General features: G+C 50.6%; 2 protein-coding genes and 1 pseudogene across 10 annotated transcripts; 1 reads left to right on the plus strand and 2 right to left on the minus strand.

Moving 5' to 3' along the window:
• The first annotated feature begins 19,980 nt into the window (after positions 1–19,980).
• NOL4L (nucleolar protein 4 like) lies at positions 19,981–153,499 on the plus strand. Of its 6 annotated transcripts, XR_014235361.1 has the most exons (12): positions 20,083–20,767; positions 71,475–71,630; positions 77,608–77,719; positions 86,866–86,975; positions 119,724–119,865; positions 135,930–136,198; positions 138,566–138,751; positions 138,831–139,022; positions 139,211–139,333; positions 139,776–139,977; positions 144,554–145,119; positions 145,224–153,499. XR_014235361.1 is itself a non-coding variant. In XM_082358835.1 (11 exons), exons 1-11 carry the CDS (start codon positions 20,447–20,449, stop codon positions 144,772–144,774), a joined length of 2,034 nt encoding a protein of 677 aa, XP_082214961.1. In that variant the 5' UTR covers positions 20,083–20,446; the 3' UTR covers positions 144,775–153,499. The 6 variants fall into 6 exon arrangements, 5 of the variants coding, with proteins under 5 accessions (XP_082214965.1, XP_082214961.1, XP_082214962.1 ...); XM_082358835.1 differs by having other exon boundaries at positions 144,554–153,499; XM_082358836.1 differs by lacking the exons at positions 20,083–20,767; positions 71,475–71,630; positions 77,608–77,719; positions 86,866–86,975 and adding an exon at positions 111,449–111,600 and having other exon boundaries at positions 144,554–153,499.
• Positions 93,443–101,077, minus strand: LOC309614458 (large ribosomal subunit protein uL23 pseudogene; annotated as a pseudogene). The gene has a single exon. The product of its transcript is annotated as a large ribosomal subunit protein uL23 pseudogene (transcript).
• Positions 152,952–221,376, minus strand: ASXL1 (ASXL transcriptional regulator 1). 3 transcript variants are annotated; one of them, XM_082358805.1, is made up of 12 exons: positions 220,812–221,376; positions 214,739–214,836; positions 212,337–212,445; positions 163,763–163,883; positions 163,589–163,686; positions 162,922–163,015; positions 162,311–162,463; positions 160,934–161,097; positions 160,742–160,838; positions 159,288–159,393; positions 158,369–159,002; positions 152,952–157,836 (listed from the first exon to the last, which is right to left on the minus strand). In XM_082358805.1, exons 1-12 carry the CDS (start codon positions 220,866–220,868, stop codon positions 154,915–154,917), a joined length of 4,653 nt encoding a protein of 1,550 aa, XP_082214931.1. In that variant the 5' UTR covers positions 220,869–221,376; the 3' UTR covers positions 152,952–154,914. The 3 variants fall into 3 exon arrangements, with proteins under 3 accessions (XP_082214931.1, XP_082214929.1, XP_082214930.1); XM_082358803.1 differs by lacking the exons at positions 214,739–214,836; positions 220,812–221,376 and having other exon boundaries at positions 212,337–213,749; XM_082358804.1 differs by lacking the exons at positions 162,311–162,463; positions 214,739–214,836; positions 220,812–221,376 and having other exon boundaries at positions 212,337–213,749.
• Between the last annotated feature and the right edge of the window lie 17,087 nt (positions 221,377–238,463).

Here is a 238,463-nt window from a genome sequence, read left to right on the forward strand (position 1 = left end):
CCCTCAGAGCCTACCCACTGCCCTCAGGCTCCAGTGCCCAAGGCTGCAGTGTCTGCCCTGCTCCAGGTTTCCCAGGAGTCCTTTGGCCAGGCCCATTCATTGTGCAAAGGTCAAGTTGGCTCTGGCTGACTCCCCTCCACCTGGCCCAGGACCTGAAGCCTGGGGACAGGGCCCACAGTGAACTGGCCAGGCAAAGGGCGCACGGTCTCCACCGCACTGGGCGGGCAGGGGGTCCTGAGCCACTTCTGGGCCCCCGCTCACTTGCTCAGCAGCATTTGCCATAATTATCCAGCCATCCCCTTCAAGTGTACGGCAACCATAGCAACAGACAGATGTTCTGTCCCAGCCACGGTCCACAGCGAGCCAGGAGCCAAGCACAAAATTTAACCCCTTGCAGCTCAGGCAGGCAAGGGCAAGACTGGACTGGGGGCCCAGAAGCCCCAGGCCAGGCACCCAACCTCTCTGGGCCTGGTCAGATGGGCCTAGGTGACTCCTGAGGACCCATTTACCTCTGACACTCACTCTCCCCTGTTTGCTCCTTTCCCTGCTTTCTACCCACTTCTTCCTTCTCCCCAGAACTAAAAGATAGTAGCGAGGGGTAGAGGTCCTACCTGAAAGGCTGGAGTGGGACTGGCTGAGTCCTCAGTGCTAGTTATGACTAACACAGAAGAGTGCTGGACACAGAGTCAGGTAGGCTGAATTGGGCCATTGCCTCGGGTCTGCTTCTGGTTTGCTGTGTGACCTTGGGCAAGTGACTCACCTTCTCTGAACCTCAGTTGCTGCCTCTGTACAATGAGGGGGGTAGACTCTCATGCCCTCATTCCACAAATATTTATTGATCGTCTAATGTGCAGCAGGCCCTGGGGAAGGCCCTAAGGAGACTCCAGGGAACAAGATACATGGGAAGATCACATCCCACTGTGGGGATGGGGACACTGACAATAAACAGCATATAGGATGACTGTCATTTTTGTTGTCATGAAAGACCTCAAAATGTTCTCTGATGGAGAGTAAGAGGTGGTGGGGCTGACCTGCTTTGGACAGGTGGTCAGGGAAGGCCTCTGAGGAGGGGACGCTGAGGCCTGAGGCTGAGCAGGAACCAGCCAGGCAGCACTGGGGGAAGAAAGTCCCCGGCAGAGAGACAGGCAAGGGCAAAAGCGTGGCCCGCCACAGCCTGGGAGCAGCAAGGAAGCCCAGTGGCCCACAGGGCATGAGCACAGGGGCCAGGAGAGGGAAGGAAGTTGGAGTCCCAGCTGCAGGCAGGCCACAGCGCATCGCGGGCCCACCTGCCCTAGGAAGGTAGGTTCGGGGCGGGGTGGGCAGGGGCCACCTGTCTGAGTTTCGCACAGTCTCCAAGCGCCTGGCTGTGATGTCTCCTGCCCCAGCCAGTCAGCTTCAACTCCAGCAAATTGAGCCTTCCCTGAGTGGCGATGGCTCGGCGGGGGGCGGGGGCAGGGGACAACAGCTGCTCCCCAGTGGGCCCCTTGCTCACTCACTCACTCGCTGGGCTTTGCCCCAGAGGCTGCTGGGCTGAGCCAATACCTGGAGGCTCCTGAGCCAGCAGGGCCCCACCTGGGTTAGCTATTAATGAGCAGAGCGTAGGTGAGCCCTAGAGAGCCACAGGGAGGGGCCCCACCTGGTGAGGGGAGGCCCGGTCTCTGGCCTCACATCCCACCAGCAGACCCACCTCTGCCCCTTCCTTGTTTTGTGGCCTTGGACAAGTCATTTAGCTTCCCTGAGCCTCATGGACCCTCCTGGAAAAGAGCTTAGGAAGACTCTTCCCGCCCCCCACCCCAGCTCTCCTCTGGTTCACTCAACTCCAGCCTCCCTTGCTGTTCTGTAACACCCTGCCTCAGGGCCTTGCAATTTACTGCTTCCTCAGGCTCAGTCTTTACGGCCTTGAGTCTCCGCTCAATGCCACCTCCTCGGTGAGGCCTCCTAGACCACCGAGTCAGAAGAGAGCCACCCCACTCCTCTGTACCCCTGTCCTGTGCTTTATGTGTTCATGGTCCTTCTAGACTGCGTTCCTCTATTCAGCACACAGCTCCTCTGTGCCTGGCACTGTCCTAGGTGCTGGGGACGAGCAGAGAACAGAACAGACACCCCCTGCCGGCTTTTCCGCACGAGATACATACGCTAAGACAAAGAAAGCAGGAGCGGGTGTGGGACTTGGGGGGGACTGTGGTGGTTGTGGGGGAGAGCTCACAAAGAGTCACAAAGAAGCAGAGGAAGAGTTTGGGGCTCTGTGGGGAAGGTGTCCTGGGCGGAGGCCCTGAGGAGGCATTTTTGCCTCCCTCTCTAGAATGTGCCTCCAGAGGGAGAGGACAAGGAATATCTTGGTTATTGCTCCATCCTGGGCAGCCAGCACATAGTAGGTGCTTAAGAAAAGCTGGCACTGCTGTCACGGTGGGTGGTGGGAGGATTATGGACCGCGTGGGGCCTCTCGTGCAGGGCTGCACACCGAGGCCTTCAGGACACCCGCCGTCCCGGGGTCCCGGGTGTGAGGGAGCTGGGGACCCCTCCACAGGAGGAGGCTCCCGAGGGCGCAGCAGCGGAGACTTCAGGGGACTCCGGCGCCAGGTAGGGAATTGGCATGTTATCCTGAGGGCCAAGGGCAGTCGTTGGAGGGCTTGGGGGCGCGGATGACACGGTTAGATCCAGGCTTTTAACAACTCTTCCGGCGTCCATTGTGGAGAACGGAGTGGATCTCAGCGGGGCCAGGGGATGGACGGGAGGCAGTGGGAAGACGGAAAGGGCCCTGGGAGAGCAGGATGCCTCGAGTAGCCCCGCACGCACGGCTGGGGGCGGGAGGGGGCCGCGTTCATCCCAGGCTCAGTGAGCTCTCACTCAGCGTCCCTACAGCGCCGTCCCCACGAAGCCCCCCACTGCCGGCCAGACCCTGCTCTAGGCCGGGAGGCGTAGGACAGAAATCCCCGCCCTCCTGGGAGAGACCAACAGTAAACATGATAAGCAAGTAAACTGTATGGTATGTGAGATCAGTGTAAGTGCTAAGGGGAAAGAAGGAAGTGGGGAGGGGATGAGGGGTGGCAGTGGCAGGTTGGACTTGTGGGTAGGGCACCCGGGAAGGCCTCCCCAGGAGGAGCCGTCTGCACAGGTGCTGCTGGGGGAACATTCCAGGAAGCCAGCTCCCCGAGGCAGGAGCTGGAGCGGGGTGAACCTGGGGAGGGGAGGCAGGAGGGAGGGCGCCGTAGGGTGGGGAGCATGCGGGGTTCCGGGGGGCTTTATCAGGACCAGGGCTTCTCTGAGTGAGGGGCCACTGCAGGGTGGAGCACAGGAGGCTGCGTCCGACTCTGCCGGGAACAGGGTCCCTCCGGCTGCCGTGTGGAGAATAGACTACAGGCAGCAGGGGCCGCAGCCAGGAGAGCAGGAGGCAGCTGTGGTGAAGATCCAGGAGAGAGATGATGGAGGCTGGTCCAGGGGAGGCTGACGAGTGCTGGAGACTGAGATGGATTTAGAAGTTAGAGCAGCAGGACTTGCTGATGCATCTCATGTGGGATGTGAGAGAGAGTCAGAGGGAGGAAATGCAGGATGGCAGCTAGTGTTTTGGCCTGGGCCGTGGGAAGAATGGAGTTGCCCTTCATTGGGATGAGGAAGGTTGAGGGTGGAACAGGTCGATGTGCAAGTATCGGGAGATCAGATTGGAATAAGGTAAAGCGGGGAGGTGGGAGGCGCTGCGGAGGAGGAAGGTGGATGCTGGGCTTGGAGCTCAGGGGAGAGTCCAGGTTGGCAACAGCAGTGCGGGGGACCCGCAGAGAAGCCTTCTCTAAAGTCCGCCAAGGAGGAAGGCAGATGGAGAGAGACAGAGGACTGGGGACTGAGCCCGGGGCCCCTAACCTTGAGAGGTGAGGGCGAGATGGAGGAAGAAGCAGAAAAGGGGCTGAAAAGGGGCAGCCAGGAAGTCGGAGGAAACCAGAACATTCTGACAGCCAGTGAAGAAGGCATTGAAGAGGCAGGGAGAGTTACTGCGTCAATGCTGCTATGGGACCAGAAGGACAAGGGCTAGAGATGGCACTGGTTTAGCCCTGTGGCGGTCCTTGGTGTCCTGGGAGGGGGTGTGAAAACCCGAGGGGAGCGGGTTCAAGGGAGGAGCGGGGACAGCGAGGATAGACACGCTTTCAGGGAACTCCCGTGCAGGGCGGGAGAGAAGCCGGGCAGCAGGGGAGGGGATGTGGGCTCAGAGAAACAAATCAGCCGTTTGTACATTGTTCAGGTTGATCCGGTAGAGAGGGAAAGGCTGAGGAGTCCTAACAGGAGGGGACAGTGGCTGGAGCAATGTCTCAGGGAGGACGGAGGGAAGGGGCCACTGAATCATCCCCACGAGCCTAGGAGGTGAGCCACGTTAGCATTTCCACTTCATAGATGTGGAAACCGCAGCTCAGAGAGGTTGGTGCTCCGGCCCCAGGTCACACAGCTGGGCAGTGATGGTGAATCTCCGCAACTCTGCCATCCCCTTCACAGGCCTAGGCTGTTTTGCTAGTTGACAGATGAGGCCCAGAGAGGTTCAGTTCCTTGACTCAGTTCCAGGGCCCAGGTTAGGAGTTTGACTTGACAGGATGCTGGGGGAGAGGCAGAGTTGGGGTCCGGAGTGACTCCTGTTCTCAGTGGTTCCCTGGGGGCTTCAGGAGCCACTTCCTGGGCTGGGAACTAGGAGAGGGGCAGCTTTTCAGAAGATGTTGAGCTCAGTCTGGGATGTGCATGAGTCTTCCTCTGTGTAAAATGGGGCCAATCATGGGGTTGATCTCACTAAGTTCTTCTGAGTCTCAAATGAGTTGATGTAGTAAAGCCCTTAGAACAGGGCGCAGCATCCAGGAAATGCCATGTGGGTCTCATTATTCTGAGTCTTCCTGGTCAGATACACAGTGGGGCTTCCAAATGTGCAGCCGTAGCTGGCTCATGGGTGAGGCTGGCAGGAGGGTGGGCTGACGGGAAACTTAGGACCACACAGACCCTTCAGGGTCCTTCCTGGAGGAGCCTCAGCTCTGAGTTTAGTCCCTGGGTTTGAAAGCCCAGCCTTCAAGGGACCCCAAGAGTCCTTTAGAAGCTCCAAGAGTGGGGCCTCTGGGGGATGGTCCTGGGAAAGATCCTTCCCTTCTAGAAGCCTGAGGTCTTCATCTGTAGAATGGGTGTCCTGAGTCTCACTTTGTGGAGACATGGTGATTGTAAGATGTGCTGAGTGAGTCCCAGGACCGAGAGTTAGAGGAGGACTGGACCTACCTGCTCTGCCCTAATTTGCTGTGTCACCTTGAACAAGTAGCCTGACTTCTCTGGGCTTTATCTGTAAAACCTGGATGATGTGAGGGCCTCTGCAGACTGTTGACTCTATTGTTATTTAGAGATTCCTGATTTCAGTAGGGGGCAAGTCCTCAGCTATACCTGGGACGTTTTTCAGCTTCAAAGGCTTGTTTATCACTGGAGCAGGATGGGGACAGGAGCAAGCAGAATGCAGGGCCACCTCGGTCTGAAGGGTCCCACCCTGGGGCAGCCCTGTCCCCAGGCACATTCTGAGGTGCCTGGGGTGGCATCTTGGGTGGCCTGTGTTTCTTTGATTTGGGACAAAGAAACCGTGGCTCCCGTTTTCCAATTGTCCCCATTTTACAAGATGAGCCAGTTGGCTCAGAGGAAACATAGCTCACCTACTTACCTCTTGCTGCAACTCCAGGCCAGCCCTGAGGAGCTGGCTATCAGGATGCAGACATCAGACCCTCAAGGGCATACAGCAGCATCTGCCCTTCGTTCCCCCATTCAGCCCCACTCTGTGGCATCTCCCGTGTGTCGGACCCTGTCCCGGGCACTAGAGACACTGAGAGGACACAGATGAGGTCCCGGCCTCCTCTAGTGGAAAAGACACGCGTGAAGAGAAACAAAGAGAAGTTAAGAGGGACTGGGACACCAGGGACGAGAGATGCATTCTGACCTAAGGTCCTGGGGAGGCTTCCTGGAGGAGGAGTCACCAGAGATGGATCTGGAACACCAGTACGGTAGTAACTGTTACCATCTCTTGAGCAACAGCCTCAGGCTTCAGGGCGTGGTCTCATCACACCTTCCCAGTCCCCAGTGAGGTAGGTCCTTCCCTTAGTCCCATTTTACAGATGAGAACACTGAGAGTCAGAGAACAAGAATGACACGTCCAGGGTCCCATGGCTTGTGAGAGGGGCCTGAGCCCATTCCCAAGACCCACTCTCCCCAGGCTGAGAAGGCAGGGGAAGACCCCGCCAGCCTGACAGCCTCAACCCAGGAGGCCCAGGTCTTCCTCTGGCCTAGTGTCCCCAGCACCCGGTTTCACTTCCCAAAACTCAGACCTATTTTGGATCCTGCTGACTTCCTTTCTCAGCCATGGCTGTTCAGGCTCTGAGGACTGGGCAACCGTAGAATGGACCTGGTGCCCCGGGCCTTTCCCAATGCCCCTCTTACACCACCGCCCTGGAGCTTTCTCCCTGCCCGGCTGCCGTGGCCCCTCGGGGAGGGCACTGACCGCAGGGGGCTGGCAGGAGCTGCGGCCCTGCAGCCTCCTCCCCAAGAGCTAGCTCAGCGGTCCTGTTTCCAGCCCACACTCAGCCTGAGCTGGTCAGGGTGGGAGGTTTGGGCAGGGTCCAAGTCCCAGCTCCACTGTGTCCTGGCCTTGTGACCCCCAGCAAACTGTTTCCCTCCCTGGACCTCGGTTTCCTTGTCTGTGACAGGACACTAAGGCAGCCTCCCACCCAGAGTTGTTAGAACTACATGAGAGTGAATCAGGTTTAACAGCTCTGCCCAGACGCCGTTCTTGGCACTGGTGAGCCAAAGAGTCTTGCCCTCAGGAAGCTGAAATCCTACTGTGGGTGAGAGGGGGGCCAAGGGAGCTGAGAAAAAGCAATGCAAATAGGTCGATTAAATAGTGTATTAAAAAATGATGCAAATTGTGGAGAAAATGAAGCTGACAAACGACGTGTGTGTGTGTGTGTGAGATGGGAGAAGGGCTTTGCCCTTTTAAGTCAGGTGGTCACAGGAGGCCTCCTGGGAAGGTGACATCTGATGACTTGAAGGAGGTGAGGCAGCCGGCCCTGCAGACATCTGGGAAGGGCATTGCAGGCAAAGGGCACAGCACGTGCAAATGCCTTGAGGTAAGAATACAAACACGGCAAGGATGGAGTTGCCACAGAGACTGGGGACAGAGGGCCAGACAGGGACAGGGAGGCCGGAGCTTGAGGGCCTCAAGGGCCAAGTTAGGACTTTACTCTGAGGGAGGTGGGGAGCCACAAGATGCTTTGGAGCAGCGGAGGGACGTGATCCGATTTGTGTTGGAGCTGCCTGATGGAAGGGACACCACAGGGCTGGGAGAGGCTGGCGCAACTATCCCCCGGGGGACCGGAGGGCAGCAGCACAGTGATAAGTGGTCAGATTCCGGTTATATTTTGAAGGTGGAGCCAAAGGGATTTGCTGACGGATCAGGTGTAGCAGGTGAGAGAAAGGAGGGGCAGGGATGATTCCAAGGTTTTTGGCCTGAGCAACGGGAAGAATGGAGTTTGTGTTTACTGAGACGGGAAGACAGTGGAGGGACAGATCTGGGGGTGGAAATCAGGAGCTCGGGCTTGGACGCGTGCTGCTAGGATGCCTTCAGCCCTCTGAGCGGTGAGGCTGAGTCGGCAGGCCAGTAAGCAGGTCTGGAGGGCAGGGGTGAGGAGCAGGCTGGGCACAGTGTCAGCCCCGCTCCCGGGTCTCCTGTTCCCATCCCACCCTCCTGCAGGCCAGTCAGTCCCTGGCCACCAGATGGGTCTCTAAAGCGCCAAAACCAGGAGGTGGACAGACCTTTCCAATTCAATGACTTCCCGCTGCTCTGGCCTAGAGACCATACTCCTTGCCCGGCCTGGCCCCAGCCCACCTCTCCTGCCTCATCTCTCTTCAGCCTGCTGGCCTTAGTTCATACTTTGTGCCAACCTCAGGCCCTTTGTACTTGCTCTGCTAGCTTCTGGTCTGTTCCTTACCTGCCTGATGGCCCTGGATGAGGCTTATCCTTTTTCTGGGCCTCAGTTTCTCCATCTGTGAAAGGGGAAGCTTGAACTCCTTGAGCCCTAAAGACAGTCCTTACATTTCCACGTTTTGGGGGCTTTGGGAGCCATGGAGAAGTTGCCCTTCTTTGATCTGTTCCTGCCTGGTGAGACCTTGGGAAGATGCTTCATGCTCCCTACCCCTTCAGGCTCACCTGCCTTCCGGGGTCTGTCATGGGCACTGACTGCTGGAGGTGGGGAGACGTGGTCCCTGGGCTCACGTCCCTGGAGGAGAGTAAAGATTTGGACAGAACTGTGTGGCTTAGGACACGTCGCTTCCCCTCTCTGAGCCTTGGTTTCCTCACCTGGAGAATGGGGCTCATGATTGTCGAGAGGTCTGGCCGCAGTGGGTAGGGTGTCTGGCACACTACTCATCCAGCAAGCGCTCATAGCACCTGCCTGGGGCTGGGCTGGGTGCCCAGTGGTGGGTATGAGAGACTTAGCCCTGCCCTCACAGAGCTTGCCCAGCAGACACTTGGCAAATAGTGTGATTACCAAGCAGGGCCCACCCAGGATCCCACCCCAGGGGAGATGGGGGCTCTAGCTGCAGCTTCCGCCAGCCCCCAACTGCCTAGGTCTCCTCAGCGTGCGAGGCCCGGCCAGGACCTCCTCTAGGACTCCACTCCCTTGGCCAACACATCTCTCTTCATCCTTTGACCCCTGGGCCCTTCATCCTTTGACCTCTGGACATGAGCCCCGCTTCTGCCGGTCACAAACTGTGGGACTTGGACAGGTGACTTGCCTGGGCCTTGGTTTTCACATCTATAAAATGGGATAATGACAGAGCCTGCTTCTTGGGGTGGTTTTGAGGATTCAGTGGGTTGTAAAGTACCAGAGGGCTCAAAAAAGGTCGCTATGATGATTGAAACCCTTCTGGTACATTTTATCTTGTGGACCTGGGGGCGAGAAGCAGGCTGATACCAGTCCCTTGGTACAGAGAGAATGAATCACTTCCTCCTGCTTCTGGCCAGGTCAGCTCTGCAGTTCACGTGTATTAGAAGTCGTCCCAGACCACTTCCTGCTCTCAGTGCTTTGTTCTATTTATGTATTAACCCAGATTTCCTCCATTTTACAGATGAGGAAACTGAGGCACAGAGAGGTAAAGTGACCCAAGCAAGGTCACTCACGGTGAGTGACAGAGTTGGCATTCAAACCCAGGCAGCCTGGTTCTATACAGACACCCAAAGCCTTAGGGGGCTTTTTGCCAGCACTGTCCACTCCCAGAGGCTGCCGTGTGGTGTTATCAGTTATCTGAAGCCACCTGGTCATCCCGGGGTCAAGCCCACGGATCTTCTTCCTCAGACCGGCAGGAGAAAGTTCTCCGAGTTCAAGAACGACAGATTCCCATCCCCACCTTGCTGCTGCCTCGCCAGGAAAACCTTGGGCAATCCCTTCCCCTTTCATGCCTCAGTTTCCACCTCTGTCAAAAAGAGACTAGAAAACCCTTCCAGCTTTGTTAATCCTGGGATCCTACCCCAACCCTGTCATGTATTTGCTAGGTGACCTCCCTCCAGCCAACTTGCCTTTGGGGCTACATTCCTTGTCTGAAAAATGGAGCTGATGCTTCATATCTGCCTTTCCCGAGGTCTCAGGTCAGCTGGGAGGGCCTCACAGGAAAGCCTGGGTGTGGATGTGAGGGGCTCCCAATATACCCCCAGCCATCTTCTGCAGGTAGGGCCTGTCAGCAGCTCAGCTCCTGACCAAAAATGGGGAGGCCGTCCATCCATTCATTCAGTAGCTATGCGTTGAGCATCTATTCTGTGCTGGGCACCCGGACATGGTGGGGACCGAGATCCAACCAGTCCCTGTCCTCCTAGAATTCACAGTCTGGGGAAGGACAGATATCAATAAAGGAACCACATAAACGTGAGATGCACAGGTGGTTAAGTGTTACAAAGAAGGGGTACAGGGGAGCCCCCCATGAGAGTGAATCGTGGAGGAGGGTCTTAGGGAAGGAGGGGTTTTCAGGAAGTGATTGAGCTGAGAGCTGTAAAGATGAGTTGGAGTTAATTAGGTGAATTTGTGGCAAGAGAGGAAGGGTTTGGGCAGAGGCACTCGGCTTGTGGGGAGAGAAATATCCAGGGTCATATGGCTTGTGAGAGGGCCCTGAGGCCATTCCCAAGGCCCTGGCAAATTCAAGGAAGCATAGGAAGGTCATTGTATCTGAAACCTCCTGTCATGGCTGGTGGGAGACAAGGGAGCAGGGGTCAGACCTCACTGGGTCAGTCATGGGTTTCACAGTTTCAGGAGAGAAGTGGTCTTGGAAACCATCCAAACTCCTCCTGGTACAGATGGGGAGATCGAGACTCAGTTGGGTAAGGGACATGGCAAGGTCAAATCAATTTGGGGCAGACCCAGGGTTAGAATCCAGGCTTCTTGACATCTCCCCAGGGCTCTTTCTGCATCTGGAGAGCGGCCCAAGAGAAGCGAGAGAAAACCAAACATTAACTTAGCACCTACTATGTGACCCAGAGTCCTGTGCATGCTCACACATGCACACACACACTTCACCCCTGGGTCCCTGGGCCTATTGCCAGGGTCATGGCCCTGAGAATTCCTTCCAAAAAAGAGAGGAAAAGGAACCTATGGAGGTCATTTGATCCAGCCCCACCAGGCAATGCCCTCAACGCATCATTCCACTGTCTTATTTGAAGACACGGAGGCATGGTGAATAGAAATTCTAATCCCCATTTTGTAGATGAGCAAACCAAGGGAAGGAGAAAATGAGACACTGACCTAAAGTACCACAGTAATCATCAGCCAAAGGTGCCTTGGCTCCTAGTTTAGTGCACTTTCCAAGGTCATGCATAGCTCAAGTTTGAGCCATCTGGAAGGGAGGAAGTTCTTCCTGCTGTCTAACTGAAATCTCTCCTGCTTTACTATGTCAGTTTCCCCTTGTTTGGGTGGCTGAAGATGTGGAAAAGCACTGTGATCCTTCTCATGATCCTTGACTATCATCTCGAGAGGACTGAACTGGGGTAGGAGACTCAGGGACAGCCCCTGGCCACCATGAATCTGAATCCAGTGTGCGGGTTTGCTGGAGGAGGGTAGGTAGGCAGATCCATATGCCATAGGGGCCTTTCCTCTAAGGGAAGCTTCTGGGAAACCTCTGGAAAGAATTCCTGGGGAAGAAGTCCTTCTGGATCACCCCCAAGGACACACACTCTCCTTAGGATGCAGCTGCCCAGGGGCTGAGCTCACAGCCAGCGGCCAGCAGAACTCAAGGCCTCAGATCCACCCCCGTGGCCAGAGGCGGCCTTGCGTTTCCCCCATACACACGCCTGTTCGACTTGCTTGTCAGAAACCACTCACCAAAATCCAATTTATAGAGCCAGTATGAAATGGGGGACAATTCCCCTAAACAAAAAATGCCTCTTTTCAAATCAGGAAGGAGGCAGGCCTGACAGCTGGGCGTCCGGACGAGCAGGCCCCTGCTGAGACCCAGATTTGAACCCTGTGGAAGTAAGCCCAGCCCGGACCTAGCATTGAGTTGGCATCTTTCCCCAGAAAGACCCACATCCGCCCAAAGATGTCAGGGCTCAGTGTGCCCAGTATTTCCCGAGAAAGCTGAGGTCATAGCGATGCTGGCAGTGATTTGTTGAGAGCCTACTGTGTGCTGGGTGCTGTACTATGTGCTCCTACATGGACTTGAACCCTCACAGCAACATCACGAGGTAAGGTGCTTTCTCACCTTACAGGTGAGAAAATTGAAACTCAGAGAGGTTAAGACATTTGGCCAAGGCCACACAGCTGGCAAAAGGGGGTGCAAGACTCAGAGCCCTTGCTCTTAACATTTTGCTACAGAGGTGACTTGTGCCTAGAAGGGGCCTGAGGTGTAGGGGGGAGAACACTGGGTGAGGCAGGGCAGGGGCCTGGACCCCAGGCCTGGTTCTGCCATCAACTGCCTGAATGAATCCTTGTCCCTCTCTGGGTCTCAATTTCCCCACTCCTGAAATGGAGCAAGCTGGTGCATGGGTTCACAGTGCCCATTAGCAAATTAAAGGCACTGAGAAGTCCTGAAGTTAAAAAAAAAAAAATAGTGAGTGGTTGACTTGAAGAGTTGACCAGCAAAAATAGTTACTTAATGGTTCACAAGGCCTCAAGGAGTATGACTTTGCTTCAGCCCCCTGGTAGTAAGTTAGTTAGTTGACAGCTATTAACGGGCCCTTTGGGAGATAAGAAGTGAATAAGACATGTCCCTATTGTTGAGGAGCTCCTTATCTGGGGAGAATAGACGATAATAAGTAAATTATGTGGTCATTGACCTGAACGAGACCAGCTGGGGAGCTTGAGGTGCCCAGGGTGGCAGGGAGAGACGGCTCACCTTGCCTGGGGGGGTTCAAGGAAAATATGGCAGACAGGGTGACAGTCAAATGGGGTTTTGAAAGGTGAGTAGGAGTTTGCCAGAAAGAATATTGAGGGCAGGGGGTTTAGGGAAGTCCCAGTGAGGGGAACAGCATATATAAATTATAGTCACATAAAGGGTGTGTTGTTCAGAGGAATGGAGAGCTCAGTGTGGCTGGCACAGAGAGGGATAGACCAGAACAGGACGGTGAAAGGCCTTGAATGCTAAGCTGAGGACTTTGACTTTATTCTGGGGAATGACAGAGGTCATAATTAAGAGAAGAGACCCTTTGGGTTGGGGTGGAGGAGAAGACATACAGACCAGGAGTCCAGTGAGGAGGTTGGTATAGCTGTCTGGGCCAGACCAGAGGAGGCCCAAACTGCATTGCACAGATGGTACATCTGACCAGGATCTTTGGGTTGCAAGAAATCCAGCACAAAGAGACCTAAGTGAAAATAAAAAGGGCCTCCAGGCATGACTGAATCAAGGGGCTCAAATAACGTTGTCAGAAATCTGGCCACCATCACAGTGGTCAAGGGGATGGGATGTTTTTGATGGCCAGGGTTCAGGTCTGTCCTGCTCCAGCTACACGCTCTAAAGAAGGGGAGGGGTTAGCTTCTCAAAGGCATTTCAGATTACCAGGAGAAGAATGTTGCTAGGCAGGTGAAAGCAACAGCCGACCACCGTGGATGGCGAGTGCTTGTGGCTTGTAGCGGAGGATGGGCCTTTGCTCAACCCAGGTCTCTGAGGCTGAGGCATATAAGCGAGGCTTGGTGTGGTCAGGGCAGGCTTCGTGGAGGAAACAGGTCTAGCAGTGAGGCCTGAGCAGTGGGTAGGATGCAGGAGTTGGGATCTGGGAGAACAGAGGTACGGAGGTGAGAGCAAGCAGGATGTGTTTCAGAGCCAGTGAGCATGCCAGGCCCAGAGGGCTGGTGGAGGGAGTGGAGGCAGGTGAGGCTGCAATTAGATGTTAGGGGCCCTTGAATGCCAGTCCTCCTCTGGCCTAACTGGCCAGCCTCTTAGAATATACAGGTCAGGGGGAAATGGTGGCTCCATCGCTCAGCAACAATCCCCACCCCGACCCCCCTGCACTCCCCATGGCCCACGCAGGGAGGCCCAGAGCTGGCCAGGCATTCAAAGCCCCTGCATGCTCACTGCCTCCTACTGGGCCCCTCTGCTCTCCCAGGTGGGCCTGCGCACCACACACACACAAAACCCACCAGTCCCTTTTCCACCTTCAAACCTTTGCTCTGGCTCTTTCCCTGCCCTGAAATATACCTCCCTTTGGTATTTCCACACATCCTCTGAAAGGCAGTTAAAGGCCTTGGTCTCCAGGAAGATTCAGTGGAATGGGTCTCTGCTCACTTTGACCTTGCAGTGCTCCTTATTTAGGGTATTTACATGCCCCTTAGGCGAGCCAGCCTGATGGGGGCAGGGTGGCAGTAACATATGCGTGGGCTTTGGAGCCAGTCAGATCTGGGTTCAGACTGCCACTCACTAGCCATGTGACCTTGAGCACATCATCTGATGTCTCCTTGGTGACATTTTCTGACCTATAGAATATGAACAAGGCCTATTCATATGAGGCTTAAATGTGGTTATATGTACAAAGTTCCTGGCACACAGTAGGCCCGCATGCAGCTGTCACTATTTCTGTGGGTGTTCAAATGATGAATTATGTCTCTCTCACCCTCTATCAGCTCTGGTCAGGCAAGGAACTCACCTGGTTTTTTCCCAGTCCCCCAGTGCCTGGCACATAGTAGGGGATTTGTAAAGGCTGACCTATCAGTTTTCCTGGGCTGGGCAGACCCACTCTCCCCACCCGCTCCTCCTGGGTGAGGCTGGGGGTAGGCCCCAATGGCCCCACACCTGCTCCCTGAGGCTGACCCGGCAAGCTGCTAGGTGCCAGCATCCAGCATCAATAAATTACTGGCGAGTTCAGGTGACGGGACAGATCCAGTGTCAGCTGCCTCTGTGTCCTACAGGAAGGCTCAGGCCCTGGGTATCCCCCTCTGTGAGCCTCCCCAACTAAGGGCTCCATCAGAATAACAGAGTTGCCCACAGGGCACCTACTGTGTGCCAGGCCCCATCTGGGCATTTTGCACCACATTGATGTCCCACAATGACGCTGCAAAGTAGATACTGGCTCCATTTTACAGATGAGGAAACTGAGGCTCAGTGAAGGGAAGTGACTTGCAGTAGACAAAATTAATAACAGAAAGAAAAGCCTCCTTCCTTTTCAATTCAACATAAATCTTTGTGGATATCATTGCAAATATTAGTTATAATGCATGTGCATGCAAACACACACACACACACACACACACACACACACACACACACACACACTAGGGTTTCTTCATTCACTCATTTATTCAACAAATAGGTATTGAACACCTACTATGTGCCAGGCTGTTCTCAGTGTTGGAGATACTACAGTCAACAAGACAAAATCCCCACCTTTTTGACACATTGCAGTGCATGAGATGAACAGAAACAAGAAACAAATAAATACACATTATAACAGAAGGTGGTGCTGAGTCTATGAAGATGAATAAAGTAGAGCAGGGGATAGAGAGAGACACTGGGGATTATTTTTGAAAGGGTGGTCAAGGAGGGCTCAGCTGGGGCAGTGACATTTGAAGGAAATCCTTATCTCTTTATGCTTCAGTTTTTGGAAAGGGAGATGCTGGACTCCAGGGCTTCCTAAACTCTGCGGGAAGGTGGGTCGATGCTTCCCACTCGGGTGTGGTTCCACAGCCAGGGCCACTGTAGGTGTGGAGACATTTTTCTCCTTCCCCTTGTCTTCTCTCTGAGTGCCTCCATCCAGGGAACCCTTAGGGCAGGGTTTCTCAGAAGATGCTCATCTGAGCCCCGCTCATGTGTTCTCATGGCAGCTTTTTGTTTTCTAATTCTCAACACATTTGTCATGATCTTTTCGAAGTCAGCTGGTCCCTGAGTGTCATGAGGGCTGGGGCCAGGTCCATCTTGTTTATGGCTGTGACCCCGACACCAGGCACAGCATCTGACACACAGAGGCTACTCAAACAACCGTCGGAATGAATGGCAGATGGACATGGTGATAACTGGAGCTAACATTTATTGAGTGCTTATTCTCACAACAGCACTGTGAGTTAGGTATAATTATTATCCCCATTTTATCAGTTTTGAAAACTGAGGCTTAGAGAAATCAAGGCACCCATGGCAGGTCACTCAATGGCAGAGCCTTCTAAGGAGGAGCACATAAATGCTCACAAACTGATTGATTACGGGGGAGGCAGAGTAGTGTGGTGGGAAATGCTGTAGTTGTCAGTCTGAGATGCGCATTTTGAGAACCAACCCATTCATTCATTCACTCATTTATTTAATAATTATTAAACCTCAGCCCGTGTGCTGGGCACTGGTGGGTACAGGTAACCAGGCAATCATGATACTGTGTGGTCAAAGCCAGGATGGGGAAAGCCCAGGGGTCTGTGAGCAGCCATGGAAGCCCCTGAACCACACTGTGTGAGGTGGACCTGAAGCAGCAGGTCACCGTGGCCGAGCAGACCGCAGGGGGAGATGCTTGCGGGGGTCGGGGGGGGGGGTGCGGGGAATGGCTGCATAGTTCTCGATGGAAGTGGCACAAGTGCCTGACAGTGGAAACCACCCTCCCCGCAGCTGCCCCAAGGCTCCGGGACCTCGCTGCTCCTCCCAGCCTTTGGTGGACAGGCCTCCGTGGGGGCCTGAGTCACTCTGCCCCACCCCAGGCCTGGAACTCTGCCCCACCCCAGGCTGGGTCGGGGCCACCTCACCTCCGAGTTGCAGGCATTCCCATTCATCTGGGCCCAGGGTCAGAGCTCAGTGATCTGGGCCAAACCAGGCAAAGGCCAGGTGCCCCGCTCTGCTGGTAGCCCTGAGCCTCTTCCCTTCTGTGGGACTCAGTTTACCCATTTGTAAAGGGCAGACTTTAGACTGTATGATTTCTACAGACCCTTTCTCACTTAACCTCCTGTGACCCAGTACATTACTGTCAGTATTGGAAGTGGACATGAGCCCTGGTGGTCTGGACTCCTTGTGGACATCTGGACTCCCAGCCTCCCCTGGACATCTGGATTAAGGGTAAAAAAAAAATCCAGGGATCCAATAACCCACGATTAATGGAGCAGCCTACTTTGTCCTTTTGGCAGCTGTCTGGAATGAGAAGAAAGGAGGAGCAGTTTCCCCCGAGGACCATGATTGTCCATCCACTGCCCTGCTCTTGCCCACTAGCTGGGCATTGTGAGAAACTTACCTTCCACCTAGCGTGCTCTGGGGCAGGACCCTTGCTAAAGGATGCCATTGACACGAACAAGCCAGAGGTCCAGGGAACTGCTTCCGCAGAAGTGGAGATGGGTTGCAGTAGGCCATTCTCATCCTTGGCTCAGTCCCCTCCACTCTTTTCCTAGCACCCCTTGGGGCAAGAGGCTGAGATGTGCCTGGTGTAGAGTGAGCTGACACATGGGAGGAGAAACCAAGGCCCCTGACCTCCAAGCCCCTAGATCACAGACCCCTGGGCCACTCTAGCTGCCCTCCAGTCCTCTCTACTCCTCAATCTCTCCCCTGTTTAAAACTCACCAAAGGCCTCCCAGCACATCTAGACTGAAATCCAAGGTTTTTCCCATGGTCTCCTGCCCTCTAAGCCCTCCTCACTTACTTCACTCTAGCCACACTGGCCTCCTTCCAACTTCTGGAAAATACCAATCTCTTTCCCACCTCAGGGCCTTTACACATGCTGTTCCCTCTGCCTGGAATGCTCTTCCCTCAGAACATAGCATGGCTGGCTCCTTGTCACTTACATCACTGCTCAGATCTACCTTCTCAGAGGAGACTTTCCTGATCCCCCTAAGAACAGCAGTCCCTCTTGTCCCTTATTTGCTATCACAGCTCCCTATTTCCATCATGGCTCTTTCCCTAAGCTGTAATTATTGATAATTGGTTTGTTCAATGGCCCTCTTCCTTACCCATCGGTAAGCTCTAAGAGGGCAAGGACTTTGGGGATCCCACGGCTATATTCCAAGCACCTAGTGTATAATGGCTGCTCAAGAAGTGTTTGTTGATGGAACGAAACACAAAAAGTATTAACAAAGTTCATCTTCCTCCTTGAATATTTTGCAGCTTCTATGGAGGTGAAAATGGCATATACTGGGCACCTGTTAAATATGCCAGTCTCTCTCACATACATTATTCTGCTGAACCTTTACAGTCTGTCCATTATACAGATGATGAAGTTGGGGTTCAGTGACCTGCCAGAGGTCACCCAGCAAAGGGTGGATTGATGGGTTCATTTAGTTGGGAAGCAGTCAACTGGGATCTCTGGGCATGAAGAATGCCATGGCAAATGGTAGTCAGGATTCAACCTCAAGTGTTTGACTCTATGTGAAGCCTACATTCTTTCTTTTTTTTTTTTTAACTTTTTATTTTCTATTGGAGTATAGCCGATTAACAATGTTGTGATAGTTTCAGGTGCACAGCAAAGGGACTCAGCCATACATATACATGTATCCATTCTCCCCCAAACTCCCCTCCCATCCAGGCTGCCACATAACATTGAGCAGAGTTCCCTGTGCTATACAGTAGGTCCTTGTCGAAGCCTACATTCTTTTTATCGTACTACACCTTCTGTCACACTAGAACTCAGCTCAAGATTAACAACAGATTTTTAGGTTCTGGAAGGCAGGCAAAGACCCAGACTGCATGGAGAGGTGGTCTTGCTTAGTGGTTATTGGTGTGTTTTGGAACTGGAGAGAGACCCGGGTTCAAAGAGGGGGGGGCCCACCACCTAGGCACCAGGGCACCCTTGCTGAAAGTAATCATTAGCATTGCTAGGCTAGAGCACCTTTGTTCTCAGGAAGAGTCAGCTGTGGGGTTATGTGTCAAGGGCTGTATTGGAAAAGTCAGGGAGTGGGCTTCTAAATCATACAGAAGCCCCTCCTCCCCCACCCCCAGGGGAGGGGGCTGTATGGCCTTTGGGTAGTGCCTTGCCCTCTCTGAGCCCCAGGGGTCATCTCTGAAAAATGGGCATGGCAGCATGGAACCAAATAGAGCTCTTAGGAAGATAAAGAGGAAAAATGAGTGTGGAGTTGTTGGTATATATAAAGTAACATAGAAATGTAAATTATCTAAAAATAAATCTATGTGAAATGCAGAGAGAGGTTGGGACTTGGAAGACCTCTGGGGTTCTTTTGGCAGTTATTGGCACCTACTGTGTGCCAGGTGCTGTGCTAGGGCCTGGGGTATAGGGATGAGTCAGACACGAACCCTGAGCATCTGGAGCTCCCAGTCTACTGGGGGACGTAAGCCAGCCACATACAGTGCGGGTATCCCTCCCAGTGGGATGTCAGGGGGAGTCTTCATGTGTGATATGGTAGCAGGAGCCAGACAGACCTGAGCCAGAACCCTCCTCTCCTCCCTGCATGACCTTGACCAGGTCAGGCCACCTCTCCAAGCCCCAGGCCTTCATCTGTAAAATGGGCCAGTCTCCTTTGCCGCTCAGAGTTGCCAGGACCTGGCACTCTGCAGGTACCAGGGTGGGGGACCTTGGGATGAGGGTAGCCAGTAGTTCCTGGGCAAAAAATGGTCCTGCACTGGGCAAAATCTGGGACTCAGGCGTGGGTGGTGACTTGCTTGCAGGAGTGGCCTGGGGACATTGAGGGTGGAAGAGAAGCAGCAGGAAGAGAAGCTCAGCAATTTCTCAAACCTGTTAAGCAAAGGAGGGCAGATATCCCGGGGAATTGGCCTGTGCCTTTATTTATGTTAGTAATCTCATTAAGGGGAAGGGGACTGGCTCTACCCAAGGTCAGTCCTGCCCAGGGAGGAGGGGGATGGCATATCCACCTGAGTTTACTCAGCCAGTGATTCTAGGCCAAGGTGCACCCAGGAAGGCAGGGTGTCTCGGGATGAATTTGTGGGTGTGTTGAGCGTTGCTCCAAGCCTTGGTGGGGCTGGCCTGAGTGAGGCCACCGGTCAATGTTGACGACTTCTCTGGGGCCTGGCGCTGTCCCAGAGCAGTGGCATTAGCAGAACCAAGACCGGCCAAACTTCGGGGAATTCAGGTGAGGCGAGAGGGGAGGAAGTTTGGGGGCCTCCGAAGGGCGGCGGTTTGGGGTTCCCCAGGGGGGAACACTGCTCCTCTGGCGCCGGGCTCGCAACGGAGAGGTCAGGCCAGTCGCCGAGAGGAAGGGAAGGGGCCCTGCCCTGTACCACCAGCGCCAGGCTAAAATCGGGCGGGGCCGCCCGGGGAGGCAGGGACGCCTGTGGCCGGGCGGGGTCTGCGCCCTACTCCCTGCGAGGCCGCCGGGTCCGGGCTGAGAGCGGCCTGCGAGGCTCGGGGCCAGGCCCGGCCAGAGGGAACTCGGTTCCTGGGCTGGGCACTGCGCGCCTGCGGCTCTTGCCCTACCGGCGGCTGCGGGCGCGGCGGCCCCCGCGCCCCCAGGGGCCGGGCCAGGGCGGGGGCTGGGCCCCGCGGGCGGGCGCGGGAAGGGGGGCGGCGGCGAAGCCTGCGACGCTCTAACAGGTGGGATCCCGCGGCGTGGTGGAGGCGGGCGCGGGAGGAGGAGGAGGAGGAGGAAGAGCAGCGGCAGTGGGAGCCTGAGCAGGACCAGGATGAGCCGCGCGAGCTGACAGCCACCGCCGCCGCCGCCCGCGCCCAGGCTCGGTCTCGCTCTCCGCGCCCGGGGCCGCTCCCCGCCTCCCGCCTCCCCCGGCCGCCCGCGGGGCGGCCCGCCCCCTCTGCACCTCCGGGCCCGGAGCTGCCTCCATCGCTCCTGCATCCCGGCCGGGGGGGAGGAGGAGGCGGAGCAGGAGGCGAGCCGGAGCCGCCGCCGCCAACGCCGCCGCCGCCGCCGCCCGAGCAGGACAGAGCGCGCCGCAGCCCCGCGCGTCCGGCCGCCGCCCGTGCCCATCAAGCAGCCGCGCCGGAGCTACACCGCGGGACAGCCCGGGCCGCGGCGCACCCCGGCTCGGCCCAGCCCAGCCCAGTCCCGGCACCGGGCGGCCCGGCGGCCGGCCCGCCCCCGAGGGCGCCGGGCGCGCCGGGAGGATGCCGAAACCGACGCTGCTGCTGCGCGGGGGCTGGGAGCGCGAGCGCAGCCCCGGGGACTCGGAGCTGGGCCGCCAGTTCCGGGACTGGTGCCTGCGCACCTACGGCGACTCGGCCAAAACCAAGACGGTGACACGCAGCAAATACCAGCGGATCGCCGAGGTCCTGCAGGGCGGCGGCGGGACCGGCGCGGGCAGCGGCCCGGCAGCCGGCGAGAAAGGCAAGTTCCAGTTCTGGGTGCGCTCCAAGGGCTTCCGCCTGGGCAGCGGCCGGGAACCCAAGATGGGCCAAGTGGTGTATGTGCCGGTCAAGACGGGCTCGGTGAGTGCGCGCGCGGCGGCCGCGGGCCGGTCCCGCCGCGGGGCTCGGGGCGGGCGGGGGCGGGGTGGGGGTGTGGATGTGTGTCCGAACGTGTGTCCCTGAGGTTGTCCCTGGGTCTGGCCCGCCCGAGGCGCACGCGTCCCTGCTCACCCGCCAGCCCCAGCCAGCCCGGGCAGCGCTCCGGGTTCGGGGCGTCCCTGCCCCCCTCTGCGCTGCTGCCCGGGCCGTGCCGGGCGGGCTGTCCCGGGCTGCTCACCCCAGCATGTTCCGTTCTCCCGTCCCCTCCCCCCGCCAGCAGGCGGCTGCTCAGAAGCCCGAGCCTCCCCCCGCCCGCCCCGGGGCTGCCTGTCCCGGGCGCCTCGCGCTCCCGCCCCCGGGCCGGCTGGGCGGTGTGGTGTGTGTGTGTGTGTCTGTGTGTGTGTGTGTGTGTGCGTGCGTGTGTGTGTGTGTGTGTGTGTGGAGGGTGGTGCCGCGAGGGCGGGGGGGCAGGGGCAGCCACGGGACGGGGAGTCAGCTCGGCTTCCCAGCGCCAGGGGAGGGGGCCCGCCCGGGCACTGTCTACCCGACCCCACCCGGGGCTGGCCCGGGGAGGGGCAGCCCGAGCCGCAGCCTGGCGCAGGAGCAGCCTCCCGCGGGTGGGTGGGGCGCCCCCTCCGCCCCCTCCGCCCCCCGGGCCCCTCGCTCCCCCCTCCCTGGGACGGGGGCGGCCTGACCTATCCATCCCCTCCCCTCCCCCGTCCCCGGGGCCGGCCCGGTCCGGGCGGGGTGGCGTGGGGGAGGGGACGGGGAACCGCAGCCGCCGACAGGGAGGAGGCGGGCGGCCGGGCGGGGGCGTCCCCTCCGGCCCGGGGCGCCCTGGAGAGGGCGTGCGGCGTGGGCCCCGAGGCTCCCCCGCCGGGACCTCATTGTTCTGCAGCGGGTGGGGGCTGGGGGGGCGGCTGCTCCCGGGGTGCTGCTGAGCTTTGAACTTTCCGTCGCGGAGACCCTCCATTAGTGCGTTCAGCCCCTGGCCCGGCCGGGCCAGGCCAGCCTCCCTCCCTGCCCCCCTCGCTCCCTCCCCGGCCTCGCCCGGCCCGAGCGAGCGAGCGGGGCCGCCCCGCGCCGGCCTCCCTCCCTCCCTCGCTCCCCCGCTCCCCGCTCCGTGCTCCTCCCCCGTCCGGCCCGCCCGCCCCGCGCTCAGCCCAGTCCCCGGCCGGAGCGGGCTCTTCACACACAATTGATTCGGTCGTTACGAAAAGTGCACTTGTCCCCTCCCCCTCCCCCTCCGGCAGCCGCCCGGGCCCGGCCCGCGGGGTGAGGGGGCCGCGAGGGAGGGAGGCGGGAGCCGGGGAGCGGATCCGGAGGCGCCTCCCCCCTCGCCCAGGGGACGGGGCTGCAGGCCGCGGGGAGTGGGGAGCCGTGAGCGCAGAGGGCGGGCGGCCCATCTGCGAGGAGCGCTGATAACCGCGCCGCTGCCGCTGCGGCCGCCAGCGGCCCATCTGCGCCGCTGCCGCCTCCGGCCGGACACAGAGCAGGGGGCCGGGCCGAGGGGCGCGCTGGGGCCGGATTCCCCGGGGGAAGGCTGGGGTAGTGTCCCACCCTGAGCGAGTCGGGGACCTTCCAGCCTAAATCAGTGCTCTCCGCCAAACGCGGGGAGTCTGGGTCATTGTCCCCCCTCCCCCGATCAAGTCAGGGACCCCTCCCCGAGCCCAAATTGGTGCCCACTCTCCCACACGGGGAGTAGGGGTCATTGCTTCTCCCCAGCCTAGGTCAGCCCTCCCCACTCTGCCAGTTGCTAACCCGTCTCGGTTCTCCTCCATCTTGGGCTAGTGCCCCCAGCCTAAGTGTGGTTTTTCGAGGTCAGTGACCCACCAGATGGTTGGCTGGGTCCACACCCCCTACCCTGGGTCATTGCCCTCAGCCATCCAGGCTTCCCAGGTCAGTTAGTGCCCCTCACCCCCATCCCATTCTGGTTATCCCTCCCCAGGGAGCTGGGAGTCTTGGCTCAACCTCCTTCTTGCCTGAGGCAGGAGCCCCCACTCCACCCACTCCTGGAGTTGGGAGGGCAGGTGACCCTCAGACAGGGCAGCTAGCTCACCGGTTCTCTGAGCTGGTCCACCTCTCCCCTAGGGAGTGGGCATCATGGGGCCGTCAGTCCCCCTACCCCTTTAGCCACAGAGCTGTCAAGGCGGAGCAAGTGCACACACACCCACCCAGGCCACATGCAGAAATTGGGTGCTAGGCCTGGGCCCCAGGTCCTGCCAGCCTTCGGATCCTCCATGAGGCCCACGCCGACCCGCTTTGCCTGGCAACAGGGGCCTTGAAAGACTCCACCCTAGCTCCCAGACCAATAATAAGCCCTCCCAAGGGACCACCTGCCTGGGAGGCAGAGAAAGGGAACCCAGGCCTCCCTGCCCAGGCTGCCAGGGGGACGGCAAACACAACAGACGTGCCCTCCTGCGACAGCCCGCCCCTCAAGCTACCCACGCCCACCTGGCTGGCCTGCTGGTCCCCAGGGAGCCCGTTAGTTACCTGCACTCGCCCAGTCAACCGGAGCCAGCGGCAGGAGATGCCCTTAGTCCTGCCACCCCCAGCTCCAAGCGCCTTCCTGGGGCTCAGTTATTATTTTTACATTTCCGTTGTCCTTTCACTGATCGAAGAGGAACAAATCCTGCTGGGAATTCTGGGGCAGCCATGGACTCTTCCTGGGAGGAGCTGAATGGGACCTTCTTTGAAAGGTGCAAAGGACATTCCCTACCTTCACTGGCTTTTACACACACACACAGAGGAAAGTTATCATTGCCTCTGGTGGCAGTTGGGAGATATCCTATAGTTTTGTCCTGGGTGGGTTTTTGTGAAGGTCATTGGGCCACAAACCTTTGTCTGAGACATTTGTTTGGCATCCACAGGCCTTGTGGGGGCACTGGGGCATTGGAGTGGGTTGGACTCAGAGCCTGCTCCCTGGGCACCCAGCTGCTGGGGGTGGGGGTGGGCATAGCTCAGGATCTGATCAAGAAGCCCATGGAGGCTCCAAGCGAGGGCAGGCGGGCAGGCAGAGCAATTTCGGCCAAGAGGGGGTATGGGAGTTGTGTCATGCAGCCGCAGAACAAGGGCCCCCTGCGCCCCTGCGTGGGCTCAGGTCCCCAGGGTGGCCATGGTATGTCATCTCCCTTCCATGTTGCTCTCTGGCTGCCCCCTGCGTGGGCCCCCTTTCCTCTTCCCACAGCCATATGTGGTGCTGCGGTTGGGGCCCTTCCGAGTCCCGGCCGTGGAGGGTCGATGATCTGACACCACTTGTCCCGTCCCATCTGGCCCTGAGCTTTTCTGGGTGTGTGTGACAAAGGCTTAATCTGTCCGGACGGGCCCAGGGCGGAGAGCAGGGCGCGGGGAATTACACTCTGCGGGGCCTCCTGCAGCTGGGGCCCGCTTGGGGGGCGGGGTGGGGCGGGGCGGGGGTCGAGCAGAAGCCAGGGCATGGGGGGGAGAGGCAAGTTGGTCTTCGGTTTGCAGGTTGTCACAGGAAATAGATGTGGAGGCGGAGGGCTGAGGGGAGGAGGGCGGAGTCCTCCACCGGGCAGCACGGGGCGCTCCTGGGGACAAGATCTTTCTGTGACAAGAGCCAGCCGGGCCTCCTGACTGGGCAAAGCCTGGTTAGGATTTATTATTTCTTGCGTTTGGCCTGTTCCGACCTCTGTGGCTGCCAAGCCCGGAGGCGGGGGCCGGGTGGGAAGCAAACCCTTTGCTAGCGAGACCCTCCGATTCCATTCCAGCCTCAGCCCAAAAGTGAACCAACCCCTTTCCTTTTCCTCTGGTCTCTCGGAACAAGGCTGTCCCGGCGCCTGCAAGGGCCACAGGTTATGTCTGGGGTGGGGCCCCGGGCCATCTGTCAACTCCCAGGACCAGGGAGCCCTCAGGGTCCTTGGAGATAGATGTTCTCAGCCCAACTCTACCATCTTCCGGATGGGAAAACTGAGGCCCTGAGAGAGGAAGTTTCCGCTGGTGGGGAGCTAGGCCTGGAACGAAGATCTCTGCGCTCCACTGAGGCTTCTCTGTGGGCCCATCACATGCCAGGAATCCCCCCATTAGAGCCCCGTCCCCCGAGGGGGAAACGCCAGATTGCCAAACTCCACTCTCAGCACCGGGCTTTTGCGAGCCAGACCCCAGGTGTTCCACTGGCCAAATTGACTAATGGTGGTCTTTTCCCAGTTTGCAGACAGTGTTCATTTAGTGGAGAGCATTTTCACAGTCTTCAGCCTTTCTCCCCAGAGCTTTTGTGTAAACCTTTGGCACCTGCGGCCGCTGGTCTGGGCAGGAAATGGCCTCTGACTTAGCACAACATAATATATGCTGTGACCTTCGGTTGAATACCTCAGTATTTCCTACTTTTCTCTAAATTGTCACCATAGTGACCCTTTCTGAGTCACCTACCGTGTGCCTGTCCCTGTGCGTCAGGTTCTCACAGTGGCCCAGAGGTCACTGCTGCTGTCACTGCCATCCTTCAGATGAGTAAACTGAGGCTTAGGGAGGTTTAGAACTTCCCTAAGGCCTCACCGCTGACAGGGCACGCTGAGCTTGGGTGCCGTCTGTACACTCCTCTACTCTGACCCTCTCTGGATGTCTTACAGCCTGATCTGCTTCATAGGGCTTTTTGTGACAAGCTTTCAGTCCATTACACCCTAATCTGAATTAGTGTAGAAGAATCCTCTAGTCAAGATGTCTGTAATCACAGGCTGGTGCTTGAGGCAGGACTGGCTCAGTATATGGTGTCTGGGACTTGCCTGGGGCGTGCAAGGGTGGGTATGGAGTGAGGAGAAGGGAGGAGGCCTATCTTGTCCTGGGTCCTGGGGGCTTTCAGGGAGAAGGTTGGCAATGACATGGGCCCTGTTTGGATTTCTCATGAATGGCAGAAGTGGGCTAATTTGTTAATTAAGCCTCAGTGATTTGGGTGAATGTGGTCTTGGAGTCTCGCAGGGGGGGCGGGGCGCTGCAGTTCGGAGCCTGGGTGATTGCTGGTGGATCAGGCTCTGCCTTCCCGGGGCCACTCCTCCGGATCCTGGGTCACTTTCTGCTGGTGGTGGGGGCAGCATGCCCCGCTCGTCCTTGGGCGAGGCCTGGCATGAACATTCTCTCCTTCGCTACAGGCTGCCTTCCCATCCCTGAGCGTCTGGGAGTCAGGAGGCCCAGTTGGGACCCTAAAAACCCTGCTGGGAGGATGGGGGGTGGGGGCCTGTGGCTGGGGCTGCCCAGGGACAAAGGTCAACGGTCCAACCCAGCCTCAGGCAAACCTGGGCTTCTCCAAGCCAGCTCTTAGCTTAGAGGTTGTGGGACTGATTGAGTACCATGCACATGCACGTGCACTCCTGGGCTAGAGCATGTGTGTGCATGTGGGTGTGCATGCAGGAGTGTGGCTGTGTGGGCCTGAGTGCGCCTGTGCCTGTCCATGTGCAGGCTGGGGATGCTTGTGTGCCCGGGGCAGTGTGTGTGTGTGTGTGTGTGTGTGTGTGTGTGTGTGTGTGTACAGGTGGAGGGGGACTGCATGCTTGTGATTGTGTGTGGTTGTGAGTGGCTGTGTTGGCAGATGTGCAAGCACCTGGGGTGTGGGCATTGGCAGACCACGAGTGTGACTGCGTGTGCATGCCACATGTTCAGGATCCTATTGAAAAACATCCTGTCCTTTGGCAGTGAGGAGCTGACGGGGTGTCCTTCATTATAACCAAGTCAGCCGGAGCTGCTGGTCTGGCCCCTTGCTGCTCCTGGGGTCTCAGCAGCTGCTGAAGCATAGTGTGAGGGAGGGAGTGGACACAAGAGGTGGTGCCATGTCCCTGTCCCCATGATTGTGGCCAAAGCACCTCCTTGTTTCCAGCAGCCTTCCTCCTCCTTCCCCCCTACTCTCTGCTCCACAAGGGCAGCAGGTAAAACTTGTGACCTTTGCCATGGTGGCACTTACCAAGCCCAAAGCTAAGCCCCATGGGGGGGCAGGGTGGGAGAGAGGCTTCTGAACTTGAAGCGAGGGGGCCAGGACCGATCCTAACGCACCCACTTCCTTGCCATGTGACCTCGGGCAAATAGCTTGCTTGACCTCTCCAAGTCTCAGTTTACTCATCTGGAAAATGGGCTCCAAAGCCCCACTTCCAAGAGGCTTGGCAAACTGGAAGAGGCTCTGTTATCATTTCAGGAGGTCACTCTGCCAACCTCTGTCAAAGCCAAGCCTGGGCCCTAGGCCCCAAAACAGGAGAAGGAGCCAAAGGCAGCTGGGAGAGGGCCCACCAAGGCGGGTGGCTTGTTAGAACAAGGACTTCTGAGTCCACTTTCTGCCCCTGGCCCACCCTGACATAGAGAAAAGGTGAAGGGCTTGGGGTGTCAAGCCACAGGGTCCTGGATACAAATCCCAGCTCTGCCCTTCCACCCGTTTGGCCTTAGGATTATCAGCTCCATTTCACAGATGAGAAAACTATCTTCCTCCTAAGACTGGTATAAAGATGAATGCATTAATGCATATAGAGCCTTAAGAATGGAGCAAGTCTTACAAAATGTTAGTTGCTATGTGATCTCACTGAGCCTCAGTTTCCTCATCTGGATTATGGGGATGGAAATGAAATGTCATGGATATTAAGTGGGATAATGGAAATAAAGCCCCCAGCCAAATCCCTGGCATGTAGTTGGTGGGAAGCAACTATTAGTTCCCTAGAGATTGTGTCTGGGTTATTTCTGTGTCTCCAGTGCCACTGGGGGCCTGGTTAATGTTGTACTGAATTACACAGAACACCAGCGAAGTCTTGGTGAGGGCCATAGGTGAGGCATGAGCCGCCAGGGCTGGGGACTTGAAGACTCAGGGTCCCTCTCTGCCCTGGCTGGCTCCTGCCCTGCTCTGAGCCTCAGTTTCCCTAGTCATTGCACAGCGAAGCCTCCTGTGGCGCCTCCTGCCTTTGAATCCCTTCCTGGCGCTGGGGTTGCCCAATCCCAGAACTCAAGGAGGGGTGCTGGAGAGGTGAGAGTGGGGGCTTTACCCAGGCCTGGAGGCACTCGCCAGGTGGGAAGGTAGAAGGGTGAGCTGCCCAGAGGCTTCTCACCACCTGACGCCCCCCACACACCCCTGCCCCAGTCCCTGGCCGGGAGCCTGAGCTCCGGGCTCTGGGCTCTTCCAGAGAACACAGTGAAGCTGGTGTAATGACTGCCCGCCCTGGGGCAGGGGTCTGAGCATATCTCTCATGTTCTCAAGCCCCTGCCATGTGCCAGACACTCCATTTCATTTCATCTCCCCCGGATTCTGTGAGGTAGATGAGAACTTGGCATCAGAGAGGCCAGGGAACCTCCCCGAGCACCACAGTGAGCAAGTGGCAGGGCCTGGGTTCCGTGGCTCTTTGACCCTCTCAGCCCCGGGGCACGGAGGTAGGGGCCCACAGGTGCCCTGGCTCTCCCCACCTCCCCACCCCAGGCTCACAGTGGCCCCTCATCTGAGGACACCCTACAAAACTTCCCAGAGCTCGAGGTAGCCCTCTTACCTGTCTGGACCCAGCCTGGTGGGAGACAGATGCCACCCCTCCCCGTCGCCCACACCTTCACCCTCTCACCTCAACTGCAGCTCCAGGCCCAGCCTGGCCTGGGCAGGCTGCAGGGGGCGGAGAGAGAGAGCACTTGTCCTCTCCCCACAAGGTCAGCGACTCCCGCAGCGTCCAGTCCTCTCGGCCACCCTGGTACTCCGGGTTCCTCAGCCTCAGATGGAGGGACTAAGGCCAAATGCGAAGGAGGGAGCTCCAGGTCCCACAGAGCACCAGGGCTGAGGGTGAGCCCATCTGGTTCCAAAGCCGGGGATCATTCATTCATTCATTCATTCGCTTACTCACTCGCTTGTTTGCTCCTTTCACCACCCTCCGCATCACAGCGGCTCCATCCTTCCCTGGCTCAGGCCACACCTGGGCATCATTTTGGACTCTTTTCTCTTACCACCCCTCCCTCCCCATCCAACCATTTGCAAATTCTGTTGGTTCTACCTTCAAACTACAACTCAAATTTTACCTTCTCACCACCTCCACTGCCTCCAGCCTCGTCCAAGCCTGGAGATGCGTCAGCCTCCCCACTGGGCTCCCTGTGTCCACGCTGCCCCCCTGTAATCCCCTGTGGCTCACACAACCAGCAAATCAGCAAAAGCAAAAAGCAAATCAGATTCTCTCCCTCCCCTGCTCAGAACCCTCTAAGATTCCCGTCTCACTCAAAGCAAGAGCCAGAGTCTTTCCTGAAGCCTACAGACCCTGCATGATCTGGCCCAGCTGCCTGCTGCCCTCACCACCCTCCACCCTCCCCTTGCTCATTCAGTGTCAGCCACACTGGCCTCCTTGCTATTCTAAAAACTACCAAACACGATCCTGCCCCAGGGCCCTTGCACTGACTGTTTCCCCAGTCTGGAACACTCTTCCCCCCAGATCTCTACATGGCTGCTCCCCTCCTCTTTCAGATCTTTGCTCACATGTCACCTCCTCAGAGAAGCCCTCCCTGATCACCCAGCCAGGACCACCTTAGGTTCATTGGACCCTCTCTCTTTCTACTTAATTTTCTCTATAGTCCTTACCACCCTCTGACATTGTGTATGTATTTTACTAGTTTATATATTTAGTATCTTTCTCCCCACAAGGCTATGATCTCTGCCAGGGTAGACCAGCCTGCTTGGTCCACTGCTCTATCCCTAGGGCCCAGAATAGCCCCTGCTCCTAAGGGACTCCCCACTGTGGGGGCAGCAAATGCCTTAGAGCAGGAGTCTGAGAGTCGCCCATGCCTTCTGCACTCAGAGGGCCTCAGGAGCCCCAAGGCCCAGACCCATCCTCCTGCCTGAGGGCGTCCAAGGAGTCCTCAGGGAGGCGACATTTGAGCTGGACCTTGAGCGCCAAAACAAATTGTTCAGCAAGAACAGAACACGGGGAAGCTCACTCCAGGGGGTGGGAATGTGAGCAAGGGCTAGGGGTGGGACAGGTTTTGGGGGGTCAGTGTAGGCTGTGTATGATGGTGACCGGGGCCACCTTCCTGGAGAAGCGGGTTCTACAGAGCATTTCAGATGCGGTGGGGGGTGGGTGAATGGTCAGATCAGCTTGAGAACCACTTGGGGATCCTGAGGGGGATGAGCTGGTGAAATCACTTGGGGCCAAATGGAAGAGAAGGATCTGGAAAGCCACTCAGAGGAGCTGGTGCGTCAGAATCAAGGAGAGCTGGGAGTTCGCAGGAGGGTTTTTAAGTAGAGGGGAGAGAAGGTTAGATTCATGTTTTAGAAGGAGTCTCGGAATGCGAGATGTGGCAAGAGGGAGATGTGTTACAGAGAAGGAAAAACAGGAGGCCGGGAAATAGGCGCGGAGAGAGAAGGCCGGCCTGGGGCGAAGAGGAGGGGCTGGTTCCTTCGTAGGACAAGAGGTTGAGTGTCCGGGGCTGGATGACATGGGGAGGGGAGAGGGGGGCAAGGGAAGCTTGATGGTTGATAGTCACAGTTGACCCAGTATCCTTGGGTGGAAAGAGAGGCGTTTAGGAAACCAGGAACGCAGGCAGACACACACATCTGGGGTGATGGCCCAGGGGCAGGGTCCAGTGGGCGGAACCCAAGAGCTGTCCCCAAGGCTGGTAGCATGTGGCAGTGAGAGGCCATGGAGGAGACCTGGTGACTCAGGTCTCAGTGGGGCCAGCTCAGGAGTCATCATGTTCGTGGGGCCCCCTTCCCAGCTTGGAACCCTCCCCGCCCCGGCTGGGACCTGATGCAGGCTCCTGGGAGGCCTGTGCTTGGTGGATGACTCATCGCTTTCTCGGCATCCCCAGGCTGAGGAAATGTTCAAGGAGACATGGGGCCCTTCCTTTGGCAGGCCAGGCCCTGACTGGATGCTGGCAGGTCGAGAAAAACACACTCGGCCTCAGGCCTTGTCTGAGAGCATCCTGAGTGCGTGTCTCCAAGAGCCCCTGGCTTCCACAATCGCACACATCCTCAACTGCCCTGGGAGGCCATCATGACCCCATTCTACAGGTCAGTGAACCAAGGCACAGCCTCTGCTGGGCACCCAGCTAAGTCACCACTTGGTACTTCAGTTTCTTCATCTTTAAAATGGGCCTGATGATTGTCCCTCCCCTATAGGGTTGTTGGGAAAAACTGAAGGAGGAAATCATGTGATGCTCAAGTAGTGGGATTGTCATTTTCATGAGGATGTGGAGAGGGGTCCGCCCAGGCAACAGGAGCTCTCTACTGGGTAGAGCAGCCATAGGGAAGGCCAGAGGGTAACATAGCCAACAACAGACCTGCATTTGGATCCCAGCTCTGCCACCAGCTCCTGGTTCTGGGCAAATGGCTTGCCTGCTCTGATCCCCTGACCACTTGTATATAAGCGGGTGATGACCCACACCCTGGGGGGTAGTTGGGAAGATGACATAACACCAAGCCTGACAGACAGGCCACCAAGTAGGGGCTGTCGCTCCATCTCAGGGTTCCTCAGAGGATTCCCCCCACCCCAGTGTGAAGATCCCCAAACCAGACAGCTGTTAACCTCCCAAGTGTGCTTCAAGCCCGAACCAAGAGGGAGAGGGGAGGGGAGGCAGCTCAGAGAGTTCAGGCTAGGAAACTCCCTGGGCAATGGGGTCTCTCTGGGAGATCTGGGGGCTGGGACAGGAGCAGAGCAAGGGGCAAAGGATTTTGTGTTGAATGTAAGGCCCCTATAGGTCAGCAGAGGAGTACGGAGTGTGGAGGTAGGGGCTGGGCTGGGTCCAGGCTCTGCCATTTACTGCTGTGCAGTCTTGGGCAGGTCACTTCCCCTCTCTGAGCCTCAGTTTCCTCATCAGTAAAATGGGGTGATAATAGCTGTGGCTCACTATATCCTCCTTCTATACTGTGTTCTATAGTATGTATATACACTATACTGTATACTATATTTTATAATCTAGAAGCATCTGTACAAGGCGTGGCCATAATAAAGCCCTCAATAAAAGGGAGCTATAATTAGGATTATGATTTTGAGCCAATCAATAACCCACGAATCTGTGACAAGGCCATTCAAGCCGTGCGGCTGAGTTGGGCTTTGGAGCTCAGACTGGCCCCAGGTTTGCATTGAGCTGTGACTCACTAGCTGGATGACCTTGAAACAAGTTGCTCTCTGAACCTCAGTTTCCTCCTCTGTAAAATTGGCCCAGTAGTATTCCCCATCTCACAGGGTTGCTGTGGGGAGGTGAAGAGAGACTCCATGTCAAGTGCTCAGCACAGGAAGCAGGAGCTTTTCTGTACTTGCCCCTGTGATGTGGCCAGTGGCAAGTAGAGCTAGGAATTGGGGTCTGGGGCAGGGCCAGTGGATGCTGGAGCAGAGAGGTACAGAAGAGGGAGAGGACAGAGGCAGAAAGGAATATGCAGGGAACTGGAGGGGAGGACTTCTAGGAGGAGGGCTGGTCAGCTGGGTCTGCCCCGAGGATTAACAACCCCCCCACTCCCAGATCTGGATGAGAGAAGGCTTTGATGGAAGCCAGAGGGCAGAGGGAAGGTGCTGAGCCAAAGCAGGTGGGAAGGAGAGACCAGAAGTCTTGCTGGTCCAGTCAGCAGTTGGCTGTCAGGGAATGAGGGCGAGAGGGGCCGTGGGCTTCCCCAAGTCCAGGCTGCCTATTATGGGACTAAGAGTGGGTGTGCTCCCCAGGGTAGAGAACCCTGGGTTCAAATCCTGTCTTACCAACCAGCTGTGCAACTTGGACGCATCTCAACCTCTCTGAGCCTCCATTTCCACATCTGTAAAATGGGGATAGTGATATCGACTACCTTTTAGGGTTGTTGTGGTGATCATTTGAGATACATTCTCAGTCAGTGCCTGCTGCTGAGCAGAAACAATGACAGTCATGACACAGCTAGTATTTGTTGAGTGCTTGCGAAATGCCAGGCGCTCTGCTAAACACATGCACATGCCTCCATGTGCTTGTCCAAACATGGCTACCATTATGATCCTCATCTTTTTTTTTTTTTAATTAATTAATTAATTAATTTATTTTTGGCTGGGTTGGGTCTTCGTTGCTGTGCACGGGCTTTCTCTAGTTACGGCGAGAGGGGGGCTACTCTTTGTTGTGGTGCGCAGGCTTCTCACTGAGGTGGCTTCTCTTATTGCGGAGCATGGGCTCTAGGCGCACGGGCTTCAGTAGTTGTGGCTTGCGGGCTCTAGAGCACAGACTCAGTAGTTGTGGTGCACGGGCTTAGTTGCTCCGCGGCATGTGGGATCTTCCCGGATCAGGGCTCGAACCCCTGTCCCCTGCATTGGCAGGTGGATTCTTAACCACTGCGCCACCAGGGAAGTCCCATGATCCTCTTCTTGCTGATGAGGAAGTTGAGGCTCAGAGAGGTTAAGTAACATGCCTGAGGCCACACAGCTGGTAAGAGGCAGAGCAGGGACTTGAGCCCATGTGGTGGAGAAGTGTCATGTCCTTTACTCCCTAAATCACCCATCCTCTTTGACAGTAAGATGAGGATCATGGGGTCCCCTGTGGTATTACACGGGCTTGGACAGTGGCTCTTCCCAGGATGGGGAGGCAGGCGTGAGTCTGTCTGGCAGAGTGTGCGGACTCTGGAACACACTGCTTAGGCGCAAATGGGATCTACTGGTAGAGTTGACCCTCGGGGGTCACCGAGGGATTCTGTGGTTCGGGGAGGGCCAGGTTGCGGCGTGGAACCCCACGGCCAGCCAGCCAGCAAGCCAGCCAGCCAGCCGGCCAGCCAGCCAGCGTGCTGCACCCAGCTCAGGCTGGGGAGCTTTGTGCCCACCAGCATGACATAAGGCGTGGCTCAACGACCAGGTCACAGGCAGCTGCCAGCAGCCCTGAGAGGGTGTGGGTGGCCACTGCCTGGCCTGGGCGGCACCCACGGAGGCTGGGGAGGAACTCAGGAGGGCTCTTAACGAGGAGGTAAGCCATGAAACAGCAGAGGAGGGGATAGGGCCTCCTAGGATGGGGAAGGGGCGCTGTGGGCAAAGGAGCACAAGAGAAGTTTGTTTTTAAGGTAATACACACACCTGACTTAACGCAACAACCACCAAACAGCAGCCTCCAAACAGCGAGAAGTGCCCAGCCCACCCCTCCACCTAGTTCCCCTGCCCAGAGGGGTCCAGTCCCTTATGTGTCTTCCCTGATATACTTGGCTCTGGAGCTGGCCTACCTGGGTTTGAATCCTGAACCTGCCATATACTCGCTGTGTGACTTGGGCAAGTTACTCCACCTCTCTGTGCCTCGGTTTCTACATCTAAAAAGTGGGGGTGATAGGTAATAGGAACTGCTTCTCTGGACTGTTGTGAGGACCAGGCTCCTAAAGCCTAGCAGAGGGCAGGGCCCATGGCTGTGTGCTCCGGGAGCACAGGCTGTCTCTGCTGCTGTTGCTGTTACTATTACCGCTGTGATTACTGTTGTGCAAGTGTAGTTACGCACACTGGGTGTGCAGTTTAAATGCCCAGCTCCCCTGGCAGGTCCTGAAGGTCAGTTTTCATTGCTTCTGCCCATTTAGGAAGAGGCAGAGGTGAGAGGTCAGCCCAGAGGTCATCCCAATGGTCCTGCATATTGAGACAAGCCTCTGATGTGGAGGGACTTTACGTCATCGGCTGGACCCCCGGAACTAGCCACCAACCCATGCAGGGCTTGTGGTTCAGGGACTCCATCTCCTGCCCCTGTGCTGGAGACATGAGGTGGCGGCGGGGACAGGAAGGAGGAAGGGGCTGTGGAGAGAGCCCTGGGCCAGGCTCCAGAAGATGGGGATTCTGCCACTTCTCACCCCTAAGGTTCTTGAAAAAGTTCCCAGCTCCAAGCCTTGGTTTCCTTATCAGGAAGGTGGTACCAGGCTGCGGTGAGGAGCCAGGGCAACGCCTCAGATGTGATGTACCATTGGGCTGTTGATAAGAACACCACCTTCAGGTTTCTGCCCGCAGGGGATTTACAAGTGAGTTGATGGTGTCATTGATAAGATCCCAATTTGGGAGGTATTAAAGTGCTGCTTAGTAGCTGAGTGACCTTGGGGAAATTAATTAACTCTCTGGGCCTCAGTTTCCTCCTCTGTAAAATGGGCATAGCAATAGAACCTGCTCTGTGGGGTTGTTGGTAAGAAACGGAGGCAGGGGTCTGGCTCACAGTAAGACTCTGTGATTGGCAGAGCCTTGCAGTTATTTTAAGGAACTCAGACAAAGGTGAGAAACCACCAGCAAACAATACAGGGGTGCAGGCAATCCATTCATTCACCTATTCAATCAGCAAACTTTGATTGGCACCTGCTGTGTACCAGGTCCTGTTCATTCATTCCACAAAGATTTACTGAGCACCTACTATGTGTCAGGAGTGGTGAATAGGACAGATTTGATCTCTGCCCTCCCAGAGCTGGGAGTTCCAGGTACCTCCACTAGCTGCTGGCCAGGGGGCACCTAGGGCCTGACGTGTCATCCAGCTGGTTGGCTCAGGCAGCTGGGCCCCTGTCCCCATTGTGGTGGACTTGCTGAGCTCAAGGGGGCCACTTCTGCCTGGTGTCCCCAAGCTAGCCCTGCTGCCCCCACGTCTGGCTCCTCTGACTCCCCCTTTCCCAGAGAAGTAGAACTCGGGGGGGTGGGGGAGTGTGAAGGGCCTTTTTCTTCAGCCCCTCCCACCCCAGTTCTTGTCACCCCCTCCCCAGCAACAACACTCATTGTCCTTCCTATTTTCTCCTCTTTACACAGCGGCCAAAGCGCAGTATTAAAAATGTAAACCTGACCATGTTCCTTCTCTGCTCAAACCCTTCTGTGGGTCCCAATCACTGTCTGAGCAAAAGCCACCAAGACCCACAAGCCCCAGCTCTGCCCCTCTCCACCTTCTGGGCTTCTGCTCACTGCCCTTCGGCCACACTAGCCTCCAGGCTGTCCCCCAGCCCTCACTGGGCCCTGCTGACATGTCACCTCCTCAGTGAGGCCCTCCCTGACTGCTTTTCCAAAACGCCCTTTATTCCGCATCACTCTCAAGCCCCTTGCTCCAACTATGAAGCGCTTATCAATAACTGACTAATGCTGTATTTTGTGTGTGTTCCTCTGGGCTCCACGAGGACAGGGGTATGTGCTCTCTTGCTCCCTGCTGCATTCCCTGGTGCATTCATTCACCGATTTACTGAGCACACTTTGATTGGCACCTGCCGTGTACCAGGTCCTGTTCATTCATTCCACAAAGATTTACTGAGCACCTACTATGTACCGGGAGTGGCGAATAGGACAGACTTGATCTCTGCAGGTCCCAGGGACCCCCTGCTAGCACCTGGTGCATGGTATGCACTCAGAAAATATTTGTTAAATGAATGCCTCTAACCTTTTCATTCTCCTCTTTGTGCCTCAGTTTCCTCCTCTGCAAAATGGGGGACCAGGGCTGTTATGGGGCCTACATGAGGGCTGGTTTGCTGGCCAGGATCCCATCAAGGGCTGTCTGACCCACCCAACAAGCAGGCTTCTCCAGTCCTAGGGCTGAGAGAGCCAGAGGAAGGCTGGCAGGGTCAGCAGGTGGTCAGGGAAGGCTCCAAGCCCCACATGGAGGCGTCTGGACTTATCCTGGCCATGTTGGGAAGCCTAGGTGGGGCAGGGACACAGCTGTGGGAAGAGGGGAAGAGAAGCTGGCCTGAAAGGCGGTCTGGGGCTGAGGAGATGTGGCTGGGTGGTCCCTTAATGGGGCCCCAGAATGCCAGCTCTCAGGTGGTGGGAGTGACTGAGTATTACAGAGCAGGGGAACATGGGGAGGGAGGCTTTTAGGGAACCGAGTCTGGTCCAATGTGAGCAGAGACTGGAGTCGGAGGCCCAGGGAAGCTCTGGGTTCTAGGGCACAACAGCCCAAATGGGAGCAGAAGCTACAGAAATGAGGAGGAGGGGGCTGGTGGGGGCTGGAGGAATGGATCCAACAGTCTCCTCCTTGTATTAGCTGCTTTGTTCTCCATAAAAGCCTCTTCATCATTCATTTATCCATTCACTCATTTACTCATTGACAACTTGGAGAGAACCTCCTGGGGTGCAGTGGTGAGCCTCACAGATGTGGCTCTTGCCCTGGCAGAGCTCAGGATGCACTGTGGGAGACAGATGCTACAGGACATGGTGATAGCAGTGGTGGTTGTGATGATGATGACGGTGATGGTGGTGGTGGTGGTGGTAGTGATGGTGGTGGTAGCGGTGGTGAGGATGGTTGTGGTGATGGTGATGGTGGTGGTACTGGTGATGGTGGTGACGATGGTGGTGACGATGCTGGTGGTGATAACGGTGATAGTGATGGTGAGGTGGGTGGTGTGTCAGCTACCATTTATTGAGTGCCCACTGGATGCTGGGCTGCTCTAAATGCTTCCTGTGTGTTTGCGCTCTGGGCTCCTGCAACCACCCCGTGAGGCACTGAGATCTTACTCAGCTTGCCTGAGGCCCCCTGTGAACCAAGGGCGGCACCGGATGTGAACCCAGGCAGGCAGGCTGACCAGCAGCTGCTCCTAGCCATGGCCACCTGCCACTTCCAGCAGGCAGCTCCCCCTCACTGTGATCACTGTCAGGTCCCTTTCTTGCCTCCTGAACCCAGCACCTAGCACGGGGCCCAGTGCTAGGGAGAGCGCATGAGTTGGACTTGCCTGAACAAGGTTGGAGGTCAGGCTTTGCCCCAGCAAGCTTGGGCAAATGATGGCCTGGCTCCTCTGCCCTCAGCACCTCATTTGTGAACGGGAAGAACCTCCAGGGAGGCCGCCAGAAGGTCAAGGAACCCCAGCCCTCACTGGAGCAGTTGATGTTTCCAGGGGGAGACCCCATTCCCTAATCAGGAGGCAAGAGAGAAAGACTCAGTTCGGAGTCTGCCTCCAGGTGTGGGATGAGGAGGGGCACGTGGGGAGCCAGGGGCCCCTGGATGGATGAACACTCTGTACACACACACCCACTTGTTGCTTCCCCTGTGCAGGCCCCAGGGGAGGGGCTGTTCTTCTCCCACCCGCTGCTGACTCCCCTGCCTCTGGGACCCAGGCTCCTACACCCCCAGTTCTAGCAAACCCAAGTAATCCCATGACAGTGAAGAGAGGGGACAGAAGGTGGGTGCTGGGAGCAGAAGGGCTGGACACAGATGCTGCCTCTGCGCTCCCTGTGTAGCCTAGGGCCCACCGCTGTCCCTCTCTGGGCCTCAGTTTTATCCATTTGTTCAAATATATACAGAGCAGGTGCTCTGTGCCAGGCACTATGCCAGGCTCTGGAGACACAAATGAAAACCTCTGCCCTCGGAGAGCTGACATTCTAGTGGAGACTGACACTACGTAATAAACAAGGAAAGCTCCCAGCTTATCACATGCTGGCAAATGCTTTGGAGAAAAATCAAGCAGAGTGGGGTTAATCGGAGGTGCTGGAGTGGGAGATAATGGAATTTTAATCAGAGCGTCAGAGAGGGCCTCACTGGGAAGGTGACATTTTGAGCAAAGCCCTGAAGGAGGTGCAGGAGCAAGTTAGGCAGGTATCTGATGGAAAAGCATTCCAGGTAGAGGGAACAGTAAGTGCAAAGGCCGTGAGGCAGGAGTATGTCTGGAGGATTTGAGGAAGAGTGAGGAGGCCAGTGTCCACAGCTCCCCCCACCCCCTGTATTTGGGAATCAAAAGACCACATTTTACCTCTCAGGACCTTAGGCCCCAGGACACAATTATTTCTGAGCCCCCGCAGCCCATCCTGGGGAGCGCTGGTGATGCCAGCCTCCTGGATGGGGCTGGGGCAGGGGCCTTGCTGCCTGTTTCTTCAACCCAAAAGGTGAATTTTAAGGCCTGTGAGGGCTTAGAAAAGAGAACGCTATGCTCCTCGTCGCTCCACATGACTGACAATCAGACGGCCCTGGGTTCAAATCCTGAGTCCGCTGCTTTGCGGCTATGTGACCTTAGGCAAATCCTTCTCTGCGCCTCAGTGTCTTCATCTGCAGAATGAGGCTACAGTGTCTGTCTGTCAGGGTTGATGGGATGGGACTTGCAGGAAACACACCTGGAAGCACGTGTATAAGTGCCCAGCCTTGGGCCTTCCTGGAGGAGGTGCTCAATATATGTTTAAAGCCAGACCTAACATTTATATGATTTCAAACTGTTTTCACAGCTGTTGGGAATTTGTCGTATTACTTCAGTCTTCTAAGAACTCCATGAGGAAAAGGGGGCAGGAAATAATAGCCCTGACTTAGAGAGGGGTAGACTGAGGCCTGAAGAGGGTGACTTGCCCAAGGTCACAGTGAGGCAGGGCTGATGGAGGGCTAAGACATGGGTCTCCTGGCTCAGGGAAGCCTGGGAGCCAAGGGAGTGGAGATTGTGCAGAGCCCGCCCATCCCACCCCCCACCACACCACGAGTGTGTGTGTGTGTGTGTGTGTGTGTGTGTGTGTGTGTGTGTGCGCGCGCGCACGCACGCGCACATGCGCACACATCACCCGCACCAAGCAACAATAGCGACTTTCAGATTTGTGGTCCCCGAGCAGGTTTTGTAAGGCATGGCTTGGTGGGTCGGGAGGTCTGTTGTAAGGATGTTGAAAGGCCCAGAGCATGGGGAAGCTCAGGCCACAGGCGGGCGGAGTCGGGCAGGTCCTTGAGAAGAGGAAGAGGTCTGGGCTCATGTGATTGTCCACTCGGCCTGTCTGTCCATCCGGTGTCTGGCCTTCCTGGGCAGGGCCGGCTGGGTCTCCAGGTTGGACTCTGAGCAGCCTGGCCCCCAGTGCTTTGTTGTCCAGACGCCCGACCTGATCAGCCTCTGAGCATCAGGACAGCCTGGGGAGGGAGGAACGGGGTTGGGGGGGTTGCATTACGAATGAGGAAGCCAAGCTTCAGGGAGGGGTGTGCCCAGCTGGTGGGGGGAGCCAGGGTTTGGACCCAGGTGTGCCTGACCTAGCCCCAGCGCTGGCCATTCCTGGTCACAGCTCAGGCAGGGACTGGCAGGCAGGCTTTGTGCAGGGGGACCCCTTCCTCCCTTGGCCCACCTTCTTGGCCACAGTCTGGCCTCCTAACCCTTGATGGAGGGCCCTGCAGACCAGTCGTTCTCTGCTCTTTAGTTGCTGCAGCCTCAACCTTCATCTCGTGGGGCTCAAGGCCGCGGGTTCTAGCCCCACCCTGCATCAGCTCACTGTGGGCACTGGACTCACCATCTGACCCTTTGCAGGGGACGTCAGGGAGCCCATCCTTATTTAGTGCCTTTAAGACCCCAGACAGCCTTTGCCCAGTGCCCACACAGCTCAGGGGTTCCTAGGCCCGTTTTTTTTTTTTTTTTTTTTAATTTATTTATTTTTTGTTTATTTATTTTTGGCTGCGTTGGGTCTTCATTGCTGCGCGTGGGCTTTCTCTAGTTGCAGGGAGTGGGGGCTACTCTTGCGGTGCGCAGGCTTCTCATGGCAGTGGCTTCTCTTGTTGCAGAGCACGGGTTCTAGGCACGCAGGCTCAGTAGTTGTGGCACACGGGCTCAGTAGTTGTGGCTCACGGGCTCTAGAGCGCAGGCTCAGTAGTTGTGGCGCACGGGCTTAGTTGCTCCGCGGCATGTGGGATCTTCCTGGTCCAGGGCTCGGACCCGTGTCCCCTGTATTGGCAGGCGGATTCTTAACCACTGCGCCACCAGGGAAGCCCCCCTAGGCCCATTTTCTAGATGAAGAAACTGAGGCACAAAGAGGAAAGGTTATGTCCTGAAACACACGGGCCATGAGAGCAGAGCTGGGAGTCCAAAGCCCATGCTTTTTCTATAATGTAGCCTCCTGCCCTCCGTTTCTTCAGTGGCAAAATGGGAGACCGGAACTGGACGACCTCAATTTAGAGCAGGGTGGAAACAGCACAAACTGTAGTGTGAGACAGGCTGAATGTGCATCCTGGCCCCTTCACTTCTTAGCGGGGTGGCCTTGGCTAGTCGCTTCCTCTCCCCATGCCTCAGTTTTCTCACCTGTAAATCGGGCTGAGAGCAGTATCGCCCCTCGAGCTGCCGTGAGGTCCAGGGAGCAGCCATGCCGATTGCCCAGAGAGCGAGGGGCGCGCACAGGGGTGGCGGGTTTTGAAATTGCTGAGCTTCCTGTCCACCCCTCCCTGCAGTGCTTGAAAGGATGGCTGGGGCCATGTTAATGCTCACTTTTGCTCTTCCTGGGGGGGTGGCCGGGTGACCCAGACTGGATGGGGACTCTGTGTGGATGTGTCCTGCTGACAGCAGACATCCAGGGAGCCTGCTGTGGTGGTGGCGAGTGGCGGGTAGTCTTGGGACATGGATGTGAGGCCAGCTTAGGCTGCGCCGGGCAGCCAAGGATGCCTTTGTGCCCTTTGTCGCCTCTTGTGCAGATTACGAGTACCTTTCCTGCTCCTGCAAGCTCGGCCTTTCCTGGGAGAATTGCTCCAAAGCAGCCACAGAGCAAGCAGAAGCCGCCTAGCTAATTAGCAGGTGGCCGCCGGGGACACGCTCAGGACCTGGTGGCTGGAATTGGGGCTACAGCTGCCTGAGGCTAGTGTCAGCTCGGCTGGGAGGCCAGGCGATGTCCTGGGCTCCGGGACATCATGGCCTTTAGATCATGGGGTTCAGATCCTGGCTCTGTGGCTTTTTGGCTGGGTGACCTGCGTAAGGCGCTTTGCCTCTCTGGGTGGCAGTTTCCTCATCTTGAACTTTAGATTGTGTGAGTTTGGGGCCCGGAACCTCAGTGTAATCAGCGAGTCATGTTACTACTGTCACTGCCTTGGGCCTGTGCTGGCCCAGGTGGCGAATACAAGGAGTGCAAGCCCAGCCATAACCCTTGGGGACAATGTAGTGCTACCTCAGTGTCACAGGCAGCTGGAGAAGCCCAGCTAGGCCTTAGGCCTTTAGCAAGAGAGAAGCTTAATCTCTCAGAGCCTGAGCCTCTTTTTGTTCCCTTAAGCGATGGAATAATTGAGATACTGTGTGGTCATGTGCCTAGAACAGGGCCTAACAAAGGTGGAGCTCCTTCCCCCTCTTCCTCCTCCCTCCCCCTCCCCTTTCTCCTCCTCCCCCTGTCTCTCCCTCCCCCCACCCCTTCCCTTTCTCCCTCCCCCATCTCTCCCTCCCTCCCCAGGCCTCAGGAACACACAGGAGGGGGGCAGCAGCAACTCCTGTGGGAAAATTGGGAAAATTGGATTGAAGGGCTGCCTGTCTTGGGGTGGTCAGGAAAAGGCTCCAGAGGAGGGAGGGTCTGAACGGAGGGTCTGAACGGGACTCAGCGGGCCAGGGGGCTGCTGAGCAGCCTGGGGACAGTGCGGTGGGGGTTCTGTGTGAGCAGAGGAGTGGAACGCAAATGGATAGACAGCCTGCTCTGGGGCCATGAGGCTGTAAGGCTGGTGGCCCAGGACATCGGCTGCAGCCGGGCACTGTGGCAGGTTGAGGCGAGGCAGAGATTCGGGAGATAGATAGGGTCTGACTGTGTGGCCTTGGGTGCCAAGCCAGGTGCACTCTCCCCTCGGGGCCCAGATTCCATGGAGGAGATCTTCCGGGCCTATGGGACAGAGGGGTGTTGGTGAACAGAGCACAGGAGAAGGGGTCCCTGGCTTGGCCTGGGGAGTGCTGGGCTGGGAAGCCTTTCTGGAAGAGCGTACCTTAGGGCCAAGACTCAGCAAGGAGCCGAGTTGGAGGGTGGGTATCCCAGGCAGAGGAGACAGCCTTGCAGAGGCACGAAGCACACTTCAAAGCTGGGGTGAGTAGGGCCACATCACAGAGATCTCAAATGCCCAGCGAACGAGCCTGGGTTTTATCCAGGCACTGGGGAGACAAGGAAGGTTTGAGGCAGGCAGCCTTGAGATCTGATTTGCAAAGTCAAGGTGCAGCCCCCTTAGTCAGGGAGGTTTAGATAGTGGTTGTTCAAACTGGAAACCTGACAGGGGTGGAAGTCAGCCTGGCCTCTTATCTTCCGGGGTGTCCGACCTGGGCAAACCCCATCCCTTCGGGAACCTCGGCTTCTGTGTGTGTCCGAGGGGGCTGTAGACCTCCTGCCTCCCTGAATGCTTGGGATGAGCATGAAATCGTCCTTATGATATGCCTGGGGCCGGGCACCCTGAGGCATCTCAGCAAAAAGTTCCCTGTGATCTTTCATCGAGCACTCGCTATGTGCTAGGTATTTTATAGAGGTTATATATCATTGCATTCTCACAACTGCCCTTTTAGGCAGCCCCTCCCCATTCATCGAGGAGGAAACTGAGGCACAGAGAAGAGAAATGATTTGCCCAAGGGGCAGAGCTGGAATTGAGCCCAGGCTGGTCTGGCCCCAGAGTCCTTGCTCTTAGCTCCTCCACACCCCTGTTCCCAAGTGGGGCCCTGGCTGGGGCATGGCCCAGTCCCCAGCCGGTTCCCCCAGCGCCCAGTTAATCCCCCGTCAGGGCCCACCAGCACGAGAGCCAATTAGTGCCTGCTGTGCGGGGGCACCACACCTGTCCCCCTGCCCTGGGCCCCCCAGAGGCCCAGCCCTGCCCGGATCTCTTCGGGAACCACCCTCAGCTCTAGAAGCTGATGCTTCCAGTATTGCACCATTTAGAAGAAGGACTGAGGATCATTTTTTTGTCAGAGAAGCTGGGAGAAATAAAGCCAGTGAGAGAAGCATCCCGGCATCAGGATTTTTCCAAGCCTTGGCTGGGCCGCCCACAGAGCTCGGTCTCCCCCGCCCACAGAGCTCGGTCTCCCCCGCCACAGGCTCTCCTGTCTCTCCCGCATCTGCCTCCCTCTCCCCAACCTGGGGCCCTGGCCCCCCTGTGGGTCCCCCATGATGGGGGCTGCTGGTGGCATTGGCTGCAGCTTCTCACCTGCGTGCCGGGTCTGGCTCCAGCGAGAAAGGAGGAGGAAAGAAAGGTCCTTGAGATGGTGACAAAGGTCTGAGTGTGGGCCGCCAGAGCAGCCTGTTTCCAGGCAACTGCTCTACCCCGGGCTCCCCGCGGTGGCAGGCACATCCGTCATGCCGCTGCTCGGCTCAGCGAGGGAGCTTGGGCGGCCCCAGCAGCCCGGGCACGCAGCCCACGGCCCCCAAGCTCCAGCCCTGCTGGGGACATGAGGCCCCTCTGGCAGGGGCTGGAGGAGAAAGTACAGCGTTGTCATGGCTACTGCTGGCCAAGCACCTACTGGGTGCCCAGCCGTAGGCCTGGTGCACACAGGGCAGAGCTCCCACTCATTAGTCTGTCCATCCCACCGTCCATCCATCCATCCCTCTATCCATCCATTCGGGATAGAACGGTGGTGTATTGTGCAGGCTCCAGATGGCTGGGTCGAAACCCTACTTGCTGTTTGATCTTGGTCACGTTACTCTACTTTGCCAGGCCTCGGTTTTTTCGTCTGTAAAATGGTCACAATAATAGTTCTTACTTCATAGTGTTGTTGTGAGGATTAATTGACTTAATATAGACAATGCCCTAGGCACACTGCCTGGCACATGTTAAATGGTCAATAAAGACGAATTGTTGTGTCCACTATTATTATTAATTAATTATTTGTAAAGAGACAATCAGGGCAGTGGGAAGCATATGGGCTTTTGCAATCAGATAGGTCTGGGTAGGGTTTGTTTGCCGCACTTCCAACTGTACGACCTTAGACAAGTCATTTTGCCTCTCAGAACCTCAGTTGCCTCTTGGCTAAATTGGGGAGATAATTAATAGCTATCTCCATACCTGTTCTCTTCCGGGCAGGTTCGAAGCCCTGTCTCTTATTGGGAGGATCAGTGATGCGTGTGCCCAGGGCCCCACCCTGACAGCACTCAGTACCGAGAGTGGTCATTATTCAACAGACCTGGATTGGCGCCTGCTGGGTGCCTGCGTGGGGGCAGGGAGAGGAGCCAGACCTGCCAGGCTGTGCCCTCGCCAGCCCCCCACCCACCTGATTTCTGGGCTGCTCGGCCCTGCAGGACTGCCCTGCTTCCCGCCCGTCATTCTGATTGCTCCAGCTTCTGCCCTTGGGGCTCCTCATCCTTCCTTCCACCTCCTTTTTGAAAACAACCTCTGCCAGTGCCCCCAGCCCGGGCCCTGGAGGGAGAGGAGGAGAAGAAGGAGGAGGAGGAGGCGGCAGCAGCCCAAGTGCCAGGGGATCGGGCACGCTGCCGGCCTTTGTCTGGGCTGTCCGGCGGCCGAGGCTCAGTCCCCCGGGGCAGGCCACGTTGCCCGCCGGCTGGCGGCTCAGGGAAGGCTGTGTGGGCGGTGGGCCTGGGCAGGCCTGGGCTGGCAGCGGCCCCCTGGGACAGCCTGGCCCACTCAGGCGGGAGGGAGACCCAAGCCTGGGAGGAGAGTGGGATCAGGCTGGTGCTCCCCGTGGCAGCCAGGTTGGGGGTGACTTTATCCTTCTGGGGCCCACTACAGAAAGGTCTCCACACCTCCTATGTGCCAGGAACAGTGGTGGTAGCAGCTGGGCCCTCAGAACAAGGCCACACAGTCCAGTGCTAGATCCTGACAGCCTGAGTTCAAATCCCTGTTCTGCTATTTGACAGCCGGCTGGCCCCGGCAAATACCCACTCCTTTCTAGGCCTCCAAAATAAACATGACACTAGCCCTACCTCAAGTTCTTAGAGCGGTCGAAAAAAGCACCCAGCAAGTGTTGCTGCACTGTTGTTGACTACGCTCTTGAGAGGAAGGGCTGAACATTTGCTGAACTCCTACTGTGTGTTAGATCCACTGGAGAGATGATCAATTTCAAGAACCATTTACTGAGTACCTACTCTATGCCAGTATCTAGGCTGGGCGTTGGGGATACACAGATGAAAGACCTGGGGGAAGGGGTGTTGGGGAGAGAAGGATAAGGAAGGAAGAGGAAGTGATGTATGCGGTCCTACTGCGAGCCAGGCTCTTTGCTGAGTGCCGGGAATCCAGAGAGGAGCAGAGTGGCCCCTGCCCTTGTGGCAGGGAAGGGCATGGAAATCTGGAAACTGATGATTATGACCTGGGATCAGTGCTGTGATGTGGGATGCCCTGGGGGCTGCCAACCCAGCCTTGGGAGTCCGGGAAGGCTTCCTGGAGGAGGTGACCCAGAACCTTGGCCTTGTGGTCCACCTTATCAAGTCCCCTCTGTAATAGCCCTGTCATGTTGTGGTCTGGGCTCAGTTTAAACATGTCCAGGGACAGGAGACTCACTACCCAAGGAGGAATATACTTTTTCCATTTGCAATGAGCTGACCTTCCCTTGGACCCATTCACAGCTCTCCCGCCGCTCCCCTTCTGGTCTAGGCTGCAGCAGCTTCTGCGTCATTCTCCTGCTCCCCCTCTCGCCCCTCCGGTCCATTCTCCACCCAGCAGCCAGAACAATCTTCTGAAACATAAATCAGACAATATCACTCCTAGCCTAAAACCCTTCAGTGGCTCCCCAGGGGCTCTTAGGACAAAGACCAGACGCCATACCGCAGCCTGAAAGGCCCAGGCGGGCCAGCACAGCTGACCTTCCAGCCTCCCCAGGCTGCGGACAGGGCCACGTCCAGGCCAGATCCTCCACCTGCCCACGCAGCCTCTTGAGGGTGCACGGGTGAAGTTAATGCAAACAGAGCCCCCTGATTGTGACTGTCAGGTACAGGCCAGTGGGGTGGTGACATGCCCAGCCTGGCAGTGCCATCTCAGCACACAGTCCCTTTCCAGCTCTGTGCCTCGGTTTCCCCATCAGCAAAACAAAGGGACTGCCTGGGTGGTGCCCTGGAGAGTCTCATTCAAAGCGCTGGGCCACTGGGGCTCTCATGAGCTAACCCCCCACCCCTCACCCCATGGCTCCCATGATGGACTATTTCCTGCCCTCCCCAGATCTGATCCAAAGAAGAGACTAGCAAATCAGCATTAGGTTAGGACATGGATTTCAATAGCTCACTTGATCCCGAGGAGACACTGAGGCCCATAAGGTAAAAGGACTCTTACTCAGGTCACCCTGTAGTAACCAAGCCGCTCTGGCCAGTGTCAGTTATCTGCAGTCATGGCAGAAGGGTCAGGCTAACTCAGGAAGCCGGGGTGTTTTTTTTGTTTGTTTTGGTTTTTTATTATTTATTTTTGGCTGCGTTGAGTCTTCATTGCTGCAGGCAGGCTTTCTCTAGTTGCGGTGAGCGGGGGCTACTCTTCGTTGCGGTGCGTGGGCTTCTCATTGCGGAGGCTTCTCTTGTTGTGGAGCATGGGCTCTGGGTGCGTGGGCTTCATTAGTTGTGGCACGCGGGCTCAGTAGTTGTGGCTTGTGGGCTCTAGAGCGCAGGCTCAGTAGTTGTGGCTCGTGGGCTCTAGAGCGCAGTAACTCAGTAGTTAGTTGCTCGAACTAACCTGGTTAGTTCGAGCAGCTAACCAGGGCTTGAACCCGTGTCCCCTGCAATGGCAGGCAGATTCTTAACCACTGCGCCACCAGGGAAGTCCCAAGCCAGGGGTTTTAATCCTTCCACCCAGAATCCTAGGTTCTGTTACTATTGTTAATTTTAATTTTGCTTAAATACACAATGCATTCACATGATTCGAAATTTGAAAGTTTAAAAAGATATGGTAAAAATCTTCCATTCTTTGCCCCAGCTGCTCAGTCCCACTCTCAGAAGGCACCGCTGCAAACAGCTTCTTCTCTGTCCTTCCAGGGATATTTGATGTGTACGAAGGCAAGTGCTAGTGTACAGAACCTGTTTTTAGAACTGGAAAGAACTGGTCGGTGTCAGAGTTTGCCCCCGTCCACCTTAAGGGATTGCCAGAGGTCGCAGAGCTTGGTGGGGATAGAGTACCCACCAGCCTCCCCCTGCCTAAGTACTGGGCATGCCCACATGGGGAGATTCGGGAAGCTGGCTGGGTTGTCCCTGACTCCGCTGCAGAGAGGATCCTGCTTTCAGAGTGTGTCTCTGTACAAGTAGTAGCGACCGAGGAGATGTTAAGAACATTCTAACTAACTACCCCGAGCGCCTTCGGGCACCATCCGCAACGCAAATGGTGGGGAGAGGCAGTGCCGTGACTCAGCAGACAGGACCCCAGCACAGGCATAGCAGCGAGGGGCCCCTTCATGGGGGCGGGATGGGAGGGTGGACCCCGCTTTATGGAATGGGCTGAGCAGGTGGACCTGCTCTATGTAGTGGACAGGCTCTTTGTTGATGGTTTCACCCCCTTAACATAGTTAACGAATGAACGTTAACCTTAACGTTGTTTCGTTGAACCCGCACCCTATCCCCACCACGTGAACTCCATTAACCCCATGTTACAATTGAGGAAACATCCCAGAGAGATGGAGTCCCTTGTCTGAGGTCATGTGGTGATTTGACTTGAACTCAGGTCTGTCTGATTCCTAAGATTCCCCACCCACCCTGCAGCAGGAGCTCGATCAGCATCACATAACCCAGCTCCGGCAGCCCACGTGGAAGGTCAGGGTGGCTGAATGGTCGGCAGCTTGAGCTCCGGGACTTCCAGCTCTGGCTCCACTGTTTCCCAGCTGTGTGACCTTGGGCAGGTCACATCCTCTTTGAGCCCCAGGACCTCTGCTGCACCTGAGGTCAGAGAAGTAGGTCAGTTTCCCCGGGGCTGATGACATTTATGTGGGGAGATGCCATAGCTGATGCCCCAAGGGATGGACTGGGCCCAGAGCTGAGGTTCACAGATGCACCAGCCTCTGCTTGGCTGTGTGACTTTGGGCTACTCTCTTTCCCTTTCTGAGCTTCCACTTCATGTCTCTAGGCTCCCCAGGGTGAGCTCTTTGGGAGGGAAGCTTTTGGATGTAGCCCCAGGGAGATGGCAGGATTTGGGCAGGGCTGGAACTGGGGAGCAGGAAGAACAGGGTTCAGGGAGGCATGGGCACAGGTAGCCAAGGGCGAGGTACCTTTTCCTTTGTTGCCTCCAGGAATGAATTTTACATTTTTTAGCAAGGATTGGATTTAAAGTTGCTGGGCAAACCTGAGCCTGACAGACCTGAAGCCCCCCCAAAAAGAAATATTTGCTTCAGAAGAGGAATGAAGTTTAAGCGTTCCAGAAGCCTTCCATTGGCTGTTTTGTGGTCAGGGACAGAGGCACGAAGGGAGACAAGGCCATGGAGATTTGCTTGTCCTTTACTTCCTTCATGGCTTCGTGCAGTGCTCATTTATGGAGCACCTACTATGTGCGGGCACTGTGCTAGGCCCTGGCAGAGACCATGGCAGTCCCCGTCTGTGCCCTCATGATGCTCACCGTCTGCTGGGGGCGATAGCTGTTAACCAGACAGTCACACAAATAAACAGAGTGTCACCGTCGTGAGAGGTGCCGTGAAGGAATGGGGCTCTCAAGGTCCTGACCTGGGCGTGGGGCTCAGGGAGGGTTCTCTGAGGCAGTCTGTTCACTTGCTGGGGCTGCCAAAGCAAAGTACCACAGACTGGGGGTCTTAAACGGCAGAAATTAATTTTCTCACAATTCTGGAGGCTACAAGCCCGAGATCAAGGTGTCGGCAGCGTTGGTTTCTTGAGGCCTCTTCCTTGGCTCACAGAGGGCCGTCTTCTCCCTGTGTCTTCACACAGTCTCTCCTCTGTGTGTCTCTGTGTCCTAATTTCCTCTTCTTATAAGGACACCAGTCATGTTGGATTAGGGCCCACCCTAATAACCTCATTTAACTTAATTACTTCTTTTAAGACCCTATCTCCAAATACAGTCACATTCTGAGGTACAGGAGTTAAAGACCTCAACATAGGAATTTGCAGTGGGAAGGAGCTGGGGGGGACGCAGTTCAGCCCATAACAGGCAGTAATACTTGAGCTGAGACCTGAAGGTCGAGTAGAAGTTAGCTTAGTAATAGGGAAGAAAGGATGTTTCAGGCAGAGGGTACAGCATGGGCAAAGGCCAGGTGACAAATGTGGTTCTGAGAGCAGCCAGCGTCGCTAGAGGGCAGGAAGGGTGTGGAGAGAAGTTCAAGATGAGGCCCAAGAGATCAAACCCCAGTGTGTCTGCTTCATCACCCTGTAACTGCATCCTTTTCCAGTCATCGGTTTCCTCATCAGGGAAACAGGAATAACCAAACCAGCCTGTTGGGCTGGGAGCCTGGAATGAAGTCACACAGGCCTAAAATGCCTTGGCCAGTGCCACCTCCTCGTAGGTGCTCAAGAAGAATTGTCCCTTTTCTCTTCCTTTCCTAGACCACCCTTTGTCTCCCCTAGCCCCTCTCCTTGTCCCCTAACCTGATTTGTATGACCCGGCTTGAGATCTTGAGCCACAGGGCCAAGAACCCTTGGCAAACAATATCATGACTTGGAGAGGCCCTTTGGGCCTCAGGGGAGCCAAGGAGAAAAGGACAATTTCCTGAGGAGTTGCTGGGAGAGCATGCCTGTCTTCTGAGCTCTACAGGACCAGACGTGGATTCGCAGTAAAATGTCTGAGTCTCCTGTGATGTTTGGAAAGAAAACCTCCACCTTCCCCCAATACAACATTGCCTTTCATTGCAAAATAAATGGATCTGCAGCGACAGGGGCCTCCTTCTCTTGGGGGATGTTCACCGGTCTCTGCCCGTGAGCTGTGGCTTTTCATTGGCTATGTAGCCTGTGGCAAATGCCTTCACCTTTGAGCCTCAGTTTGCACACGTGTGCTTTCATGAAACACATTTTTAAAATTTAAATAAATGGTTTATTTTAGAACAATTTTAGATTTACAGAAAAGTGGCAAATATAGTCCAGAGAGTTCCCATATACCCCTCACCCAATTTCCCCTATTGTTAACATTTGACACTATTATGGTATGTTTGTTACAACTAAGGAGCCAACATGGGTACATCACTATTAACTAAGTGCACACTTTTTTTTTTTTTTTTTTTTCAGATTTCACTAGTTTTTTCCTAACTTTCATTTCCTGTTTCAGGATCCCAATCAAGAGACCACGTTACATTTAGTCCTCATATCTCCCTGTGCTCCTCTGGTCTGCTACAGTTTCTTAGGAACCAGTTTTATTTCAACAAATATTTTTGAGCTCCTACAATGTGCATGGTTCTAGGTGCTGAGGAAAGAAACAGAAGCCTACCTTTCATGGAGCCAAATTTGGGGGTGGGGAGACGGATCACAGGCAAGTAAATGTAAATATTAAATATGTCAGTCCTATACAGAAAAATAAAGCAGGGAAAGAAGATAGGGAGGTCTAGGAAGGCCTCTTTATGAGGAAACATTGGAGCAGAGAACTGTCCAGAGGTGAGGGAGCCTTCAGGTGGATATCTGGTGGGAAAGTATTCTAGGTAGAGAGCAGAGCAAGTGCAAAGGCCCTGAGGCAGGAAGTGCCTGGTAAGTCTGAGGAACCGTGAGGAGGCCAGTGGGCTGGAGCCCAGGCTTTGGGGGCGAGTGGTGGGAGCCAAGGGCAGATCTGTGTGGAGTACAGACTGGAGAGAGTGGAAGCTGGGAGAAGGCCGGTGCCTTGATCCAGGTCAGCCAGGTGGAAGGGGATGGTGGCCTGAGCCAGAAGGGTACCTGCAGAGGGTGAGAAATGGACAAATTCTGTGCTTTTTTTGAAGGAAGACCCACAGGATTTGCTGTTGGAAACAGGGCTTGTGCTGAAACCCTCTGACAGGGCTTGCGTGAGGAATAAAAAAGACGATGGATGTTAGCAAGGCTTGGAAAACTGTAAAGTTGGGTTTCTCTCACCACCTCCTGTGTTTCAGAGCTGCCTCGCCCAACCCATCCTCTGGCTGAGGGCCAGTTATAAACCACTGGTTTGTTTTTTTTTTTAAGTATAACGTTTTGAAATGGTAATAAAATCTCATTATTAAAAAAAAAAATTCGTCAGGTACCAGTGTACAGTGAAAAAAAAATTCTCCCTCCTTGCCACCCAGTTCCCCTCCCCAGGGGCAGCCACTATTATTTCTCTGGTTTCCTTCCAGAGATGTTTTATACATATGTATAAGCACATATGCACATGTATTTCTGGGGTTTGTTTCTATTTTTACACAAAATACGTTGTACGCTGTTCTGTAGGTTGCTTTTTGTTCTTGTAATAGCTTTATTGAGATATACTTCGCATACCATACAATTCACCCATTTAAAATACAACTCAGTGGTTTTTTGGTATATTCAGAATTGTGCAAGTGTCACCACAATCAATTTTAGAACATTTTCATCACCCCCAAAAGAAACCCCACACCCAAGAGCAGTCACTCTCCACTCCCCTAGACCTCCTTCCCCAGCCCTAGGAAACTACTTCTTTCACTGTAGATTTGCCTTCTCTGGACATTTCCTATAAATGGAATCATACGACATGTGCCTGACTTTTGTGCCTGACTTCTTTCACTTAGCATAATTTTTTCAAGGTTTGTCCATGCTGTAGCATGTACTTCTTCCCTTTTTATTACTGAATAATATTCCATTGTATGGATATACCACATTTTATTTATCTATTCAACAGCTGATGGACATTTGGGTTGTTTCCAGATTTTAGCTATTATGAATAATGCTGCTATGAACAGTCACGTGCAAGTTTTTGTGTGGACATATGTTTTCAATTCTCTTCTACCTAGGAACGGAATTGCTGGATCATAGGGTAATTCTATGTTTAACCTTTTGAGAAACTGCCAGACTGTTTTCCAAAATCATTGCACCATTTTACAATCCTACCAGCAGCGTAGGAGGCTTCCAATTTTCCCACATCCTCATCAACACTTATTATTATCTGTCGTTTTTATTCGAGTCATCCCAGTGGGTGTGAAATAGTATCTGATTGTGGGTTGTTTTTCTTTTCTTTTTTTTTTTTTTGGCTGCGTCAGGTCTTAGTTGCAGCACGTGGGATCTTTCGTTGTGGTGCACAGGCTCTTCGTTGCGGCACGCGGGCTTCTTTGTAGTTGTGGCCTGTGGGTTTTCTCTCTCTAGTTGTGGCGCGTGGGTTCCAGAGCATGTGGGCTCTGTAGTTTGTGGCACGCAGGCTCTCTAGTTGAGGCGCGCAAGCTCAGTAGTTGTGGCGCTCGGGCTTAGTTGCTCCGTGGCATGTGGGATCTTCCCAGACCAGGGATCGAACCCGCCTCCCCTGCATTGGAAGGTGGATTCTTTACCACTGGACCACCAGGGGAGTCCCCTGATTGTGGTTTTGATTTGCATTTCCCTGATGGCAAATGATGTTTAGCATCTTTTCATGTGCTTATTGGCTGTTTGTATAGCTTCTTTGGAGAAATGTCTATTCAGATCCTCCGACTGATTTTTAATTGCATTATTTGTTTTATTATTGAGTTATGAGCTCTTTCTGTATTCTAGATGCAAGTGCCTTATCAGATACATGATTTGCAGATATTTACTTCCAGCCTGTGGGTTGTCTTTTCACTTTCTTGATGGTGTCCACTGAAGGACAAAAGTTTTTAATTTTGATGAGGTCCAGTTTGTCTAATTTTTTTTTTGCTTGTGTTATAGTGTCATCTTCATTGCCTAATCCAAGGTCACAAAGATTTATCCTTATGCTTTCTTCTCAGAGTTTTATAGTTTTAGCTCTTACATTCTTCAGGTTGTTTTCCCATGAAACAGTAGATCTATGTGCTGTCAGTGTATAAGTATGTCAGAACATAAAGAACTTTCTTATTCTTTTTTATAGCTGCATAGTATTCGATTTTATGGATGTACCACAATTTATTTACCTAGTCCTCTGTCGATGGACATTTAAGTTGTTTCCAGCATTTTGTTCTCTCACAAGACCTCAGTGAACCTCCTTGAACGCAGATGGCCATTTCAGACACATGTGAGTTTTTACCAAGGAGTAGAATTGCTGGGTCCACAGGCATGTGATTTTGGTCCTTGGTAGCTGATGCCAGATTGCCTTCCACTCCTGGCAGCAATGTCTAGAATATGAATTGTTAATTAATAATCATGATTACTATGTATTGAACGCTCACTATATACTGGCACTGTGTATACCCTCACAATGACCCTGAAGGTCAGAATTAAAATCCCGACTCTACAGTGATCTAAGGTCACATGGTCTGTCTGACTTCTGACCCTGACTCACTTTCCACCATCCTATCCAGCTCCTATGCCTTCACAGTGCCTCAAACGCCTTCCGAAATAACTGCCAGAAGAACACAAATTCAGCATGTGGTGCCTGGAAAATCTGTTTCTAAGACCACATTTACTCATGCAGAAGGCAAACACTGTTCAGTCACTAGGGAGTCTTGAATGAGCACCTACTGTATGCCTGGCACTGTCCTAGGAGCCAGGGGTGCCAAGATGGGTGAGAAGTAGCCTCTGCCCTCAGGCTGCATCCCTCCTGGTAAGGCAGCTAAGACTCAAGGACAGACTTCAGGAAATGTGGTCTGACTCAGGGCTTGGCGATCTAGCTTTGGGTCAGGCCAGTGTTGGTTCAATCTTGACTCCATCCCATGTTACTTTGGGCAACTTACTTCTCCTCTCGGTGCCTCGATTTTCTCATCTGTAAAGTGGCATTGTTAATAGTACGCACTGGCATATGGAGACACGTTAACTATGTTATCCTTGCTGGCAAAGTGCTTTAGGAAATCGAAGATAAGAAATATGGCTGGGGGTCAGGGAAGTCTTCGAAGGGAGGAAGGGGAGAGAAGGACATTTGAATGAAACTTGGAGGAAGGACGGCCCAGGAGCCAGGGCGTGGCATTCTACATAGAGGGGACAGGGTGTGTCCAGGCACAGAGGCAGGACAGCCCCAGGCTGATGCGGAAGAGAAGCAGCCAGCATGGCTGGAGTATCACGTTTGCGCTGGGGCCGGCCTATGGAAGGAGAAGATGCAGCTGGAGCTCCTTCCAGGGGCCTTGAGTCCAGATGTGGGTATTTGGGTTTTATTTGACTGGTATTAAGTGGGAGCCATGGAAGGACTGTTGAGTTCGCAGCCCTGCTCAGCATATCCCCATCTATAAAGTTGTGGGCTGCCTCCTTGGGGCAGGCTTCCCCAGACCTCATTTCTTCTTGAAGGGTAGCCTGGAACAGTGTTTAAGAATGAGAGTTCTAGGTAATTCCCTGGTGGTCCAGGGGTTAGGACTCCATGCTTTCACTGCCAAGGGTGCAGGTTCAATCCCTGGTTGGGGAACTAAGATCCTGCAAGCTACTCGCGGTGCAGCCAAAAAAAAAAAAAGAATGAGAGTTCTAGGTCCAGGCTGCCTGGGATGGTCTCTGGCTCAGCCACTTATGCGCTGTGTGACTTTGGTCATGTCACTTAACCTCTCTGGGCCTCAGTTTCCTCAATCATAAAAGGGAGTTGTTCCTACTTCTTGGGATTACAGTGAAGCATAAATGAGTTAATATGTGCCTGGCACACAGCGGGCACTCAGTACATGTTAGTTGTTGTACAGAAGGAAGGCAATGGCATTAGGTTACTCTACCTATTTCTCAGATGGGAAAATCAAGGCCCTCTGAAATTGAGTGAATGCCCAGGGTGCCTTTGGAGGGCCAGGAAGGTTCATTCATTCATTTATTCATTCAACAAATGTTTCCTGAGCACCTACTCTGTGCTAGGCTCCAGTAGATATTGGGGACTGGTCAGTGGTGAGCAAGACGTCCTCCACTCCATGGGGCTCCTAACCCACCCCAGGGTGTTGAAAGTCAAGATTGTCATTGTCTCAGACACTCACAGTCTATTCCTTTGTCCCACCTGTGTCCTGCCCAGGCCAGAAAGGAATAAGGAGTTTAACATGAAGTGTCTTGTGAACCAGGCTCTTCCCAGCTCCAAAATCTGGACAAAAGGATAACGGGAGTCAAAATGACCTGCTGTATCCCGCCCTTCCTACAGATGAAGAGACTGAGACCCAGTGGGGAGGGCCCCAGGGCTCTCCAGTGCCAGCACGTGCTTCTCCCTGAAGCCCCGCAGGTCCCGGGACAGGAAATCAGGAGCAGGGAAAGTGGTGGAATGCAGTTGGATTCTGGTTAAAGTTTAAGGTGGAGCCAACAGGATTTGCTGATGGATGAGATGGGCATGGGGGGATGTGAGAGAAAGAGGGAGGAATCAAGGATGACTCCAGGGTATTTGGCCTGAGTAAGTGGAGATGGAGAAGGCTTCTGGTGGAGGAGATTTGGTGGCGATGGCCGGACAGTGGAGGGGGTGGCAGTGGTCCAAATGCTTGAATGAATGAATGGATGCGTGAATAGATGGATGCCTTTCCCTGGCCCTCTACAGGGGCCCTAGACACGCACTTGCTTTCAGACATGTCCAATCGGCTGAATGGATGCAGAGCAGAGGCCCAGGCTGGAGGTGTAAACCTGGGAGCCACTAGATGGACAAGGTTCAAGGACTGGGTCCTGGGGCTGTCAACATCAGGAGGTTCTGTACAAAGTTCAGGTTTTCTTTTTCCATGAAATTTCCCAACTTTTAAGTATTAGCAATACATTCAAAATTGTAGTAAACCTCTGCCCCCCAAATACAGGTTAGGACCTCTGGTGTATGGGTCTGAAGTCAGACTGCCTGGGTCTGAGCCTGGATCTCAATTCGAGCTCTGTCTCCTTAGATGAGTGACTCAGCCTCTCGGAGCCTTGGTTTCCTCATCTGCAGAATGGGAACGATAATAAAGGGGAACAGCACTGGGCTTTGAGTTTGCCCTGGGGTCGGATCCCAGCTCTGCGTTGACAACTCTGTGACCCAGGACTAGATTTTAGACCTTGCTGAAGAGGAAGTTTGTTGCTCTTGGAGTTGAGGGATGGCCAGGTAGCCTGTTGAGGCCTCTGAGCCCTCACCAACCCCTCTCCCTCCCTGCCTCCTTCCCTCCAGCCTCGCCCACCCACCACCTCCCACCCTTCCACCCTGCAGCAGAATGATCTTTCCAAAGCACAAATTGCGGCATGGTCTTTCTCTGCCTGGAGAAAAACCCATATTGGCTCCCCTGCTGCCTTCAGGAAAAAGCCCCAGAGCCTTAGCCTTGCAAGGGGAGGTGGGAGGCGGCCCTCACCTCTCTTCTGTCAACTCCTTTCACCAACCCTGCTTATGTGCCAGCTGCACCCGGCCCCTCACCATGCTCTGCTTGCCCACCATCCAGCCAACGGTTACCGAGCGCCTGCTATTTTGTGGATCCAACCACTTCCCTCCCTCCAGTGACTCACCCGCTTCTCCAAGGTCTCCCTCTTACCCCTTCCTCTCTGCAGCCCATTTTCCACAAGCAGCCGGAGGGATCCTTTAAAAATGTAATGCGGATGGTGTCACCCGCCTGCTTAAAATCCCTCTGTGGCCGCCTACTTCACTGTGAGTAAACCCACAGCCCCTGTCCAGTCCCTCCAGCCATGTTTTGCAGTTTCCCCACTGTCCACTCACCAAAGCCTAAGACGCCAGCCGCCTTCCCACCTGCGGGCCTTTTGCACAGGCTGTTTCCCTTCCTACATGCTCTCAGCATCTCTCCTTCAGGAGGGTCTCCCTGACCGCCTGCCTTTATCTCCTCCCCTCGGCCACTCCCACAGGTACGAAACACATGCTCAGGAGGCAGGGCTACAGGGTCTGCCTGTGACTCTGTAGCCACGGTGCCTGGCACTGGGATCCGTCCTATGTTGGCAAAAACCCGCCACTCATCCTTCAAGGCCCAGCCCAAATGTCACCTCCTCTGTGAAGCCTTCCTTCCTTAACACAGCCGGCAGCCCCACCCTGTTCCCGAGGCCCCTCCAGATCATTCCCTCCCAGTGCAGCCCCTGCCAGCAGAGGCAGCTCTGTCCTGGCTTCCTGTGAGCTTTCTCTCCTTCCCTTTCTGTCTCCCACACCCAACAGTATAATTATCACGGAATGGCAAGCTCCTCAAGGCCAAAAAGCATCACTGCAAGTGAGAGCTCGCGTTCACTGAGCCAAGCACTTCCTGCATCCTCTCCCCACCACCCCGTGGGGTCGGCTCTCCTAAAAGCCCCACCTTAAAGAGAAGCCGGTGGAGGTTTAAAGAGGTTAAGTCACAAGCTCACGGTCACCCCCCCGCAAGTCTGACACCAGAGCTGGAGTTTTAACAAACAAGGCGGTAACTTACCGACAGCCCCTTCCGCCCGCCAGGCGCTGTGCTGAGCCCTCGACAGGTGCTTCGTCCTCACAGGGACTTTGCAACTGTATTTTATGGCTGGCGGAACAGAGGCACAGAGAGGTTAAGTAACTTGCCAAAGCCCAGGAAGCTAGTAAGGAGCGCGGTAGGATCTGAACCCGTGCCATCTGGCTCTGGGTCACGCTCTCCATCCAGCCTCATGTTGTGCTAGCTAGCCACTGTTCCCTCCTGCCCCTGATCTGCCCGGGAGGGTTCTCTGGCTCTCGGCACCCCCGGCACCTGGAATAGCAGCCAGCCCTCGGGCGGCACTAGTCAGTGGTTGTGTGATGAGTATGGAGCAGGGAAGCCAGTGGACATGCGACCCCGCCCCGGCCGCCCCAGAGCCTTTATGTCTGGAATAGCCCCTCTCCCGGGCTCCGTGCCCCCCACTACCCGGTTGTCCAGACAGCCCCAGGGAAGGACCAGATCCATAAACATGAGGCTCCACTTGGGCCCACGAGGGGCTCTGGGCACTGTACAAGTCCTCAATATTATTGCTTTATTGTCATTTAAATGGAGCCTGCCTCAAACAGGCCACCCAGTTCTAGCCACCAGCACTGGACAAAACCCCCATTGAAAAGCCAATTACAATCACTCCATCTAAATTGTCATGGATTTGTATAGAAAATTACATCTCCATTTAGTCCTGAAGCGACATCCTGGGCCCGGACAGAGGGGAGGCTGGCCCATTTACCCCGCCGGCTCAGTGCGGGTGCCGCAGGCAGAGAGAAAGCCCAGGCTGCTGGGTCTTGGCCGGCCTGGGAAACAAAGGCCAGTTTGTGGGGGCCTGGAGAGAAGCTGGGCCTCTCAGGGCGGCTCAGATTCCAGGCCTGGGCCGATGGACCCTGCACCGCCAGCTGGTCTTCCCTGCTGGCGGCTGTGGCCAGACGAGCTCCTGACAGCCGGCTTCAGGCGGCCCGTCAGCCCCGCCACCATCCGAAGCGGCTGGAGCTTGGCTCCTGTCCACGCTGCCAGGAAGTGAAGGAGGTTTTGCCCAGAGAGCACTGGACCGGGATCCCGAAATCTTGGTTTCATCCATTCATTCATTCATTGACACGCTATGAAGTGCTGGTGGTGTGAGAAGCAAGATAGCACAGGAGTGAGCTCCAGCTTCAGGTGTCCTGGCGTGGTTCCAGACTCTGTCCTCAGTAGCTGTGAGGAGCAGGCCCCTTCGTTTATTCATTTAGCTCTGAAGGTGTTGAGCACCTACTAGGTGCCAGAGGATGGACAAAATGGCTCTGACTCTTGGCCCTTAAAGGCCAGTGGGGGGTCCGGTGCTCCACAGGTGATGAGTGTTCTGAGGGAAGTGAACAGGGGCTGCCTGGGCTTTGGGGGGGAGCTGGGGAAGTAGGCAGGTCAGAAGGAGCCGGTGGCAAGTGGCAAGGGCATTCCAGGCAGAGGCAACAGTGACTGTGTGGCGAGGCGGGTAGTGAGGCAGGCTGGGGCAGCAGAGTGATGTGGCAGGAGAGGAGGTCATGCGGGCACCCTGAGGACCTGTGGGCCTCTTCCCTGAGCTTCAGTTTCCTCATCTGTGGAAATGGGAATGAGGACCTGAGCCGTGGGGGAGCTTGGGCCAGGACTCAGGGCGATAAGGTATGTAAGATCTCAGCGGAGCTGGGCACAGGAAGCTCCTGGCTAACTAAGATAGCCTAACTTAGATGGTGCTGTCTACGGGCCAGATGGGGACCAGGGCCTTGCACGAATTAGCTCATTAATCCTCCCAACAGACCTATGGGGCAGGGCTGTTCTCCCCATTTCACATGTAAGGAAACTGAGGGAACAGCACAGGTCAGCTACTTACGTGTTACTATTCCAGTAGCTTTTACTCTGGGTTAGCCCAGAGCTTGGCACAGAGCAGGCCCTCAGAGAGTGTTTGTTGAATTAGTGAATACATCTGGAAGGGGGACGCTGGGCAAGTGTGGGGAGCTCCGTGTGCATGTGTGTGAGTGACTGAGACTGGGTGTACTGTCTCCGTGTGCGGTTGTCTGTGACTCTGAGTGTGTGTGACTGCTGTCTGACAGGGTCACACACTTGTCTCCCAGAGTCTTCACCCAAACGCCCGGTGGCTGTGAGGACTGTCAGACCGGCTGTGTGTGTGGCTGTGTCAGACTGTGTATGGCTGCCTACACGTGTCTGTCTGGGCCCAAAGGGCCACTTGGCACCCTTCCTGGGCTGGCTGGCAGGCCTGGAGGCTATGGCGGGGCAGGACAGGCAGGTTCAGAGGTGAGGAGGGCAGAGTCCCCATCCTCCCCCGCCCAGCCCCACCAGGCAGACCTGCAGATGGAAAAAATGTTCACACCCGGGGCAGGCGGGCGGCCGCCCCAGCGGGACTGCTCTGTGCACAGAAAACAAGTTCTTCTGGTATCAGCTCGAGTTTGGCAGGAAGTGGCTTTTGGGTGGCAGGAAGTTGGATTCAGCTCATATCAGCCCTGGCCGAGGGGCAGGAGAGCAGTTATCTGGGGTTAAACAGAGTTACCGAGAAGTGGGGCCCCAACACCCCATACCTGATAGAGCTGGGGGCATAGCCCACCCCTCCTGGTCATTTGGGATGTAAATGGGCCTTATGAAGTGCTGCCGCCCATCAAGTTTCTCCTGGGCCCTAGACCCCAGACAGAGGTCATCATCCACCTCCCATTACCCCCATGCAGCAGATGTGCAGACTGAGACTGGGAGAGGCAGTGGCTTCCCTGAGGTCACCGAGACAAGTGGAGAGAACGGGAGGGGAGAGACTGCAAGAAATCTACAAGAGAAAAACCAAGACAGAGAGCAAAGAGGAGAGGGGAGATGGGACCGGGACAGAGAAGGTGTTGAATGAATGCAGAGAGCAGTGAGACCACGCTGGTGAGAAGACTTTTGGAGTGTCCAGGCCCTCACGTGGACATCACAGCTGAGCTTGAGATCCTGAACCCATTTCCCAGAGGAGGGCGTGAGACCCACAGAGCCTCACTGGCTAAGCCAGACCTGGAATCCAGGTCTGATTCCAAAGCCCATGTTCTTTTGGGCCATGCCCCTGTGCCCACCTTCTAGGGAAGGGAAGTCCTAAAAGGGATGCCAATTACATGAGTTGTTTGCCTGGATACGCTGTTGATGAATTCACCGAGTTGGCCAGTAGAGACCCAAGGTTCAAACCTAGACAGGGTGGCTACAAACTCATGTGCTTAACCATGTAACAGCGTGTGCCAAGCACTGTGCCAGAGCAGGCAGAGAAAGCCATGGCCCTGCCCTCAGGCTGGGACCCAAGGCATCCAGCCACTGATCTAAAGCCCTGAATCTCCACCCAGCAAGAAACGGAGTCTCCCAGCTCCCAGCCCTGGACACCCTGTACCCACCCTCAGCCCCCACTGGAGCCCTGGGGAGTGGGCCACTGGTCCTTCTGTTCTCATCCCAAAAGCAGCACCCAAGCTGTTCCCTGGCTGAGATGCTGATTTGAAGCTTGGTTTGCATGTCGTTTGCACATTACTCAGTTCACATCAGAAGGTACGAACATCTCCCTTTCCCGGAGAGGGCTGCTGGGCCCCCCTGCCCTCCTCCAGACAGCAAAAATGCCAGCCGGCTAGACAGGGAGCTGCGCCCTGGCCTCTGACAGCACCCGCCTGCTGCCACCTCCCCCATTCCCTCCTGGAGCCAAATTTAGGCAGCTCTGCTACTGAGAGATGCGGAGAGCGGAGGCAGGAAATGGTGAGGTTGGAGACAGCCCGGCCTTGGCCCAGGCAGGGTGGGGCAGCCCCAGGGGTGCCCCGTCCCTAAAGCCCTTGGCCCAACGCCCCCCCACTCCTCCTCCCACAGGAATGTGGGCCGGGTTGGGGAACGCTGGGTTCTCAGCTGCAGCCCAGGGTGCTGGCTCCCCTGGCCATGAGGGAGGAGGGAGAGATGGAGGGAGGGAGGAGGTCATGGCCGGGGCAGTGGGGAAGGGATCAGATAGCCTCCTCCTGCCCCAGACACCCGCCGCCACTGGGGACAGGAGCCCGCTCTGCTTCTCAGCACTTCCTGCCCCTCCTTGGCGTGCCCCCCGAGACCTGACTGTGGGGTGGGGGGGCAGGAGGCATAGCTAGGCTTGCGGGGACTGAACTCCCCCCAAAAGGCTCCACGAGGCCATCTCCTCCTTGGGCTAGCCTTACACCTTGGTGGTCTTGGTTCCCCTACCTGGGAAATGGGGAGGCTGGCCTACAATGATTTCTGAGTGGCTATCCTCACTGAGAGCCAGGGTTTCTGGGAGGTCTGGCAGAAATTAGGGACGTGGCAGTGGCTTTAGGCCTAGGAACTTCTTCTATTTCTCAGGTATGGCTAAGAGAGGCAGCTCCTCACTGATGCTGGGACAGGATGTGGGTGGGCTGAAGGGTGAAAGGAGAGGGCCTGGGCTGGATTACAGACACCAGGAACCTGGGGGTGGAGTTAATAGTGCCGGTAGCTGACAGCATGGATCCTGGGGTCTGAGCGCCTGGGTTTGAATCCAGCTCTTCCACTCTCTTCTCCATGCCTGTGGACAAGTCACTTCAGTTTTCTGTGCCTCAGTTTCCTCATCTGTAAGATGGGGGTAATAATCCTCCCAGGGCTGCTGGGAAAGTGAAATGAGGCAGTGAAAGCTTGGCACACATTAAGTGCACCACGATGCCAGCCACCAGCGTGATTGTTTTGTCTCCCTGGGCGGTTGGGAGGCCCCTGGAGCTATAACGGATGTGGACGCGATGGGGAGGCGCTGCAGTTTGGTGGTTAAATGGGCATCGGGATGGGAGTTCAAGTCTGCGTGACCCTGGGCAAATGGCCACACCCCGCTGCGCCCTGGGCGGGGAACAGCAGAGGCGCCTACCGCAGAGGGTCTGTGAGGATTACACAGATCAGGCTTGGCACGGCGCCTGGCACAGAGCGGGCGCTCCCTGAAGGAGAGCTGGCCAGATCGAATGGTACCGCCCCGCACAAAGGACAGGTGGGCAGCGTCCCAGGAGGGCGGGGAGCGGAGCAGGTGCGCGGAGAGTGGGGAGGCGGGGTCGAAAGAGGGGGAACGCAGGGGCCGGCGGGCGGGCGCGCGCGCGCAGCAGGTGCGTGTCGAGTGGGCGGGGCCCCGCGCGGGCGGGGTCTCCAGGTGAGCGGGAGCGCGCCTCGAGGCCGGAGATTGGGGGAGGCGCGCCGCCCTGGCCCACCCGCCGGAAAGCGTCCCTGTGTCTTTAACGCCCTCCTCCCTGCGTTCCTCCCCCCCCCCGCCCCCTTTGTGCGCCCCCCCATCCGGGCTGCAGCCGCGGAGCCGTCCCCCCTGCACTGACAGCTGGTATCTAATTACTGTGTGAGAATGGAAAGTCAGGCTGTCCCAGCTCCGGGGAGAGGGGATTAACGTCTCCTGCAGAATACACTTCCTCTGGTGGGTTGCCATGGTTACTCTCATTACCTGCCTGCCCGCGAGGAGCCCGCGCGAGCCGCTCCAGCAGGCCCTCCGAACCCGGGCCCGGCGCGCGCGCTCCTCCCGGCCCCTCCTCGCCGAGGCGCACGCGCGTGCGCCGTGGGGGGAGCGCGAGCAGCCTCACCCCCGTCCCCCCGCTCCCCGCCGGAGCAGCTGTCAGTGGCGCGCGCGGCTCGGCCAGTCCCAGCGCGCGCTGTCAACAGTCATTAGCGCGGGCCTTTCCCCTCCCCCTCCAGCCCCTCCTCCTCCCCCCAAGTCTGGGGTGGGGCCCGCACCTGGGGCCCCGCTCGTTAGCGCGCCCCGGCCGCCCGCCGCGGCCCCGAAGGGACCCGCCCGCTGGGTCTGCTTGGCTCAGGGCCGCCCCCTTCCGCCTAGCACCCCCACCTCAGCGACCCCACTCCCCTGCCCTTGGCCACGGCGCTCGCTCGAGGAAGGCGGGTGCCCAGAATCCTGGAGCGCGCCCCTCCATAGTAGCGGTGACCGCGGTTATTTATGGATGTCTCGCCCAGGGTGGGGGCTATTTGTGCATCCTTTGGGTTCCCACAACCTTCCTGTGAGGTGGCGAAAGGCACTGCGCATATCGTGTCATCTCTGCACAAGAGGAAACTGAGGCCCAGGGTCAGGGCTCATTGTCCTCAGGGCTGTGACTTCACCTAGAGCACCTGCGCCCTCCTGGCACGCCCAGGCCAGAATTCCTATCCCCCAGGCCCTACCCTATCCTGCTTGAGAGTGCCTTAGCTACTCCCTCCCTCCATCCCTTAAACCAGGGTCATTGCTCCTCTCCTGCCAAGAGGGGGACACTTTGGGCCACTACACCCCTTTCTCTTCCCACTCCTTCCCCGTTCACCCTTTCCAGACATCCCACAGTTAACAAAACCAAAAAGAAAAAGAAAGGAAAAAGAAAAACATTCAGAGCTGCTTGAAAGATATGGCATCCCTCAAAGGTAGTGCTGTTGTTTGGGGGCTGATCCCCAGCACCTTGCCCTGTGGCCCCGGGGTGTGCATTTCGGTCCCCGGCGTGATTTGAAAGAAGATGGAGGTTCAGCGAAGCAGAAAGGAGGCCTTGGAATATATGAGGCCTGTTCCAGATGGCAGGTGCGATGCGGTGGCGGCTCTGCACTAACAGTTGGAGATTGTGCACAGGGGTGGAGAAGAGGCAGGTGCTACATTAAGTCCTCCACGCCTTGTTTTTGTATTTATTTATTTATGGGGAGGGAGTGGTCTCATCCCTCCGCCCCATGCAGGCCTACAGAGCTCAGTGCAACCATGGGTCCGAAAATTCTGCTGTGAATCTTTATCTTGGAGTTTTTTGCTTTTGGTTTTGGTTTCCAGTCTGCAGTAGGTAGTGTTCATAATGGAGAGAAATTCAAATACTGTCCTTGTCCCATTAAAGTAACGGCCCCTCTCAGTCATCTGAATGCCCTTTACAAACTGTGACTGGCTTCTCTTGGGGATTCTGAGGAAAGAATTTCTGGATATTTGGGTGAAGGTCTTCATTCTGGTTTTCTGTTCTTTTCGTTCTCTCCATTGAGTTTGCTTTTTAAATTTCATCTCCACCATTTTCCTTTCCCTCTGAGGACCCTTTGCAGGAAGCTGACTTCTCCCCTTGGGTCTTCTTTCAGCCCTACCAGTAGTTGGAATGAGACTCTGTGGGAACCCCCCAAAACTGCTACCCCCATTTCCAAAACCTTGGTCCTGCCTGAATGTATTAAAGTGTGGTTTGGGGCACGGGAGGAACAGCCAGAGTTCCAGAAGTTGGGAGGAACATGCAGCTAATAGCGTTTGCAGTAGCTTTTGCCTGTAATCTGGCCCTGACGGGTTGGAGCAGCATCTTCACACTTGCCTGTGCAATCAATCCCCTGAAGTCCTGGGCTCCCAAACAAGTGGTAGCCAAAGGTGTGTTTCCTCAGGGGTAGGTTCTGCTCACTGACTTTCTCCTCTGACAGCAATCTCGTTGATTTTTTTTTTTTTTTAATAAATTTATTTATTTATTTATTTTTGGCTGCGTTGGGTCTTTGTTGCCATGCGCGGGCTTTCTCTAGTTGCGGGGAGCGGGGGCTACTCTTCGTTGCGGTGCGTGTGCTTCTCATTGCGGTGGCCTCTCCCGTTGCGGAGCACAGGCTCCAGGCGCACAGACTTCAGTAGTTGCAGCACGTGGGCTCACTAGTTGTGGCGCACGGGCTCCAGAGCGCAGGTGCAGTAGTTGTGGCACACGGGCTTAGTTGCTCCGCGGTATGTGGGATCCTCCCAGACCAGGGCTCGAAGCCGTGTCTCCTGCATTGGCAGGCGGAGTCTTAACCACTGTGCCACCAGGGAAGCCCAATCTCGTTGATTTTTACTCTTTGTCGAGAGCTGCACCAAAAGGGCTCATCCTAAGGACTGTTTGCATGGTTTCTTCCTCTACCTTAGGAACCCAATTGAGAAATGTCCCCACTGTTGAGCCTCATTCTCTTAATCATGGACACTTCGTTGCTGGAAGGCATATGCCACTACTATAGTGATGGTGGTGTACTAAACGGCACCCCGGTGGCCTGAAACGGTGAGCCCACTTTGATAAGTGTATAACTTATTACCAGCAAGTGACTTTGAAGTTCCAGTGGAGATGACAGAACTGCAATCCATTAGCAATTGGACCTCACCTGCCATCAAGGGCAGGAGTCCGTTTAATTGGCTTAGTGGGAAGACAGGCAAGACTCAATCAGATTCAGGAGCTCACCTGAGGGATGACTCCCAACGACAGCCCACGAGGCCACCCAGGCAGGGGCCTGGGAAGATATGCTCATCTCTCTCCTAGGTTTGCAGCCCTGGGCACAGCAGTCCTCTTTGTGCCGAGCATTCAGATCACTTGAGGAAACTGAGGAAGCCAGTAAAAGACTCGTCAAGGGATGACCTGCTTAAGTATTAATTAATTTTGCCAGGGAGGACTTAAAAATCAGATGTCAGGATGCTGGGCACTCCCACTCTTTCTATCCATAATCCACATTAAGTCTCTGGGTAGGTGTTTTGAATTCATACTAATGTTTTCCAATAAGATTCTTTTCTTCCCACCATTAGGAAAATGGGCCTTCACTGGAGAAGAAAATATTAATATATTAGGCCTGGCAGCATGGAACATGTTTATTCTTTTTTAAAAAATATATTTATTTATTTATTTGGCTGTGCCGCCTGCAGGGTCTTTGTTGTGGCATGTGGAATTTTTAGTTGCGGCATGCGGGATCTAGTTCCCTGACCAGGGATCGAACTCGGGCCCCCTGCATTGGGAGCGTGGAGTCTTAACCACTGGACCACCAGGGAAGTCCCAGAACATGTTTATATTCATATCCAATGCCAGTTTCCTTACTAGTTACCTCCCTGTCTCAATCACAGAGACATTCTAATCAGCAGTTCCCCAAATCTGTCATGCATTAGAATCATCTGGGGGGTCTATTAAAATCCTCAGAGTGTCAGATTTGGTAGGTCTGAGGTGGAACCTGAGAATTGCATTTCTAACAAGTTCCCAGGTGATGCCTAGGGACCACACTTTGCGAACCATTGTTATAAATATTCTGAAATACCAACCTTGCTTAAGTAGACATTTGGTGGTTTCCTCAATGACTTGCAACCTGGCCTTTAGTTTGGAACCCAGATGGGCTGGTTTTAAGGAAGATGGTAATATCCAAGAAAGTTTGTAGCTCCATGAATTTTTTTTTTTTTTAATTTATTTTTGGCCGTGTTGGGTCTGTTGCTGCGTGCTGACTTTCTTTAGTTGTGGCGAGCAGGGGCTACTCTTCGTTGCGGTGTGCGGACTTCTCGTTGCTGTGGCTTCTCTTGTCGCGGAGCACGGGCTGTAGGCGAGCGGGCTGTAGGCGAGCGGGCTCTGGAGCGCAGGCTCAGTAGTTGTGGCGCACGGGCTTAGTTGCTTCGCGGCACGTGGGATCTTCCCAGACCAGGGCTCGAACCTGTATCCCCTGCATTGACAGGCAGATTCTTAACCTTTGCGCCACCAGGGAAGTCGCGCTCCATGAATTTTTAACAACTATTGCCATGTCTGGTTTTGTTGGCCCAAGTCTGGCTGGCTGTTTTGGAGTTAGCTGTTTCAAAAGGATGGAGTAAGTTACCATGGCAATATTCTTCCCCACACAGGAAGGCCCCAGAGGTCGGTCCTGCACAACTGACCGTGTGTTTTTCATGGCTTTTCCCATGGGGTGCTGCAGGGTTCCATTCCATCACTCCTGGTTGGCGTTCCCAGGAAGTGGGGAATAGCCAAGAGGCTCCAGCCCCCCTCTTTATCCAGCCTGTAAATGAAGTGAGCTTCCTTTGTCAACCCAGGGCCCGGCTTGCTTAGGGTTGTGGATCAGACTAAGCTAACTTGGGTACAAAGCAGAGGTGGTTGGCAGAGGCATCCCAAGGCTATGCGGAAGGTGCTGTCCGCTCCCTGATTAGCAGCTCAAGCCTTGTAGTACTGCGTCTGGGTTCTCGGCTAGGAAGGGCATGCCTCTCCCGCAGCATTTAGCATGGAGGTTCTTACCTCTGTGGGCGCAGGGCATGGCAGAGATGTCTGCAGCACGTGACTGCCCTGCGATCCCTTTGTTCTCTTCCCAGGGTTCTCCTTGAAGGCCAAACAGATATCCTGGTGTTCCACCGTCAGGGTGTAGTACACATGGTGTCCAGGTGGCCACAGCTCACCAGAGGACAGTTCAAGGTGTGGCTCTGCAGACCTTGTGTGGTTTGAATTCTGCTTGCTACGGGCCCCCTCCTTTCCCACGTACATCTCGGCAGTTGAGATAGACCGATTACAGGACCCAGGTGTGAACAGCACAGGAGAGCACAATCCATTTTTAAAGAGGGAGCATCCCTGGAGGGTTTCTCTGGGTTAATGTTATGGTCACGTTGGGCCAGGTACAAAGCTGTTGGTTACCCGCGTCTGCCTGTGAATGGAGGTGGGAGGCTAGGACCGAGGCAGGCCAGGCACTGGGCAATGTGTTTTGCTGTTTAATCTGAGTTGGTTAGTTATACCTTGACTTTAGGAAAGCTTATTCCAAGTTTGTGTGACAGCCTTAGCATGTTACTTTGCATAAGATTCTGCATCTCTTCTGATGGTGGGTATTACCTCAGGGGACCCCTTCTGTAACCTGAATGGATCAGAGGGACAGGAAATAAGAACAGATTCCTAAACACAAAATGTCCAAACGCAGTGGGTCTGAAGGGAAGAGATGAACATTTACAAGCCTCTATGTGGCAGATGCCTGACTTAACGTTCTTACCTGAGCCTTGGAACATCCAACTAGGACTTTTTTAGGCTCATTTTACAGGTGAGAGGAAACTGAATTTTGTTTTTTTTTTAAATTAATTAATTTATTTATTTTTGGCTGCATTGGGTCTTCGTTGCTGTGCACGGGCTTTCTCTAGTTGCAGTGAGCGGGGGCTACTCTTAGTTGCGGCACGCGGGCTTCTCACTGCGGTGGCTTCTCTCGTTGCGGAGCACGGGCTCTAGGCGTGCAGGCTTCAGTAGTTGTGGCATGTAGGCTTCAGTAGTTGTGGCTTGTGGGCTCTAGAGCGCAGGCTCAGTAGTTGTGGTGCATGGGCTTAGTTGCTCCGTGGCTTGTGGGATCTTCCTGGACCAGGGCTCGAACCCGTGTCCCCTGCATTGGCAGGTGGCTTCTTAACCACTGCACCACAAGGGAAGCCCAGGAAACTGAGTTTTAAGAGGTGAAGAAGTGACCTGCCCAAGATCACCAAGCTGGTTAGGGAGCACTTTCCATCTCACCTATCTAAAATATTATCTTTCATCAGATTGTCTTCTTTCTCTCTTCCTTCTCATCAAATTTTATCAACTTTTTCCAGAAGTATCTGTGTTCTGGCCTGAAACAATTTTATGAGCAGAGAGGTCTATTCACTTGTAAGCAGTGAAACCCATCATTATGCCTCTGGGACTCAGATTATTGAAATCTGGAACTACCCACCCCATTATACTTTTAAAAAATATACTTTAAAATTAAGTTTAACAGGGCTTCCCTCGTGGCGCAGTGGTTGAGAGTCTGCCTGCTAATGCAGGGGACACGGGTTCGGGCCCTGGTCTGGGAGGATCCCACATGTCGTAGAGCGGCTGGGCCCGTGAGCCACAATTGCTGGGCCTGCGCGTCTGGAGCCTGTGCTCCGCAACGGGAGAGGCCGCAATGGTGAGAGGCCCGCGCACCGCGATGAGGAGTGGCCCCCGCTTGCCGCGGCTGGAGAAAGCCCTCGCACGGAAACGAAGACCCAACACAGCCATAAATAAATAAATAAATAAAATTTAAAAAAAAAATTAAGTTTAACAGACACACAGAAAAGTACACAAATTGTAAGTGTTCAGATCAATGGCTTTTTATAAACTGAACCCACCCCCGCTCAAGAAATAGAAACCCAGTTGTATTTTCATTCTTAAGTTTCTTTCGTTTGTTTTTGCCAATGTGAACCTCTGGTTAGAAGTGCATTGTAACTGACCTGTCATAATATTTGTCCCATGCAGCTCTGTCACGGCAGTATTTGAAGATCTCCAAAATGCTGGTAGTTACAAGTCAGCTAATGAATTAGTCACTGATGAGCCCAGGACTTCAGAGGGGGACTTCAGATACCCTCAAGACAGAGATAACAGTAACTTCTGAGAGGGTTTAAGAATAGCAGTCATGGAATTTTACACCTCATCTCATAAGTGAAGCTCAGGGAGGTTGAAGAGTTTGCCTACAATCTCACAGCAAGCAGTCAGGACCAGCAAGCTGCTCTTCCTACACAGGCGCGCGCGCGCGCACACACACACACACACACACGCACACACACACCCACCCACCCACCCAGGTACCTGCTGAGAAGTCCCCATTGCAATGGATCCTGACTTGGAAGAAAGCCACTGGCAAGAGGGCCTGTGCAGGGCCAGTGAGGTCACCATCCAGGGTCATCACTCATGGACGCTGCCCACTAGCCCTAGGGTTTGGTCCCTACGCCCCAGATGCCCTTCCTTTCCCACCTGCTCTCAAGTGGGCCACTGGCAAAGAGATAGCCCTGCTATCCTATCATGGCACGTTGAGAAAGTTGCTGTATAAAAGCAAACCCTGCCTGTGCCCAGAATGTATTGTGAGTGAGTGTCCCATTCAGCGTGCCCTCGATTCTCCTCGGATGACAAAGACCAAAGTCCTGAGCCAGCTCTGACCCTTACCAGCCACCATCCCACCGGCAGGTCCTGACCCTAATGGTCTCCTAGGCTTGTCGCGATGTTCAGCCCCGTCCTGGCTGGGGGAAGCTTGGCAATTGGCAAAGCACTTCTTAATGACAATATTTATCCAGCAGTTTCTGTGGCCAGGCTTGGTGCTAAGTGCCGCGCACACATTTCATTTACTCCTCTCTGCAGCTCATGGGAAAGGTGCTTCTGTTATGCCCATCTTCTAGGTAAAGGGCCTGAGGCTCAGAAAAGCAAAATACCTGCTCAGGGTCACACAGCCACTTAAATGATGGGGCCCCATTGAAACTGGAGAAGTGTGTGTCTAAACTACCCTGCCCGGCTGCCGCTTATAACCACCCAGTCATTCGGCAGCTGTTTATTGAGCCTACTATGTGCCAGGCATTGTGCTCGGTGCTGGGGAGATAGCTGTGAGCCCCCAGAAGAACACCCCCTTTCCCCTTCCAAAGAGCCAACATTCTTGAGTGGGATCCTTTGGTGAAGAATTCTCTTGGAGATTTGTGTTTTGAGCACTTTTAGAGAAGAGCCTGCCTGCTTTTTCCCAAATCCCCCCCTCCTAGACACTGCTTGCTCTTCCTCTTTGAAACCCCCAGAGCCCTCCAAGTCTCCACTTAGGGAGATGATGGCTGAAAGCCCAGTGTCCCTGAGATCCTGGCACACCTTTTTGGGGCCAGCTGACAGCACTCGTGCCAGCCCAGTCAGAGGCTCGGGGCGTCCACGGCCACCCCACTCATGTGGCCTTGCCACCTCCACATGGCCTTGTGTCTGTTATTCTCTACATCTCCACACACAAAGAGCCCGGGTGCTGTTGCTGGCGCTCAGCTGCTGGAGTGGGGAGGTGGGCAGCGGTGAAAAGCTTTTCTGAAAGGCCAGGGCGAGGCAGGAGTCACCCAGGTGATCCGAGCCGTTCCCCTGGGACCCTAGCCCAGGACCACAGCGAAAGGTTACTGCTAATTGGGGAGCTCTTGATGGGGCCGCATCTATTTAGCACCGCCCCCCTCCCCAGAGACTTCCAGGATGGTCTTGGCACAGTGTGTGATTCGAAAGCTCCCTTCTGAGTCTGGCACAATCTGTCTGAAATTGTGAACATGGTGGCTCTTGGTTTTTTAATGTGTTGTTTTTCTCTGCCCATTGTTTCTGGCAGATTTAGTAGCAGCAGCCACCCTTGACTCTGGAAGCCCCCTCCCTGCGGCCCTCTCAGCAGGCTCCTGTCCCCCAGCCCCCCAGACCTACCATCGGAGGCCTTACGGGGTCAGCGAGCAGCGGTGTCCCTGCCCCTGACCCACTGCCCAGCCACGGGGCCCAGCTCTCACCCTGCCATCATCCCTGACACTAACACAGCTTGTCCACCCTGTCGCAGGGGGCAGATGGCCTGTCGGAGCCGGAGGGCATCTCTCTGAAGCGGGTCGCTGTGGTGGAAGATTTCTTTGACATCATCTACTCGATGCATGTGGAGAGCTCAGCGGAGCCAGGCAAAGCCCCCAAGCACGCTGGGCAGAAGAAAACCTACCGAGCGGTGAGATTTCTGTCTCTTTGCCTCTGCTGGCAGCCCCAGGCCTTGGCAGGAGGCCATGGGCTCCGCACATGTTGGGCAGGGGGGTGGGGCAGGGAGCTGAGGCGTGATGAAACAGCCTTTGGGGACCCAGGGGGGCACAGGGCAAGGGCATGGCAGCCAGAGATGGCTCATGGGGCGAGGGGGCGGGCTCTGTGGTCTGAGCACAAAGGAGAAGCAGGTTGAAGGGAGTGAGAGGGAGGGAAGGAGAGGGATGAGGGAAGGAGGAAAGCCCTCCTCTTCCTGGTTTCTGCTTCGCTCCATCCCCCCAGCCCCAGCCTGGGGCCGCAGTTGGGGGTGGGGTGGCTAGATAATCATAATCATCAGAGCAAATGCTTCCATGGCATTTACTCTGTGCCAGGCCTGTCCTGAATACTCCCTATGTGTGAGTTCATTCAGTCCCCTACGACCCTGTGAAGTCAGTGCTGGAAGTTCCCCAGGGGAAGTCTGAGGACCTGGGCCCCACCCTCTAGGAAAGCACAGTTCGATTTGGGGTGGGGAGGCTGAGAGCAAAACCAAGATACGAGAAACAGAAATGTGTCCAAGACTAGCTTCGAGGGAACAAGAACCCAGGTACGCCTGGTCGTTCAGCAAAGGCCCCTCCAGACACCAACTTTCAATGATAAGCCAGGGGGACTTCATGGAGAAGGTGGCAGGTGAGCTAGCAGTCTAAACTTTGGGTAGGCAGAAGAGAGCAGAGGCGGCAACCTAGGGTGGGAAACATCACACATGGGGCAGTGGAGGGGATGGTGGCCAGAGCAAGAGGGGCCTGCCTGGGTTCTGGTCCTGCCCCCCCATTGACCCCCATTGCCATGGCTCATGCACAGCTCTGAACCACTTGTCTGGCACCCACCACTAAACCAGTAAAGCCAAGCACTTTATGTTCATTCAAGCCTCACAGCAGTCCTGTGACAGAGGTGCTGTGGCCCATTTGACAGTTGAGGAAACTGAGACCCAGAGAGTTAAGCTACCGCTCTAAGGTCACACAGCACTGAAGTGGCAGTCAGCTCTGTGTTGACTTTCTCTCTGGCTTCCTAGAGACCTGCCCCTCTGTGATGGGGCTACCTCACCCAAAGCGGATGCGAACCCTCCAAGTTCTTTTATAAATAGCCTTGGAGTGCAGCGGAGGTGGCCTGTATAAGTCTGTAATTTCCCCATATGGCCTGATTTAAAAAAAAAAAAATCCAATAATCTGGTTTGTCCTTGTCCTCAGAAGATGGCCTTTGCCCTAAATGAGTCTTAAGGATGGACCCACATGACAAGGACCTCAGAGAGATGAGGGGTCGGGCTGAAGGAAGCAGGAGATGATTGTACTATCTGCCCCGACCTGTCCTGCTTCTCAGCACTTGTGCGTTGGGCAACAGCTTGTGGGAAGGGAGTTCTGAGGGTATTTCCACCAGAGGGTCATAAATGAAGGGAGGGATACCCGAGCTGGGGCCTTTGTGGGCCCCTTGGTACTGATGCAACCCCGCACACTTTCTCAGCATTGAATTTGCCTTGCTGGGAGCCGGCACGTGCCAGGCTGTGCACTCAGTATGTCCCCTGCACCAGCTCTCTGAGCCATCACACGGATGAAGCAGGTGCTGCTGTTACCCCCATTTTACAGATGAGGAAAACGAGGCTCAGAGAGATGATTAAACCTGCCTTGAGGTCACCCAGCTGATGTTCAGAGCCAGGCAGCTGGCCCAGAGCCCACACCCTGACCACCACACATGCCACCTCTCTACAAACCTCCTATGGCCAGCTAGTGGGGTCCACTGACTTGCTTGTCGAAGTAGACAGTCTTGGACCAACCAGACCTCAGGATTTCCCTGGTCCCCTGGGTGCCCAGCCCTAAGTCTCACCCTCAGGCACTTCCTGGGTGTTTATGAAGGCTGGGGTCTTCGAGCTCTGTGCTGCGGAGAGGGCGGGGCTGGCTGCATCCGCCAGGCTCTGCGTCTCTGGGCCAAGCGGACGTCCAGCCCTTGGCTCTGCGCTTCCTGGCTTCTCGTCCATATGCCCGCCGCGTGCCCCACTTCCCGCTGCCCAGCCTGGAGCTGGCACATGACTGGCAGCGAGCCAGCTGGGCTGTGTGCAGAGCTGGAATTTCAGCAGCAGGGCCAAGGCTGAGGGAGCAGGCCAGGCCCTCCTGCAGTGGGTGTGAGGCCAGGGGGGCCGCCGTACCCCCTTCCTCCCCTGTGTGCCTCCTCTCCCTTCCCCCCTCTTCTCCATCTGTCACCCTTCTCATGCCACCCTTTTCCTTTTGGGGGGGATGGGGTGGTGCCTGCATGCTTTTGTCCTCCTCTTTTCACCTGCTCCCATTTTCCTCCACCTAAGCCTAGCTCTTCAGCCCCATCCATGCCTGTGGAAAGAGACCCCCCGCCCCCACCCAAGGAAACTCCGTGCTGATGGCTGCAGAGAGGCACAGCCTGGCGCTGCGGGCTTTGCATCAGGCCCTTAGGAGGGGTTTTTGGATCTGCCTGTGTGTGCTTTACCAAACGTGAATCCTGGGACTGCCTTGCTGTCTCTGGGGACACCTGGGACCTTCTGGATTCTTACAGGCCTGGGGTGCCTGAGGGAGCAGGACACTGGAAGGGAGATGGGCAGGCTTGTTCAGGGCATTAAAGGAGGCACATTCTTCAGTGGGAAAAGAACTTTCTAGGGATCAGAGAGGGCAGGTAATGAGCTTTCTGAAACTGGAGGTCTCTGAGCCAGGGGTAGATGGCCATTTATGACGGACAATACAGGGGAGTCCCGTCTTGGGCAAGAAGCCCCTGCCTTACTTTGCCTCTGACGTAGCGTGACCTGAGGTCCAGAGGATCCCAGGGAGTCTTGCCAAGGCAGGGGTATGGGTTCTACAAAGTTCCCTGAAGCCACATAGAGGACTGGTCCTTTTTCAAGGGGCGTTTCTGGTGTCTGCACCCATCTGAATTAGGGTGATCCCCTTTGTTTCCTCCCTCTTTCCCAGGGTGCTAGTAGGCTAGATCGGGTTCTGGAGTCCTGATCTGGCTGCCCAGACCACTTTGGAGTTGGGGCCAGATGTGGTCAGCAGCTGCTCCAGGCCCACCACGTGCTAATCCACCCGCAGGGCAGAAGGAGGATCTTGTAAAGTGGTGCAAATCCCCCCAATTGGCCTCATCTGTCTTTGTTGACCTCTGAGTTGGGGACTGAAAATGGGGCCTTGCAAGTCAGCAACTCTGCAAATAGCTTCTGCTCTCCCTGCCAACGAAATCTCACTCAGTTTTTACTACTAAGAAAAACGTAAAAGGCAGATTCATGTATGGGTCTCAATGTCCAGGCAGGAGGCCTGAGAGCAAGGCAACAGACAGTCCAGGGCCTCCAAGGGCAGCTGGGTGGGGACAGGGGTCCTGGAGCTTCCCTTCTTAAATGCAACAGCTCCATCTTTATCTGTGTCATGTTTTGGGCTTCAGGATAAGAGTCTATTTCCAGAACAGTGTCTGTAGCTCTAAAACTATCTGAAAACCACCATCCTACTGACTAGGGCATGAGCTGGGGTGATCCTCCTTGTTTCAACTCATCCTGTGGTCCTGTGGCCTTGGGCATCTGTGCAGTCAAACAGAAATGGAGGTCCCATTTCTCATGTGGACAAGGCAGGAGCGGGAACCAAGAGATGCCCACAGGAGGTTGAAGGCCCCAGTGGGGGAAGGCATCGTCCTCCATTCGGGTCCCTGCAGCAGCGTGGAGCTGGACTCCGCACTTTACCGGCTCCCCGGGGAGCTCTTAGCAAGGCTGCAGACATTCCAGCCACGCAGGGCAGGGCTTCCCTCCCGGGCCCTGGAGAGCTCCAAGGACTTCGCACCCACCCGCCTTTGGTCCAGCCCACCTGCCCACCCATGGGACCCAGGGCCAGAAGGCGTGTGCCCAGTGCGCCACCTCCCTGTGGCACTCCGGCCAGCCTTTGTATACTGCTGGGTACCTGCCAAGGCCGGGAGAGCTGGGGCTGCCACTCCGGCCCCTGGGCAGGACGCTCTCTCGTAACTGTCCCTGTACCCGCAGTGGGCCAGGTGGCAAGCAGGGCCTCTGCCTATGCCACAGGCAGCCCTCAGCAGAGCAGCCCACCCAGGAAGGCTCTCCCTGAGCCCTGCAGAAACTCTGTCTCTGCCCAGCGGCCGGTGAGCTCCGGGTAGTAAAGTAGGGCTTCTTTCCCCATGGTGTCAACCTTCCTTTCCCAGCAGACTGCAACCCTCCTCCTCCACGTCCTCACCTCAGCTCTTCTGAGGCCTGACCAGAGATGCCACACCTCGGGCACCTAGGAGGTCATCTGTTGGCCCAACTGAGCCTTGGCCCTCTGCTTGGCACAGCAGGCATCCTCCCCTCTTGCCCATTTACTCCTGCAGCTGTCAGCCCCTCAGCAGGACCCATCCCTCCCAACCCCGCAGGCCCAAGAAGGACCTGCCACCCCTAAGACTGCCAGGCAGCCCCTGGCTGGGGATGAAGGTGTCCGCGTGTGTGGCAGGAGAGCCCCCGTGCCTCGGCCCTCACGCCCTCCCATCCACCGGCTCCAGTCAGAGAGCAGGGGTTTGCCCTTGTCCCTGACCTCCAGAGGAAGGCAATCAGACAGGGAATTTGGAAGGGAGATAACTCATCAAGGAGCCTGCCTGCTCCGCAGAGCACCAAATCAGCTGAGAAATAACAATTGTGTCACCAAAATTAACTCTGCGTTTGTAGCCGGCCACCAGGCAGGAGTGGCCCCTGGAGCTCCGCAGGCAGCACAGCCGAAGCCGGTCCTCTGAGGGCCTGGCCGCAGGCGGGGTGGGGGGGGTGGGGAGCCTGGCAACCCCCCAACCCCATCCACTCTGCCTCACCCTGCCCTGCTTCCTAGCCACCACAGAGATGGGGCTGGGCACGTGTCCACCCCGCAGGAGCAGACCAGGTGCGTCTTGGAGAGCAGCCCCTCCTGCTGTGGGCTGACCAGCACCCTTGGCCAACTTTCCCGGCTGGGCTGCGGCGAGAACGGCGGAATGCTAGGGTGGTGCTGCCCCTTAGTGGAGAGGAGCGGGAGGGCCTGGGCTCTGGGAAACGTGAAAGCCAGCAACTGGGCAGCCAGCAGCCTCAGCCAGGAAACCCGGGTCCAAGAGGTCCCTCTGGCCCCCTCAGGCAGCCAAACCAGGACCAGTGGGTTTCCCAAAACCCAAAGCAAGAGGAGAAGACTGAGCTTCTGGGCCCACACCCCGCTCTTCCCCACTCCCACACCCTGTCTCTTTCTTGTGTCGCCTCCCATCTCTTTCACCTTCCCTCCCACACTGCTTACTCTTTCTCCCTAGTTAGGGGAGGCCCCCTGGAGACAGCTATGGGGCGTGACCTGGAGCTTGGGTTCTAGTCTGGCATTGCTCTAAGGAGCTGTGTGACCTTGCGTGAATTGGTTCACCTCTCTGGGCCTCATAAACTCACCTGGAACATGGGGGTCCCTAAGAGTCTGTCCAATTTGAAAAATCGGACCCCTTGGCATTAGCCTTTCACAGCTCTCTTGATCTGTGAGTAGATCAAGGAATAGCCTGTAGAGCTTTGGGTTCCGTTTATAGGCCCGGAGCCGGTAGATTTATAAGCGAGGCTCAGTTTCTTCATCTCTAATTGTGGAAGTTGTCTCCTCCTACCCTAGACCAATGTTTATCAAGTCATTTTTCAGTAGTAGCAATGATATGTTGAGAGGAATATTCCCAACTTATGAGAACATAGGTTAAAGACTAGATGATGTTTCAATGTTTTGGTTTTTCAGTTTTTAAGCTTCTTTAATTTAAAATTTTAAAACTGCTGGTATTCTGCAAAAGTACTGACTCATTTCCATGGCTGAGACTCTAAGACATCTGCTCCTTGCTCCTCAAATCCCTGCCTTTCCTGGCAAGGGCAAAGTGCCTGCCACCAAAGCACAGGCCTTGGTGAACCGGTGACCAAGCCGCCTCCCCATGGATCCATGTAACAGCAAACCTCCTCTCTCCCCCAGATCGCCGAGACCTATGCCTTCCTTCCGCGAGAGGCTGTGACCCGGTTCCTGATGAGCTGCACAGAGTGTCAGAAGAGGATGCACTTTAATTCCAACGGCCTGGAGCCCAAAGGTAGGGGAGGAGGTGGGCGTGCTGGAGGCTCAGGGGAGGCTCTGCAGAGAGGGGCTCTCCCCCAGAAGGGCCTGCCCTTTGCTGGCACAGACACAAGAGTGCATGGCCAACATTTGTCACAATTCCCAGAGGCCAGTGTGGGTCCATGGAGCTGCCCAGAGAGCCTCATTTTAGGTTTGTTTTTTTTTAACTTTTTTTAAATGTCAAGTTTCACTTAAAAACCAATAGCGCATTCCTACTGCCCTTCAAGACTCTCCTCTCCCACCGAGGTTCCAGATGGAAATGGCCACCTCGCCCCATTCCCTAAGCTCTGCAATACTCGCCACGCAGATTTCACCCCAGGCGGTGTGCACATGGATCTGGTCTCACTGACCCGACTGTACACTCTCTGAGGACAGGAGCACACCCCCCACTGCGTGCACCCTCCTACCCTATAGCTACCCACCTGCCATTAGCAGGCCTCCCTAAGTATTTGTCCCCTGCCCCCCACCCCCAGTGCACACCCAGGAGAACTGTGGGGATTGGTTAGAATTGAAAATGCCCAGAGTACTTGTGATCAGCCGAAGGTGGTCCCTTAGACCGACATCCACGCTCCCCAGCTCTACCCTGCCCAGTGAGACGCAACAAGGACCCCCGCTTCAGTCCCCCACAGCCTCTACCTGAACGTCCCAGAGGCCTCCAGTAAGTCTGGGCCATCTGTTCGCAGGTGGCTTTGGCATAGCGAGACAGGCCGTTATGTTTGGCTGGTGTGACTATAACTCAGCGCTGAGAAATGATGCCCCGGTGGGTGACTTATCAGGGCTTCTAGGCATCAGGCCCGCAAAGGTTGCTGAGGTCGGTGGGCATTTGCCTGAGGATGGGAACAGACTCGGAATGAAGGGTGAGCCATTTACTCAGGTGGTGCCCAAGTGGCGTCCACCAAATACGTGGAAAAACCGACGAGGCCCGAGGACAGCAAAGGAATTGGAGCATAGGTGTCGAGTGAGGTTTTCCTCCTAGTTGGTAGTCCCTGATACGACTTCTGACAGCAGCCACCTCACCAAACCCAGAGGCTTCCCTGTCCTTGGGGGCCATTAGGCCATGGCCACTTCACTGAGCTCATTGGATGGCCACTAAAGTATGAGGGACAGGAATTAATCTAGTTAATCCCTCATAAGTGCTGGGTTCCTGGTTTAAGAGCAGGGGCTCCAGGGCCGCACTGGGTGGGTTTGGATCCCAGCTCTGCCGCTCAACAGCCGTGTGTTCTGAGCAAGTGGCTTCACCTCTCTGAGCCTCAGTTTCCTCATCGGTGAAATGGAGTTAATAATGGCACCTACCTGGCGGCAGGGGGGGCAGGGTTCTGATAAAATCTTTTTTTTTTTTTTAATTAATTAATTTATTTATTTTTGGCTGTGTTGGGTCTTCGTTTCTGTGCGAGGGCTTTCTCTAGTTGCGGCGAGCGGGGGCCACTCTTCATCGCGGTGCACGGGCCTCTCACTGTCGCGGCCTCTCTTGTTGCGGAGCACAGGCTCCAGATGCGCAGGCTCAGTAGTTGTGGCTCACGGGCCTAGTTGCTCCGCGGCATGTGGGATTTTCCCAGACCAGGGCTCGAACCTGTGTCCCCTGCATCGGCAGGCAGATTCTCAACCACTGTGCCACCAGGGAAGCCCTCTGATGAAATCTGAGAGTTAATCCCTGTACCTGGCACAGGGCTACCATGCAGGAGGAGTGAGCCATGGCTGTGGCAGTTATTGTGATAACGTGTGGGGCCTGAGTGAGGCCCCTGCCCCACGTGGCCTGGCCCCCGCTGAGCAGCTGCAACCCCTGCACCAAGACAGCACTTGGTACCTGCCAGTGGGCCAGGAGGCTTTCCCTGCTGCATTCCCCACCCTGCCCGGGTCTGGGTCCCAGGGACGCGGGCCCTGGTGGTGGCTGCTTGGTCCCCTGCCCGCCCATCCGCCTGTCCCCGCCAGCGCTGGCCTAATCGTTTCCATAGCAACTGTCAGAGTCAGACACAGAACCTGGGGGAACAGAGGCAGGGCAAGAGGGGCTGTGTTTGTGGGCTGCTCTGGGGCGTCTTGCAGGCTCTGTCTATTCTGCTCCCTTCTCCATGCTGGCGTGGAGGACCATCCTCACCTCCCCGACTCCCCAGTAGAGGCAGCGAGGTCTCCAGGGCTACAGCTCTGCTCCTCCTCATCTGAGGAGGACGCCGAGCACAGCAGCAGCAGCTTGCTTCTTCTCCTGCTGCCACCACCGTGCCCCCACCCCCAGGGTGGGGGGGGGACCAAGGGAGGTGGAGAGGCAGAGAGCACACGCGCCAGCTTCACGGGTTCTGTGCTGGAGCCTCTCTGTCCAGGGGCTCGCTCCAGCAAGACAGAGGGCAGGCAGAGTAAGGCTGCACCGTGCCCCTCCTTGCCTGTCCTCGGGCAGAATGCCACTTCCCTGTCCCCAGGAGTGGAGCTTCCTGCGCAGGGAGAGGAGGAGATGCTGAGGGAGCAGGAGACTGTGTGGCCTCAGTGTCTCAGAATGTGGGTTTGGGGTCTGGCAGGCCTGGGTGTGCTGCCCTGCTCCCTGCTGTGTGTCCCTCAGCAGGTTCAGGGACCTCTCTGAACATCAACTGCTCATAACAGCTCCTTTGATCCTGTGAGGGCTCTGTCCCTTTTTACAGCTAAAGAAAGGAGGCACAGAGAGGTGGTAGGGTGACATCACTTGTCCAAGGTCCCCAGAAGGCAGGAGAACTTATCTTCCCATCAACAAATGGGAGTAACACTTCCCTCTCTTTTTTTTTTTTTTTTGGTCCGCGCCACGTTGCGGGATCTTAGTTCCCCGACCAGGGATTGAACCCAGACCCATGGCAGCGAAAGCCCAAGTCCTAAACACTGGACCAGCAGGGAATTCCCCCGTCTCAGGGTTTTCATGAGGATGCAAGTGAATTAAACGAGCCCATTCTGCCAGGCGCCTGGTGCAGTGGGTGCCTAGGGAGCATCAGCCTGTCCCCCACCCTACCCCCATGTTGTTGTACCACCCAGGCACAAGACTGCCAGTGTCCAGGTGTCCCACGGGGAGATGCATGGTCAGTCACCCACCCAGGTGAGCACCCTGGGTCCACAACCTGGCCGCTGGGCAAAAGGGAAGGGTTTGGTTTCTGGAGGCTGCCAGTGGGGAGCCTTAGAGGTTGAAAGGCTGCCCTGTCTGCTTGATGGCCAGAGGCACTAGTGCCTGGACCACCCTCACCAGCTGGCAGGTTCTCCCGTCTCCTGCCCCAGCTGAGGGCCTGGAGATCCTGTCTCCGCCTGCCATGCTGGCCTCTCTGGATGTGGTCAGCTGCTCCGACCGCTCTTTCACAGGCACCCCTGCTCTGCCAGCCTTCCCTCCTCCCTCGCCCGCCCTCCGGGAAATCAGAGCCTGCCCCAAGGCCCAGAGGCAGGCCCCAGGTTCCTGTCCCAGGAAGGTGGGGCCGGAGGGGGACAGGGAACAGGATGGAGACTGCTCGAGGGGCTGCTGGGAGGACGCCTCGCTTCCTGGCCTCATGTTATAAAGAAAGAAAGGAAGCAAAGCAGCCTCCCCTGCTCAGTGGTTTGTCCCGGCACGGGGGCGGGGTGGGGGGGTGGGGAGGTGGGGGGCTGGACAGTCCTGTGCCCTCCCCCAGCGCCAGAAGCACGAACAAAGGAGGCTGCCGAGGGTCAGGAAGTCTGAGGATGGGAGATTCCAGGGCCTGCCGCCTCCACTCTCCTCTTCCACCAGCCCCTGAGTCTGGTCTGGAGGAGGCAGCGATGAGAACTGGGTGTGCCCTGGGCCCAGCTCTGGCTGCAGGGGTGAGGGCCTCTGGGGCACGTTTCACGTTTCTTTGATGTGATGAAATACTGTTTGCATGGCTGCAGACTAGGAGTTAGCAGTGGGCAATGCCAGTCACCTACCGAAGGGTCCCTTCCTCAGCGAGAGCCATCCACTCAGGTGGCAGCGCCTTTGCAGCCGGGCCCAGATTCCTCTGTGGTTTCCAACCCCCTCCCTGCCTGGCCCCTGCAGATCCCCCCTTCCTGTCCTGCCCCATGCGACCCCATCCCGGCTCATTCCTCTACCCCTGCAGTGTCTCCTGTGCTGGCCTGTCCCCTCTCGGCTCTCATACTCACTAGCTGTATGACCGGGGGAGGTTGCATAGCCTATTAACACGAGCACCCACCGCACGGAGTCCTTGGGAACATCACGCAGGAGCGTCTGCATGGCGCTCTGGCAGGGCTCAGTAGCTGTCGTCTGAGTGATTGAACGGAAGTCCTGTTGAGATCCCCTCTCCACAAGGCTGCCTGGAGCTACTTCACAGCCCTCTGAGCTCTTCCTCCTTGGAGCGCTAATGGACTCGCCATCAGTCCTGCCCTGCTGAGCACAGGCACCGTCCCTACGCCCTTCCCCCACCGTCCCCACCCTGAATGCACACACATCAGTGCTCCTTGGAAGAGTTGCTGACCTATTGATTCGCTTCCCTGGGAGAGAGGTTTTTTCATCTGAGCCAGCCCCAGGCCTGGCTTCTCTAGTTCCAAATCTGAGCCCCATGGCAGGCTGGCCAGTCTCGAGGCTCGTCTGTGTCAGGCCTTCATCGTGCACGCGTCCTTCAACCCCCAGCTCTGACACCGAGAGGTCTCACCCTGGCATCCAGAAGCTACAGATGTCTCTGGACGGAGGAGTTCTTCCGTCCTGTAGGTGGAAACTCATGAGAATTGCCACCTTGTGTTCCACGTGGGGGATCCGGGCCACCACCTCAGCTGGAATTTGCATTGATTGGCAAATGTCACTGGAGCCCAGCTGTGATCAGCTCTTGGCTTGGCCCTGGGAGAACCTCTACATCGTTGGTTATTTTCAAGGCCTGTAAAACTAGGACTAGTGCTTGGGCTGGTTTCAGTTTTTCTTGGCAAAAAGGTGTCGAAACATTTCTTTGTGTGGTTCCTCTGCTTCTCTCACCAGCAACCTACTGGGTTATTTCAGCTCTGTGACCCTTCCTAGCTCCTAACTCACCCGTGGTCTCAGGTTACTTGTAGTGGCTCAGGCGTGGCCACTGTATTTGTTGACCACAGCGGGGACCTGGCCTGCCCATCAGAGCCCAGGGAAGCCGCTTCTTCCTTGTTCGTGTGTCCACCTTAGCTCATCCCCCATCCCCCCACGAGCACCGGACTCCATGGAGCCCCCACTGGCCCTGCTACTTAGCTCTTTCCTAGTAAGCTGTTCATCTTCGTGTGTGGCACTTACCACCCCAGGAACCATTTGGCTCCCCACTGCCAAAAACCCTGCCTGCCTGTCTTCTTGCTGTGGTGTGACCGAGCTCTGGCCTCCCACAGCCAGCTCCCTGGCACGTTCCCTCACCTGGAATGTGTCCCGCCTGCCAAGGTCCCACCTCCCCGACAGAACCCTCACTTCTGGAACTGCAGATGCCAGCATTTCACTGCACACCGATCTCGGATGGATTCGTGTGTGTGCCCGGGATGTCCCTGCTTCCCCAGACGAGGGCAGCCGGCCTCCTCTTCCCGAGCTCTCCTGGCTCACCTCTGGGCACTGGAAGCAGTTTCTGATCTGTGGACCTGCTGTGGAGGGAACAGGTCAAGGAAGACCCCTTCTCCCACCCCCCAAGAGTGGCTTCCCAGCCATGTGGTTTTTCTCCTAAACCTAGCTATACCTGGCTTTTTTAAAGTTACCTTTTCGTAAGTAGTCATGGCTTTCAGGCAGGACACGGGTGACCATCAATAAAGGAACACAGTGTCCGGCCTCCATGGACAACAAAACACAGAGCGTCGCCATGGCACCTGATGAAGTCTTCATTTGAGGCTCTGACCGGCAATCCTTAGGGTGGGGGTCCCTTCTCACCTACCATGTTGTCTAACAGCTTTTCAGCAGACAACCACGTCTTTGAGGAAATGAAATGGAAATGGCAGAATCCTCCATCTGAAGACCCACATTCCAAAACAGGAACCACGGCTCTTTTGAGTGACATCATCTCAGTGTGGCTGCAATGTCTGCCTCACATATTGTATCCAAACTCATGGAGCTGTGGAGGCCAGGTCCCAACACACCCCTGGGTTGAAAGAGGTCAAGTCTGGGTTGATGGTGGGGCGGCAAGAAGAAGAGGACCCAAGGTCACAAAAATGCATTTTAGTTTCCCCACAGCACTGGGCATCTGTGCCAGAGGGGCCAGTGTGCACTGGTGTTAGAGCACCCCTCTGCCATAGACCAGGAGGAAATCCCTTAATAAAAAGAAAGGTTTGGCCCATTCCAGGCCAGTTTCTGAGACATTCTATTAGTGACATTTACCTCCTCCTGGACAAACAGAAATTCTGTGTAAGACAGCATAGCTTTAAAAAGCAAAACAAGGAATCCCCTGGTGGTCCAGTGGTTAGGACTCACCGCTTTCACTGAGGGGGACTGGGTTTGATCCCTGGTCAGGGAGCTAAAATCCCACAAGTCGCATGGCGCGGCCCAAAGGAAAAAAAAACAAAAACAAAACAAAGCTCTGCATTTTTATGAAACTTGATAAGAAATGTTATTCAAGCTGTACAGTCACCAGAAGGACACCACCCCAAGACGCATGGACCCTGTTTTCTGCAGGGCTGTTCCTATCTGCGCCAAGTAGGAACTGCCCGGTGCCCTTTGGGTAGTTTCTCCCCCTTGTTTGCAGGGGCCTTTTTTTTTTTTTTTTTTAATGTACATCCTTGTTGGTTTTTTTTTTTTAATACACCTTTATTGGTTTTTTTAAAATACATCTTTATTGGGGTTTTTTTGCCTCTTTTCTTTTTTGTGGCAAAATATTTACAACGCAAAACGTGCCATTTTAATAATTTTTAAGTGTACAACTCAGTGTTAGTTACAGTCACACCACTGGGCAATCATCACCGCTGTCTGTTTCCAAAACTTTTTCGTCACGCCGAACAGAAACTGCGGACACGTGAAGCAGTAACTTCCCATTCCCAGACACCCGTCCCTGGTAACCTCTCTTCTACTTTCTTTCTTTTTTTAAAATTAATTACTTAATTAATTTTTGTGTGCGTTGTGTCTTCATTGCTGCGAACTGGCTTTCTCTAGTTGTGGCAAGCGGCGACTACTCTTTGTTGCAGTGCACGGGCTTCTCATTGCGGTGGCTTCTCTTGTTGTGGAGCACAGGCTCTAGGCACGCGGGCTTCAGTATTTGTGGCACGCAGGCTCAGCAGTTGTGGCTTGCAGGCTCTAGAGCACAGGCTCAGTAGTTGTGGCACAGGCTTAGTTGCTCTGCGGCTTGTGGGATCTTCCCAGACCAGGGATCGAACCCGTGTCCCCTGCATTGGCAGGCGGATTCTCAACCACTGCGCCGCCAGGGAAGCCCTCTTCTACTTTCTGTCTCTGTGAATGTGCCTGTTCTAGATGTTCCATCCACGTGGAATCACACAGTATTTGTCCTGTGGCGTCTGGCTTCTCTCCCTCAGCAGAGCGTTTTCAAGGTTGCCAGGGCCTGTCTGGCCTGGGCTCTGGCTCTGGAGCGGCAGATTCTGCAGATCCCTGCCTCTCTCCACCTCGGCCCTCTCACCCGCTCCTGTCCAGCACATCTCCTGGGCGCGGTGCTTGTGGTGACGTGCAGGCTTTGGCCCATCCGGAAGTCGTCCCCACTTCTCGCACCACTCAAACCCCAGCCCGTGAACAGAACTAGGCACCAGGGGGGACATGGGTCAAAGGCCTGGCACTCTTGGAGGCAGGGGGAAGAGGCAGCCAGAGAACAGGTAACCACGACTATTCCCTGGACAGAGGGTGAAGCCGGGTCAAGCGACTAAATGACGAAATGAGGCCCTGCTTCGTGTGACGGGTCCCAGCAGGTGACTCCAGGGTTTCGAGCTTGGTCACAGCAGGAGACATCTGAAGGGGAAGCTGGACTGGAGAGAGACGTGATGGGCTCCCTTCGAATCATGCTTCTCGTCTTCTTGACTTATTCCTGTGCCATCGCAGTCTCTCCTAAATGGCACCCACAGTGGCACCCAAGATGCAGAACACAATGGCTGGGCAGTGTCCACTGCAGGAGCCTTTGCAGAAGGCAGCATGGCCAGACATTTCAAGAGTTTCCGAGTATTCCTACCCTTTGACCCACGAATTCCACGTCTTGGAGTCTGGTCTAAAAAGGAAACGATCATAAATACAGACCAATATTCCTGCACAAGGATGTTCCCTGCAGTGTTTATAGTAACCCCCAATAGCAAACAACCTAAGTAATCAATCGTAAGGGAATGACTTAAGGAAAATATGATAAAATAGTACAGGGCTATAAAAATTATATTTGCAAAGCAAAACGAGATTTTTGATGGTGGGGGAAATGCCTATGAGAAAAAGTTAAGCAAAAAAAAAAAAATTTTAAGCAGACTGTAATTCTCTGTATGCATTGTGATATCAAGTATGTAAAAAAGAGAAATCACAGGGAAAAAATAAATGGAAGCATATGCCAAGCTTCTTGGTGCAATTATGGTTTTAAAAATTTTTCTTTACATCTTTCCACACTTTGCAAATGCTCTACAAAAGGGATATGCGTTACTTTGATGTTCAGGACAAGAAAGCAATAAATGGGAGGAACAATGCTCCTCTCTGTGTGATGAAAGAGGAACTAGAATTTGGGCATACTGGAGGCCTGGCCCAGACCTGCGAGCGCTGCGGTCCCTGACGGTGCTTTGGGGGGGATACCGTGGGGGTTGGGGTCGGGGTGGGACAGTGTGGCACGTGAGCTGGCTTAGGCCGGCGTTGGAAACTTAAATGACTTCAGGGGCCTGGCAGGCATCATCGTTGAGTGAAAGCGTGCAGTGCAATAGGGAGGGGTGGGGACTGTGGCAAAATGGAGCCCTCACACCCTGTCTAAAAGGAGCGGCTGCTGCTCAGCTGCAGTGGGTGGGTGTCTGCCACGTGGGAGTGAGGGCCCTGTGCGGCCAGACCTTCCATTTCTCAAAGGAGTCAGAAATCCCTGGTTTTCAAAGGTGAACTCTCTCACTAAACACTGGCACTTCAGCGTCGTGCAGTCCACGTCCACGGGCCAGGCACGGTGGGCGAGCCCCCAGTCAGCGGCCTCCGGCCTCCCTTCCCTCCTGCTCAGTCCCTGTGTTGGGCCCCCACATGGGTGCCAGGCTGCTGGTGGCCCACAGCACAGGCTGAAAGGGGCTTCCTTTTCTTCTTTCCACCAGAAAACGAGCCTCCCTCTCCTCTGGTCTCCGGGATTATCGATTACAACATGCCCCTCACCTCTACGTACCTGAAGCAGATGAAGTTGCGCGTGATGAATTCCCAGGAGCAGGTAAGGCTTCTGCCCCCCTCACCCCACCTGGAGGCGCCCTGACTTGCCTGGATGTGGTTGATCCTTTCCGAGACGTAGGGCCACAGCCTGTGTAAACACACTGGAAATCAAAGAGGCCCTTATCTGGTTATCTGGGCCGTGCAGTCCAGGCTGAGAGGGGAGGGAAGGAATGTGTTCTTAGTTAGAGGGTCTTCCGGGCAGACAGCCCTGCCGGGTCTTCAGTGAAACTTTCCTTCAGGGCAGGGGCGAGGGAGGAGGTGGGTAAGAGCTGCCCACCTTGGCTCTTGGGTTGTTCTCTCTCTGCTCTGCCCTTTGTCTGTTACATCACTCGGCTCCTTTCTCCCGAGAGAGGGGGGCCCTTGCTGCCTGCCTGTGGCCTCTGTCACCCTTGGGGCCCAGACAGGCCAGGAAGATGGGCCTTGGAGGGTGGCCTGGGTGAGATAAGGCCCTGGGCTCCCCCTCCTCAGCTGTCCAAGACTCCCCAGCTGTGGATTGCCCTGGGCTGTCAGGCACCATGGAAACAGGTTATGAAAAGAAAACCCCTCCTGCCTGCCTCTCTACACAGCCCACCTTCTATCCCTTTGCAAGGCAAGTAGCCTGACTGTCTTTCAGAGAAGGACTAGGTGAGTGCCACCCCCTCCCTCCGCCACTGCCCAAAAAACTAGAGTAATAATGTCTTAACCTCTCGCTTCAAGCTTTTTCATCTGTTGTGACATATGAACCTACTGTATCTTTGAGGCCTGCCTAGGGGAATGGGTTCTTTCTCCTCCGTTGAAAGTCTGACTTCCAGCCCTGGGTGCATTCCGTCCTGGGTACGGCTGGTCTCCTTGACAACCTGAGCATGTGTCCGCCCAGGGGGTGATGGCTCCGCAGTCAGCTCCAAGGTGATGTTACAGGACGTGCTCAGGTGGCATCTGGGGCTGTGGCACCCAGTTTGAGGATCTGAGCTGGTTGGCTTGAGTTCTGCACTCCCCTGAGGAGGAGGCATGGTGTGCCCTCCCATCCTTACAGCCTCCAAAGGTCAAATGAAGTAAGCTTGGCTCTGGGTAGTAGAGCTGTCTGCATTTTTTGCGTCTTTTCATCTGAGATGGTCTATTCTGTGATGGTTGCATCCCTAAGAAACCCATGTACTCAAAAACAATGTCTGTGGGGAAAATGGTGTTGGCTTTTCAACTCACAATGGCAAAGTTGTTTTTGTGCAGGAATGCCAGTTATAAGGGTGTTGCTTTTGTTAATAGTTATAAAATCTAAACACCACCACGCAGGGTGACGAGCAGAGGCGCTCGAACAGCCAAACAGCCGGGAGTACAGCCCCGTGGCTCTTTCTTTTCTACAAAATGGCGCTCCATCCGGCTCACCACCAGAACCAGTAGTGGTCAGTGTAGCCCACTCTGTGATCCCTCATTAATGGATTCCGTTATGTTTCATTTGGTATACAAATTCCTACTGTCTGCGGGGCATTAAGACTGTAGGTTAGGGACATGAGCAAGGATTCAGTCATTCAACAAATATTTATGAAGCCCCACTCCGTGAGCCAGGCTCTGGGGATGAGCAAAGACAGCATCATTCCTAGCTCTCCTTATGATCTAGGAGGGAGACAGACACTAATGAAAAAATTACACACAAATGGTAATAAGCCATCACGGTGCAGCTGTGACAAGTGCCAGGCAGGAGACTCATGGTGCCATGAGTACTTAGATGGACACGGTGCGGGGACTGAGGCAGGGGTCAGGAAGGTTTGCCTCAGAAGGGGGTGCTTGAGCTGAGATCAAGATCTGAAGGGAAGAGAGCTCCAGGCTGAGGAAACAGCTTGTGCAAAGGCCCTGTGGCTCGAGGGAGGACAGCGCCAGTGAGAATTTGTGAGGCTGGTGTGGCTGGTGCGGAGAGTGTGAGGAGTTCTGTAGCTAAAGAAAAGTGGGAGAAGCACAGTGTTGGGCATATAAGCACTTGATGCGCATCTGTGAATGAACGGAAATTCATGTAACGAGATGGATAAGTTGCCCTGGTGAGGTTCAGGCTGCTCCCAAAGGGAGGGAGAATTGTGGGAGGTGTTTGTCCCCAGGATGCTGCGGCTGGGGCTGAGGCTGAGATTGGGGTGGCCTCAGTGGACAGTGGAGTTGACTGTGTCTTCCTTGCCTCCGTTTCTGGTTTCCCAGGTGGGGATCGTCTGAACATTCCCGCGGTAGGGAATAAAGGCGCAGACCCTCCTTGCACACACCTGGCAGGAGAAGCGGCACCCCACCTCGTGCCTGGGGCCCTTCAGCTGTCAGTCTCCCACACTCCACGCACTGCAGTGAGCGCTCAAGGCCTCAGCCTCTCAGCCAGCACCGTTAGCCCGGTTCTATAGCCAGGCACGTGGCAAACAAGAAGTCGCGTTGCTCACTAGTTTATTTATCTACAGCAGCAAGGAAGGGCCAAGGACCCAGATGTCTTTGATTCTTCAGCTTGAGTTGGAACTGAAAATACATATACTTGAATTGGTAGCTTCTTTCCTGCAGTGAAGTCAGAGCAGGACTGGGTGAACGGCTCCCTATCCCAGCGCAGCCACAGGACTACCTCTGCTGCGGTCAAACCCCATGTCCCAAGACAAGGCTCTGAAAGTAGTTTCATTCCCTGCAGCATCCCTGCGACCCCGAAAGGCCTGCCGACAGAAGACACCAGTAGTGTCTACAAATCACTCATGCAGGCTACACGGAAAACAAACCCAAATCTAAAGTTACGGGAGCTGGGATAAATGATATTTTATTAATGATGAGCAAAGCTCTACATCTAAAAACCCTGGGTGAGAAAAATCTAAGAATTCATTTTTTTCCAGCATTAGATATCCAGGAGACACTATAATAGTGAGGCAAGTAGAACATGTTCCCCTCACTTGGCTTTGAGCAGACAACAAACAGGTGGTGGAGTGTGCTTGTGAACTGGACAGAATCGTGTTACCTTTTGTCCAGTTGTGTTGGATTAATGTGCTGAGAAATGGGTCTTTCTCCACAGAGGACATTAGGTAATACGAAAATCTAATAATAATGTTCACACGAACAAAAAAGATTCTTGACGTCTGATCCAGTGCAGCAAATATTTATGGTGTCCTCAACATGCAAGACATTTAGGGGTCAGACTCCACCCTCCCAGGGGCTCCATCCTAAGACACAAGACCCCCCAGGAGCTGTCATTGCGGTGGCCACATTGAGCTGAAAATAGGTGAGGGTAGCCTGATAAAACTGGTTTTTTTCCCCCTTACTTGGGAAAACAGTCATAAAGATATGAAACTGAAATCACATTTAGTTGTACTGATGATTAATACATTTTCTTGTAGGAGGGAGGGTGTGAAGATTTCATGAGATGTGGACTGTCTTGGAGAATGTTCCAAAGCATCCTCTGATAAGATGGGGTCCTAGGGAGGGGTGCAGGCCGAGCTCATAGGGCCAGAGGCGGCCAGCAAGTACACCCCCAGCCGCCGATGTTTCAAATCCCCTCTCGGGGCCGTGTGCAAGATGCACCAAGAGGAATGTTTGGGTCTCATCTTCACGCAGCCACTGATTTGTTTTCTGTCTCATTTTATTTTCTTTCATACTTTTTTTTTAGTTACACAAATACACATGGCCTCAGTTGCCAAAAAGCAAAAGCATGGTGACAAAAATCACCATCATCTCACCACACAGATCACTGTGCATATTTTGGTGTCCACCCTTCCAGACTATTGAATGGAAAAGGGAATTATCCTGTATGCACCATTTTACAACCTGCTTTGCTTTTCTGATGCTGATTTTCCATCCTATTCAGTCTCCTTACCCTCCTGATGTTTCCACCTACCAGATAAGCTGGTTGTATAATTTCCTGTCATTCACTCCTTTCTCACCCGTACCTACACATCCATCCATCCACCCATCCACCCATCCACCCATCCATCCATCCATCCATCCATCCTGCACTTGAACTGGCATGGTTCCAGGCGCTGAGGAGACCGGTGAACAGAGTCCTCTGCCTTGCCGGCTCTCAGAGTTCAGTGAGAGAGACAAGGAAAACCGAAATCAACGCTGTGGGGTCTGTAGGAAGAGCTTAGAGGAGGAACAGAGGAGGGACAGGGAGTGAGCAGGGTGGATGCTGTTTCAGCACTTTACACACTTCACCCCTCGCGCTCACAGCTCAGCAGGGTCACGTTGTCATCCTTGCCTTACAGGTTCCCTAGCTGAGGCTCAGAAAGGTTCCGTACTTGCTCAAGGTCACACAGCCACTAACATGAGCTGAAACTCAGACCTCTTCCATCCAAACCTGTGCACTTGCCACGGCCGCAAGCCCTACTTCTCCCTGTACTTCCTGGATGAGGGTGTGCTCTTTAGAATGGGAGGCGGTGTGCCACCTGGGTACTGAGTGTCAGATCGCCGGCACGGCTAGTGGAGAGAAAATGTCCTTGGCAGAGACGCTGGCAGAGCAGGCAGAGAGCTTTGTTTGGCTTGGGAACCGGGAGCCGCCTTAAATATACAATGCTTAAGGAAATACGGGAGGAGGGATTTGGTAGGGGGCTGGGGTGGGGTAGAGGTCGCCCCCTACCTCGTGAACGCTCAGTTACCTGCAGGGGTGCGTGTATAAGTTGATATCCACGTTACGGGTGATGTGATCCTGATCTTTCCTGAGATCGCGGTGTTTGAACCAAGACCCCGTTGTTGTAGAAATCAGATCCAGATCCGAAGGAGGAAGACAAATCATCTGTGTTCCTTCCCTGACACATACTTGCATTTTATAGTAGCGGAGGCTGAGACCCGGGGCGGCTCAGCAACTTTCCCAGGGCAACCCCTGGCTCAGGCTTTTTCGGTGCCCACCGCCCCTCCATCGCCTTGCTCTTTCCAGGGCGGGAGGGCTGTCAGCACCTTCCTTCGCCTCCCGCCTCCAGCGTCTCCAGTTCTTGGAGCAGCACTAATGTCCCGCTAATGGTTTTAATGGTTCTCCCAGCAGCGTGTGAAGTGGTGCGCTGCTCCATTGTTTAAACCCACGTGATGGAGGCTCTTACTTGACTCCTTAACGTCTGCCTCCCTCTCCTCTGCAGCTCTCGCCTGGCCCTGAGTTTTCCCTGGATCCTGGAGGTTGGGGGAGGAGGGCAGGCTTCCCCCCTCCCCCCCACACAAGTGGGGCCTGCAGGGTAGCCCCTGCCCAGAGCCCCGGAGGGGGGTGGTCTGCAAAGTACTGGCCCTCCTGCTCCTTTTAGCAGGCCAGTGTGGAGCGGTACTGTTCTCAGCCGAGACTCCAGCCCACCCACCGAAGACCCTGGAGTCCGGCTGACGGTACCAGTTCTGGCGCCTGCCAGCTGTGTGACTCTGGGCAAACCATTTCACCCCTCCATGCTCCTTTTTCCTCACGTTCCTTGAGAATAATAACAATACAGCTGCCTCACTGAGTTATTCCAAGAGTTAAATGACACAAAGCAGGCATAGCGCTTAGCACCGTGCTGGACACCTCAGAAGCACAGAGGAAATCTCAGTGACCTCTGCTACTGTTGATGGTAATGTTATTATGCAGCCTCAGTTTAATAGACACAGTGAATGACCTTGTCCGAGAGACCAGAGCCACAAAGATGAGTAAGACAGCGTAGCTGGTCTCAAGGAGCTCTTCTTAGTAGAGGGGACAAGACAACAGCCAGGGAACGGTAATCCAGGACAAGAAAGCAGAAACAAGAAGGGACCAGGAACCTGCCAGGCGGTTCAGGGGACCCTCGCTTATTTTAAAATGAGATTTAGACCAGCAAAGAGGGCCCAGGTGAGGGAAACTGAGGGGTAACAGCTCTAGGAGGACCTGGGCTGGGGAAGAACAGAGCCAGTTTGGGAAAAGGAGGAGAAGGAAGAAGAGGAGGCGGAGGGGACTCAGAGCATTCACCTCTTGCAAGCAAGGCCACGAGAGAGCCCTTTCCTCAGTCAGCACTCGGGAGCCAGGCAAGGATTTGGGGCAGGAAATGAGCACATTCCAAGTGTGAAACTTTCTCAGGCTTGCATCTTCCTTAGGGGAGAAGGAAACAAGTCCACTCTGAAAAGCTGTCCACATACACTTTTTTCTTAATTATGGTAAAAATATATGTAAAATTTGCCATTTTAATCATTTTTAAGTGTACAGTTCAGTGGCATTAAGTACATTCACAATGTTGTGCAATCATTACCACTATTTCCAAAAGTTTTTCATCACCCCAAACAGAAACTTTGTAACCATTAAGCAATAATTCCCCATTCCCCCCACATCCAGCCCCTGGTAACCACTGTTTTACTTTCTGTCTCTATAAATTTGACCATCTAGGTACCTCATATAAGTGGAATCACATACTTGTCCTTCTGTGTCTGGCTTATTTCACTTACCATGTTTCCAAGGTTCATCCATGTTGTAACATGTGTCAAAACTGCATTCCTTTTTATGGCTGGATAATATTCCATTGTATGGATAGACCACATTATTTTTATCCATTCATCTGTTGATGGACGTTTCATTTGGGTTGTTTCCACTTTTTGGCTAGCCACATTCACTTTTTAATATTTTAGACCAGGTTATGGGATAGGGAGGGAGTAAAACAGGGATCTGCTCCTTCTCTGAGTCCTTACCCCTCTTTGTGGCTTGCTTTTCTCATGGACATTCTCAACCTCCTTCCTGCTCAAAAGGGCCCCCCAAAATGGGCAGACCTAAAGAGGAAGCACAGTTGATGGGTTACAGTGAGAGCCTGTCACTTACTTAAACAGTGCCTGACTCACAGGACTTTCACCTGTGGAGAACCTGTGAGTACTGACGCTGACACCCAGATTTAAGAGCTTGATAGCAATGGTAATCTCCTCCTTCCCCTTCCTCAGGCCGCCCTGAAGCCCAGGCAAGGTGTGAGCTCAGGGGAGAAATAGCAGAATGGAACTTTGCCATGTCCAAGGATTTAATGGTCTCTTAAGGAAGCAGCAGTTCTGATGTGTGGTTTTTTTTTTTTTTTTTAAATACTGAAAACTTTTATATTTAGAATTAGCCAGCTGGACTCAGTTTAGATGATCCCAATTTTGTTGGCAACATCCAAAGCATCACAGTCAGGGGCCAGTTGAACACAGGGCTTCTTCTCTCCATCAGGCCTGATCAGGGTGTTGACCTTGGCCACACCAGTGTCATAGAGCTTCTTCACAGCCTGTTTAATCTGGTGCTTATTGGCCTTGACATCCACAATGAACACAAGTGTGTTGTTGTCCTCTATCTTCTTCATAGCTGACTTGGTGGTGAGGGGAAACTTGATGATGGCATAGTGGTCAAGCTTGTTTCTCTTAGGGGCGCTCTTCTGAGGATATTTGGGCTGCCTCCTGAGCTGCAGTATTTTGGGCCATCAGAAGGTGGGTGACATCCAGATCTTCTTTTTTCTGTGACTGTGGACGACTTTCAACAGTGCTTTCTTGGCCTTCAAAGCCTTTCCCTTGGCTTCGGCTTTGGGAGGGGCACGGGCTTCCTTCTTTGCCTTCGGTGCCATCATTGTGAAAAAGCCAGTGTGTTCTTGAAAATTAAACAGTAATCTTCATGGAATAGAAATAGAATGTAGAACTTCTAAATGACTAGAGAAAAATAAAAGAACCAAAGAAAACTTGATCAATCCAGCAAGAGTATTTAAATGAGGGAATAAAAGAAGAAGCAACCAAAAAGAGATATAATAAATGGAAAAGATAGGTAAACTAACAGGAACAAGATAAAACACCAGTAAATCACAATAAATGTAAATGGGTTAAATTCCACTACAAAGAGTCAAAAAGGCTCAGATGAGGTTTTTTAATGATAAAATCCATTTGGTATTTATAAAAGACTTTTCAAATGACACAAAAAGGAAGATTAAAACATAAGAAAGAGAGGGCAGTGCTATTAGTGTCAAACAAGTTCAAGGCAAACATGTTCAAGGCAAAAAAAGCATTAAATAGGGCAAAGTGAGATATTTTATGTTGATCAAAAGCACAGTTTCCCAGTAAGATTTCAGAGCCTCTTGACTTTGGAGGTCTGCCCTTGGGGAGGTTGAGGGCTCTTGACCTCAGTGGTCTGCCCTGAGGGGAGGTCAAGGAGGGCAGTAGGTCTTATGGACATAAAGAGTAACTTGGGCTTCACTGTGAGAGGCAGCATCTTTCTTTCTTCCCTCCCTCCCTCCCTCCCTTCCTTCCTTCCTTCCTTCCTTCCTTCCTCCTTCCTTTCCTTCTTTCTTTCTTTCTTTCCCAAACGCTCATGTTTTTATCCCTTTTTCTTGTGAGGATCTTTTATAATCCCAGCATGTAAGCAAAACGTGAACATACTCTAGACCTTTACTGGTCCCTGGACGTATCAGGGGAGTAGGATGGGCAAAGGGTGGAGGCAGCACCTTTCTTTCACATCCCTCAGCATCTACCCATCATCAGTCTCTTCACCTTTGCAATTTTTGCTACTGTCTTGCTGTAGCTACTTCTCTAAACCAGTATTTGTACTTTGAGCATCAGTGTTTGCTCTCTGGAAACGTGCATGGAGCAATATGAGGGGCGGACCCTGTGGAACTTGTGAGAATGTGTGGTCTGCTGCCTTAACTGCCTGAATTTTAGTCCCTCTCCTCCTCTCCCCACTGGGCTCACCCACTGAGGTATGCTGGGGCCACTTTCTCAGTTCCCAGCCTCCTTCCCTTCTTCCCAACTCCAGGCCTTCCTGGTCCACTGCTGGCTTCCTTCTCATGTTCCATTTCTTGCCTCCCTCCACTCAGACACCCCCCACAGGCCTCTGGGATCAGCCCGCCTTATGTAGCTGAGTGAAGGGGGCCCAGCTTGCCTCCATGAGAGCCCAAGAAAGGCCTGAAATGCCACTGGCCCCATTATCAAGATCTGAGAAGCTGTAGCACAAACCTTTTCCCATCGCAGTAAATCCCTGGCACTGTAGAAGGTTTGTACTGTGGTAAGAAAAACAAAAAGCCACTGAAATACTGACCTTGACCAAGGCTGCTGTTTGGATTTCTCCAGGCAAAGAATGATCCTTGGCACATTTCTGCTGTGAGAAGATGTGCAGGTGGGGTAGCTGATCTCAGGTCCTGCCTTGTGCCCCTCAGGCCCTCCTGCATCACCCCAGGGCAGCTAACCCTCAGAAACAGCTTCTCAAGTGTTCATCTTTTTTGTTTATTTGTATTCATTTTTATTTTTATCAATAAAAAAATACATATCTTAAAAATCATATAGAAAAACAGCAGATCCTGTCCCAGCCTCCCCACTTCAATTTCTACCCTTCAGAGACAGCCTCCTTTCTTTCTTATCTTTTAGCTGTCTCTTCTGGTATTTATCTCCTATTTCTAAATAACATGTGCTCATGCTGCTAGTTCTTGATTTTTCAGTTTGGGCTATTTTGGTTATTGTTGTTTAATTTCCTGCTGGAGGAGATAAGTATGTACACTATTACACCCTCTCATAAACACATGTATTATTTCTCCTTCTTCAGTCCCTCAATATTATTTATACCTCCCTATTTAGGTAAATTATTATATTTCTATTATTATGGCTGTATAGGTTATTCATAGCTGAGCCAATTAGCACACTGTGATTACATTTTCTTTCTTTTGATTCCCCAGAGTTAGCCATTGCCTCTTTTTTTCCAGCCTTAGCCCTCTATCTTTTGAGCTTGCTTATGGTGTTTGTGTGTCATTTTTATTTTTATGTACTCAAATTTATCAGTTTTTTTCTTTAATAGCTTCTGCATTTGAGTCTTAAAAAAAACCTAACTCCACTCTGCCTCCGTGTTCTCTTTTAGTATTTTCATTTTTTTAGAACAGTTTTAGATTTAGAGAAAAATTGAGAAGCTAGTGCAGAATTCCCACATTATCCCCCGACACACACAGTTTCCCCTATTATTAATATCTCATTAGTATGATACACTTGTTACAATTAATGAACCAATACTGATACATTATTAACTAAAGTTTATATGTTATTTAGATTTCTTAGTTTTTACCTAATGTCCTTTTTCTGTTCCACAGTCCTATCTGGGATACACTATTACATTTACTTGTCACATCTCCTTAGGCTCCTCTTGGCTGTGATAGTTTCTCAGCCTTTCCTTGGTTTCGATGACCTTGACAGTTTTAAAGCATACTGTCGAGTATTTTGTAGAATTTTGGAATTTGTCTGATGTTTTTCTCAATATAAGACTGGGGTTTTGGGTTATTGGGAGGAAGACCACAGACACAGAGTGCCATTTAAAAAAAAAAATTATTGAAGTATAGTTGGTTTACAATGTTGTGTTTAATTTCAGCAAAGAGACTCAGTTATACATATACACACACACACCCGCACACATATATATATATATTCTTTTCATATTCTTTTCCATTATGGTTTGTCACAGGATATTGAATATAGTTCCCTGTGCTATACAGTAGGACCTTGTTGTTTATCTATCCTGTATATAATAGTTTGCCTCTGCCAATCCCAAACTCAGAGTGCCATTTTTACCACATCATATCAAGTATACCTGCTGTCACCATGACTCATGACCGTTGATGTTGCCTTGGCCACACCGGCTGACATAATGTTTGTCAGGTGTCATCACTGTAAAGTTATTCTTTTACCTCCCTCCATACTGTACACTTCGGAAGGAAGTCACCACGTGCAGCCCACACCTCAGGAGTGGGGTTTATAATTTCCCTCCTTGAGGGTAAAGTGTCTACATACATTATTTGGAATTCTTTTGCATGGGAGGTTTGTCTCTCCTTCCTCATTTATAAATCTATTCAATCATTTACTTATATGGCTATTTATTCTATACTTGGGGTTATAACTCAGTACTGCTGTATCTATTTTGATGCTTAAACTGTTCCAGCTTTGGCCACTGGGAGCTCTTTCAGTTGGCTCCTGTGCTCTTTTGACATACTCCCAATGATGTTTTTTGTTGGTTTGTTTTTTGAAGGATTTTATTTTGTTTTAGCGTTCCTTTACTTTCTGGCACTACAAGATGCTCCAGGCTCATCTTGTATATATTCTACCCCAATCCTAGAATCAGCCATATCTTCCTTATATTATAGAATCATATTAAAAACCAAGATCTGGGCAATAAGTGTACTTATTGCTACTGGGGTGTCCTTTCTTTTAGACCCTCTCAGCTAACAGAGCCAAAAAATATACGTGTTTTCATTTTTCATATTTGATCTTTGATCCATTTGGAGCTCATCCTAGTATATTCTGAGATACAGGTCCTGCTTTACCCTTTTGTGTCAACATCATTTATTAAGGAATCTATTTTCTTCCCACTGATTTGAGATGCCACCTTTATAATTTACTAAATTTCCATCTGAAACAGAATGTACTTCTATTCAGTCCATCGGTTTCTTTGTCTGTTCATGTACCAGCTCCACACTGTTTTAAGTGTTGAGACTAATATGTCTTAATATCTAACACATCTAATTAATATATCTTACTACGTAGCAGGAATGGTTCCCCTCCTTGTTGTCCTTATTTTTTAAAGTTTCCTTGGCTTGAAAAGAGAAGTATTTGGAAAAAAAAAAATGTTTAATGCCTTAAAAAATTTCGTACGCCGTTCTTGGTGAGGGAAGGATACTGAGGCACCGTTGACCCATCCACATAAACATGAGGCTGAAACACTTTGACTGCAGGCCTTTCTGTTCACCCAGCAGACCGGGTGGGCTGTGAGCCTGGATTATCACAGCTCCGTGCTGGAATCTGGGGGCTCTAAATATTGACAGCCCAGCGTTCCCATCCTGCTAAAGATGGTGACAGGCAAAATAGGGCATCGCTAAAACTTGAGAGGGAAAGTTTTCTGGGAAACCTCTTTTTTGAGAGGACAAAAAGGGAAGTGAAAAACCCATTGTCAAACATCTTTGTTACAGGGCATTGTTTTAGTGATCAATATATTTCACTGACAATCCTCGGGTGCTTTGAAGAAACTTGCTGCAGTTTCCAAATACCTGAAGAAAATGAGCATTACGGATGTTTCGCCAGGGCAGCCTGGGTTCAGAGACGTCCGCGTCTCTCTTCTTTCCTCCTGCTTCCCTGAAGCTGTGTGGGAAAGAGGCAGAAAACGACCAGCATCCCGTCTCCAAAGCCAGTTGCCTGATGCAGTTAGTAGATACCCCGAACCTAAACAACGCATTGTCCCTGTCTGCTCCAAAAGTCTCAGTCCCCTTCCAGGCTACGAAATCCGCCCCCATGCTTGCAAGGATGCTGACGCAGCCTTTCAACTTCATTATCTGGGGGGAAAAAAATGCATGCAGTGCCCATAATTTACCGGTGCAGGCAGGAGAGCTGCCTGGTGCCCGGAGCAGAATCCTGCATGCGGGGCTGGCCTGGAGATGCTTTATCTGTGTCAAGGGAAAAGGCGGGAGCAAGGTCAGGAGCCGCTACCTGGGCCTCCGTCCATGGGAGCAGCTCTGTCTTCTCAGAGCTCTGACTGTGAAGCGCCCCTCAGGGCACCCAGGTAGCTGACTCCCTGTTCTGTCTCTAAGGACCCAACAGGAAAGGAGGTGTCTCTCCCCAGCTGGGCCAGGAACGAGCTGCTCAAAACATCCAGATGGTCACTGAACCAATGGCCGACCTTGTGACCCACCCCCCTCCAACTCTGGGTCCAGCCTGACCGAGACCCAGAGGGGCCTTGTTGTCCCATGGCCACGTCCTGTTGTTGTTGTTATTGCTGCTGTTGTTTTTAACAATGGAACTCCTGACCCCAGTTCTTGGATATCCCCCAGTTCAAGGGGGATACCTTGGGCAGGGCGCTTTCTCCAGCCCTCCCTGTTTTTTGTCACATTTTTTTGAGGGCGAAACCCCTGGTGGCTTTGTGGAGGCTTCTGCTTAAGGCATCGCAAGGCAGGCTGCTTGGCTCCGGGGGGGCCGAGCATTTATGGGTTGTGGCTTTTCCGCAGCTTCTTGACCCCCCGACCTTGCCAGCCTGATGGCTCCTTCTTCTCAGGTGGGGCCCAGACAGGTCCCGGCCCCCAGCAAAGAGCTGCTCCAGGAGACCTGACCCCACTTGGTGGCTGGGTGGGCCAGGGCTTTGTAACCAGACCTGGAAAATGCAGGAGGGTTCAGACGCTTCAGCAGCTGATGTCTGGAGATCAATTAGAGATAATGGCTCTGGGTGGACTCGAAGAAGCACGGCCAAGGTTTTTCCTGGTTGTGATTGTGTTTACCTCATTAACGGGCCTTTTTCTTTTTCTTTTCTTTTTTTTCTTTTTGAGGGTGGCACAGCAGTGTCACACTGTTTGTGCTGGCTGCCTTGTTTTACTCATAGGGTGACCAGGCATCGACCCACGGCGGGCTGGGAGCTCCCCGACCTCCACTCAGAGGAGGCAAAGGCCCACGCTTCTGCTCACAGCCCTCCAGACCCTTGCCCTCCCTGCGACCCCCTGTGTGTATAGTTTTTAAAAAATCTCCTCCTTCATTCATTCAACAATCATTTAAGTTCCTTCAACGTCCCAGACACTGTTCTGAGACAGACAGGGAGCCCACTCTCCGGGAGTTCACAGGCCACAGAGATGATAAACAAGACAAGAAAGAAAAAAAGATATGCAAAAGTGAGATGTTCAGGGCAGAGAATTAAAACAGAGACCACTGAGAGACTGCGCCTCTGGGTGAGAAGGCCTCTCTGAAAAGATGGCATCCAAGCCGAGACCCAATTGATAGGAGGTGGCCCGCCCTATAGAGGAAAGGCTTTCCAGGTGGAGCAGACAGTGGGTGCAAAGGCCCTAGGTTGGGAACAGCAAGGGGGCTAGGACAGGGGAGTGGGGGGCAGATGTGCTTGGGAGAAGCCCGGGCAGCTTGCAGAGGACAGCGCTCTCTGGCCCACCTGTCGTGTGCATGTGGAACCTCAAGGCGCACCTTCCTCTTCCAGAGGAGGGCAGGGGCTTAACTGGAGGTGACAGCAAGTGGAGATGAGCGGCCAGGAGAGCCCATCGACTCAGACCCTAGGTGTGGCCCTACCCCGCACCAGCTGCCTAACTTTCACTTCTCCATGCTGCAGCTTTCCTGTTACTGGAACAGCAGGTTTGGGCCAGACTTCAGTGGTTTTCAAAATTTGCTTTTGGACAGAGGAACCCCTTTCTTCAGGGAAACTCTTCTGGGGAGGAAGTTAGTATGTCAAGGGTCAGCAGGAGGCAGGCGTGTCGCTGGGAAAGGGGCCCAGAGCTCTGCCCACCTGCCCTTCCTGCCCCCAGCCAGCCCACCTCCAGCCTTCAGCAGTAAATAACAGGGCCTGGATAGCCCTGAGCTTTGGGCTGGGGTGCTGCAGACAGGCGGGAGAGGGGCTCAGCCCAGCATGACCACAGGCAGCCCGGCCCCAGGCTGGCCGCTCCTCTCTCTCCTGCAGCTTCCTCCTCAGTAGATTTGAGTGACAGAGCCTATGCCTTGCCAGCTCCATGGTTGCTGGGAGGCTTGGATGTTTGGAACAGCTCCAAGTGCCTCAAGAAAAAATAGGATAGAAACAGAAGATCCTCTTTACCTGGAACACTGCTGTGGCTCGGGAAGTGCCCGGGCACACCTGTGCAGAGCCTGGCACCTTTCCCTCTGCAGAGTCCCCCCCACCCTGCACCGCAGTAGCCACAGCAGGTGCCCTGACACAGCCCCCCTCCTCAGTCTCTTTAAGGAGTTGACACTCTAGGGAAAAAGCCACATGGGTGTGGGGTCCTTACTGTCCAGTCCATCCATGAACAGGAGCCCTGTGAATCAGACAGGGATGCTTTTGACTACAGGTCCAAAAACCCAGCTGGCTCTATAACAAAACATGAAGATTTTTTACACCTGAAATAGGAAGAGTGGTGGCACAGCTGTTGGTGTTGATGTCAGCCATGTTGGGTTGGTGTCTCTATGATGTTATTGACCTTTTCCTCACACTTACAAGTTGGCTGCTATTGCTCCAGCCATCTTGTCCACATTCAGAGTGAGAGGAAGACGGGAAGGGGTGGCATAAGCTTAGTCCAGCAAAGCAAAAGCTTTCCCAGAGAGTTGCCAGTAGACTTTTGTTAACATCTCATTGGCCAGGGCCACATGGCCACTTCCAGCTGCGGGGGTGCAGGTGGGGGGCGGGGGCTGGGAAAGAAAAAATTTCACTTCCCACCTTCTGTAGTTCAGACAAGGGAGAGAGAAATGTTGAGTCTAGCTATCAGGTAAGTTAGTCCACAGTAACTGCCATGGCCTGGGCACCATCAGCTGAACTTGACAATGCCTTTGGGTGTTAAGTTGCCAAAGGCTTGGGCAGGGGGAAGAATAGTAAGAGAGGGACTTCCCTGGCGGTCCAGTGGTTAAAAGTTCGCCATCCAATGCAGGGGCTTCAGGTCCGACCCCTGGTCAGGGAGCTCAGATCCCATATGCCTCACAACCAAAAAACCAAAATGTAAAACAGAAGCAATATTGTAACAAGTTCAATAAAGACTTTAAAAAATGGTCCACATCAAAAGAAAAAAAAAAATGGTCCACATCAAAAGAAAAAAAAAATAGTAAGGGAAGGAAACAGAGCGGAAGCAGGGAGGAAGGGAAGAGAGGAGGGGGTGGCAGGGAGGGGAGCAGGAACCATCTTTTGAGGCCTTCTGTGTGCTGGGTCCCTTACAGACAACATGGGGCAACTGAGGCTCGGTGTCAGAGAGCTCAGGTAACTCACCCAAAGTGAGTGAGAGGTAGAGCCTTGTTCCCTCCCACATTAATGCTGCTATTTCCCAAGGGATGGGTGGGGAGGTGGGGAGGAGAAGGGAAAGGAGAAAGAAAGTGATGGTGAGGGTAGGGCCAGGCCAAGGCCCCCTGCACCAGCAGCTTCATGGGCATAGGCCTGGGTCTGCTTATCTCACCACCACAGTCCCTCACCTGGATCAGGCCTTGGCACACAGTAGGGGCTCAATAAATGTCTGTTGACTGATGTCTGTATCATTAATTACTTATCTTTCACATCATCATCAACAATAACTAGGGTTTGGGCAGGTGTTCTATGTCAGGCATCAGTCCAGCGCCCTGCAGGCATCCCTGCATTTAAGCGCATGGCAGCCTTCAGAAGCAAGCTCCTGTTATTGTGCCCCCATTTCAGAGATGAAAAAACTGAGGCTTGGAGAAGTTAAGTCTCCTGCCTGAGATCACACCGAGGAAGGGCCTGAATGCAAGCAAAACATATCCCCTGCTTTACCCCCACCCTAGATGCTGACCGCCAAACACAGGACGCCAGCCACCAGCAAGGCCTCTGTGCAGCCTCTCTGGCCCCAAAGCCTTGGCTGCTACCCGTCCCCCAACACAACCCCCACCTGCAGCCTCCGTCACGGAGGGACCACCTGCCCCAGTTTCCCAGCGTCTCGCTCAGCTCGCGGAGGGGCCCCGCCTCTCCTCCAATCACCTGCTGAGGAGCAGCCAGAGGTGCCTCCCAGGAGACTCCCAGGCCCAGCCGCCCTCAGGGGCTGCACGGAGAAGCTGGGAGTCCAGGCAGGATCTGACCACCTCGGAGCAGCCTCAGCCCATTCCCAGCTCCCAACCCCGGGGGAAACCTCTGCCCACCCAGCCCCAGACTCGCTCTAGAGGGTTCCTGTCTCTGCTCTGCTGGAGGTCGGTGAAGCACAGTGCCCCGCGGTCCGGCTCAGCAGTCCCACCTGGGCAGGGCCCACCATGCACCCTGGAGACCAGCGCACCCTGCTTCAAACCCCAGCACGGCCACTAGCTTTTAGCTCTGTGACTGTGAGCATGTCCCCTGGTCTGTGAGCTATTGGGGGACTCGATGTGTCATTTAATCTCCCTCCCACAGCCACTATCTTCGTGTGCAAAATGGCAGTTAATATCATCCTTGTTATTTGGCTGGTCAAATAAGGTAACATATCCTACCACCCAGCACAGGTGCCTGGTATTGTGTGGGTCGCCATAATGGATTACACCAAGCTCTAAGCTGCTCAGCTATGGTAACTGGCCTCAGCTTTTTTTCCCTTTTTCATACTTTTATGGAAGTATAACACGCATACAGAAAAGAACACGTATCATTAAGTGGACAGCTCAGTAAATTTTTACAAACTGAATCCACCTCTTGTGACCAATTCTCACATCAAGAAACAGAACTTTGTCAGCACCACAAAGACCCTTTGAGCCCCACTCTGGTCACTAACCTTTGGCAAGAGTGACCACTCTCCTGACCTCTGATACCACAGATTGCTTCTGCCTGTTCTACTACGGCATGTGTGTGCTCTTTTGCCCACAAGCATGAGTTCGTGAGAGTCCTTGTGTTGGGGCCTGCACCACTAGTTTGTTCCTTTCCATTGCTGAGCAGTATTCCACAGTGTAGATGTACCACCATCATCCATTCTCCGCTGATGGGCACTTGGTAGTTTCCAGGCCAGGGCTGCTGTGAATAGTGCTGCTATGACCATCCCGGCGTGTTCTTTGGGGACCATCTGTACTCATTTTTGTTGTGTGCACACCCAGGAGCGGTAGTGCCAGGTTGCAGCTGGCCTTGGCTTTTTGGCTGAGCCTCTCCAAAGGTGCTAGGAAAGAAGGGAGAGAGGAGGTAGGTGCCCTCTCTGGGGAGCTGCAAAGTGTGGTCTACATTAAGGGGGGTGCGCTTAATTCAGAGCTCTGTTGCAGACATCAGGGCTGTGCTGGGCAGTGGGCAGGCTGGGGTCCTGAGTGATGCAGTGGTAGGTCCCTACTGTGTGCAGGATGCTGCCGGGGACTCTGCCGCCTAAGAGCCTGTCCCAGCCCCTGAGAGTTCATGGTCCAGTTGGGGAGATGAGGTATAGCCCAGGAAATGGGAAGTACCACAAGTGCATTAAGTGATATAAGACTGACGGAGACCTGCCACCAGAGCCAGCTGGGTGGTCTGTGAGATTGACGCTCTGAGTTCAGAGGGGCCTAGATCTGGCAGGGGTGGAGGATATCTTTGTTAATGGCCCAGAGTATCTTTCTACCTAGTGAACGCCCATGCATTCTTCAATGCCCAACTTAAATGTCACCTCCTCAGTGGAGCCCTCCAGGATCCACTATGTCTTTCTCACATAACTAGGCACTTCCTTCCTAGCAGGTCCCACAACTGTCAAGTACAAACCAAATATATATACTGTGACTAAAAACTTCGTGGTCATTTGATTAATCTCTCTCTCTCCTGCTGGCCTGCAGGCTACAAGGGGGAAGACCTGTATCTGTGTTGTTCATTGTTGTGTCACCCATACTAATCATGGTGCCTGGCATGTGGTAGGGGGTCTATACATATTTGTGGAAAAAACGTGTGTCTGGAAGCATGCATGATCAAAGGCACACATGGGCAATTGAGGGACAGAAGATGTGAGTCTGAAGCAGAGTTCACAGTTTGGAACAGAAGGCTGTAAGGCCAGCAGGGCTGTGGAAGCCCTTAAACACCAGGCCAGAGAGCTCTAACTTGATTCTGCCAGCGACTGGGAGCCATTGAAGGTTTTGGAGTAGGAGAGATTAATTGATGACATTTTAAAGCAACCCATTTCTGAAAAGGCAATTGATGAAATTGTAATTTTTACCTTTTGTCATGGTTGTCAGGAAAGTGTATTTCAACAAGTCAGACTCTTAGTGATACACACCATGGGAAATTTATCTGAATAGAGAAGGAGTGAGGAAACGGCATGGGACATTTTCTCCTAGATTTCAACAAAGGTGTCAAACCAACTATGAGGTTGCAGCCAGCTGGGCAAAAATCAGCGAATGTGAAGAATAAATGGATAAGCTGAGTTACTACCCAACCTGCAGATCAGCTATTTTGAATCCAGGCATGTGTGAAGCCCTGGAGCTTCTATCCCCGCTCCTCTTCCTACCGAGATGCCCTCTCCACTTGCCACCTGTCACATTCCTCCTGCCTTCTTTGGTTCAGAGTAGATGTCACCTCTTCCAGGAACCACCCCCCAACAGCCCCTCAGTCAGAAACGTGCCCCACCCCCTCGCCGTTTGCCATAATTGTGCTGCACCTAGAGCCTTCCCTGCTGTGGCAAGGGTTTGTCTTTATTATGCTGGGGGCAGGGACAGTTCATGGCAGGTAGAGGTGAGCGCTGGCCCTACCAGATATTAAAATATATTCCAGAGCTATGCTATCGGGACAGGAATTGACAGATCAATAGAATAGGCAATTCCAAAAATAAGGGGAAATTAGTATACTAGAAAGATGGCACTTCCAATCAGTGGATAAAGATGAGTCATTTAAAAGATGGTATTGGGGGCTTCCCTGGTGGCACAGTGGTTAAGAATCCACCTGCCAATGCAGGGGACACGGGTTCGAGTCCTGGTCCGGGAAGATCCCACGTGCCGCGGAGCAACTAAGCCCGTGAGCCACAACTACTGAGCCTGCGCCCTAGAGCCCGCAAGCCACAACTGCTGAGCCTGCGTGCCACAACTACTGAAGCCCGCACACCTAGAGCCCATGCTCCACAACAAGAGGAGCCACCGCAATGAGAAGCCCGCACACCATAATGAAGAGCAGCCCCCGTGAGTAGCAACGAAGACCCAACGCGGACAAAAAAAAAAAAAAAAAGATGGTATTGGGACAACTAGGATAGCCATTAAAAAACAAAATAAGCTAGATCTTCACCTCACTTCTTATATGGAGAGAAATTACAGATAGAATAAAGATTTAACTCTAATGAAGCTATAAATGCTCTAGAAGAAAATATGGGTGAATTACATTTATAATTTTAGAGTGGAAAAAGAAAAACCTTTGTTTTGATGTGAAATCCTAAAGCCCTAAAGGAAAAAAAAAAAACTAATGAGACAATATAAAAAGAAAAAAAGTAAAATTTTCATATGGCAAAAAATCCCATCATAAATAAAAAGACAACAAAAGGAAAACATGTTTTGCAAAATATATGACAAAAGATTAATTTCCTTCGTTTCTAAACAGTTCTTACAGAAAAAAAAAACAAACCACCAACTCAAGTAAAGGGCAAAGAATATGAATAGATTGTTTAAAAAAAAGAAAAGAATTACAAGTGACCAATAAACACATGATACACATAAATATGGGCTCACATTCCCAAATGAAGAGGGCAGAGAGAGACACCATTTTTCACTTCTCAGATTGACAAAGATAAAAGAGGTTGCTAATACTAAGCGCTGACAAGTGTGTAGTGAAATGAGAACTGCCAGATGCTGCTGGCTGCTGAGGAAACTGGTACAGCGTTTGTGGAGAGGGTTCTGACCAGCGCTGTGAAAATGTAGACTCCTGATGATGACGATAAAAGCTACCATTTACCGAGTACTCCCTCTGGGGAAAAGAGCAAGCTGTATTTTATGACCTAACCTCAGAAGTCATAGACCCTCATTTCCACAGCCCTATCCATTGTGCCAGGGGACCAAGGGTGTGATACCAGGAGGGGGGAGGATCATTGGGAGAGCTGGGAGGCCAGATACCACAGTTTCTAATGTCAAAGGGGAAATTTTGGTGTCAAATACATTAAACATACTATCTTATTATCTGCTTTGTAGATGAGGAAACTGGTGCCCAAGGACACTTGTTTGGTGTCAGAGCCAGAATTGGAACCAGTCCCATTTGACTAGACTCTTTCTATTCCACCTCCTCAATGGTCTCCCGGATGCCACTCCTGCTTCCTTATAATCTCATCTCCTCTGATCTAAAAACATAATTTAGATGGCATGATTTCCTTGCTCTTAGAATAAAATCCACACACCTCATGGTGGTGTCCAAGGCTCTGAGTGCTTGGCCCTGCATGCCCTCTCACCCTTACCTCCTCCCACCCTCCCCCACGCTCTAAATACACTGGTAGCTTTCAAGTCCTCAAACATGCCAAGTCCCTTCTCACCTCAGGGCCTTTGCACCAGCTGTTTCCTCTGCCTGCAAGACTGTGCCCCCAAGTCTTTACCCAGCTGTCAGCTTCCAGCATCCTGGGGTCAGAGCACACGTGGGCTTACTCCTGACAGGGGCCTTCCCTGACCACTCAGCCCAGAGCCCACCTTATCTCCACCCTCAACCCCTGTCTCCCCTCCACCCCTCACCGCCCCCATCCTCTGCGTATCCTTCACCCCATCACCACCTCACTCCTTGTCTCTGGGATCCAACCAAGATTCAAACTTTGCATTTCATTGTTTTTTCTCATTAGTCTCGTGATTAAGAACAGTCAAACTAATGACAGTGAATCTTTTGAAGTGTCCAGGATACTTGTGTTATGGAGTCTCTTTCAGTATTTCTTGTCTGGTTGTTTCTTCATGATCAGATTCAGGTTAAGCATTTTGGAGGGGAGGACTTGACATGGGGAGAACATAACATAGGTAATGCTATGTTCTCTCATTGCATCCCTTCAGGAAGTAAGCACATCGTGTCAGGTGGTTCCACTTCGGGGTCTGCTGAATTTGATCACTTGATTGGGGGGTGTATACCAGTCTCTCCATTGTGCAGGTACATGTGCCTTTTATCATTAATAAGTAATTTGTAGGGATAATTTTTTTTTTTTTTTTAATGCTTTGAGATGCTTGAATAGCATCCGTTCTGGTCACACTAAGATCCTGTTATTCCTAATCACAACCTCTGGTTCCCATGGCCAGGTCCCTGCTCACGGAGCGTGCTCATTTCATATGGGAATCCGCCTGGAGGGGTTTGCTGCTTAAGAAGCTCCACAGAGCAAATGCCCTGCCAATTTTGCCATTTACAAAGGCACCCACTGTTTGCAGAGCCTGGAGGGGACATGAAGGCAGTACCACCCCCTTAAGCAGACTAGAGCAGCCCTTCTCTGTCATGGTCTCCCACCAGACTGGGGCTGGAAGAAGAGACACATCACTGGGAGAATTAGTGGTCAAGAAACTAGGTTATGCCATTCCTTGCTGGGACCCATGCTGTGGCCACTTTAAGGAGATGCGCAAAGACACAGAGAGCAACCTACACAAGGTTACTCAAGGAGTGGCAGCTCCTGCAGGAATTAAGGAGCCGGGAGATTTCTGCAAGCTTCAGCACACATGAAAACTCACCTAATTCGCTGTGCTACTAAATAGCCAGGCTTCTCCAGGGCTCCCAACCGCTTCCTGTGTATCAAGTGGGGCTGGGGCTGTTTTATCTCAGGGATGGTAAATGAGTTCACATTTCATGCCTAGAGAAAATCACTGCTCTGCCCTCCTGGGCGTACTAGCTCTTTCTCTTATTAGTCAGAGAAGAGGTGGGTTATCTGGGTTCAATTCCACCCTTGAACGTCAGCTGGATCTGGCTTTATATTTCAAGCCCAGATGTCCACCACCGCTGTGAAATAGTGACTCAGGCCAGGAGAAGTCAAAGGTCTCTAGAAATGTGGTGGGAAGAGATGGGAAATCCTGGGCCTGAATTATCTCATTTTCAGAGTGAGGAAGGACAGTTCCCATGTTGGAAACACCCACATTTCCCTGTAAGAACTGAAGATTCGTGGCCACTAATTAATTCTAAAAATCATTATTGGTGTGTGGACGTTCAGACAATGAAGTTTCCAAACTGCCCCCCACCACAAAGGATGAGAAGTAAAGATCTCATAGAGAAAAGTGGGAAGAGTGAATTGGTTTGAAAACACATTTGATTTTAGGGATAAAAGGTGCTAATGAGTAACATGCTTAGAGCCTCTTTTAAAAACAAAGTGTGAGTTTTATATTGACAGTAAAATCTTTAGCGTGTGCAGAAGGAAGTCGGTGTGCTGTTAATCTGATGTGTTGTCATCTGTTTATTTTTCTAATGGGTGAATACTGAGCCCTGAACCTGCGGTGTTGTACTTCCAACTCGTATCTGTAGAGGGAGCCTTGTTTACCTCGGATTGTTCACAATGCAAAGCTTTCAGTGGAAGAAAGAAAAAGGCTTTTTACAGAAAAAAAGTTGGAGGGTTAAAGGCAGTCTGTTTCAAAATTGCAAACAATCGCGGTGGCTGTCTCGTTTTCTCTTCTTCGCTGGTTTCACTGTGAATGAATTGTAGCGTAAAGTCAGTAGAAATTGCCCCTCCTCTTTGGATGCGACCAGAGGAACCAGGTGGTGGGATCGTTATTGGTTTGTTTTGTTTTGTTTTTTGGCCATTTCCTCACAGAATTCCACGAGGGCAGCTCTCCATCCCCGTTAAAGCACAAGATTTTTCTGAAGGCTGATCTGTTGGAGGGTGTGGATTTGGGGAGGGGAGAATCCGCCCTTACCCATCTTCTCTGTCGGGGTCTAATTCTGCTGTCGGGGTACGAGCGTGTTACGTTTCAGGTTGAGTCTGAGGCTGCTCAGAGGTCCAGGGTCCCCCACCCCCGCGACGCCCGGTGCGGTCTTCTCCTGCACCCCAGGTGGATGAGGTCTGTCTGCGCGGAGCACTGCGTCTCTGATCCGCGTGGGTCTTTCCCCTACTGCGATTCTGTGTCTGTGGACAGTGCGCGCCCGGGTCTGGGATGGAGCAGCATTTCTTGATGTTATCCTAGTACTTCACAACTGTATCTTGCGCGTCTTAAGGAGCCCGAACTGTGTGGTCTAGAGGAGCACAATGTCCGGCGGGAGGTGGGGCAGGGAGAGAGCCGGGAGCAGGCCGGCGGCGGGCGCTGGAGATGGTTGATATGTTTGGGTCTGACAGGTGAGCGTAGCCGGACTCTTCGGCGCCCGCCAGTGGGAAGAAGGGGAGCAGGGGAGGGTGTAAACTAAGTGGTGGGAAAGAGACAAAGGAAGAGTGAAGAGGCGAGATGGTGCGGAATAGAGGAGGGGGAGGGGAGGGGGCAGCGAATGGGCAGCAAGCCGAGGAGCCCGAGCTTGAACTTGATCGAGAAAAGGGGGGGGCCCAAAGTGGGGGGGCGGCACAGAGCCGACCACGTGCCTGTCTTTCCCAGACCTGGGTCTCGCTCTGACCGTCGGGGGGCCCAGCCCTCTGGCCCAGCAGCCCCGCCCAGCGAGGACTCGCGTCCCCGGGGAACCAGAAGACGCGCAGGGGTCGAGGGCTGTCCGAAGGCCCCAGGGTGCCGGGAGTTCCTAATGGTGCCCGAGTCACTTTCTTTGGGCCAAGTGTCTCCTCTTCTGGTCTGAGCGCGGAGAGCCGACCGGGCGCCCCCCCACCCCCACACCGGACTCGAAGACTGAGTCCTCCGCGAGCTAGGGGCGGGCACAGACCCCACCGCCTTCTTTCCCGGGCTCAGACCCCGGCAAGAATCTTCCTCCAAGCGCTTCCCCCTTAAGAGAGCTCTCCCCACCGAGCGCACGGCGGCGCGTCCAGCGCGCCCTCATCCCCCCACCCCGTACCTGGCCCAGCACCCGCTCCTTCCTCCTCCTCTCCCCACCCGCCTCTCCCTCCTTTCTCCTCTCTCTGGGTGCCTCCTTTTCCTCTCTCCCCCCTCCCCCAGTGCCCACTCCTCCCTCTCGCCCGCCCCTCCACCTCCTCCTCCTGCTGCTCCTCCTACTCCCCCAGCTTGCGCCCTCCCAGCGCTCCCCTCCCCCCGGCCCCCGCCCCGTGCCGGGTCCCGCCCCCCTCCCCCGCCTCCCCGTGCCCGGTGCCCCCCTCCCCCTTCCTCCCTCCCGGCCGCGGCGCCGCCGCCGCTGCCGCCGCCGCCGCCGCTCGCCTGGGCCCTCCCCCTGGCCACCCCCGCCCCCGGGCCGGGCAGTGACGCGCCGCGGCGGTGCCAGTCCCTCTCCCCGGGCGGCCGCGGCGGCAGCAGCAGCAGCAGCTGGAGCTGTAGGGCTGTCACCGCCGCCCGCACCGCTCACTCGCCGAGCCCGACCGTCCGTCTCCGCCTCGCCTCCCGCCCAGGTACGGAGTCCGGCCCGGATCCCCGCGATCGGGCCGTTTCCGGGCCCCCGGCCGCCGCCCCCCTTCTCTCGCCGCTGTTGCCGGCCGTTGAGCTGCGGTTAGGGGGGCGGGAGGCTGGGGGGGTTCCGGGGAGGGGGACGCGGGGGAGCTTCCTGCGCCGGGGCTGAGGAGGGGGGCGCGCGGAAGCGGCTGCGCCCTAGGCGGAGTGGGCTGGGGCGGGGGGCGGGTGAGTGTGATCGAATGGGGTGGGGGCCGTGAAGCCTGCACTCTGGAGGCCGCGGGGTGCTCGAGGTGTGCCCGGCCCCGAGTGCCGGGGGCCGCCGGGCGCACCCCACTCCCGGGCCGTGCGCGCCGCCGGTCCTGGGGGGCGGTGATTGTGTGCGCCGCGCCGCGGTATTGTGCGGCGGCCACACGGTTTGCAACGGGCTCGGCACCGCGTCCCGGTGAGGAAGGCGTTCTCAGGCGGCGGGGTGGGGGTCAGGCTCGGGTTGCCGCCACCACGGCCGCAGCGAGAAGGGAAGTGGTCTGTTTGGAGATGTTGAGGACGGGAAGCGTAGAGTGGCAGGGAGGGGCTCCCTGCCTCGGCGCGGGGAGTTGAGACGAGGTTTGCAGAGTTGAGCCCACTTCGGCAGGCCCCCGCCCCTCCCCGGAGCGGACCTGATGCCCCTGGCAAGTGTTCGGTCGGAGCAGAAGCTGGAGGCGTCGGCGGCCCCTGTTGGAGGGGCATTCCTTACTGAAGGGGGCACATGGGGCGGGGGCAGCTGGCCAGAGTGAGGGCGCGCGCCCGGGTTAAGTTGGATTTACACCTCTGTCCGCCGCTCTCCGCTTCTCCAAGGCTGGACACTTTTTCCGGCGGCGGGGGTGGGGGATTGCCATTCGCGTTCTTATTCCAGCCGCTCAGGTTCAGAAGTGACCCCCCTCCCCACCCCCCAATCGCACCTGGAGCTGCGTGTGCCCGAGTCCGGTCATCCCTAGCGGGCCGCACTTCCTGGGGGAAGTTCTCACTAAGCCTCGCTAATTAGCATTATTCCTGGAGAAAGGTTAAGGTTAGAGCGTCCTTTTCCTTATCGGGAGGCCCACCCCCCTCCTCCCCATTCCCTTCTTCCTTCCTCCTCCCCAAGAACACAAAAGCACAAAAAGAAAGTGTGAAGAGGCACTGATCAATGGAGAAGCCACAAACCCATTAATTCAAATGGAACCTTTTTGTCCCCCCCTCTAAAACATTGATTTTTCTTTCTGTCTGCTCTGAGGGGAGATTAATAACCTCCTGATTTCACCTGAAATGGTGTTTGGACTCTGTGATTTCCTCCTCTTTCTGAGAAGGATTGTGGCTTGAAATAGATCCTCCCTTGAGATAAAGCCCTACTTATCCCAGAATCAGCTGGAAACCCCAGCCTGGGCCCCTGTCCTTCGAGGTGGGGGACATGGGGAGAGGGCTGTGGGGCTCTCACGGCTCCTCAGGAGAGAGTCCTGACCAGGGGCCCTTTCTTGCCTTGCCCCCTGCTTCTGGATTTCAGGTCACTCTGGGAGAAAGACCCATTTAGGGCCCAGGCCCCAGTGGTAGTTTAGCCCCCAGGTAGTAAATTACCCCTATATTGGAAAACCATTAGGGCCTCAATGTGTCCGTGAATGAATAATATCAAGCTTAATTTAATCCCATGTCAAGGTGGGCTTGTTCTGGAGAGTCAGGGTTTGAGACAGCACCTCCTCCCACACCCTTGCACCATGGCTGGGTGCCAAGACCCCATTCAGCACCTTCCTGAGGAACAGCGGGAGCAGAGCACCCAGGGCCTTCCTCCCAGCTGGAAAGGCTGATTTGGGGAAACTTATGTGGCCTCAGTCACCCTGGGGCCATGTGGAGCTGAACTGCCCCTGAGTTGCTCAAGAACTTTTTTGTCTTGTCTGGGCCCTTTTCTTGGAAGGAAACTCCTGCAGGGGATTAGTGCAGAGTGATTTCTCTCCAGCCCTCTTTTTGGCTGGAAGAACCCTGTCTGCTGAAGCTCATCTCTCCAGCCTCCCTTTTAAAGAGACCCCTGTTCAAGGCAGGGCCTGGGGTATCAGTGAGGCCCTCGTGGTGAGGAGTGCTGGGAAAACAGCCAGTTGCCTTTGCTTGGGAAACAAAAGCCCATTTTACACTCAATACACTAGTAGGAAGGTGTTGAAAATGCTCACCCCAGCATCCAGGCACCCATGACAGCAAAGACAACAGAGCGTCCCTGTGCAGATGCGAACATGTTTCTGACAGACTCTGTGTGCGTGTGTGTGTGTGTGTGTGTGAGAGAGAGAGAGAGAGGGTACCTAGAATGTGCTAGGTGATTAGCTGTATCAGCCCTCCCCACTTCCCATTTCCCAGATGAGCCTGTATGCTTGTATGACCAGGAAGCAGAGGAGGTGTGCTGGCAGGAAGGAGTGGAGTTGTGCGGGAGTGTCCCCGGGAGGCTGGCCTCCTCCCTGGTGGCCAGGTGGGCTTGGGATGGAGCGTGAGCAGCAGCCTTGGGACCCCGCAGCTCCCAGGAGCTGTGGCTCAGACCACCCTAAGATTTCATTTGTGCTGTTCCTTCCCAACAGGGATTTGAACCCTTGTTGCCTTGGATCCTGGAGGGTTTTCGTCTTCCATTAATAAGCCATCTGATGAACTGAAGTGGTTAAGTTGGGGTCAAATGCGGTTCAGTACCTCCTTGGCATGCTCAGAAGGCTGTGTGTGTAATGCTCGCTGACATGGAGACAAGGGGGGGGATTGCCTCGCACTGAAGAATTTCCAGGACCTGGAAGGGGCCTGCAGGTGTTCCAGAAAGAGGTGCTCACTTTCTCCATCTTGGTGCCCGCCTGCTTGGGTTAGAGCCGGTGCCAGGGCAACTGCCTTGAGCCTGGTGGTCTTTCTGGCAGGAGCTTCAGCCTCTCATCAAACAGACCCCAAGGGCTGGACAGAGAGGGGCTCTGTTTCCTGCCTGGCCCATGCCTGCCTTCCACCCCTCCTCTGAAACACACACCCAAGTCTCCTGGTCAGGGCTTACGGCTCACAACTGCACTAAATTCACAACAAATCCTCCTCCTTTGCTCTCTCAAAGCAAGGGGTAGAGATAGAGTTACAGCTCTGAGGAAAGGCCTGGAAAATGTTGTGGAGGCAAAGCCCAGGATCCCTGTCCTGGAGGATGCAAATGGCTCAACTTCAGAGGCACCAGGAACCCAGTTCCCGAGAAAGTGACCCCAGTTGTAAAATAATCAGGTTACTGATAGCACCTGCCCCTGGTTACACGCCATGGATACAGGCGCGTTTCCACCATTTCCCCTCTGGTCTCCCATTTTCTCCTCCTCCTAGGCTGGGCAGCGCTTGGTGCTATTGCTTGCAGAGGAGGAAGGGCCTCAGAACCTGGGTGGAGAGAAACTGAACCTGCCCGTGAATTTTGGACTACAGATAAGAGCAGGGAGGGTTTGGTCGGCTCCTCTCCTTCTGCCCAGAGTCAGGGCTGCCAGATTGGGGTGTGTCCCAGGGGCTGTCTGGGTGCTGTCTGCCTACCCCCTCTCCCCACCCCAACTCTTGTGTTCCCTTTTCAGAAGGGCATTTGACCTGATCGCCCTGTGACCCGCAAGTGGCTCAGGTCCTTTGGTGCCTAATAAATGATGGACTTTTGTCAACAGGTGGGCAAGGCTGCAGGCTTCAGGGTGTCCGAAGGTAGAGGTAAAAGGAGCCGGGGGTACTGGCTGGCCAGTCACGTGGGGTCTAGGGAGAGGGGACCTGGAAGTAATGGATTGTACACACTCTTATTTTCTAATGAAAGTTTCATTGAAGTTTGTTTAAAGAAAGAGAAATTAGTAGGCTGAGTTCCCTTGAGATTCCAGAGGGAAAAGCAAGAAGTGCCCGACTTGTGACCTCTGGACCCAGCCCCTCATAGCCTGCGCTGGCATCTCCCGCAGGTCCCTCAGGCCCGGCTGTGCCCCCCTCTGCTCATCGTCGATGGGCTCTGAACTGTGTACTGGTAATTGCCTGTGTAATTGGGCTGCTCCTGGAGCCTGGGCTCAGTGTGAGCCGGTGAGGTTACAGTCTGCCCTCTGCAGCTGGGGGCTCTGCTGTAGCAGGTGGGTGGCAAAGAGGGCTTGGGAAGCCTTCTCTCCCAGGTCAGCCCTGGAAGTGAGGGTGTGGGAGCTAATTTTGATTGGAACTTAGAGTTTGGCGGGTTTTTTAAGTTAGGTTTAATAAGTTTGATTTCTCACTTAAAAAATTGCTGTATCAGTGGTGTCAGAAGCTTAGCTAGAACCATCACCCACAAAACAGGGATTCATGTGGCAGAACCCTGGGGGTTGTAGGAACACTCGCTGGGGAGAGCTTGATGGTCAGTAGATAACTGGAGAGGGGGTTCCCCAGCCCCCTTCTCTCTCTACACTTACAAGTGTGTCAGAATTTTTCTCTGTCCTTCCCTAAGTAACAGGGCCCTGGAGGAAAGGAGCCCTGCCACAGTCTCGGTGCCCCTAACATAACACCAGCACATAGTAGATGCTCCATAAGTGCGCGTCGACTCATTGACGAGAGTGAGCTGGGTGTGGGTATGGATGTAAATATAGCTTCATCTCCCATGGAGTTTCCTTTGGGTCTCGCCCTGAGACACTTTGTTGTTAAGGAATCTGATTCTTTCGGTTGAAGGGAGGAAGTGTGGTGAGGGGGCCCCTCGGTGTGGTGGACAGTGAGGTGGGCTCTGGGCACAGACTGCCTGGGTTCAGATCCCAGCTCTGCCACTAGCTACGGTGCCCTTGGGCAGCTGAGGCAGGTCTCCAAGGGGCAGGCACCAGATCTGGAGATAGGCCTGACACGGGTGCCTGCTTTCTCTATGGGGCTGTTGCGAGGAAATCTCATAAAAACCCCTGCCGCAGAGCCCCTCACGTGTGGGCACTGGGTGCTCTTCGTTATCGGGTGATTGCAACTCAGTGTAAAATTTAGCCCACCTCTGCCCAGTTTGACCTGTCAGGGCAGGGAGAAGTGGAGGGGGGCCATTTTGGTGGATAGTTAAGTGATCTGAGCCAGAGAAACCTGAGGCTCTGCAAGGGGGCGCCTGGCAGCTGCAGGAGGGGGTTGCGGCCCGGCAGCAGCCAGGGCCCAGGTTTCACACGGTCTCCATTCAGGAACTGTGTTCAGCGGGTCCAAGTCCCTGATTGTCACACTGTTGCCGCGTCCTCATTAAACACCGGTATCATGCCAGGCAATTCAGCCAATTTGACTGGTCTCGCTGGCCTTGTCCAGAGAGCACAGAGCCTGGTCCCCGCTCTTGGGAGGACTTAAGGTTTTCTTGGGGAAAGAGAGGGCAGAGAGCCGCTGTGCTGCCTGCTGCAGCTGAGTGCTGTGCCTGCCTAAGTGCCAGGGCTGATGGTACAGGCAGGCAGAGGGTGTAAGGAAAGGAACGATGGAGACTGAGCTGGAGTTGATGGAGCCAGGGGGACGTGCGTTTGGAGTTTGGGTTGTGGGGCGCCGAGGCAGTGCAGGTGTTCCAGGTGAGGGGCAGGAAGGAGGGTGCGTCTGGGCCTTCAGACGCTCTGGCTCTGCCGCTTGTTAGCTCGTGACCTTGGGCAGGTGCCTTCACCCCTTGGAGCCTCAGCTTCCTCATCTGTAGAATGGGGCTGATAACTACACCTACCCAGTGGGCCTGTGGTGCACTTGGCACCTGATAAACATTGGCTTCTGTTGTTACTATTTTAAACGCTTGCCAAGTGGGGCTAGAATGTGGGAGCCTTCAGCGCTGCACCCAGCAGTTCTGACTTTTCCTTGCTTCTCAGTGAGAACCTGTGTGTTTATGGAACACTCCTTTCTCTGAGCTGAAGATGGTTGCCCAAGATTATGTGCCCCTGAGGAGGGGACACCCCCGTATGGCTCCACTGCCCGCCGCTCACCCATCCCCCGGCCCCTGTGGCCTCCGGGCTGCTTGCTGGAACCCACCAGCACGTGCCAGTGCGTGGTGCACTCCCCACGGGGACCCCCCCCCCCCCAGCAACCTCCCTCACTTCTGCAGGCCTCTGCTCTGCTTGTCCCCTGACCAGTGAGGCTCTTCTTGGCCACCCTGGCAAACACAGTCCTGCAGGCCCCTCTCCCCTCTTGTTCTACTTTATTCTGCTTTACTTTGTAGCCCTCATCGCCCCCGGTATTAGGAGTTTTTCTGCTGATTGTCCATCTCCCCCACTGGACAGTGAGCACCAGTAAGGCCAGGAGTTGTGCACAGCTGAATTTTCCAGCATCTAGAAAGGTGTTGGGCACATAGTAGGTGTTCAATAAATACTTGCTGAGTAAATGGACGGAGCATTTTGAATAGGTGTTACTCCCAGATGTGAATAGAATACTTGGTCCTTTAAACCGTGAGTGTTTCGACAATACCCAAGAGCCAGGAGAGGGCCTTCCTGCTTCAGCAGGGACTTCAGGTCATACCCTGAGCACAGTGACCCCTGGGCAGCCAGGAAGGAGCCAGGGCCCCAAGCAAGGATGGCCCAGTTCCTGGCTCCCAGAACCTGTATGGCCCTACCCCTCCAAGGGTCCTTCTCCCCACCTGCCCGCCACCCCTCACTCTGGGTCCTGTCCTGTTAACGGAGGGAGAGTCGTGTTGCCCTTTGTGCAGAGAGAACCTTTTGAACGTGTGTCTCTCCCTCCGGGTGTGAGACCACTGTCTGAGTGAGTGTGTGAGTGAGCGTGCTTTCACCCAGGGAAGGCTGTGGGTGCGTGTGCTTGTGTATGAGGAGCAGGGCGGCCTGTGGGAGGGAAGCAGAGTGCGTGCGTGTGTGGGGAGAGGGCACGAGAGCACATGTGGTCCCCGTCCCCTGAGGCTCTGGGGGACCCCTGAGCTGGGCGGAGCTGGCGTTCTGGCCCGGCTTGCGTCCTCCTGATTCAGCCGCAGAGGGTGCACACTCGTGCTGCACAGAAGCTGTAAATTCCAGGAAACTCCCTGCCAGCCGGGCTGGTGGGGGAGGGAGTGAGGATAATCCACGCTGGTTCCCTAGCACTTGGAGAGCAGATGTGTCTGCCTCGGACAGCAGCAGAAGAAAGTTCAAACCAAAGTGTGTTTGCTCGCTGTAAAAGAGACCTCTGTGAGGGGCCCCTGGAGGGAGGCCTTTGGGGGGTAGTGCTCTGCCAGAGGTCCTTACTGGGGGCCCACAGAGGCCATTGTATCTTGCTGGGGGAGGGGAAGGGGCAAAGCCAGAGCTCCAGGGTGTGGGAGCCGCTGGGTCATCTTTCTTGCATTTTACAGCCAGCTCCCAAACACAGTTGCTTGCTGCCCCTGAAAGAGGCTGGGCCAGGAGGAGGTGGGGTCCCTTCCCACTGGAGGGCTGGGTTGAAGGGGCCCCGCCCCGGGGGTTCCCGGATGACTGGCCAAGGGCTCACTGAAGCCAGCGAGGGGAGAGGAGGCAGGCGTGGTCCTCTCCAGCAGGCCCTCCGGCTGTTTGGAAGGCCCTGGCGGCCCCCCAGGCCCTTGAGCCGAACCCCCTTTGCGGTCAGATCCGAACCCTCGCCTGCCCCACCCCCTTCCTTCTCTATACTTCTGGGGCTGGCCTTTTCAGCTCTGGAAGCCGCCCAAGAGCATATCTTTGAAGCACAGCAAAGGTTAGGAAGGAGGAAGACAGAAATGTCCTCTGGGCTGGGGGAGTGGGAGAAAGGAATTCCATGCATGCTCCACGGGAGTCGGGAAGCAGGCGTGGTGGGCGCGATCAGCCTGGCCTCGGTGGTGCCCGGCATGTCCTGCTGCCCACTCCTGCTCGCCTGGCCCTGCGTGGAGTGAGCCCTCGTCCGTGGGCTGTGGGCAGGGAGTGGGGAGCAGTGGCCCTTGTTTACAGCGGTTGCTTCAGCCTTGGCTCACAGGGGTAAGAGCCAGGCCCTGCGATCCGCCCCTACAGGATGCGAAACCTCGTAATTGTCTTCAATTACAGACAGCGCCGGCCCTCAGCCCCGGCTTCCGACAGGAACCAGAGCCCGAGCCACTTCCATGGGAGGGTAGGGGGAGCGACCCAGCCCCCACTGCAAGGTTTGGGGGCGCCCTACGGCCTTTGGGGGCACCTCCAAACGCCCACGGGCCCTGGGGTTCACCCAGAATGCTGCCGAGGGGCTGCAGAGAGCCCGTCCCTGTTGAACGCCCACCTTCTTTGTCCCTGATCAGGATGAAACTTCTGTGAGCAGTGAAGATTTTGATATGAACGACTCCACATGGATGTCAGCTGACCCACACCTGGCCTCCAGCCTGAGTCCCAGCCAGGAGGAGAGGATGCGGAGCCCGCAGAACCTCCACAGCCAAGAGGACGGTGAGTGTCCCTTTGCGGCTGGTGGGGGAGGGGCTGTGTCCCCGCCTGCAGGGTCCTAGGAATCCCTGGGGTGGTGGGTAGGAGGGGGGGGGGCAGGGGTAGAATCTGGGCTGGAGCCTCTGGGGGCGGCTGGGCCCAGGCTGACAGCTGCCCCCAGTGTTCTCAGCGTCTCCACAGGCCCCACTGCCCCAGCCCCTAGTTCCGGGGAGAGCAGTTGTTCCTCCCAAAGGTGAAGGGCTCAGAGCTCTTCCGGGATCGGCAGCCTGATGGTGTCCTGCCCGTTTGCTCTGATGCTCACGGGCTGGTGGGATATGGATATCGAAGTTATCACGGTTCAGGTCTGGGAAGGTTAACAGTGTGCCTGACCCGGAGCAGTCCAGCTGCCCAGTAACGAAAGCAAAAGCTGGGCTTCTGTGGCCTGGATTTGAGGCTACAGGACCAGGGTCCCTGCCTTTCCCCTGGTGAGCGAGCAGGCAGTGCGCTTGTCCACGTGTGTGCCCGGCCCCTTGGGATGAGAGGTGGTCTGGTGAGGAGCTGCCCAGACTGCCCCGGCCCTGGCCCCCGTCACCCGCCAGGGCCTGCCAGCCACCCTTCTCTTGCCTGCCTTGGAACACAGGCTCCTTTCTTGGGGTGGGAGTGCTGGGGTCAGAGTCAGACCCCAGAGGTCCACTCTGGCGCTCCCACGCTGAGACCCGGGGCTGGGCTCTGGGACTCCAGTGCCTGCCTCAGTTAGATGCAGCTGTGGGCGTGGGGTGGCACCTGTAGTCAGAGCGTCCCGGTTGGGCAGGGCTCTGCTCTCCCAGAGGAGGTGATTGGGGGTGGGGGATGAGCTGGAGAGAACTGGGGTGTAGAGCTGCAATTAGGAGGGGTCGAAGGTCGGGGCCTGGAATGTGGGCGGGAGGTGCAGGGTTAAAAAGGGGTGTAATGTTAACTCTGTGAAACGGGTTAGCCTTAAAGAGTAAATAAGGGGTAGGAGCCTTGCAGTTTGGGTCAAAGTTCGTCTCCATGGCGGAACCCGCGTGCCTGCCTCCCCACAGCCCTCCCAGGCCTGAATCCGGCTTTGTCTGGGAGGAGACCCAGCCCGGAGGCCGCTGGGGTGGCTGCGCCTGGGGCTGGGGAGCCCAGGGTGTGGTTCTGTGAGGAGTGGGGTGCGAGGCTGCTGGGAAAGAAAAGGCTTTTGTCCCTTGACGCCTCATGAGGTCAGCACGACCCCCTCGTGCTGCGAGCCTCCCAGACCGATACCGCCTTCCAGCTCCAGCGTTCCCGCGGGTGGGGAGCCGAGCGGGGGCAGCGCATGCTGTCGGGGGGCTCTGGGGCCGGGACGTGCCCAGAAGCTGACCTCCCGCCTCATCTGAGCTGATTGAGGGCCACAGCCAAAGACCACACCAAGGGCCACACCAGCAAAGCTCAGCCCAAGGCTGTCGGTTACACCTTCCCAAGAAGGATCCAGAGCATTTATTTTTAAAAACCCCACAGTAGTAGAACTGAATGGGGGCCATAGTCCCCCAACTCATTCTCCAAAAACTCGGGTTATTGTTGCTTACAACCACCCTTTGGCGGGGAGCGGGGTGGGGGGGGTGTCTCATCTCTGTCAGAGACACTCTCCAGGGAGATGTGGTGATCTGGGGGGCCTCCAGGATCAGGTAGCAGAAGGGAGTGCTTCTGTGGGGTTTACAGGGCTTCCTCAGCCACGGAGGCTAATGGGGTCAGTGTGTCCCGCAGCCGGTCCCGCAGGAGCCAGGTGGGGGCGCCAACCCAGGTGTGTGTCGTCACACGTGTCCCCCACCCCTCCAGCCACCCAGGTCCCTCCTGACTGTGGGTGCTGGGGCCGGGGCAGGCTGGCCCGCTGACAGGACGAGGGTGTTTATCAGGGCAGGCAGCCAGAGCTGGAGACAGGGAGGATGGTGTTGACCACGATACCATCGATTTAATTATTTCATCAGAGGCTGTGTCTGGAGGCTGTGGGTTGATGTGCTGGCCAGAGGCCGACCCAGACCCAGTGCAGGGGGTCGCAGGCTTTGAGGGACCGGCTGGCTTGGTCTCTGCTGCCCTTCTGGTCCTAGATCTGGTGGTGACTCCCGTGTCTGTCCAGACCAGTGGGCTCCCAAAGCTGGGCGCAGACCCGGCCTGGAGTCCTTGGCCAGCCCTCCAGCCCTCCCTGTGAAGGTGCCTGCAGTGTAGACGTGAGCTGAGATCCCACTCCCATCAGTGAATCGGTGGGAGACCGTTGGGGGCTTCAGGGTGTTCTCATGTCCCCTGTTGTTAAAGAAGGACTGGGCAGGGACAGGCCAAGCAGGGGCTCTGTGTGCATCCAGGCACAGCCCTCCATGGTCTCCACTCCCTGCTCATGTGCCTTCATCCAGAAGCTTCCCCAACGCCACCGACCCCCAGGATGGCTTGGTGCTCGGTCTCTGGCCCTCGGTCCTCCATCTGGGGTCCTCAGTCTGAGGCCCCCACTGTGAGCTCTGCAAGGGGCGGACCACGTGGATCTTGCTCTCTGCTCCGTCCCCGGTGACTCTGGCTGCATGCCTGGCACGTCATAGGGGCCTGCTGAATGTTTGTTGCCCGAATGAATAAAGGAACAAACATTTATTGAGGCCTACCCCCAGCACACCATCCAGAGGGGAGAGAGGTCTGCCCCCGCCAAGTCGGGTTCTTTGTTCCTGATGATACCCCCGGTCTGAGCACCTGAGTCTTTTCCTTTAGCCAGAAAGTGTGGGGACTCCCAAGGCCGTGCCAGGGAGCAGCATCCCACCCCTGCTGGTCAGGGATACAGCCAGAGCATCTCAAGAAACCAGGCAGTTTGCACAGATTCACACCTGTTGGTGGATGTGTTGGGGCCCTCCTCTTCCTCCAACACCTCCTCCTCCCCCTTTTTCAAATTTTAGCAAAGGCAGATAAGGGCTGGGCCTTGGCAGGGCAGGTCCCATGGCTGAGACCAGGAATGAATCAGGCCAGTTCTCACTCCTGGGAGCTTGTCTGACGTTCAGCAGGTGTGGGAGTGTGCTTGCCACGAACACAAACACGGTTGTGCTTTTGTCCCCAAGCCTGCCACTGCCTGCGAGGCCTCACTTCACAGGTCTCTTTCACGGGTCCCGTTCCTGGCTTCTTGAAATCACAGCATCGGGTGCTTTGGCCGGGGAACCCCATGGTGCTTCCTCATTGGCGGCTGGAGCTGCTGTGGGTGAGCACAGGGCTCTTGTCCCGTCTCAGGGGAGGGAACTGTTGATCGGTGAGAGAACTGGGGTGATCTGGCCAGAGTCGGGAGGGGTTGCCAAGGCTGCTCCCCTCCTCTTTCCTCTTTGGCAGGCGTCGAGGTCCTGTGCGAGGTTCCCCAGAAGATGGGCACGGGAGCCTGGGAACCAGAGGAGGCTGTCCCCCCAAACTCAGAGCACTACCTCCTCTGAGTTGTGATCCAGGGCTGAGTGATCCAGGCCGTTCCCACCACTGCCTGCAGTCTACGTACAGCCAGGTCCCCTCCAGACCCGCCACTAAGCCCCAGCTGAGGCTTTGGGCTTTCTTTTGTGTCCACACAGAGCCCTGGTCTCATCACAGGTGCCTGGAAAAACACCCAGAAGGTGCATTTTGGGGGTGGAGAGAAGGACAGTTGGAAGAAGCCAGCTGTTGAGACTCTGTCCAGAGACACGGTGGTCTGGCATTGACTTAGGACCAAACAGCACATCCATCTGTAGTTATGCCCCATCAGTGGGATTATCTGTTTGATGACCGTCTCCTCCCCAGATACCGACTAAGCACCCTGAGAGCCAGTTCCCTGGTGCCCAGCATAGCACCTGGCACAGAGCAAGTCGGGGGGAGTGTCTGTTAAATGAATAAGTGAAAGAGGACCCAGGCCGGGCAGGTGAGCCAGCAGGCTGCTGGATGTCAGATGCATGGCCAGGCCAGGGCCCTCTCCTTCCATTTCCCCTTGATGTGCTTCACCAGGCCTCTTGCTCTGCCTCTTCCTGAGCGGAAAATGTGAGGCCTGGCCTCCAGAAGGGATGCGGGGGGTGGGGAGTGGACATTACTCACCTTCCGGGCAGACAGGAAGTCACCGCCAGGGAAGAACCGAGGGTCCTGCTTCTGTCTTCCTGCAGGGTCATTGGGGTTTGCTGGGCAGGAGCTGTGAGGCATCTGGGGGACCTCTTGTTTGTGCCTCTCAGATGAGAGGCTCCTCCAGCCTTGGGCCTCTGGGACCCACTGGACCTCGGAGCTTCCCTCCCTCCAGGGACATGGTGCCAGCGCTTTCTGCCTTCAGACTGGACGTCTGGAGTCTCTCCTCCAGTGGCCATCACCACGTCATGAGGCTGGACCAAGGCACTGAGGGTCCTGGCTTAAGCCTTTGGTTCTTTCAGGGCTCTCCACCAGTTTTGTCACATGAATATCAAGCCCTGTGGCCTGGGAGGCTGATAACCCCTCGCCCCTTCAAGGAACCTGCAGGAGAGGGACAGGCACACAGAATGTGGGATCCCCGCCAGGTTGTAAGCTTTCTGAGGGCAGGAGATGTGTCTTTGAAGAAACGTATCTTATTTTTTACCTTATTTCACAAGTATTACATTCATTGTAGAAAACAGAAAAAAAACAGGAGCAAAAAAAAAAATGACAGTCAAAGTTACCAATGTTACCAGTGCTATTTTTCTTAGTCTTTTCTGTGTATATAATCAAAGTCGTTTCCTTTAAAAAAAAAAAAAATGGTGGGGGTAGGGATCGTGTAGTGTTGGACCCACGTTTTTTTCCACACGGTGTCTCGTCTCTCCCCATCGCTGATATGGCATTTTTAAAGGTTGTCTGGTCATCCCAGTGACTGAAGGTCCCATTCCTGAGCCCGCTGTTTGCTCAGCTCTGCGCTGGTGGCAGGTTGGCTGCAACCCTGTGGGCTCAGAGCTGTGACTAGGCCTGACCTGCAGAAGGAGAGGTAACTTACCCAGACTCCAAGTGGCCGCAAGGGTGTCTCTGACTCCAGAGCCTATGTTTGGGCCACTCATGGGGAAGGACATCCCAGCCCCCCTTTTCTGTTGTCACAAACAGTGCGGCACGGAGCAGCCTCAGGGCCGAGTGTCCTCTTCTGGGCTTTATCCCCAGCCCTCAGCTCAGAGCAGGTGCCCAGCAAACGGCTCTTGAGAAGCTAGTGGCAGAGACGGGCGACCAGCAGAAGCCTCTCGGAGGAGGCTGCGTTGTGATGTCGAAGGCAGGTGTTCAACAGCCTGGGAAGCTTGGGCAGCACGTCAGGAGGAGGCTGGGAAGGGAGGAAGATGCTGCATGCCAGGGTTGGGGATTTCCTGGGTCACATGTCTCCAGAAGCTCCTTGTGGCCCCAAGCGTCAGCCAGGAGAGAGGGCCCAGGCCAGGCGAGGGGCTGGCATGCAAGGGGTCCGGGAAGAAGGAGAGAGGTGAAGCCGCCTCTGTGGGCCCAGGGTCTCTCCCGGACACGGCCCCCTGCCGGCGGCCCCTGGCACCTTGCCGTGGCTCTCCCGAGCAGGTCCTGGCCTGCCCTGGTCCTGCAGAGCGGTCTTAAGCAAGTTGTTCACCTCTGATCCCTGGCTGCTGTGTGTAGCGTGGCCTGCGTGACTGCAGCCATTAATCCTGGTGTGTCTCAGGAGCCCTTTGTGAGAAGACCAAGGCTTCCTGCCTCCTGGCTCTTGCTGCCCTTGGGTGTGGCGCTCCACTAACCCAGACACGCAAACTGGGCAGCAGCAGGGGCGGTCACCTGGGGAGCAGGTGTGTGACTTGCTTGCCCAGGGCTCGGTATTTACAGCAGTGCCGCCTCCCCTGTCCTCACCCACCTGGGCCTCTCTCCCCAGTCTCCACGGAGGGTGGGTCTGCAGGGGGAGTGTGCCCTAACCCCAGCCACGGTGAGCCAGCCCAGGCTAGATTCTGCCTCTGCTCCCTCTCTGCTGTGTGGCCTGGGGCCAATCCCTCCCCGTCACTGGATGGCGGGGTGAGGACTGGACAGTGTGTGGACAGGGAAGGCTGGGTGAACGGAGATGGGATCGTTTCCTCTCAGGTGGCCAGGCAGCTGCAGGAGGCTCTGCTGAGGAGCCGGAGGCTGGGGTCCGTGGCCAACTGGCACTCACAGGCTGAGGGGGCTGTAGGTGGGTCAGGAGTCCGCCTCACTTTACCCCATCCACCCGACCCTTCACTGCCCCACGCGGTCCAGTCCTGTCTCCTCATCCATCCAGGCCTTTCTTGATCCCTTCTGCCCACTGCGCCCTGTGGGGTTCTGACCACGGCTTTCTTTACAAGCTCGCGGCTTGGGCACCCACAGCTTGCTCTAGCATCTCCTGAGTTCCTGTCCCGCTCACTACCCACATGTGCCAGGGCCTGTTGGGGGACCTTACGTCTCCCAGGATCCTGCTCCCTGATCTGCAAACCCCAGACCCGTCCCAAGCTCCCACACTGATGGGCAGCCCCACGGGCAGCTGCAAGTTAGCTCTTCTGTCCAAGGAGAAGGCGCCCGGGCAGCAGCTTAGCTCCTGTGTGCTGGCCACTGTGCCGGGCACTGAGGATGCCACGGGAGTGTTCCCGGCCGGGGGTGGAAGCTGCTGGTGCAAGGGAAGAGGCAAGAGGCTGTACTGCGAGTGGGGTTGGGGCCAGGCCAGACAGGCTCGGAGACAGTCGCCCGCGTTACCCCTGAGCCTCGGCCACTTCTCGTGTTCTCTGCGCATGGCACCCACCCTCCCACGGGCCCACCCCTGCGGTTGGAGCAGCTGTCTCCCCAGCCGGGGCCCCAAGGCTTCACAGCCTGCTGCACCCTGCTCACTGTGGACCTGACCCTCATGGTTGGGCATCCTCCCTGGTCACTGTCACATGGGGGGAGGACTGTGGCCCCTTCACAGTGGCCTCCCTGGGATGGCTTCCCGCAGTGGGCTTTTAAACTGAGCCTCCTCTCCCCCACGCCTGATCTTGGTCCTGACTCCACCTTTCTCAGGTGAGACTGGAAGCTGTGTCTGGGCCTCATTTTCTGGCTACAGGTCACATACTCCCTCCTAGAGCAGTAGCTATTTGCTCCTATTCAAGGCTCCAAACATCCGCACCGGATGGAGAGAGGCGGTGGCAGCGGCGGCCTCCTGCCCCCGCCCCCCAACCCCAGAACTAGGGCCCAAGCCCTTCCGGGGATTGGCCGTGGGCCACCCTGCCAGGCCCGGGTCACAGGAAAGTGTCCATCATCAGCTGGGCTGCAGGCGGCACAGACAATGCTGGGCTGTCCTGGCCTCCTGCCGCTGCGGGGTAAGGGAGGCTGGGAGACAGCACCGAGAGATCCCTTTATCCCCGGAGCAGGCCAGGCCTGCACAGCCCTGGCCTTGTGCAGGCTGCCAGGGTCTTAGGCCCTCACAGGCCCCCAGACGCCTGGTGGGGGCATAGGGCAGGACACGCTCCAGGGCCCTAGAGGTAAAGTTCACCTGCTGAGAAAGGGAGAGGGAGATTCCCCCCGACACCTGGAAGATTCGCCTAGGCCTGCTGAGCCATCGGGGTGTCAGAGCCCTGCTCCCCCCTGCCCCCCTCCCCAGCCCAGGACACGTGGAAACCCAACTGCCTCTTGCCCCTCTGTGGAGGCAGGCCTGCTGTGCTGGAGAGGAGGCCAGGGGAGGGGTGTGTCGGAGAGGCATTGCCACCCGAGCCTGTCCACAGGCGACGTTCCCAGGAACCAGGAAGTGACCACGCTGGCGTGATCACTCTGACCTAAGGGCTGGGATGCACTGAACCCAGACGGGCTTCCTGGCCGGCTGGCAGAAGGCCTGCCAGGCCCTCAGAAGCCACACACAAGCACACAGGCTCTGGGGCTAGGGCCCTGCCCCATGAATCATTCACACATGGTTGCCCGAAGTGGCTCTCTTTGCTCTCAGAACACATCATTTGTTTTGGGGTTGGGGTGAGGGGGTGCAGGGGACCTCTCAGCTAGAGATTTGCACACTGAATTAGCCTTGAGGGCTCACTGCCTGTGTTTGGCCTTGAGGGTGGGGCCAGGGAGACTGTCGGGCCTGGGAAGACATAGACCCAGGCAGTCCATGTTGGGAGTGTTTTCCCCCGGGGCACAATGGGCCAGGATATGTTGGGGAGGGCCGGCAGAAAGTGGGACAGTGGCAGGGGTGGGGGCTGTCCCATAGTACAGATGGGCAAATCGAGGCCAAGAGAAGAAAGAGCATGAGGGGTGGGTGCTTCGGGGAATCAGGCAGCACTGGGGCTCATCTGTGCTCTTCCATTCACGCTGTGTGACAGCCGATGACTTCCCTCTGGGATCCTCTGGTTCCTTCATGATGTCTGTTCCAGGGGGTGGTTGTGCAAATCAGGCACAATGAGTCTGCCCGGCGCCTGCCACATACTTGGTGTCCACCCCCCACCGAAGGCGGCGCCCGCCCCCAGTGCCCCGCCGCCAGCCCTGCTCAGGCCACCTGCCCCAAGACCCCAACTCTCATCTGCAACTTGGACACCTCTCTAGGGGCTGAGACCCCAGGGTCCCTGCGCTGAGCAAAATGATTTCAGTTTTAGGGGGAAATCACAAAAATCTGGGTCTGCGCTAACATGGGAGCCACAGACCGCTATCGAAAAGGGCTCGTGCAAATTGAGGTGTACCGTGTAAAATACACACTGAGTTTCAAAGACTTTGTATGAAAAAAGGATGTAAGGTATCTCAGATTTAACATGGTATTAATTATTAGTTGAAATGATACTATTTTGGATATATTGGGTTAAATAAAGTAGTTTATTAAAATTCATTCCACTTGTTTTTTTTTTTTTTTTACATTTTTTAACGTGGCTACTAGAAAACTGACAATTCCGTAGGTGGCTCGCGTTAAGTTTCTGCTGGACAGCGCCGCTCCGGACTCTGAGGGCCTCAGGTGTTGATACCAGCTTCAGGAACGAGTCACAAAAGGGCAGGAAGGTGGATGCTGTGGAACAGAGGTGCTGGGGGTGTTAGGGGGCAGGAGTGGAGCCGGGATGGGGAGCAGGGGCTGGGCCAGGCCTTTGGAACCACAGGGATGGAGCGGGGTAGCGTTCAGGAGGGGCAGCTAGGTGGGCAGCGGGGTCCGAAGGCAGACTGTGGGGCAGATGCCCGGTGTGGCCCCACCGCCCAGGATGGTGGGGTCCCAGTGACACCGCCTCACCCAACTCCTCGGTGTCCCCCGTTTGACCCCAGGGCCCTCTTCCGGGAGGAAGAGCAGGGTAAGCCTGCCAGGAGCCTGGTGCTCCTGGGAACCATGCATCATGTCAACACAGCCTGGCCACTGGCCTTTGTCAGAGCGGAGGCCAGCCCTGGCGAGGCGCGCACCCCAAATTCAGAGCAGAGTCAGTGCCCCCGGACCGCAGCCCGAAGCCACGTGGGAGGGGGGAGGAGGGGCTGGCTCTTCCACATCCTGGGGGCCGCCAGGCCGCGGTGGGGCTGCGGCTCCAGCACTCTCCCCTCCCCGCCTCCTCCGGGCCCACGTCCTGTGTGTGTGAATTATCGACGCCCCCTCCTCTCCCCTGCCTGGAAGCCCGCCGAGGAAGGGGTGCTTCCTGCGGCAGCCCAGCCGCACCTCTGGCCACAGCAGGCAGCCTGCAGCGGGCACTCCGGGCTGGTGGGGCCGTACGCCCGGCCCGTGGTCCCAGGGCCGGTGGACCTTCGCGCTCTTGCCCAGCCCTCCTTGGGAGCCTGCGAGGGTCGCCCCTGGGAGAGGGCGCCGCTGGCTGTGGCCCCAGAGCCCGGTGTGGCGATTGGCGGCTCGCACAGAGCCGGGCTTGTGCGGACTGCGGGGCGCTGGCGCCCACATAAGGGCATTGTTTGCTGAGGTAAAAGGGGTTTTTGTCTCCTTCTGGAGACTGGACAGAAGGAGGAACAATTTCCCCCATTCATCACTAATTCCCCCATTTGAATAGCAGCGCATTGCCCCGCGTTACATAGATGGGCACGCAGTCCTTCCCTGCCCATAGGCATTCCGGGCACAGGTGGTGGGCCCTGTGTCCTGCCCAGACCGGGGAGCTGCCCTTCGCCGGAGCCAGGGAGGCCTGGTTTTGTGGACATGCTCGGCAGGGGTGCGTTCCCGCCGCCTCCCCGTGGCCCCGCACTGCACTTGTCCCTGTCGCTGCGGTCACAGGCTGGGGGCAGTCCTGTCCTGCTGGCATTGTTCGGGGCTCCAGCCGGCCGGCTGTGGGTGGGGTGCCCACCCTGGAGGGGCCTCCTGCCACAGCTGCACAGATAAGGACCAGGTGGAGACAAGAGGGTCACTTCCAGCTCCGTGTCCCGTGCCTGGAGGCCTGCACCCCCGGAAGGCCCGACTCCTGCCCTCCGTGTACTGGGCCCTTGGTGCCCATGGGGCCAGCTGGGTTCTTTCACAGGGTCATAAAGTGTCAGAGCCCAAGAGGGCGTCAGCGGCAACTCCCTAGACTGCAGATAAGAGGAGCCAGGGAGGCGGGCTGTGCCCAAGGTCGGGAGACAGCGCGGCCCCGCACCTGCTCCCCCGGCCCTGCTCCTCGGGCATGGGTTTGCGTGCGTGACTCCCTAAGTCACATTTTTTTGGTGAGGGTTGGGAGGAGGAAAGAACTAGGAACGGATCAGAACCCAGCTTGCCCCAGCCTGGGATGATGATGTTTCTCCCTCTTCCTTTCCCCACACAGTGCCAGGCAGGTCTCTGGGCCAGGGCTGTGCCGGGCGCTGGGGGAGGGCGGGCCCTGCAGCCAGCCCCTCCTGGGTTTGGGGTGGCCCACAGTGAGGAGAGGGCCAGTGGAGGCTCCGTTCCCTCGGGCCCTCCCGGGGGCAGGACCGTGGATTACTCAGAGACCAAACCAGGCACACGTGATGCAACCTGCCTCCGGCCAGCTTTAGCAGTTAAGGAAATCATTGGCTCCTATAACCAGAAAGTCTAGGGCCTTCTTTGGCTTTGGGCACGGACGGATTTAGGGGGGATTTGTCTGTGCCAGCTTGTCAGCCCTGCCTTCTGGGTGAGGGCCTCCCTGCTGAGTGGGCTCAGCAGCCCCTGGGGTGAGGGGAGGGTCCCTCTTCCCAGTCGTTTCTGCAAAAGCCCCTGGACTGACTTTCATGGGTCGAGCTTGGTCAGATGCCCATCACGGATCGCTGTGATGGGCTGTGCTGACTGGCTGGGCCTGGGACACGTGCTCACCCTGGAAGACTCGGGGTGCCCTCACCAGAGGAAGGGGTGTGGTTTCTGGAGAGGCAGGAACGATCTGGGGCAGCTTACGGGGGCGCTGGGCACAGACCATAGACATAATATGTAAGAAGGTGATAAACACTCTGAAAAAAACGGGTAAAGGGGTCAGCGTGTCAGAGTGGGGGCAGGGAGATCTTACTGAGAAGGTGACCTTTCAACAAAGCCCTGGAGGGAAGGGAACTCCGAGTGTCCCGAGAAGAGGGAACAAGGGCAGAGGCCAGGGCACACAGCTGGATGGGGTGACAGCGAGGGTGGGAGGGCCCAGCGGGCCTGGGGAGAGTTTGGCTTCAGCTTGGGGGTTTGAACTCAGTCCGTGGACTGCGGCCGGGTCAGCACCACTGCCTCGGGGGCCTCTGGACGGATACAGCCGCTGCCTCGGGGCCTCTGGACAGATGCAGCCGCTTTTCTTGTCCTCAGCAGCCCTCTGCCCTGCTTTGGTCAGGGGGCTTCAGCCCTTGCCCCAGGGCCTTCTCAGCATTGTCCTTGGAGGCTTCTCCCAGAAAGCCTGCCCTGCCTCCCTTCCTCCCTCCTGCCCAGCACCCACCCTAGTTCCACCCTCCCTGGGGTGAGATCCGCAGCGGGTGGTCCAGAACTGGGGCCTCAATGGGTGCTGCGGTCAGAGAGGGCTTCCCAGAGGAGGAAGGGGTTGCAGGGGGAGGCGGGGGACAGGGATCAAGGGCGAGAAACTCCAAGGCTCTCTCCAGAGCCCAGTGTCCTCTAGAACCTTATGTTTGGTTTCTTGCTCCCTAGAGCATGAGCCCCAGGACAGTGACCACCCCCATCTTTTCACCTCAGTGTCCCCAGTGCCCCACACAGGCCTGACGCCCAGTAAGTGTTCGAGAAAGGAAGGGACGAGGGCAGGAACAGCATCTTCCCGGCCCTGTCCCTCTCCCACCTCCCCTTACCGTGCCCACCTCAGATCTGGCACCAAGCTGAGCTCCGAGGGGACCCCGGAAGCCCACAGTCCAGTCTGGAAAAGCCATGCTCGGGAAGCAAGTGCATTACGAAGTGAGAAGGCCTGGGCAGGGGCAGGGAGTCGGGGTTTTTTTTAAGCACCTATTCTTTGTGCCAGGTATTGTCTACACCTTATAAATCCTATTTTACTGACATGGCACCCATTTTGAAAGGAAGTGAAGGAGTGTCTTCAAGGATACACAGCCTCTCTGCATTCTGCCTAAAGCCCATGGCCTCCCTCGTCAGCAGGAAGTGGACCCCGGGTTGCAGGCAGCCCATGAGCAGGTTAAGGGCGGCGTGTTGGGGGGCGGGGGGAGGCACTTGTGACTCACCTTTGCCCCAGAGGAGGGCTCTGTGTGTGTCGCTGGCTTTTCCTGACCCCAGATGCAGAGTGGAGGCGGGAGAGGCTTGGCCCCTGGATACATGCGGTGGCAGCAAATGGAGCTTGTAAACTGGAGCCCACTGGCCTACTCAAGGATTTTTGTTTTGTTTTGTTTTGTTTGGGGGGAATTTTTTGTGGTGAAAAATTTTGTGAAACATAAAATTTGCCATTTAACCATTTTTAAGTGTACAATGCAGCAGCGTTAAGTATGTTGACAATGTTGTGCAACCAGCACACGTTATTTCCAAAACAGAGTTTTCATTACTCTAAACAGAAACTCTGTAACCATTAAGCAATAACTCCCCATTTCACCTTCCCCCAGTCCCTGGTGTCCCCTCATATACTTTCAGTCTCTATGAATATGACTATTCTAGATACTGCATGTAAGTGTCCTCATTCAATACCCGTCCTGTTGCTTCTGACTTATTTCACTTAGCTTAACGTTTCCACAGTTCATCCATGTTATAGCATGTATCAGAGTTTCATTACTTTTTATGGCTGAATAGTATTTCATTGCATAGATAGACCACGTTTTGTTTGTCCGTTTGTCCAGTAAGGTTTTTCAAAATGTGAACAATGTAAGTCAGTCACCAATATTTTAAAATCTGGATATTTACATAATGGTGCATATTTCCAGTTTCTTCTAAAAACTTGGAATGCATAGCTACACGAGGTCCGGGCTCCTGACCTCATGGGTCTCATCTGCCCAGCCACTTCCCCTATCAGACTGAGGTGGCATCTGCCTACTCGGAGGGGCCGTGCCACCATTGGAGCCAGCGCCTGAGGTGCACAGCCCTGGGGTGAGGGTGTTGGCAGCTCAAGAGTCTGGGCCAGCACCCTGGGCTCCTGAGCTGGAGGGCCCTGGGAACACACACACACACACCCGTGCGCACACACACACACACCCACATGCGTGTGTCCTCACAGCACCGAGCCTCCTTCATGCTCATGCCTGGAGATGCACAGGGCGAGAGGGTCCGTCCTCCCTGGAGGGAATCTGGCCTGGAGGCAGGCAGTCGGGGTGCCACCTCTGGGCCCGTTCCTGGTGTGATGCTGCAGGAGGCCGTTGGCCTGATGCCCATGCTGAGCGTAGTGACAGTTGGCTCCCTCTGTGCTTGGTGTGGTGCCCCTTGACCCTCCTAGCAACCCCTCCTTCCAGAGGAGGAAGACAAGGCCCTCTGAGGTCAAGCAAGTGGCCTTTTGAGGGTGGTGCCAGGATGTGAAGTCACACCTGCAAGGTGAGCTAAGAATGGGCACCGGCCAGAGCTCAGAGGAGCTCAGACAGTTGGCCAGGAGGGGTGTCAGTCCTTGCCCTCCAGCTCCTCGACCCTGGCAGAGACTTCTGAATCCCGGGTGCTGGGGCTTCTCTGGCAACGGGCCCAGCCCTGGTGGAGACGTAGGCAGCTCTCAGGACCGACCCTGAGCCACTGAAGGAGGCATGAAGTATCCCTCGGAAGGATGGGCACCAGGCTGGGCTCGGGGCTCTGAGTACCTCCTTCCTAGGGACAGTGGAGGAAGGAGGCCTACTCTGAGAAGGTAGCATTGAGCCAGGTCTTGAAGGTGGACTGACATTTACTGAGCTGGAAGCAACATGGCAGGCAGGCAACAGAGCCCAAGCAGAGGCCTGGAGGTGTGAGGCTTCAGAAGTGGCCCAGCATAGTGGGACCTGGGCTGGGGGAGGCTGCAGAGATCATGGGACCAAGAACACACCCGGCAAGAGTGGCGACTCTTCTTGGGCAGGCTGTGGGGAGCAGGAAGGTTAGGGAACAGGGGAGTGATAGTTAGACTGGTGCTGGGAAAGGGTGGGGTGAGCGAGGGGAGCTGGGGTGCTGAGGGGGGAGGTCGGCCAAGGAGGCTGGATGGGGGGGGGTGGATGTGGTTTGGCAAGTTGGTGGCCCATTCACTTTCTGTGTGTTTCAGTAATGTGCATCTGTCCCCCCAGGAGGGCTGGCATCTTGGTATCTTGGTGGTAGTCACTACTTTGTTTCTCAGCTTGGGACAGAGCCAGCACACAGTAGGTGCTCAGTAAATACTACTCATTCCACAAATATCTAGGTTGGTGGCTGGAGACACTGCCAGAAGAAAACCAGACCCATCTGTGATTGAGGAGGAGGGGATGGGCGGTGAGGTTCCAGAGGTAGCAGGGCGGCTAGCCTGGGGACTGTGGGATGTAGCTGAGCAAGGCGAGGGGATCTTTGGGGTGGCTTTGAGTAGAGCCTAGAGCTGCCCTGCAGGAGGATGGAGAGAGCAGTGACTGCCCAGAGGAAGAGGGGGAGAAGGAGGGGCATCCTGGCCCAGGGGACCTGCGGCAGCCGAGGGGGAGGGGTGCCATGGCGCGGAGGCCTTTCCCATCCCCCTCTGCCCTGGGCCCTGGGTGCTTGATGGGCAGCCCGGCCCCGCCCCTGGGCAGCCGGGAGGCCAGTGATTGGTTGGCGAGCTAGAGCCGCTTGGTCGCCATGGGGACGCTCCGGAGGTGCGCGTGCCCAGTGCCCAGCACCAGGAACTAAATCTTCATAATCTGCCGGCTGGGAGGGTGGGGGTGGGGTCGTGCGCGACCCTGGCCTGGGGGAGGGGGTGGCCTGGGAGGCGGTCAGGGCTCACAGTGGCCGCCCCTCCCCCACCCACTCTGGTTGCAGGTGCAGAGCCGCTTGGGCACCTGGGCGCCACCAGGAACCACGCGGTACTCACCTGATAGTGACCCCGGGATCTTGAGCGTAGCTTGGGCCTCTGCCTTCTCAGCTGATCAAGCAGGAGGCTGGGGCAGGGTGGGGGAAAGGGGCCTGGAATTTATCTGAAGTGTCTAGGCCCCTAGTTAAAAGTTTGTCCTCCTAGATCCCCCGGCAATGCTGTGCTGTCTGCAGCAGGGGGCGCCCTCCACAGAGCTTTGTTGGGCTGTCACTTCAGGAAAGCAGGGATGGCCCATGAGGTGCCAGGGATGCACCCGCAGCCCTGGCTCTGGGTGTTCAGTGCCATGTGGCCGTGCACCAAGGGCAGATCTCTGCACAGGCTGCCAGGATTGGCCTGGGCCTGCTTGCTGGAGAGAGTGACTAACTGGGGCAGGGGTGTCACAGTGGAGCCATCCTTCCTCAGGCAGAGGATGGAGAAGTTCGAGGGTCTGCTTTGGGGAAGGGGTCCTGTGGGGAGAGGGTGTAAAGGGGCAAGGCAGTGGTGAGCTGGAGGAAGAGGGGGGCACTGGCCAGGCCCCATGCAGCCCCTGGGGTGTCCGAGGACCTCTGGACCTGCGGCAGGCAGGTCAGACTTGAGGCTGCAGCCACTCACTCCCGGGCCCTCCAAGCTGGATATGGCTTTTGTGGGGTGGAGGGCAGGAGGCACGCTCCATGGCCGCTCCGCTCCTGATGGCCCCAGTTTCTGGCAGAGGGACCCTGCCCCCACCTCAGGCTGGGGCAAGGCTAGCCTCTTGGCGCCCCCGGCGAGGATGGCAGCGCTCACCTAGTGCCCAGGGATGCTCGTGAGAACAACACAGGGCAAGTACCCCCTGTGGCTGCCGTGGCCACGTACCTGCTGGGGGGGGTCTCAGGGGACAGTGGGTGCTGAGGTGGGGCCTCACACCCAGGCCTCTTGTTTCAGACGACTCCTCTTCCGAGAGCGGCAGCGGCAATGGCTCCTCCACCCTGAACCCGTCCACCTCGAGCAGCACACAGGGAGACCCCGCCTTCCCCGAGATGAATGGCAACGGCACCGTGGCCCCCGTGGACTTCACCGCCACCGCCGAGGATCAGCCCATCAACCTTTGCGACAAGCTCCCGCAGGGCTCAGCGCTTGGCACGCCCTCCTACCCCTCCGACGCCGATGGACTGCGGAGCCGCGTCAAGTACGGGGTGAAGACCACCCCCGAGGTGTGTGGGGCTGCGGGCTGCTGGCCCGCCAGAGCTGTGAGCCTCTGCCGCGCCCATACACGGCAGGGTTGTGCGGGGCTGAGGTGAAATCACGCGTACCGGGGTTGTGACACCAAGTCAGGGTGGTAGCCGTGGCTGCTCTGCCATCGTTTTCCTGGGGAGGCTCTGGAATGGGAGACCGCTCAGCTGACCTCGAGCAAGGTCCTCACTTCTCTCAGCCTGCACCCCCATCTGTGAAGTGGGGTTGTTGGCCTCTGCCTTGGTGGACGTGATGGGTGACGTGTGGCCTGGCCCCCCTCTGCCTCCAAAACAGAGTCTGCTGTGAGGAACAGCAGCAAGTGGGCTACATTCAGCACAGAGGCCCAAGGCCTCATGTTTTCTGGCTACTCTGCATGCCTGTCCCCATTCTACAGATAGTGCAGAAAAAAGGTGAGGCCTTTGTTTGTGGCCCCAGGGATGTGGATGTGTGAAACTCAATAGACCAGGCTAACGGGGGGGCGGACAGGTGCCCCACCATTTGGCGCTCCCCTCCCCCTCCCCTGTTGCTTCCGAAAGCCATCTCCGGGCCACTGAGGTCTCCTGCAGCAGTGCAGTGCGGCATGGGGGGCGGGAGCTCTCCTGGGGGGTGTTTTCTTCTGCCCGGGCTAGGGGGGCCAGAGGTGCCTTCTCAGAGCCCTACACTTCTGGGCTGCAGCCACGGGCCCCTGCACAGGTTCCTTCCCCTCCCAGGGCCTGTTTTCTCTTCTGCAGAGGGTGTGGGGTGGGTGCCAGTGCTGGCTTCCAATGACGTGTCTCGTGGGAAGGTTCTGTACAAATGAACGGGTGTTCAGTCGTCGCTGTGTGTCTGAGCCCAGGCTGCGGGGCAGGTCCTGGCCAGAGCACTGTCTTCCCTTCTTTGACTGGGTCCCAGGGGCAGGCACAGCTGCTGCCTCGGCAGGCAGAGAGCCAGAGAGCATGAGTTTGCCACCGCGGCCTTAGGCCATGTGTGTGGACCATGGAAGTGAGATGGGAGCATGAGCGCCACTGATAGCTCTTCTGTCTCCACTGACGCTGGCAGAGGATTGGCCAAAGAGCACCTGGGAATGTGACTTGCCCAAGGCGCCTTTGACCCTCGGTTGCGAGTCTGACACAGCCCAGTGGGAGGCCAGAGGACCTGGGTGTCCTTTCCCCTTCAGAGTCTATGTGTGGATCAAGAGATGGGCACGAGGCCGGGGACCCTGGGAGGGCCGACCCCGGTGGGTGTGGTCACATGGAGGCTGGTGGTGGCAGCTACCGTGGGGCAGGGCACCAATCAGTGTCTGTCTTTATACGTTTGTCAGCAAGAGCTGTATGCCGTCTGGGCCACTATGTGGCCACGTTGCAGGGTGTGATCTGCGGCTGTTTGTTTCCTGGGCCTGACTGCCTACTAGATGCCCACCTCCTTGAGAGCAGGGACCATGTCTCCAGGACACTGCTAGTCAGGGTACCACTGAGTGAAGTCAGGACTCGCCAAAGCCGCAAACTTTCTAAAAGGCAAATGACAATGGTCCTCGGGGAGCCTTCCCAGAGCACGTGTGGCAGGGGGCAGGAGACCGGATGGGAACTGAGCAGCAAAGGATGAAGAAGATGGAAAAAGCAGAGAGGAGAGTGGGGAAGTGCATTCCCAGGAGAGCTGGGGAAGGGTCTTGTTCCAGGAGGGGCTCAGGGGGTGGGTCCCTTCTCTACTGCAGGACAAGGTGACTGCCCAGTGGGCTGTGCCTGGTTCCCTCTCCCCTTCCTACACACGCTCTGCATCGGGGCTCACGGTGACTTCCAGGGGTGGCGGCAGACAGGAGAAGCCCAGCCCGGGAGCTGCGGGGATGCCCTTTTGCCTGATGGGCCTGTCTGTTTGGCTGGTTCTCTCCCAGCCCATCTGTTCCTCATCCCCGACAGACAGCACACTCACTGCTTTTGTGACACCTCGGTTGTCAACTCAGGGTTGCAGCCCCTTGGGGACCAGGGAGGAAAACCCCGAAGCCAGAACAGATCTTGGCACAAGCAGGAGAGGCTGGCTGGTGGCGGGAAGGAGCCCTTTCTGTGTTTGCATTTCCCTCGTGCGATGAGGCACGTCCTGGCGTGGGCACTGCTGCGGAGTAAACCACTATCCCCTCCACTGAAGTCCTCCAGGGCGCCAGGCCTCTGCATGTGTGGTTGTGGGCAGTCCTTCCTACAGCCGCCCAGGGAGGGGCGGCAGCGTCGCTGTCCCCGTGTCACAGGGGGAAGGAGCAGAAGGAAAGTGACTTGCTCAGGGCCTTGCAGCGTGGCTCACGTGGCAGCTGGGTGTGCTCGCCGCGCCTGCCCCCATGCTCACCGTGGCCTGACCCTCTGCCCCCCCCCGCCCTCTCTCAGTCCCCCCCCTACAGCTCGGGGAGCTACGACTCCATCAAAACCGAGGTCAGTGGCTGCCCTGAGGACCTGACGGTGGGCCGGGCCCCCACAGCAGATGACGACGACGATGACCACGACGACCATGAGGACAATGACAAGATGAATGACTCCGAGGGCATGGACCCTGAGCGCCTCAAGGCCTTCAACGTGAGCGCCCGCCCGGGACGGCCGGCTGGGGCGGGGGCTCAGCCGGGCCAGCCCTTCCCACAGCCTGTGTCTCCTGCAGATGTTCGTGCGTCTCTTTGTGGACGAGAACCTGGACCGCATGGTGCCCATCTCCAAGCAGCCCAAGGAGAAGATCCAGGCCATCATCGAGTCCTGCAGCCGGCAGTTCCCTGAGTTCCAGGAGCGGGCCCGCAAGCGCATCCGCACGTACCTCAAGTCCTGCCGGCGCATGAAGAAGAACGGCATGGAGATGGTGAGCCCCAGGCTCCCCGCACCCTCCCGGCCGCCCGGGCGCTTTTCCCACAGCCCTCCCAATACCCCTGGAAGCAGGCGTTGTGGCCCCGGGTTCACAGAGGAGCCCAAAGCCCAGTGCTGCCCTGCCCACCTCTAGGGCAGGGTCTCTGCACCCTAACACTGGCTCCATCCCCATTCTGCCTGCAGACCAGACCCACACCTCCCCACCTGACCTCGGCCATGGCAGAAAACATCCTGGCAGCTGCCTGTGAGAGCGAGACGAGAAAAGCAGCCAAAAGGATGCGCCTGGAGATCTACCAGTCCTCTCAGGTGCCTGCTCGCTGCCAGCCACTGGGAGGGTGTCCTCAGCCATCCCGCAGATACTACCACGGCCCCTGGGTGCAGAGGGAGCAGGGAGGGCATCCTCAGATGGGAGATGGAGATGCTGGGGGGAGGCGGGTGGTGGTGGTGGGGGAGTCAGAGGAGCCCAGACACAAAGGCCTTGCAGACCTAGGAAGGGAATCTGGACTTCATCCCGAGCCCTGAGAGTGTCTTCAGCCGGGCAGGGACAGATTAACTCTGCCATGAAGATAGATGAGCAGATGGGGGGCTGGGGGAGGCCCTGGGCAAGGCAGCCACGGGGAGAGGCAGAGTCCTGCAGGTCCCGCGTCGGGTCCCAGCAGATCTGGGGCCACCAGCCACCCCCGTCCAGGAACCGTGGTCAGGGCTTGCTGCGCCTGTGGTTCCCCAGCGCCTGCCTCCCGCTCTGCAGGACGAGCCCATAGCCCTGGACAAGCAGCACTCCCGGGACTCCGCAGCCATCACCCACTCCACCTACTCACTGCCAGCCCCCTCCTGCTCCCAGGACCCTGTGTACGTCAACGGTGGCCTGAACTACAGTTACCGTGGTTACGGGGCCTTGGGCAGCAACCTGCAGCCCCCTGCCTCCCTCCAAACAGGAAATCACAGTAATGGTGAGTGCGGGACACCAGGCTCTGCGGCTCCCTGACCAGCCGCCTTGGGAAGGGGGCGGGGCAGGCGGGGAAGCAGCAGAGGCAGGCCGGGAAAGTGACTCCTTCTTGGCACAGGGACCCTCCCCATCTCATAATCTTAGCCAGTCCTTAGCTTGGAAGACAAGGTTAAAACGAACAGCCTTCCACTCCTTTCTGGCCTCCCCGGAGGCTTGCTGGGCCTCTCCCTGGTCCCCCGCCGCTGCCCCACTCCCACCTCCACGGGCCACTGGGAGCAGAGTCCCAGCCAAGGCCCTGCTCTTCACCTGAGTTGAGCCTCTCCACACCCTCATCTCACCCAAAATGACCAAGTCTCAGTGAGACGGCCGCTGGCCCAGGTCTTGCAGAGTTGATGGCAGAGCCAGGATTTGGTCCCAGGCAGGTCACCTCCCTCTCCAGGCCACCACTTAAGACCTCACATGTGAGATGAAGGTTCTTTTTTTGAAAAGCATTTCTTAATTTTTAAAAAACATTTATTTATTTTATTTTATTTATTTTTGGCTATGTTGGGTCTTCGTTGCTGTGCGCGGGCTTTCTCTAGTTGCAGCGAGCAGGGGCTACTCTTTGTTGCGGTGCGTGGGCTTCTCATTGCGGTGGCTTCTCTTGTTGCAGAGCATGGACTCTAGGCACGCGGGCTTCAGTAGTTGTGGCACACGGGCTCAGTAGTTGTGGCTCACGGCTCTAGAGCGCAGGCTCAGTGGTTGTGGTGCACGGGCTTAGTTGCTCCGTGGCATGTGGGATCTTCCCAGACCAGAGCTTGAACCTGTGTCCCCTGCATTGGCAGGCGGATTCTTAACCACTGCGCCACCAGGGAAGCCCCGAGATGAAGGTTCTTTCACCTGGGAGCAGGGCCCCAGCCCTTTCTGCTGCACTGTGGGGCCCCATCTAGGTCACCTGGGGCAGTGGTTAGCCGTCTGTCCCCCACTCTAACCCCAGGAGCTGGTGATTCCCTAGGTGCCCCCTGTAACTCTGCCCAGGTGACTCTGATGCAGACGGAACACAGGCCAATATTGGAGAAACAGTCCCCAAAAGATAGAAACCTCCCCATGGAGCTAGGTGCTGCCCTGAGTGCGGACCTCAGGCCCTTTCACGCTGAGGCCTGGGTGGCAGGTGCGGCAGGGGAAGAGCGGGTTCCCCCGGTGGAGGGCAGCCTGGCGGCCTCCCGGAGCTGGCGGGGTCAGGTGGGGGTGATCTCAGGGCCTCTTGAGCCAGGTATCTGGATTTAGTTCTGTGTGCAGCGGGAGCCACAGATAGGCTTTAACCAAAGGAGGCTATGAATTGTGCTGTCTGCCCTTGTGGTGAGATTTTAATGGGGAGTACAGGAGGCAGAAGCAGGGTGCTTTGGGGGTCGTTCAGAGGCGAGAGGAAAGGCTGGGGGTGACAGCAAGTTGCTGCTCGACGAGTAGGTTAGAGGAAGGTGCCACCCGCAGGCCAGGGAATTCTGGTTCTAGGTCTTGGCTGAACATGCCTGAGAATTCCTCTCAGGCCCTTGTCCTTGGCCATGGGAGACCCCTTACTGTTCCTGGGCAGCGATGGAGGCAGCTGGTCCCTACCCATGGCAGAAAGCCCAGACACCCTCGCTCACCTTGCCCCCTACCACCGGCAAGTACGTGTGGGTCCCTGGAAGATTCCTGCCTGGGCTTAACTTCTCATCCTTTCCTAATGCCTCTTAACCTAAAATAAGAGGCTGCCTGGCCCTAATCCCTGAGGCTGAGGCCAGAGTGGCCAGCTGCAGCAGGGGTGAAATGGCTGTCCCAGGCGGGCTGCTTTCCTTCCGGGAAGGAGCACGATCTGACAGCCCTGCTGAGTGGGGGACCCTGGTAGAGTGTGTCTGGAGACAGGTGCGGGGCGGGAAGTTAGAGCCCCCCCCCTGTTGCGCATGGGGAGAGTCCTTCCCAGGGGGCAGGCGATGGTGATAGGCCCCCACCTGGCACCACACAGCAGGGCCTGTCTCGGGCCGCAGCTGCCAGGGCTGCTCCGGCCTCTCTTGAGGGCCAGGCCTGCTGCCCTCCCGCCCTGTTCACACTTGCCGGAGAGGCTTCAAGAAAGGCCACTAGCTCTGCCCCTGTACCTCAGTCTCCCTGGTTCCTTAGAAGTGGGTGGCGAGGTCACGGAGGCCGAGATCTGCTCGCTGACCTCCTGCCTGGGGCAGTGGCGTCCTGTGAGCACTGGGTTTGGGTCCAGCAGTTGGAAGAACACCACGGGCAGTCCCAGTCCCACTGCCCTCCCAGCAGCAGCCCTTAAACGAGGGTTCAGCCCATTTGGCACCTTGGTTGGGCAGTCGTGTTGGTGGCTCAGAGCTCCTCACTTAGATCATGGGTGGATCTGGAAATCCAGGTCAGCCCAGATAGACTCAGGCTCTGCCTGTCTTACCTGGGGTGCTGGGCAACTCGCACCCGCTCCGGCCCCTCTAGCAACCACCAGGCCACCTGAGTGGCTGCCTGTAACCAGAGCCCTGGGGGAAGAGACAGAAGGCCTGCTCTGAGCATAGGAGTGAAGAGGACAAGGCTTGGGGGTGGAGGGAGGAAAGAGAGGAAGCCCAGGGCCAGCTCACACCCACGTGGCAGGTGGCTCCGGCCTTCCTCTGCCATCCCCAGCCAGTGTCTGGAGGGGACCAGACCCTGCAGCAGCCGGGAGCGAGCGCAGGCACCCCTGCCTGCTCCCAGACTATCCCCGCAGGCACCCCTGCCTGCTCCCAGACTATCCCCGCAGGCACCCATGTGGGAGCCAGCCACCTGCTTGGCTGCCCTTCCCAGCAGTTCCCAGCCCCAGTCCTTCCTCCTGTGTTTCATTTTAATGGACTTCCCTCGACCCTCAATTCCAAGGATGTTCCTTGGCAGGCCAGTTCCCAGGACCTCCTGCTTGACGTCCCTGTTCTCTGATTAGAGAAGAAATAACCCCATGTGACAGACTGTCCCATCTTAGATTCCAACTTCCTTCCCCATTTGGGGGCTGCACCAGCTTCCTTTTAGCAGTAGTCGAGTTTCCACAATTTCTCCCAAGGTGTTATTTCTGGTCTATGTGTCTCCAGTGACAAGGGCTTGTCCATCTCTGTAGCAGCATAAAAACTGCCACTATAGGGAGTTCCCTGGTGCCCTAGTGGTTAGGATTCCGGGCTCTCACTGCCGTGGCCCAGGTTCAGCGCCTGGTCAGGGAACTGAGATCCTGCAAGACTCACAGTGCGGCCAAAAAAAAAAAGAAAGAAAGAAAGCTGCCAGTGTAGGTGCAATAATGATTCAAACTGGCTGTCGGAACCAGTGGGGTAGTGGGGAGCTGGCTGGTAACTGAGAACTGCCTCACACACCCATGTACGATGATCTCTGCTTATGGGGGTTGGGGGCTGGGCAGGGCACAGGGAGACGGACCTAGTTGGGTCACAGAAGGCCTCCCAAGCAAGCTTCCGCTCCCACACCGCCAGATCCTCTCCTTTGGCGGTTTTCTTGCTGAACACCTCGAAAGAATGCTCCAATTCCAGGAGCTTCTGTGTCTCCTGGAAGCCCTTTCCCAGTGGGCCTCCCGTAGGCTGAGCATCCCGAGCCGCGCCGAGGGTTTCACCGGCGTGGCTCAGCCCCAGGGCCGGGGGCCCAGGGAAGTTAGGAATCGCCCATGGCGGGGCCGAGCAGGCCGCCAGTCCGGGCTCGCTGACTCCAGAGCCACGGCGCACCCCACAGAGCCGTTTGGGAAAGGTGGAGGGGAGACCAGGCCTGGTGGCCCCAGCACACACCCCCAGTGTGTTGTGGTAAGACTGCAGGCTCCCTCTTTGTTGCCACCGTTCAAGGGCAAAAGGGGAGGTGATTTCTCTAGAGGGCCCCTCTGGGTCCTGTCTGACCTTCCCACCTTCACACACCCACCCTACGCTCTCCCGTCCACCTCGCTTGGGCACGAGAGAACTTCTCAAAGGCAAGGGGCTTCGAGGTGCTGCAGCCCATCGGGAGGAGGCTCAGCCCCCAGCACCTCCCTCCACCTGCGCCTCCAGCCGCTCTCTGGAAGGGCGCGCTCTGTCTGGCCGCTCCAGCCCCGGCCTCTTTCCCAGGCCCAAGCAGGGCAGCCCAGGGCAGCCAGCCTCTTTCTTGCTCTTCCCCGGCGGCGGCGGTTGAGAAGCCCCTTCCTTGTCTCATGAGGCGCACACATGGGTGCTTCTTTTCCTGGTCGTCTGGGGCTTTCCACACCCTGTCCCCCTCGGGGGCGTCGGACCCCCACCTACCGGCAGTGTCTTAGCCGCCCCCTCCCCCCGCCAGCTCGAGGCCGCCTCCTCACCCGGAGACCAGAGCCCAGAGCGCGGAGGCCTGACAGTCCTCAGAGAGCAGCCGAGGTGCGATGAGTGCCAGGGAGCTGGCATCAGAGTCCTGCCCGGCCCGAGGCCAAAGCCTCCCCCCGACCCCAACGCAGGATCACCCTCGGGCTTAACAGAGAACCCCACGTCTTGTCTGCAGGCCCCCATCTAAGCACTAGGGGTACAACCGTGGAGACAGACGAGGGCCTCGGGCCCCCAGGATAGGGGAAAGGGTGCCCCTCCTCACCCTGGCTCCCCTCCTCGCAGGGCCCACGGACCTCAGCATGAAAGGCGGGGCCTCCACCACCTCCACCACGCCCACACCCACGCCCTCCAGCAACAGCACCAGCCGGACCATGCCCACTGCCCAGCTCAGCCCCACCGAGATCAGTGCCGTGCGGCAGCTCATCGCCGGCTACCGGGAGTCCGCCGCCTTCCTGCTGCGCTCAGCAGATGAACTGGAAAACCTCATTTTACAGCAGAACTGACCCAGCAGCACGTGGAGTGCACTACCCTAGGGAAGGAGGCTCTCCCAGCCCCGGACCGGCTTCCCGCCTCACCAGTTGGTACCTTTTGTTTTTTGAAAGAGGTGGATGCAAAAGAGCTGTTTCTAGCCACACTCCAAGCGCCTGAGACTCTGGGCACAAGGACACTTTTTTTTGGAATCTCACCACACGGGTGCTCTGACCTGCTTGGAAGAGGCCAACGGGGCAGCTTTGGAAGGGCTGGGGCTCCCCCTGACAAGGCGCTGGGGCCGCAGCTCTATTTAGAATCATCTTCGTGGACCCTGATGTTAGAATCCCACCCCCAGATAATTACCTTTCAAGTCTTAGGTGAGCAGAATTGCATATTTATTGAGAGAAACAAAGTGGACCCTTTCTTCCTCTCCCCTTAGTAATTTATTTTTCTGAAAATGGATTCTTTTGTGTTTGTACAGATTGCCAGTCTGTGTCTGTCTGATCAGAAGGATGTATCCCTGTGACCTAACATTCCATATCACTACACTGGCGCGGGCTGGGGGCCGGCAGGGCTGGGGGCAGCGGGGGCGCCGGGCTGGCTGGCCCTCTGAGCGCCCAGCCCCGCCAAGCAGGAGGACCTCACCCACACCCACTGCAGAGCAAAGACAAACAAAAGCGGCTCCCCCTCCCCCATCCCACAGATGCCCCAGTCACACGGTCACCCGTATTCTACCTCACACTCCAGCGTGGGCTTTTCCAGGATGTGCCCTGAGCCTGTTCTGAACGGCTGTCTCCCACCTCCCCCACCCAGTGTGTCTGCCTGGGAGGTAAGTCCAGAGGGGAGGCCAGGAGCTGGAGCCCAGGGAGGACCTCGGCCCTCGCGAGCAGCCGCTGGCCGTCCCCTGGCCCGGGCGCTTGACAGGACAGAGTGCTGGGGCACGGCAGCCGGCCAGCTGGGCCCTTGCCCTCACCCTGCCCCCAGGGAGCCAGGTCTGAACACTTCTCCGCACAGGCTCTGGCCCCTCGGACACCCGCCGGGAAGGGCCCCCGACCCCACCCCCCTCGTTTCTGCAGGGTGCGCCCCTGGCTGTCAGGAAAGGCAGCTGCGAGCTCCCGGGTGGACCGCAGCTCCCGTCCCCCGCCCCCGTGGCTGGAGGAAAGGGACCATCAGCAGAAGTGGAGAAGCCACCTGGGTTCTCCTAGGACCCTCCCTTCTGCAGGGGCCAGTCCTGGAAGAAACCCCTAATCCCTGGAGTGTGAAAAAGGGCAAAAAGAAAAGGCTGGCCTGGCTTCCTTCCTCCCCGATAGGCACTTCCTCTTGCTCAGTGCAATACCTACCAGTGCTGCTAAAACCAGGGATTTGCCCAGACCTCACAAGGCCCACAGGGCCTCTCCATGCAACACTCCGTAGCCATGACAGCAGCCCTCTGCGGCCCGCCCCTGCCCGGAGCTGGCAGAAGCCCTCTGTTGCCTTTCCGCCCTCAGAGCAAAGAGGTCCCAGGGGAGCCAGGGCCGAGGGGACCCTAGGGTCGAGAGCCGCTCGACCCCAAAGCAGGCACCCCCTTCCCAAACCAGCTTTTCTGCAGCCAACTGCCTCCCGGCACTGGCAGACCACCCTCCGGAGGGGTGGTGAGGGGGCTCCAGCGTGGATGCCTCCCCCTCCTCGGATCCACGACTGAGCTACAGGCCCCGGATCCAGGAAGTCGGAAGGGCAGGGGGTCCTGCCCCCTGCCTGCTTCCAGCCCCGAGAGGTTGAGGGTGGCCTTTGCTCTCCCAAGTGGCCTCCAGCACCCCACGCAGCCACACCACCTCTGCCTTCCATCTGACTAGTCCCCAGGCTCCAGCCGGGGCCGGGACGCCGAGACCCGCCGTCAGCACAGCACAAGCTCCAGTGCCCGAGGCCGCTCCCACCCCCCAGCGTCCACACGTCCCGCCCCCATCTGCTCAGTACTACTCCCGGACGTTTGAATTTGTGTAAATATTTATTTTTGTGTGTGAACAATACTACGAAAAGTAATCAGTAGATCTTTTGCAAAATGTTACCCCAGGCAATTTGTGAAAATCTTAATGTTGAAAACTGGCACAGACAATCGCCGCCTTAGAATTCTTGACATCAACTGCTTCACATGTCATTTCTCCTCCCGGAGGCAGTACCCAAGCCAGGCACAAACGGTTAGCTTTTCTGAACACACAGGAGTGAGAAAGACTGGGGAAGGGGCTTCCGCCACTACCCGCACAAGGGATTAGATCTGAAGCTCCGTATAAGCTACAGTGTGAAGTGTTTTTCTGAGTCAAGCTTGTCCTAACTGACCACCTTCAGCGGCCTTAGCACCGCGGTAAGAGTGTATGTAGGTTCAGTGTGCTTCAAAGAGAAAGGAAGCAAATGATGATAGTGGTCAAGGTCCACTGGGGCTCCCAGAGCCCCTCCAGGACAGTGGATCCCGTCACGTTGACCCCACCTCTTGGGTGGGCTCCTTCCTAGTGAAGCTGCACGTGAAGCCCTCGTGACGGCAGAATCAGGAGCAAGTTACTGTGTGGAAACAGGATTCCATTAGCTAGTCCAGTCAGGGAACTTGTTCAGTTTTGCTTTTGTTTTAAAAGATGCAGCGTCAACCCCATCCCTCTCCTCCGGACTTGGAGAAGCACCAAAGAGCTGGCTCTGCTGAACCCAGCTCGCTGCTGTCCCCCCTCACCCCAGGGACTGCCTTCTCCTAAAGGGAGCGTCCAAAGCCCTGCCCCACAGCCAGTTCTTACGGAGGGCCTCAGGGCACAAATTGATCATTTGGGATCCTACGTTTAAGAGGTAATGCAAGAATAGAATATACCAGTTCCAGAGTCTTTGCAGGGGGCTAATCCCACAAGGTTAGAATCAGAGGAGAAATGGGAATTTGGTCTTAGTGGTGGATCATCTGGTAGACCAGTGAGAGTACAACCCATCTAAAACTCATTTTACCGTCACCACTCAGTTTATACCCAAGGACAGTGTTGAGGGGGAGGGGGACCGGCAGGGCGTTGGAAGGTTTCAGAAGATTTCAAACAGGTGGAACCCAGCCATCCCTATTCCCAAGGGCCACTTATGACTCCAGGGGTGGTTATAGGATTAATTACCAGTTCATTTTCAAAATGCTGCTTTGAACTCAGAGGGTTGATACTTTTAATTTGTAATTTTTTGTAAAACTTTTTACAAGATAGTAAAGTATTTCACCAGAATACCAGTTTCAATCCGTCCATGGTCTGATTTTTATATAATTTAGTGGTGCTTTAGAAACTTTGTTTTTGTTGTTTATGAGCTAAACAGCTCAGTCCTTTTTCGCCTGTATCTACCTAAGACCAATGTGAACCTTTGTATTTTTGCTCCTAATTTTGGACTCAGTGAAAGTGTACTGTTTACATGTACAGATGCCCCGGTCCCTGTGTGTCCTGCAAGACTCGCTCCTGAGGAGGAAGGTGCACCTCAAAGCTCATCTGCTTAGCAAAGCCACAAAACAAAAACCTCTCACTTTTTACCTATGTTTCCACCTAAAAACAAAAACAAGAAACCTACACCACACAGAACTCAGATTTGCTGAAGAATACTTTTCTAAGCTCAGAAAAATCTCCATGCGGCAGATGGCCCATATGCCTCTGTCATATGGTCCATTTAGGAGCAGGGCTCAGAAGGGAGACTTCCTTTCGGCTGCAGGTGGGAAACTGCGTGGACTCATGAAAAGTGAAAGTAGGACTTGGCTGCAGAGCCGGGGGTGGATATAGCTCTTCTCCTGACAGCCTGGGAATGGGAAGGTCACGTTGACTCATGGGAGCTTCAGGGTGAAGCCACCCAAGATTTAGGGACAACTCGAGAGGTTTCCAATCCCCTGGCATAATTTAGACACGTTGGGGAAGAGCGCAAGTTCCCTACCTGAGATGAGTTTTAAGACTTTCCAGTGCAGATGGTATAAGCATTTCTTCAGGGTCCCCTGGAGGCAGCTCATTCATGAGGCGTCACCTCTGGGGATGGGCAGGGGGCTCCAGACAGTAAGCATATGGCACTTAAGACAAACAGCAGATGGCACCAACTTTTAAAGATGACTCTTTATTACTTAATCAATGGCTTCACCTCTAAATTATATTTTTACAGATATGCACCTATGCAACTTAACGTGGCTCTTCTAAGCAGGTGAGGACTTCCTCCTCAATGCTCTATAAAAATTATTTGTGTTCTATATAGTGAGTTTTTCCAGTAAATGTGGCTTAATATTTTAATTCTTAGAATGTGTCTTCTCTATGTGATGCAACTAAATTCTGTTTTGTTTGTGGAATGACTAGCACAGGCCAACTCCCTCTCCCCTCACTTAACAAAAGACCAATGAGCTGTTAATCGAGCTGTTATCTCCATGGTATTACTTGCTAAATGCACTGATTTCATAAGTATGTGGAATCCTTTTTCTTTTGAATCTGTATATCATATATAAGACTGAATCTACTTAATAAACACTGAATAACAAACTGAATGCTTTATTTCCACTGTGTCCTCTCAACAGCAGCACTGCCAGCCAGTTCTGTTCCCTCCAACTCTAGTCTGGCACTGAAACACCATTCTACCAGTAGATGCCACCTTTTTAAAAAAAAATTTATTTATATACTTATTATTTTTGGCTGCGTTGGGTCTTTGTTGCTGCCCACGGGCTTTCTCTGGTTGCGGCGAGCAGGGGCTACTCTTCGTTGCGGTGCGCGGGCTTCTCACTGTGGTGGCTTCTCTTGTTGCGGAGCACGGGCTCTAGGCACGGCACGCGGGCTTCAGTAGTTGTGGCTCGCGGCCTCTAGAGCGCAGGCTCAGTAGTTGTGGCGCTCGGGCTTAGTTGCTCTGTGGCATGTGGGATCTTCCCAGACCAGGGCTCGAACCCCGTGTCCCCTGCATTGGCAGGCAGATTCTTAACCACTGCGCCACCAGGAAAGTCCCAGATTCCACCTTTGCCTAGCCAATAAGCTAGCACACAGAAGGTCCTTGGTAGATTTTCTTGAACAAATGAACTTGTCACTTTTTTTGGCACCTCACCCTTCAGAAAGGGAAGGAAATGGACCTTTCCTGGTCCTCGTCAGGTGCCCAGCACAGGCGCACATCATTTTGAAATCTCACCGTTGCCTTCCCAGGGAGGTGCTCTAGCCCCGCTTACAGATGAGAAAGAGGGCACGCCGGGTGCACACCTCGCCTGGATTCAGCCAGCGCCCAAGCAAGGTCTTAAATGCAGCTGTTTCCCTGCAAATCGCCCTCTTTCCACTCCCATCTGCCCAGGGCGCAGCTCTTCTGAGACTGAAACCAAACTCAGGCGGCTGGGAAAACCGAGGAAACACCATCCCTGGTCCTGAACCGTCAGGACTTGACACTCCATTCGACCCAACACCTGGGATGCCCTTGAAGGAAACAAAAGGGCTGCTTTTTTTTTTTTTTCCAAAGACGTTTACTTGTGTGCAGACTTTTTTTCATCCTGCATTCAATTTAGGTTAAACTTTAAGGAAAACTTTCACGAATGTGACTGGGACCAAACCTGATTATCAGGAGTTTAAAAACAATTCTGTGTGAGTTAAAAGCATAAATGTAACTGTTAACAATTGCTTGTATATACACACACCCACACAATGTGGCCGTCATTAAACGTTTATTTTTTTTGTAATGGCAGAAGAATCTCTTTTTTTTAAAATGAAATTCTGTGCAGTAGCCAAATATATTAAACAGGTAAAGGGAGAGGGGCCAACAGTTTGAAAGCGCTGCCCCGCGGGAGTCTACATACCCTGGGGCTGAGATTCGTAAGAAAAGGAGCAGGTACAGTCAAAGCAGAAGGTGGCATTTCATCTTCTCAGTTGCAGGTAGGGACCCAGAGCAGCAAATCCTCAGTGACGCCATGACAGTGCCTGTCCCACCAAAACTACCACTGCTGAGAATCACCAAGGGACCACGAACTCCCCCACCTGGGAACAACACAGCCAGAGCCCGGGTCCACGGCACACGGTCCTCGCTGGCCCAATGGAAAGCACTCACCTCCAGCTAAAGCCGCAGCCAGCCACGGGGACACTGGGATCCAAGGAGGAAGCGCTTGTGGACAGAGAAGGGCTGCTTGGTCCCGTCCCGGCTTCTTTAAATGGAGCTCCAGACCAATGGTGTTAAGTTCAGAGGATGACATCAAAGGGGACGCCCCCATGGAACAGTGAGATGAAGGCTACGCAGTGACCGAGCAGGCGGCGAAGCTCAGCTTACTCGGGGAGGGGGAGGGGAGACCATGCCTGTAACGCACTTTTAAGTCTAAATGCACTAGTGAAGGTCAGTAGCTACAGACTGAAGGAGAATCCTTTGCAAAGTCCTCTCTCCCCTCTTTTGTATAAACCCAGATTTTATTAGGTTTATTATCAGTCAGGGGGTTCTTCAGTGAGGGGCTCCAGCTGCCGGTGGGGCAGAAGGGGGGCTCTTAAACCGTCTGAAATAATACAACTTTGTGTGTGTGTGTGTATGTGTGCACGCACGCGCGTGTGCACGTTCCTGCGGGGAGAGGGTCCAGAGCTCCCACTAGACTCTCAAAGGAGCCCGTGTTCCCAGAAAAGTTAAGAATCACTGCACTGACAGCTGTATTTTTGTTACTGTCATCCTTACAGAGCTTCCGTCTACACCTTTTGGTTGTTAGAGATGTTCATTCCAGGCTTTCAAAATGATGCACAAAGAGGAAGCACAGGGTGCTGTCACCATCTGGTTTCAAGTATTAACCTCCAGGGTCACAGAGCCTACCCTCTCCATCACTTTAAATGGCACACACACACACACACAAGGGCAACACGGCCCGTGCAGCCTCCTCTCAGGGCACAAGGCACACAGACGCTTTGGGCTTTGGTCCCCGAGGCCGGAGGGACGTGGCTACTCTGTTGAGTGTACACACACACACACACGTGCGTGTGCGCACACCTATCTCAAGCAGGGTCTGACTTCCTCATGAGCAGGTAGGACATGAAACAAACGGGTGACATTGTGCCTGGCCAGTAAGACAGCACACTTTCCAGATTCTGAAACAGTCGATTTCCTTGTCCTTTGGACCATGAGTAAAATAAGCCTCTCCTGCCAAGTACTCAGTCTCTAAACCCAGGACTATGCACTCAACTGTAGTGAGAGGCTGAAAGTCAGACATCCACTCAGCTCGCACCAGCCCTCAGCGCGCCACACGGGCCCCCCTCTCCACGGCTCCTCCCTGGGGTGAGGGTCAAGCAGACGACAGGAGCCATACTGATCTCTCCTGTAAGTCTCAGTCCCACGCGAGCTAACAGGATGGAGTACTTCCTATGCGCCACACACTATGACTTTACGCAGTGGCAACTCTCAGCCCAAATCAGCGATGAGAAAGTTGCCAGGGGCTTAGTGACTTACCCCAACCACTGAGCTGGCAAGTAGCCAGGCCCCCACTCTAGCCCAGCGCACGTTCCGCCTCCCTGCTGAGATGCAGTTGGCAACGTCAGGTCCCAGCCCTGGCTTCCAACGCATTCTAAGCTCCTGCAGAAGTAACTGGGCAAACAGATTCCATGACATGAAGGCGCATGTACACCTCACCACCACCAGGCAGTTACCCAGGCACCACAGAGCCACCTGACCACGACTTCTCTCCCCGCACCTCGATCAAATCGCAGCACTGCAAAACTACAGCTCGCACTGCCCCAAAACATGTTCCAACGCGTGCAAAATCTACTTTCTCCAGTTCACGGGGAACTAATGGATACGTATTTTAATTAATCTTTAAAGTCAACCCCTGCAGTCTGCCATCCACTCAGGCTCGTCAACCAGCATCAGACCCCATTTCGGGCCGGCCCCTCCCTCACTGCTGCTGGTCACCCTCCCCGAGATCATCCGCCAGGAGGAATCCCTCGGGCAACCTCAGTCTCAGCAAGGCGGTTGGAATGAGCGCTGTGGAGGGACGTCACAGTTCACGGCTTTGATTCACGGGCGAAAAGGACCCCCATCGGCTTCATTAGATTTTGCTCCAGTCCACACGGTGGATAAATGGGTAAGTTCGCCACGTCACGCTCAGTCTGATGAAGACCAGCAACACTGACAAGTCGCACCTTTGGAACCAACGTCTCAAAAGAACCCCACACACTAGAAAATCAGCTCCAGCACCGAGGTGAAGTGAGCCGGGGTCTGCCAACCTTCCTCCCAGCCCAGCAAGGTGGCCGCAGAAGATGACCGAGACCACACGTGCAGGTTGTACAGGTTTATTTTTCCAAGACCACAGAGACATACAAGAGCAGTGCTTTCCCTGGCGGACCAGTTTCCAACTGTCCCCTAGGGTGGCCCCAAAGGTCACAGCAGAAGGAAGAAGAGGTTCAAACACGCTTGTGCCTCTGCTCCCTGTCTTTGGTAAACAGACTCTTGAAGTTGACAACCTGGACTTGGCCAATACTGCATTTAAATCACCACCACATCTTTGCCAACTTCCCACTCATGCTTCAGATGACAGAAATGCCACAATGGATGAAAAGTGGGGGAAAGAAAAGACCTTTCAGATGACATGAGACTTGCTGAAGTCATACCAATTTTACAGCTCACACAGATGCACTCACACAGGGAGACCTAAGTTCAACAAGGAAGATGCTCAACTCACAAGTCGAGGTACAAGAAATAAGGCAGGAAGCAGGGTGAGGTGACACAGCTATGGAGACATCTACTTGCTGGAAACGTGCTGGGAGAGACGCTGGCAGCTGGCATAGCTGTTTCTTCCTTAACTTGCTGTCAAAAGTATGTCCAGTGGAGCCCTGTGGCCCCAGGAAAGCATGGTCCCAGGTACCGCCGACAGGTGGGGAGCCCGGAGCCAGGTCCAGAAGGCCCACCTGGGGGCTGCCCAGGGCAGTCACCCTTGAATCCAGAAGCACTTGACACTGGTGGTGGTGATTTGCCACACACGGCAGCGAGCCGCCAGTGAAGGTCGGAGGAGAAGAGATGAGGAGCGAGACGCATTCGCCCAGCAGCGAGCAGCCGGGCTGCCCGTGGCTCTGCAACTGCAGCAGGTCCACCGGCTGACCGGTGACAGGGCACCGGGCCAACTGGCAGGTCCCAAGTCAATCACTCCACCCCTCACGTCGGGCAGCACAGCACGCAGTGGCTCTGACACAGGTGGAGAGAAGTCAATTACACCACTTTAATGCAATGATGCCGAAGACGTAAAATAAGGGAGAGTCGTTCGTGTTCTCTGTACAATACATCCATTTACAGAATCGGCCAGTACTGTGTACAACATATAAATACATGATAAAACATTAGAGGTGCATAGAGCATACTTACAGAAGCCAGAAGTTCACTTTATACATCCAAGGGTAAAGAGTTAAAAATATAAAAATAAGAAAAACACACTGCTTTGAAATGTAAAATGACTTTCACATACACAGGTGCGTGGAGATGCCCACTCCCACAGAGTCCAAAGTGACGGAGGGGGTGTCGAGCAGACAAATTCACCTGCCAAACGTCTGGACACCTGACTTACAAGGAGGAAAGACAATCCTATGCCCGACCCATTGTCCAAGCAGGTCTATTCAAGGTTCCGAAAACTCCTGTGGGCCAGTGGATTATTCGGAGACAGGCAAGTCCCAAACTGGCTTCAGCAACAGAACCAAAGGTCAAACTGGCTCCATCAACTGGCAAATGACTGTGACCCTGAGGTCAGCAGGTTCTTAAGCCCCCTGGTGGGCACTGCTGGGAGTTGCTTTAACCCCGTGCTGGCTTCTTCCCCATCAACTCCCGGAGGAGCAGCGGGAGGAAAGACGGCAGGGAGGGGGCAGTGGAAGACTGACATTTCTACTCAGTTCGGGTAGGTTAGTCCCCTTGGTGGAGAACACAACCTTCTTGCTTCAGCTTCAAGTCCCTCTGAGTCTCAAGGAGGCTCCGCACGCCGCACCAGGCTCTGTCTGTGTGACAAGAGCTCGGGCTGGCCGGCCAGCCTTGGGCAGCCCAGCAACCTGCCCTACAGGAAACCCTTCCAGCAAAACCAGAAGGCTGACAAGTGGCCGAGGGGCTTTAGCACTACAGATTTTAGGGAGAGGCAAGAGAACTCTTGCCTAGAGAGACAGAGTCTATTTTTAGCAACGATATTCTGTATACAGATTTAAGATCCATCATTATCAAAATACACACACTAAATATACAACTTTTCCCATGGCCATAATTTATTATCTCACCACAAGGCACAATACACAGAGCTTTGAGGGTCCAATACAGTCATCGTGACAGAACGCACCACAGCCCTGGCACATGATCATGGCTTTCAGGCTGCACGCACACTGGAGTGAGATGCTTTCCACCGTGCTGCTGTCGGTGAACATCTGCAAGGAAAGTGATGCGCTGTGGCTTGCACCAAAGTTTGCTTTGTGGCTCAGCTGCACCACACTTCCGGCAAGGCCTTTGGGAAAGGTGGGGGAGCCGGAGGAATAATTAAAGCTGGTGGAACTTAGTTGGAGTTTGGAAAGCTTCCCATAAAATGCCTGTTTGATGTTGAGCTGGGAGGGGATGGAAGAAGGCTCCAGAGGCTGACTGAGCCCTTTCCCAGGCTCTCGGGGTAATTTCCAGAAGGGCAAATCAAGGACAAAGGGCATCCCTTGCAAGTGATCCACCAGCTCCCGAGGACTAGGCCCCGCTACATTTCTGTTCTCTGCATTCGCCTTGAGAGGCCCCCCACCAAAAGTCTTCTCGCTCCTGACGCTGCCAACAGAGGCAGGCGGTGGCTTTGGAGCCCAGTCTTCCCTGGCAGTCTGTACCCCACCAGACACTGAGTTTTTGCTTGGCCCCGACTTCCTGCTGGGAAAATCGGGAGAGGCATCAGCAGGCAGAGGCGTTGGCTCCACAGGCCGGGGGCACTGAAGGGCTGCAGCCTCGTTTTTGGAGCCGAAGAGCTTCTTCCCTTGGCCTCCAGCACTGTTCTGATCACCCAGGGCCCGACCTGCCTGATCGGGACCCGAGGAGACCACATTTGGAGATGAGAAACAAGGGGCTCTCGAGGTAGTGAGATTTCCCGGACTCGTGCCTGGGGCAGCACTTGAATTACTGCACTGGGACAGGTCACCAGCTTCCTTCTGATCTTCAAAACTAAAGGGAGAGAGCTGCTCTTTGGAATCCACTTCTTCTACTTTCCCAGAGGCAGCCATTGGATTTGTCACCGGATATAGGGAGTCTAAACTCAGGGCGTGCTTGGAAATCTTTGGGGGCGCTCCAGGAGCCTGGGCGGCCTCCAGCCTGGCGAGGCCGGTGCTTGCTTCACGGCTCTCAGGTAGAAGAGACTCCTTCGAAGCTCTTAAAGAACTGGGACTGCTACTGCCAACCTCACAACTGCTTTCCCCAGGGTCTTGCAAAGATCCCATACGCAGGGAGCCGCCACGGCTCTGCTCTGTCGTAAGTGGGAGTCGTGGGGATTCGGGTTTGCTGCCACCGTGGGCTGGACGAAGAACCTTCTCTAGGGGCAAGCTGCCCTGCAGCAACTGCATCACGAGGGGGTTAGTGGCCTCCACCGAGGACGCGAGCCTGCCCAGAGACACAGGCCTCGGCTGGTACTCGGTACTGGCCAGTAACAGGGAGTCCGGGATCTTCTGGGGAACCGCACATACTCGAGACACCCAGCTCTGTGGAGCAACCATCCCGTCTGTCCTTGTGACCAGACTCAGGTCACCGTTCACCTTGGAGAGTGAGGTGGAGCGGTTCCAACTGTGTTTCTCACCCTGCTCCACCGCTGAGGACCTCTTCGGCACTGCAGCTTCACTAGGCTCGGCCTCAGTGCTGTCCTCAGAGAAGTGGCCTTCAAAGTCAGAGGCTGTGTCTGTAGACTCGCTGTGAGGACTCAGCGCTTCAGAGTCTCCACTGATTTTCAGCTTTTCACCTTCCAGCTGTCTGCAGTCATGGCCGGTGCTGGCAACGCACCCTGGAGATGGCACTGTCCAGAGTGAAGCCAAGTTGTCGGAGGGATCCAGACCCTCCTCAGCTGTCAACCCCCCAGGTGACGCTGGAATGAGGGGAGCAGCTTTCTCCCACTCCTCTCCAACCTGCGGCTTAACAGATGGGACGTCTTCTCTAGGGTCGGGTTCAGGCTGTCCCACTGCCTTGTCATTTGACAGGCCAGGCATCCAAGGAGCAGCACCAGCGGAGACGGGAGCCTCGGTTTTCAAGTTTTCTTGTCTAGTAGCACTTTCCCTCGTGGGTGGGCCCGAGTCACCAAGTCCTGATTCGTCATCAAATGGTCTGTCCTGCAGGGAACCGGCCAATGATGGTTCAGGGATGGGACTGGGGGTCACATTCACAGGATCCTTCACGGTGGGATTACTGTCACTGTCTAGAGCCTGGCCGGTTCCTTCTTCTAATCCAACATCCCCCGCTAGAGCCTGAACAGGACTGTTCTCCAGGGGGATGGTGGGTCCTCGCTCCTCATTACCCCTTTCCCAGGAAGTGGTACCAGACCCACATTCAGTTCTACCTCCCAGATGCAACGCAGGCTGCTCAACTGATCGCTCAGGTGCCGGGGTTTTGGAGGACAGTGGGGGTAAAGCTGGGCATGGCTGGTCCCCAGTGGGAGCAATGGGGAGTCGGGAAGCATCTTCCAGCCCGCTTCTGAGGCTATCTGGAACCCTCTGTCGTGGGTAGCTCTTCTCCTTTCTGAGAGAAGCCAGGTCCTCTCTCCTGGCTCTGGACACAGCAGTTCCAGGATGGACATGCTCACCATTTAGAGGACAAGGCGGCAGTAGTTGTGTTCGCTGTAGATCTGACGCACACTCTCCAGGGGTACCTGGGGCTCCCCTGGGCTCAGGGTGGCCACAGGCCTCACCACCATCACCACTGCCGATGCCTCTGCCACCTCCCTCATCGGTGGCCCCGCCGCCACCTCCACCCGGGCCACCCCCCCCTCCGATGGCAGTGGTGGCCGCCTCTCGATGGCAGTGGTGGCCTCTCGCCCCTCGGACCTGCAGAGCACGGGCTTTAATGTCTGCAAGGGTCCTGGTGCCAGTCCAGCCCCGGCAGGAGGACTCCGTGATGGGGACGATGCGGGGGCATATCTGGTAAGTGGGCTGACCTTTAACCACCCAGGGTGGTTTGATACGTGAAAGTTGAATCTGCAAGAGAAAAATAAGAAAAGTTTTAATTGACTGAACGCTCTGACCTAGGAACTGTAAAGCTAAATCGTGACCCTAGTAGCTTAGAGGTCATGGCCTAGGGAATCAAATCATTTTCCTTAAAAACGAAATAATCATGGTAAAATGGCTGTCCAAGATACCACACCATTCTGAGAAGATTCTGCTCAAGGGCTGTTATATGCCACACTTCTAAATTTAATTTCTGGTGGGACTGTGTGAGTCACTACACAAAAAATCTAACACCACCTAATAAAAGATTTTAAAACCCCAAAGGATTCTGACCTCTAGAGATAACTTCAACAGAGTGAACAACCAAGTGAGGAAGAAAAGAACTTTATCCCCCGATACTCAAGTCAGTCTCAAGAACGCCTCTCATACGGAGAGCTCTACACTCCCACATAATTAACACAAGGGCCCAGGGGGCTTTCTGTCCCTGCAAAGGAGCCCCACTAATCTCCTGTCCCTCAAAGGGGCCTGGGCTCAGGGCAGCCAGGATCAAACAGCCTCCTACCCGGATGGGCGGGACTTTGGGCTCCTCTTTGGTGGGCTGTGGCTTTTCGGTGTGAACACTTTCAATTGTGTTACGAAAGGACTGACGATCTTCAAGCCGGGGTTTCTTTTCGGGAAAGGATGCAGAGGCCGCCTGCTCAAAGGATTTCCTCTTCTGATCCTTGGGTTCCTGATCCACAGTCTCCTGAGGCAAGCTGGGAATTCTGTCTGGAGACGTGGAGACACGTGCCAGGTCGTCTGGATCGGGCTGGATCCGGGAAGCCACAGTTTCCACCGGGAATTCGGAACTCTCTGGGTTGGGTGCTGTGGAGGATGTGCCAGGCAGGTGGGGACCGCCCACCCCTGCGGCGTCGGTCTTAGCCTCCCCATCCTTGTACAGGGGGATGTCTGGTGCCACAGACTGTGTGTCTTTAGCAACCTCTGCTTGTTCTGGCTCCTGTTTTTTGTACAGATTCCTTCGGGCTCTGGTTCGGAGATCTGGCCGAGAGCGTTTCTTGAAATGCCCATCTCGCTGCCGGGTGGCCGGGCCACGCTGCGGTCGTGTTGATTCTCCCGAGACACGCAAGTCACTCTTGATTTCAACCTCCTCCTGGCCCACATTCTGCTGCAATGACTCTTCTTTGCTTAAACCCAATCTGCAAACCAAACTCACATTATCAGTTACAGGGCAGAGAGGGCACATCCACTATGAATAATATACACCCAAATATTAGATCTCTCAGAACAAAATAAATCTGCATGGTATGTAACACTAACCACAGAAAAACCTATGTTAGCTTCCCCATGAACGGCATTCAGCTAAATGAGAGTCACTGCAATCTCCACATTCCTGGGTGACACAGCAGTATGCACGGCTTTGAGAACACCTGCCTCTGTCCCCCCAGAAACCACACTAGGACTCACAGCACCAAGGGCCTTACTTCTGTCCATAGTAGTCTTCGAAGAACTTTTCTTTCCATTGTTCCACCTTCTTTTCCTTCTCCATTTCCTGTCGTATCCTGACTTGCATCTCATGAGTGAATTCGCCTAGAGAGAAACAAAACTCTTCAAGTGGTGCCTTAAGGATATTAAGGTCTGTCTTAGGAAAAGCCAAATTTTGCAGTTCTACCATGTGAGGAGTTTTCAAAATAACATGTGACTCTGGTGAGCTTGGAAATCATTTTTTTAACCCTCACTATCTTCCTCACGCTGGCTCCTGTCTCCCCCAGAAGATCTCTCACATCGTGCTCTTATTCAGGACAGAACTAACACACCTATTATAAGGGAAATTTATTCTTCCCTCAGGTAATCAGTGCTTCAACAGCAAATAACACATTGATCAAAAAAGCAGAACAAAAATAAATAAACAAGAGAATCGTTCTTACTCCATGCGCAGAAAAAAGTTAACACAGCAGGCTCAGACAGGCCTGCTGACAAGGTGGGCCTCTGGCTGACATCTGGAACCTTGGATTTCAGGAGGGTCCCCACCCCATAACTGACAGGGAATGGCTCACTGTGCCTGAACAGTTGAAGCAAACCAGATGGTTTATGGCGAACACCTGCTTTCCTTTGGGGAATCTGGAATTTGGGTTTGGGTCAGACAGAGGCTTCCTACATGATCAGCTCCCGATAAAAACCATAGGCACCAAGTCCTTGACGAGCTTCCCAGCAGACTACACTTCACACGTGCGGTCACAACTCCTTGCTGAGGGAACTGAGCACATCCTGTGGGACGCCACTGGGAGAGGATCTCGGAAGTGTGCGCCTGGTTTCCCTGGACTACACCCCAGACGTCTTTCCCCTTTGCTAATTTTGTTCTGTATTCTTTCACTGAAATAAACTACAGCCATTGAGTACAACTACATGCTGTGTCCTGTGAGTCCTCCTAGCAAGTCATCGAACCTGGAGGGGAGTCTTGGGAGTCCTCCTAGCAAATCATCGAACCTGGAGGGGAGTCTTGGGGGCCTCCCAGTGCACTTCCCACGTAGCTTCCCCACGAAATTGAATTACGAGAAGCTAACAATCACTCCAAGTGGCAACATCTAAAAAGACAGAGCACCTGGTGGAACTTACCGAGTAGGTCAATGCCATGCTTACTGGAAAGAATAGGAGTTTATAGTTTTAATGATGAAGAGGCAATGCAGATGAATATATACACACAAAACAGTGAAAGCCCAAATACTCTTGTACCTTCTTTAGAGCTACGGGGCACATTAACATCCACCATGTCTATTAGAGGAAAGCCTGCCTTATACTAAATAATACCCCTTGGAAAAAAAAGAAAAAGACTGTTGAAAAATGAGTATTTGGGTTTTGGGTTTTAAATACCAGGAGACAAGTGACACCACACATGGCAGGCACCTTCCAAGCCGCTGGGACGAGAATGTTTACTCACCATCAGCCAGGCGTTCCCGCCAGCTCTGAGCCGCGTGGGTGAAAAACTCGTTGTTCAGCGCACTGCTGCTGAGACGCAACAGGCCATCGGTCCCCACCTGGAAGGATCAAGGCAAAAAAAAACAATAAAGAAACTTAGAAAGAGAACAGAAGCTAGCCCAGAGAGAGCAAAGAGGAAGCCACCCATCTGTACCTGTCTGTCCACTTCAGGCAGGAGGAAGAGGAGCTGCTGCTGGAAGTGGGATGGCAGGGCATGGAAGGTCCGAGAGTTGATCAGGGCCCGGAGGTTGGTGTTGACGAGAATGGACCCAGGCGTCTCAAAATCTATCTCTTCCCCTCTGTTGCGCTTCATTTGACCTGTGATTTTTCAAGCAGTAGGAAGCAAAATGTAGATTTTCAGCTTCTTAAACCAAAAAAGCAAATGCCAACTGAGGGAAAACTTTGGTGGCAGCACTCAAGCTACCCAGAACTTATCTGCACACAGTGAGCTCAATCATCCAGTCTACCCTACCCTATCGGCTACCATCAAACCTAAGAGAACACTTGGGCTTGCATCGTCTCAGACAAGACCCAGTAGCACGCTGTGTCACAGCCTGAAGGGACACTCTTCCCACAGAAAACCAGGCAAGGGGCAGGCTCTGAGCTTCCCTCCAAAGCTGGAGAAGAGGCTCCACAAAGCCCAGTGGGAGAACGAGGGAAGTCTAAAAGTGAATCCGGTTAGCGTCCTACAGAAAAATCTGCAGAAGTCTTCTGTGAATGGGCTGGAGAGGTCTGACCTCCAGGCAGAAAGGTGCTAAGGGTTGTTTAAAGCCCACTGCAATGTCAATACCTCTCACAAAAGCCTCAGCAAATGGAATAGAGACCTGTGAGGCTTTAAGACTGAGCAAGGCTGATGAGCTGGAGAGCCTACAAGACAGCAAACCTAGCTGCCACTTGGGTGATGGTTTATTCTAATTTTCAGAAGCCAAGGTTAGTCTTCTTAATGATTTCATGTGGCCCATCTACAAAAACCCAGCATGTGGGCTTTGAGATATAAATCCGGAAATAGCAAACAGCATACTAGCCTTGCAAATAGCCCTACTGCGGGTGGGAGGTGCACACTACTGAACTTGTCTGCATAGCCCAAATTCAGCAAAGGCTTCCACCCCATATACTAACTAGGTTATAAAAAAGGGCGTCTGACAGAGACTGCAGACGTTGAGAACAAACTTGGCAGGATGCTACCGAAGAAAGAAAACAAATGTTGGAATTCTTCACTGAGACACTCAGAAGCAATTTTCACTCACTTGAGCACTCACTAAGCAGTATCAAGGCAGGCACAGGCTAGGCCCTTACAGGGACATACAAGGAGCAATGTGGCACCATCTCTGCCCACAGGGAGTTCTCTCAGTCTAGCAGAGAAAAATCTATATGTGACATAACCAAAATACAAGGTAAAAACCAACAAAAAATAGAGGGCCACCTGAGAAGTAAAAATAAACTGTAAAGGAGTGGAGTAGAAGACATCATCTTCTCTCTAGGCCTGCAGGGGCCCCCTTACAGGCAGAGAAATGAGTGCCAAGCCACCTACCTGTGGCCGGCTTCCGGAAGCCTCTCAGGAGCGGGGCAGGGTCCCGGGCGACCTCGGCCTGGCCACGAATGGCAGCGCTGCCCAGGGCCAGAGAGCCACTGCTGCTGCTGGACGGGCTGCCGCTCTCGCCATCGGCGTGGCGGCCTGAGAACCCTGAAGGCACAGCATTCCACCGGTCAAAAGCATCACACGCCGCGCCCACGGCTCTCAGACAAGCTTACTTCTCCCAGCTCTCCCTGAGATGCTGCCAGCAACACCGGTGCTTCCATGGCCCAGCCCTGGGCCGTCAGAGATCACCACCTCCTGGTCTGGCTTTAAGTTATCACGTAAGAATGCCAAACCGCCATCTTAGTTTGCACTGTATCTTCTACAAAGCACCTGCACACGCCTTCACGGGACCTTCACAACTGCCCCGTGAGGCCAGGGGAAGGGCGCCCAGCAGAGCCCATGCCGGAAGCTAGGTCGGCTCTCACCGCCACGGCATGCTGCCTGCCAGAGGAGGGCTCCTGACTCTACTGGCACGGCGCTACCTAGGCCAAGAGCTGCTGCCAGAGGGAGGCAGGTCCCCAGGACCTGAGGAAGAAGCATCACAATCATGAGTTTACACATACCTGATGCAGATTCCACGTGGGCCCCGTTTACCTTCAGAGGAGTCAGGACAACTCGAGGCAGCATCACCCCGGTCTTCTTCTTCTGCTTGTTTGCCTATTTTCCCAGAGGGGATACAAAAGGAGCCTGAGTCACCTGCAGGCCACAACAGCTGTCCCTCTCGACCATGTCTCCCTCGCTGTCTTGTAAAACAGAGTTAGTGTTCAAGCAGCACAGGCAGGTAATGCCAATAGTAGCAATGACTCATTCTACTGAGCCAGGTGCAGGCCACTGTGCCAAGCATCACCCCACACTGAAAAGAATGTGTTGCTCTCCCCACTTTACAGGTAAGGAATTTGCCCAAAGCTAGTGAGTGGCGGGGCTGCAATTCAAACTGATGACTCCCAAGCTCATGTTCTCCCCACTCCAACTTCTCCCTGAATGTTCCCAGGTTTTTCATAAATACAGACAAAATTATCCATCCATGGTAAAGAGAAAAAACAAATTGCTCTGCTCTCAGATCTACTACCCACTTTTCCTATGGCCCACTTTTAAATGGTACTAACAACAGGTGGAGACCAAAGTGATTTTCTCCACTCTTCAACACGCTCAGTTAACTGCAGGAGGAAGAGTCCTGTCTTGTGCCTGCCTCACTTATCCACCCAGCCTAGTCACCAACTCTCCCCCCACCTGTGAGGAAGCTCTGTAGCTGTCCCTGGGATTGGAATGAGGCCGACTCTGAGATTCGGTAGAACAGGAAGCATTAGAAGATGTTTCATCGAGAGAAACTGGAAGAGAGGGAAATAAAGGTTAGACCCTAGCGACTGCTTGTGGCTCTTCACCCATCTTGTCAAGGGCACTTACCATCATTTTCACCACTCACAGTGCTGGCTTCATTAGACCCACAGCTCTCTGCATCAGCTGTGTCCTCTGGCTCCTCTCCCTCCACCGCAGCCGGACTGCGAGACCACTGCAGGGCATCCTTCTGTGACAGCAAGGCACAACTCAGGTGAGCAAAACCCTACAAATCCTACAAGCACAGTAGTCATTCCTAAATGTGTACTGCTTTTGGAGAAGAGGGATTTAGAATATTGATTAAATTCCTATCCCTTTCTAATTGACCTCTTTTTCTCAGAAAGTTCTTCTCATACGTACATTAAGAAAGTTAGAGGGACTTCCCTGGTGGCACAGTGGTTCAGAATCCACCTGCCAATGCCGGGGACACGGGTTCGAGCCCTGGTCCAGGAGGACGCCACATGTCGTGGAGCGACTGAGCCCATGTGCCACAACTACTGAGTCTGAGCTCTAGAACTGCGAGCCACAACTACTGAGCCCACGAACCACAACTACTGAGCCCACATGCCTAGAGCCTGTGCTCCGCAACAAGAGAAGGCACCGCAAAATGAGAAGCCTGCACACCACAACGAAGAGTAGCTCCCGCTCGCCGCAACTAGAGAAAGCCCACGTGCAGCAACGAAGACCCAATGCAGCCAAAAATAAATTAAAAAAAAAAAGTTAGATACAATTTTGCATCTAATCATTCATTAAACATTTATGGGGTGCCTCCTATAAACTACACCATGCTAGTTCCGGGCGGCGGGTGGGGTGGGAATAAGGAGGGGAATCAGGGCCCTGCCTTCAAGGAGCTCAAATGAGTAGAGGACAAAGTCCAATCTATAACAATACAAAGCACAGTGATAGAAGGATACAGAGAGAACTGTAGCAGCCCAGAACAGGGAGCATCTAACTCACTGAGCTGGAGAAGAGGGCATGGAGGTACAGAAGGGGAATAAGGATCAGGGAGGTAAGGTTTCCAAGGAGATGTGTTGCCTGAGCTCACTTTTAAAAGAAGTCAGTAAATATGCAGATGGGTTGCCAGTGGGGAGGGAGAGGGAGTCTGAGGTAATGTGATGAGCCAATGTGGAAGAACATTCCAAATTCAAAGAAACCATAGACTTCAGTAGGTGTGTGGGAAACTGGATACGTGAGGAGGATAGAGAGACGGCAAGAGGGCTGATGATAATCATGGCTCTGTGCTGAGGGATTAAGACTGTGATTTTTTTAGAGTCTGAAGGATGTTAATCAGGAGAATGATCTGAGTTTTAGGAATTTCATTCTGTTAACCATGGGAAGTCTGGAGGCAGAAGAGGAGTTAGACTATGACAGAAATCTATTGAAAAGGATAAAGATCTAAACTAAAGTAAGATAGTGGGAACCAGGCTAGAGTGTAGAGGAGAGTTCCACTCCAAATTTCATCTCCTAACAAATACTTCTTCCAACAGTCTCTGTCATGGAGTCTCAAAATGAAACTCTACCCATCCCCAAGGAAAACTTAGGAGCTACCTCGAAACCAGGAAGGAGTATGAATGAATATTGGGGGATGGAGAGAGGAGGAGCAGATATAGATTGGGGTGGGGATGTCTTCTTTAAGTAAAAGTGTGTGAAAAAGAGTAGGTAAAATCATATTCTATCACTTAAAAATATGCCAGAAATTTACAAGGAAAATCCACAAAATTCTAACTCATCAATTCCATGGATTCCTTGATCCACTATATAGTAGCCTCCCCTTATCTGAGGGGTTTTTTCAATTTCCACAATCAACCATGGTCGAAAAATATTAAATGGAAAGTAGCAGAAATAAACAACCCATTGGTTTCAAACTGCACGCTGTTCTGAGCAGTGTGCTAAAATCTCACACTGTCCAGCTCCGACCTACCTGGGACGTGGATCATTTGTTTGTCCAGTGTAGCCCACCCATTAGTCACTGAGTGCCCATCTCAGTTATCAGATCGACTGTCATGGTATCACAGCACTTGTGTTCAAGAAACTCTTCACTTTACTTAATAATGGTCCCAAAGGCAAGCGTAGTGGTGCTGGCACTTCTTGCTCTGCCTGATTTATACTTTCTTAGTGTACCTAATATATAAATTAAATCTTATCATAGGTATGTGTGTATAGGTAAAAACACAGTATACATAGAGTTAGGTACTATCCACAGTTTCAGGCATCCACTTGGGGTCCTGGAATATATTCCCTCACAGACAACGGGGGGCTACTATATTAAGTCTTCATCAGTTTATTTTCATTAATTTAAGCCAACATCAGGCTGACTTAAATTAATAAAAAAGAAAACGGCTTTTTATATCTTTCTCTCTTTTCCCTACCAACGATAAATGCTCCTCACAGGATCAAAAGCCAAAGAATATTTTTAGTATTAATCTTGCAATTAGGCTTACTGACTGCCATGTTCTTGGAATGATGCAACAAATTTATTCCCTGAATCATACAGGCAAACTAAGACAAAATACTCGTTTAATGAAGAAAAGAGGTCTATTACATTGTCAAAACTGACCCCAAAACTCCAGTTCTGGCAAGAGTGTGGGAAAATCACACATACACTGTTGCTGAGAGTAAAAATGGTATAAAAAGGTTTATACACAGCCAGTGGGAAAGTAAACTGTAAGCAAAAATCTAAAAACTGTATATACCTTTTAACCCAACACTTGTAAGACTCACCCAGGATATTATCTTAAAAAGGAGAAAATCAATCGATTGAACTACATTAAAATTAATACCCTCTGTTCAGCAAATGATACCATTAATAGAGTAAAAAGGGTAAAAGCTACCTACAGAGTTGAAGATGAGATCTGCAGTTCATATAACCAATAAAGAATTTGTATCTAGACTGCATACGTCAATAAGAAAAAGGCAACCCAGGGACTTCCCTGGCAGTCTAGTGGTTAGGACTCTGCTTCCACTGAAGGGGGCACGTGTTTGATCCCTAGCTCAGGAACTAAGATGCCGCATGCCACGCGGCACGGCCAAAAAAAAAAAAAAAAAGAGAGAGAGAAAAAGGCAACCAGTAAGAAAAATAGGCAGACCTGAATTAGGCACTGTACCAAAGAGGATATCCAAATGGCCAACATTCACACGAAAAGGTATTTAACCTCAATAAAGTAAGGAAGACACAAAACAATGCAAATTAAAACCACAATGAGATGATATCACATCCACAAGAATGGCTAAAATTAAAGTTTAACAATACCAAGTAGTGCTAATGAGGATGTGGAACAGGGAACAGGTACACTGAAAATGGATCCAGGCATTTAAGAATGTGGTTTGGCATTATCTGCTACACTTGAAGATACAAATATCCTATAACCCAGCAATGTCAGTCCTAGGTTTGGATTCCCTAGGGAAATACATGCATGTACACATCAGATGTTCATGACAGCGTCATTTGTAACTTCGGCTATAAACAGAGTGCCCATCAGTAGAATCACTACGTGGATTGACTGATGTATTGATCAATACTCAATAAATGGATATTATACAATAATGAAAAAAAGAACGAACTACAGCTACTCACAACAACATGGATGAACTGCATTGTGCTTATGCAGGAGAATGTCCTTGGATCAATGTATACCCCTTGTGTCCTTTCCCTTATTTTTTTAAATTGAGGTACAATTTACAAAGACTGAAATGTATACTATCTGATTAGTTTTGACAAATGCGTATCAAGGGACTTCCCTGGTGGTGCAGTGGTTAAGAATCCGCCTGCCAACGCAGGGGACACGGGTTCGAGCCCTGGTTTGGGAAGATCCCACATGCCATGGAGCAACTAAGCCCGTGTGCCACTACTGAACCTGCAAGCCACAACAACTGAGCCCACATGCCACAACTACTGAAGCCCGCACACCTTGAGCCTGTGCTCCACAACAAGAGAAGCCACCGCAATGAGAAGCCCATGTACTGCAACAAAGAGTAGCCCCTACTCACTGCAACTAGAGAAAGCCCACACACAACAACAAAGACCCAACGCAGTCAAAAATAAATAAATAAATTTATTTTATTTTATTTTTTAATTTAAATTTATTTATTTATTTTTTGGCTGCATTGGGTCTTCGTTGCTACGCACAGGGTTTCTCTAGTTGTGGCAAGCGGGGGCTACTCTTTGTTGCAGTGTGCGTGGGCTTCTCACTGCAGTGGCTTCTCTTGTTGCGGAGCATGGGCTCTACGTGTGTGGGCTTCAGTAGTTGTGGCATGCGGGCTCAGTAGTTGTGGCTCACAGGCTCTAGAGTGCAGGCTCAGTAGTTGTGGCACACAGGCTTAGTTGCTCCACGGCATGTGGGATCTTCCCAGACCAGGGCCTGAACCCGTGTCCCCTGCATTGGCAGGCGGATTCTTAACCACTGCGCCACCAGGGAAGCCCAATAAGTTTATTTCTAAAAATGCATACCAAGATATAGAACACACCCAACACTCCTAAAAGTTCCCTTGTGCCCCTTCCTAGTCAATCCCCACTCTACACTGCCCCTCCCACCCCACAGAGACAATGGTTGTTCCAATTTCTACCACCAAAAATTATTTTTGCCTACTTTTGTTCTACATGTAAATGCAATCATACAGTAGGTACTCTCTTTTGTCTGGCTTCTTCCGCTCAGTCTCATGTCTATCAGAGTCATCCATGCTGCTGCATACATCAGTAGTTCATTACTTGTTATTACAGAGTAGCATTCATATGCAACCATTTGTTTATCTATTCTCCTGTTGAAGGCATTTGGGTAATTTCCACATTTGGGCTATTATGAACAAAGCTACTCTGAACATTCTTCTACACAGCTTTTATCGACATGTTTTCATTTTTCCTGAGTAAATATCTAAGAATAGAACTGTGGGGGTATAGGTTCAACTTTATTAAAAAAAAAAAAAAAAAAAAAAGCCGAGGATTTACACTCCCAGCAACACTGTATGAGAGTTCCAGGTGCTCCACATCCTCACCAACATTTGGTGGTATCAGTCTTATTTTAGCCATTCTAATGCAGTGAGTACCTCACTATGGCTTTAATTTTCATTTTCCTGATGACTAAAGATATTGAGCGCATTTTTATGTGCTTACTGGCCATTCTCATATTTTCCTTTTTGAAGTTTTTGTTCAAGTGTTTTTATTTGTTTAAAAAAAAAAAAAAAGGGAATTCCCTGGTGGTCCAGTGGTTAGGACACTCAGCACTCCACTGCAGGGGTCACAGATTCGATCCCTGGTTGGGGAACTAAGATCCTGAAAGCTGCATGGCCAAAAACCCCCAAAAAACCCCAAAAACAACAAAAAAAAAGGAAAAGAAAAGAAAAAGAGTTACTTGTCTTTTTTTATTATAGCTATTCTGAATCATTTTTTATTTTGAAAATGGGCATGTATTACCTTTACAAACAAATACATTTTGAACACCTTTATTTGGAAATAATTTCAAATTTAAAGAAAAGCTGTAAGAATAAAAATAGTACAAAGAACACCTGCCATATAATTTTTACCCGTGTTCACCTATTAACACAAATAAATGTTTTTAAAATACATAAAATATATTAGTTTGGTAAGGCTACTGGCAAAGAGGCTAGTGATGGGGAAAAAAGCAACCAGCATTAATAAATAAACCCAGATACAATATTTTCCCATAAGTCAAATGTTTTAAAAAATAAAATGCACTGTAAATACAAGAAGCCCCAAATATGAATAAAATGGAACGCTAAAATTTAAACCGATGAGTTTTGAACCACCCAGGATTAGGTTCACAACTAAAAAACGATAAGTAAATTTCAGGTATGCCTTTGCTTTCCTTATGGGTCTGACAAACCTGTCCTCAGCAAGAAATCTGTATTCTCTTAGAGAAGGCTGATCTGAGGGTTGTTTAATGTATATTATTAAAAACTAAGAATGTACTGACCATTCAACAGTATATTAGAGTTCCTAACCAATGCATAAGAAAAATAAACAAGAAGGAATTAGAAGAAACCAGAGTGTCGTTATTCCAGATAAGTATAATTATCTACATTGAAGATGAAAGGGATTCCGACCTAGTAAGAAATTCAGCAAGGCTGTAAGATTCAAAATCACATTAAAAACGCAAGCGATCCTAACACCAGCAATAAAACCAGCAATTAGAAAATGTAATTTATAACAAAGAATATAAAAGTTACTCTGAGATAAAGCTCACAAAAGAAACAATCATTTTATGAAGAAAACAAAACTTTATCGAGAAAGGTTCAAAACTTAGTAAACGGAGAGCTACACCATGTTCTTGATTAAGAAGACTCAACACTGTAAAGACGTCAACTCTTCTCAAATTGACTTGTAGGTTTAATGAAATTTCAATAAAACTCTCAACCAGATTTTTTTTTTTTTTTTTTGGTAGAACCTGACTGTACAGGGACAAGCAATGGGCCACAAATAAGCCAAGACACTCCTGAAGAAGAACAAGATGAGAGGCTCTGCATTTTTTTTTTTTTTTTTAATTAAGCTCTAGTAATGAAGTGAGTAGATTAGCAGTTGCTAGGGGCTAGAGGGAGGGGAGAATAGGAAATGACTGCTAAAGGGTTTCTTTTAAGCGTAATGAAAATGTTCTGGAATTATATAATGGTGATAGTTGCATAAGTTTATGAATATACTAAAAGCCACTGAATTGTACACTTTGAACGGGTAAACTATATGGTCTGTGAGTTACATCCCAAAAAACCTGGATAAAAATTTGCTCACTAAATTTGACAGCTCTGAAAACATGAAAGAATCTAATCAAAATTTATAAAAACCACATAAAAAACATTAAAGTGTATAGAAAGTTTATAGATCAAAAGTTAAAATTCATTTTTAGACAATGGTCCGTTATTATGTTTTAACTTTATGTGAATCCTAAAGAAAGATTAAAACTTGTAAAGCAACCTCTGTGTATGCTTGAGAAAAGGCTTTATCCTTTTTTAAAATACTTAATGTAAAAAAAGTTCTTTGAATTTGAAATCCATTTGCATTATCAGAAGCAATTTCAATATTACAGCTGTCAAAGAAAAGAGCTGTTATTTAAAAAATGAACACATTCTTGGAATACAGTTTAAAGACAAGAAATTGTCTGAGATCTCATTAATGACAAAAAAGTAGATTCCATCAACCAGAAAAATTCTCATTTGTGATGTGCCACCCATATCTGCAAACAAAGTTTCTAGCTGATGGTGACCATAGGCCCATGATCCCTCCCTCTGAAACCCCTGGGTCTAAATGTGTTTTAGAACTTAGGATTTCTTGAATTTTACAATGGCAATATATCATATTAACACCACCAGCAACCCATAATCAAACACAGTAATATTTTTGAATTAACATATATGTACATACCAGATGAAATAAATAGGTTTAAAGTGTCCTTGTCAGTCTAGATCAGAGATTTGCCACCAAATGAGTTTAAGCAAGTCAGGTTTTACTGCCAAGTGAGTTAGGAATAAATTCTGTCAGTTCTCAAAATATTTCAGATTTCCGTATTGTTAATAAGGGGTTACTGGACCATTAAAAAAGCACATGCTTCTTGATAAAATTTTTGAAAAGATTTGGAAGTTTTATAATTCAACTTTTCTCATCACAGATATAACACGTAAAGAAAATGTAATGAAATATTTTTGAGCCCCACACAGCACCTCCAAATCACCTCCATTTTACCCATTAAAAGGTAGGGAAGTATCTCCTAGAAAAATTTCACACATTTGCATATGAAGACTACAAAAGTAAAAGGATGATTATTGCAGCAATTTTACTATTATAGTTTGTAATAATGAAAAACTGGAAAAATTGTGAAAAACCTAAATGTTCACAATAGGGGACTGGATAAATAAAAAGATATATTGATATGATGCACTATTAAACGGTAGGTAAAAGGAATAAAAAAATACATCTATATAAACAAACCACACATTTTTCATGGACACATATGAGTAAGAAGAATGCACATTAAATTGATGACAGTAGTTGGTTGCTACTGGGAAGGAACAAGGGCCATAGGCCTGGATGGCATATACAAGGGTAGGGTTTGGTGTGGAAGTCAAAGGCATTTTCCACTTTCTCTGCACAAAGGCTGCAGCTTCCATTTAAACACAGCGAAATGAACACACACAGCTCTCTGCAAACTCCTGAAGCCTCATTTAGAATGGCTGCATTTTAAAAAGTACAAATGCACAAAGAGAAAGAGGGAAGAAAAGGCAGTAGATGAGAACTATCAATAAAATTCTAGAAGATGAATAACAGGAAGACAAGAAGTGATGACTCAGCAGGGGAAAGAAAACCAAAGTCTAAGACTGCAGAGGGTAAAGCCACAAAGAGCAAGCCAGTTCTACTGAAAAACCCCCAAGGGGGCAGGGATTAAGAGGTACCAGGAACCACTGTAGACAGAGGTGAGGCATGGGAACGAAAATAGAAGTGGTTGGAAGTCCGAACAAGAAGTCAGACCCCTCAGATCTCCTCTCTGTCCCCAAACAGTCAAGCAATACCCTTCCTCCAGCTCCAGAAGAAAACAGGAGATTTATATTCTGACTGGACTAAACCAGAGAGGTTCTGGAATAGAAGACACCAGTTCAAGGAGTGGGGAGACAGTGAGGTGCCACACTCCATAAACAGAAGCATTAAGTCAAAGACCATATACAAAACGGTGACACCATTAGCTCTCTCCCCCAACTACGGCTCCCAAAGCTCCGCAAATAGTGGCAGCCCTACAGCCCCAGCCTACTCTCCGCTACCTGGCAAGAGATGGGAGGATCTCTCCTCCTGCAAAAAGTGCCCAGCCTAAAAAAATACACCTTCAAAGTACAGATAATTGGGGGATTCCAAAAGAACATCCAGGTCCTCGCTCTACCACAGTCAACAAGCAGTGCCCACAAGCACAGAATCTGTCAGTTCTCACGGTAAATGAACTATCAACGACCACCAGATAAGTAAGCACTACTGTTATATGAAGGATAGCAACCAAAATAAACAAAAAGGAGGAACTGAAAGGAAACAGAGATAATGAAGATCTCACAGCAAATGTCCTCTAAGAGATAGTCCAAAAACAAGTACAAAATGCTATTTAAAAAAAATAAAGGAACATCAGAGAACATGAGCAATGTGCTAGTAATTAAAAATAATACCCCCCCCAAAAAATCAGCAATAACAACCAATAGGCTATTTCTCAGAGAAGTGACTCGAAAGAAAAAGAGAACAGGCTGCTGCACCAAGAAAAGTCCCACATACAACAAACAAAAGTTCTAGAAAGAGAAAACCGAAAAAGACAGGAAGTTTTCCCAAAATTAAAAGACCTGAGTTTCCAGGTTTAATAAGGCAAAATGCCCAGCACAATGAATGAAAAAAGACCCATTCCGTAATACCTCACCATGAAATTTGAGAATACAGTATTGAAAAAGAGATCCTAAAATCTTCTCATCAAAGAGAACACATTACATGACAAAGAAGTCAGAATGGCATCACGCGTCTCAAGAGCAGTTTTAGAGAACGTAACAGGATAACATCTTCTGGAATTCTGAGTCAAACCCATAATCCAGTATAGAACACAGAACAAAGACATGTAAGGTCTCAAATAATTTACCTCCTATGCACCTGTTCCCAGGAAGCAACTGGAGAATGTGTTACATAAATAAACAACAAAAACAACACCTGCATGAGGTATAGGAAAGAGAGGTTATAACACAGGAGAAAGGTGTTGAGAATTCCTAAGGTGAGAATGAAAGGAACTCCCAGGAAAACAGCTATAAGCATGTCAGACAGGGTAACCAACTTGCCTCAGGTGTGTCTGGGACTTTCCTCATTTTAGCACTGAAAGTCCTGCACCCCAGGAAATTCCTCAATCCTGGGCAAACCAGGATGTTTGCCCACCCGATAAACAGTCCATACTGGGAACAGGAATAAGGACAGCAATAGGACCACCTTTAGAAAGAAGAACAAAACCATTGTGTCTGACCATATCAAGAGGACTTTTATAGCTAGTAATAGCATTAGGCTTCATCTTTTCTGTTTGTAATCTATGTTGTTTTTTATTCCTCATCTTTATCATTTTACTTTTGAAGTAAATGAACTATAACATGGTTATAAAAGTCACAATTATCTAAAGGGTTACACTCAGAGAATCGACACTGCCCCCCTTTATCCCTTTCTTCCTCCCCCAACTCCCCAGCTTTCCAATCCATTCCTACCCACCGGTAACCAATCTCATTAGTTTCCAGCTTATTTCTCTTGTGTTTCTTTTTACACAAATGATAATATATTCACCTAATTTCCCCTTCATCCTTAGACAAAAAAATGTCATGCTATATATAGCAAAGTTCAAAACACTTTTTTCACTTAACAATGTATCCTGGGACTTCCCCGGCAGTTCAGAGGTTAAGACTCCACGCTTCCAATGCAGGGGGCGCGGGTTTGATCTCAGGTAGAACTAAGATCCTACATGCCGTGAGGCGCAGCCAAAAAAAAAAAGCATCCTGGAAATGACTCTTTCATTTTATACATATTCTTCCTCATTCTCTTCTCAGCTGCATAATACTCCATGATGCAGACACACCGAACTTTATTTATGCAATTACCTCCCCACATGCCGGTATTTAGATGTCTTTTTAATATTTTACAAATAGAAATGCCACTGCCTTGAATAACCTTGTGAATCTGTGCTTTTATATTATTGAAGGTGCATCTTCAGAATAAATTCTTAAAGTGGAAATGATGGGTCAAAAGGTAGATGTAAATGTAATTTTGTTAACAGCCAAATTCCCCTGAAAAAAAAGTTGTTCTGATTTGTGTTCCTAACAGCAAAGTATGACATGCCTGTTTTCCTACAGCCTTGAAAAGAGAAAATATACTGTGATGCTTAAAAAATTTTTTGCTTTATGTATTCAAATAACACAACCACACTGAAAGGGGGGCAGGGGTGGATCTAACCCAAGTAGCAACTCCATTTTTTTTTTTTCCTTTTTAAAATATTTATTTATTTATTTGGCTGCACTGGGTCTTAGTTGTGGCATGCGAACTCTTAGTTGCAGCATGTGTGCAGGATCTAGTTCCCTGAGCAGGGATCGAACCCGGGTCCCCTGCATTGAGAGCGCGGAGTCTTAGCCACTGGACCATCAGGGAAGTCCCTCAAGTAGCCCCTTTTTTTTTTTTAATTTATTTATTTTATTTTATTTACTTATTTATTATTTTTTGGCTGTGTTGGGTCTTCGTTGCGGTGCGCAGGCTCCTCATTGCGGTGGCTTCTCTTGTGGAGCCCGGGCTCTAGATGCGCGGGTTTCAGTAGTTGTGGCTCGCAGGCCCTAGAGCGCAGGCTCAGTAGTTGTGGCGCATGCGCTTAGTTGCTCTGCGGCATGTGGGATCTTCCCGGACGAGGGATCGAACCCGTGTCCCCTGCACTGGCAGGCAGATTCTTAACCACTGCGCCACCAGGGAAGCCCCAAGTAGCAATTCTTAAATGCAGTATTTAAACTATGTACACTTGGGCTAAAGAAATAAATGAACTATAAACAAATATTGAGCTCTAGTTAGATTTTTCATAGGAGAATAGGTTGGCAATTCTGAAAGTATTAAATGTTTATTCTAGACCTGAGCAAATAACTAGATACAAAGTAGATAAAGTAGGGAGCCAAACCTAAACATAAGAGCCAAATATATACAGCTTCTATAGAAGAAAATGTAATAAAACATTCATTGGAAAGGAAAGATTTCTAAAAACACTAACTATATACTTTCATCAAATTTTTAAAATGGACTTTCTCAAAATTGAAAATTTCTAATCAAAGACAGCTTGATAAAAATGAAAAGGCGGGACTTCCCTGGCAGTCCAGTGGTTAGGACTTGGTGCTTTCACTGCTGTGGCCCTGGGTTTGATCCCTGGTCGGGGAACTAAGATCCCGAAAGCCACGTGGCACGGTCAAAAAAAAAAAGAAAGATCTTAAAAAAAAAAAAAAAAAATGAAAAGGCAGCCTACAGATTGGTAAAAATACCTGCAATACATATATCTGACAAAGGACTTGTATCCAGGGTATATTTTTTAAAAAATCTACAAATGGAAACCAAAATGACTATACTTCAATTTAAAAATAAAAGGGGAAGGGCTGTTATTTTCTTCCTCCCATTAGGTGTGTGTACGAGCAATGTAGGGAAAGGAGCCCCAGTGGCCAAGAGTAGGATGTTAGAGCCTGAGTGGGGAACAGAAGGTATTCACATTTGAGGGCAGCATGGTGTGGGAATGAGAGCTAAAAAAGGGTGAAATTCCCAAACAAGGAATGACAAGGGGCAGAATATCAAAGCCCAAGTTGGGTGAGGAGGGCACTTATATGAGACGGCAGCCTCATGTGATGTAGGGGATCAGAGTCTGAGCAGGTGAGGCCATCATCCATGGGGGCCAACCTAGCAGAGGGTGTTGGAATTCAAGAGGCGTCAAGAGGGCATCTTCATGAGGGAAAGGCAGCAGCACTGATGGGAGAGATTAGTTATGTAAGAGAGTGGGAAAATTAAACAAGTAAATATATTAAGAGATATACTAGATATATAGAGATAACAGGAAAAATAGGAGTTGGATTTCTTACTGCTGGAGAAGTGAGTTACAAATATGGAAAGGGAGGGACTTCCCTGGTGGTCCAGTGGGTAAGACTCTGTGTTCCCAATGCAGGGAGCCCGGGTTCGATACCAGTCGGGAAACTAGATCCTGCATGCATGACGCAACTAACAGTTCACATGCTGCAACTAAGAAGTCCTCATGCCACAACTAAAAATCCCACATGCCTCAATGAAGATCCCTCGTATGACAACTAAGACCCAGTGCAGCCAAAATAAATAAAAATAAATAAATGCTAAAAAAAAATATGGAGGACTTCCCTGGTGGCGCAGTGGTTAAGAATCCGCCTGCCAATGCAGGGGACACGGGTTCGAGCCCTGGTCCGGGAAGATTCCCACATGCTGTGGAGCAACTAAGCCTGTGTGCCACAACTACTGAGCCTGCGCTCTAGAGCCTGCGAGCCACAACTACTGAAGCCCGCTCGCCTAGAGCCTGTGCTCTGCAACAAGAGAAGCCACCACAATGAGAAGCCCGCACACCACAACAAAGAGTAGCCCCCGCTTGCTGGAACTAGAGAAAACCTGTATGCAGCAACGAAGACCCAATGCAGCCAAAAATAAATAAATAGATATATTTTTTTAAATATTAAAAAAAATTTTTTTTAAATATGGAAAGGCAGAAAAGTAGAATGAACCCTCTGGGCTTGCATTAGAATTTGTGTTATTAGTGTAAACGTATGGTTTTCAATATATTTAGATAAAACTACACATAAATATAGATGTAAGGGCATATATGTATATAAGTGCATATATGCATATGTATGTAAATACACTCAAATATTCCTTAGCTGCTTCTCACTGAGAGGAACTGGGATCAGCAACACCCCAATAACAGCAAGCATCTCTAAAACCTAGATCTTGGCTTCTAAATGCCACTACACATGAAAAGAACCAGGGCTCTGTGGAGAAATGCTAATAATAATAAGGGCTAAGGCAGGGAAAGTACACAGTGAGCCCAGATCATCTTTTGCCAGAAAGAAGACAGCACTCCAGGAATGATGAGAATATGTCAAAGGGACACAGAAGCCATACTGACAAAATTCCCACCTGCCAAATCAGGGGCAATTTGAACATCTAAATAGGTAATAATAACAGATTATAACACGCTGAATAAAATAGAAAACCATGATTTCATACCGATATAAACAAACCAAAATTTAGAAGAATGGGATATCACAGAGCTTAAAAGCCCCTCCCACAAAATAGTTATTAAAAGGAGGAAAAAGAGGAGTTTTACAGTGATGAAGTCTGGCAGATGCTCCTTAACCAAGTGATAAAAGTAGACATCATTAGTAATAGGACAAGTAGAAATAATGAGCCAACTGACAAGATGCACTAAGAAGCATCACTTCTCTGATAATACCTGACACAGATGCATAACTTGAATCGAATCATGAGAAAACCTAAGAAAACCCAAAATGAACAACATTTTATGAAATAACTATGAAATAATCTTCAAAAGAGTCAAGGCCATGAAAGTCAAGGAAAGATGAAGGAACTGTTCTGGACTGAAGGAGACCAACTCCTTATACCAACTACATACAACATGTAATTCTGCTTTTTTTTTTTTTTCTTTCTTGGCCGCATCGCACAGCATGTGGGCTCTTAGTTCCCCCACCAGGGATCGAACCCACGCCTCCTGCATTGGAAGCACAGAGTCTTAACCACTGGACCACCAGGGAAGTCCCACAACATGTAATTCTGAACCAGATCCTTTAGGCATAAAGGATATTACAGGGACAATTAACAAAACTTAAATGGAATCGGAAGATTAGATGGCAAAAATGACTCAATGTAATTTTCTGACTTTGATACATGTATCATGTAAATGTAGCAGATGTCCTTAATTGTAACACATATACACTAAAGTACTGAGGTATTGTAACAAGGTCCTAAAATGGTTCAGGAAAAGAAGTCTTTTCTGCATTGTATTTAAGACTTTTCTGAACGTTTATCACTGTTAAAAAATAAAAATAAATTATTTTTTAAATGGGCAAAACACTTTAATAGACAATTCACATACGAAGATGATACAAATGGCCAATAAGTACATGAGAAGGTACTCATCATCATTTATCACGAGAAATATCAATTAAAACAATGAGATATGTATAAAAAAAGCAACCATGTATTTATTAAAGCTGGATAATTTTTGGCAAAATTCAATACACATTCATGATAAAAACTTCCAGCAAACTAGGAATAGAACTTCCTCAACTCAATGCAGAGCGTCTACAAAATATCTATAGCTAACATCATACTAATGGTAAAAGACTGAATGCTTTCCCACTAAGATTGAGAAGATGGCAAGGATGTCCTATTCAACACAACACCTGAAATCCTAGCCAGTGAAATCAGTCAAGAAAAGGAAATAAAAGGCACACACAACAGAAAGAATATATGAAATTGGTCCTATTCACGGATAACATGATAATCTACATAGAAAATCCCAAGTAATCTAAAGGAAAAACTCCTAGAACAAGTAAGTTTATCACATTCACAGGACAGAGGTCAACATAAAAAAAAAAATCAGTACTATCTATATGCTAGCAATCAACAATTAGAAACCAAAGGTAAAAACACAATTCCATTTACAATAGCTTCTCCAAAAATTAAATATTAAGGTATAGATCTAACAAAACATGTATAGACTCTGTATGCTAAAAACCAAAAACTGCTGATGAAAATACCAAAAACAATCTAAGTAAATGAAAAGTCATACCATCCATAAACTGGAAGACTCAACATAGTTAAGATGTCTATTCTCCCCAAACTGATCTATTGGTTTAATGTATTTACTACTAAAATCTCAACAAAGTATTTTGCAGATATAGTTAAGACAGTTCTATATGGAAAGGCAAAGATATTGTAATAGGTAAAACAATTCTGAAAAAGAATAAAGTTGGAGGAAGCACATCACCTAATTTTACAACTTGTCATATGGGCATACAACAGTAATCAAGATAACATGGTACTGACAGAGGAAAAGCCGTATAGATTAATGGAAGAGAGACCAAAAGCAGAACCTTTTAAAAATATGGCCAACTGATTTTTTACAGAGGTGTAAAAGCAATTTAAATGGTGTTGGAACAACTGGCCATCGAGAGGCAAAAAAAAAAAACCTTAACGTAACCTTACACCTAATTAAAAAATTAACTCAAAATAAGTTGTAGACCTAAATGTAAAATATAAAACTTTTAGAAGAAAATATAAGGAAAAAATTTTCTATCACCTAGAGTTAGGGAAAGAGTTCTTAAGACATGATGCACACAAACACAAAAACAAATCTATAAATTTTCAAAACTGATATTAGACTTCAACAAGATTCAAATCCTTTCCTCTGTAAAAGACACTCCTAAAAACATGAAAAGATAAGCCACACACTGGGAGAAAATATTTGCAAGTCACATATCCAACAAATAACTTCTAGCTAGAACACTTTACAGTCAACAATAAGAAAACAATCCAATTAGAAATTGGACAAAAGACATGAACATAAACTGCACCAAAAAAAAGATATTCAGATGGAACATAAGGGAAGATATTCAACATAATTAGCCATAAGGGAAATGCAAATCAAAGGCCACATGAGATTCTACTATGAATGGATAAAAGGAAAAATACCAACAATATCAAGTGCTAATGAGAAAGCAGAACAACTCACACATACATTGCTAGTGAGAACAAAAAATGGTACCACCAATCTGGAAAACAGTGTGGCAGTTTCCTATAGAGTTAAACACATATATAGCAGCACAGGGAGCTCAGCTCAGTGCTCTGTGATGACCTAGATGGGTGGGATGGGGCAGGGGAGGTCCAAGATGAGGAGAGGTACGTATACATATAGCTGATTCACTCCATTGTACAGCAGAAACTAACACAACATTGTAAAAAGCAATTATACTCCAATTAAAAAATAATAATAAAATAAAATAAACTGATGAGAACAGTGAAAACACACACACACACACACACACACACACACACAGCATATGACCCGGCAATTCCACTCAAAGATTTATCCCAAAGAAATAAAAAATGTTTTCACACTGCAACCTGCATGCAAATTTTCACAGTAGTTTTATTTGTAACAGCCCCAAACTGGTAAGAATCCAAATGTTCTTCAGTATAAGAATGACTAAACAGGGCTTCCCTAGTGGCGCAGTGGTTGAGAATCTGCCTGCCAATGCAGGGGACACGGGTTCGAGCCCTGGTCTGGGAAGATCCCACATGCCACGGAGCAACTGGGCCCGTGAGCCACAATTACTGAGCCTGTGCATCTGGAGCCTGTGCTCCGCAACAAGAGAGGCCACGATAGTGAGAGGCCCGCACATCCCGATGAAGAGTGGCCCCCGCTTGCCACAACTAGAGAAAGCCCTCGCACAGAAACAAAGACCCAACACAGCCATAAATTAATTAATTAATTAATTAAAAAAAAAAAGATAGTCCAAACAAATTAAAAAAAAAAAAAAAAAGAATGACTAAACAACCTATGATATATGTCCATAAAGTGGAATACTATCAAACAGTAAAATGGAAGTGTTGATATACATAACAACTTTGATAAACCTCAGGTGTTATGTAAAAGCCAATCTCAAAAGGCTTTTTGTATGATTCTATTCCATTCTGGAAAAGATAAAATTATACTAAGGCCATCCTAGACATCACGTATATTAGTTTTCTACTCTTGTGTAACAAACTGTCACAAACGTAGTAGTTTAAAACAACACACATTTATTATCTCAATTTTCAGGGGTGAGGAATCTGGGCATGGTTTAGCTGGGTTCTCTGCTCAGGGGCTCATAAGTTTCAAATCGAGGTGCCAACCAAGCTGCTTTCTTTTCTGGAGCTCAGTGTCCTTTTCCAAGATCATGTGGTTATTGGCAGAAAATTTCTTGTGGTGTAGAGTTAAGGTCACCTTCTTGCTGGCTGTCATCTAGATCTTTCACTCAGCTCCTAGGGACCTCTGCAGTTCTTGCCATGTGGCCCTCTCACAATACAGCAGCTTACTTCTCCCATCTCTGACCTCCAGGTCCTCTTTTAAAGGGCTTCCCTGATTGGGTCAGGCCAACTCAAGATAATAGTTCTTTGAGGTAACTGACTAGAGATCTTAAATACATCTGTAAACTCTCTTCACCTCTGCCATATCCTATTGGTCAGAAGCCAATTGCAAATCTCACTCCCATGCCCAAGAAAGAGATTATAGAAAGGCATGAATTATTAGGATCTTTTTTTTTTTTTTTTTGCCGTGCCGTGCAGCATGCAGGATCTTAGTTCCCCCACCAGGGCTCGAACCCGCTCCCCCTGCAGTGGAAGCACAGAGACTTAACCACTGGACCACCAGAGAAGTCCTAGGATCATTTTATTCTTCATTTTTTTTAAAGATTTATTGATTGATTGATTGATTAATTGATTGATTGCTAAGTTGGGTCTTCGTTTCTGTGCTAGGGCTTTCTCTAGTTGCAGCAAGCGGGGGCCACTCTTCATCGCGGTGCACGGGCCTCTCACTATCGTGGCCTCTCTTGTTGCGGAGCACAGGCTCCAGATGCGCAGGCTCAGTAGTTGTGGCTCACGGGCCTAGTTGCTCCGCAGCATGTGGGATCTTCCCAGACCAGGGCTCGAACCCGTGTCCCCTGCATTAGCAGGCAGATTCTCAACCACTGCGCCACCAGGGAAGCCCCCTAGGATCATTTTAGAATTCTGCCTAACATATCCAGCCTCCAGCCATCCCTCCAGCTGACCATGGATACATGAAAGACCAAGCCCAGATAATCGGATAATCTGAACCAGACCAAACCAGAAACACAGCCCATTCAACCAATTCTCCCAAGGAACTGAGTTAAAGCACCACATTTGGGGATGATTTGTTACACAGCAAAGCTAACTGATACAAAATGCTAAAATATTTAACCATACAGAATAATCAGGAGGTGCTCAAGGATTAGGCAGAGATGTGTCTATCGATGGGGCCAGTAATTGCCAAAATAAAATGTACATACACACATATTTTTAACATCTTTTTTGGCCACACCACGCAGCTTGTGGGATCCTAGTTCCCCAAACAGGGACTGAACCCATGCCCTCAACAGTGAAAGCACAGAGTCCTAACCACTGGACCACCAGGGAATTCCCCACACATATTTTTAATCCAAAGACAGAACAAGAAATTAAGCTTTACCCATTTAGTATATGGAATAACACAGCTGCCCTTTCTCAATTCCTACATCACTCCTACATCATATTCAGTATTCTGTAATTCTTTTCAGCATGTTTCATATGCATAGTTAGGCAGATTAACAGACTTTACTATCTAATTTTAACCAGGCTTACTAACATTACCATAAGGAAAAGGCAGTTTTGAGGTAATACTATTAATGCAAGTACAAGGGACACTAAGAAAACAGAAGAGCTGACAATTTTATAGCAAGTATATAAACTCTTCATCAGGTATGATACACGATAAAGTCAACAACGAGCAAATCATGCCCAAAAAGATGTTAGCCCAAACATTCAAAATGAGATAAGACTAGTTGAAACATACCTTCTGCCATTTAATAATTTCACTGTAATGTTAACTATTTATTTTCAAAATATAGTGTAATTTTAAAATACTTTAAAATTTGTTTTAGGGTGTATTTCACAATGGACATATTATAAAAGAACATATGCTTACGTCTAATAGTATATATATATGATATATAAATAAACAAATATATACATACACACACTGAGGATGTGAACTCAGTATATTTTTTTTATTACCATTGGGGAAATAATTTTAAAAAATGTGAATCCCACTGCTGTAGGCACTGAAAAGCAGTGCAGTGGCATTATCAGAGTTGTACTTTAGAATCATTCCGACAGCAACTGGAACACCACATTAGAGATGGTAAGAGTCTGAAAACTAGAGCACTAATTAAGAGACAAATGCAATAGTTAGGCCAGGGGTAATTACTGCCTGAGTAAGAATATTAGAACTGTAAGGAAAAAGACAGTTATGAGCATGAAGGAAGAATGAATGAAAAGAACACATATAGGCTATTTTTGTAAAAGAAAGAAAAGGAAATCAGAAAACATTTATCTGTGTATCTTTATAAAAATAAACACAGGAAGGATAAACTCCACCTAACACAGCTTAAAAGCAAGACCCAAAAGGATACATTTCCAAGTAACTTTACCTGCATTTCAGAACAAAGCTCAAAAATATAAACATGGGGACTACCCTGGTGGAGCAGTGATTAAGAATCCACCTGCCAATGCAGGGGTCACGGGTTTGAGACCTGGTCCAGGAAGATTCCACATGCCGCAGAGCAACTAAGCCCATGCGCCACAACTACTGAGCCTGTGCTCTAGAGCCCATGAGCCACAACTACTGAAGCCCGTGCACCTAGAGCCCATGTTTCACAACAAGAGAATCCACCGCAATGAGAAGCCCGTGCACCGCAAGGAAGAGTAGTCCCCACTCACCACAACTAGAGAAAGCCTGTGCGCATCAACGAAGACCCAATGCAGCCAAAAATAAATAAAACTTAAAAATATATATTAACATGAATACAAAAATATCCAGGACCCAAAGTTAAATTCACGTCTGGTATCTAATAAAAAACTATTAAGAATGCAAACCAGGGGCTTCCCTGGTGGCGCAGTGGTTGAGAATCTGCCTGCCAATGCAGGGGACACGGGTTCGAGCCCTGGTCTGGGAAGATCCCACATGCCGCGGAGCGACTGGGCCCGTGAGCCACAATTACTGAGCCTGCGCGTCTGGAGCCTGTGCTCCGCAACAAGAGAGGCCGCGATAGTGAGAGGCCCGCGCACCGTGATGAAGAGTGGCCCCCGCTTGCCGCAACTAGAGAAAGCCCTCGCACAGAAACGAAGACCCAACACAGCCATAAATAAAATAAATAAATAAATAAATTTAAAAAAAAAAATGCAAACCAGAGAAATTTAACCCATAATGACAAGAAAAATAAATAGAAACAGACCCAAAAATGACAAATGGTAGGACTACTGAAGACTCTACAAAAAGTTATTACAAGCAAACCTTGGAGATACTGTGAGTTTGGGTTCAGTTCCAGACCACTGCAATAAAGTGATTATCGCAATAAGGCAAATCACACCAAGTTTTTGGTTTCCCAATGCATGTAAGTTATGTTTACACTACACTGTAGTCTATTAAGTGCATGATAGCGTTATGTCTAAAAAAACAATGTGCATACCTTAATTTAAAAAAGCTTTATTGGACTTCCCTTGTGGCACAGTGGTTAACAATCCGCCTACCAATGCAGGGGGACATGGGTTCGATCCCTGGTCCAGGAGGATCCCGCATGCCTCAGAGCAACTGAGCCCATGTGTCACAGCTGCTGAGCCTGCAGTCTGGAGCCCACAAGCCACAACTGCTGAGCCCGCATGCGACAACTGCTGAGGCCCGCAAGCCTGGAGCCCATGCTCCACAATGGGAGGGGGCCATTGTGGTGAGAGGCTCACGCACGGCGGCGGGGAGTGGCCCCCGCTTGCCGCCACTGGAGAGGGCCCGCGCACAGCAGTGAAGACCCGGCTCAGCCAAAAATAATTAATTTAAGAAAATTGTTAAAAAATAAATAAAAATTAAAAAGCTTTACTGCTAAAAAATGCTAACCACCACCTAAGCCTTCATCGAGTCATGATCTTTTTGATGGTGGAGGGTCTCACCTCAATGCTGATGGCTACTGACGGGTCAGGATGGTGGCTGCTGAAGACTGGGGTGGCCGTTGCAATTTCTTAAAATAAGACAATAAAATAAAATATGCCACATCGAATGACTCTTTCATGAATAATTTCTCCATAGCAGGTAATGCTATTTGACAGCATTTTACCCACAGTAGAACTTCTTTCAAAATTGGAGTCGAGGGGCTTCCCTGGTGGCGCAGTGGTTGAGAGTCCGCCTGCCGATGCAGGGGACACGGGTTCGGGCCCTGGTCTGGGAGGATCCCACATGCCGTGGAGCGAGCCACAATTACTGAGCCTGTGCGTCTGGAGCCTGTGCTCCGCAACAAAAGGGACCGCGACGGTGAGAGGTCCACGCACCGCGATGAGGAGTGGCCCCCGCTTGCCACAACTGGAGAAGGCCCTCGCACAGAAACGAAGACCCAACACAGCCAAAAGTAAAATAAATAAATAAAATTAAAAAAAAAAAAATTGGAGTCGATCCTCTCAAACCCTGCCACTGCTTTATCAACGAAGTTTATGTAATATTCTGAATGCTTTGTTGTCATTTAACAATCCTCACAGCATCTTTTCCGGGAGTAGACTCCACCTCAAGAAACCACTTTCTCTGTTCATCCACAAGAAGCAACTCTTCATCTGTTCCACTTTTATCATGAGACTGAAGCAAGTCAGTCCCATCTTCAGGCTCCACTTGTAATTCTGTCTTGCTATTTCCACCACGTCTGCAGTTACTTCCTCCTCTAGAATCTTGAACCCTTCAAACTCATTCATGAGGGTTGGAATCAACTTCTTCCAAACTCCTGTTAATGTCGATATTTTGACCTCTTCCCATGAATCACGAATGTTCTTGATGGCATCTAGAATGGTGGGTCCTTTCCAGAACGTTTGCAACTTACTTTGCCAGGATCCATTAGAGGAATAACTTATCTATGGCAGCTATAGCCTTATAAAATGTATTCCTTAAATAATAAGATTTGAAAGTTGAAATGACTCCTTCATCCATGGCTACAGAATGGATGTTGGGTTAGCGGGCATGAAAACACTAATCATGTTCTACAACTCCATCAGACCTCTTGGGTGACCAGGTGCATTGTCAATAAGTAGTAATATTTTGAAAGGAATCTTTTTTTCTGAGCAGTAGGTCTCGACAGCGGATTTAAAGTATTCAGTAAACCATGTTATAAACAGATGTGCCGTCACCCAGGCTTTGTTGTTCCATTTCTAGAGCACAGGCAGAGTAGATTTAGCATAAGTTTTTAGGGTCCCAGGATTTTTGGAATGATAAATGAGCACTGGTTTCAACTTAAAATCACTAGCTGCATTAGCCCCTAACAAGAGAGCTTGTCCTTTGAAGCTGGGTTTTGACTTTTCCTTTCTAGCTATGGAAGTCCTAGTTGGCGTCCTCTTCCAATCAAAGGCTGTTCTGTCTACACTGAAAATCTGTTGTTTAGCGTAGCCACCTTCATTACTTATCTTAGCTAGATCTTCTGGATAACTTGCTACAGGCTCTACATCAGCACTTGCTGCTTTACCTTGCACTTTTATGTTACAGAGATGGGCTTCTCTTCTTAAACATCATCAACCAACCTCTGCTAGCTTCAGACTTCTCTTCCGCAGCTTCCTCACCTCTCTCAGCCTTCACAGAATTACAGAGAGTTGGGCTTTGCTCTGGCTAAGGCTTTGGCTTAAAGGAAAGTTGCGGCTAGTCTGATCTTCTATCCAGACCACTCAGACTTTCTTCACATCACCAATAGGCTGTTTTGCTTTCTTATCATTCTTGTGTTCACTAAGGTAGCACTTTTAATTTCCTTCAAGAACTTTTCTTTTACATTCACAACTTGGCTAATTATTTGGCACAAGAGGTCTAGTTTTCGGGCTATCTTGGGCTTTGACGTGCCTTTCTCACTAAGCTTAATCATTTTTAGCTTTTGACTTAAAATGAGAAACGTGAGACTCTTTCTTTCACTTGAACACTTAGAGGCCATTGTAGGATTACTAACTGGCCTAATTTCAATATTGTAATGTCTCAGGGAATAGGGAGACCCAAGGAGAAGGAAAGAGATGGGGGAACAGCTAGTCAATGGAACAGCAGAACACACACAACACTTATCAATTAAGTTTGCTGTCTTATATGGGCACAGTTCATGGCACCCCAAAACAATTAAAATAGTGATATCAAAGATCACTGATCACTACAACAAATATAATAACAGCAATGAGAAAGTTTAAAATATTGTGAGAATTACCAAAATGTGACACAGAGACATGATGTGAGCAAATGCTGTTGGAAAAATGATGCCAACAGACTTGCTTGATGCAGGGTTGTCATAAACCTTCAATTTGTTTAAAAAAAAGAAAAGCAACTTCTGCAAAGGACAATAAAGCAAAGCGCAAGGTATGCCTGTATAACTGTATTTCATGTGTTGAACGCTGAGCACATTAAGCAGAGACATGTAAGACATAAACAACACCCAAAGAGACCTAACACTACAGAAAAAAAGATCAGTGACCATGAAGATATACCAACAGAAACTACCCAGAACAAAGAAAAGTAAAAAGACTGGAAAAAATATGAATAGCACATCAATAAGTTTTGGAACAACCTCAAGTGGCCAAACATATATGTAATTATAGTCCCGAAAGGGGGAGGGGTGATGTAAGAGAAAAATATTTGAAGAAATGATGGCAGAATATTTATCAAATTTGATCCGAGAAACGTAACAAAACCCAGGCAACAAGAAACATGAAACAAGCCACATTAAGGCACATCATAATGAAACTGCTGAAAAGCAGTGATGAAAAGAAAATATTGGGAATTCCCTGGTGGTCCAGTGGTTAGGACTCCATGCTTTCACTGCTGTGGGCCCGGGTTCAATCCCTGGTCAGGGAACTAAGATCCCCGCTAGCTGCACCACACAGTCAGAAAAAAAATGAAATAAAAAAGAGAAATCTTAAAATTAACGAAAAGGAGAAGAAAAGATACATGACTTACTTAGGAACAAAGATTACAGTAACAGCAGACATCTGATCAAGAATAATACAAGCCAGAAACAGTGGAGCAAGATCTTTAAAGTACAGAAAGAAAAAAATTATCAACCTAGAATTCTGTACCAAGTGAAAATATCCTTTAGGAAAGAAGGAGAAATAATTTTTCAGACACACAAATGCTTTAAAATACCATCACCAGCGGACCAGCACTACAAGAAATATTAACGAAAGTCATTCTGGCAGAATGAAAATAATACCAGACAGACAATGAAGAGTACTAGACATGGAAAACATGTAGGTAAAAATAAGACTTTTCCTTATTTTTTAAATCTCTCAAAAAGATTCTCAAAAAGACTTTTTAAATGAAAAATAATAACAATGTACTGTGGAGTTTATAACATCTGTGGAAGTGAAGTGTATGACAACAGCAGCACAAAGACTGGGGGGTGGTGGTGAGTGAAAGTATACTGCTATAAGGTTCTTAAATACAGGTAAAGTGGTATAATACTACTTGAAGGCAAACTGTGATGTTAAATATCTATACAGTAAGTACTAATGTAACCACTAAAACAAAATTTAAAAGTTCAGGGACTTCCCTGGTGGCACAGTGGTTAAGAATCCGCCTGCCAAAGCAGGGGACACAGGTTCGATCCTTGATCCGGGAAGATCCCACATGCCTCGGAGCAACTAAGCCCATGTGCCACAGCTACTGAGCCTGCGCTCTAGAGCCCTCGAGCCACAGCTACTGAATCCTGCGGGCCTAGAGCCCATGCTCTGCAACGAGAAGCCCGCACACCACAACGAAGAGCAGCCCCCATTCGCCGCAACTAGAGAGAGCCCGCGTGCAGCAACAAAGACCCAATGCAGCCAAAAATAAATAACTTTTTTTTTTTAAAAGTTCAACTAAGAGACAAAGGGGAATTTAAAATATATATTTTTTAAATCCGTAATGAAAAGAAGGCAGAAAAAGAAGAAAAAAAGGAACAAAGAATAGACGGGACAAACAGAAAACAACTAACAAGATGGTAGATTTAAACTCTAATGTCAGTAATCACACTAAATGTAAATGGTCTACACACCCCAACAAAAAGGCAGAGAATAACAAACTGGATAAAAGCAAGACACAATTATATGATGCCTGCAAAAACAAACAAACCAAAATACCCACCTGAAATACAAAGACACAGGCTATACTACCCAAAGTAATCTACAGATTCAATGCAATCTCTATCAAATCACCAATGGCATTTTTCACAGAACTAGAACAAAAAAATCTTAAAATCTGTATGGAGACACAAAAGACCCCGAACAGCCAAAGCAATCTTGAGGAACAAAAATGGAGCTAGCGGAATCAGGCTCCCTGACTTCAGACCATACCACAAAGCTACAGTAATCAAGATAGTATGGTACTGGCACAAAAACAGAAATACAGATCAATGGAACAGGATAGAAAGCCAGAGATAAACCCACGCACCTCCTTTCTCACCTAATCTATGACAAAGGAGATCAGAATATACAATGGAGCAAAGATAGCCTCTTCAATAAGTGGTGCCAGGAAAACATGTAAAAGAATGAAATCAAAACACTCCCTAACACCATACACAAAAATAAACTCAAAATGGATTAAAGACCTAAATGTAAGGCCAGACACTATCAAACTCTTAGAGGAAAACATAGGCAGAACACTTTTTGACATAAATCGCAGCAAGATCTTTTTTGACCGACCTCCTAGAGTAATAAGAATAAAAACAAAAATAAACAAATGGGACCTAATGAAACTTAAAAGCTTTTGCACAGCAAAGGAAACCATAAACAAGACGAAAACACAACCCTCAGAATGGGAGAAAATATTTGCAAACAAAGCAACTGACAAAGGATTAATCTCCAAAATATACAAACAGCTCATGCAGCTCAATATCAAAAAAGCAAACAACCCAATCCAAAAAATGGGCAGAAGACCTAAATAGACATTTCTCCAAAGAAGACATAAAGATGGCCAACAAACACATGGAAAGATGCTCCACATCACTAATTATTAGAGAAATGCAAATGAAAACTACAATGAGGTATCACCTCACACCGGTCAAAAGGGCCATCATCAAAAAATCTACAAACAATAAATGTTGGAGAGGGTGTGGAGAAAAGGGAACTCTCATGCATTGTTGGTGGGAATGTAAATTGATACAGCCACTATGGAGAACAGTATGGAGATTCCTTAAAAATCTAAAAATAGAAATACCGTCTGACCCAGCAACCCACTACTGGGCATATACCCAGAGAAAACCATAATTCAAAAAGACACATGCACCCCAACGTTCACTGCAGCACTATTTAAAATAGCCAGGACACGGAAGCAACCTATATGTCCATGAACAGAGGAATGGATAAAGAAGATGTGGTACATATATACAATGGAATATTACTCAGCCATAAAAAAGAACGAAATTGGGTCATATGTAGAGACATGGATGGACCTAGAGACTGTCATACAGAGTGAAGTAAGTCAGAAAGAGAAAAACAAATATCACACATTAACTCATATATGTGGAATCTAAAAAAATTGGTGTAGATCATCTTCTTTACAAAGCAGAAATAGAGACACAGATGTAGAGAACAAACATATGGATACCAAGGGGGAAGGCAGGGATGGGATGAATTGAGAGATTGGGATTGACAATATATACACTATTGATACTATGTATAAAATAGATAACTAATAGAGAACCTACTGTATAGCACAGGGAACTCTAATCAATGCTCTGTGGTGACCTAAATGAGAAGGAAATTCAAAAAAGAGGGGACATATGTATATGTATAGCTGATTCACTTTGCTGTACAGTATAAACTAACACAATATTGTAAAGCAACCATACTCCAATTAAAAAAAAAGAGAAACAAACAAAATATATGTATTTATTTATTCCTATTACCTCTCCAAAAAAACTTTTAAGTGGTATAACTTTTTATATCCAAATAGTTTCTGGTTTTCTAACTGTATTATTTGTTCTACAATAAATTATTGTCTAACTATAAAAAAAAAAGGAAAAAATATATACTGTGCAAATACTAATCAAAAGAAAGCAGGACTGGCTATATTATTATGAGATAAAGTAGATTCTGGGGCAAAGAATATTAGCAGGGGTAAAGATGATCATTTCAAAATGACAGAGGAGTCAGTTATCAAGAGGAACCTAAATGTTTCTGTACCTTTTAAAGTGAATTTTTAAATACATGAAGTAAAAACTGATAAAACTAAAAGAAACACACAAATCCACAATTAGAGATTTCCACATCCCCTCCCTATAGTTATAACTGCTAGAAAAAGTTGATAGAAAATCAGTAAGAATATATGTAGATTTGAAAAATGCTATCCACCAACAAGCTGGTCAACATTTACAGAACACACCACCTCACAACAGCAGAATACACACTGTTTTCAAGTACACATGGAACATTTACCCAGACAGACTGTATTCTGGGCCAAAAAACAAGCCTCAATAAATTTAAAAGGGTTCAAATCATATAAGGTATTTCTCTTATCATAACAGAATTACATTAAAAATCAAAAACAGAAAGACCTCTGGATAGTCCCCAAATATACAGAAACTAAATATCAACTTCCAAATAACCAAAAATTTAAAGAAGCAACAGAAAAATTAGAAAGATATTTTGAACTGAATAAAAACAAAAACACATCCAATTTTGTTGTATAGATTAAATGCTTAACTTAGAAAAGAGGAAAGGTCTCAAATAAATACCTCAGCTTCCCTCATGAGAAAAATGGGAAGGAGAAGGGAGCAAATTAAACCCAAATCAAGTGTAAGAAAGAAAATAATAAAAACAAGAGCAGAGATCGAAGAAACAGAAAACAGAAAAACAACAGAGTCAAAGAAACCAAAACCTGATTTTTGAGATAATTACTAAAACTAATGAAACACCAGCCAGACTAATAAGGTAAAGACAGAAAACACAAATTACCAATATCAGGAAGAGATCAGTGACATTATTACAGATTCTACAAATATTAAAAGGATAATAAAGAAATATTATGAATATCCTTATGAAAATAATTTTGACAATTTGGATGAAATGGACACAAACTACTAAAACTCACCCAGGAAGAAATAGATAACCTTAACAGCTCTGTATCTACAGAAGAAACTGAATTTATAATTAAAAATCTCCAAGTTCAGATGGCTCCATAGGTGAATTCTATTTAAAGAAGAAATAATACCAATTCTATAAAAACTCTTTCAGAAAAATCTAAAAGGAAAAGATAGTTCCCAATTGTTATAGTCTGAATGTGTCCCCCGCACCCCCTTCCAAATTCAAACGCTGGAATCCTTATGCCCAATGTGATAGTGTCAGAAGGTGGGACTTTGAGTGGTGATTGGGTCATGAGGTGGATTATTAGTGGCCTCATGAATGGGGTTAGCACTCTTATAAAAGAGATCCCACAGAGCTCCCTAGCCCTTTCAACCATGTGAGGGTACAATAAGAACTCTGCAACTCGGGGTATTTCCCAGTGGTTAAGACTCTGTGCTTCCAGTGCAGTGGGGCACAGGTTCAATCCCTGGTTGGAGAACTAAGATCCCGCAAGCTGTGTGGCATGGCCAAAAAGGAAAAAAAAAAAAGAAAGAAAGAAGAAGTCTGCAACTCAGAGAAGAGGGCCCTCACCCTACCATGCTGGCACCCTGATCTTCTAGCTTCTGAAACGGTGAGAAATAAATTTCTGTTGTTTATAAACTACCCAGTCTGTGGTATTTTGTTATAACAACCCAAACAAACTAAGGCACTAATTCATTCTGTAAGAACAGCACTACTCTCACGTGAAAAGAAAACTACAGTCCAATACACTTCATGAACATAGATGCAAGTATTTCCATTGCTAACAAATATTAAATGTTAACAATAGATGAATCTGGGTATATGGAATAAGGATGTTTTTGTTCTATTTATTTTATCCTTGCAACTTTTTTGTGAGTTGAGAATTATTTCCAGATAAAAAGTTTTTTTTAAAAGTAACAACACATGAAAATACTGTTAGCCCAGTTCCTGGAAGAAATTAAGAGCTCAATAAATGCTGACTATAATATAATCACCTAATTCAACCCCTCATATTATATTTTTTATTTTTTTATAAATTTATTTATTTTATTTTTGGCTGCATTGGGCCTTTGTTGCTGCGTGCGGGCTTTCTCTAGTTGCGGCGAGCGGGGGCTACTCTTTGTTGCGCTGCACAGGTTTCTCATTGCGGTGGCTTCTCTTGTTGCGGAGCACAGGCTCTAGGCACGTGGGCTTCAGTAGTTGTGGCACGTGGGCTCAGTCGTTGTGGCTCGCGGGCTCTAGAGCACAGGCTCAGTAGTTGTGGCGCACAGGCTTAGTTGCTCCACGGCATGTGGGATCTTCCCAGACCAGGAATTGAACCTGTGTCCCCTGCCATTGGCAGGCGGGTTCTTAACCACTGTGCCACCAGGGAAGTTCCCAACCCTCATATTATAGACGATGAAACTGAGGCTCAAAGAATATAAGTAATTTATCCAAAGTCATCCTATTAGTTAATGACTAAAAGTCCAGTCTCTAGGATCAGCCTTTCCCCTACTCCCTGACCACCACAGACACAATTTCCTAATGACTCACTAACTTGTTTAAAACAGAACAAAAACGGGAAATACAGTTCTGGTTCTTTTCCTAGTTATGTCCTAATATGCCTAAAGGAAAAATATCCCCACCACACACAAACAGCCACAAACAGGACATTTTGTGGAACTTCACCAAAAGTTTAAGATGAGAAAGGAGGATAAGAACGTGAGATCTTGGTCTGAGCTAAAGATAAGATAAACAGACTGATCAGAGAGGAATATTAGGAGAGATAATGAGAGACTGTCATCTAGAATATATACCTTGATTCTGTCATGGTAAGAGAAAAGACAGGATTACTATGAGAAAGTGGTAACGTGATCTAGCAGCTGACTGCATGTAGAAGAAGAAAAAGAAGTCAGGAGTAACTCAGGTTTTGAGTCTGGGTTACTGAGAAGACAGTGAGGGTGTAGACAGAAACAGGAAACATAACAGGAAGGATGACTTGGGATGTCAGGAAGAGGACACGAGATGAAGAGAAAGGTGAATCTGTGATACCGGTGGAATCTTTGCATGGAAATGTCCTTTTGGGTGTGCGGATCTGGAGTTCTTGAATTACAGACAGAAACCTGGGCATCTGCCCATTCAGCTGTGATAGCTGGAGATTAGATCACTAGGGACTTCCCTTGCAGACCAGTGTTAAGACTCTGTGCTTCTATTGCAGGGAGCGTGGGTTCGATCCCTGGTCGGGGAACTAAGATCCCACATGCCGCGTGGTATGGAGTAGATCACTAAAAGAAAAGTTGAGGTCTATCCCAAGATATACCTAAATTCAGAAAACAACACTGGGCCACTGCAGCAATTCTTTCCCATAAGAACGGCTGATGAGAAAGAACTGTGCTACAACACAAGGCAATCAAAAGCACTCTGATCAAACTATAAAGAGCCCATTAATGATGTCAACTGATATATCCTTGCAGTCTGACACAGTGCTTTCTGTGAGCGAGGTGAAACAATCTCAGTGACACCACAGCTGCATCACTAGTAGCACCATTCTGACAGAACCCAGAAACTTCTATGTTTTATTGAGTTACACCTGTTTTACAGGATGTAACTGCAAGTGAGCAAATGTGTCACGGATCTTCCAGTGAATATGGCAGACAGGCCTGACACAGCAACACTCGTTTCCCAATCCAAATACACAGAAAAACTGTGCAAAATACAACACATACACAAAGGCAAGCCCAAAAGCAAGAAAGGGAAATTCCCTGATGCTAGAAACAAGTTACCAGGCCAAATAACTCATAGGGCTACTAAAACCAGACACAGGGCTTAGGGCTTGGGACAGGTGTTTTAATGCCTGAAAGAAACTAAGAGACAAGAAATTGAAAATGAGTCAAATGCATAAAATACCAAAAGCCGCGAAAGAACTACACAGGAATAATATGAACTCCCATTTCCAGTCCATGAAAAAGAAGTATGCCATATGCCAGAAGTCAAGAGGTGAAAAAGTCACCTCTGAGAAAATGAAACCCCATTATCACAAGTATGAGTTCCAAAAATCACTGTACCCAAGCAGTCCAGGAACGCCAAGCCAAGAAATTACCCTAACCACAGGAATCACACTACAGACACCTGCCAGGTTCAGCAGAAGCTCTAGACTCTTACAGGGACACCTCCACAACTTGACTCACATAAAAAAACAAATCCCACAGATGATAAACCTATAAGTCAAAATTAAAAACTATATAAAGAAATGAGCCCTCAAAGACAGGAAGGATTTTCAGCAGACACAACAAACAGACAAACTCAGGCCTCCAGATCTAAGTAAAGTAGAATAAAGAGGCTTTTAAATAATTATTTTAAAAATGTACAGAAAGAAAATTAGAAAGAAAAACCACAAGACAAGAACAGGATAGAATGAGAATACACAAATTTCAAAAAGAATCAGGTAAAAAATCTAGAAATAAAAATGTGACTATAAAGCTGAATGCTCAGTCAAAACTAAAGAATTAGTAAACTGTATTCTTGATCTGAAATAATCTCAGAATGTAGCACAAAAAGATACTGATGGAAAGTATGGAAGACAGAATGAGAAGTTTTAACATGGTGAAATACCAATAAATATCAACAATGGAAGAGGAAGCAAGAAAGATTATATTCAAAGACATACTGACCAAAATTGAACACATGAGTTTTCAGATTGCCAGGGTAATTTACTCAAATATACACTATAGCAAAACTGCAGAACAATGAAGACAAGCAAAAGGTAGTAAAAGCAACCAGAAGAAAAGAATGATTATAAACTAGCAACGGACACCAGGCTTCTCAAATGCAACAATGGATGCCAGAAAACAAGGGAATGACATCTTCCTATGAGGGAAAATAACAGTTAACTACAAATCACTACACAAGTAAAACGCCATCTAAGAGTAAAAACAAAGAGGACTTAAGATACAGAAAGGTAGTTTATTACTTACAGATCCAAACTGGAAGTGCTAGATAAATGATGTACATTAATACAAAAGAAAGGAAACAGAGAATGAAGGAATGGGATGCAAGAAGCAATGGTAAACCAATAAATTTGGAATATCTCAACATAAATACTAACTTTTAAACATTTTTTAATGCCTGTCTTTGAGAGAGCTAAAAGTAAGGTGGAACTAGAGAAGAGCATGGGAGAGATGAAACACTGAGAATTAAAACACTTGAAAATGCAATTATCGTTCATGAGGAAAGATAGATATTCAGTTTAGGCTGTGAGTATTCATGGTGAAAAACGTAAAGGTACCCTATATGATGGAAAGAGAATAAATAACTTCCAAGCCAGCAGAGGGTAAAAAAGAGGAATTTTAAAAGCGAGTCACGCTACAACATGGATGAACCCTGAAGACATTATGCTAAGTGAAATAAGCCAGTCACAAAAGGATAAATACTGTATGATTCCACTTATATGAGGTACTAGAGTAGTCAAAGTCATAGAGACAGAAAGTAGATAGAGTACTAATACAGAACATAGACAAGTAAAAAAATATATACTGTTAAAGCACAGCTTAAACACTTAAAAAACTGACCATAATATTAAGCCAGAAGTCTCAACAGAATCCAAAACACACATACCACTTCTTTGACACTGATTTAATAAAATGGAATGGGAGGTGGGAAACACAATAAATATATTTGGAAACTTATAAAAAACCACTTTAATTCATGAATTAAATAAGATTTCATAATAGAAATCTCAAAATATTTAGAACTGAAGAAATATTTTAAAAGTACACATGTTGAAACCTGTGGCGCCAGGTACACCAAAAGGGTACACAGAGTAGATACACTCCTTCTCAATCTATCTGGGTTAAAGGACCAGTTTTGGTTTTTTCCCCCAACCCATCGAAGACCAGTATGTGGTCCCACTGCACAGGACTAGTCCACGTGACTCACTGTGCAAGCCTGAAAACACCCAAGCTGATCTATACACTGTTCTAGAGTAGGGATGAGTCCACCAATCACACTCAGGTGTTGTGGCAATGTCAAATTGCAATAAAAGTTTCTAAACATTCCAAATTTCTGTACTTAGCTCATCACAGATAGGAACAATAGTTCACAAACTGAGAGCAGTCTGTGGATCACACTTTGATTATTACTGGCAATGGTAAATCCACAAAATACAGTGCTAAACATCTGTCAAGAGGAACAATGAATAGCTCTGTAATATGGCCATGTGATCTCCTGGACATACTGTTAAGTAAAAAAATAAAGTGGGGAAAAGTGTGTAACGATGCCATTCTAAAAAAGGAGGATACAAATACAAATACGTTATTTGTTTATATTTCTGAAAAGGAAGGAAAATAACAAAAAATAAATTAAATAAAATGCTTACCCACAGGGAAAAGAAGCAGGTAAAGGAGATTGGAAAGGAGAAAGAATTCATTAAATGAACACTGTGCTGTGTATTTAACCATAAATATTTTACATCATTATATAGCAAAATTAAAATTTATAAATGCAATCTCTAAAAGTAGGTAAAACGAATAAACCAAACTGTGTATCAAGCTGATGGCATAACCACACACAAATGAATTATTTCAAGTGATTTTTAAATTGCAGTGATGTGTTAAATCCCCAGTAAGATATACCTAAGGCCAACAACAACAACAAAAACCCTTTAGAGTATTCATATTGGTGGTGGTAGTGCTGGTATTGTTATTCTGAGATTATTGGAAAAAGCAAATGAGTAATTATGTGGTTTCACCGGGAACCAGAATTTCCACGTAAGAAAGGAGGTATACATGTAAAACTGAAAAAGGTCAAGCAAAAAACCTATAGTCTTGAATTGGAATTATCAACAAGAACTCATGAAACAGTTTATCTTCAAAAAAAAAAAAAATACACACACACACACATATATGGGGCATCTCAAGCAGAGCACAGCAGTTTCCTGAGCTGAGACACGAATCAAAGTTCTGGTTGGCTAAAATGGCTTGAGGTTGCACAACAGAATTCCAGAGACAAGGAAGCTTTGCAGAAAAATCTGCATAGGGTCTCTGCATATGTATACGGTGAAATTCCATTAGGCTGGGCAATGAATGGCTGAGTAATTCCCAGAGGTAATTCCGCCAAACAGAAGGCCTAGAGACTTAGGAGTTAACAACTAGTCAGAGTGGAGGGACATTGTTAACCATGGGAGGCATTTGGTAGAGACCCCAGAAGGGAAGTATCTTAGTAGGAGAGTTAAATCATCCTTAGAGAAAAGGCTACTCTGACCTGCCCTAACAAAGCTTAAAAACAAGCCTCAAAGGGAGTAAACTAATCCAAAGGGAGTAACCTAATGACTTGCCAAAATAAAGCCCAACACTCTTGAAAGGAAGACAGACTGTAGCACTGAACATTGTAAAATTCACATTGTCAGTATCCAAACAAAAACTATTAGATATGCCAAGAAGCAGGAGAATATGACTCACAAGCAGAAGAGTCAACAGCAAAAGACCCAGAAATGACAGAGATGGAATTAGTAGACAAAGACTTAAAACAGCTACTATAAATGCATGCACTATGATCAAGGATTAAAAGAATGAACACAATGAGAAAAAAGGAAGATATAAAATAAGAAAAAAATGGAATTTCTAATGATGTAAAATACATTTTCTGTAATGAAAAATTCACTGGATCAGATTAAAAGCAAATTACATACTGCAGGAGAAAAGATCAGTAGCAACAGAAAGTATTCAAAATGAAGCACAGAGACAAAAGATTGGAAAAAATTAACAGAGCATCAGTGACCTGTGGTATATTATAAAGTGGTCAAAAATACACGTCATCCCAGAAGAAACAGGACAGGAAAAAAAAAAATTAAAGAAAAAAATGGCTGAAAATATTTCAAATTTGACCCACAGATCTGAGTTCACCATGGTACCTCATAACCAAATTGTCAAAACCTATAATACAGAGAAAAATCTTCAAACCTGCAACAGAAAAAAGAGGGACACATGTAAGAATTACCACAAACTTTTCATCAGAAACTACGCAAACCAGAAAACAAAGAATTGGCATCTTTAAAATGCTGGGGGGGTGGGGGGGACCTTTCAATGTATCTAGATAAAATAGCCTTCAAGGCAAAATAAAGACATTGTCACACAAGGAAAAGCTGAGAGAATCTGTCACAGCATATCTGCACCACAGTACTGTTAAAGAGAGTTCTTCAGAAGGAAGGAAAACAGTAACAAATGGAAACCTTGACCTCCACAAAGAAATGAAGAATACTAGAAATGGTAAATATGTGGGTAAAATAAGACGTTTCCCCCCATTTTTAAATTTCTTTACAAGAATTGTTTAAAGCAAAAGTAGTAATGCTTTGTGAAGTGTATAACCTATATAGAAGTAGAATGTATGAAAAGAATAGCACAAAGGCTAGGAGGGGGTAAATGGAAGAACAGCATCACAAGGATGCTGCATTTTATGTGAAATGTATAATACTATTTAAAGGTAGTCTGTGAGAAGTTAAAGATGCATTTTGTAAATAATAAAGCGACCTCTGGGGAAAAAACAGATACAGTTAATAAGCTAACAGTGATGATAAAAGGGAATATTAAAAATACTCAATCCAGGGGTAAGGTGGGGGTGGATAAATTAGGAATTTGGGATTAACAGATACACACTACTATATATAAAACAGATAAACAAGGGCCTACTGTATAGCACAGGGAACTATATTCAATATCTTGTAATAACCTATAATGGAAAAGAATCTGAAAAAGAATAGATATATATGTGTATATATAGCTGAATCACTTTGCTGTACACCTGAAACATTGTACATCAACTATACTTCAATAAAAAAATTTAATAAATGTCTCAAAGAAATATGAATCAAAAATAAAAATACTCAATCCAAAAGAAGGCAGGAAAAGAAAAAAAGGAAAATAGGACAAAGAGAAAACAAAGAGCTAGATGGAAGACTTAATCCAACCTTATCACAGTAATTACACTAAATGTACATGGTCCAAGCATCCTAATTAAAAGGTAGAAATTATTAGACTGGATAAAAATAAATAAGATCCAACTAAAACTATAAAGAAACCTAAAATATGAAAGACATAGACAGGTTAACAGCAAAAGGATGGAAAAAATATACCATGCAAAAACTAATTATAAGACAGTTGGATGGGCTATGTCAATAACAAAATAGACTTCAGGGAAAAAATAATATTGCCGGGGGAAAAAAGAAAAAATTTTACTAAAGAACAAAAAACTTGAATGTAAGATTATACAGCCACTTTGGAAAACAGGTTGGCTGTTTCTTAGAAAAGTAAACAGTAATTACAACACAACTCAGCAATTCCACTCCTAGGCATCTACCCAAGAGGAATTAAAACGTTTATCACAAGACTTGTCTACAAATATTCATAGCACTACTCTTAGTAGTCCAAAGAAGAAAACAACCCAAATGTCCATCAGCTGAGGAATGAATAAGCAAAACATGGTAGATCCATACAATGGGATATTATTCAGCACTGAAAAGGAACAAATTATTGATATACAGTAGTCCCCCCTTATCCACGGGGAATATGTTCCAAGACCCCCAGCGGAAGCCTGAAACCGAGACAGTACCGAACTCTCTCTCTCTCTCTCTCTCTCTCTCTCTCTCTATATATATATATATATATATATACTCTGTTTTTTCCTATACATACACACCAATGATAAAGTTTAATTTATAAGTTAGGCACAGTAAGAGATTAACAACAACAGTAATAAAACAGAACTATAGTAAGACTTATGTAGATGTGGTCTCTGTCTCAAAATTATCTTATTGTACTGTACTCACCCTTCTTCCTGTGATGATATGAGATGATAAAAAGCCTACATGATGAGATGAAGTGAGGTGAATGATGTAGGCATTGTGACGTAGTGTTAGGCTACTACTGACCTTCTTCAAGAGGAAGATCATCTGCTTCAGGTAATCCTAGATCACTAAGCCATGACAACATCAGTGGTTGGATGCCAGGAGGAGATGAGGTCGATGGCTGGTGATCACAGGCAGGACAGCACAGGATGGCTCAAGATTTCATCACACTACTCAGTACAGTGTGTAATTTAATACTTATGAATTGTTGACTTCTGGAATTTTCCATTTAATATTTTCAGACTGCAGTTGACCACCAGTTACTGAAACTGCAGGAAGTGAAACCTCGGGTAAGGGGGAACTATACTGTACATTACAAGATAGCTAAATCTCAGATACCTCACACTAAGCGAAGGAAGCCAGACTCAAAAGGCTACATAATGTATAAATCCATTTATATGACATTCTGGAAAAGGCATAACTGCAAGGATAGAAAACAAATCAATGGCTGGCCAGGAGCTGGGGTCGGGAGAGGAACTGACTACAAACAAGCAAGGGGGTAGTTTCTGGGGTGATGGAACTGTTCTATATCTTAATTATGGTGGCAGTTACACATCTGTATGTGTCTGTCGAAACTCAAAGGACTATAACCGGAAAAGGGTGAATTTTACGGTACATAAATGTAAAACGGAATTTTTAGGGGAGGGAGAAGCATGTTTTAGCAAAAGCATTTACTGGAGCAACTGCATTCAAGACACGTATGGCATACCTTTAAATAGCACTGTTAAAATGCCAAATAAAATGTCCAAACAAATGTGAACTAAAAAAAAAAAAAAAATGAATTTTTTAAAAAAACTCATAGAACTGTACACTAGTACACTGTACACTAGTACATCAAAATGGGTGAATTTTACTGTAGGTAAATGATACCGTAATTTAAAAACAGAACAAAAATACTTATTTACACCCACAATACTCAGGCTGTGGAACAACAGGAATTCTCATGTACTATGAAAGCAATGTAAATTCATATGATTACTTTACAAATTCATACGATTACATACGAAAAACAGCTGTACTACCTAGTCATGATGATTAGGTGCAAAACCTCCTGGTTAGTCCCATTCCTAGCAATGTATACACCCTAGAGAAGCTACCGCACACATGCGCCAAGAGACGTACAAGAGTATTCAATGCAGCAGTGTTTGTTACAGCGAGAACTAGAAACAACCCAAATGCACACCAAGAGCAGAATGGACAAAGAAATCGTGAAATATTCAAACCATAAGACAGCATATAGCAGAAAATATGATGTATTTCAATTAAATGCACCAACACACATCAAGCTCAGAAATGATAAGCACAAAAGCAGCAAGTGAGAGAAAAATACATACAATGTGATTCCATTCACATAAAGATATTTTTAAAGCATGTTCAGCAATACATACACATGTGGGTAAACCTGGAAATAAAAGCAAGGTAATGATTAATATGAAAATTAGAATAGTGGTTATCTTCCACAGCGAGAGAAAGGGATGTGCACAGAGGTTTCAAAGAGTGTAGAGGATGTTCTGCTCTTGAGCTGGCTGGTGGATACAGGAGTGTGCAGTTTATTTCTTAGTTATTATTATCTAAAATAACAAAATTTGCATATATTCTCTTTTGTATAATTTATGTATTTCACAATTTTAAAAAGTTAAAAACAACATATTCTCAAAGTAAGACACATCACACCCAGTAGGTTTCATAGGCATGTTCTACCAAAAAAACCAAATAATCTCTGTCTTAAAGAGACTACTGCAAAGAATCAACGGAGGGAAAACAGCGCAGCTTGTTTTAATACCAAAACACGGCAAGGTTTGAAATCAAAATATCAGATCGGTCACTTACGGATATAGATGTAAAAATCCTAAATAAATTATTCATACTCTAAATCCAACGATGTGTTATTTAAAAGAAAACCATGTCAAAGTGACATTTACCCTAGGAATACAAGGATGCTTGAGCACTGGAAAAAATTCTACTGAACTAATTCACTATATTACCAAATTAAAAGAAATAAACTATGATTCATTTACTCACACAAATACTTACTGAGTACCTACTTTTTTCCTAGGGGCTGAAGAGACGGCATTAACTAAAATTAAAAACTCCTCCCCTAGAGGACTAGTTCTAGTCAAAGGAGACATACAATAACAATAAACAAAACATATATAATATGGTGTATCACACAGTGATAAATACCAAGAAAAAAAACGTAAGGCAGGGAACAGGGGGACTGGGAGAGCTATGCGGTGTGGAGGCATCAGGGTGCAATTCGAGCACAGACTTGAAGGAGGTGGGGGAGCGAGGCATGAAGGTGTTTGGGGGAAAGCACTGCAGACAGCTGAAGCAGCATGGGCAAAATCCCGGAGACGAATAGCGACAGCATGTTAAAGGATCACCAAAGAAGCCACTGTGTTTGTCAAGCAGAGTGAACAAGGGGAGAGAGTAAGAGGAAGAGAGATGGGAGTGAGGGTGGGAGGAAGATGGCGAAAGGGCACTGTAAGCAACTCCAAGGATTTCGGCCTTTACCCTGAGTGAAGCGGGGTGGGAGGAATGACACAGTCTGACTGAACTTTTAAAAAAATTTCCTGGCTCCAGTGTTGAGGAGGGTGGCAAGAGCAAAGTAAGGAGACCAGTTAGGAAGCTACTACAGTAATCTAGGAGATACTGAAAAGACCCAAGCAGATTCATCCCCTAAATTCCAGACAGGCTCAGAACTTAAACCAGGTACATGGCAGACAAGGATGAGGTATGGAATTGAGAACGTGGGAATTGCTAAGTCTACATTAGGAGGAGATGGACACCCTTACTCCAGTACCATACATCTAAGTGACAACCACTACCTACTGCTGCAGGAGACAAGTGAAGCCACAAAACCACAACACACTGAATTTCCCGCTAATATTTAAGAGTCAAGAATAGCCCTCAACCAAAAATCATCAGACATTTGAGTAAGACATGCGGAGTGAAAAAAGACCCACACTAAAGCATATCATCATGGAAATAAGATCCTAAAAGTTTTCAGGGAGAGGCAATAGAAAAAAAGAAGGCGGGCAAACACAGAATATCAGGAATCAATACGGCACTAGATTTCAAAAGCAACACTGGACATTACTTTTTCTTTCTTTTGAGAAAACAAAGCTTACACTTTGGAGGTTTTCAAACACTCCATTCCCTGAAAAAGAGATCCTCATAAACATTCTGTACTACATGTTTCAATTTTAATACTAACAATTACTATTCTGAACCAATTCAACTGTTTGGCATAGAGAACTGCTACCAATCAAGTCATAACAACCTCCTTCTATGCTTTTTCCACTGCATTTATCTAACAAACATTTTTAAGCACCTACTATGATAGATGCTGAGGATATAGACCAGAACAAAATAATACAGATTCTCTGCCCTAAGGCCTGATCACGAGAGACATCAAACAATCACCCAAATAATTATATAATTATAAAGTTGTAAGTGAAAAGAAGTAAAGTTCAGGGCACAACAGGAAAACCCAATTTAGAGAGAAGGCTCCTCTAAGGGACTGAGATTTAAGTTGATACCCATTAAGTTGAGCCAGGCAGAAATGGAGAGAAGAGAGTTCCAAATAGGAGACCCTAAACCTGGAAAGAGCTTAAGGAATTCAAAGAACTGAAAGAAGGGCAGTGTGGCTGAGCAAGGTTTGGATTTTTTGGTAAACACCACAGGAAACCACAGACTTGAATCAAACAGAAATGTGTCATGATCAAATTGTTTTTTAAAAAAACCCCTCTGGCTGCTTTGTGGATTACAAAAGAGCAAACTGGATTCTAAGGAGGCAAAAGTGAAAACAAGTAGACTAGGCAGGAGCTCTTCCAGTAGCTAGCATACAAGGATAGCTTAGACTAAGGTGGCAGTGGAAATGCAGACCAAAAAAAAAAAAAAAAAAAGTAGTTTTAAAAGAATTGTCAGGAGTTAATTTACCAAAGAAAAGCTGGCATAAAGAGCCAAAGAGAAAACTAAAACAAAAGGATTACCTGACTGAAAGGCACACATTTCAAAGCCCATCTAGTACAACTGAATCGAAGAAGACAGCATCTTCCAGAAGAAAATAGACATCTTTTTGGCTCCCTATTCTTCTCCTGCCTCATGATGGACAAAGAATTTGAAGTTATTCTTCCAGAAGAAAACAGACATCTTTTTGGCTCCCTATTCTTCTCCTGCCTCATGATGGACAAAGAATTTGAAGTTATTCTTCCAGAAGAAAATAGACATCTTTTTGGCTCCCTATTCTTCTCCTGCCTCATGATGGACAAAGAATTTGAAGTTATTCCTTCAGAACCTTGAGTATGCATCTCACCTATTTGAGAGCCAACTCATTTGGTAGAAACTTAGAATATCCTGACCTGTCCTCCGGGTGTTAAATACCAACCTCTCAAATAACCAAAAACGTGACTTCATACCATTTACTTAAACTCTCTCAGGCTGTTTCCCCCATTAGTACAGGAGTAGGAAACATCTTTATGTTTCAAAAGACCAATATGAGCAGTATGATGCCTGTCTGGAATATAGTTAGCACTCAATTAAGCATTAGTTTCCATCTTTTCTACCAGATTATCTAAACTAGAATAAGAAGCAACTTTCTTACACTAAACAAGTTCCTCAAACAACCCTCCCAAAAAGTCTGATATGAAGGATTGAGAAGAGATCAAACGCAGTTTTCATACTGGCTGACCATAGAAAAGTTTAAGCATTTTTCACACACAGTCCCAAGGAAGCCTGAAGCACATACAAGCTCCTCATTTTCCTAGAGCCCTGATGCTTTAAAATCACACTTAAAAAATGTTTATAACCTTTTTGTTAAAAATATATATACTGCTTTAGAAACCTTGAAATCATCATCCTGCCACCCCTCTGAGCTACAAAAAATAATTCCAGTGGTAGTGCTTTCCAAACCTCTGTTCCCTGACCTTTATCGTTTACCACTTCATTCTTACAGGGCTTTGAACTTCAGGAGGTAGCAGGACAAAAGGCTGCTCACCTCTTAGGCAAAAGAGCCTGACCAGGGCTCCGTTAACAATCAAGTTCTCTTTTCTCCCTGAGCTTGCTGAATATTCTGTCAGACAACAGAATACCCCATTTTTCAAAGGTGGATCCAGGCGGCCCTTGAGAATTACTCCAATAAGGAAACTTTTACCAACTGACGGGTCAAAGCCTCCATCAAGACCAAACTACTGCTACCATTAACCAGAGTAAATGGTACTGCTCTACTAAGTAGGCCTTCTATGCAGTACAGAGTGGGAAAGGGTTTGCAATAAAACAGTCAGCCTCCAGTAAATACCGAATGCATCACAAAAGAACAGGAAAGAAAAATATCCAGGGCTGACTTACTTTTCACACAAAATAGTCTAGATGCTAAAATGTGAGCACAGGAAGGATCTTCACTAAATTTTCACCCTAGGAGGTTTTCAACAGAGCTCCTGGGTCTGGGAAAGATGCCTTGGGTGCTTGGGGAATGGGATGGGGATGGCAGAATCCATGAGAGATGGAGAAGCGGGGTCTTCATGTTTGTTTCAACCAGAGGAGTTTCACAGTCATCTACATCACGCAGCTCCATTTCATGATATAAAAGGTTTTACACCTGAAGTATTTAAACGGCCAATCTATTTCAACTTCTCAGTGTTAGAGACAAAGAAGTATAAATGGAGATATTCCATAGGACCTGAGGCACTATGCTGGACCCCAGACCTCAAGCTGACTCCAGTGCTCTTACTACCACCGTATACCACTCACTCTGGTACAGAAAAGAACAACCACGATCAGAAATGCCAATATGATTAATGCAGAGGGCAGAAATTCAAACCAACCGCCCATAACTGAAGAGTACACATCTAAGGATATGAAAAGCTACTTTTGCTTAACAATTATAAAAATTTTCATTACAAGAATAAAACTAACATTCTGAGAAATATCAAGAAACTCATAAGACGCTTCAAAAAGATGAAGTAACCAAAGATCCTAAAACCTGAAGAAAAACTCTTTATTCTGAATTGGCATAATGAAAATAAATCAAACTCAAAAGGTAGGGCTGTGGGTTCTAGTCCCAACTCGGCCAAATGCATTTGTTGCAAGGACACATGGTCATGGATAAACCTAATCTGTTAGAAGTTCAGTTTTCTACCTGCAAAATGCAAATGAACCGGATGATTTGAAGCCCCTTCCACAGTAAAATTCTAGGATTCTACACACTAAAAAGATCATATATTTGATAAAGCTAACACGGACTATAAGAGACATCATCTAAAAACGTCACTACCATTATATATGAAAGAAGAAATTCTTTTTTCTAACAAAGATGATGACCAAAGTTCAAAACTAAAAAGCATAACATGATATCTAAAAGATACCTAAAACATTCAAACTGTTTCGAATGGCTCAGTTTCTGCCTTCAGCAATTAGAAGAACCACATTATGGCCACAGCCTGAGAAAGATTTATTTCTTTTTTTTCTTTTTTGCCACACCACGCATGGCATGTGGGATCTTAGTTCCCCAACTAGGGATCAAACCCACGCCCCCTGCACTGGAAGCGTGGAGTTTCAACCACTGGACCACTGGGGAAGTCCCAAGATTTATTTCTAGTGTCAGCAGATTCTTTCACAGATTAACGTAGAATTGCTCTAAAGACAGCAAGAAAAAAAAAAGGGTTCTTAGAAGTTGCCTTGCTGAGAAGAAAAAATAACCCAGAATATGCATATTCTATAATAAAACATATAAAAGAAAGGTAGACTACAAGGAGAACTAGTTGGCTTAAGATCTTGATGATGCTATCTTCTACCTTCCATTCAGCCAATATTTATTACATTATGTACTATTTGCCAGACACAGGAGATACAGTGAAAACCAAGTCCCTGCACTGACATTCAAGTGGAGGGAGGCTAATGATAACCAAGTAACCAAACAAACAAGGTAGGACTGTGAAACAACCAAAACCCTCATAGTGTTGTGGAACTGGAACTACCGTTAGAGAAAGCCTCACTGAGAAGATACTTTTGGACTAACAACCAAATGACAAGAAGTTACCCCAGAGCTTTCCAGACAGAGGGGCTAGCAAGTGCAAGGGCTCTGAGGTGGACACAAGTTTGGGGCCTTTGAGAAACAGAGTGAATGAAGGCCAGGGTGGCTGAAGTATAATGACCAAGGAGAAGGTGCCAGGAGAGATCAGAGAGGTAGGCAAGGGCCAAGCAGGATAGTGGTATGATATGACTTGTATTTTTAGAAGCCCACTTTGCTGATGTGCACCTATCAAAAATCAAAATGGATTCTGGTACTGCCTTGCAAATGACAGACTCTATGATTTGACTGTATGGAAGTCTCCTCAGTATTTAATGGTAATATAAATAGTTCTGGAATCACTGTAAGTGTGGAGTTGTATGTGAAAAATTTAATTGTAGATCTATAAATAACATTGTGAAACTGCAAAAATTACCTCCCTCTCTTCCTCCATTTGCTTTTCTTTTATTTGCAAACAGTGAATTTTAATGGATGGATACTTTAAGTGTAGTCATTTATTTTTTTACCAGGAAGATTTTTTAATACTTTATAAATATATATTCTACATATTAAAAAGATTCAACTGGACTTGTTAATTGAATTAAAGGACCCCCTAAGGCTGAGCCCTATATCACTACATGAGGTATAATAAAGTGCAAATGGCCATGACACCTTGACTTGAGCATCATTCCACAATAAAACTGAACAATGTTCAGATGACTGCAGTCATGCCTGACAGTGAGTGCTGCAGTGACCACTCACCAACCCAGGTTAAACTCACCAATGACACAAACACCTAGTCACAAAAGCAAAGTAGTTCAGCATGAAAGTCATAAAAATGTAGAACACTACAAAGGAGCTCTCACTGGTTTTACAAGGATAGGAAATTCCAAGTGTAAAAAACAATATAAATCCCACCTCTAACCAGGCAATGATGGACACTGAGCTGACTTCAGGAAAAGCTTAAGAAAAGCAATTCAAAACAAGAATTCAAAGCATGGATAGATTTCATCTATCCCACACATCCCTGAGGACTAATTCTAAGGCCTGATGCAAGCATCTACATATAAAGTGTCAAATGTACCATCACATTACCCAGAACAACTTTTATCAGAGAAGGAACCCTGTGGCATGCCCCTAAAGACTCCAGCTTATCAGTAAAGCTTTGGTAACCATAGATAAGGTCACACAAATGTATTCAGAACTGAGAAAACTCCTATTTTCAACTAAGTAGTGGAACCACATGGTTTCTGACCTTGATGGCCCACTAGAAGAGATTTCCAAGCAGTGGGAAGAAAAATACCAAGCCATTCTGCACATGCTTCTCCTTAACACATGAGAAAAACAGACCAAAAAAATGCCACAGGACTTCCCTGGTGGCGCAGTGGTTAAGAACCTACCTGCCAATGCAGGGGACGAGGGTTCGAGCCCTGGTCGGGGAAGATCCCACATGCCACAGAGCAACTAAGCCCGTGCGCCACAACTACTGAGACTGCGCATCTAGAGCCCGTGCTCCGCAACAAGAGAAGCCACCTCAATGAGAAGCCCGCGCACCGCAACGAAGAGTAGCCCCCGCTAGCCACAACTAGAGAAAGCCTGCGCGCAGCAACGAAGACCCAACTCAGCCAAAAATAAATAAATAAATAAAGGCATAAAGAATATTTTTAGAACTAGAAAAAAACTGAATATGGACTATATATTATATACTACCGTATCATTACATTTCTTGACTATAACAATGGTATTGTGGTTATGTAGGATAATGTCCTTGCTCCTAAGACATACATTCTAAGATATGTAGGGGTGAAGTACCAGTACTAGTTGAACACTTTTAAATGGTTCTGGGAAAAAAAGCATACATATGTAGAGAGGGATTAAGCAAATGTGGCAAACCTGTAACAATTAGGAAGAAAGCAAGATAGGTGGGGTGTTCAGTGTAGTACTCCAATTTTTCTGTAGGTTTGAAATTTCTTCAAATGAGGATAAAAAAGGAAAAAATGCACCACCTTGCACTTTATTCAGCAGACCTGGGTCCTCGGGTGATGAGGATGGTAATCAGCTGGTTCAGATTTTTGGTATCCTTTCTTATCCATTCCCAAATAACAATAAAGTAAATGCCTGCACAACTTCTGGAAGATAGCGTGGTGATAATGAGGCAATTAATAAGACTAATCGACACTTCACACTCTCAAGGAGCCCCGGGAGGGGCGGGGGCGGCGGTGGAGAATAAGGTGTGCCTGTATGTATCAATACCATCATGGCAAATATATTAACTGAACAAGCAGCAAAGTTATAAGGAAATTATAATCCAATTTTTTCAAACATCATTAACATAAATTATCATTTAGGTTACAAGTCGCAGAATTTATGGGCTACCTTCACTTTCTCTGTTGCATTTTACTTTCTGTTGCATTTGTACATATCGCTTTCTAACAGGTCAAAATATTAAAAGAGACACGCACAGATAGCACGCACGGATAATCAATCAAGCTAAAAGTCTACCAGGGACTTCCCTTGTAGCGCAGTGGTTAAGAACCTGCCTGCCAATGCAGGAGACACGGGTTCGAGCCCTGGTCCAGAAGATCCCACATGCCGCAGAGCAACTAAGCCTGTGTGCCACAACTACTGAGCCTGTGCTGTAGAGCCCGCAAGCCACAACTACTGAGCCCACGTGCCACAACTACTGAAGCCCATGTGCCTAGAGCCCATGCTCTGCAACAAGAGAAGCCACCACAATGAGAAGCCCCTGCGCACCGCAACAAATACTAGCCCCCGCTCACCGCAACTAGAGAAAGCCCGCATGCAGCAACGAAGACCCAATGCAGCCAAAATAATAAATAAATAAATTTATTAAAAAAAAAAATTATTAAGCATGGACTATGCCAAGAATTCTGCCCAGAGACAAATTACAAGGACAAATGAAACTCAATTCCTATCCTTAAGGTATCCATAGAAATAGGTATTTCTCCTCCCTCTTAAAAGAGAAATGTTCCATTAACAGGCACATTTGTAACACATATAATACACACAACTATAACTATACATAATTACCTATAATTACAATATATATAATAATATATAATAGAAAAATGCCATTAACAAGCAATTAAGGATAAGGAACCTAAAGGAATATCATACAGGGTACCATTTATTAATAAGGACTGACTGTGTCAGGGAGGCATACACCACCATAAAGAGGGGTTAAATCTGTCCCAGGTTACAAAGCTAAATTTTGAACTCAGGGCTCTGACTCTTCCAAGGCTCAGTTCCTGACATTACATTATGCTGCGTTTTAAAGTCTGAAATACTACAAATAAAAACAATATAGAGAACAGCACAGATATCTGAACATAAGATACATCTGATGTGTACCTAAAGATCAAGTTTTATGACCACAGGTTATACAGTTGGTATTTGTTCAAGTGTTTAATTTTTAATTAAAGAAAACAAGTCTATCAAAACAAAACTAAAAGAGAAAAGTCTGTTTACGGACTACTGCAATTTATAACTACATTATGGAAGATTATAAGGATCAGCATCAAATTTTCAGTTTCTCACCATCAACAGGTCAACTATGTCTAAGTTAGGAGTCAGCAAACTACACCCCCAAGCCAAATCTAGCCCACTGCTTGTTTTTATAAATAAAGTTTTATTGGAACACACCCATGCCCATTCGTTTGTGCATTCTCTGTGGCTGCTTTCCTGCTTCAGTGGCAGAGTTGAATAGTTACGATAGAGACATTGTGGCCCACAAAACCTACAATATTTATTTTCTGGTCCTTTACAGAAAAAAATCTGCCAATCCCTGGTTTAAATGATGTATATCACAAATGGTAGAAAAATAATTAGCTTGTTCATTTCAGCTCTATTTAAGCTTATGAACTGAACCTGATTTAAGTTCTCTTCCTTTGTAATTAGTGTCACTTGGTAAATGCTGAGTTTTTGAATTTCCACAAGTATTTTCACATTTCAGTTATTTTCCATAGAGTAGGTCTTACTTGGCTGTTCAGTAATTTATCCTTCACATATTATTACAAACAAAACTATAATTAAGGCACATTTGCAATTACCCCCACACATACTTATCCCTCTATTGCATACAATCTGCAAAGATATAAACAAGGAAAAACTGAATACAGACACAATAGCTGATATGACTAAATAATTCCTAATATTCTGTTCACACTAGAACATCTCAATGTGCCATTTCAGAAAAACAGCATCAGCATCACCTGCCTGCCTATTAGAAATGCAAATTCATGGGCCACAGTCCAGACCTACCAGGTGATTCTTATCAACACTAAAAGTTGAAGAACCACTGCACTAAAGTAGAGTTTATATTACTTACCTTGAGTGTAAAAAGGCTGATTCGGCCAGGTAGTTTATAAAATAACCCCTCTCCTCCTCTTGAATTGGAATGTAGCATGGCATTAAGACATGCAAGAGGGGATGTCCCACTGTAAAAACATACAAGGATGGAAGGTCATACAAATCAATATGTCTACTTACTCAAAGCTCTAATACCCTTTAACTCACTCTTAAATCAAGAAAAAGAGGAAGAAATATAAAAGAAAACATCCCATGACAAGAATTCTACTTTGAAAGTGGCAAAAGAGCAACAAATGAAATTCACATAAATCACACCCAGAGAGCTCTGGGATAAGACATGCTATCTGATATCTCCACTTCAGTGCCTTTTGACAATATGAACCAAACTCTCAAGAAATTTAGAAACACTACACAATGATTTTTCAGGTACACTCAGGAGTTTTGAAAAAAAAAATTACCCAATATTTTTATTTACCCAAAATATTTAAATTTTAATGTTAATTAAAAACAAAACCGAGAGTTTCCTAGCATCTATATTCCAACCTGCATATCATGCTCAGAAACTGCCACATAACATTTTCAACACAAAAACCACAGAATCACTGGTGCTGTCCCAAGAAAATAAGCACACTTTTTTCTTCCAGTTAACATTTTCTAATAAACACACAAAAGGAACAGTATTTCATTTGCTTTTTCTCAGTTGGGAAGGGGGAAAGATGGGTTTTATTTTATATCTACCCAGGAGCAATAATTTAAATTTGAATATAAAAAGTCAAATGGATTTAGTACCCAATAATGCTCAAACATTAAACCAAAAAAAAGAGATAGCATATTAAGTTATATCATGGTCCCTGCTACAACAGAAGGTCGCAAAACAATGACAACTCATGTGAGTTAGCGACTACTTACTAAATCTTAAAATAGAAAAGCTGTCAAAAATACAGACAAATGCCCATTATTAATATTAACTGAGTTTGGCGCTAGCATGTTAGTGCTAGGGTTCACCTGTGCACCTTCTCTTCCCTCTCCCCAGCAGGTTAAATAAATATAAATATCTCAAGTAAAGCCTCTCAGCATTTTTCAGAATTAGAGGCCCTAATTTATGCAAAGTGTTAAAAATAAATTGAGTCTAAAAAAGCCATCCAAAAAAACCCTATTACTTATTTGGCTTTGGAACACACTGGATGTTTAAAAAAAAAAAAAAAATTTCACCAAGAACCAATCTTTAAAAGAAACCTGGTGCAGAATCTGGAGTATCAAGTGGGTGTGCTAATGTCTCTGCTACAGTGGGGAAGGGCATGCTGGCAGAGTCTTTCTTGAAACAGTGTGACTCCTACACACTATACCTCTGTCTACAAATCACAGAGCTGCTCACTCATCACGAGCCACCATGACTACTTCATAATTCCTGTAAGAGCTAGAAGCAGAAACAAGTTAGGTTCTCAACTCCATCTGTCCCAAAGGGACTAATTTACCTTCTATAGGCACAGTGGTCCAACAGCAGTGCAGACAGCAGCATGATGGGAAATAGCCCATAAAAACAAAACAAAACAAAAAAAACAATTATAACACTACACAGTGCATAGGTAGTATTTAAATGGATGTATCTAGACAATCCTGATCTTCCCTCCCCACAAAACGTCAGCTAGAGAATGTTTGAACTGACAACTGGAAAGTGAGGATCTTTTGATCCTAAAAGATCAATTTCAAGCAGCTAAAGCTTAACCAGCAAAATATATGCTGTCTGTTCTGAATCCCAAGAAGGAACTGTGTTGTGCTCTCCTCTTTCATTTTAATTTTAAAAAAAGGTTGGGGTGAGGAGAGAAAGGATTCAGGACAGGCACTGGTTTTTGTTTGTGCCTGCAATTCTTTCTGTGTTTCCAATTTGTTGCTTCTCTAGGAAAAATATATCATAGGATAAGAAAATCAAGGTCACCTCCAAATTTAGTATGCTCATATCATGAATGCCTACAATCAGTAGGGGGGAAAAAAGCCAGTGGATTTTATGGTGATTAGACCACCCTTCTTTGATCCTAAAACGAAGGACTTCGAAGATATGGTATAGAGAGAAGGGAAGTTTTAGACACGATGGAGCCTATCAGAGTCTGTCCCTTCTCTATCACTGAAACTTGCAAAACAGAGTATACGAGAAAATGTGCTGACTCCTTACACCAAAAACAAGCTCCATGTCGAAATTTATGGGAGAGCAAGGATAGGGAAAGCCACTGCACCTCTGATGAAAACAAATGAATGTTTAGCCACTCCCGCCTTCCACCCAGAGGACACACAACATGGGAGATAGTTCCACACCACCACCAGACGTGTGTGTGTGTGTACACATATATGCACATGCGGACTTTCTAATATCACTGCCTGAGTGCAGGAAGACACGTGTCCTATGAAACCCTCACATTAAGCAACAAGAGCCGTACAAACCTCATTTCCTTTAGTCCTTCTGCCTCTATGACCTGCAGAATCTGTTTTGGTGTCATTGGAGCGTCTGAGTAGTTTTCTAGTACCTGAAGAAATATAAATGTTCTGATTTCAGTGTGCAACTTCTATTTACATCCATCACTATATAACATGGGCTACAATTCTGCTATGAGGTACCGCTGCTGACAATTTATTTATTTATTTATTTATTTTTAATTTATTTTTATATTTATTTTTGGCTGTGTTGGGTCTTTGTTTCTGTGCGAGGGCTTTCTCTAGCTGTGGCAAGCGGGGGCCACTCTTCATCGCGGTGCGCAGGCCTCTCACTATCGTGGCCTCTCGTTGCGGAGCACAGGTTCCAGACGCGCAGGCTCAGTAGTTGTGGCTCACGGGCCCAGTTGCTCTGTGGCATGTGGGATCTTCCCAGACCAGGGCTCGAACCCGTGTCCCCTGCACTGGCAGGCAGATTCTCAACCACTGCGCCACCAGGGAAGCCCCGCTGCTGACAATTTAGTCTTTCCACAGACAAAATTACTTCCGAAACTAAATTACACATATATCTTAACTAGTTGCTGAAAGTGACTGCAATTAGATGAAATATTCTAATTCTCAATTCTGAAAACACACAGCCTCTTAGCATACATGTTATGGTATGTGGGGCCTTAGCAACCTTGATTACCGCTTAACTTGATGCTGTTAATACAGTTAAACCATAGAATACATAGTTTTCTACCCAATAACTTATAAGACAGAAATGCATTCAGATTTTCTTTCCCAAGGAACTTTGATTAGTACCCATATATTTTTATCTTTTTTTTTTTTTTGGGCCACACTTGCGGGATCTTAGTTCTCCAAACAGGGACTGAACCTGTGCCCTTGGCAGTGAAAGCACAGAGTCCTAACCACTGGACCACCAGGGAATTCCCAGTACCCATATTTTTAAAATGATGGCTTTTGTGCCACTGGGTTGTGAAATTCTGTTGTTAACTGCCACAGTACATTTTGCCATTTGGCAACATGATGCTGTGATCCTATATGATTGGTGCAAGCAAACAATGAGAAATGGAACATCCCACTTATGTTAGCGACATCTATAACTAAGTCCTGGCAGTAAGGTCATAGTGAGCAGCCGGAGCTCTCTCACTTGAAGAAGCTGAGTTGTTTTAGAAATGTTATTCTTCTCAGGGAGGAAAAAAGAGAGGCTGTCAATATCTCTGTACCATCTCTACCAGTGCAGCTGCTGAGGTTACTCCAAACCACACCAACATCTTGCAGTCATTTAACAACCGTAACAACGAAGTACTGTACTGCTCTGTCACAAGTAAAATGTACAGCCAGAAGCCCGACAGGACTGCTGCGAAGGTTCTCTCTGTGGAAGAACATGAACCCTGAGCACTAAAGGAAGTCAAGTTTTGGAGGAGTAGCTGCTGAAATAAAACCTCTGTCTACCATGGTCCCATTCTTAGCCTCTCTCTGTTCAGTTTTTACATTCTCCTTGGGCGTCATTATCATCTCTCACAGTTTCAACTACTACCCAAATTCTAATAACTCCCAAATCTCTACCTCTAGCCTGGACTGCAGACTGCTCCCCAAGCTTCAGACTCCAAATACTCAGTTCTGTACTGGACGTCCCACGTGCTCACCTACTCTAATTCATCCCCCCCCTTCTAACATTCCTCTCGTTGGTCGGCAGCCTGTCTCATCACCTAATTCAGAAACCCAGGCATCACCCTTCACTCTCACCTGTCCCCCAGTCCCCACCACCAGTTTCTGACCCGACCTGACACAATAGCGTTTTCGCTAACATCCCTGCAACCAGCCCTGCTTTCCTCAAATTCACTCGTACTCCGCTGCCATCCTTCATTCAACAAATACGTGAAATACTCACTTTGTGCTAGGGACAATTCTAAAAATTCACCAGTAAAAAAAGACCAAATCCCCGTTTTTGCAGAACTTACCCTGCTATAGCCCCAGTTCAGTCCAACAAAATAAACCTGCCCTCATCACTTTCCCACTTTAAAGTCCTTCAACAGCAACCTAATTATATACAGCGAAAGCTGAAGTTTCCAGAGAGACCACTAGCCCACTGGAAAAGCACAGGCTTTAGAACCAGACAGACCTGGTTCTAAGGAATTCAAATTCTGGTCTTCTAAACTTGGGCAAGTTACCTACCCACCCTAAGCCTAGGCTCCTTCGTTTGTGAAGGAAGGATGCTGAGATCTTCCTCTCAGAGTTGCTGTAGAGATTAGAGATAATGTATGAGTGCTTACAGTGCCTGGCACAAAGTAGGTGTGTGCTGGCCTGGCGTACAAGGCCCTCACAATCTGATCTCTGCCTGTCTCTCTGATACTCCACAAACTTTATGTTCCAATAACTATATGTAGTTCTACCCAGTTCCCACACTCTCCACCCTGCAAATAAACACACACACTCCTATTTTTTGTTACCAGCTCCTGCTTACGTCCTCTGTGACAGGCCTAACTCCCACTGACCCTTCAAGATTCAGTTCGGAAATCACCTTCCTCCAGGAAGCCTTCTCTGCTCTCTGCCAGACAGTTCAATGTCTCTTTTCAGTGCCCCATAGTTGCACAACACTGATAATTTATCTTCCAAAGCAGGACACTTGAGAGTAAAAGGAGGAGCTATTCATAATTATGCTTAGACAATGAGCAGGAACCAGGATGTCTATTACCATTTATACATCTATGATGGCACTTACCATGCCTGTAATGAAATTCTATTCACCTGTCTGGACCTTCTCCATCCCCAGAAAAACCATAAGCTCCTCAAGGGGCAAACCTTATCCATCTCTGTATTCCAAGAACCTAAGTGCCAAGTTAAGCAGTGTTGACTTGAACAAACCCACAATACAAGCTACTAATGTTCACTGCCACAGATATAACTTCTTTGATACTAATTGTAAGCTAAGCTAGTGAATTTTTGTATGCTAATTTTTTTTTTTTTTTTTTTTAAAGAAGCATGACTCTGAAAAATTAGCTACCAATTATTTAAACAGCAGTCAGGAAGAGCCTGAGAATCTAAGAGAGAGGAAACAAAATCTCTAAAGGGAAGTTAGATCAAAAGATACAAAGTTTTCACTTTTATTAAAACTGTATATGCCTCGGGCTTTTAGTATAAAGACAATTCAGCAGTGTTCTATCCCTAGTCTGTCTTTCTAAAGCACACTTAAAAAAAAAAAAAAAGTATCTCTTCTCCAACTTCAAAGGGAAAAAAATGTTTGATGTAAGAATGGTCAGTCATGAATCAAAGTGAAAGATAAAGCATGCAATGAAGAGTTTCTCAAAGCCAGGGAGAATCCATTTAAGGGCATTCAATCTAAAGGGAAATCCACTCAGCTATTTCTCCCAAACAAATTGTTCCTAACAAGTAGGAGGATTTATACCCACCCAACCCCCAAAAGTCTACCTCCTACATCTAGGAAAAACAAGACTACAAAATGTTTGAAAGAAGAATATCTGCTTCTCAACAACATAATTAACAGCTGCAAAAATCAACCTCCTGGGGCTTACTACACTACTGAAATTGTCCAGAAGTCTCTTCTTTCCTACCAAAATAGTTTTAAAAGGGTTCCTGGTATCACTTTAGCCACCAATGTGAGCAAGGTCGGGAGCAATATGAAACTGCCCCCAAGCAAGTGCATCTGATCACCACTGCAAGCACTCCAAATTCACCTGTCCAAAGAGTAATTAGATCTAATCTACTGCCCTACCATTATAGCTCACTGGAGTCAAGCTTTTCTCTAGCCAGTATAAGCGCTCACAACTCTCCACCACTTGGTTTGTTACAACAATTTTTTTTTCCCCAAATGAGGAGAGAACTCTAAAAGTTCCCCCTTGCTCACCAACTAGTCCCATCCAAAGGGACAGAAAATTCTAAACAAAAAACAATAAAAGACAGGCAAAACTACACACCATATTCCCACAAGTCATCTTTCATGTGTTTAAGAGCACCACAAGTAATTCCAAGTAGGATTTACTATTTTTTAATGAAGAACCACAGAAGTAAAAGAAGAGAAAGAACTTACTGGGATAATCTGGCATGAGTTGAGCCAACGATAAAACAGAAATAGCAACCTAGATACTGGAGTGCAGATCACAGTAAATTCAAGAAACTAAAGAGGCTTAAGAGTGGACCCCAAATTCCTAGAGACTTTCAACTAGGAAGAGCCAACAAAGCTTTGAGACGAGCAGACTTTAGAACTCCGTCAAGACATAAATAACACAGGATTTAAAGGTACTTTCACCTACCTCTAACAAGTAAAACTCTGGCAAGCAAATTTCCTTTTGGTGCCCAAAGTCATAAACACCTGCAGAACAGAAACTCAGAGGAGAATTTCAATGAACAGACTCAACCTCCAGAAGAAAGAGAGCATGTCCTTTTGGCTCTCCTCTACTCTCCTTCAGGCCTAAATTTGTTCCCAGGTAAAGCAACAATGGAGAAATCCTGAAACTACCAAGAGATCCTGAAAGCTAACCAAAGCTTCCAAATCTGACTGAACCTGCAAAAAGTATTGTACTTCAAAATCTTCAAATTTCATATGCCAAACCAAACAAATTAACTGAAGCACAAAACTTCAGCATACAAACTAATTGCTACTTCTGTTTCTTGGGGAACAAATGCCTGGGGAAGATGATCAGGTACACCAGTTTAATTTCTCCTAAAAACCAGTGTTAGTTCTTTTAAGTCAATAACTGAGTTTTACAGGCTCCAAGAAAGAAAAAGGTGTACCAAAGATTTGTAAAAACCTCCAACACATATTTGTCTTTTTTTGCACAACACCTTTGAGGCAGGAACCCTACTTCCCAATAAAATGAAAGATTAGAAGGTTGAGCTTCATTCATCATTAAAAGTGAATTACAGCAATTACATATAAACTACAGGGTGTCATGAGACAAGTATACTATCTGCACTATAACCCTGCTTTATGACAGTTATGAGAAAGTGACATCTCTGAGACAAGCATAACCTGTTACTATTGTCATCAGCAAGATTTTATGAGAACATGTCTCAAAGTGTCTTAGCTTTCTGGGTGCAAATCCAAAAGGAATATATATTTCACTTGCAAGTCCTCTGACACTTTAAGAACAGAAAATTCACAACCCCCATTACCAGGCAGCTTCAAATACTCAAATTACTCTCTCCTTTGCTAAGTCCTCACTGAGCATTATCTTCAGAGACACTTGGTCTTTGCCCAACACTTCATGTATACATGCACCAGAACACTAAGGAATAGAGAACACACGCATACATTCTTTGCAAAGTGTAGTTAGTTCTCTGCAGAGTGCCTATTTCCAGTCTAGCTTGTGAAGTCCGGTCAGCAGAATCTCAGAAGTGTGGTACGTGGGCCACCTGCTTTACAACCAACCCGAGAAGCTGGTTAAAATGAAGATATTCAAGCTCTACTCCAGAATCTCAGACTCAGTAGGTCTTAAGTAGGGCCCTAGGATGAGCATTCCTAACAACCTCCCCAGGTGTCCCCACAGGACACTAAAGTTTGAGAACCAAGGCTCAGGGTTCAAGCTGGGAGTAAGCATTTGCTTCCCTCCACACACCTGGTTTAGATTGCGAAAGCTCAAAATGCCACTCGCGTCCTTGAAACTGGGGGCTCTTTCCAACCCCTGGAGTCAAACGCACCACCCCACTGCCCACCAGGAAGCGAGGGAGGAGCTTCCGACCCTTCCCGGAAACCTAACTCCCCCGAGTGCATAAACGAAGCTTCCCCAGACCCCCTAGAAGCTGCCAAATAGTGGGGGAGGGGAGGCGGGGGCCCCGCCGCCCGGAGGGGGAGGAGCCGGCCTGCCAGCTCGACCCCTCCGCAGGAATTTAGAGGGGGGACGTGCAGAAAAAGGCGCCACCTCCGACCCGGCGGGGGACCTCTCCCCACCCAACGCCTTGGGGGATTGTCCCTTTCCAGCAGGAAGGGTGGCCCGCCCCCTGCTACAGTGGGCAGGGCTTCGCCCCTCCCCCCTCCCAGTGGGGGGTGCTCGGCGAGCCAACCCCCCACGCCCCCCATCGAGCCCCCCTCGGCGGCCCGCCTCACCAGGCGCGCGGCCTCTGCCCACGTGCGCTCCTTCTTCCTCTTCTGTTTGTCCTTCATCCTCCTCCTCCCCGGCGGCGGCGGCGGCGGCGGCTCCACGCGGGACCTCCGGGCGGGGCGGGCTGGGGCGGCGGCGCGGGGCTGGGGCGGCGGCGGCGGCGGCGGTGGCGGCGGCGGGGGGCGCGTGGCGGCGGCGGCGCGCGAGAAGTCGGGTGCGGCCGGGGAGAGGGGGCGGGCGCGCGGGGACCGGCTGGCGCTAGACCCGGCGCGAGGGCGGCGGTGGGGGAGGGGTGGCGGCTCCACGCGCCCGCGCTGCGTCAGTTGCCCGCGGCGGCGGCAGCAGCGGCGAAGGAGAAGGAGGTATCCCCGCGATCGCTAAGGAATGCGGCGGCTCCGCATAACCACGGGGTCAGAGGTCACGGCTCCGGCCTCCGCTTTCCCGCTCTGCTGCGAGGCCAAGACCGGACTGGCGGCGGGGCGGGAAGGCGAGACGCGGCTTTCCCTTCGGCGCCCGGGTGTGTGCGTGTCTGCCGTGGGTGTGTGTGAGTGTGTGTGAAGAGTGAGGAGGGGGAGTGTGGGGTTTTTTTTTTTTGAACAAAAACAAACCGAAAGGGCGGCTGGGAGTCGTAGTCCCGGCTGCCTCTCTGGCCACCCCCGCTCCGGAAGAATATGGCTGAGTGAAACTCTTGGACCACACTTCCCAGCGTGCCCCGCGGCCCGTCTTTTCCGCCCTCCCCTCCCTTCCTCTGCCCCGCGCAGAGCTCGATAAGGAAGGGGGCAGGACAGTCGTTCGGGAAAGGGGCTGGGCGGAGTCTCGCGAGGTGCGGGAACTGGCTGGGGGCCTGAGGCATTCTGGGAGGCGATGCTGGGAAGGGGCGGTGGCCCTGTGCCCCACCACCCTGAGCTCTGTTTAACCCCTTCGGCGCTTCTCGCCTTGGGGCCGCCACGCGGGTAAAGGTGGGGATCGAGAACTGGTAGCTCGACTTCCAGCGCCCACTTTGTGCCTCTCTCCGCCTGAGCGGTTTTCACTGACACTTCTTGTAGGTAACAAGAGACAGGACTTTCCCTTTTGGTCCTCCCCTAAATGACTCACTGCCGCATAATAATGAGACAAAAAGATACTCATACCAGTAAAACGGTTATTTCACGATTGATGAACCTAGACAGTTCCCCATTTCCTCCTGTGCTTTCATGCCGCTATGTATTTGCAGAAGCTGTATTTGCAGAAGCTGCACACGCAGCCTACAGCGTTCATGCCACCTGGTGAACTTGGTGATACGATTATGGGTTGTGTGAAGAACTTGGACTTTGGGGACATACCGGAATGCACCTGAGGCCTTTTTAGAGGCAATACCCTGAAGGGAACACAGAACCTGGAGTCAAACGGACCTAGACCGGAATCCTGGCTAAGCCACTCCATGGCTATCAGCCTAATACCTCACAGCATTATTGAGATTAAAATCAACATAAAACACCTGGCAGGTTGGAAGAGGGTGTGAAGGGGGACCATGACATTAGGTCCATATAATTTGGCTCCTGACATAAAGCAAGTGTTTAATAATTGGTACCAGCTGAGGGGCAATGGGCACTGTACTTACCCTCTCTGAGCCTTGGTTGCAGAGCATGAAATGAAATGAGGTTCAGAGTACCCAACACATAGGTTTTCTGTGCCTATTTGTTGAATCAATCAACATCCAGAAACATTCCTAGCATCAGTCCTAAACTGGGTAGTGGCCAGTTCTTTAAAATTAGGGAGGAAGGGTCAATGGCCACATTTGAAAGTTTTCCCAGGGTGAGGAAGCACACCCTCCACTCCCTGGTGTTAGCACAGTGCTTAGGGAAGATCAACACGTGCTGCCAAAGCCTAACATCACGGAGTTCAGTGCTCCTGCTTCTAATGCTCGTCACCCAGAAGACTTTCACGTCCAATAAACAAAACCCTGCAAAGTGAATAGACTGTAGAAGGTGAAATAGGCATGTTTTTAAATCTTCTGTCCCCTTCTAACTTAACCCCAAGAGGGGGAAAGGAAGAACCCCACCTCCACGACCAAAAAATTGTTTGACCTGATTTTTCACAAAGGGGTGGTGGTGGTGGTGGTGGTTTAATCTACAGCAGACACAGTGACCTTTGACAAGTCATTTGGCTTGTTTCAAATGTTTTCTTCTTGAGTAGCTTCACATCCCTCTGACCTCCAAGGAGTCACTAGAGAAGATTCATTCTAAAATTATCATGTTTAGTACAGGCACTGTGGTTGGCAGAATAACGTCCTCCTCGCCCCCTCCCCCCCCAAAAATGAAAACTATCTATGCCCTAGTCCCTGGAACCTGTGAATATGTTACATTCCATGGCAAAAGGGACATTGCAGATGGAATTAAGGACCATAAAATAGGGAGATTATCCTGGATTATCAGGGTGGACCCAGTGTAATCACATGGACCCTTAAAAAGCAGAAGAGGAATGCAAAAGAGATGCTTTGGAGAGAAGAGGCAGGAGAAGAATCAGATTCGAAGCTCGAGAGGAACTCAACCCACTGTTGATAAAGGGGCCATGAGCCAGGGAATGTAGGCAGCCTTTAGAAGCTGAGAACAAGCCCTGTCAGCAAGTAATGGGACCTCAGTCCTGCGGCCTCATGGGACTGAGCTTTCACAACCTGACTGAGCTTGGAAGCAGGTTCTCCCCACCCCAACCCCGGAATCTGCAGAGAGGAGTCCAGTCCTGCTAACACCTTGATTTTAGCCGCATCCGAGAACCAGCTGAGCCACACAGTCCAGACTTCTGACCCATAGAAAGTGTGAGACAGAAGGTTTTAAGCCACTAAATCTGGTAACTTTTTACAGTAGCAAAAGAAAGCTAATCCAGGCAGGCACCGTGGAAACGCCTTTAAGTTTTTCAGCCAATTCTGCCTGGCTCTCAGTTGGGTCAAGCCATGGGGGAATCCAGATGTGAATGTTTGAAGGTCTCTGCCCTTGCAGAATCAAATGGAAACTAATGACAACATCATAGTTAAGTGTGAAAAGAGTATGTTCAGAGGACTATACAAGATGTGGTAGAAAATTGGCTTTAGTCACTAAACCTTAAATAGCTGTCATTTTTAAAGTTAATGGCACTCATGAGTATATTCTCTTGTCACAAGCACCAAAGACAAACCTATACATTTTTTTGGTGTGTGTTTTTCTTTTTTTAATCACAGTGCTTTTATTTTTATTTTATTTTTATAGTGAATACAGAGAGATGTCAGAGGAGCTAGTTAGAGTAGCAAGTATTAAATTTATTTATTTATTTATTTATGGCTGTGTTGGGTCTTTGTTTCTGTGCGAGGGCTTTCTCTAGCTGTGGCAAGTGGGGGCCACTCTTCATCGCGGTGCGCGGGCCTCTCACCATCGTGGCCTCTCTTGTTGCAGAGCACAGGCTCCAGACGCGCAGGCTCAGTAATTGTGGCTCACGGGCCCAGTTGCTCCGTGGCATGTGGGATCTTCCCAGACCAGGGCTCGAACCCGTATCCCCTGCATTGGCAGGCAGACTCTCAACCACTGCGCCACCAGGGAAGCCCCAATCACAGTGCTTTTATTACAAAATTTGTTTGAAGTCACACAGGTGCCACAGGGCAGTATAAGATAAACGGGACTGATATTCAACCTGCCCTGTTTGGGGGTGAGTCAGTGTTTTCAAACTGCACAGTTATGAGCGAAGCACACATTCAGGAATCTGAATAACAAACACACCACCAGCAGACCCAAGCATTCCCAAAAGGACACATATACCCCTGAAACCTCACTATGAGATAATGCATTGCCACTGGCTTTGGACTTCAGCAGGCCTGGGTTTGAATCTTCTTGCAGTCATTCTCCAGCTGTGTGGTCTTGGTCAAGTTATGAAAACTCCCAGTGACTCAGAGCCATCAATTTAGACAATGGGGTACATAAACCCAAAGGGTGGAATTGGGATTAAATGGGACCTTTGTAAAACACCGTGAACACAGTAGACTCACTGAAGGCCAGCTCTCTTTGCCACCGAGAAGGTTTAGAGTCTGAAGTGTAAAAAGTGCCTCATTTTTATACTTCAGTGAACCTTCAGTGAACCCTGAAACAGAGTTTGCCACACTAACGAATGTTCTCTCCCAGTGACTCTGTCCCCATTTTCAAATGAAGTTGAGGTTCAGAGCGGTCAAATTACCTCCCTCAGGTCCCAGTGAGATCACATCTGCTAAACTTCCAGTGTAGCAGATGATCCACAAATGTGCACCTCTCCTGGTACCTCCCACATTTCATTTCCTTGTATGATTTTTGGTCTAACGTCTGTGCTCTTGTTAGCATCTTCTTGGGGTCATCATCACACCAACATCTGGCACAGTCTTGGCACATGGTAGGCACTCAATCTGGATGACTTTACTCAATAATTACTTTATTGGACAAAGTCCCTAACTACTAATTTCCCATGGAATGAGCCCCATCCAGTATTTCGAACCTGCCCAGGCAGAATTGGTAAACAGTGAGGCAGGATTCACCCAAACAGACCTATGCGAGTTGTAAAGATGCTTAGGGGTGGAGACCTCCTCACCTCACTGTGGTTGTTAGGCACAGAATCTGCCCACGTGATGGGCAGCCCTAACTCAGCTTACCTGCCATTCACCATCACTTAAATCCATTCCTGTTTTTTAGTCTCCCATGAGGCTGAAAAAGTGTTTAAATCCCATTTTACGCCACCAAAATGTTAATAATGGTTACTTCTGGTTTGTGAGACTACAGCCAATTTGGGGGGAGGGTATTTCCTACAAAGTATTACATTTTTTTAATTGAAAAAAATTATTTTTCATCTAAACCACAAAACAAAGCATTTAGATTAAGGTGGCAGATATAATGTTTTTCACTTCTTTACACTTGTCTGTAGTCTCCAAATCTTCTAGAATGAGTATGTGCTACTCATACTCATTTGAGTATGATGAAAAAAATAGATTTTAATGCTTAACAGTGTGAGAACACCTTTAATAATACTTCTTTTCATTTTACTTAAAAAGATTTGTGGAATCCCCTCCCAAATGGCCTCAAAGGATGACCTGAGCTAGTTTTTCCTAAAAGTATAGATAATAACAGCCCTCTGCCTGATTCTTTAAGGTTTTCAGGTGGAGATTTCAGGACCCCACTAAGGAGCCCATCCCAATTTTCAATCTCTCTTAATGCCAGTGAGATGTACTCATCTACCATAAATCTTCCTCGTCTCAATTTAAGACATTTCCTCTATTCCTTCTCTGTGAAGAAGGAAAAGAAACTTTAAAGTGCATTTAAACACCAAAATTTTTAAAGAGTGGTGCTAATTTGATGAAATTGAGTTGTTTCTTCATTTTCAATTTTTTATACTGAAAACATTAACTTACACACTGCCTCAAATGGCTTTTGTCCCCCCTCATCTTTAATGATTGCTAATAACTGAATGTGAAGTTGAGGGTCTGGATAAATGGCTTTCACAGGCCTTAACTCTTGAATATCACAACCCACCATGTGAGCTGAGTAAGAAAATCGGCAGGGCCAGTAAAGCAAAGGCGCTTTCCCCAAGATCGCACAATTAGTTGTTGGAGTCGAGATTTAAACTTAAAACTCCTCATTCCAAATTCCTTCTAAGGCACTGTGGTAGCCAGCCTCCAAAATGCCCCCCACCACATGATTCCCAGCCCTGACATTCAAATCCTTTTTAGTCCCCTCCCACTTTGAAATAGGGCTGAACTATGGAACCAATAGGATATTTTGCAAATGACCATGTGTGGCTTCTGGGGCTAGATCATAAAAGACACTGCAGCTTCTGCCTTGTTCTCTTAGATCACAGGCTCTGGGGGAGGCCAGGCACCCAGTCGTGAGGACACTCAAGCAGCCATATGGAGAGGTGATGTCTACACGGCCAGTAGCCCCAGACAAGCTTTCAAATGACTTCAGCCCTGGCTAACATCTTGAGAGATCAACCTCATAAGAGATCCAGAGCCAGAATCACCCAAATATGCTGCTCCTGGGAACTGTGTGAGATAATGTTTATTGTTTTAAGTCACTAAGTTCTCAGGTAATCTGTTACACAGAACTAGACAACTGAGAAAGACAGTGCCTCCCTTCTGCTTAGTTTGTACATTCTGTGAAAGCTGCTGAAAATCAAGGGACCCTCTTTCTGGAAAAACTTTACTTACACCTATTTATACAAAATTCTTTATAGCATTTCAGGGTGTGCCCAGACCCCCTGAAGCCAATATAGTAATGCTAGTAACAGTAGTACTCCCCCTTTTCTCAAAGGCTCAGAGAAATAAAACCACTTGTCCCAACTTGTGGAGCTACTCTATGCCAGAGCCAGGGTTGAAACCCAAGTAACCTAACTTTGCACATACCTCACACTCTTTGCCACCTTGCTCCTATGATCCCGGAGCCCTAGGTTCAGAACCACTGCTCTAAGCTAAGTAATCCCATCCCTTCTCTAACTTCTGTACCCTTCCCCTCTAATTATAGAAGTTGCATTTCTCTTACCCTATTTTAATGGCAGTTCCTAAGTTATCCACTGCGTCCTAGTTCCCACCAAAGAGACAAAGACAAGGTCACTGACTCTGAGGGCGCCCTGGTCTACTGGGATCACAGACATGGAAACAAATAACTATACACATTCTTAAGACCCACCATCAATTTTGGACAAGGATGAAGTAACAAACGCTGGGAGGGCGGACTTCACAGAGCTGGTGATTCCCTGGTTCTTGAAGGCCCAGAGGAAAAAGGAGTGGCTCAGGGGAGTTCTAGGTAGAAGTGACAGTGAGTTTGATGGGGGAAGGGGGTGGCAGCCTCCACGTGTGTGTGAAAGTACAAGTGTGTTCAGTTGGGGAGGGGCCAGCAGTCCAGTGGGGCAGGAGGACCCAAGGGCAGAAAGGTGGGCTGGGGCCTAGTAGGGGCATAAGGGAGGGACAGGAGGTAGATCCCCAGGCTGAGGAGTTTTGATTGCCTCCTGTAACTACCAGGAATCAACAGAACTCTGATTTGAGCTCAGATACTGACTCTTACCCAACCCTGTGGTCCCAGACCCAACAGCACAGGGCCTGACACAGAGCAGATGCTCTTTGTTTGCTGAATGGATACGTTCAAGCAGGACTGGGTGCTAACACTGGTCTGCAGTGGAGGGGGAGCAAGACGGGTGCAGAGTCGCCCCAGACTCCTCCTTGAATATTTCTTCGGCAAGGCTTTCTCTGCTGCCCTATACTCACTAAGTCCTTTACACTCCCATAGCATCCAAAGCTTCCTTCAAAATGTAATGAGGAAAAATATAATTCACTCTTGACATTAATAATGACTTGCTCAATGTCTGCTCCCCAATTAGACTGTCAGCCAGATAAGGTCAGGGACTGTGGGCCTATTTACCGTCCTGCCCTCTGTCCTAGAAGAGAGGCTCTTCTATCCCAGAAAACAGTAGTACAGCATGGGGCACCTTCTTTAATTGGCACTGATAAGTTAGTACTGATACAAGCCCTGTGCTGAGCCCTGGGGACTAACAGTCCAATTAGACACAGTTCCTGCATCATATAGATGGATTTCAAGTGATGGCAAGTCAATGTGGGAGGTGCCCTAGTGATAGAAACCTGGGGTGCTCCTGGAGCTGAGGGAAGGGGATATCTCAAAGCTGACACTATGTAGAGGAGAAATTATTTCCCAAATCAACAATTATAGCTACTCTGGGTGCAAAATAAACATTTAAAAATTAATGACTAGGGCTTCCCTGGTGGCGCAGTGGTTGAGAATCTGCCTGCCAATGCAGGGGACACGGGTTCGAGCCCTGGTCTGGGAAGATCCCACATGCCACAGAGCAACTGGGCCCGTGAGCCACAACTACTGAGCCTGCGCGTCTGGAGCCTCTGCTCCGCAACAAGAGAGGCCGCGATAGTGAAAGGCCCGCGCACCGTGATGAAGAGTGGCCCCCACTTGCCACAACTGGAGAAAGCCCTCGCACAAAACGAAGACCCAACACAGCCAAAAAAAAAAAAAAAAAAAAAAAAAAAAAATCAATGACTAGATACAGAGAATAGACTGGTGGTTGCCAGAGGTGGGGGTGTGGACAAGATGGGTAAAGGTGGTCAAAGGTACAAACTTCCAGTTATAAAATAAGTCCTGGGGATGTAATGTACAGCGTGGTGACTATAGTTAATAATACTGTATTGTATATTTGAAAGTTGCTAAGAGAGTAGATCTTAAAAGTTCTCATCACAAGAAAAAAAATGTATAACTCCATATGGTGATAGATGTTAACTAGACTTATTGTGGTGATCATTTTACAATATATACAAATACAGAATCAATATGTTGTACACCCTAAACTAATATAATGTTATATGTCAATTATATCTCAATTTCAAAAAAATGAATAACTTTCTTATGTACTAAGAAAGTCACATTCACAAAAACAACAACAACAAAACTTACACCATCTGGAAATAAAGTTAATATAAAATCACACATCTTATATGAAGAAAACTATAAACTCCACCAAGGAGCATAAAGTCTTAGATCAATAAAGAGCACAGCTTGCCTCAGGCTGGAAGACCCTATAACATGTGGATATTCATTATCTCAAAATTAGCCTATCCAGTAAATGTCATCCCAATCAAGATCCCAGTGAGATTTTATTGTCAAAGTGATCCTAAAATTCAACTGGAAAAATAGATGCATCGTTTTCATAACAAAAAGACTGAACATTTACTGACAACTTGCCATGTGCCAGACTCTGGCCCAATGACTTGCTATGCATCATTTCATCTCATCTTCACAAAAACACTGTAAGGTAGATACGGTTACTATTAACTTTAGACAGATGAGGAAGCAGAGGTTCAGAGAGAAAAAAATAACTTGCCCAAGATTACACAGCTAGCAGATGGCTGACCTGGGATTAAAGCTCAGGCTGGCTGAACGAACCCAAACTCTGCGAATTTAACCACTCCGCCATACTGCCAAAAGAAGTTTGAAGATTAATGAGTTGGGACTTGTTCTACCAGATATTAAAATGCATTAGGTAGCTACATCAACTAAAACAGTACAGTTTTGACAAAGGAACTGACAGACCTATTAAACTGAACAGAGTACAGAAATAGAGCCAAGTGCATAAGGAATTTCAGTGTACAGTAAAGGTAACATTTCATATTGGTGGAGAAAAGATGGAAGTCAATAAACAGAACGGGACCACTGGGTAGCCATTTGGAGAAAAATTAAGTTGGAGCTCCATCTCCCTCCCTAAATCTAAATTCCACCTCTTAGATAAAAGATGTACATGTTATAAAAGAAACAATAAAAGCACTGGAAGAAAAAAACAAGTGAATGTTTTAATAATCCTGGAACTGGAAGACTTTCTAAGCATGTTATAAAAGTTTTTAAAAAATCCGTCCAGTAAAATCAAGTCAAGATTTGACTTTACAAAATTAAAACTTCGTATGTGGCAATAAAATACCACACACAAGGTTAAAGACAACCAATGAAGTGGAGGAAGATATCTGTCACATACATGACAAAGAGTTAAGATTCCTAATAAACAGGGACTTCCCTGGTGGTGCAGTGGTTAAGACTCCGTGCTCCCAGTGCAGGGGGCCTGGGTTCGAACCCTAACCAGGGAACTAGATCCCACACGTGTGCCACAACTAAGGAGCCAGCGAGCTGCAACTAAGGAGCCTGCCTGCTGCAACTAAGACATGGTGCAACCAAATAAATATATAAATTTTTTTTTTAAAAAGCTTCCTAATAAAGAGTTTTTAAAAGTCAATAGGAAACACCTGAATTAGAAAAACAGTCAAATAACAATGGCCTAAAAAGGCAATTAACAAAAGAAGAATCACAAACAGAAATAAATACTTGAAAATATTTTCCACCTCATTAGTAATCCTGGAACTACAGATAGAAACAAAATTGAGATACCATTTTTCAATAGAATTGAAAATTTTCAGACTGGAAAAGGTTAAAAAGATTGGCAGAACCTAGTGTTAACAAGGATATAGGGAAATGGGCATAATTTATGCACTGCCAGTGGGAGTGCAAATTCATATAGGCATTTTGGGAGGCAGTTTACCAATATGGGACAAAATTATAATGGGAAAACCCTTTGATCTAGTAATTCATTTATAGTGATTTATCCCAGGAAGGAAATTAAACAAGTGAACAATGATCTATATGTAAGGTTGCTTTATACAGTATTGTATAAAACAAAATAATCTGAAAATGACTTCAATGATTATCTATAGCATTAAATAAATTCTGGTATTCCATACAATAGATTACTAGGAAGCCATTTAGAATAATAATATAAATCCATATTTATTAATTGGACATATGTCCATAACATATTATTGAGTGAAAACAGGACAGGTGTGTTCTATGGACCCATATATATTATGAAGGTCGAACTAAAAGAGTTTGCATAAAGAGATATCTAAAAAACTGGCTATCAGCTTTAAGAAATAGAATTTCCAGTGATCTGTAATTACTTCTTTAAGTGTTTTTGTATTGTTTGAAAGTTTTACCATCAGAATATATAATTTTTATAATCAGAATATTCAATAAAGCTTGCTATATTTTGATTTTGAAATAGCACTTAACACTTATTATACAACCTAGGAAATTTATATTATCACATTTATCATATATCAACATATATCAACCCTACAAGGAAGGTATTATTCATTCATTTTACAGGAAGGGACACAATCCAAGGCTCAGAAAGGTTAAGCAACTTGCGATGAAAGTATCAGGATTTGAACACAGGTCTGGCTGACACACGAGCTCTTTCCATAATGCTGCACTGTTACTAATAATTAATACTGCTATTAATATTTAATAATATATGCCTCTTATTGTATGCCTATTAAGTGCCAGATCCTTGATGGATGTTTTCTTTAATCCTTCCAGCAACTCTTGAGAGCAGCAGGGTGGGTATTAACCCTCCTACCAAGGTGCAATAGCTTGCTTCGGGTAATAAGTGCTAACCCAGGTTTATCTAGCTCCAAAACCTCCCTGCTCCGTTTTGCCACATTTCCTGCTGATCCGGTAGAACACTGTCTTACCCTTGAGACACTGTTTGCCCTGAGGTCTTTGCTCTTCTACATGTCCTTACATCTCCATCTTGTAGCTCTTTGGATAGATTATAGTGCTTAAACAGAGATTATGTATTTGACCATAATGCAAATGTTTACTTTTACCATGCAGTATTTAAACAAGAATGTGTGAAGTCTTAGTTTATCTGCTAATTTTATCACTCGGCTCAGAAGCCTTGGGGTCTCCCTGGGCAGACTAAAACCAAGGCAGCCAGTCTCCTACACAGTCTAGCCCAGAGTGCCCTGGGCTCCCTCCATTCACACTCCTGACCACGCCCCTCCTGGGTTTTTCAACATAAAAGCCCCAGCATCCAGCAGCAGGACTGGCCCAAAGTGGCATTCAGTAAACGCCAGCTGAAGGGAGGAAAAAAGAAAACTCTACCATGAGAGACAAAGATCTCAACCAGGCAACTCAAAAGGGGCCTTGGAGGCTGAGTGAAATTTAATTGAGTGGAGATGAGGGTAGGCTTAGACGAAGGCAACATGCTCGCAAAGTCACCTGGAGACCCACCTCCATGCGGTGCTGTCCAGCGTTACAAAGTGCTTTCATATAATAATCATAACAGCTACGTTGACAGAATGCTCGCCACATGCCAGGCGCCAGGTGCTTTACACATCTGCTTTCTTATTCATGTATTTTATTTATTATGATTGTTATTGTCTTTATGATTAATATTTACTTTGTCTCTCTCCACTAGCTCCACACAAGCTCTAGGGGAGCAGGGATTTTTTTCCTGTTGTGTTCAAAACAGTACTTACTACTGAATAGGTTACTGAATCCTCCACAGAGCTCCACAAGGTAAGGAGGATTTTTCATCCCCACTTTACAGATGAGCAACCTGAGGCTAAGAAGGGACAAGTGACTTTTCCAAAGGTAGAGATCCAACAAGAGGACAAGACTAAAAATACATCCATGGTCTCTCTCTCTCTCTCTCTCCCCATTACCCCTGCAACAGCCTGGATTCAAAAATGTCAATTTCTGGCCTTGACGTTGGGAGCCGCCACCTGCCTGCTCCTTACTTGACTAATAATGATAGCCACTCACTGAGTACTTGCTACAGGCCAGGCACTGTTCCCAGTGCTTCACACATTTTGACTCAGAGCGACTTAGGAAGTACTTGCTATGATGCCTTTCTGGTAGTTGAGGAATCGGAAGCCCCAGGGAGGTTAAAAAAAACTTTGCAATAATCATACAACTAGTCAATGGTGAGTTCAGAATTCACAATCCAGCAGTCTGGGTCCAGTGCCCACGCGTTTCACCACTGCCCATGCTGCCTTCGTAAGGTGGCAAAGCAGGAGTCAGAGCAGTGGGGGAGGGCTGGGATTTCCGGAGCACTTACTAAGGCCAAGGCCACTCGGCCTGGCCTGTTAGGCATGCTCTCCTGTATTCTTTTCACGTTCTCTTTTCAACCTCACAATCACCCTGTGAAGTTACGGATGAGGAAACGGGGAGTTCTGAGACCCTAAAAGCACCAGACAGATGAGATAGAGAGTAGATTAGTGGTTGCCTAGGGCTGTGTGGTTGGGAGGAAATAGGGAGTGGCAGTTAATGGGTACTTTTGTGGGTGATGAAAATGTTTTAAAATTGGTAGTGGCGATGATTGCACAGCTAGGTGAATATACTAAAAACCAATGAATTAGACACTTTAATGGGCAAATTGCGTGGTAGGTAATTATATCTTAATAAAGCCTTTTATCTTAAAAGCGGGCCGGGGGGGCACATGGAAGGAAGTGGCAGAGGTGGAATTTTCACCAGCTTCAGATCAAAAACTCTGGAGCTACTGTTGCCTCTTCTTTGTCTCTCACCTCTCACATACAGTTATCAGCAATCAGCATGCATCTTAAGACATGTTACCACTTCTCTCCGCCGTTCCCACTGCCTGGTCCAAGCCACCACCTCCCCTCCCAACCACCGCACCCCTTCTAGGCAGTCTCCTTCCTCTCCCCTTGCTCCCTCTGCTCTGTTCTCCACAGCGCAGCCAGAGGGATCCTTTTAAGCATTCCTGTCGGATTTCCCTCTCTTGCTCTCCACCTCTTTTGCTTAAAAGCCTCCAATGGTCTAAAAATAAAGTTCACTTACAATTCAGCCTTGGTCCCCCCCCACCTGTCCAACCCCACTGCCCACTAGCCACACTTTGCTGTCCCCAAACACAACCCCACCGCCAGGTCTCTGCACCGTGGTTCCATTTCCCTGGAATACTCTTCCTCCCAGTGCCAGATACCTACACGCTTGCTCCCCAGTTTCACTCAGGCCTCTGCTTGAAGAGAGCATGTCACCACTGCAGAGAAGCCCCGGCCGACCTCCCAACCTCCCAACCTCCCAACCTAACCCAGCCACCACCCCCAGCTCTTCACTCTCTAACCCCTGCCCTGCCTTGCTGTCCTTCAGGGCACCTCTGACCACCTGACAGTCCATTCTTCTTTGTTAACCATCTGTCTCCCCCACTAGAATGTGCCACCCCTGGGAGCAGGAGCTTCATCCTGGATCCCGAGTACTAGAACAATGCCCACAACATGGTAGGTACTCAGAAGAATGAAGAAAGGAATCTGGCGCTAAAGCCCTGGCTCTTCTCACTGCCCCAGGACAACCAAGCAAAGAAGACGGATGACTGCATTGAACACACCCCCCTCGGAAATCTGCGCCCCCCGCCCCCCGCCCCCAAGCACGCTCTGAGCGCCGGATCTGAGCCACGGATCACTTTGAATTGTACGTATTTGTGAATGACGATACCTCCCTACCAGAATGGGAGCTCCGGAAGCCCTGAGCCATATGTAGCCCATGACATCTGGCACAGAGTTTGAACAGCATTATGTAAGTCTTTTGTTCACTGGCCAAAGAAGATGAATTTCAAAACCAATGGCAGAAGTTTAATTTCTCTGTTCTTAAACGTAGCAAAGAAACCACCTTCCATTCTGCTACCCTGAAAAATGCCTCAGCCCCATTCCTAAGGAACCAAGCCACAGTCAACCCTTGGAATGCCTTGGGTTCTGAGCTGTGCCAGGGAAAGCTCCTTGCAGAATGGAATTTGCCAACGGAGCCCAGAAAACCTGTGTGAACAGCAGGCAAACTTAAAGGAGCACTTAGTGAAATTGCTTCCTGTTATCTCAGAGAGAAATAGTAGCATGAGAGGCTGGCTTAAGGAGAAAACGCTGGAGTGCAAGAAATAGGGCTGGGCGTCACCCCCGCCCCCGACAAACACCCCCAAAAGCCTCCGAGGGCTGCCCCTCTATCTACAGGCTGTGCCTTGGAGTTGAACCCCTTCTCACTCTCCACTCCCAGCACTCCAGGCCTCGGGTTCCCCAGCATGAGCCCCGTGTCTCGTTCATGCTGTTGCCTTCGTCTGGCATGTCCTTCCCTCCTCTCAGGCAGGTGAAACCCTACCCAATATTCAGGAGCACTGCTCAAATGTGACCTCCTCTGTGAAGTCTTCCTCCACCTCTCCTGTCCTGTCACTCCTTCCTCTGACAGAAAACACTCCGTCCTGAGCTGTGGGTGTCAGCACCGATCCAACCATCTGATCCATCTAAGTGTCAAACCTAAGAAGACAACAGGACATGCCCTCAGGGAACTTATTGTCTAGTGGGGGAGACCAACGCAAAGAAATACATTCATTGCAAGTTGGGGAAAGGGCTAAGAAGGAAGCACGGTTTATTTAGTGAGAGACACCACACAGCCAGGTGGAGATGGGGGGAAACCAGAATGGATGGTTGGGGAAGGCTTCTTGGAAGAGATGACGTTAAACTGGTACCTGATCAATGAGTACGAGTGAGCCAAGCAAAGAGTGGAGAGAAATTTCCAGAGAGAGGGCACAGCACATGTGAAGGTGTCACGGCATGAAAGCGCTTGGCATAACCCAGAACCAAAAGGAGGCCCGGGAGAGCAGCGGGAGGAGAGGAGGCCGGCCTTCTCGGAGGTCCTAACCACTCTGAATCACCGTCCTTCGGTGTTTTTGTCTCTCCCCGCCTCAGAAGGGCTGGAGAGCATTTCACTCCTCTCTGTCTCCCGTGCAGAGCAAGACACCTGGCACTCAACAAGCATTCAACAAGTTCCTGTGGGCTGCACTGTCCCCAGCCACGCGGGTGAGCCACCTCGCTCTCTGCCCGTTGCCCCGCCCCAAAAGCCAGTCCCCCGTCAGCTCGCCTAACCGAAGCACCCGGGGACGGTTTACCACAGGCTGCTGATAGAAACAGAGGATGAAACAGGAGCAGCTGTGAGAGCTACAGTTACGTCCTTGATAAATGCCACCGACAACCCAGTTGGCAGATGTGACCACCGCATAGTCCTTGGAGACCAGATTCTCAGGGTAAAATTCAATCAGATGGCAACTCTAGTACAAAAGGACCTGCCAAAATCACGCGCCCCGAGACAAAATACCAGTGTGAAGTTCAAAACAGTTTCCAAGGTCAACTGTTTTTATTCACAGTACTTCTGATGATGAAATGTATGGGTTTTCTCCCTCCACCCGATAATTAAGTCTCTGATTCTCCAGACACCAAGTGGGTGTCCTACAATTCAATTCAGTACTGACACTAACTCCCAGTATTTAAGGACTCGGTCCCACAAGACTGCCCCCACTTCAGATGCTAGTCCAAAGTCCCAGGTTGCCACCTGTACCTCTGACCAACCAGCTGTAACTGTCGAGGGTTTCCACAGTCCTGTCCTCAGGTTAAATAATTACTAGAATGAATGGCTCACAGAACTCAGGAAAGCACTGTAGCTACTATTACCAGTTTACTATAAAGGATGCAACTCAGGAACATCCAAATGGAAGAAATGCATAGTGCAAGGTTGGGGAAAGAACACGGAGCCTCCGTGCCCTTTTCGGGCATGCCATCCTCCCAGCACCTTCGTGCATTCGCCAACCTGGAAGCGCTCCAAACCCCCATCGTTTAGGGGCTTTTATGGAGGTTCCATTAGGTAGGCACGATTGATTGAATCATTGACTATTGGTGATTAACTCAATCTACAGTTCCTCTCCCCTCCCTGGAGATCAGGTTCCTCTGGCAACCAGCCTCCATCCTGAAGCTATCCATGGGTCACTTTATTAGCATAAGCTCAGGTATGGTTGAAAGGGGCTTGTTAGGAATACCAAAAGGTACTCTTATCACTCAGGAAATTTCAAGAGTTGTAGAAGTTTTGGGGGGATAAAGACCCTACATATTTCTTACTACATCACACAAGGTTTGAGTAGTTTCTTGATTTTTTTTTTTTTTTTTAAACAACCCGGAAGATGAGAAGACAACTTGGTGAGTCAGCAGGAATTTCCAAGTTGCCCGGCAACCCTGCCCTGTACCTCCCCTGATATTTAGCCCCTGACCCACCCAGATTTCTGCCACTTTCAAGAACATACTCATAATTCTTCAAATCACACTCTGAACCCTTGCTTTCTGGCTAATGAGTTTTGATCTGTTCTCAACCAATAATTATACAAGCTAAGCTAATCTAACTCATTTTGGAAAGAAAGGGGGCTATAGGGATATTACACATAGTTTGAGGCCATCTTATGAAGAGTTAAGAATCATTTGCCTGATCACATAGGCCACCGTCTTCTCTGTGCTCTTTACATTTCTTGTTGGTATATATATTTTTAAAGTCCTCTACTAAATTCTATTCTATAGTAGTTCTCCATGCTTCCCCCTAGTGAGGGTAAAAAAGGACTGCAGATAACTTCCTGTGAAATTCTACTTGTCTGTTACACGAGGCCTTCACAAACGTTGTTCCCTCTTTAAACAAATTCCCTTCCTTACTTTCTTGTCCAGATAACTCCTTGTCCTCTAAATCTCACTTTATGCCATTACTCCAGAAAGCCCTTCCCTTCTTTACTCGCCCAATCTAAATTAGGCCCCTATTACTCTCTCATAATGTCTTATAATATCACTTCACGGCATTTGTCATGATTTGTAATTATACTTTTGTGTGCATTAGGTTACCATTTACCCTGCCTCCCTCCCCATTAAAGCACAAGCTCCATGCAGGCAGGGACCATGTTGCTCACATCTCTATATCCAGTGCCCAGAACAGCATGGCACATAGTAGGTACTCAACATGTATTTGTTAAGTGATTAGCAGATTTTCTATAGAGGCCTAGGGTTTTCTAAACATAATATGCCCAGTACTAGCTTCTAGTTTCTTAGGATACAAATTGTTCATGGTGTCTTCTGAACACAGGGTCCTGTCACAGCAATAACCATATTTTATTATTTTTATTATTTTTTGGCCATACCGCGTGGCTTGTGGGCTCTTAGTTCCCCAACCAGGGATTGAACCCGGACCACGGCAGTGAAAGCATGGAGTCCTAATCACTGGACCACCAGGGAATTTCTAATAACCACATTTTAAAATGTCTGCTCTCATCCACATACTTGAGTACTTGTTGCTTTAAATGTAATGCTAATCCTCCACAATGGCCCTGCCAGGTGGGGATTACTGGCCCTATTTTACAGACAAGGACCCCAAGGTTCAGAGAGGTAAACTAAATTCCTCATAGTCACACAGCTAGTAAGCAGAGGCACAACCAGGATTCAAGCCCAGCTCGGAGTCCACGGTCTGAGCTCCTTCTACTGAGTCCCCACT

The sequence above is a fragment of the Balaenoptera borealis genome, assembly GCF_965194805.1.
Source record: "Balaenoptera borealis genome assembly, chromosome: 16".
In the NCBI taxonomy this organism is placed as follows: Eukaryota; Metazoa; Chordata; class Mammalia; order Artiodactyla; family Balaenopteridae; genus Balaenoptera; species Balaenoptera borealis.

Excerpts from the sequence above, each read along its gene's own strand:
- NOL4L (XM_082358835.1), top strand. The coding sequence starts at position 20,447 with ATGCCGAAACCGACGCTGCTGCTGCGCGGGGGCTGGGAGCGCGAGCGC. Across the intron at positions 119,866-135,929 it reads CCTCCACAGCCAAGAGGACG|ACGACTCCTCTTCCGAGAGC; the intron begins GTGAGTGTCCCT and ends CTCTTGTTTCAG. Across the intron at positions 136,199-138,565 it reads GGGTGAAGACCACCCCCGAG|TCCCCCCCCTACAGCTCGGG; the intron begins GTGTGTGGGGCT and ends GCCCTCTCTCAG.
- ASXL1 (XM_082358805.1), bottom strand. The coding sequence starts at position 220,868 with ATGAAGGACAAACAGAAGAGGAAGAAGGAGCGCACGTGGGCAGAGGCC. Across the intron at positions 163,016-163,588 it reads GCTACAGAGCTTCCTCACAG|GCAAACAAGCAGAAGAAGAA; the intron begins GTGGGGGGAGAG and ends CTGGGAAAATAG. Across the intron at positions 157,837-158,368 it reads CCAAAGTCCCGCCCATCCGG|ATTCAACTTTCACGTATCAA; the intron begins GTAGGAGGCTGT and ends TTTCTCTTGCAG.